At 48.5% G+C, this 239,643-nt stretch overlaps 7 protein-coding genes across 22 annotated transcripts; 2 read left to right on the forward strand and 5 right to left on the reverse strand.

Moving 5' to 3' along the window:
- The first annotated feature begins 3,336 nt into the window (after positions 1 to 3,336).
- On the forward strand, positions 3,337 to 9,203 carry ERI2 (ERI1 exoribonuclease family member 2). 13 transcript variants are annotated; one of them, XM_036308220.1, is made up of 9 exons: positions 3,343 to 3,389; positions 3,505 to 3,572; positions 3,649 to 3,732; positions 4,333 to 4,460; positions 5,202 to 5,358; positions 6,216 to 6,316; positions 6,577 to 6,658; positions 7,213 to 7,301; positions 7,500 to 9,203. In XM_036308220.1, exons 1-9 carry the CDS (start codon positions 3,367 to 3,369, stop codon positions 8,823 to 8,825), a joined length of 2,058 nt encoding a protein of 685 aa, XP_036164113.1. In that variant the 5' UTR covers positions 3,343 to 3,366; the 3' UTR covers positions 8,826 to 9,203. The 13 variants fall into 13 exon arrangements, with proteins under 13 accessions (XP_036164116.1, XP_036164113.1, XP_036164124.1 ...); XM_036308231.1 differs by having other exon boundaries at positions 7,447 to 7,587; XM_036308223.1 differs by lacking the exon at positions 3,505 to 3,572 and having other exon boundaries at positions 3,337 to 3,389; positions 5,083 to 5,358.
- Positions 9,204 to 14,229: 5,026 nt separating this feature from the next.
- ACSM3 (acyl-CoA synthetase medium chain family member 3) lies at positions 14,230 to 83,537 on the reverse strand. Of its 2 annotated transcripts, XM_036308234.1 has the most exons (14): positions 83,386 to 83,532; positions 52,311 to 52,563; positions 51,203 to 51,413; positions 32,117 to 32,324; positions 27,429 to 27,572; positions 27,162 to 27,318; positions 26,824 to 26,903; positions 24,606 to 24,729; positions 23,132 to 23,212; positions 20,490 to 20,591; positions 19,444 to 19,571; positions 19,240 to 19,339; positions 14,915 to 15,034; positions 14,230 to 14,566 (listed from the first exon to the last, which is right to left on the reverse strand). In XM_036308234.1, exons 2-14 carry the CDS (start codon positions 52,527 to 52,529, stop codon positions 14,480 to 14,482), a joined length of 1,761 nt encoding a protein of 586 aa, XP_036164127.1. In that variant the 5' UTR covers positions 52,530 to 52,563; positions 83,386 to 83,532; the 3' UTR covers positions 14,230 to 14,479. The 2 variants fall into 2 exon arrangements, with proteins under 2 accessions (XP_036164127.1, XP_036164128.1); XM_036308235.1 differs by lacking the exon at positions 52,311 to 52,563 and having other exon boundaries at positions 83,386 to 83,537.
- On the forward strand, positions 83,122 to 93,957 carry THUMPD1 (THUMP domain containing 1). Of its 3 annotated transcripts, none has more exons than XM_036308237.1 (5): positions 83,122 to 83,470; positions 84,702 to 84,876; positions 85,815 to 86,063; positions 90,163 to 90,606; positions 93,371 to 93,957. In XM_036308237.1, exons 1-4 carry the CDS (start codon positions 83,243 to 83,245, stop codon positions 90,579 to 90,581), a joined length of 1,071 nt encoding a protein of 356 aa, XP_036164130.1. In that variant the 5' UTR covers positions 83,122 to 83,242; the 3' UTR covers positions 90,582 to 90,606; positions 93,371 to 93,957. The 3 variants fall into 3 exon arrangements, with proteins under 3 accessions (XP_036164130.1, XP_036164131.1, XP_036164129.1); XM_036308238.1 differs by having other exon boundaries at positions 93,513 to 93,957; XM_036308236.1 differs by lacking the exon at positions 93,371 to 93,957 and having other exon boundaries at positions 83,123 to 83,470; positions 90,163 to 90,675.
- Positions 93,958 to 96,882: 2,925 nt separating this feature from the next.
- LOC118656597 (acyl-coenzyme A synthetase ACSM4, mitochondrial-like) lies at positions 96,883 to 122,187 on the reverse strand. Its single transcript, XM_036310025.1, is given in 16 exon segments — positions 96,883 to 96,969; positions 97,876 to 97,995; positions 99,819 to 99,918; positions 100,011 to 100,138; positions 100,544 to 100,645; positions 100,780 to 100,860; positions 101,762 to 101,885; positions 103,391 to 103,470; positions 106,060 to 106,216; positions 106,899 to 107,042; positions 111,693 to 111,900; positions 115,734 to 115,944; positions 121,030 to 121,271; positions 121,361 to 121,374; positions 122,098 to 122,165; positions 122,167 to 122,187. Coding segments are annotated over 16 exon segments (1,887 nt in total).
- Positions 122,188 to 143,922: 21,735 nt separating this feature from the next.
- Positions 143,923 to 152,276, reverse strand: LOC118656938 (post-GPI attachment to proteins factor 6-like). Its single transcript, XM_036310737.1, has 13 exons — positions 152,070 to 152,276; positions 148,961 to 149,138; positions 148,682 to 148,874; positions 148,349 to 148,476; positions 147,883 to 148,151; positions 147,474 to 147,793; positions 147,091 to 147,181; positions 146,888 to 147,011; positions 146,333 to 146,469; positions 145,518 to 145,696; positions 145,269 to 145,415; positions 144,615 to 144,731; positions 143,923 to 144,331 (listed from the first exon to the last, which is right to left on the reverse strand). The coding sequence occupies exons 1-13, from the start codon at positions 152,185 to 152,187 to the stop codon at positions 144,035 to 144,037; spliced, it is 2,298 nt and encodes a 765-aa protein (XP_036166630.1). The 5' UTR covers positions 152,188 to 152,276; the 3' UTR covers positions 143,923 to 144,034.
- A 33,684-nt stretch (positions 152,277 to 185,960) lies between these two features.
- Positions 185,961 to 208,930, reverse strand: ACSM2B (acyl-CoA synthetase medium chain family member 2B). The gene is made up of 14 exons (XM_036310460.1): positions 208,811 to 208,930; positions 207,311 to 207,495; positions 203,284 to 203,494; positions 201,895 to 202,102; positions 200,674 to 200,817; positions 199,131 to 199,287; positions 196,427 to 196,506; positions 196,213 to 196,336; positions 194,967 to 195,047; positions 192,405 to 192,506; positions 190,623 to 190,750; positions 190,406 to 190,505; positions 189,216 to 189,335; positions 185,961 to 186,275 (listed from the first exon to the last, which is right to left on the reverse strand). The coding sequence occupies exons 2-14, from the start codon at positions 207,485 to 207,487 to the stop codon at positions 186,171 to 186,173; spliced, it is 1,737 nt and encodes a 578-aa protein (XP_036166353.1). The 5' UTR covers positions 207,488 to 207,495; positions 208,811 to 208,930; the 3' UTR covers positions 185,961 to 186,170.
- Positions 208,931 to 210,131: 1,201 nt separating this feature from the next.
- On the reverse strand, positions 210,132 to 213,404 carry LOC118656678 (nuclear fragile X mental retardation-interacting protein 2-like). Its single transcript, XM_036310202.1, is given in 3 exon segments — positions 210,132 to 211,385; positions 211,388 to 212,082; positions 212,084 to 213,404. Coding segments are annotated over 3 exon segments (2,082 nt in total). The 5' UTR covers positions 213,328 to 213,404; the 3' UTR covers positions 210,132 to 211,242.
- Between the last annotated feature and the right edge of the window lie 26,239 nt (positions 213,405 to 239,643).

Genomic DNA, 239,643 nt, shown 5'->3' on the forward strand with positions numbered 1-239,643 from the left:
TCAATAGAGCTAAGAGCCGGCTCTGTAGCCACCGCCAGCTGAAAGCAGGTATCTGGGGTTTGTTTAGATTCTATAATTGAAACTTTGTTGCTTTCAGAGCTCAGAGCCGGGCTGCTGCAGGCAGGGAACCTTGGCTTCCTCCATCACTGGAGCAAGCAAGCCTCCTGCTCGCTTCAGCTGCGTGGCTGCTGGCCGCCATCTTTGTTGGCGGTTAATTTGCATATCTCGCTGATTAGCCAATGGGAAGCATAGTGAAGGTACGGTCAATTACCCTTTTTGTCTTTTATTAGATAGGATATTGTGTTTATTAAAGAGTCAGATAATAGAGAAAGGCAAAATAGATGAAAGACAGACAATCAATGAAAACAAAAGTCACCTGTCCTGTACTTGTACAACTCAAGAGATAATTTCCACTTTCATTATAATGAGGGAGGCAACAGAGTATAGTGGTGAGGTGCTCACACCCTGGACACATACAACTGGAGTTCAAATACCACTTTTACTATCTGGACAAGTGCCTTAACCTCCCTAAGATGCAGTTTACTCAATTATATAGAGTTATTGTAATTCTACCTCATGAGATTGGAAAAACCAATGAGGTAGTGCAAGTACAATAGACTGAAGCTAGTGCCTGACATATCTTAGTACCTAATAAACATCAGATATTATTATTGCTATTTTTCCCCTGTGACTTTTTAATTTTAATAGTCCATTCTCTAAATTTACCTAAAAATTTTTAATTTATCTGAAAAAAAAAAATCCCTATTGATGACACTGTTTTTTTTTAATAATTATAAACAGTATTATCAGTATCCTTGCATAGATATCCTTGCACATCTATTTTCTTAGGATAAATTCTTGGTCAAAATAAATATATATATGACATTCTGACAAATATTACTAACTCCTAAAGGAATGTACCAAGCCTATATAATAAGAGGATAATATGCAAATAGACTGAACGGCGGAATGACCTAACAACTGGTCACTATGACGTGCGCTGACTACTGGGGGCACATATGGAACATCGTGGGCATCGGCTGTGGCGGGATGGTGGAGCAGGTGAGCGGGGGTGCCAGACCAAGGCGGGATGCTAGTTACTGTCATCAGGACGAGCCTCTGGTGGTTACTGAAAATTCTTTGCTCCCGCGTGCCGTGGTCCCACCCGGCGTTTGCACCTGCTGCCGGCACTGGCCCCGCTCACACCCGCTGCCAGCACCGGAGCCGCCATTCGCACCCTCTGCCAGTGCTTGTCCTGCTCACACCCGCTGCCGGTGCCCAGCACTGGTCCTGATCACTCAGCGCCATTAGCAGGTGCAAGTGGCAGTTGCCAGCCCCTATTGCCCCTGAAGGCTTCTACACCTCCCCCTGCTCCTGGGGAGCGATCCGGGCAGCAGCTGCCGCTCATACCCACTGCTGGCGCCAGCCCCAATTGCTCCACGCCATGGCAAGAGGGGCCAGGTGGGGTGCGGAGGATGGGCCGAGACCCGCCCCTGTGCCCACTGCAGCTTCGCAGCCCACAGTTCCTTTCAAAGTGCATAATTTGTGCACTGGGCCCTTAGTTTATATATATCAACCAAAAATGTGTGAGATTGATAAGGTGGATCTGAGTGAGGTATGAGTTTATACGGTTGCCAAGCATAGGCTGTCAGAACCTGAGAAGGGTGAAGAGGACATCCTATAGGGCAGATGGCCCAGGTTGGGGTAGGCATGCAATACACACACAGGAAGTCCATGTGGGGTGTCAAAGCCTGAGCAGTATGAGGAGGGCATTCTGCAGTGGGAAGGGAAGAGCAGTGGCCTGGCATCAAGTCAGAACCTGTTTAGGGTAAAGGAAGACATCAATGCTGAGGGACCACGGTGGTACCACAGGATTCAGAGCCTGAACAGGGTGAGGGAGCCCATGTGAGAAGGATGAGGGTAGCAGCCTGTCACAGTAGTGATGAAGGCATTCACACAGCAGGGTCGCCTGGTATAAGGTGCAAAATGACCGAGCCCGGGCCAGATGCAGAGCGTGTGGGGTGTGGGGCAGTTGCAGCATTGGGGGACGAATCAAACATGTTGAAGATAATGGGAGTTAGGTTTCTCAGAGAAGGAAATGATAAACATGAAAAGGGAGAAAGTCAGAATGAACCCTGTGGAATCTAATTGAAAGTAGAGCTACTGATACGAATTCATGGTTTTCCATTACATATGGATACATATTTAATGTAATAGAATTATATATTTAAATATCAATTTAAATGTTTTAATGTCTAAATTATAAACAACTTTTATAAATAAGATTAATTTGGTAATAGGAATTACGTATTTACATACAAATATTTAATCATGTAAGACTTTAGCTGTCAACATGTGTCCGTGTGTGTGTGTGTGTGTGTGTGTGTGTGTGTACTTCCTAGCTCTCTTTTGGGAGTATTAACATCCTAATTGCAATGAGCACATCTATCACCCAAATCTTGAGTTTCTAAATGCCATTCGCTATTAAAAAGAACCGAGTCTTTAGAGAAATGGCTGATTCCAGGGCTGGGCAGGGAAAGCACAGAAGAGTCCGGAACATCTGTATCAGAGAAATGAAGACATGCTCAAATGATGGGGTCATGTCAAAGGGACAAAGAGCTAGCTCAACAGCCAAGTCTGGGATGTTTTCAGCATCCAAATATGAGAATGGATTATAACCCAAACACAGTCGGTAACCATGAGTTCATACTGAGAAAAAAAGAGAAAATCGCAAGTTTAGTGAGAAAGCATTTCCCCACAAAATTAGAGAAAAAGAGTAGTTTAGTACTCACTACCTTAATCAGCTAACCAAGATGAATATGACCCAATGGGACAATCAAAGCCGTGTATAAGCTGATAAAACACAGGAGAGCCGAGCATGGCTTCCGTCAGCCTGCAGCTGCGCCCCGCCCCCGGCAGGCGGACCGCCCGAGCCCGCGGCGAGCAGCCCGCGGGTGCTCAGCGGGTGGGTGCGCTGATCTGTGCGGTGGAAGGTTTGGGTTGGAGTCCCCGGAGGGGGGAGGGGGGGGATGCGGGGCAGAGGCAACTGATGGATGTTCCTCTCTCCTCCCCTCCTCTCTGAAATCAATAAAAAATAAAATCAACTTGTTGGCAATGTGACAGGAGAAAGGCACCCCCTTAATAAAGGCGGTCACACCCTGATTCCCCTCCGACCCGGGAGTGAGGGACCCCTCCCCACCCTCCCGCCGGGACTGGCTCCTCCCGACCCCCGGCCCGCCGCGCCCCGGCCCCGCCCACCCAGCCGCGCCCCGGCCCCGCCCACCCAGCTGCGCGGGCCATTTAAAGGAGCGGAAGTCGGCGCCGAGAGACTTCCGGCCGCTGGGCGGCGGGAGCCAGCGTGTGGGAATGGCGACCAAGAAGTTGGCGCGGTAGGTGAAGGGCTGCGGGCGGGCGGGCGGGCGGGCGGGGGCAGGTCCGTTTCCTCGGGCGGAGGGCGGCCGGGCGCGGGGTGAGCCTGGCCTGACGGGCTGCTCTCGCTTCCAGGCGGCTGGGCCTGATCCGGAGCCGGGCGGCGGGGCCCGCCCGCGGGCGCCCAGCGCGGAGCGGACGCGGTAAGTAGCGCGCCAGCCGGTGCCCCGGCAGCTCGCCGGCGGCGCGGTGACCGCGGGACGCCCTCGTGTCTTGCAGAGCAGTTGTTCGACTACCTGGTTGTTATTGACTTTGAGTCGACGTGTTGGGAAGAGGGGAAACGCCACCGGACCCAGGAAATCAGTGAGTGACCTGCCGCAGGCCCAGCGGCCTTCAGTGTCATTGTGCAGCGCACAGATGCCAGCAGTCAGCACTTAAAAACAAGATGGCCCGGGAATTAATTAGTCCTTTACTGTAAAACCCGACTCACCAAAAAGAGAGGGAGCAAAACCCGCACGCCTGACCGTGACCTCACAGGAAACGTGTGTTTAGTGGGGGAGGGTAACGAGGGCCTGGGGGTGAGTGGCGAAGGGCAGGCCTGGGTTGGGGTGGTGAACATGCAACACGGACAGTGTCCGACAGGAGTGTATATCTGAAACCTGTATACTTCTGTTAACCAATACATTTTTAAAAATTAAATAAGTGTTTTAGGATTGCATTCAAAATCTAAATTGCATAGAAACTGAAAAATACCTTTGCAAAAAGGAGTAAGTCCATTTTTGCTTCCATATGGATTTTAATGGTGAAAATATATTTGAATTTTAAGTAGATATATTCAACTTTAATATTTCGACATTCTTTGGATAACTTTAATTATAACCATTACATCACACTGCTTTGGTCATTTTAATATGTTTTTACTGAAACACTGATTAAGTGTCAATTGATGATTCTTTCACATAGTTGAATTTCCAGCAGTATTGCTGAACACATCAACTGGAGAGATTGAATCTGAGTTCCATACTTATGTTCAGCCTCAGGAACATCCAATTCTTTCCGAATTTTGCATGGAATTGACAGGCATAAAGCAGGTATGCCCTTCCTTCCTTCTCTTCTCACTGCCCCAGCCCCCAAACAATAAACAAGCAGGTATGATGCAAATATTAAAATTCAGAAGTCAATTTCAAAAAATAAAAGCCATATACCATTTGGAGCTAGGTTTATTCAGTGTTAGAAGAAATAATGTCCCCTCCAGAAGTCCATTAGAATCTTTTTTTTTTTTTTTTTTTTTTTTTAAATATATTTTATTGATTTTTTACAGAGAGGAAAGGAGAGAGATAGAGAGTTAGAAACATCGGTGAGAGAGAAACATCAATCAGCTGCCTCCTGCACATCCCCCAGTGGGGAAGTGCCCACAACCCAGGTACATGCCCTTGACCGGAATCGAACCTGGGACCTTTCAGTCCGCAGGCCAACGCTCTATCCACTGAGCCAAACCGGTTTCGGCTCCATTAGAATCTTTAAAAATTAGAAAGAATAGTGTGGTAAAAATGAATATCAAATCTATTTTATGGAAATTAAATACATCAAATTTCTGGTGGTCTGGATTATTTTTCTGTGCGATTTTAGATTAGTAACCTAATTTTTCTTACTTTATAGAGTTCTAATCATTGAATTATCTCTTTCTCATGTGTTACAACATCTTTTCACCAGGTACATTCTTTGTCAGTAGAACCTCTTCTTTGTTATGTACCTACGGGGCCTAATTACCAGCTGTGTGGCCAATAATTATGAAATTCATTGTTGAATTCAGACTTTGTGACTCTGTTCAGGACCAAGTTGACGAAGGGGTCCCTCTGAAGATTTGCTTATCTCAGTTCTGTAAATGGATTCAGAAGATTCAACAACAGAAGAAAATTATCTTTGCTACTGGGGTTTCAGATCTACCTACTTCAGAAGTCAAGTTGTGTGCATTTGTTACTTGGTCAGGTAAAGAAGTTTGTAGCATCACTCTTATGTAATATGTAATTATCTCTAGTAAGAATTACACTTGTTAACCTTCTGGGCTAGGAAAAGAAATCCAAGTGCCCAACAGAAAAGTAAATTTATTCATATTTTTAAAATTACCATTCTGGGATGCCTGCAAACTTTAAGCCTTAACTTTAAGAATCTTTCTTGATTTTTCCGCTTTGTTCTTCTGAATCTAGGTAAAGATTATTTAGTGAAAACTCTTATCATGCTATTTTATACAATCTTGAATAAAAAGTCCATGTTCAACTCATACCCTTTGCTTTTATTTCACACTTACTAATGTAGCCATCAAGGAAGAAATAGGCCATTTAAAGTAGATCTTTTGTATGCCTGTGATACAGCATTGCCATTAATAGTAATGATAGCAACGCTGTGTCATTGCTGCTTAGCATTATTAGTAAGTATACTTGGTTTCTGTTGCTATGTTTAATTTTTCAATTACATGAATATTCTCTTAGAATGTTAAAAGCAGATAACCTTCTCCATAAGGCCTTATTACTTCACATCTTATTCTTTCTGAAATATTCAGTATGTCTTATTGGATCTTTAATAAATCATTTTGAAGCTTAGTTACCAATCTAATTTCTTAATAAGTTATGTAAAGTGAATAATTGTTAGACATTAACAAGGCAATTAAATCTTACTATTTTATATTAACTACATTATTATAGTGTATATATATATATATATAGTATTACATATTGAGTAATTCTAAATCTTATTATTTTATATCATTTTTCAGCACTTTATAAATGATGATAGCATAAAAATGGCTGGCATCATTGCTTTGTTCTGTTTTAATATACTTAATGCAGACTGGGACTTGGGTGTTTGCCTGGAGTATGAGTGTAAAAGAAAGCAGCTGTTTAAACCTGTGTTCTTAAATGCTTGGATTGATCTCAGAGTAACTTACAAGGTAAGGGTCAAAGGTGGGGGCATGTTCACTTGCCTTCTATTGAAAAATGATTAAACTTTATTCCACACATAGGTATGGATTTCTACAAATAAAATATTTTCTTTTGAAACATTCACATAAATACAATCCTTACAGCATGTAAAGACAACGTAACAAAAATAAGCAATTCAAATCTAGAACTAAAAATTATGAAGAATGGTTCATACATAGTCTTCCAAATAGTAATCATTTTCTTTAACATGTCTTCATTTATTTATTAGATTTTCTATAGGAGAAAACCAAAAGGACTGAGTGGCGCCCTGCAGGAGGTGGGAATCGAATTCTTGGGACGGGAACATTCTGGTTAGTATAATTTATTATGTAAGTAATTTTATTTTTTATAAAGTGTTTTATGTGAATCTCATTTTTGTGATGTCATTAATAAGGAATATACTTCAGCCTAGAAAAAGGTCCTTCTAATCTATACAATTTAAATTATTTCTAAGACTCAAATGACATTTGCGTGTAAGATAAAGATTGCCATCTAACGGCTGTCCAGTTGCTAAAAAAGAATGAAAAAAACTCGCCAATCAAATGGAATTAAACAAATGCCCAAATAATACAGTGGACTAGTGAAAAACTAAGCGAAACTCACAAAACATGGCGCCTCAGAATCTTGGTCACATTTTTGTGACCTAACAGATTTTCACCTCTTCCTCTGTAAATGTGGGAGACCTTGTCCTTCATTGATAAGGCTGCTGCAGCTATCCACAGACCAGCTTATTATCATGGTTAAAACTAGTAATTGGTCATAAAACTAACAGTTCCAATTTCCATTTCAGTGGTGGGTTTTTTGTTGTTGCTGCATTTCTTTTTGTGGTACTACTAAAGATAGTGCTTGATATTTATTTCCTCAGGATTGGATGATTCTCGGAATACTGCACTTCTTGCTTGGAAAATGATCAGGGATGGTTGCTTAATGAAAATTACAAGGTCCTGGAACAAGGTCAGTGGCGTCTTACTCTATTCTGTCATCTCAAATTTCAGAAGTAATTGTAGGTTCATTGGAATGTAGATGTCATGAGTGTAATCATTTATGTCAATCGATGGTGTTTTTCTCTTTTTGTCATATCATATAATGTGTACAAAAGAAATTCTGAATGCACAGTTGCTGAAGCTGTTGGATTTGCTTGTGGAATTATAGGTTCCCACTAAGAAGAATCCCAACATTTTGGGCAGAAATTTGAATACAAATCAAGTTGAAGAAACATCAGTCTGCAACAGAAGCAGTCGAGGTCCCAGCATATGTGATAGGGAGCCTAAAAATACAATACATTATCATGAAAAAGTGCAAATGAGGTCTGATGGTATGAATTCTATAAAAGTAAACCAAGATGAGTTTCAACCAAAGAGCAATTTAAAAGTAGGTCTTCGCAATGTCAAAAACTGTTTCTCTCTCTTGACTACTCAGTCTTCTACTTCTCTGGGGCAGCTGCAGTGCCCCAGCGTTCGTGCACCTATGCAGAAGCAAATCAAAGATGAACATCAAGCATTTCGTGCCAAATATAAGGCTACCACAGCGGATTCTGATTTGGTGCTTGTTTCAACTACCATTTCATCTGTTAATCATGGTTCTGATGTGGAGATGAGTTCTGCTCTCGACTGTTTGCCTATGTTGACTGATTGGGAGGATGTAGCTTTACTGCCAGCATCTCAGCCTGAGCAAAATATAGATGATATGCCGCTCATTAGTGACTCAGACTTAGTTACTTCATTGAAGTCTGGAGAAAGGTTAATGGTTCTAAAAGAATCTGAATTGTTAAGTTATGAGAACTTTGAAAGCACAGAAGAAACTCCTCAACAATCTGAGACCTCTAAGTTGGTTGTGTATAAAAGTCCACATACTACTATTTATAATGTAAAAGAAGCCAAAGATCCAAGGTCAGATGTTTCTAACTTTAAATTACCTGAGTGCAAATCAAGCAGTTTGAACAGTGTTAAGGCCAGTGTGTCTTACCCTTCAGTTCTGGGGAAATGTCTTCTTGTAGGTGGTACTAAAAGGAACCCACCCAGTCCCCCACCTGTCCCCCTAGCAAAAAAGCAGCCCTTCACTATTCATGAAGAAAAGCCGACATCATGTGATGGCTCCCCAGTGAGGTTTCGGAAGCTCCTCTCCTCTGTCTTCACTCCTACAGTTAACCTACGAGAGCCTTGGAAGAGTGGGAAGGTGACACCTCCATTATGCAGGTGTGGCCGGAGGTCTAAGAGACTTGTTGTTTCTAATAATGGACCAAACCATGGGAAAGTCTTCTACTGTTGCCCTATTGGGAAATACCAAGAAAACAGAAAATGTTGTGGTTATTTCAAATGGGAACAAACACTTCAAAAGGAGAGGGCCAACAGCACAATTTGGTCTCATTCCTCAGGGGCACTCACCTCTAGTTCTCCAGAAATAAGCCATGTTTGTGACCAAAAGGTAAATGTTTCTACTAAAAATGCTTTGAGACTCAGACCTTCAATGAGGAATTGATGAACTTTATATCTAAACTATGTTTTTACTTTAGTATGATGTTTGATGTAAAGAGAAAAGCATATAGGGCTGCAAGTTACGAGAACAGCATTATCTGAGCTCTGTAGACTGCACTTGGACTATTACATACACACACACACACACACACACTGAAAATAGAGAAACAAATTTCACAGGTTTCTAATTTCAGTCACCAGCCATCTAACTTTTGTCTTTTGTTCATGTATGAATCTTGATTGTACCTTGAATTCCCAAACATGAGTAATCTTAAAATGCCTAACACTATTTTATTTATATTTCATATATTGGCATTTGCCAAATTTATCACACTTTGAAGAACCACAAGTGAAATATTTTATAAACTGAATTTATTAAATACTAGAGGCCCGGTGCATGAAATTTGTGCACAGGTAGGGTTCCTAGACCTGGCTGGCGATCAGGGCCCATCAGGTTCCCAGCCTCCCTGTCTCCTCCTTCCCTCGCTCCCTCAGTGCCCCTCCGCTGACACTGATCACCTGCCATGTTCTCCGCCACCCCCTGCTGGTCAGTGCACATCATAGTGAGTGATTGAACTCCTGGTAGAACTCCCGAGGGGACAATTTGCTTATTAGCCTTTTATTATCTACTAGAGGCCCGGTGCACAAAAATTTGTGCACTCGGGGGGGCGGGGGGTCCCTCAGCCCGGCCTGTGCCCTCTTGCAGTCTGGGACCCCTCAGGAGATAACGACCTGCTGGCTTAGGCCTCCTCCCGGGTGGCAGAGGGCAGGCCCAATCCCTGGGTGCAGCCCCTGGTCGGGCTCAGAGCAGGGTCGATTGGGGGGTTGGGGCACCACCCCCTGTCACGCACAGAGCAGGGCCCATCAGGGGGGTTGGGGCTCCGTACCCTGTCATGCACAGAGCAGGGCCCATCAGGGGGTTGGGGAGCTCCCTCCTGTCACGCACAGAGCAGGGCCCATCAGGGGGTTGAGGAGCTCCCCCCGTCACAGAGTAGGTCCAATAGGGGAGTTGGGGCACCGTCCCCTGTCACAGAGCAGGGCGGATCAGTGGGTTGGGGTGCCGCCCTCTATCACCCACAGAGCAGGGCCAATCGGGATTGGGGCGCCGCCACTGTCACACTCAGGGCAGGGCTGATGGGGAGGTATGGCTCTACCCCATCACACACAGAGCAGGGCCTGTGGGGGGGCGGGGGGGGGGGAGTTGGGGCACCGCCCTCTATCACCCACAGAGCAGGGCCGATCACGAGGTTGGGGCGCCGCCACTCTCACACTCAGGGCCGATGGGGAGGTTATGGCTCTACCCCGTCACACAGAGCAGGGCCCAGGGGGGTGGGGGTTGGGGTGCCACCCCCTGTCACACACAGAGCCGCAGGACGATCAGGGTGTTTGGGCGCTGACCCCTGTCATGCTGATCCTGGTGCCGGGAGGCCTCTCGGCTCCGCTGATCCTGGTGCTGGGAGGCATATTACCCTTTTACTATATAGGGTAGAGGCCTGGTGCATGGGTGGGGGCCAGCTGGTTTGCCCTGAAGGGTGTCCTGGATCAGGGTGGGGGTCCCCACTGGGGTGCCTGGCCAGTCTGGGTGAGGGGCTGAGGGCTGTTTTCAGGCTGGGGGTGACTGAAGCTCCCAACCGCTCCTTTTTTCCTTTTTTTTTTTTTTTTATTCTGGGCCAGCTTTAGCTTGAGGCTTGGCTCCAGCTCTTAGGCCTCCGCTCCTGAAAGTAGGTTTCTAGCCTTTGCTTACAATGTTGCGATCCTGCTGGCTGAAGTCCGGCGGTATTTGTTACAATGTTTGAAACTGCAGGCTCAGAGGCCTGCAGCCGCAGGCAAGGAACGTTGGTTTCCTCCGTCACTGAGGCAAGCAAGCCTCATGTTAGTTTCAAGCTGCTTGGCTGCTGGTCGCCATCTTGGCTGACAGTTAATTTGCATATCTCGCTGATTAGCCAATGAAAAGGGTAGCGGTCGTATGCCAATTACCATGTTTCTCTTTTATTAGTGTAGACTAGAGGCCCGGTGAACGAAATCCATGCGTGTGGGGGGGTGTCTCTTAGCCTGGCCTGCACCCTCTCCAATCTGGGACCCCCTTGGGGGATGTCCAACTGCTGGTTTATGCCCGATCCCTCTTGCAATCTGGGACCGCTGGCTCCTAACTGCTCGCCTGCCTGATTACCCTTCACACTTCTGCCTGCCTGCCTGATCACCCCTAAACCCTCTGCCTGCCGGCCTGGTCGCCCCTACCTTGCCCCCCTGCTGGCCTGATTGCCCCTAACTGCCTCTGCCTCGGCCCCCAGTCTGGCCTCACTCTGTGGGAGGTGACCTGGCGGATCAGGGGAAGGCATCACCCCCATCACCCCACTGCTGCTGCCACTGCCGGCCTGAGCCTCGGCCCTTGCAGCTGCTGTGGCTTTGTCTGGAAGGACGTCCAGAAGATGTCCACTCTAATTAGCATATTACCCTTTTATTAGTATAGATTTGAGGACCATTACAAACATGCAGAACTTAAAGAAAACACATGGCCCGTTCTGGTTTGGCTTAATGGAGAGAGCATTGGCCTGTGGACAGAAGGGTCCTATGTTCGATTCTGGTCAGGGGCACATGCCTGGGTTGTGGGCTCGATCCCCAGTAGGGGGCCTGCAGGAGGCAGCTGATCAGTTATTCCTATCATTGATGTTTCTATTTCCCTCTCCCTTTCTCTCTGAAATAAAAAAAATAAAAAATAAAAATAAAAAAAACACATGATCTTCACTTTGGGCTTTGTCATTTTACAGATCCTTTGTGCAGTATTTTAACTTCCCTCAACTTTCCTTTACCCACCCTTAAAATGCAGTCTATTTTGGGGAAGACGATCAGGAAAGTGATTCTAGTGGGTATAAGGTTTTTTTGGAGGGGATAGGGTCATGAAAATATTTAAAAATTGAGCATGGTGATGGTTGTACCACTCTGAATTTACTTTAAAAAACCAACTCAGTATATGAGTCATATCTCAACAAAGCTGTTCTTTTATTTCTTTTTAAATAAAGACCAGTCTTATAATCAATTGCAGATCTTTTCAGAGGCCCCCCCCCAGGATTTGCTTACCGTGTCCCGAACTACGGCTGCAACTCCCAGTTGCCTCCAGTCCTGGTGGATCTGGATGGTGTGGTTTGCAAAGGAGAAGGTGGCAAGAGGCTTGTGGAATTTCTGCAACCTCATTCCCACAGTCTCATAGGGCACCAGAGCCATTTCCACTGTGCCAGCTCTCTGCTTGCTTTAACCTGTTGGGTTAAAGAATCCTGCATGCTCTGGCCAGAAAGTGCATTCTCTCTTAGGTGGCCCAAATGCTTTTTTTAAAGGTCGTTTTTTGAATTCAAAAGAATAAATAGAGATGTGGATAGTTTTTGTTGAATTCCTTTTACATGGTTCTTCCAGTCTCCTGGGAAGTGAGATGTGGCTCTGAATTCATCACAAAGGGTGTGTTTGGGCAAAAGCACCCAGAACGGCACAACTCCTGCAGGGTGCCCTACACACTTTGCTGTCAGGACTCAGGGGGGCTGGAGGGTGAGCGAGGCGGCGATGCCAGCACAGGACCCGGGAGAAGGTAGTGCTTTCTACACTGCCCAGGCCCACGTGGACTGCAGCTGCACCTGCTGAGGTGGGCAGGGTGTTTCTGCTGTTTTGTTTTGGTCTGGCCTCCACACGTCAGCCACAGGCCTGTGCCTGCACTGAGACTGAACGGTTCAGTGGTCATACTTTTTTGGTGGACGGTGGATGGTGGACGCACTCTCACCTCCCGGTGACTGGCAGTTAGACACTGGCAGCTCCGAGTCGCTCGCGGGGAGAGTGCAGCCCTAGGTCCAGAACAGACTCTGGCGTCCTCGGCTAGGAGGCCTCCCTGGGCTAGGGGCCGCCAGCAATTTGAAGGCTGGCCACGCCCCATGATCATGGCGGGGGTCCCCTCATGGTGACCGTTCTTCCCGTTCTCTCAGCTCCCTAGCCTGTTGTTCGGTCATCCATCTGGTCGTTTTGGTCATTATGGCCCCTGCCCCTGGCTTTTTATATATTAGGATATATATAAAACCCTAATATGCAAATAGACCAAACAGTGGAACAGCCGAACAACCAATCGATATGACATGTGCTGACCACCAGGGGGGTCATGGTGGAACATGGTGGCTGTAGGCAGCAGGCGGCAGAGCACGGAACATGCGGGCATCGGCTGTGGTGGGATGGTGGAGCAGGTGAGTGGGGGCGCCAGACCAAAGCAGGGGCACTGGTCACTGTCATTGGGGAGAACCTCTGGTGGTTACTGAAAATTCTTTGCTCCCACGTGCCGTGGTCCTGGTCCCACCAGGTGCTCGCACCTGCTGCCGGCACCAGTCCTCCTCGCACTGCTGCCAGCGTTGGAGCCACCACTCACACCTGCTGATAGTGCTGTCAGTGGGTGCAAGCGCGGCTGCCAGCCCCGGTTGCCCCTCAGCCCTTCTCCACCTCCCCCTGCTCGTGAGGAGCGATTGGGGCTGGCAGCCTGCCTCTCACACCCGCTGCCAGCGACAGTCCTGCTCATACCCACTGCTGGCGCCGGAGCTGCGCTCGCACCCACAGCTGGTGTCTGGTGCCAGTCCCGGTCACTCAGCACCAACAGTGGGTGCGAGCAGCAGCTGCTGGCCGCCATTTGCACCCGCTAGCACCAGCCCCACTTGCACCCGCTGCTGGCACCAGCTCCAATCGCTCTGCGCCATCAGCAGGTGTGAGTGGGGCTGCTGGCAGACAGGATTGGGGGACCACGGTGGGAGGGGCCAGGTGGGGGTGTGGAGGATGGGCCGGGACCCACCCCTGTGCCCACCACAGCCTCACGGCCCACAGTTCCTTTCAAGGTGCAGGAATTCATGCACTGGGTCCCTAGTATAGGATAATAAGCAATAATAGTATATGATATCTTTCTTTTATAATTAAACCTTAAAATTAATTTTAAACTATTTATTTGAATAAAAATATGACTAATAAAAATCCCTAGCTTATTTTTCAGGTCAATATTTCTTCTTTGAGAATTATGGTAATTTGACTTTTTTGTGCTTCTAAAAACTTACAAGTTATTCAGTTTTGTTTCAATGCTTGAAGATTGGTTCTGATTTGTATATTATCAGCATATTAGAAGAATTGTTCAACTAAGATTTGAAAACCAACAGGTCAGAGATTTGGTCCATAAACTGCTTCTATATTATACGTTTTAAAATTTCTCGTCAATTGATGGTATTCTTTTTGTATTATCAAGTTATAAGAACACTGACACCAATGCGGAGGAATTTACTTTTTTCTTTTTAACATATTTATTGATTTCAGAGAGGAAGGAAGAGAGAGAGAGAAACATCAATGATGAGAGAGAATCATTGACTGCCTCCTGCACGCCCCCAATGGGATCGAGCCCGCAACCCAGGCATGTGTCCTTGGCCGGAATTGAACCTAGGACCCTTCATTCCGCAGGCTGACGCTCTATCCACTTAGCCAAACTGGCTAGGGCAAGAATTTACTTTTTTATTTCAAAATTCAGCCTCTTATGTTATAACCACAAGGTATTTCAAATCAGTAGTTTATAAGCATCATATTTTTATCACCTCTTCGTAATCTGGTGGTTTTTACAGTCTTTGTTTTATGGGTGCTGTGATAATTAATGGAATGGATTTAAATAGATTCCCATTCTTTCTTCCTCAGTTCATTTCTTTTTATCTTCCCACTGATAGTCTTTGGCAGCTCTTGAACAAATTCTACCTGTTGGAATCAAGAGAAGAAAATTAGCCCAGAAGTTTTCCTTTTTAGACAAAGTCAAATTATATGAACTCTAGGTGGAGAATAGGACACACATTGGGATGAGATTTTGGTAACACCAAAAAGGGAGAAAAAGGGATACTGTTGAGATTTTTCTTGACATTTAATATTTTACTGTAGGTCTGATGATGAGCCAGATGACCCAACAAATTCGATTTAAGAGTTTCATTTAATCTCATAAGTTCTGATTCTTATCCATGTCATTTGCTATAGTATGTTTGAAGAGAATGTTCATTAAAATAAAATAACAAGTTTTCCAGAACACTAAGCAAATATAATTAGAATACCTACCTTTCTGGGGTATTTGTAAGGTGCTGTAGTTTTTTTTACATGTTCCTGAATCTCTTTTTTCAGTTGTTCTTGGCCGTGTGACTTGTAATTGGGGTTCAGAACAATAAAAGCCTTTACTACCTAAAATAAATATTTGAAACACAGTAAGATCATTTGTGTATTTTCATGCTTTAGTGCAGGGGTCCTCAAATTACGGCCCATGGGCCACATGCAAATACAAATATTGTATTTGTTCCCGTTTTGTTTTTTATACTTCAAAATAAGATATGTGCAGTGTGCATAGGAATTTGTTCATAGTTTTTTTTTTTAAACTATAGTCCGGCCCTCCAACGGTCTGAGGGACAGTGAACTGGCCCCCCGTTTAAAAAGTTTGAGGACCCCTGCTTTAGTGTGTCTTGTTTACTTTCTCTGACTGGGAATCTAAATGCTTGGTGGAAGGCAAGGAGGTTTAACAGGGTTTGATCCTAGATCTGGGCTCTTTAGTCAGCCAGGTGGCTCTCAGACCTTCTGTTCTGTATCTAATACAAGAGAGGTTCTGGGACCCCTGCTTTGTTTATGATCTACCCTTGAACCTTCTCATCTAACTGCATTTTGAACTCCACTTTCTTACCTGTCTCTGTCCTTGTCGAAAAGTTTCCTATTGCCCTGGCCGGTTTGGCTCAATAGATAGAGCATCAGCCTGCGGACCAAAGGGTCCAGGGTTCAGTTCTGGTCAAGGGCATGTGCCTAGGTTGCAGGCTCCTCCCCAGCCCAGGCCTTGGTCGGGGCTTGTGCAGGAAGCAACCAATCGATGTGTTTCTCTCACATCGATGTTTTTGTCTTTCCCTCTCCCTTAAAATCAATGGAAAAATAACCTCAGGTGAGAATTAACCAAAAAAAAAAAAAGTGTCCTGTTGGAAACGGCAATACACAAAGCACAGTCTCCAGGCTGATGGAACCTAGCTTCTAGCCCCACCTATGACAGTTCCCACTGGGCCTGCCTTATGCTTGGTGAAGGAACACTGCGTTGAGGCCATGCACTCTACTCCAGACACTTCTGTTGGCACAAGGTTGTGAAGATGCCCACAGTCGCTTTGCTATTCTCTGGCCCACTTGCCTGACCCTGAGGAACAAGAGTAGATGTGGGGTGGCCTTGCTCTCTAATTGGCAGAACACAGGGAAGCTTTCATTACTCTATGCTCAGAAATCTTGTTCAAAGTTCACCCTTCCATGAACTGTTTTTGTAAAGCTCTGCCCAGAGTGTTTGGACCTTTAATGGAGAAGGCAGAAGGCCACCCTCCTGTGTAGCCACTTGAAGAGTGTACTGAGATTCTAAGTGGTACCCCAACACTGCCTTCCCGAGAGGCAACTCGGTGAGTCAAATAGCAATGCGCCACCAAATCCAGCCCCCAGCCAGTACTCTGTGCGGGGCGCTTCCTTGGCACGGCCCAGGCGGCGCCTGCAGCTTTTATGATGAAATATCCTGCACTGAACAGGCTGAGACATTACAGGTAGGAAAGCGGAGTTTGAGACGTGAACAAGTTCAGCTTGAAGGTAAGCTGCCCACGTTACCATCCACCATAGTCGGAGAGCAAATATCGATTGAAAATGAACTGTTTGAAACAATAAGCTACTCTGGACAACCAGTTAGGAGAAATGATCATTGTATACCAATGAGCAGTTTTATAACGTTTTATGAATAATTATTCAATTTTGTCTTTACCAAAACCCTTTGAACATTTCTAACTTACATGTGCAATGGGGCAATTGTGCAACTGTGTGTATTATATGCATGTATATAAATTTATCCTATCTATATTTTGACATTTCTTAAAATCATTTGTATTTATGCCTGCTCTGCTACTTTTATCAACATTGTTATGAATTTTTTGTTTTTAAAAAGTATCCTTACTGGCCCTGGCCGGTGTGACTCAGTTGGTTAGGTGTCATCCCATGTACCGAAAGGCTGCTGGTTCAGTCCTCAGTCAAGGCACATGCCTGGGTTGTGGCTCGATCCCCAGTACAGGGTGTGAAGGCAGCTGATGTGTTTCTCACACTGATGTTTCCCTCTCTTCCCTCTCTCTCTAAAATCAATTAAAAAAATTTTTTTTTAAATTTATCCTTGTTATAAGTGAATTGTTCACTGAGAGGCAAATTATATTTAGAACTAATGTTTGTAATTACTGATTTGCATATTGTGACTTCTACACCTTGGATAAAATCTTTTAAAAAGTCTTTTATAAACCATTATAGAAAATGATAAATTAATAAGGAACAACCTGACCTGGTGAAGAGCATGGACCCAAATGTAACAACCTGGGTTCCCGTCATACTTGGTTGTATGATCCTGGCCAAGTTAGGGCACCTCTCTGTGCCTCAGTTCCCTTCTCTAGGAAAGCAGGATGTAGGGCTTACAGAAATACCTGGAACATACTAAGTCCTCAAAAACATTAGGTGTTATTAGTTGTAATAGGAGGAGCACAGATTTTTTTAGCCCTAAGTGTGCTTCAAATTTTTCTGAAATACTATGCAAGTTAGCATCTGTCAAGTTAGCATCTGGGTGGACACAATGATGACTGAGACTGGGGGCGGGTTCAGGTTCACGAAACCCTTCTGGTGGAATTCAGTGCAAAGGGACAAACTTCCGCCATCGCTGAAGTTTATAGGAAAAGTCTATGGTTGTACTATTCCAAACGGCAGCCACTAGTCACATATAGCTATTTACATTCAAATTAAAGTGGAAGATAATAAAATTTCCTCAGTCGTACAAGGGTGGCTACTGTAGTGGATGGTGCAAATACAGAATAATTTCATCATTGCATTTGTCTAGTGGCCCTCAAATTCCACAGAGCTGTGTGATCCAAAAAATTAGGAACCCAGCAACCTGGAAAAACATTTCTCTGCTCTGTATTTCACCATTAAACAGCACTTCACACCTAGATGTTCTCTTCAGAAGTGACAGTGGTAACAAAGCCACCCACCCCTTTGTTCCTGTTTGAAGTGGTGTCTTTTAAAGAAGCCTTGTGGAAAACACACTTTTTTGAAAATTGTGGAAATGTAGCTAAATAGGCAAATTAAGTCATTGGCTGAAAATAAAATTTTAAAAGCAAAGTAATAGGCCTGGCTGGTGTTGTTAAGTGGTTAGAGCATCAGCCTGTGCATCAAAGGGTTGGAGGGTTGATTCCCGATCAAGGGCATGTACCTGGGTACTCATTTTACCCGAGAAAAATTAAGTTATCATAAAACTGTCAAAGTACTTATGTTTAGCAAATAGCATTAGGAATTTTAAAGTTAAAACATTGCAAAATAGACAATAGTGTGAAAATGCACATAAGTTGCAAAACTGTGGTAGGTAGATAAAAATGATCAATATTTTGGATATTGTCCTAAAGTCTTCATCTTATCTGTTTGGTAAATTCTTCTGGAACGTGCTACTCAGTGCAAGGCCTGGAGGACGAGGAGCACAGCCAGGACAGGCCTGCCACCAGGGGGAACCCAGGACACCCCCCCACAGGAGGCGTTGCGCTCACCCACACTGGCAAGTGGAACTGGTCAATCTCTCCCCCTCACTTGACCCCTGTGCGGGAAGGGGGGACCAACACCCACTTTGTTGCCTTATACTCTGGGATATGAGCTGACTCCCAAGCCAACCCAGTCCTAAAGGCTCAGCTGTCAAGTTAGCATCTGGGTGGACACAATGATGACTGAGGCTGGGGGCGGGTTCAGGAGGAGCCGAGACTCACGAAACCCTTCTGGTGGAATTCAGTGCAAAGGGACAAACTTCCGCCATCGCTGAATCTGTTCCTTGTTCTTATCCATCTGGAATATTGTAAGTCTGCCTGGCAGAGGGCACCTGAAGAGTAGCATGGAACCTTTACCCACACTGCCAGGTGGTCAGCCCCATAGCAGGGAGCTGTCAGGACTCCTGTCTTATTTAGAGCCTATTTCCTGAACCTCTGCTTATTGACCTCCACGGCCTGCTTCTGGCTGCCTCGGCTCCTGTCTCTGACCTTGCTCCCACCCAGCCTGTTCTCCTCGGCCACTCCGGGACTGTGTAGTTCCCAGACCTCGGGGCACCAGCGTGTTCCTGTCCAGCTGACCTCTGACACCCTGCCTGGTGCAAACTGGGCTGTTGGCATTCATGCCGTCTTTGCCCTGGCCCTCCATGGAGAGGGTTAAAATTCCTTAGAGTATGTTTTGTGGTTTTATTCTGTAGCAATTCTTCCTATCTGACTTGCACAGTAAGTGAATGAATCATGTGGGTAGTTCTGTCCCAGTGAACTATGATTTAAGGTATGTGTCGGGCTGCTAACACATTATCAAGTGGAGACGAATCGTTCTTTTACTTCTCCTCTGATGGGGTCTGGGCTACTGACAGCAGCCGACTCTGCCACCGCAGGATGCTCCGCCAGGGCACTCTCCACCTCAAACGGTCCAATTCGGTAACTGGAGGGAAGACACACAACAGACATTTATGACGTGAGCAGCAGGTTCCCCCCGGAACACTGATGACCAGTTCACGTAGACAAATGCACAGCTGAAGAAATTACCCGGAGGATAATATGACATCATCCGATCTCCCAACAAACCAGAAATATCCATCTTCATCCATGTAGCCTCTGTCCCCAGTGATATAGTTGTTGCCTCGGAGAGTTGAAGCTGTTTTTGTAGGATTATCCTGTGAAACAAATAACATTTTGTTTAGTGAATGTGACTTTTCTGTTCCATTGAACTCAAGTGCTCAGGAGAAAGAAGTCTGGTACCTTTGAGAAGCCTTAGATGGAAGAGGAGCCAGCATGCGACATACGGAAGGTGAACTATAGTTACAAAGACCAGGCATGCTTCTACCCAGAGAATTCTGTAGGTAGATCACAAAGTACCCACTGCAGGAGCTCGAGCTCAGAGGAGCAGGCTGCCTTTGGCTAAGTGGCTAATATCGAACACTGGGAGGAGTGAGAGAAGGAACACTCAGAGTTCAAAGAAAGAACCAACACCTAATAATTCAAAGGACAGCCAGTGGTTTTTATGGTATTTTGTCTGGTTTTACACGGAAATAGGATTGGTCCTGTAACTTGGGCAGGAAGAAAAATGATGTGTTGCTAAATTATTTAAAATTCACCAAGTAGAGCCTGGGCCTTGGATGAATTGGTGTAAACCTTGCACTCATTTGTCTACTGTGATTAGGGAGGGGAATACATTTGTAAGGAGCTTGGAAGGCCCTTAGTGGAAGAAGTGCACTTGCGTTACTGCCCCGTTCTCTATCCCTCTCACCCCTGCAAGAAGGGAGGCCACTCATTGGATCCCAGGGAAATGATGTGGTGTTGGATGGCAGAGAGGCCCAGTGTGAGTAAGAGGCATCTTCCTTCTGGGCTGCCCTCTGCCTGCAGCGTGGCCCGGAGGCGTGGTCTAGCCTGGGGAGCCCGAGCCCTTCTCCACCAAGCATGGGGGTGCTTTTCCGTTCTCTGTCTTAGGACATGGGTCTCTCAAGAAAAGGCCAAGTACCTATCCGAGGTATGCTTTGTGGCAAGTAGAGATCATGACCAAGGACTTTTGAGAAACAAATAGAAAAGAAGACGTTATTTAATGAGCCTCTTACTACGTAATGAGTGAAAAGGCCAAGTGGTCGCTTAGGTACAACTTGAAAGCCAATGTCTCCTTCTTGTCCAGGAGGTAGAACATTGCCATTTGCATCTAAAATCTAGGATAAAACAGAACAATTTAAGGGAATTTTTACTTAATGCCACCTCTTAATCTTTGCTTTGCTTGTTTTGTTTTGACTTATTGCCATTTAAAAAATCCAAACAAATTTTAATACTTTAAATTCTTAAGAGAAATGTACTTAGTTAAATTCTTATTGCAAAACATATAAAATGCAGGTTAGCAACATGTGAAAAAAAAGAATAAAAGTTTTCTTTAATTCTACCATCCAATAATCACATTTTGGAAATATTTTTGGAGACAATATAGACATAGGAAAAAATAGGATCATTTTATAATGTATTGTTTTTGCAAAATGCTTGTATCATTTAGCAATATATCTTGATTGTCGTTTCCTCTGAAATAGACATTCACTACTGGTTTTCAAACTCTGTGGGACAAACAACACCTGACTTCGGCAGCGCAGCGCGATGTCAGGAACAGCGGGAACAGTGGAGGGTCAGCCCTTTCAAGCCTTGCCCTCCGACCCTTCCCCAAGCCCCTGAGTAGTGAGCATTTATTGAGCACTTATTCTAAGCACTAAATCTGAATGCTTTATGAATTGCAGACGTCTCATTTCCTTCAGTCCTTACAATAGTCCTGCTTGGTTAGAACTGTTGTGACGCTCATTTTACACACGAGGAGACTGAGGTGCAGAAGGTTAACAACAGCATGATTGCGCTGACTCAGAGCTCAGCACTCAGGCCCAGACCCTGCCCTTGCATCGACACTCTGGAAGCTCTCCAGGAGCACAGTCCAAGGTGGTTTTGTTTTGGCCTCACCCAAGGATGTTTCAGAGAGAGTGAGGGGGAAAGGAAGGAGAAAGATGGAGTGAGAGGGAGAAACATTGACGTGAGAGAGAAACATTGATTGGTTGACTCCCATACAAGCCCCAACCAGGGATCAAACCACAACTTTCTGGTGTATGGGATGAAGCCCTAACCAAGTGAGCCACCCAGCCAGGGCATTTCCCAGGCTGATTGCTTATCTTATGTACCACATTTTACTCTAAATGACTTTAGCTGTTCTCAAATATGAACACTCAACAGCTTTTATATTCACTCACCAAGAGCCTTTAAGCCTGAGATGTGGCTTGTGTGGAAAAGGAGGACATAATTCGTAGCTGGCACTTTACAGAGGGAAGAGGGCTTAAGTCCTCAATGGGAAACTTGAAAGGCAAAGGAATTGTAAATGTAAAGTCTTACCATTTAGTTCTTGTAAATAAAAAATATGGATTCCCACCCAGTCACCTAAAGAAATACTTGGTTCCAGGTATGAAGGAATTACTGACAGGAGGAGGCGTTTAGGAGTTGCACATACTCTAATGACTGGGGAGAGACAAAATGCTTTGTCTCTGGAGAGTCACATTCCTCACAGCTCAAGGCCCCAAGATGTTAAACAAGAACATGAGGAGCCGGGGCCTTTAAGTTGCACGAACTTGATATCCAGCTGGTTGGGACACAACCCCAGATACCAGAGTGGGTGCGGCTGCTCGTAGCTAGGCACCAGCTCACCAGACTCCCCACGCGAACAGCAGCCAGACCCGAACCGCTAGGCAGTCCCACCTTTGGACAGGTTCCCACAGCAAGTGAGAGGGGAGGAAAGGGCCCAGCATCTGCTTTATAGAAACAGGGATGTCAGCAATCAATGTCACCTAAACTTTCTCAAACTTACCTGATCACGGGAACTACCTGGATGCTTGTTTCAAACACAGATTTCAGGCTCCCACCCTAAACCCATTGACTCGGACTCTCCAGGGAAGGGACTGGAAAAATCAGCATTTTTAGCAAGTGCCCATGTGATTCTTATGCTTGAATAAGCTTGGGAAGCATTGGTCTTATCTACAGCTCTCCGTTAAGTTTGGTCTGGGCTCTCTGTCAGTTTGTCCGCTTAGCGTTTTTGTTGCTCCTGTTTTCTTTTGTATAGCAGGTAAGTTCCTTTCCTATCCCTAGCATTGGCTGGGTTGATTTAAGAATAGTCCTAACCTGTACAAGGGCACTGGTGGGATATATGAGGTCACTCGGGGATAGGGGTGGAGAGGGCAGAGGTTACAGGCCCGCCTGCGGGAAGAGGGAGAATGCTGCAGCCTCTCCTGCCCACGTGACTCGCCAGGAGGCAGTGGTGCTGTGTGGAGCACAGACTGGACTAGGTCGCTTGGGGTTGAGTCCCAGCACCAGCAGCTCCTGTCCAACCTCAGGTACATTCTTTACCCTCGCTGGGCCTCATCTGTAAGTGGTTCTAATATTACTCTGTCTCTCATGGGCTCCTGGAGATTAAATGGGTTAATATTTATAAAATGCTTAGAATTACTTGGCACAAGTAACTAACTGCTTTTAAAAAAATGGGTGCTTCAGCAGCACATATACTAAAATTGGAACAGAAAAAAAATGGAGACCAACAAACTATCGTTTCTAGTCCATTTCCATCTTTCCATGGAAGTTAAGATAGTATGAAGTTATCACCCAAACTAGGAGTATAGGGGAAGGGAGCAGTGGGGTGGGAACTGCAGGCTGTTTAATCTCCTGGAGGTGTCTGCACAACCTTAACGTCAAAAGCAGGCGAAGGCTTTCCCATTGAGCCAGGCTTAATTTTCATTCCCTTAAAATGTCCACAGATCAGCACCTAGTCAAGAAGAAAGGATAAAGTAACGTTACCAGTAACATAAAACTTATTCATTTACCCACCATGTTTCTGAGAACTTAGTAGGAACCAGGTTCAAAATAAAACACTCTGCACTCACGTCTATCTAATGAAGTACAGAGATGGACACTAAGTAAAATATATATAATAAAGTTATAACACTGGATACATTTATAATCACTAAAATACCCATATTTATGAAAACATTATACTCATATTACCCTGATACTTATGCTGTTCCTATTTAATAAATTTGTCAATTTTAATTTATGTTTGGTATTTTTATTGTTGACTAGCTACTACATTCTTATGGTTTATAAGTTGGTGCATTGTAAAAAGATACACTTTGAAAACATTCTTTCAGCTTTTCCCTTATCTGTTCCATCTTACCCCCCTTTCCTACATAATTACCACTTCTGTTATTTTTTTCATTTTCTTTAGAATTTCTTATTCCTATTTCTACAAGCTCTTTAGATGACCCTAAAGTATGCTTGTCATGGTGTTGTCCACCAAACTCATAATGTTTTAAGTAATAAGCAACTCAACATTTTCAATTTTGAGGCAGCCTTGACTAAGTAAGTTCCCTATTATATACAGGGAAATCTTTTTATAACTCTAGTAATTTTTTTCATTTAAAAATATTGTAATGCCTTTACCTTGATCAGTTATATAGCAGTTTTTCTTAATGAATGGCTATTTCTATTATACAGCTCCAGGTTGTAATGTTAGGCTATTTAAACAACTGTGTCTGTGTGGGGAAGCATGGGACTTGGTTGGAAAGTTTCTAAGGAGGAAATTCCAAAATGGGGAGTTGGCAGAAGGTGGCTACCCTGTTTCTTGGAATTCTGACTTAGGGGAGTTGGCCAAAGGCAGCTACCCCTATTATTCCTTGACCTTTCCAAACAAGTCTGTGCACGTGCAGACCCTCGGATGTTGGCTGGAATTTTTATGCTTAATCTTTAGGTATCCTTGCTTAAAGGACACTGCAGACACATGTGTCCTCCCAAGATTACTTACCCTACTGATTGTATCTAAAAGTTAAACCTTATCTCAAACTGTTCTTACAATAAAAGCCTAAAAAGGCAGGTGAACAAGCTGTCTGGTTCCTCGAGCCAGGCAGTCCCTTAGCCCTCTCTTTCATAGAAACCTGTGTCAGAGTAATCATTCAACCATCACTCAGGGTCTGCTGGTCAGTCCCCGGCATGTCTGCTACAGAGCTTTTTTGCAACTAGCTTCCCTCAAGCTTTTAAAAACTGTTCTGACCACTCCATTCCCTCCCTAGCTCTCAAACAACCCTAAGTAGATAATGAACCCTTTGGTTTCTATGCATCAGACTATATGGGATCCAGCCCTGTCTGCCCAGGGAGGTTTGTACCGTCTCAGTCTGCCCATATCCTTCGTAGATCTCCAGCCCTGTCCTGCTTCTCCACTGCTCAGTCACTTCAGGGCTGATGGGTTCCCCTGCGCTCACACAGTGCTTTAAGCTTTTGAACTTAAAGCTTCTCAGAAGACAGGTCACAGATTAAATTTAGGAGGAAAAATAGGAAGAAATGGAAATTAAGATTATAATGAAAAGCAACATTAATTGTGTTTTATTTACTGTCTAAAGTTTTACATAGAAACTTTCTCCCCAATTGACCACCCCCAGGCAAGCCCCCACTGCCCCAGTGTCTTTGTCCATTGATTATGCTAATATGCAAGCATACAAGTCCTTTGGTTGCTCTCTAAACCCCCCTCCCCTGTGATTTGTCTCTGGATCTATTCTTGTTCATTAGATTATGTTGATCATTATATCCCACATATGAGTGAGATCACAACATTAATTGTGCTTTAGTTCTTAACTCCCTTCTCCAATCAAAATAAACCATTCTAACATCATAAAGTGACTCCTCACACACCAGTTTTTCTTTTTCTTTTCTCCCTTTAATTTGGGGGATGGGAAACATGATTTATTGCAAAAAATCCTTAAGGAGGATACCACACATGGTAATCATATTTAACTAATATGTTAAATCAGGATTAAAAGTTTTCTACTTGTCTGAAATTGACTATGAAATATTTATACAATGGAATAGTATATAGCTGTAAAAAAGAACAAGGACATTCCTGGATAGTGCTGTCCAATAGAGCTTTCTGTTACCATGGAAATTTCTCTCATCTTTGCTATCCACTTAGTATCCTCTTGCTCAGTGTGGCTACTGATCACTTGAACCATGACTAGTACAACTGAGGAACTGAATTTTATTTTTAGTATAATTGGCATATAACATTAAATTAGTTTCAGGTGTACAACATAATGATTCGATATTTCTATATATTGTGAAATGGTCACCACAATAAGATTAATTAATATCCGTCATCCTACATAGTTACAATATTATTTTTGTTTGTGATAAGAACTTTTAAGATTTACTCTCTTAGCAAACATGCACTATAATATAATTTATAGTCTGGAACTGAAAAAAAATTTTTTTTCAAAAATATATTTTATTGATGTTTTACAGAGAGGAAGGGAGAAGGATAGAGAGTTAGAAACATCGATCAACTGCCTCCTGCACACCCGCCACTGGGGATGTGCCCACAACCCAGGTACATGCCCTTGACCGGAATCGAACCTGGGACCCTTCCGTCCGCAGGCCAACGCTGTATCCACTGAGCCAAACCAGTTAGGGCAGGGAACTGAAATTTTAATTTAACTAAAATTAAATTTTAGATACTTACATGTGGTGAGTTGTACTACTTTAGACAGCACAGGTTCAGGATGTACTGTTAGGGGGAAGGTGCAGCCCTGTGTGCATATTATAGTTCCATTTATATTTATGAAGAGGGGAAGAGCACGTGACTGTTGGTGTACGCATAGATTTCAGGGAGAAGGAGAAATGAGACTGAGGACAAGGTTTGGAGGAAGACTTTCAATATAGATTCTTATATACCTATTAGAGGCCCAGTGCACGGAATTTGTGCACAGGCAGGGTCCCTAGGCCTGGTCAGCGATCAGGGCTGATTGGGGCCTTCTGGCTGCAGGCCGGGGCCTTCCTTCCCCGGCTGCTGGGTGCTGGCTGGAGCCTTCCTTCATTCCGCGCTGCCCCCTGGTGGTCAGCGCATGTCATAGTGATCGATCGAACTCTCAGACTCCCAGTTGAACTCCTGAAGGGACACTTTGCATGTTAGCTTTATATATATATATATACTGAATTTTATGTCATGTGAACTTTTCCTAGTCAAATTTAAATAAAATCAATTAAAAATAGTTACCAATTCACCTTGTCAAATGGAATCAGGACCAGAGTAAAGGCCATCCATGCTGTCCTGTTTGCTGGGACAGGGTTCCAAGGAGGGGTGCTTCTTCACTGTCCCAGGCCAGAGGACGGTCCTCATCCCCTGGGCTCTCAGGGCTATGCACATGGCTGACCCTGCCCTGGGCGTGGTAATTATTATCACAGAGGAGCAAGAGGATGGAGAGGAGAAGAGATTGCTAAATCCCACACCTACGAGTCTGGAATTATGTTTTTAGGCAGAAAGAGCTTTTATTTTAGAGCTTTCTCTTTCTCTCCCCTCTCCCCATTATGTGCCTCTTTACCAACTTCTCTTACCTGGTCACATCATTTTGCACAAGCATTCGGTATACAGTTGGCACTGAACAGAAGACTGTGATGGGAAACTTGGAGAGCGTCTGCAATGTATAAGAAGTAAACTCTTGGTCTTACTACAACTTTAATAAGTGCCTAAGTGTCTATGGGAGGCACAGTGATTATTCTAATATAAATGCACTCACACCTTTCCTCAACTTATCTGTTCAGGTTGTTTTACTTTCTAGATGTGAAATGCCTTAAATCACGTTGTGCTCTGATTTCTGCAAGCACGTGTGCGCAGTCCTGTGGGCAGCACTGCTAACGCATTTCTCAACGCTGACCTCTTGGGCTCTGCTTACTTGCAAGATGGAAGTTGGCTCAAACTGCGGCAAATGATGTGCAAATACACATGCTCCCTGGATCCATGGCGAAAACACGCTGCTCCATGCAGACTTGGCCCAGCCTGTGTCGGAGGTGTTCCACATCACGTCCAAAGGTGTCAAATCCAGCCAGAACCTGGGAACAGAGCATAGGCCTGACCCATGTGGGAAACAAATCCAAAAGACCAACAAAGGAATCATCACCTGGCAGCTGTGGACCCTCCAGCTGCAGCTCTGTGAGCCTACCTTCCGTTTACAGACAATCCTAAACCGTAACTGCTGTGGGTGTGTGCAGTCATTTTAGGAGATCCGCTCGTGCCGCTGGTGAAGTAAATGGCCATGGTCTCATCGTGTCTTGTCTCCACACACGTGTGGTTGTCAGTGGCACGCCTAGGAAGGAAGAGCTACAGTGAATGTGCACGGTAAACACGTGTGGTTGTTCCTGGCCTGTGGAGGAAGGAAGAACTGCAGTGATTCTGCACATTAAACACCACAGGACAGACTGTCGGCACAGAAAAGGACGAGAAACCATCCACTCGGATCACGTTTCCCAGTGGTCAGGCCCCCAGTGATTTGGGTTGAATTCAAGGTGAATGCCATCTCCCTCTCCATCTTCTCAGGTGCTTTCTAGAATCAGATTAACTGCCATCGATAGCCCACTTATAATGGCCAGTTTCATAGCCTTTAATTGTATGCTTACACAATTAGTGCGTTTTAAACACTCAAGAGTTGTATCATTCCTGCAGCAGAATGAGAATTCTAGGATGTTGTAACAGATGGATTTGTGCAGAACTGCCCCTTCACCATGAATGCTTTAATATGTGATTTTCTTTTTTTTTGTTAATCCTCACCCAAGGATATTTTTCCATTGCTTTTTAGATAGAGTGGAAGAGAGACGGAAAGACAGAGAGAAACATCGATGTGAGAGAAACACATCAATTGAGTACCTCCTGCATGAGCCCCGACCAGGGCCCAGGCTGGGGGAGGAGCCTGCAACCAAGGTATGTGCCCTTGACCAGAATCAAACCCAGGACCCTTCAGTCCACAGGCCGACACTCTAGCCCAGCCGTGGGCAAACTACGGCCCGCGGGCCAGATCCGGCCCGTTTGAAATGAATAAAACTAAAAAATAAAAAGACCGTACCCTTTTATGTAATGATTTTTACTTTGAATTTATATTAGTTCACACAAACACTCCATCCATGCTTTTGTTCCGGCCCTCCAGTCCAGTTTAAGAACCCATTGTGGCCCTCGAGTCAAAAAGTTTGCCCACCCCTGCTCTAGCCACTGTGCCAAACCAGGTAGGGCAAAATGTGATATATATTTTTTAAAAGAAATGAGTATGTTAATAGAAGTCATGGGTAATCCTATCTAATAATAGACAAACATGGTAATTGACCGTACCTTTGCTACACCGCCCATTGGCTAATCAGTGCGATATGCAAATTAACCACCAACAAAGATGGCGGTTAATTTGTATACGTAGACTCCAAGTGGTGGAGCGAAGCCTGATGACCCGAGGCCGGCGGAGCAGTGAGGCCTCACGGCTCTGGGGTCGGCGGAGCAGTGAGGCCTCACGGCTCCGGAGCCAGGGGAGCAGCGAAGCCTGACATTTCTGGGGCCGGCTCCGGCTAGAACTCGGCCAGAGTGAAGGCCTCGGTCCCGGGTGCCGGAGGCAAACTGGTGCCAGCAGCCAGGGGAGAGGAAGGCCTATTGCACGAATCTCTTCGTGCAACAGGCCTCTAGTCTATAATAATAAAAGCATAATATGCTAATTAGACTAGATGACCTTCTAGGCGAAGCCAGGGCTGTGAGGGAAACCCGGGTCCCCGGTGCCAGAGGGAAGCCGGTGCCGGCAACTGGGGGAAGGAAGGCCTACTCTTGCATGAATTTCGTGCATCGGGCCACTAGTGGTATATAAAGCTGGGGTCGGCAAACTACTGCCCACAGGACAACTCGGGCCCACCTCCTGTTTTTTTAAATAAAGTTTTATTGGAACACAGCTATGCCCATTCATTTACATATAGCCTATGACTGTTCTCATTCTACAACAGCAGAGGTGAGCAGCTGTGACAGAGGCAGGGTGCACAGCCTGCAAAGCCTAAAATATTTATTCCCCACTCCTTTTATAGGAGGTGTTTGCTGACTTCTGGAGGATTGTTGTTCTGTTTCCCACATGAGCATCTACATGGTTCTGAAAACAGTAAATAGAAACACTTAAGGGGATCTATGCACCCATCCAGGGAAGGAAGGACCCCAGTTAAAGAGAAAGAAAGCATTTAGTTCTGAAGGATAACTGAGCTGTTATGTAAGTCAGACATCAGGGCAGCTGAGAGTAGGCAAGCTCTGCACATCCAGCATCTACGAAGCATACAGAGTTTATCAGGCCAAGGCTGAATCAATCAGAGCAGCCAGACCATGAGAAATGTAGGAAAGCTGTTTTGTTTTTTAAATATATTTTTACTAGAGGTCCGGTGCACAAAAATTTGTGCACTCAAGGGGAGAGGAGATCCCTCAGCCCGGCCTGTGCCCTCTTGCAGTCTGGGACCCCTTGGGGGATGACCACCTGCTGGCTTAGGCCTGCTCCCTGGGGGATTAGGCCGAAGCTGACAGTCAGACATCCCTCTGGCAGCCCAGGAGCCCTCAGGGGATGTCCACCTGCCAGCAGGGAGCAGGCCTAAGCTGCAGTCGGACATCCTTAGCGCTGCTGAGGAGGTGGGAGAGGCTCTCACCACCACCGCTGTACTTGGCAGCCATCAGCCTGGCTTGTGGCTGAGCAGAGCTCCCCCTGTGGGAGCGTATTGACCAACAGGGGGCAACTCCTGCATTGAGCATCTGCCTCCTGGTGGTCAGTGTGTGTCACAGTGTCCAGTCATTCCCAGTTGTTCGGCTGTTAGGGTCAATTTGCATATTACCCTTTTATTATACAGGAGTGCCTGGCAAGCCTAGGTGAGGGGCTGATGGCTGTTTGCAGGTTGGCCACAGCCCCTTCAGGGTGGGGGTCCCTGCTGGGGTGTCTGGCCAGCCTGAGTGAGGGGCTGATGGCTGTTTGCAGGCTGGCCACAACCCCAGCCACCCCAGCTCCCAGTGGAGGCTGGCTGGAAGCAGGTATCTGGGATTTATTTGTCTTCTATAATTGAAACTTTGTTGCCATGAGCGGAGGACACAGCCCGCTCAGGGCAGGCGGAAAGCTTGGCTTCCTCCATCGCCTGGGCAACCAAGCCTCTTGCTTGCTCCAGCTCCATGGCTGCTGGCCGCCATCTTGGTTGGGTTAAGCTGTTTTCAAAGCGTAGCAGAGCTAGACGAAGTGTGATTGGTCTCTGATTCCATAATTATCTTCCTTAAAAATAGGTAGTACCTAGAGCCCTGTACCTGTCACTCCTATCACAGACATGGTTTCCTTTGAAGCCTGAGGCAGAGTTACCATATCAACCTCTCACTACTAGAGCCCTTGAAGGTCACAGACAGGAGTGTGGGCTCAGCAGCCACACTGCCTGGGTTTGAACCAGCGCTGCCAGACCCTAGCATCTGATCGTATTCATCTGTATAATCAGTGTCTACCCGGAGGTGGTGAGATTAATGAGTTAATACATCTCAAGTGCCTGGAAGAGTTTTGGCATACACCAGAGCCACAGACATGGCAGCTATATTGTAGCCACCACATTATTTTTATTAAAATAGTCCTTGGCCATTGGTAAGAACTCAATACTTGTTAGCTGTTTGAGAGAAGGTGGGAGCATGCTCCCAAACCCTTGAGTGAAGCAAGCTCATTCTAGACAAGGAATTTGCAGTCCTCCTGAAGCTGAGAGAGAACCAACACCTGACAAGAGCCCTGGAAGCCCCCCGCAGGGTGTGGGCATCAGAATAATTCCGTTTCATAACTGCATTAATGAATACTGAGGGTTCTACACTCATGAGTGTTCTGTAAGGCTGACAGCAGTGTTGCTCTCCTCTGCTTTTGGAGCTGCTCCAAGCTCTGCAGTTGATGCTGTGGCACCTGCTAAACCCTGCTGCCGGGATGGAGGACTTACTCGGAGCCCTCTGACAGCTGCCTCGCCCAAGGCCAGGCTTCTTACTAGTACTTTAGCTGGGAACTGCTCTGAGGGGCTATCCAAACTCCAGGGGCCTCAGTGGGTCGGCTGGAGGCTTTTTTGGGAGTACACGGCAGATAAATTTCTTCTTTTGCCGAATCCCACATTCTTTGCCTTCCTTCACAGGTGTTGATCCTAAGAGAAATTAGTAAACTTCTTAATTCGATTAATCTCTGTCTCAGGGTCTGCTTCCTAAAAATCCCAACTATGAAAACAGGCCCAGCTCCTGCCTGCCTCAGAGCTGCACCCTGGCACAGTGCTAATCACCAGCTGCTCCCTTTGCCTATGGTGTCGTTTTTTAATGTATTTTTTATTGATTTGTACAGAGAAGAAGGGAGAGGGATAGAGAGTTAAAAACATCGATGAGAGAGAAACATTGATCAGCTGCCTCCTGCACACCCCCTACTGGGAATGTGCCTGCAACCAAGGTACATGCCCTTGACCAGACTTGAACCTGGGACCCCTCAGTCTGTAGGCCAATGCTCTAGCCCCTGAGCCAAACCAGTTAGGGCCTATGGTGTGTTTTTTAATATATGTTTATTAATTTCAGAGAGGAAGGGAGAGGGAGAGAGAGATAGAAACATCAATGATGAGAGAGAATCACTAATTGGCTGCCTCCTGCACGCCCCCTACTAAGGATCGAGCCCGAGCCCAGGCTTGTGCCCTGACTGGGAATTGAACTGTGACCTCCTGGTTCATAGGTCGATGCTCAATCACTGAGCCATGCTGGCTGGGCTGTTTATTATTTTTATTGTCATTTTTCTGATCAAATCACTCGTGGACTGAGTATCTGGTCAATGTTGTCTTTTTTTGGGGAAGCTATTCTACAATGATGGTTACTCACTTCATCATCTCCTTGAGGTCCCCCCACCCCTCTCGGGGGTTCTGAGACACAATGAGCTTGGAGCGCAGGTTTTCACACTGAGATGCCACCGCATCTACTGCTGGGGCGACAGCATCATGGGTGACAATGCACTTGGCTTTTGAAGACTGCAGTCTGTAGAGGATGTCGTTCTGGGTCAGCTGAGTGGTCCCTGGAATGAAAACTGCACCTAAAGGAGCACAAAAGAAACAATGTTTAGAAGGAAGTCTTCCCCACCCTGTTAGTTGGGGTGTGCAGGTAGCTCCATGCATTCTGCATTTCTCAGAATGGCTTCATCCACTTTCCAGGCAAGGTGTCTATCTGTCTTCCTTTCATTACTCTGCTTTTGCCTTTCATGGGATCTCAAAGCTTTGGCCTAAAATGAAACGATGGTAAATGCTGGATAATTATCTATCTGAAGACCATAACATTCAGCTTGAAGGGGGTTTTAATTGAAAAGTATATTACCCAGCACTTATTGAGTACTTGAGAGTCAGGTGCTATTCTAAGTGTTTTTGCATATTTTAACTCATTTATAATCCTCACCCAAAAAGCCCAAACACAAAAGCTATGAATAACTTTCCCAACATCACCGAAGCAGAAGGCAGCCATGCAGGACTGGTCCCTGAGCCCCCCGAGCCAGCTGTGCACGAGGCCACTTCATTCAATGCCTCTTAGAATGCACAGCTGTTCCGCTTCTTCCCAGAGGGCAGGACTGAGGCCGCCACCCCGCTCTGTGCCGCCGCCACTGCCGCCACTGCCTGTGCTAACTGCTCTCTCTGCAGGTGAAGGGCAAGGCTGAGTGCAGAGCCTGCAGAGCCGGGCCCTCTGATAGGTTGGCCTTGGACAAGCCACTTCATCTCCATGAGTCCCAAGTTGTGCAGCTGTAAAATGGGGATTATAATAATAGGTGCTACCTTCTTTATAGGATTGCTGAGGATTAAATTAATTAAAATGTGTAACAAATTTAAAATAGTGCTGAACACATTTTAGCTATTGTTTTCTCAAAGGATTAATGGGCTTTCAAGACTATATGTTTATATATTGAATCTGCCTATAGCAGCGGCTCTCAACCTGTGGATCATGACTCCTTTGGGGGTCGAATGACCCTTTCACAGGGGTCGCCTAAGACCATTGGAAAACACATATATAATTACATACTAGAGGCCTATTGCACGAAGAGATTCGTGCAATAGGCCTTCCTTTCCCCTGGCTGCTGGCACCGGTTTGCCTCCGGCACCCGGGGCCCAGGCCTTCACTCTGGCCAAGTTCTGGCCGGAGCTGGCCCCAGAAACATCAGACCTCGCTGCTCCGCTGGCCCCAGGGACATGAGGCCTCACTGCTCGGCCGGCCCTGGGCCGTCAGGCTTCGCTCCACTGCTTGGAGCCTACGAATGCAAATTAACCGCCATGTTTGTTGGTGGTTAATTTGCATATGACGCTGATTAGCCCATGGGAGGCATAGCGAAGGTACGGTCAATTACCGTGTTTGTCTATTATTAGATAGGATTGTTCTTGTGATTAATCTTTATGCTTTAATTATGTTTAATTTGTAACAATGAAATTGGGGGTCACCACAACATGAGGAACTGTACTAAAGGGTCGCGGCATTAGGAAGTTTGAGAACCACTGGCTTATAGCCACACCCAGGCTTCATTTCAACACTCGGGTTCCAGGCCTTCCCAGAGGGAGGAAGGCACTCACTTCACGTGCCCGACTCCTCCCGTGACCCAGGCTCCACCCTGAGTCCTTCCACTTCAGAAAGGCTAAGCCTCCAGGGAGTGCTGAAGGGACAGGCAACTGCAGCCACAGAGCCTTGTGACGGGGTCCTGGTTGTGGAATATCTCCTCTTTGTAACAAGGCGACGCTGACCAGGTGTAACTCCAAGGCTACTCCTGTGAGATGTCTCACCTGGGGACAGGCAGCTACCCGACACTTTCCAAGGTGTGAGGCACGAACAGTGAGTCAGCACATCATGAAGAAGCACAGTATTTACTTTTATTTATTTTTTTTATTACTGTGTCCCCCATTTTCCCCATTAACCCCCTCCGAGCTGCCCCTCCCCCACACCTCATTGTCTGTGTCCATGGGCCATGCACATATGCATCCAAGGTCCTTGGTTGATTACTTCCCTCCTCGACCCCCCTTCCCTCTGAGATTCTGCACTAAGAAGCACAGTACTTAAATACATCACCCTTAGATAATTAATTTCAGCCAATACATAATTCATCTATCTTTAAAAGAACCTATTGCCTGCCCTAACCGGTTTGGCTCAGTGGATAGAGCATCAGCCTGTGGACTGAAGGGTCCCAGGTTCGATTCTGGTCAAGGGCATATATCTTGGTTGCAGGCACATCCCCAGTGGGGGGTGTGCAGGAGGCAGTTGATCGATGTTTCTCATCGATGTTTCTAACTCTCTCCCTTCCTCTCTGTAAAAAATCAATAAAATATATATTTTAAAAAAGAACCTATTGCACTAGCCAGTTTGACTCAGCGGATAGAGCATCAACCTGCAGCCTGAACGGTCCGGGGTTCGATTCCAGTCAAGAGCATGTACTCAAGGGCATGTACTTTGGTTGTAGGTTCCCTGGCCCTAGTCAGGGTTCGTGCAGGAGACAGCCAATCCATGTGTCTCTCTCACATAGATATTTCTCCGTCTCTCCCTCTCCCTTACATGCTCTCTAAAAATCAATGGAAAAATATCATCAGGTGAGGATTAACAGAAAAAATAATTATTATTAGGAACTCTCAGCTGCAACCAGGCTTATTGGGTCAGAATCCACATTAAAACATCTTTTTAATTAAATTTCTTGGGGTGGCATTGGTTAATAAGATGATATAGGTTTCAAGTGTACCATTCTCTGATACATCATCTGCGCACTGTATTGTGTTCACACCCATCAGATCTTTTCCCACCACCATTTATGTGACCCCCTTTACCCTTTACTACCCCTTCCTACCCTCTTCCCTCTGGTACCCATACTGTTGTCTGTGTAACAAGATTCCCAAGTGATTCATGTGCACATCAAAGTTTGAGAAAAATGAACTAGGTGGTTTTTAAGAGCTATTCCTATTTGAAATTTTATGAAGCTTGTAGCAAATGTTGGCAACTGCAAGTCTAGTTCTGACTTGCCGAGTGACTTTGGGGAAATGACGTAATGTTGTGTTTTTTAAATTTATCTTTATTATTGAGAGTATTACAGATGTCCCCCCTTTTGCCCCCACTGCCCCCTTGCATCTGGTTCCTGCTCCTCCAGGCCTTCACCACCCTATTGTCTGTGTCCATGGGTTATACATATATGCATATAACTTGTTTGGTTAATCTCACCCCATCCCCACCCCCACCCCACCTCCCCCTTCCCTCCGAGATCAGTCAGTCTATTCCATTTTTCCATGCCTCTGGTTCTAATTTATTCATCAGTTTATTTTATTCATTAGATTCCAGATATGAATGAGATCATGTGATACTTGTCTTTCTCTGACTGGCTTATTTCACTTAGCATAATTCTCTGCTGTTGCAAAGGATAAGAGATCCTTCTTTTATACTGCTGCATAGTATTCCATGGTGTAAATGTGCCACAGCTTTTTTATCCACTCATCTGCCAATGGCTGTTTCCAGATCTTAGCTATTGTAAATTGTGCTGCTATACACATAGGGTGTTTCAGAACTCTTAGGATATATTCCTAGAAGTGGGATCACTGGGTCAAATGACAGTTCCATATTTAACTTTTTGAGGAAATTCCATACAGTTTTCCAACAGTGGCTGCACCAGTCTGCATTCCCACCTGCAGTGGGCATCCTCGCCAGCACTTGTCATTTGTTGATGGTAGCCATTCTGATACCTCATTGTCATTTTAACTTGTATCTCTAATGATTAATGACATTGAGCATTTTCTCATATGTCTCTTGGCCTTCTGTATGTCTTCTTTGGAGAAATTTCTATGTAGGTCCTTTGCCCATTTTTTAATTGGATTGTTTGTCTTTCGTTCAGTTGTATGAGTACTTTATTTTTTTTCAGTTTCAAGGAAAATGATTTTTAATATAATAATGTTACATGCAATAAACCTTAATATCTCAAGAAAAGCCATTTTAAATGTGATGTTACATTCAATAAACACAAATTATTAAAGAAAAATGATCTTACATATAATATTACATGCAATAAACATTAATATTTCAAGAAAAGGATTTTAAGTATAATAATATTACCAAAACTGTACTAACAGTATGCTATCACAAAAGTTGTCAGAAATATTAAAAATCTGCTAGTAACAGAATTACTTCTATTATATTCTAGTATTCTTTTTTCCCCTCTGGCTCTATTTTTGTTCATCAGTTTATGTTGTTCATTATATTCCACAAATGAGTGAGATCATATGATATTTATCCTTCTCCAACTGGCTTATTTCGCTTAGCATGATGCTTTTAAAGTCTATTTTGTTGGATGTGAGTATTGCTACTCCAGCTATTTTTTTTCTTTTCCACTTGCATGGGAAATTTTTTTCCATCCTTCACTTTCATCCTGTGTGTGTCTTTTGTTTTGAGGTGCATCTCTTGTAGACAGCATATAGTTGGGTCATGTTTTTGTATCCCTTCCGCTACCCTACACTTTTTAAAAAATAAATCTTTATTGTTCAGATTATTACAGTTGTTCCTCTTTTTCCCCCCCGTAGGTCCCCTCTACCCGGTTCCCACCCCACCCTCTGCCCTTACCGCCCCCACTGTCCTCATCCATAGGTGTACGATTTTTGTCCAGTCTCTTCCCGCACCCCCCATACCTTTTTCCTTCAGAGAATTTTCAGTCCACTCCCTTTCTATGCCCGATTCTACTATATTCACCAGTTTACTCTGTTCATTAGATTTTTTTATTCACTTGATTTTTAGATTCACTTGTTGATAGATATGTATTTGTTGTTCATAATTTTTATCTTTACCTTTTTCTTCTTCTTTCTCTTCTTAAAGAATACCTTTCAGCATCCTATCTAATAAAAGACAAAAAGGGTAATTGACCATGCCTTTGCTACGCTTCCCATTGGCTAATCAGGGCGATATGCAAATTAACCGCCCAAAAAAGATGGCGGCTGGCAGCCATGCAGCTGAAGCGAGCAGGAGGCTTGCTTGCTCCAGTGATGGAGGAAGCCAAGGTTCCCTGCCTGTCACGGCCTGCCTCTGAGCTCTGAAAGCAACTAAGTTTCAATTATAGAAGCTAAGCAAGCCCCAGATACCTGCTTTCAGCAGGCCATGGCCTCAGAGCTGCAGCGAGCAGGAGCCAGCTCTCAGCTCCAGTGACAGTAACAAAGTTTCAATTATAGGAGGTAAATAAATCCCAGAATAAAAAAAGAAAAAAGAAAAAAAGGAGAGACTGGGAGCTTCAGTCGCTGTCCAGCCTGAAAACGGCCCTCAGCCCCTCACCCAGACTGGCCAGGCACCCCAGTGGGAACCCCCACCCTAAAGAGGGTGTGGCCAGCCTGAAAACAGCCATCAGCCACTCATCCAGGCTGCCCACGCACCCCAGTGAGGACCCTCACCCTGAAGGTGGTGTGACCAGCTGCAAACAGCCATCAGCCCTTCACCTAGGCTGGCCAGGCACCCAAGCGGGATCCCCACCCTGATCCGGGACACCCTTCAGGGAAAACCAGCTGGCCCCCACCCATGCACCAGGCCTCTATCCTATATAGTAAAAGGGTAATATGCAAACTGACCCTAACAGCAGAACAACTGGGAATGACTGGTCACTATGACACACACTGACCACCAGGAGGCAGACGCTCAGTGCAGGAGCTGCCCACATCGGGGAGCTCTGCTCAGTCACAAGCCAGGCTGATGGCTGCCAGTACAGTGGTGGTGGTGGGAGCCTCTCCTGCCTCCTCTGCAGTGCTAAGGATGTCCGACTGCAGCTTAGGCCTGCTCCCTGCTGGCAAGGGGACATCCCCTGAGGGCTCCCAGGCTGCCAGAGGGATGTCTGACTGCCAGCTTAGGCCCAATCCCCGGGGAGCAGGCCTAAGCCAGCAGGTGGTCATCCCCCGAGGGGTCCCAGACTGGGAGAGAGTATGGGCCGGGCTGAAGGACACATCGCTGAGTGCACAAATTTTTGTGCACCAGGCCTCATATTTCATATAATACTGGTTTGGTGGTGATGATCTCTTTTAGCTTTTTCTTATCTGGGAAGCTCTTTATCTGACCTTCAATTCTGAATGATAGCTTTGTTGGGTAAAGTAATCTTGGTTGTAGGTTCTTGCTATTCATCGCTTTGAATATTTCTTGCCACTCCCTTCTGGCCTGCATAGTTTCTGTTGAGAAATCAGCTGATAATCGTATGGGTACTCCTTTGTAGGTAACTGTTTTTCTCTTGCTGCTTTTAGGATTCTCTCTGTGTCTTTTGCTCTTGGCATTTTAATTATGATGTGTCTTGGTGTGGTACTCTTGGATTCCTTTTGTTTGGGGTTCTCTGCGCTTCCTGGACTTGTAAGTCTATTTCTTTCACTATGTTGGGGAAATTTTCTGTCATTATTTCTTCAAATAGGTTTTCAATATCTTGCTCTCTCTCTTCTTCTGGCACCCCTATAATTCGGATGTTGGTACGCCTGAAGTTGTCCCAGAGGCTCCTTACACTATATATTTTTGGATTCTTTTTTCTTTTTTCTTTTCTGGTTGGGTGTTTTTTGCTTCTTCGTATTTCAAATCTTTGACTTGATTCTTTGGATCCTCTAGTCTGCTGTTGGATCTCTGTGTATTATTCTTTATTTCAGTCAGTGTATGCTTAATTTCTAGTTGGTCCTTTTTCATAACCTCGAGAGTCTCACTAGATTGGCGGTTTCTAGAAAATTCTTGAAAAATCTTATAACCATGGTTTTGAACTCTATATAGAGTAGTTTGCTTTCCTCCATTTCTGTCATTGGGACCTGTTTGTCTGTCTCCACATTTTGGCTGCTTCCTTGTGTTGATAGAGTGGCTTTGTGCTAGGTGTCCTATGGGGCCCAGTGGCTCAGCCTCCCCAATTACCTGAGGTGGACGCTCTTGGTGCACCCCTTTGTAGGCTGTTTGCACAGTCTTATTGTAGTTAAGCCTTGATTGTTGTTGGTATCACTGGGAGGAATTGACCTCCAGGCCAATTGGCTGTGAGAAGCAGCTGTGTCTATGGTGGGAGAACTTCTGTGCTGAAGACACTCTTCTGGGGCAAGACTTGCTTCAGTGGGGCTTTAGTGCTCACTGAGTCTGCCCTGAGTGTGTCCCTTATGGATCTGAGGAGTTGTAATCTGGATGGTCCCACTCTGACCACTGGGTACTCTGGCTCTTGGATCTCTGAGGAGGTGCTAATTTAGCCTCTGCCTGAGGCTACTCAGCAGGAGCTATGGAGAGAGCTGCAGATTCCCCTTCCTTATTTGGGGTTTGGAGGTGCCCAGATGAGGCCCAGCTGTGACACAATGCAAGCTGCTGTGGGGCCCTGGGCCTTCTTTTGGATGTTCTGGGTCTCTCTGACCCAGCTGCAGTTTGTTAGGTAATTTTAGATTGCAAAGGGCCAGGACATTCATATGCAAAAGCCTCTGCCACAGCTTGGGTGGGGCGGGGTCTCAGGGAATCAACAGGGTGGAGCAAAGAGCTATGGCTGATCCTCAGCCCTGCCCTAAGAGGCCCCGGGTCTCAGTGTCCCGGTAATCGCTGCAAGCACCTCTGAGAGAAAGCCGCCCTCGAGTTCCGCCCAATGCCAGACAGTCCAGTTTCTCCCCGTATGAGTGGGTCCACAGAGACTCTCCCGAAACTGGAGTTCATTGCAGTCGGGAGCTTGAGACTCCCTCCCGATTGAAAAAGACAACTGTGTCCTCAGTTGCCAGCCCTTTCCACGTGCGCCTCCATACCTCTGCACTTTACTTCCGCACCTCCTCTGAGTCTCAGTGTGCTTTTCTCTTTCTTTCTAGTTGTAGAATTTCCACTCAGCCAGCCTTCCTGTGGTTCTGGATGATGTTCGTTTTGTCTTTTAGTTGTAGTTTTCAAGTGGTTGTGCGAGGCAGCAATTTTAGGTGTTCACCTATGCCAATATCTTGATTTCTCCCTGTCTGGGTCACTTTTCTGGGTCTGCCCTGCCCTGGGCTAACCTACAGGGCCGCTACCCTACACCTTTTGATTGGGGCATTTAATCCATTTACATTTAGGGTCATTATTGAGAGGTACTTATTTATTGCCATTTTAATTCTGTATGGCTAGTTTTCTCTCTGTGTTTCTTCTTCTCAGCAATCCCTTACAGTAATCCCTTTAGCATTTCTTAATAATGCTGGCTTGGTGATGATGTACTCCTTTAGCATTTTTTTTTTTTTTTTTGGTCTGGGAAGCTCTTTATTTGACCATCTATCTTGAATGATAGTCTTGCTAGATATAGTAATCTTGGTCTCAGATCCTTGCTTTCCATTACCTTGAGTACTTCATGCCAAATGGGAAATCAGGTGTCAGCCTTATGGGAACTCCTTTGTAGGTAACAGTTTTCTTTTCTCTTGCTTCCTTTAAGATTCTTTGTCTTTAATTTTTTGGATTCTAATTATGATGTGTCTGGGCGTGGATCTGTTTGGGGTTCTCTGTGCCTCCTGAACTTGTGTGACTTTTTCCTTTAGCAGATTAGGGAAATTTTTTACCATTATTTCTTCAAACATCTTCTCTATTCCTTTCTCCCTTTCTGCCTTGTCTAGCACACCTACCATTCTAATATTGTTAGGTTTCATACTGTCCCACAGCTCCCTTAAGCTGTCCTCGTTTTTAATTGTTTTTCTTCTTTTTGGTTCTCTAATTGAGTGATATTTTCAATTCTGTCTTCTATTTCACTGATTTGATCCTCAGCTTCCCCTAATCTGCTGTGTACTCCTTCTAGTGTGTTCTTTATTTGTGCTATGTCATTCTTTATCTCAGACTGTTCTTTTTTCATAGTTACTATATCTTTTTTCATACTGATGAGCATCTTTAATATCAGTACCTGATGTTAAAACAGTACCTGATCTGAACTCTGTTTCAGATACATTTCTTATCTCTGCTTCATTTATCTCTTCTTCTGGAGAATTCGCTAGTTCTTTCATTTGGGAGTTGTTTCTTTGTTTCCTCATTTTGGCTGTCTGTTTGGGTTTGTGACTATGTTTTAGGTAGATCCTCTTCACCTCTCAATCTCTAGTGCATGACAGTGTTAAAGGCTGTTTCTGACTAACTGGATCAGGCAAAGATTCAAAGCCTCCAGAGATGCCTCTGTCTACAGACTGATAGGATTCTGACTTGAATTGCCCCCAGGCAATTATCCTCAGGTATGGCGAGAGTTTTTTCAACAGGGTGGAGCAGTAGCTTCTGCCTGGAGGCTATTACTTTTAAACCCTTAAGTGGCCTCAGGCCAAAGTGTTCTCTCATAGCGTGTCTCAACTGTCTTCCCCCCAGGCTAGGCAGATGTCTATGTGGGAAAGATGTCCTCCACTGTGTGAGGGAATGGCTCAGCCCAGGAAACTTGGGGTGTCTGCCTTCTGAGCTTTATCCCCCAAGTCCCTAGTCCTGGCTTCTGCGCTCACGGCTCCAGTCCACTTAACACACCCTCTGCTGGAGCACAAGGTGAGTGGCTCCACAGGGAATTTTTGTGCGTTGGCCCTTTAAGAGGGTGCCCGAACTTTCAGCTGCCACTCCCTGGCAGACAGCACCCACTGCTTTTCACAGCTAGATGCTATGTGGGTACCCTCCTCAGTTTGGTGCTCTCTGCTGGGGAGCCCAGCTTTGGGATTAGATCCCAGAGGTCTCAGTGGCAACCCCCCGCCCCCCCCCCCCCACACGGCTGAGCTATCTCTCCAGGACTCCCATTGCTATCTGTGGGAGCCCCGCCAACCCTTTCGTGCCTCCACCCCTCCTACCAGTCTCTATGCGGTCTCCACCTTTGGTCCTTGGGTATCAGGGTTCTCTCCTGTGAGATTTCCATTGAATATTCAGGAAGCCTTTCCGTATTTCAGTTGTACTTCCAGTTTGTTCCTGGGAGCATGTCCGAGCAGCATCCTCTTACTCTGCTGCCATTTTTAATCATTCATATGAGTACTTTATATATTTTGGAAAGTAACCCCTTATCAGACTTATCATTGGCAAATACATTCTCCCATACAGTGGACTCCCTCTTCATTTTGATGCTGGTTTCTTTTGCTGTGCAGAAGCTTTTTATTTTGATGTAGTCCCATTTGTTTATATTTTCCTTTGTTTCTCAGGAGAAGTTTTGTTGAAAATACTACTATGTGAGATGTCCGAGGTTTTGCTGCCTACGTTTTCTTATAGAATTTTTATGGTTTTGTGACTTAATGGTTTTTTTTTTTACCAATCTATGAAAACTTTGGCCTCCCTATTTATAAAATATGCCCCCCCCCAAAAAAAAGAAAATCATAAGACTCTCATGAAGACTGAATGAGCAAATGTTGTCTTTTTTTAAGGCAGAGGGGCCACATACATTACAGAAGCCTCATAAAGATCTGTGAGCTGATATTGGGTATTTCACTAGCTTTTTGTGGTAATTAACACTTAAAGAAAGGGACCAGCTCATTGGGAATTAATATTTTAAAATAACTATATACTAAGATTTCTGGTGTAACTGGATTTGGCTTGTAATAATACAAAGAGTTGGAAAATTAAAATGTGATATAACAGAGTATGTTTTTGAGGGCTGTCGAATAGAACTCTCTGAGAAACTGGAAATAAGGGAACTAGACTGCCTCTGAAGAGCTAAACTATAAACTCAACATAAACAAGGTCAGAAGGAAACATGCAAAGTCAGTGGAAGCAGACATGATTCACAGAGGAGCAACCTGCACCTGGTACATGCTATGTTAGCAGAGGACTGGCCTCAGGAGGGCCCCTGCACCACAGGGCAGGTGGGAAGGACACTTGCTGGGCATCCCGAGCACACCCACCCAGGCCTGTCTAGAGGCGGTCATGGGTGGGGGACTTCATGTTAGGTCCTGGGATGCGGTGATCCCTAGCCAGCACCCACGTTCACACCAGGTGCTTTACGTTTCAAACCTACCAGTCACCTCCTGCCTCAGCACCTTTGTGCCTGCTCTTCCACTTGCTAGAATGCTCCCATCACCTACCTTCTCCATTGGCGGAGTCGTCCCTCAGGTCTCAGCAAGAACACCCTGGCTTCCTTAGTCTCAGTGGTCCCTCTTACACACTCCGATGGCTGCTGTGTTCTCTCCTAGGACTTGTTACACTTATACAGTATGTGTTTATATATCTCGTGACTCTCTCCCACTGGACCCTACACCTCATGGCTCCTGAAACAGAGCAAGTGCCCAGTGACCACCTGTTGCATGGTCGTATGGGTGGGTATAGAGGGATTGGTGGATAGATTGGACTTTCAAATTCTGGTGCCAGTAAATGATGAAAGTTACTGTTCAGCAAACACACTTCCAGCTAAACTTCCTCTTGTCGTGCAGGTGTCTTAACAGGGAGAAAGGGCTACTCATGCCAGAGTCTTTTGGTCCTTCATGCAAATAGATCAGTTGGTAGTGTCATCCACTCCATAGCATAAACCTGGTAATGAGGGCCCCTCACCACACCCCAAGATCCTGTGCTGTACTCTCCACGCACTGACACGGACCAACTTCTGACCTGCCAGGCTAGTGCCCAGCTCTGGTCAATATCAGACAGGGCTGTGATGTCTGCAAGGCTTCCAGTCAGACAGTTTCCCTCCTCTGCTCCGTGGTTCTCGAACCTGACCAGGCATCAGAACCACCTGAAGGGCTTGTTAAACACAGATTGCTGGGTTTTGCCTGTCCCCACTGAGTTTGGGATTCAGTAGCTCTGGGGCCGGAGAATTTACATTTCTGACCAGTTCCCAGGAATGCTGATGTTGCTGGCCAGAGGCATGAGAGCCACAGCTTAGCACTGTTTCTCTGTAGGACTCGGCACCTTTCACTTTGGGGAAACATAGTAAAACTCATCCCACTTTTCTCCCATTTAGTAATGCATTTCTAAACTTTTTAAGACTCCTCAAAGACAACATTCAATTCTACATTTTTAATTATTATTGATTTCAGAGAGGAAGGGAGAGGGCGAGATATATAGAAACATCAATGATGAGATAAAATCATTGATTGGCTGCTTCCTGCACACCCCGACTGGGGATCAAGCCCAAAACCCAGGCATGTGCCCTTAACTGGAATCAAACCTGGGACCCTTCGGTCCACAGGCTGACGCTCTCATCCACTGAGCCAACCTGGCCAGGGCCATTTTTATTTTTTTATTGCAAAATATAGCAAACATGCAACAGAATTTATGTAGTGTATCTATATGACTTACTTTTAAAATATAAAAGTATGCATTACTTACCACCTAGCCTAAGAAAAAGAATTTAACAATATGTGTGAGGCCCCATGTGCCTGGCCCCAGTTTCCCAGAAAGCTATTGGCCAAATCTGTTAAACATTCCTTTGCCGTTCTTAATCATTTTATCACATATGTATATAACCCTAAGAAATACGAGAACTGAAGTCCTTGTAGATATTTCAACTACCTAAGGTTTCTTTTCTTTTTTAAAAAATATACTTTACAGATTTTTTACAGAGAGGAAGGGAGAGGGATAGAGAGTTGGAAACATCAATGAGAGAGAAACATTGATCAGCTGCCTCCTGCACAGTCCCTACTGGGGATGTGCCCGCAACCAAGGTATGTGCCCTTGACTGGAATCGAACCTGGGACCCTTGAGTCCGCAGGCTGACACTCTATCCACTGAGCCAAACCAGTTAGGGCTACCTAAGGTTTCTTAAGAGGGGAAACTTATTAAGAGATTTCTGAGCACATTTCCAATTCTGCCATGAAGACTGGCATAGTTAGTATAATAGACTTATCATTCATCACCGCTCTCTCCTTCCAAGAGATTCTGCCTGCTCCCCTGCCCACAGCCTCAGGAACCATGTTCTATCAGAGGAAGTTGCCTCTGACCACATCAGAGCGGCCTAACCCACGCCATACCTCAAGTATTTGACTGAAGAGACGGAGTGGATTATTGGATGGGACGGATAGGGTCAGAGCCTGAGGAGTCTGTGTGGCAAACAGTCACGTGCCGGCCAAATGAAAGGGAACAGAGAAACCATGTGTTAGTAGAAAGAAGTCAAAGGGGCGACGCTTAGACGATGAAGACAAGAGCCCTGTGGCTCCAGAGCACGAGCGAGAAAGCAGCTGCCTGCTGAAGAGCCTGGGTCTTTGCAGAGACCGCTATTCCTCCTGCACTTCATTTCTGCAAGGTTCTCAGTAGGTGTTCAGCAGTTCTTCCTGCCTGAGCTGATGTGAATGCATCTGTGGTCCTGGCAATCAGTCCCTTAATAAAACAATGTGCTTACGCAGCATTTGTGAACGCAATCATTTTGTTTCCAAAAACTGTCACAGTGGACTATTTAGACACAGACAACAGTGAGGTGATGGCCAGAGGACAGGGGCAGGGGCTGGGTGGAGGTGGGCAAAGTGGGGGGAATGGGGACAACTATAATAATGTCAACAATAAAAATAAAGTAAAAATCCTATGTAATAAAGAGCTAATATGCAAATGATTGTCATGCCATCATGCTGTAACAGCTTAGACACTCAACACCGGGGAGAGAGGAATGGGGACCAGCCAGGCACAAATGAGCTCGCGAGAGAGGAATGGGGACCAGCCAGTCTGCAGCCCGGGAGAGGGACAAGCTGCCCACCTCGTGGTCCCAGGTGCCAGCACCTGCAGCTGCGGCCCAGGCAAAGCAGCCCGCCCATGGTCCCCTGAGGCTGTGAAGCCGGCCCGGGTCCTGGGTGCCTGCAGCCGGCCAGAGGGAGGGAAGCCCAGGTCCCAGGTGCGAGGAGAAGCAGAGATGGTTGGGGCGATCAGGCCAGCAGGGGAGCAGTTAGGGGTGATCAGGCAAGCAGGCAGAGGTGGTTAGGCATGATTAGGCAGGCAGGCAGAGGGGTTAGGAGCGATCAGGCAGGCAGGCAGGTGAGCGGTTAGGAGCTAGCGGTCCCGGATTGCAAGAGGCAGTCGGACATCCCCCAAGGGGTCCCAGATTGGAGAGGGTGCAGGCTGGGCTAAGGTACAATGCACCCTCCATGTACAAATTTTATGCACTGGGCTTCTAGTATATAAGTAAATAAATAAAATAAAAGTGGACTATGCAACTCCAACATATAATTTAAATGTACACATGAGATAACAGTATATAACTCTCTGCAATTCAAGTAATGATTATAATAAATTAATAATGGCTATTTACTATAATGATTTATTATGACAATAGGAATATTAGTTCAACAAACATTTTGCTGAACATTTACTATATGCCAATCACTGGAGATCAGAGATGAATGTATCATAGTCATTGCCTTTTTAAAAAATATATATTTTTATTGATTTCAGAGAGGAAGGGAGAGGGAGAGTTAGAAACATCAATGATGAGAGAGAATCATTGATTGGCTGCTTCCTGCACGCCCTGACTGGGGATCGAGCTCACAAACGGGGCATGTCCCTTGACAAGAATTGAACCCAGGACCCTTGAGTCCACAGGCCAATGCTCTATCCACTGAGCAAAACTGGCTAGGTCAGTCATTGCCTTTTGAGAGCTGACATGGTCCTATGAGAATGACAGATGTGGGAGCAAATACCCCAGACAACAGAGCACAGGCTAACGGACACGCATGTTTTGGGGTGAGCCTAAAAACGAAAGCACCTAGAGTGGAGCAAGCAGGCCGGGCGGCTTGAGGAGCCGACACTGAAGCCAGGCCTTGAAAGCCTAACGACAGCTGTCTAGGTGGGGAGTGTGGGAAGGCTTTCCAAGCGAGGAAGCGGTGTGCCTAAGCGCCACAAGGCAGGAAAGGTCGCGAACCTCAGAGGAAACCATTTGGCATGGAGTATGCGGGGGAGGAAATGAGAATAAAGAGAAGCTAGCTAGAGCCTTCCATGACACCTGCAGGTCAGATTTAACTGGGAGACCATGGGGAGTTATTAAATAAAGTCAAGCAGCCTATTGCTAGGATAAAAATGAGTGTTCTAGAAAGAACACTGTTGATGGAGGATGAATTGGATTGGGGAGGACAATACAGAATTAGGGAAACTTTGGGGAAATCCATTCAGCAGATGGCAAACATGTGCAGTGAGGTGAGGCAATGAAATGAGAAAAGAGGGGCTCTGGAGGGCATTCGGAGATCAGCTTTCCAAGGTGCAGGAACTGGCTAGGAAGGCAGAGTCACAGAGTGATGGCAATAATCGGGGGGAGCAAAGGCGTGCCCAGGAGCTGGGGGGGGGGGGGGAGCTCTAGGTCTGTGGTTGCATTGGGTTTCAGATGACCATGCTGGTCCTTAGGAGGAGAAAGTAGTAGGTATGAGCATATTTAATTGTTGAGGGGCACTTGCTTCATGAAACTACTAGTGTCCCAGTGCACAGATTCATGCACATTGAAAGGAAATTAATTACAAGAAATATTTTAATATCGCTATTTGTGTCTGGCTAATGAAAAGAAAGTAAGATTCTACCGAGTCTCCTATCTACCTACTCCAGGACTTCTGTGAGGATCAAATGAGATGAGGCATGGGAAAATGCTTTTTGTTTAAACTATAAAGTGTTTTTGTACCTGGCTATAAAGCACATCGGGTTCCTGGGCTGAAGAAACTCCAAGGAGGCTAGTTGCTAGGGAGAGGAAGCCAGGCTTTGCTACTTGATGTCAGTATCTGGCACCCACAGCGACCATTTTATGGGCTGGGCTGTGGGCTGCATTTTGTGCCATGGGGTCTTGGCAGTGTTGGCTGAGATTTGGTGGGGTGTCACTCCAGGGTGGTGGTGGGGCCTGTGTCCCACTTGGGGAAAGCCAAGTGTTGGTTTGTGGGACCAGGTCCATAGTGCCGTTTATTTTTAAATGGCCAGTGCGTGTCATGGCAGCTCCTGCATTGAGCGTCTAACCCCTGGTAGTCAATTCACGTCATAGCTACTGGTCGGACGGACAGACACTTAGCCTTTTATATATATAGACTAGAGGCCCGGTGCACAAAAATTTGTGCACTCGGGGGGGGGGGGGGTCCCTCAGCCCGGTCTGTGCCCTCTCGCAGTCTGGGACCCACACAATGACCTGCTGGCTTAGGCCTGCTCCCGGGTGGCAGAGGGCAGGCCCAATCCCTAGGTGCAGCCCCTGGTTGGGCTCAGAGCAGGGCCGATTGGGGAGTTGGGGCGCCACCCCCTGTCATGCACAGAGCAAGGCAGATTGGGAGGTTGCGATGCCACCCTCAGTCAAGCTCAGGGTAGGGCCAATTGGGGGGTTGGGGCACGGCCCCTGTCACACTCAAGGCAGGGTCGATGGGGAGGTTGCGGCACCACCCCGTCACGCACAGAACAGGGCCAATCAGGGGGTTGGGGCGCTGCCCCCTGTCACGCACAGAGCAGGGCCCATCAGGGGGGTTGGAGCGCTGCCCCATGTCACGCACAGAGCAGGGGCCATCAGGGGGGCTGGGGCTCCGTACCCTGTCACGCACAGAGCAGGGCCAATCAGGGGGTTGGGGAGCTCCCCCCTGTCACGCACAGAGCAGGGCCCATCAGGGGGTTGAGGAGCTCCCCCTGTCACTCACAGAGTAGGGCCGATAAGGGAGTTGGGGCACTGGGCACTGTCACACACAGAGCAGGGCAGATCAGGGGGTTGGGGTGCCGCCCTCTATCACCCACAGAGCAGGGCTGATCAGGGGGTTGGGGCACTGCCACTGTCACACTCAGGGCAGGGCTGATGGAGAGGTTATGGCTCTACCCCATCACACACAGAGCAGGGCCCGTGGGGTGGGGGTTGGGGCGCCGCCCTCTATTACCCACAGAGCAGGGCCGATCAGGGGGTTGGGGCACCACACCCTGTCACACACAGAGCCACAGGGCGATCATAGGGTTGGAGAGCTCCCCCTATCAGGCACAGAGCAGGGCGGATAGGGAGGTTGTGGCCCCGCCCCCTGTCACACACAGAGCCGCAGGGCGATCAGGGGGTTTGGGTGCTGCCCCCTGTCACACTGATCCCAGTGCCGGGAGGCCTCTCGGCTCCACTGCTCCTGGTGCTGGGAGGCATATTACCCTTTTACTATATAGGATAGAGGCCTGGTACATGGGTGGGGGCCAGCTGGTTTTCCCTGAAGGGTGTCCTGGATCAGGGTGGGGGTCCCCACTGGGGTGCCTGGCCAGCCTGGGTGAGGGGATGATGGCTGTTTGCAGCTGGTCACACACCCTTCAGGGTGGGGGTCTCCACTGGGGTGCCTGGCCAGTCTGGGTGAGGGGCTGAGGACTGTTTTCAGGCTGGCGGGTGACTGAAGCTCCCAGCCTCTCCTTTTTTTCTTTTCTTTTTTATTCTGGGCCAGCTTTAGCTTTGAGGCTTGGCTCCAGCTCTTAGGCCTCTGCTGCCTAAAGCAGATTTCTGGCCTTTGTTTACCTTCTGTATTTGAAACAATGTTGTGATCCTGCTGGCTGAAGCCCAACGGACTAAAGCAGGTTTCTTGGGTTTTGTTTAGCTTCTATATTTGTAACATAGTTGCTTAGAGTTGCAGCTCAGAGGCCTGCAGCGGCAGGCGAGGAACGTTGGAGTACTCCATCACTGAAGCAAGCAAGCCTCATGTTTGCTTTAAGCTGCCTGGCTGCCGGCAGCCATCTTGGCTGGCAGTTAATTTGCATATTGCCCTGATTAGCCAATGGGAAGGGTAGCAGTCATACACTAATTACCATGTTTCTCTTCTATTAGATAGGACTAGAGGCCCAGTACACAAAAATCTGTGCACTCGGCGGGCGGCGGGGGTGGTGTCCCTCAGCCCGGCCTCTCGTAGTCTTGGACCCCTTGGGGAATGACCACCTGCTGGCTTAGGCCCACTCCCTGGGGGATTGGGCCTAAGATGGCAATCAGACATCCCTCTGGCAGCCCGGGAGCCCTCAGGGGATGTCCACTTGCCAGCGGGAGCAGGCCTAAGCTGCAGTCAGACATCGTTAGCTCTGCTGAGGAGGCAGGAGAGGCTCCCACCACCACCGCTGTACTGGCAGCCATCAGCCTCGCTTGAGGCTGAGCAGAGCTCCCCGATGTGGGAGTGCACTGACCACCAGAGGGCAGCTCCTGCACTGAGCATCTGCCCTTTGGTGGTCAGTGTGTGTCATAGTGACCAGTCATTCCCAGTCTTTCTGCTGTTAGGGTCAGTTTGCATATTACCCTTTTACTATATAGGATAGAGGTCTGGTGCATGGGTGGGGGCCAGCTGGTTTTCCCTGAAGGGTGTCCCGGATCAAGGTGGGGGTCCCGCTTGGTTGCCTGGCCAGCCTGGGTGAGGGGCTGATGGCTGTTTGCAGCTGGTCACACCACCTTCAGGGTGAGGGTCCTCACTGGGGTGCGTGGGCAGCCTGGATGAGTGGCTGATGGCTGTTTTCAGGCTGGCCACACCCTCTTTAGGGTGGGGGTTCCCACTGGGGTGCCTGGCCAGTCTGGGTGAGGGGCTGAGGGCCGTTTTCAGGCTGGCTGGCGACTGAAGCTCCCAGCCTCTCCTTTACTTCTTTCTTTTTTTTTTTTATTCTGGGATTTATTTACCTTCTATAATTGAAACTTTGTTGCTGTCACTGGAGCTGAGAGCCGGGCTCCTGCTCACTCTCAGCTCTGAGGCTACGGCCTGCTGAAAGCAGGTATCTGGGGTATGTTTAGCTTCTATAATTGAAACTTTGTTGCTTTTGGAGCTCAGAGCCGGGCCGTGGCAGGCGGGGAACCTTGGCTTCTTCCATCACTGGAGCAAGCAAGCCTCCTGCTCGCTTCAGCTGCATGGCTGCCGGCCGCCATCTAAGTTGGCAGTTAATTTACATATCTCCCTGATTAGCCAATGGGAAGCATAGCAAAGGTACGGTCAATTACCCTTTTTGTCTTTTATTAGATAGGATTACATTTTGAAAAACCCAACTCCTAGTTTAGGTCAAAAGATATGGCTTATTCCAACGTATCTCTAGGGTTCCTGAGAATAATTGTGTACAGTTCCTCAAACCATTTGCCCAAATAAGTGTCTCGTGATTACTTAGATGTTTTGGAAAATCTCCCGGTTTAAATGTGACCAGTTTTCAAACATTACTAACCTGTTCGCAAGCAGGCTACATTTGCAAGCCACCACTCTGGGATCCTGGGCAGAATGACAATGACTCGATCTCCCCTTTGCAGGGCACAGGCTTCTGTAAGTATATTGGCAAATTTCTTGGACAAAGATCCCAGTTCCTCAAAACTCCATCTCACTTCTTCTCCTTTTCCATTTATCCACCAGAAGGCTGAATTGGAGGGTCTCTTTCCAGCCTGAGGAAAGATAATCCAGCCATAGACTTAAAGTTGCTTACCCAGCTAAATCTCATTTTAACAGACGAATAGAATGTTTTCCTGAAGAAGTCACAGGCTGCTCATTAGGACACACATGGAGTATTTGGGAAGAACTCTGGATTCTTATATCTAGACTAGAGGCCTGGTGCATGAAATTTGTGCATTTGGGGGGGGGGGCAGGTCCCTCAGCCCAGCCTGTGCCCTCTTGCAGTCTGGGAGCCCTTGGGGGATGTCCGACTGATGGCTTAGGCCCAAGGTCCCCCACCGTAAAGATTATCTGGCTGAATATGATAATGGTTCTGTGGTTGAGAAAGCCTGGGTCACAAAAATGTATGATTATAGGTTAGTTTTTTTTTTAAAATATATTTTATTGAGTTTTTACAGAGAGGAAAGGAGAGAGATAGAGAGTTAGAAACATCGATGAGAGAGAAACATCGACCAGCTGCCTCCTGCACACTCCCCACTGGGGATGTGCCCGCAACCAAGGTACATGCCCTTGACCGGAATCGAACCTGGGACCTTTCAGTCCGCAGGCCGACGCTCCATCCACTGAGCCAAACCGGTTTCGGCTATAGGTTAGTTTTTTAAAAATACAAAAAGGAGTAGAGTGAAAAGTGACTCCAAGGACATAGATACAGCATTGGGAGAAATATAAAGGAATTCTAATCCTCAGGCTAAATTAGAAGTGACCTGTGCTGGGAGAATGACATGGCTGGGGGACTGGTCAGTGCATTCTGGATATTCAGCAATATCCCTACCCACTAGCCACACCCTCCCCCAAGTCATGGCAATCAAATGGTCTCCAGACATTGCCACATGTTCCCTCGGGGCACAATCACTCCCAGACGGGCAGTGTAGACTGGCCCTGCGATGTACCTTTTCCATGTTGGCCCACTGGTCCAAGACGTCTTTAGCAAAGTTGAAATACTCTGGAATCTCCAGTTTGAAGTCCTTTTTCATGGACTCATAGTTGGAGAAATTCTGAGGAGTCACTGTTCTATAATCTTTATGCAACACTCTAACAGGACCAGGAACTCTTGGGCGCTGACAACACTTGGAACGAAGCAATATCTCCATTGTGACAAGAGACAGCATCAGTTTGGTTGGACCTTTTAGCACCCGAGCTTTCCTGTGGGGACCAATCCACATAAAAGACAAGCAAAAGGACATGTGTTTGTTTATGTCCTGAAGGTAGCCATACCCCAAAGCAGCAAAGTTGCATTATTTATTATTCATCATCCTCATCCCATTTTCTGAGCACTCACTAAGTTCCAAACATCATGCCCAGTGTTTTATTTACACACAATTTATCATTAATTCAAAGTAAACCTGTGAGGTAGATACTATTATCATCTCTATTTACAGATGGAGAGAATGACTAGTTAGAGGCTATTTAGTCAGCTCTGGAGGCCATAATAAAATACCAGACATTTATTTCTCACCGTTCTGGAGGCTGGAACATCAGAGATCATGTGCCAACCCATTTGGTTCCATTTCTGGCTTGCTGATGGCTGCCTTCTCTGTGTCCTCACATGGTAGAGAGAGAAAGAGCTCTGGTCTCTTCCTCTTCTTATAAAGACACTAATCCCATCAAGGGGTCTCACCCTCTGACCTCATCTGACCCTAATCACAGCCAAAGAGCCCACCTCCAAATACTCTCACATTGGGAGGACACAAACATTCGGTTTGTAAAGAGGCACTAGTTGGATTTGAACCAGGAACCGTCTGGTTCCAGCCCCTTCTCCTGACTACTATGTGTGTATTTCTAAAGAAGGAAAGATCTGGGTCACTCAGTTACTCTCAGTGAAAGCAAAGGGCTAAGCCTTCTCACTAACTCTTCCACCTGCATATTTCAAAATAGTGCAGAAATGTCACAGAGAACTCACAGCGGGGAATCGCAGAAGAAACCAAGTGGACCAGTACAATGAGGCACAAGAGTACCGTCAGAATCCTCGAGTTTAGAGGCTGTGGTTCCCACGCTCCCATTAGTCCACGTTGCCTTCTGTCCTGGCTTGGAGCTCTAAGTACCAGACATGGTAATAACAGGGCTTCAACCATGGACTTTGTGGGGGAGGGCCCTCCAGGACACCCAGCCTCCCTGCTTCTGTGGGAATAATTTGATCATGATGTCACTTACTCGGCTGAGATCTCATAAATGAGGCTGCTAAAAAGACCAGGTCTAGGCACATTAGGGTTTACTTCTTATATTTTCCACAATCTTCCAAATTCCTTACAATGAAAACTACTCTCACCATCATTAAATCATTTTTTTGTGTGTTTTGTTTTGTTTTAATCCTCACCCCAGGATATTTTTCCATTGACTTCTTAGAGAGAGTGGGAGAGAGGGGGAAAGACAGAGAGAAATATCAACTTGAGAGAAACACATTGACTGGTTGCCTCCTGCACACGCCCCAGCCAGGGCCCAAGCCGGGGAGAAGCCTGCAACCGAGGTACATGCCCTTGACAAGAATCGAACCCAGAACCCTTTGGTCCACAGGCCACCATTCTATCCACGGAGCCAAACCAGCTAGGGCCATTAAATCACTTTCAACTGAAATTCTGTGTAATGTGTAAGGCAGTATGGCTATGGAAGCACTTTTGTATTGACAAATTGGGAAACAATAATTAATAGTGGGTGCCAGCCATAGATTTTGCCCTAAGTGGACCTGGCGCTCGGGCGTGGTGTGGGTGCACCCAGTGCATTGGGAGACCTGGGGTTCTCCTGACCTCTCACCCTGTGTGAGGACCTGATGAGTCAGTGAGCTGGCACCGTCTGAGAGCGTCTGATTTGAGTTTCCTCCTTTTCCACCTTCAAAGAGAATAGCCCGAGAAAGTAGAAGCAACTGGCTTCAACACTCACAGCAGAGAGAGAACTAGAAGTCGTCAGATCGCCATTGCCATCCAATGAGATTTTAATTGAGCTGTGGTTTTTAACCATGCTTATGTATTCATAAGCAATCACTAGAAAAGCTTTAAAAAAAAAAATGTTGGCGTCTTAGACCAATGAAATCTGAATCTTTGGGGAGGGGAGCTGGGCATCATTTTAAAAAATATATTTTTATTGATTTCAGAGAGGGAGAGGATGAGAGAGGGAGAGATAGTAACATCGATGAGAGTGAATCATCAATCCGCTGCCTCCTGAACACCCCACTGGGGATTGAGCCTGGAACCTGGGCATGTGCCCTGACCAGAAATCAAACCCTGACCTCCTGGCTCAACCACACTGGCTGGGCTGGGCCACAGTCTCCATTGCAACTGCTTAACTCTGGTGGGGATAGCCATTGACACTAGATAAACAAATGGGCCTGGCTGTTTACCCAAAAACTGATTTATGGATACTGAAACTTGAATTCCATGTGTCATTAATATTTTCTTTTTTTTTTCAAAATTTTTAAAATGTGAAAACCATTTTTGGATCCCAGCCTGAGCAGAGCTAGACGGCTGGGCTGGCCCGCACCTGCTGACCTTTGCACTACAAAGCAGCTCTGTGAGGGTGGGGCCCTGCCTTTCCTGTTCTGCTACCCTCCCTGGGAATGATAATAGCATTTGGTCCATAGGAGGGGCTTAATATCTTTTGAGTGAACAAATTACTTTAATTCAGAAGGAAGTACTTTTTGGTGCATTTATTTCAATAATTTAGGACTAAATAGAGTTGAGACGTGCCTCCACCACTTTAAACCAGATATATCTGACTATGTGAACCACTCATGTGTGTTACTTAGATTTAAATTAATTTAAATACTATTTAAAAATCAGTTTGTTAGTCACACTAGCTCATTTCACCTGCTTAACACGCGGCTAGCAGCTACGGAGTGAGGCAAGGTGTGCAGCGAGGCGGCCCATGCATCCCATCGCGCAGAGCACCGTGTGGGCGGTGCTGCTCTCCACTGATCCTGGCTCAGAACCAGACTTATCAAACATCACGCCCCAGGGGCATTGAGGGAGGGTTCCCAAGATCAGATTTTTCTAAGGGCTCAGGTTTAGTGGAGTGCCCAACCCTGTTCTCTTGCCGAAGGGCTGTGGGAGGGGGAGTGTCCCCCGGGAGTCTCCTCACGCTCTAGAACAGGGGTTCTCAACCTGTGGGTCGTGACCCTTTGGGTAGTGGTTCTCAACCTTCCTAATGCCGTGACCCTTTAATACAGTTCCTCATGTTGTAGTGACCCCCAACCATAAATTTATTTTCGTTGCTACTTCATAACTGTAATTTTGCTACTGTTATGAATCGTCATGTAAATATCTGATATGCGAAAAAATAGGAAACGAAGAAGGAACACAGGGGTAAAGAATAAAAATGGCGACAAACAAGTATCTATCAATAATAACTTTAAATGTAAATGGATTCAATGCCCCAATCAAAAGACATAGGGTAACTGAGTGGATAAGAAAACATGACCCATATATCTGCTGTCTACAGGAGACCCACCTCAAAAAATAGACACACATAGACTGATGGTGAAGGGATGGAAAAAGGTTCTTCAGGCGAATGGAAATGAAAAAAAAACCAGGGTAGCAATACTATATCTGACAAATTAGATCTCAAAGTGAAGGACATAAAAAGAGATAAGGAAGGCCACTTCATAATACTAAAGGGAGCATTCCACCAAGAAGAAATAACTGTGGTAAACATATACGCACCCAATATAGGAGCACCCAAATACATAAGAAAACTTCTGGAGGAGATCAAGGGAGAGACTGACAGCAATACAATCATAGCAGGGGACTTTAACACCCCACTATCGCCATTGGACAAATCCTCTAAATAAAAAATCAGCAAAGAAACATCAATCCTAAATGACTCACTAGATCAGATGGAATTAATTGACATCTTCAGAACATTTCATCCCAACATTTCAGCCACAGAATATACATTCTTCTCAAGTGCACATGAGTCATTTTCAAAGATAGACCATTTGGGTCACAGGCAAAGTCTCTTCAAATTCAAGAAGATAGAAATCATATCAAGCATCTTCTCAGATCACAATGGCATAAAACTGGAAATCAACTATAATAAAAACAATTCAAAAAAATCAAACACATGGAGACTAAATAGCATGATATTAAACAATGACTGGGTTACCAGAGAGGTAAAAGAAGAAATAAAAAACATCATGGCAACAAACGACAATGAAAACACAACAATCCAAAACCTATGGGATACAGCGAAAGCAGTCTTGAGAGGGAAGTACATAGCTCTACAAGCCTACTGCAAAAAACAAGAAACAATGATAATAAATTACCTAACCCTACAACTCAAAGAGTTAGGAAGAGACCAACAAGAAAAGCCCAGTGTAAGCAGAAGGAAAGAAATAATAAACATCAGAGCGGAGATAAACGACATAGAGACCAAAAAAACAATACAAAAGGTCAACAAAACCAAGAGCTGGTTCTTTGAAAGGATAAACAAGATTGATGAACCTCTGGCCAGGCTCACCAAGAAACAAAGAGAAAGGACCCAAATAAACAAAATCAGAAATGAAAGAGGAGAAATAACAACAGACCCCACAGAAATACAAATGATTGTTAAAAAATACTATGGACAACTCTACTCCAACAAACTAGACAACCTGGAGGAAATGGACATATTCCTAGAAAAATACAACCTTCCAAAACTCAATCAGGAAGAATCTAAAAATCTCAATAGGCCAATAACTATGGAAGAAATTGAAGCAGTCATCAAAAAGCTTCCAGCAAACAAAAGCCCGGGGCCAGATGGCTTCACAGGGGAGTTTCACCAAACATTCAAGGAAGAACTAAAACCTATCCTCCTCAGGCTATTCCAAAAAATTCAAGAGGAAGGAACACTTCCAAGCTCATTCTATGAAGCCAGCATCACCCTAATACCAAAACCAGATAAAGACAACACAATGAAAGAGAATTACAGGCCAATATCCCTCATGAACATAGACGCCAAAATCCTCAACAAAATCCTAGCAAATCAGATCCAGCAGTACATCAGAAATATCATACACCATGACCAAGTAGGATTTATCCCAGTGATGCAAGGATGGTACAATATCTGCAAGTCAATAAACGTAATACATCACATAAACAAATTGAAAGAAAAAAACCACAGTCATATCAATTGGTACAGAGAAAGCATTTGACAAAATCCAACACCCTTTCTTGATAAAAACTCTCAGCAAGGTAGGAATAGAAGGATCATACCTCAACATAATAAAAGCCATAGATGACAAACCCACAGCCAACATCATACTCAGTGGGCAAAACTAAAACCATTTCCCCTGAGAACAGGAACAAGACAGGGATACCCCCTCTCACCACTCCTGTTCAACATAGTACTGGAAGTACTAGCCGTTGCCATCAGACAAGAAGAAGAAATAAAAGGCATCCAAATTGGAAAAGAAGAAGTAAAACTGTCTTTATTTGCAGATGACATGATACTGTACATAGAAAACCCTAAAGACTCCATCAAAAAGTTATTAGACTTAATAAATGAATTCGGCAATGTAGCAGCATACAAAATTAATGCCAAGAAATCTATGGCATTTCTTTACACCAATAATGAACTTACAGAAAGAGAGACTAAAAAGACAATCCCATTTACCATCGCACCAAAAAATTAAGATACCTAGGAATAAATTTAACTAGGGAGGTAAAAGATTTATATGCGGAAAACTATAGGACACTGAAAAAAGAGATAGAGGAAGACATAAACAGATGGAAGAACATACCGTGTTCATGGACTGGCAGAATCAAGATCATCAAAATGTCCATATTACCCAAAGCAATCTATAGATTCAATGCAATCCCCATTAAATTACCAATGGCATATTTCATAGATCTAGAACAAACACTCCAAAAATTCATCTGGAATAAAAAAAGACCTTGAATAGCTGCAGCAATCCTGAGAAAGAAGAACAAAGTAGGTGGGATCTCAATACCAGATATCAAGCTGTATTGCAAAGCCACTGTTCTTAAAACAGCATGGTACTGGCACAAGAACAGACATATAGATCAATGGAATAGAATAGAGAACCCAGAAATCGACCCAAACCACTATGCCCAATTAATATTTGACAAAGGAGGCAAGAGCATACAGTGGAGTTAGACAGTCTCTTCAATAAATGTTGTTGGGAAAATTGGACAGATACATGCAAAAAGATGAAACTAGATCACCAACTCACACCATACACAAAAATAAACTCAAAATGGATAAAAGACTTAAACCTAAGACGGGAAACCATAAAAATACGAGAGGAATCCACAGGCAGCGAAATCACAAACATATGCTGAAGAAATTTCCTCTCTGATACTGCTCCTAGGGCAATGGAAACTAAAGAGAAAATAAACAAATGGGACTACATCAAAATAAAAAGCTTTTGCACAGCAAAGGAAACCATCAACAAAACAACAAGAAGGCCCACTGCATGGGAGAACATATTTGCCAATGATATCACCGATAAGGGTTTATCTCCAACATCTACAGGGAACTCATGCAACTTAACAATAGGAAGATAAACAATCCAATCCAAAAATGGGCAATGGACCTAGATAGACACTTTTCGAAAGAGGACATACAGAAGGCCAAAAGACATATGAAAACATGCTCAAAGTCACTAATTATAGTGATGCAAATCAAAACAACAATGCGGTATCATCTCACACCTGCCAGAATGGCTATCATCAACAAATCAACAAACAACAAGTGCTGGAGAGGATGTGGAGAAAAAGGAACCCTTCTGCAATGCTGGTGGGAATGCAGACTCGTGCAGCCACTGTGGAGAACAGTATGGAGTTTCCTCAAAAAACTAAAAATGGAACTCCCATTTGACCCCGTGACCCCACTTCTAGGAATATATCCCAAGAAACCAGAAACACCAATCAGAAAGGATATATGCACCTCTTTGTTCATAGCAGCATAATTCACCATAGCTAAGATTTGGAAACAGCCTAAGTGCCCATCAGCAGATGAGTGGATTAGAAAACTGTGGTACATCTACACAATGGAATACTATGCTGCGGTAAAAAAGAAGGAACTCTTGCCATTTGCAACAGCATGGGTGGAACTGGAGAGCATTATGTTAAGTGAAATTAGCCAGTCAGAGAAAGATAAATACCACATGATCTCACTCATTCGTGGAATATAGAGAACAACATAGACTGATGAACAGGGACAGATCCAAAAACAGAGAAACAGCGATCAGACTATCAATCCCCAGAGGGAAAGTAGGAGAGGGTGGGGGTAAGGGGAAGAGATCAACCAAAGGACTTGTATGCGTGCATATAAGCCAAACCAATGGACATGGACAACAGGGGGATGAGAGCATGAGTGATGAGGACACATTTGTAATACCTTAACCAATAAAGAAATTAAAGATAAAAAAAATAAATATCTGATATGCAGGATGTATTTTCATTGTTACAAATTGAACATAATTAAAGCATAGTGATTAATCACTAAAACAATATGTAATTATTTATGTGTTTTCTGATGGTCTTAGGTGACCCCTGTGAAAGGGTCTTTCAATCCCCAAAGGGGTCGTGACCCACTGGTTGACCTTTGGGGGTCGAACAATCCTTTCACAGGGGTCACCTAAGACCATCGGAAAATACATATATAATTACATATTGTTTTAGTGATTAATCACTATGCTTTAATTATGTTCAATTTGTAACAATGAAAATACATCCTGCATATCAGATATTGACATTACGATTCATAACAGTAGCAAAATTACAGTTATGAAGTAGCAACGAAAATGATTTTATGGTTGGGGGTCACCACAACATGAGGAACTGTATTAAAGGATCGCAGCATTAGGAAGGTTGAGAACCACTGCTCTAGAAGAAGCTGCTGTTCTGATGGAGATGACCCCTGAAGCACTACTCAGCCGGGTGGGGTGGGGGTGGGGGGTGGCTCCCCTACTGTGTGCTGGCAAGTGGCAGCTTGCCCTCCTACAGTACTAACATCAGGCTTCCTTCAATTAAAGCAGTGGTTCTCAACCTTGGCTGCACATTAGAATCACCTGGGAATCTTTTTTTAAAAAAAAATATATTTTATTGCTTTTTTACAGAGAGGAAGGGAGAAGGATAGAGAGTTAGAAACATCAATGAGAGAGAAACATCGATCAGCTGCCTCCTGCACACCTCCTACTGGGGATGTGCCCGCAACCAAGGTACATGCCCTTGACTGGAATCGAACCTGGGACCTTTTAGTCCGCAGGCTGACGCTCTATCCACTGAGCCAAACCAGTTAGGGCTGGGAATCTTTTTAAAATCCTGGTTTCTGGGCCTCATCCTCCGGAAATTCTATTTCTTTGTTATGGGGTGGGGCCACAACATTAGTAACAAAAAAAAGAATTTCCAGAGGATGAGGCCCAGAAATCAGGATTTTAAAAAGATTCCCAGGTGATTCTAATGTACAGCCAAGGTTGAGAACCACTGAATTAAAGGAAGAAGTTAAGTCATCAACACTAGGTTTTTATATCTCACTTTTCTCTCTTCATTTTTAAGTGTTTGGATCAGGGGTCCTCAAACTTTTTAAACAGGGGGCCAGTTCACTGTCCCTCAGACCGTTGGAGGGCCGGACTATAGTTTAAAAAAAAACTATGAACAAATTCCTATGCACACTGCATATATCTTATTTTGAAGTAAAAAACCAAAACGGGAACAAATACAATATTTGTGTTTGCATATGGCCCGCGGGCCGTAGTTTGAGGACCCCTGGTTTGGATAATGCTGCCAAGTGGTTCAAGAAGCAGAAGGCACACAGTGAGGACACTGTCTCCTGCCCCACTGCAGCTGCCAGGTTCGCCCTCCCTCCCACTCGCACTGTTAGGGCTTCCACGTCACTTTTCAGAGTTTCCTTACGTGCAAACTCATGACTACAGATCCTTATTTCTCAACCACTTTTTCACAACTGGTAGCCTATGATACACACTATTCTGTCCACAAACAATTTTTTACAATGAATTTGTGGTGGGCTTCCATATCAGTACACAGACAGTCCCATGGCTGGTCAGATGGGCTGATGGAAGAACTTAGGTCTCATCTAAAATGCAAGCTCTGCATCCACATAAACAGAAGTGCCTAAGTGCCTTCCCACACGCAGCCTCAAAGCAAGGAGAAGCCCCTCCTACTCCCCTCACCCTAACGAGACCTGCCATATAATTCTAGCCAGGATTTTGGGAGCTCCCTTGATCACCTAGTGGTTTGCACATATGTGTTTCCCAGCGTTTCCTAGCAGTAGTTGGCATACTTTCTCGATGATGCAGAAGTGGATGCCTATCTGCCTTGAGCAGAGGAGGGAGCTAAGTAGCACAGTGGAAAGCTCAGTTGCTACTCAGACTCAATTAAATTTTCCCCTAAACATTTAATCAAGTTAACACATGCACACAGATTTTAAAACGTTAAATGGCACCAAAGGACTTAAAATGAACAATTTATCTGCTGTGTTTGTAGTATTTTGTATGTACATACTCCTAGTCACTCACAAAATAATACTACACAACAGCTAAGCCAGTGGTTCTCAACCTGTGGGTCGCGACCCCTTTGGCGGCTAAATGACTCTTTCACAGGGGTCGCCTAAGACCATCCTGCATATCAGACATTTACATTATGATTCATAACAGTAGCAATGAAAATAATTTTATGGTTGGGTCACAACATGAGGAACTGTATTTAAAGGGCCAGAAGGCTGAGAACCACTGGCTAGACCAGCTGTGGGCAAACTATGGCCTGCGGGCCGAATCCGGCCCGTTTGAAATGAATAAAACTAAAAAACAAAAAAAAGACCGTACCCTTTATGTAATGATGTTTACTTTGAATTTACATTAGTTCACACAAACACTCCATCCATGCTTTTGTTCCGGCCCTCCGGTCCAGTTTAAGAACCCATTGTGGCCCTCGAGTCAAAAAGTTTGCCCACCCCTGGGCTAGACATTCTTGGAGAAACTCCTTGGCTGCCCAAGACTTCAGTGAGAGCATTTTTGATTTGTTGGTTTGTTTGCCTTTTCTTATATTTGCTTAAAAGTGCATGTACCTGCCCAGCAAACCTTCCAATATGAGACAGATCAGGTATTCACTGAAGTGACAGATTCAGACACAGATGGGTGATGGCAGACCTGGTTCCTAGCAGAGCAGCCCTAAACTTGAACTCTGGAATCTGCTTTAGTCCTGGTAGTAGCCAAAAGAAGAGGGGGTGGTCTGACAGCTGGAAAAGCAAGATGTGCCAGAGTGCCTTTTTTGGATTGGTGGAGACATTCTGGAAGGAGGAGTGGGAGTGCTGGGATAAGATTACCCTTAGAGTTTACACAGTCTCCCATAGTCTTCCCTTTTATAGTTAGTGATTTACACAACATAAGCTTTTGGAGTGTGCATGTGGTGATGCGGGTAGGGGTGGGGGGACACATGGGCTGCTGGGAAAATAATTTATTCACAGGAAGGAAAGCTTCCATGGAGTTGCTAGAGGGGTTAGTGGGAGGAAAGAAGGGCTTATAATGACTGTATTCCCTTGCTTAGTTGATGATTGACTTTCCATGGAGAACAACTTGGCTAGATGTAAATTTCTTGTGTTAATTTTTCCCTCAGAAAATTCTAGACCTTGTTCCACTGTTATCTGGCATTAAATATTACTTTGGAGAAGCTCAAGGTCAACCAAGTTCATTTCTTCTGGTATATGCCTGCTGTATAGTAAAAACTGTGCCCTTTGTTCCCAGTTCCTTGGAACTTCCTGAGTAACAGGAGGGCCTTTGCTATTCATGACCCCTCAAGTCACACCTGAGCTTATGCTGGCAGGATGACCCAGATGAGGGGGCTGCTCACTATAAATCATGTGATTAGAAGGCTGGGGCTTTAACGTTAGCTCAACCTCTGGGGAGACGGAGGTTAGTCACACGACTGACTAGTCAAACAATCATGCCTACATAATGAAAACCCCAATAAAAACTCAGAGAAGTTCCTGGATGGTGAACACATCCATGTGCCAGGAGAGTGACCCCTCTTGGGACAGGGCACGGAGATTTGCATTTGGGATTCTCACAGATCTTAGCCTATGTTTCTCTTCATTTGACTGGAACTGATCTATATCTTTTATAATAAAACTGCAATCATAAGTGTACCACTTTCCTGAATTCTGAGAGTTGTTCTAGTGAATTAACTAACATGAAGGGGTGTGGGACCAGTTGGTCAGAGATATGGGTGGCCTGGGGACCCCCAAACTTGTAGTCCTGCTGGGGACTGTGTCCTTAAAGCTGTGGGATCCAATGCTAAGCCCACAGTTAGTGTTAGGATTGAGTTGAAATGCAATATTGTAGTGCTTTACTTAGTATGCCCAGGTGCTTATGTAATTCTTCTTTTAAAAAATATTTATTAGCCGGAGCTGGTTTGGCTCAGTGGATGGAGCATCGGCCTGTGGACTGAAAGGTCCCAGGTTCGATTCCGGGCAAGGGCATGTACCTGGGTTGCGGGCGCATCCCCGGTGGGAGATGTGCAGGAGGCGGCTGATCGATGTTTCTCGCTCATCAATGTTTCTAACTCTATCTCTCTCCCTTCCTCTCTGTAAAAAATCAATAAAATATATTTTAAAAAATATTTATTAAATTAATTGGGGTGACATTGGTCAATGTGGACACATAGGTTTCAGGTGTGGGTTTCTATGTTATAAGATCTGTATGTTGTACCATGTGGCTACTACCCAAAGTCAAATCTTCTCCTGTCACCACCATATATTAGAACCCCCTTCCCTCTGACAATCACTACACTGCTGTTTGTGTTCGTGAGTTTCAGTTTTATATCCCACACATGGGGATCTCTCAGTCTGGCCTGCACCCTCTCCAATCCCGGACTGCTGGCTCCTAACTGCTCAGACTGCTCAGTTGCCTGCTTGCCTGATTGCCCCTAACCCCTCTGCCTGCCAGCCTGGTCATCCCTAACTGCTCCCCTGCTGGCCTGATCGCCCCTAACCACCTCTCCCTAAGCCCCCACACCCAGGACCTGGGCTTCCCTCCCTCTGGCAGGCCACAGGCACCCAGGACCCCAGGCGGCTTGGCCCGAGCTGACCTCAGACACCCGGGACCCCCAGCAGTTCTGGGGCCCCTGGTGGCTCTGCCTGGGCTGGCTGCAGATGCCCAGGGCCGTGGGTGGCTTCTCCTAGGCTGGCCGCAGGTGCCCGGGACTACAGGTGTCTTCTCCCGGGACCACGGGTGGCTTCTCCCGGGCTGGCCACAGCTGCAGGTGCCCGGGACCACAGGCAGCTTTGCCCGGGCCCAGGTTTGTCAGAAAGGACGTCTGGTCTAATTAGCATATTACCCTTTTATTAGTATAGACTAGAGGCCCAGTGCACAAAAATTTGTGCACTCGGGGGAGGTGGGGGGGTGGCTCAGCCGGGTCTGTGCCCTCTCGCAGTCTGGGACCCCTTGGGAGATAACGACCTGCTGGCTTAGGCCTGCTCCCAGGTGGCAGAGGGCAGGCCCAATCCCTAGGTGCAGCCCCTGGTCGGGCTCAGAGCAGGGCCGACTGGGGAGTTGGGGCGCCGCCCCCTGTCATGCACAGAGCAGGGCAGATTGGGAGGTTGTGATGCCACCCTCAGTCACGCTCAGGGTAGGGCCGACTGGGGGGGTTGGGGCACCGCCCCCTGTCACACTCAAGGCAGAGTCGATGGGGAGGTTGTGGCGCCACCCCCTGTCACGCACAGAGCAGGGCCCATCAGGGGGTTGAGGAGCTACCCCCTGTCACTCACAGAGTAGGGCCGATAGGGGAGTTGGCACACCGCCGCCTGTCACACACAGAGCAGGGCTGATCAGGGGGTTGGGGCGCCGCCCTCTATCACCCACAGAGCAGGGCCGATCAGGGGGTTGGGGCGCCTTCACCTGTCACGAACAGAGCAGGGTGGATAGGGAGGTTGTGGCCCTGCCCCCTGTCACAAACAGAGCCGCAGGGCGATCAGGGGGTTTGGGCGCTGCCCCCTGTCACATTGATCCCGGTGCAGGGAGGCCTCTCAGCTCCGCTGATCCCAGTGCTGGGAGGCATATTACCCTTTTACTATATAGAATAGAGGCCTGGTGCACGGGTGGGGGCCGGCTGGTTTGCCCTGAAGGGTGTCCTGGATCAGGGTGGGGGTCCCCACTGGGGTGCCTGGCCAGCCTGGATGAGGGGATGATGGCTGCTTGCAGCTGGTCACACACCCTTCAGGGTGGGGGTCCCCACTGGGGTGCCTGGCCAGTCTGGGTGAGGGGCTGAGGGCTGTTTTCAGGCTGGGACTGAAGCTCCCAACTGCTCCTTTTTTTCTTTTTTTTTTCTTTTGATTATTCTGGGCCAGCTTTAGCTCTGAGGCTCCAGCTCTTAGGCCTCCGCTCCTGAAAGCAGGTATCTGGTTTGTTTCGGTCCTCGAAACTCTGTATCAACTCCAGCTCTGAGATCCCAGCCGGCTGAAAGCTGGTTTCTGGGGTTTTGTTTAGTCTATATTTGTTACAATGTTTAAAACTGCTGAGCCTGCAGCGGCCGGCGGGGAACGTTGGAGTCCTCCGTGACTGAAGCAAGCAAGCCTCATGTTAGTTTCAAGCTGCCTGGCTGCCGGCTGCCATCTTGGCTGACAGTTAATTTGCATATTGCCCTGATTAGCCAATGGGAAGGGTAGCGGTCGTACACCAATTACCATGTTTCTCTTTTATTAGTGTAGATGAGTGAAATCATACAGTCTTAGCTTTTTACAAACTTATTTCACTTAGCATAATGTTCTCAAGGTTCATCCATGTTGTTGCAAATGGCACCATTTCACCCTTTCTTATGGCTGAGTAGTATTCCATTGTGTATATGGACATCTTCTTTATCCAGTCCTCTATCACAGGATATTTTAGTTGTTTTGATTGTTTCTTGGCCACCGTGAATAATGCTGCAATGAACATAGGGGTGCATAGATCTTTGCGAATACATGATTTCAAGTTTTTTGGATATGTTTATAGCCAGGAGAGGGATTGCTGGATTGTATGGTATCTCTAATCTTTTTTAAAATATATTTTTGTTGATTTCAGAGAGGAAGGGGAGAGGGAGAGAGAGATAGAAATATCAATGATGAGAAAGAATCATTGATCAGCTACCTCCTGCATGCCCCCTACTGGGGATCAAGCCTGCAACACGGGCATGTGCCCCTGACCAGAAGGGAACTCAGGACCCTTCAGTCTGCAGGCTGATGCTCTTTCCACTGAGCCACACCAGTTAGGGCTCTAGTCTTAATTTTTTGAGACTAATCACCAAGCTGCTTTCCACAGTGGTGTATCAGTCTACACTCCCACCAGCAGTGAATGAGGGTTCCCTTTTTCTACAACCTCTCCAATACTTGTTATTGCTTTTCTTGTTGATAATGGCCACACTAACTAAGTTTTGATTTGCATTTCCCTAATTGCCAGTGAGGTTTAACATCTTTTCATCTATCTATTGGCTGTTGATATGTCTTCTTGGGAGAGGTGTATTTTCAGGTCCTTTGTGATTAGGTTGTTTGTTTGGTGTTGAGTTTTATGAGTTCTTTATATATTTTGGAAATTAAATCTTTGTCAGAGCTACTGTTTGTCAATATCATCTTCCATCTGGTTTGCTGCCTCTTTGTTTTTTAAAAAAATATATTTTATTGATTTTTACAGAGAGAAAGGGAGAAGGATAGAGAGTTAGAAACATCTATGAGAGAGAAACATCGATCAGCTGCCTCCTGCACACTCCCCACTGGGGATGTGCCCGTAACCAAGGTACATGCCCTTGACCGGAATCAAACCTGGGACCCTTGAGTCCACAGGCCGACGCTCTATCCACTGAGCTAAACCAGTTAGGGCTGCCTCTTTGTTTTGCTGTTCATTTCTTTTGCTGTGCAGAAGCTTTTAAGGTTCCTATAGTCCCATTCATTTATTTTTGCCTTTACTTCCCTTGCCTTTGGGATCAAGTTCATAAAATATTCTCTAGGACCAAGATCCATAGTTTGGTACCTATATTTTCTTTTATGTAACTTATTGTTTCGGGTCTTATATTTAGATCTTTGATCCATTTTGAATTAATTCTTGTACATGGGGGCAAACTGTAGTCCAGCTTTATTCGTTTGCATGTGGCTTTCCAGTTTTCCCAGCACCATTTGTTGAGGAGACTACCTTTACTCCATTGTGTGTTTCTGGCCCCTTTGTTAAAAATGATCTGCCCATCACATGTGGTGTTATAGCTGAGCTCTCTATTCCATTCCATTGATCTGTGTGTCTGTTTCTCTGCCAAAACCATACTGTTTTGATTGTGTAGCTCTGTAGTATAATTTGAAGTCAGCACATATCTTCAGCTTCGTTCTTTTTTCTCAGGATTGCTTTGGCTACTTGGGGTCTTTTGTGATTTCATACAAATCTGATAATTTCTTGTTCTATTTCTTTAAAAAATGACACTGGGATTTTGATGGGGATTGCATTAAATTTGTATATTGCTTTGGGTAATATAGTCATTTTAATTATGTTGATTCTTCCAATCTATGAACATGGATATTTTCCCATTTTGTTGTGTTTTTTTCAACCTCTTTTAATAATGCTTTGTAATTTTCAGTATGTAGGTCTTTCATGTTCTTTAAGTTTATTCCTAGGTATTTTATTCTTTTGGTTCCAACTGCAAAAAAAAAGGGTGCTTTTTTTTTTCATTTCTTTCTCAGAAGTTTTGTTGTTAGTATACAGGAAGGCAATCAATTTTGCACATTGATTTGATATCCTGCAACTTGACTCTATTTTTCAATTGTTTCCAACAGTTTTTTGATGGAGTCTTTAGGGTTTTCTGTATTTAGAATCATGTCATCAACATGAACTCAGCTGGCTGGGCATCCTCCTGTGCACTGAAAGGTTGCCGATTTGATTCCCTGTCAGGGCACATGTTCAGGTTTCAGGCTTGGTCTCCGGTAGGGGGGTGTGCAGGAGGCAGCCGTCAATGTTTCACTTTCACATGGATGTTTCTCTCTCACATGGATGTTTTTCTCTCCCTCCTCCTTTCCCTCTCTCTCTCTCTCTCTCTCTCTCTCTCTCTCTCTCTCTCTCTCAAAAAAAAAAAAGTGTCTCCAACATTGCGAAGGGAATTACTTTCTTAATGAAATAATGACATAGTCATGGAGGAAAAATAAAAAGGAATAAACAAAGAAAAATAATCAAGAATAAGCAAAGGCTGAGTACTTCAGAGCTGGACTAAGGGCCTGATTCAGAAGGAGGTAAATGGAAGTGTTATCTGTGTTTGCCAAGGGATGAGGAGGGGCACTGTAATTCTAACATCTAGACTCGGGGTAGGAGATATGCATATTTTTCTGACCTAATAGGGATACACCTAGCATAGTCAGCACATATGAAATACAATAACTTGAGTTGGGTTTTTCAAGTTGGCCTCCTGATTTGCAATTCTAGCATGGAGGACACAAATATTCTTCGGACTCCAAGTGAGTAATAATAAGGAAGGAAATAATAAATATCAGAATAGAGCCTGGCTAGTGTGGCTCAGTGGTTGAGCATTGACCTACAAACCAGGAGATCACAGTGCGATTCCTGCTCATGGCACATGCCCAGGCTGTGGGCTCGATCCCCAATATGAGGTATGAAGACGGCAGCTGATCAATGATTCTCTCTCATAATTAATGTTTTTATCTGTATCTCCCTTTCTCTTTCTCTCTGAAATCAATAAAAATATATTTTAAAGAAATAAACGAGTGAATAAGTAAGTAAATACATAATTATCAGAGTAGAAACAAATGAAATGGAGACTAAAAAATATACAAACTATCAATGAAACCAATAGCTGGTTCTTTGATAAGATAAACAAAGTTGATAAATCTTTAAGCATACTCAACAGGAGGGGGGAGGGACAAGTAAATAAACAAGAAATGAAATAATAGTAATAACTGACACTACAGAAATACAAAGAATCATAAGAAAATATTATGAACAATATGCCAATAGATTGGACAATCTAGAAGAAATGAATAAATTCCTACACACATACAATCTCCCAAGACTGAATCAAGGAGAGAGAGAAAATCTGACCATGCCTTAATTACAAGCAACAAAATTGAAGCAGTAGTTTTAAAAAGTTCCAAAAAACAAAAGTCCTGGACCATGTGGCTTCACAGGTGATTTTATCAAGCATTCAAAGACTAACACCTATTTTTCTCAAACTATTTCAAAAAATTCAAGAGAAGACTCTCAAGCCCATTTCACGAGACCAATGTTGTCCTAATTCCAAAACCAGAAAAGACACTATCATGAAAGAAAATTATAGGCCAATATATTTTTTGAACATAGATGCAAAAATCCTAAACAAAATATAAGCAAACTGAATTCAGCAAAACATTAAAAAGATCATATACCATGATCAAGTGGGATTCATTCCTGTGATGCAAGAATAGTTCAATATTCACAAATCACTTATTGTGAAACACCACATAAAATGAAGGATAAAAATTACATGGTCATATCAATAGATGTAGAAAAGCATTTGACAAAATCCAGGACCCATTTATGATAACTCTCAGCAAAATGGGATTAGAGGGAACATATCTCAATATAATAAAGGCCATATATGACAAACCCACAGCCAAAATCATATTCAAAATTATAAGACATTGAAGGAAAAAAAATAAATGGAAGCACATACTGTGCTCATGGATAGGAAGAATTAATCTTGTTAAAATCACTCTTATTCAACATAGTGCTGGAAGTGCTACCCACAGCAATCAGATAAGAAGAAAAGATAAAAGGCATCCAAATTGGAAATGAAGAAATAAAACTGTCATTATCTGCAGAGGACATGATACTATATATAGAGAACCCTAAAGATCCCATCAAAAAACTACTAGAACTGATAAATAAATTCAGTAAAGTAGTAGGATATAAAATAAATATTCAGAGATCGGTTACATTTTAAAAAATATATTTTTATTAATTGAGAGAGAGAGAGAGAGAGAGAGAGAGAGAGAGAGAGAGAGAGAGGTAGAGGTAGAGGTAGAGGTAGAGGTAGAGGTAGGGAGAGAGAGAGAGAGAGAGAGAGAGAGAGAGAGATGGATGTGAGAGAGAAACACCGATTGATTGCCTCTTGTACTTACCCACAAGTGGGATAGAACCTGCAACCTAGGTATGTGCCTTGACTGGGAATTGAACCAGTGGCCTTTCAGTGCCCAAGATGACACTCAGCCAACTGAGCCACACTGACCAGGCCTTGGTTGCATTTCTATAAACCAAGAATGAATAATCAGAAAGGGAAACTAAGAAAACAATTCCATTTACAATTGTATCAAAAAGACAGACAAACAAAACACACCTAGGAATAAATTTAACTAAGGATATAAAAGATGTATACTTGAAAAATTATAAGACACCGAAGAAGATACAAATAAATGGAAGCACATACTGTGCTCATGGATGGAAGAATTAATCTTGTTAAAATGTTCATACTACCCAAAGCAATCTATAGATTCAATATAATGATTATCAAAATATCAATGGCATTTTTCACAGAACTAGAACAAATAATTCAAACATTTATATGGAACCACAAAAGACTACAAATAGCCACAGCAATCTTGAGGAAAAAGAACAAAGTTGGAGGTATCTTGCCACCTGATATCAAACTGTATTACAAGGATTCATAGTAATCAAACGGCATGGTACTGGCATAAAAATAGACACACACATTGCCCTAACCAGTTTTGCTCAGTGGATAGAGCATCGGCCTGCAGACTGAAAGGTTCCCAGGTTCGATTCCGGTCAAGGACATGTATCTTGGTTGTGGGCACATCCCCAGTAGGGGGTGTGCAGAAGGCAGCTGATCCATGTTTCTCTCTCATTGATGTTTCTAACTCTCTATCCCTCTCTCCTCCTCTTTGTAAAAAATTAAAATATATTTAAAAAAAATAAAAAAAGACACATAGATCAATGGAACCAAACAGAAAAATCCAGTAATAAACCCACACTTACATGGTCAATTAATAAATGACAAAGGAGATAAGAACATACAGTGGGATAAAGACTGTGTTTTCAATAAATGGTGTTAAAAATATTGGACAAGTACATGCAAAAAAAATGAAACCGTCTTATACCATATACAAGAATAAACTCAAAATGGATTAGACTTCAATTTAAGATTCAAAACCATAAAACTAGAAGAAAAATAAAAATCTCAGAAAAGGCATCCAAATTGGAAAAGAAGAAGTAAAACTGTCATTATTTGCAGATGACATGATACTGTATATAGAGAACCCTAAAGATTCCACACACACACACACACACACACACACACACACACACACACAAACTAGTAGAAATGTCATTTGGATGACATTTCTCTTAGCAATATTTTTTCTGACATCTTTAGAAGGGAAAGGGAAACAAAAGAAAAAATAAACAAATGGGACTACAGTAAACTAAAAAATTTTTGCACAGCAAACCATCAACAAAATGAAGAGACAACCTACAGAATGGGAGAATATATTCACCAATGATACATCCGATAAGGTTTTAATATCCAAAATTTATAAAGAACTCATACAGCTCAACACCAAAACAAACAAACAAACAACCCACTTAAAAAAAATGGTCATAGGACCTGAATAGACACTTCACCAAAGAGGACATAGAGATGGCCAACAGATATATGAAAAAAATACTCAATGTTACTAATCATTAGAAAAATGCAAATCACAACCACAATAAGATATCATCTCACACCTATCAGATGGCTATCATTAATAAATCAACAAAGAACAAGTGTTGCTGAGGATGTGAAGAAAAAGGAACCCTTGGGCACTGCTGGTGGGAATGCAGATTGGTGCAACCACTCTAGAAAACAGTATGGAGGGTCCTCAAAAAAAAAAAAAAGAAAGAAAAGAAAAGAAACAGCCTTAAACCTAGCAATTCCTCTTCTGGATATTTATCTGAAGAAATGGAAAACACTTTTATTGCAGTGTTATTTACAATAGCCAAGATATGGAAGCAACCCAAGTGCCCATCATTAGATGAGTGGATAAAAAAAGTTATACACACACACACACACACAAGTGGCCCGGTGCATGAAATTCATGCCCATTAAAAGGAAATTAATTAGAGGAAATATTTTAATACTGCTATGTGCCCTTTTTCTATAATAGAAGTGTCTGGCTGGCCTCACCCCCATTGGTCAACACCAAGATCCAGCTGGCCCCACCCCTGTCAAGCCCTGCTGGGTGGGGGACACAGCCTCATCTCCTGGCTTCAGGGCTGGGGGCGCGGCCTCAGGTCCCCTGGCCCTGGGGTTGGTGGCACAGCCTCAGGTCCCCCCGCCCTGGCCTACACCACGCAGCCTCACCCAGACCTGCCACGCCACGAGACCCCAGACCAACTGTGCTGTGGGACCCATCAATGTACTTCCTGGTGACCAGTCATTTGGTTGTTACGGATGAAAATAAAGTCGTGCATTTAAGCATGCACATTCATTTTCAATGCCTGATTTGTCTACGTTCTCTAAATTGCAAAACAAACAACATCTTCAGCCAGATAGCATCATAATGCCAAGGTCTTTATATAATGACACACACCATTCTCTCCACTCAGTGTGCTCCATTAGAATGGATTAAATGTATGCGACTCATGTGAAAGGCACCGCTGCTTGCTCTTAATAAAGGAAGCATTAGCTCATTACCTAAGGCCATAAGTGGTTTAAGTGGCATATACTGAGTTGAAGAATAGAAGGAAAAAGAACAACAAAAAAACACAAAAAACAATGTTCAGTGCTGTGGATGGCAGAATCCTCTCCCTTTCCCTTTGTTTTTTTCTGCTTTTCCCATGAACCTGCCTCAAAATCAACACAGAAGACAAAATCAGATGCTGTAATCTGCATTTTATAGTGCCATTTGAGTACAAAGAGGTGCTTTCCAATCTTTACTTTTTATTATTATTATTATTTTTAAAATCAATGCAACTCAAACTTGCTCCCAAAGTTCCAGGAGGCAGGCCAACGTGGCTGTGCGGACACACCTTTGCTAGGTGCTGTCAGGCTTCAGAGTTGGGGCAGGGAAGATGCCAGGTGTTGCTGGAAACGAATCAGCTCTCCTCTCTACATAGCGGGAGTCTTTTCATTATAAAATGCAAAGCAGCAGCCATTTTCCATTACCCCCATCCCAGCCCTCTCGCCAGGGGGCATAGGAAGGGCTGGGAGGATATTTACTCTCAGCTCTTTGATTTCTCTTATGTAATAGAGCCCAGTGGCAGCTGCTTCTCTGAGCGCAACGCCAGCTGGATCATGGCTAGCCGCACCTGGAAGGCAAGCGGCAGAGCTGACCAGGGGCTTTGACCAAGCCCAAGAGCGCGGGTCACAGCAACCTGGCAGGTGGGCTGCTCCCGAAGACTCTAGGCCCCCCCACTACTCCACACCCAAGCTCCCTGCTCTCCCCCTTTCACCCACAGGTGCCACGAGCGTGGTGTGCCCCAAGGTTTGGTGTGCAGATGCCAGGGTTGCAGGTTCAAGATGCTCCGCCTCCTCCTGGCACTTTGAGCCATAAGCGCTGGCAGGGACCTTTCCACTCGGTCTTGGTCTTTGGTCACTGCTGAGGTGTTTTGGCCTCTCTAGGCCAGGGACAGCCAGGACCTTTGCCTCTGACCAACACTGTGCCTGCAGCCTGCCTGGGGTACCCCCAGCCCCGGGAAAGCGTGGGGGAGTGGCCAGCTTGGGTGAGGGGCCTTGGGGGAGTGGGGGGGGATTCACTAGCTGCCCCACCCTCAATTGGGGTGGGAAAGGCTGATCAGGAGTGGCACTGAGCAGCTATCTTGTGACGGTGTTATGGCGTGAGGGTCAATTTGCATATCACCTCATTATTATTTAGGATGATTCAATATTACTTGGCCATAAAAAAGAATGAAATCTTTACTTTTGGGACAGCATGGGTGAATCTACAGGGTATTATGCTAAGTAAAGTAAGTCAAACAGAATAACAGAAACCATATGACTGCACTTATATGTGGAATCTACACTAATAAAAGAGAAACATGGTAATTGGCGTACGACCACTACCCTTTTCATTGGCTAATCAGCGAGATATGCAAATTAACTGTCAGCCAAGATGGTGGCCGGCAGCCAGGCAGCTTGAAACTAACATGAGGCTTGGTTGCCTCAGTGACGGAGGCAGCTCCAGGCCTCTGAGCCTGCAGTTTGAAACATTTTAACAAATACCGCCGGACTTCAGTCAGCAGATTTGCAACATTGTATGCAAAGGCCAGAAACCTAATTTCAGGAGCGGAGGCCTAAGAGCTGGAGCCAAGCCTCAAGCTAAAGCTGGCCCAGAATAAAAAAAAAAAAAAAAGGAAAAAAGGAGCGTTTGGGAGTTCAGTCACCCCCAGCCTGAAAACAGCCTTCAGCCCCTCACCCAGACTTGCCAGGCACCCCAGTGGGGACCCCACCCTGAAGGGTGTGTGACCAGCTGCAAGCAGCCATCATCCCCTCATCCAGGCTGGCCAGGCACCCCAGTGGGGACCCCCACCCTGATCCAGGACACCCTTCAGGGCAAACCAGCCGGCCCCCACCCATGCAACAGGCCTCTACCCTATATAGTAAAAGGGTAATATGCCTCCCAGCACCGGGATCAGCGGAGCTGAGAGGCCTCCCGGCACCGGGATCAGCGTGACAGGGGTCAGTGCCCAAACACCCTGATCGGCCCTGCTCTGTGTGTGACGGGGTAGAGCCATAACCTCCCCATTGGCCCTGCCCTGAGGGTGAGAGTGGCGGCGCCCCAACCCCCTGATCGGCCCTGCTCTGTGGGTGATAGAGGGTGGTGCCCCAACACCCCCCGCCTCCCCACGGGCCCTGCTCTGTGTGTGACGGGGTAGAGCCATAACCTCCCCATCAGCCCTGCCCTGAGTGTGACAGTGGCGGCGCCCCAACCCCCTGATCAGCCCTGCTCTGTGGGTGATAGAGGGCGGTGCCCCAACCCCCCCCCCATGGGCCCTGCTCTGTGTGTGATGGGGTAGAGCCATAACCTCCCCATCAGCCCTGCCCTGAGTGTGACAGTGGCGGCGCCCCAATCCCCTGATTGGCCCTGCTCTGTGGGTGATAGAGGGCGGCACCCCAACCCACTGATCCGCCCTGCTCTGTGTGTGACAGGGGCCAGTGCCCCAACTCCCCTATCGGACCTACTCTGTGAGTGACAGGGGGGAGCTCCTCAACCCCCTGATGGGCCCTGCTCTGTGCATGACAGGAGGGAGCTCCCCAACCCCCTGATGGGCCCTGCTCTGTGTGTGACAGGGGGCAGTGCCCCAACCCCCGGATTGGCCCTGCTCTGTGCGTGACAGGGGGTAGCGCCGCAACCTCCCCATCGACCCTGCCTTGAGTGTGACAGGGGGTGGTGCCCCAACCCCCCAATCGGCCCTGCTCTGAGCCCAACCAGGGGCTGCACCTAGGGATTGGGCCTGCCCTCTGCCACCCGGGAGCAGGCCTAAGCCAGCAGGTCGTTATCTCCCAAGGGGTCCCAGACTGCTAGAGGGCACAGGCCGGGCTGAAGGACCCCCCCTTCCCCCCGAGTGCACAAATTTTTGTGCACCGGGCCTCTAGTATAAAAATAAAATGAAACAAACAAAACGAACAAAAACTAACTCATAGGCACAGAGAACAGACTGGGTGATTGCCAGAGGGGATGGGGGTTGAAGGGCTGGGTTAAAAGGGCCAAGGGATTAAGGAGTACAAATTGGTAATTACAAAATAGTCATGGGATGTGAAGTACAGCATTGGGAATATAGTTAATAATATTGTATTGTGTCAAGGGTAGTAGACTTTTTAGAGGCATTACTTCATAAGTTATATAAATGTGTAATTACTATGCTGTATACCTGAAATTAATACAAAGTCATACTGAATGTAAATCGTAATTGAAAAATGAAATATATACTTGGGTCTCAAACTGTATAGTGTTTTTACTTTTGTCTGTATGCTAACTTCTAAGATCCTGGCGCCAGAGGGCAGTATATGGGCAACTGAAATGTAGCCAGAAGAAAGAAAGACTCTTTGAGAGACCAATGCCCTTTTCTAGCTTGGTTCAGTGAGGTCAGGACTTGGGTGTATTTTCCTTCTTAACCTTTCCTTGATTATCTTTTTTTTTTCCATGTCAGTTCAATTCGACAACATTTTTTGATTATTTCATATGTACGGGGCACTCTGTTAGGCACTTAGGATGAAAGGATAAAGAAAACAGTTTCAGCCAGCTTTCTCTGCTTTCCTGACAACACAGCAATGCAGCCTAATGAGACTATTCTTCACAACCAACCAAGGACCTCTAGAAACCTGTGCTATGCAATCTCTACCAATGGCATTCTGAAAAGTAAAGACTTCTCTCAAACTACAGGTAGAAGCAAAAAATCAGTGTTGACATGCTTTTTGGAAAGACTGGTAGATCTGGGGTTAGAACCACAAGTGAGGAATGTGGTTTCCTGCCCAAATCAAGTGCACCTGGAATAGTAATTCACCAAAAGGTTACTGTCCCTTGTTGTAAGATCAGTGTCAAATAAACGTGTGAAGAATTTCATAGACAGTATTTTTGGTATTAATATAAATGTATTTTACAAGTTAAAATGTTCCCATAGAGAGAATTCAATGTTAAGAAGTTTGGCTAAGTGTCCTTGTATTTTTTTTTTAATATTTTATTGATTTTTTTACAGAGAGGAAGGGAGAGGGATAGAGAGTTAGAAACATCGATGAGAGAGAAACATCGATCAGCTGCCTCCTGCACACTCCCTACTGGGGATGTGCTCGCAACCAAGGTACATGCCCTTGACCGGAATCGAACCTGGGACCCTTGAGTCCGCAGGCTGACACTCTATCCACTGAGCCAAACCAGTTAGGGCTTCCTTGTATTTTTTATTTCTCATTGTGATAATCAGGTTTCTAACTTCAAGAGACCCTTGCACTTGGTGTCCTGTTTTGTTTCGTACCTCTGGCTGGGGTCCTGCAACAGGAGTATTAAAGGAACGTCTATTGAAAATGCATATTTTAATAGGAACAAAAAATAGGTAGGATGTTTTGGAAGTCCCCATTGACTTCTAAGAAACGTTGGCTTATAAGAGCAATGCAAGAAGTGTGTTTTGCGAGAGAGGAAGATGGCTGCTAATGGGAAGGCAGACTGCAAGACAGTGTGTGAGAGAACAAAAGGAGAGTGTGTGGACGTATGGAAAGTGTATATTTGTGGGTGAGGGACAGCTATACTCCAAGGGACGGTTGGGGACTGCTGGACTGGGCTCCCCTGACCAGGCAGCCTCCACTGCTGCTGAAATCTCTCCCAGAGCAACCGGCTCTGCCACGGAGACTGCACCATCTTGAAGGGGAGAGTGGCTGTTATCGGAAGCCTATACATCCCAGGAATCTACAACCACAACACCCAGGGACCAGCTGCGAACCCAGGAACACCGGATCTCAAGCAGTGTGAATACATGGACTCAGATGAGCTCTGCATCTTTTCACAGAAAAGCCAGATTTTACCTAAGGAAAGGAGCGAGAGAGCTACATAACCTAACACCCTGAAAAAAGACTTCATGGGGAGACAAAGAAACTGCCCACATATGAAAGAAAAGGAGCCATCACCATAAAAGGAAGCAAACGAGATGGAGGCAAGCAATATGCCAGAGAAAGAATTCAGAGAAATGGTAATAAGGTCGCTGAAAAGAATGGAAGACAAATTCAACAATATGTGATATAACCAAAAGGAAATTAAGAAGAACCAAGAAGAAATGAAAAATGACATCGCTGTTATGAAGAACTCAATAGAAAGCATCAACAATAGACTAGAAGAAGCAGAGGACCGCATCAGTGAGCTAGAAGACAAGGTAAGAAAAAATACCCAAGCAGAGCAACATCTAGAAAAAAAAAAAACTTAAAAAACAGGAGAGCCTAAGGGAACTTTGGGACAACACGAAAAAAAACAACAACAACATCCGCATAATAGGGGTGCGAGGAGAGGAAACTGAGCAAGAAATAGAAAACCTGTTTGAAAAAATAAACACAGAAAACTTCCCTGATATAGGGAAGAAAAAACTCACACAAATCCAAGAAGCTCACAGAGTGCCAAACAAAATGAACCCCAAAAGACTGACGCCAAGGCACATTATAATTAAATTGGCAAACACCAACAACAAAGTAAGAATCTTCAAAGTAGCCAGAGAGAGACAGAAAGTTACCTACAAAGGATTCCCCATCAGACTAGTGACTGATTTCTCAACAGAAACACATCAGGCCAGAAGGGAATGGAATGAAATATACAAAGTCATTCAAAGGAAGGGTCTGAACCCAAGAATACTATCCATCAAGGCTATCAATCAAAATTGAGGGTGAAATCAGGAGTTTCACAGACAAAAAAGGACTAAGGGAATTTACTACCACCAAACCAGTAAAGGATCTGCTGTAAAAGGAAGAAATAAGAAGCAAAGAAGGAACACAGGTGTAAAGAATAAAAATGGTGACAAACAAGTACCTATCAATAATAAATTTAAATGTAAATGGATTAAATGCCCCAATCAAAAGACCTAGGCTAGCTGAATGGATAAGAAAACATGACCCATTTTTCTGTTGTCTACAGGAGACCCACCTCAGAACAAAGGACTCATAGACTGATGGTGAAGGAACGGAAAAAGGTTTTTCAGGCGAATGGAAATGAAAAAAAAGCTGGGGTAGCAATACTTATATCTGATAAATTAGATCTCAAAGTGAAAGACATAACAAGCGATAAGGAAGGCCACTTCGTAATACTAAAAGGAGCGATTCAACAAGAAGATATAACTCTGGTAAACATATATGCACCCAATACAAGAGCACCCAAATATATAAAAAAACTTCTGGGGGATATCAAGGGAGAGAATGACAGCAATACAGTCATAATAGGGGCCTTAATACCCCACTATCACCATTGGACAAATCCTCTAAACAAAAAAATCAGCAAAGAAACATCAATCGTAAGTGACTCACTAGATCAGATGGAATTAATTGACATCTTCAGAACATTTCACCCTAAAGCCACAGAATATACATTCTTCTCAAGTGCACATGGGTCATTTTCAAAGATAGACCATATAGTGGGTCACAAAGTCTCTTCAAATTCAAGAAGATAGAAATCATATCAAGCATCTTCTCAGATCACAATGGCATAAAACTAGAAATCAACTACAATAAAAACAAAAAAAAATCAAACACCTGGAGGCTAAATAGCATGCTATTAAACAATGACTGGGTTACCAGAGAGATTAAAAAAGAAATAAAAAGCATCATGGCAACAAATAACAATGAAAACAAAACAATCCAAAATCTATGGGACACAGTGAAAGCAGTCTTGAGAGGGAAGTTCATAGCCCTACAAGCCTATGGCAAAAAACAAGAAACAATGATAATAAATTACCTATCCCTAGAACTCAAAGAGTTAGAAACAGAGCAACAAGAAAAGCCCAGTGTAAGCAGAAGGAAGGAAATAATAAAGATCAGAGAGGCAATAAATGAAATAGAGACCAAAAAACAATCATCAAAAGATCAATAAAACCAAGAACTGGTTCTTTGAAGGATAAACAAGATTGATGAACCTCTAGCCAGGCTCACCAAGAAGCAAAGAGAGAGGACCCAAATAAACAAAATCAGAAATGAAAGAGGTGAAGTAACAACCGATCCTACAGAAATACAAATGATTATGAAAAAATACTATGAACAACTCTTTTCCAATAAAAAGGACAAGTAGACGAAATGGACATATTTGTAGAAAAATACAAGCTTCCAAAACTCAACCGAGAAGAATAAAAAAACCTGTAATTGAAACAGTGATCAAAAATCTTCCAGCAAACAAAAGCCCTCATCCAGACGGCTTTACAGGGGAATTCTACCAAGCATTCAAAGAACTAAAACCTATCCTCCTCAGACTATTCAAGTTCCTTCTATGAAGCCAGCATCACCCTAATAACAAAACCAGATTAAGACACCACAAAAAAAGAGAACTACAGGCCAATATCCTTGATGAGCATAGATGCTAAAATCCTCAACAAAATTCTAGCAAATAGGATTCAGCAGTACATTAGAAAGATCATAAACCATGACCAAGTGGAATTTATTCCGGGGATGCAAGGATGGTACAATATCCGCAAATCAATAAATGTGATACAGCACATAAACAAACTGAGAGACAAAAATCACATAATCATATCAATTGATGCAGATCAAGCATTTGACAAAATCCAACACCCTTTCTTGATAAAAACTCAGCAAAGTGGGAATAGAGGGATCATACCTCAACATAATAAAAGCCTTATATGACAAATATATAGCCAACATCATACTCAATGGGCAAAAACTAAACCCATTTCCCCAAAGAACAGGAACAAGACAAGGATGCCCACTTTCACCACTCCCGTTCGACATAGGACTAGAAGTACTAACCGTTGCGATCAGACAAGAAGAAGAACTAAAAGGCATCCAAATTGGAAAAGAAGTAAAACTGTCTATATCTGCAGATGGCATGATACTATACATAGAAAACCCCAAAGACTCCATCAAAAAATTATTAGACCTAATAAATGAATTTAGCAATGTAGCAAGATACAAAATTAACACCCAGAAATCTATGGCTTTTTTATACACCAATAATGAACTCACAGAAAGAGAAATGAACAAAACAATCCCATTTACCATTGCACCAAGAAAATTAAGATACCTAGGAATAAACTTAATCAAGCACGTAAAAGACCTGTACTCGGAAAACTACAGGATATTGAAAAAAGAGATAGAGGAAGACATAAACAAATAGAAGAACATACCACGTTCATGGATTGGTAGAATCAACATCATTAAAATGTCCATACTACCCAAAGCAATCTATAGAGTCAATGCAATACTATTAAAATACCAACGGCATATTTCAAAGATCTAGAACAAACTCTCCATAAATTCATCTGGAATAATAAAAAAAAACACCCCAAATAGCCACAGCAATCCTGAGAAAGAAGAACAAAGTTGGAGGGATCACAATACCAGATATCAAGCTATATTACCAAGCCACTGTTCTCAAAACTGCCTGGTACTGGCACAAGAACAGACATATAGACCAATGGAAGAGAATAGAGGACCCAGAAATTGACCCAAGCCATTATGCTCAAATAATATTTGACAAAGGAGGCAAGAGCATACAATGGAGTCAAAACAGCCTCTTTAATAAATGGTGCTGGGAAATCTGGTCAGATACATGCAAAAAAATGAAACTAGATCACTAACTTATACCATACACAAAAACAAACTCAAAATGGCTAAAGACTTGAAGACGGGAAACCATAAAAATCCTACAAGACTCCATAGGCAGCAAAATTACAGACATATGTCGTAGCAATATCTTTACAGACACAGCTCCTAGGGCAAGAGTCTAAGGAGAAAATAAACAAATGGGACTACCTCAAAATAAAAAGCTTCTGCACAGCAAAAGAAACCATCAACAAAACAACAAGAGAGCCCACTGCGTGGGAGAACATATTTGCCAATGTTATCACCGATAAGGGTTTAATCACTAACATTTACAGGGAACTCATACAACTTAACAAAAGGAAGATAAACAATCCAATCAAAAAATGGGCAAAGGGCCTAAATAGACACTTTTCAAAAAGAGGACATTCAGAAAGCCAAGAGACATATGAAAACATGCTCAAAGTCACTAATCATCGGAGAAATGCAAATAAAAACAACACTGAGGTATCATCTCACACCTGTCAGACTGGCTATCATCAACAAATCAACAAAGGACAAGTGCTGGAGAGGATGTGGAGAAAAAGGAACCCTGTGCACTGCTGGTGGGAATGCAGACTGGTGCAGCCACTGTGGAAGACAGTATGGAGTTTCCTCAAAAAACTAAAAATGGAACTCCCATTTGACCCTGTGATCCCACTTCTAGGAATATATCCCAAGAAACCAGAAACACCAATCAGAAAGGATATATGCACCCCTATGTTCATAGCAGCACAATTCACCATAGCTAAGATCTGGAAACAGCCTAAGTGCCCATCAGCAGATGAGTGGATTAGAAAACCGTGGTACATCTGCACAATGGAATACTACACTGCTGTAAAAAAAGAGTTCTTACAATTTGCAGCAGCATGGATGGAACTGGAGAGCATTATGCTAAGTGAAATAAGCCAGTCAGAGAAAGATAAATATCAAATGATCTCAGTCATCTATGGACAATAAAGAACATTATAACCTGATGAGCAAAAAGATAGAGAGGCAGAGAAGCACTGCACAGACTGTGAAATTACAGCGGGAAGGCTGGGGAGTATTGGAGGAGGATAAGAGATCAATTAAAGGGTATGCATGCATATAAGCATAATCAATGGACACAAGACACTGGGGCGGGGGAGTGGGAGGCAGGGTAGGGGAGGCCGGGGGAAGGTCAATGGGGAAAAGGAGACATATGTACAAGTAATTTTTAAAAAATTAAAAAGGTCTTGCTTTTTAATAGTCTCAACCTCAGTATAGGGCAATTACTGGCACATAGGTGCTTAATAAATATTGAGTAAATCAGTGAATATTAATACGTAAATGAAACGGTGCTTTGCAAGCTCCATCTACTAGTACACGCGGTTGGAGACCAGCATCTTATTCTAAGGTCACAGGCCACTGCTCCAGGGAAACCGCTCCTTCCGGGGCGGGGGCGGGGGCGGGGCGGAGGCGCGGGCCCGCCCACCGGGCCGCGGGCTTTAGGACCAGCGCAACCGGAAGCAGCTTGGAGGCGGGGCTTCGGGGGACCTTCGCACGTCCCGGCGTGGCACCGGCGCCAGCGGGAGGGTCGCCGCCACCGCCGCGGAGCAGCGCGTTTCTGGTCGGCGCCCTGCGCGCACATGGCGAGCGCGGCGCAAACGCCCCCGCGGGGCGGCGGGAAGCGCAAGGGGAAGGCGCAGTACGTCCCGGCCAAGCGTGCCCGGCGCGGCGACGGCGCGGGCCCGCGGCAGCTGGAGCCCGGGCTGCAGGGCGTGCTCATTACCTGCAACATGAACGAGCGCAAGTGCGTGGAGGAAGCCTACAGCCTGCTCAACGAGTATGGCGACGACCTGTATGGGCCGGAGAAGGTAGGCCTGCGCCGGGGCTACCGCTAGGCTTTCGGGTGAGGAAGGCCGCCCGCCTTCAGGCGCATGCGCGGGCCCTGCGCCTGCGCGGGCGGGGCGTGGCCTCTGACATCCCGCCCCCTCGCGTGTTCGGGTCGCGGAGCGGGTGGAGTCGGGCGGGAAGTGCTGCTGTCCTGCACTTGCTTCCGGTTGTTAATCGGCGGCCCCTACCTACAGACTGCGCCCTGCCGCCCAGGCTTGTGTTTCTGGGTTTTTCAGAGACATTTACTCTTCACGACCGCCTTGTGAGCCATGTTGAGGAGGACCCAAGGGTTACGTAGGCGATGGAGCTGGCCAGGGTTCCAGGAAGTTCGCCGCAGGGTTTGCCACGTGGTGCCGCTGTCTGAGCACCTTGGCTGCAGTAATGTCTGTCCTCAGTAGTAGCTCTGAAATAGTGGGTTTAGTGTTCGTGTTAGTTATTTCTCAAATGCATGTAGAAGCACATTTTCAAAGTAAGAACTCTTCCACCAGTAGCACTTCAAATGTAATTGCCCCATCGCAGTTTGCAAGTCATATTCTTGGCTTAGATCCGGACTAACACATGTATGGACACACCCAAGAGTTCAGTGAAGGAGGCTGGTCCCTGGGGCCTCTGGGGCTGGACACGGCATGCCATTTTATTCTGCTGACTTAGATGACAAAGAATAATGGTAGCACTTTTTAAGGGTGACTAAAAAGTTGCTTATGCCCATAAACTACCTCCTGGTGTAGGGTAAAGGCCCCAAAAATGTGTACACTCACTAGTGCCCGCTTGGCAACTCCATCGATGGGCGGAGGACTGGGCAGGCAGTGCTGTCCTTTCTACACTGGCACCGAGAGCAAGTGCCTGGGATTGTTTCCTGTTCCTTATTAGAACACGAATAACCGTTTTCCATTCCGCAAGGACATGGTCTCCTCTCACCCAAGGGAGAGTGTCATTAGGCACAAAGGTGTCTAGGGATGGGATGCAGGGCCACCCTGGAATGATTGATCTGGTGAGCATATTTCTCTGTCCCTGACTGTTACTGTGTTTTTGGAAACGTTTTCAAATGAGAAGCACCACAATCCTCATTTTCAGGGAAGTGAGGTCTCAGTATCTTAATGAAAAGGTTTGTCAATACTGAGCTGTCTGCCACTGGGGGTTTCACATAAGCCGTTTATTACCGCTTTTCACGTGAGCTGTGATGGCATCTCTGCTCATGCGTTTTATGCAAAGTTTACAGACCAGGACCAGCCGCCCTCAGGAGGCGAGGGAGAGGACGACGATGCGGAGGCCGCCTTGAAGAAAGAAGTTGGTGACATTAAAGCGTCTACGGAGATGCGGCTGAGAAGGTTCCAGTCAGTGGAGAGCGGCGCGAACAATGTGGTCTTCATCAGGACACTGGGGATAGGTGTGTCTGGCCACTACGCCTTGCGATGCTCGATCCTGTACTGCCTGGCCATCTCCCTCTCACAGAACACCGGCTCCCTCACCGGTCTCAGCACCAGGCATATAGAAGGCAGAACGGGGTGGGGGACACAGCCTTGGCTCAGGAGTAGAAACTTGGGTTTGCCACTTCCTTTGCATGTCACTTTAGGTAAAACAAGTACATGCTCTGTCTACAAGGGGCAGCCGCCACCCAGCTCCAGCCCATCTGGAATGGCTTCAGGCTTTAGGGGATGTGGTCCTGATAGGGCCACATTTTCTGATTTTTCAAAAGAAGTTGGAAATCTGGAGAAGTTTCTAGATTTTTAAATGCAGTTAACTAATTTAAAAGTATTGAAAGTACTGAGCAGCCCCATCAAATTTGTATATTATTAGGATGTGACCTAAGGACTACCACTTGACCTTGTGCAGGTCATGGTCTGGGGCTCCTCTAAGGTCTGAGATCTAGATTTATGTACAAACTTAGCTTCTGGATTAATTACATCTTTTTAAGTGATTTGCAGATTCTTGTTTTGTTTTTGTAAAAAACTGTGCTATTTAATGTTTGTTACTTAGATAGTTGCCATTTTCATAGGAAAACAACAGTGTGGTTCTATCATTGAGTAAGTCAGATATAAAAATGTAGCTTCGCTGTCTTCGTGAACAGTTGTTTTTGGTAAAAGTAATGCTGAAGAGTTAAAATACTAGATATGGTATTGATACGTAGTAGGCATTGAAGAAATACTAGTTGGAAAGCATGGTTGGTTAGACTTATTTAAAATTCATTATGATCACTTCTTATACTCTATTGTCAATTTATGTCACTGACAATGAAAATTCATTTTAGAGAGTTAGAAGAGGCTTTAAAATGTCTGAAAACTTAGATTCTCAACTTGTCTGTTCCGTGCTGCTTTTTCCCTTTAGAACCTGAGAAACTGGTACATCATATTCTCCAGGATATGTACAAAACCAAGAAGAAGAAGACCCGGGTTATTCTACGAATGTTACCCATCTCAGGCACATGCAAGGCTTTCTTAGAAGATATGAAAAAATATGCAGAAACTTTTTTGGAACCCTGGTTTAAAGCTCCAAATAAAGGGACATTTCAGATTGTATATAAAGCTCGAAATAACAGTCATGTGAATAGAGAAGAAGTTATCAAAGAATTGGCAGGTATATTTCTCTTAGTGATTTTACATTGGTGTGCAAGGTAATTCTTGTTCTTGTTTGTATGAATTTTTTTTAGGAAACTCCACTCTTCTCCAAAGTGATTGCACCAATTTACATTCCCACCAACAGTGCTCCCTTTTCACATTTTCAACAGCTCTTGTTGTTTATTGATTTATTGATGATCCTGACAGGTGTGAGGTGATATCTAATTGTGGTGTGATTTGCATCTCTCTGATGGTGACATTGAGCATCTTTTCATGTGTCTATTGGCCATCTGTGTGTAGTCTTTGGAGAAGTGTCTACTCAGGTCTTCTGCACACTTTTTTTTTTTTTTTTAATATATTTTTATTGATTTCAGAGAAGGAAGAGAGAGATAGAAGCATCAATAATGAGAGAGAATCATTGATTGGCTGCCTCCTGCACATCCCACGCTGGGGATCAAGTCTGAAACAGGCATGGGCCGTGACTGGGAATCAAACTGTGACCATCTAGTTCATAGGTTGACCCTCAACCACTGAGCCATTCTGGCTGGCCCCACTTTTTAATTGGGTTGTTTGTTTTTCTGGTGTTGAATTGTCTGAGTTCTTTATAAATTTTGATATTAATCCCTTATTGGACATGTCATTGGTGATTATGCTTTCCTATTCTGTAGATTGTCTCTTTGTTTTGCTGTACAAAAATTTTTTAGTTTACTGTAGTCCCATTTGTTTATTTTTTCTTTGTTTCCCTTGTCCAAGAAGAGGTGTCAAAAGAGTATTGCTACGGGAAACATCTGAGATGTTACTCCTATGTGTTCTTCTAGGGGTTTTATGGTTTTGAGACTTTAAGTTTTTCATCCATTTTGAGCTTATTCTTACGTATGATGTAAGAAGGTGGCCTAGTTTCTTTCTTTCTTTCTTTTTTTTTGCACGTATCCATCCAGTTTTTCCAGCACCATTTATTGAATAGACTGTTTTTGTCCCATTGTACATTCTTGCTTCCTTTATCAAAGATTAATTGACTGGATAGGGGTGGGTTTATCTCTGGGCTCTCTCTGATTCCATGAGCTATGTGTCTGTTTTTCTGCCTGTGCCATGCTGTATTGATTTCGATGGCTTTGTAGTATAGTTTGATATTAGGTAGTGTGATACTCCCCAGTTTGTCTTCTTTTTTCAAGATATCTGTTGCTATCCTGGTCCATGTGGAGTGTGGCCCCATGCACCAAAGGGTTGTGGGTTCACTTCCTGGTCAGGGCACATATTCAGGTTGTGGGTTTGATTCCCAGCCAGGGCACATATGGGAGGCAGCCGATCGATGTTTCTTTGTCACATCTATCTTTCTCTCTCTTTCCCTCTCCCTACCACTCTCTCACTAAAATCAGTTAAAAAAAATATAAGATTTCTGTCACTATTTGGGTCTTTTGTGTTTCCATACAAATTTTTGGATTATTTCTTCTAGTTCTGTGAAATATACCATTGGAATTTTGATAGGAATTGTGTTGAATCTATAGATTGCACGGTATATGTTTCTATTTATTAGTATCTTCTTTGATTTCTTTCTTTAATGTTTTATAATTTTCTGTAACCTCCTCTGTTAAATTTATCCCTAGAGCCCTGGCTGGTGTGGCTCAGTTGGTTGGATAGTCATTCCGTGCAATAGAAAGTCATGGAGTTGATTCCCAGTCAGGGCACATACCTAGGTTGCGGGTTCAACCCCCAGTTGGAGCAAGAACAGGAGGCAACTGATTGATGTATGTCTCTCACAGCCATGGTTCTCCCCCTCCCCCTCCCCCTCCCTCTCCCTCTCCCCCTTCCCCTTCCTCCCTTTCACCTCTCTATTCCTCTCTCCCTCCTTCTCTGGAATCTATCTATCTTATCTATCTATCTTATCTATCTATCTATCTATCTATCTATCTATCTATCTATACACACATACATAACTATATATATATAAAAGCCTAAGTGACTGTTCGACCATCCGACTGGTAGCTATGATGCGCATTGACCACCAGGGGGCAGGTGCTCAATGCAGTAGCTGCCGAGCTGTGGTGATTTGGCAGCTGCGGTTCTCAGGTTACGCACCCGGAACCAGAGAGGAGGGAGCCCGATTCTAGGGTGTGTCACCCAAGAACTGCCCTCTCGCAATCTGGGACTCCTCAGGGGATGTCCGAGAGCCAGTTTCAGCCCAATCCCCTCAGGCCAGGCCGAGGGACCCCACCAGTGCACAAATCTGTGCACCAGGCCTCTAAATCAATAAAATAAAATAAATTTATTCCTAGGTATCTTTTATGCAGTTGTAAATGGATGTGTTTTTTAATTTTCCTTTCTGATAGTTCATTATCTTTATATAAAAAAGCATAAGCAACCATTACAATCAGAACGACTGGTCGACCAGTCGCTATGATGAGCACTGACCACCAAGGGGAAAATGCTCAATGCAGGAGCTGCCCTCTGGTGGACAGTGCACTACCACAGCCAAACTCCTGTGGCCGGCCATCCTCCTCTGGTCCCTCCCCCCGGCCGTCTGGCCAACCTCCCACAGCCCTCTCCCTGGCCAGCAGGCCCCAATCGGGACTTGGCGAGATGGTCCTGATAGCCGGCCAGGCCTAGGAACCCCTCCTGTGCATGAATTCATGCACCGGGCCTCTAGTTGTCATATAAAAATGCAACTGATTTTTGGATATTTATTGTGTATCCTGCTACTTTACTGAATTCATGTATCAGTTCTAGTAGTTTTTTTGTGTGGAATAGGTAGGGCTCTCTATATACAGTATCGTGTCGTCTGCAAATAATAACAGTTTTACTTATTCCTATCCAATTTAGATGCCTTTTATTTCTTCTTGTCGGATCACTGTGGCTAGGACTTCTAGTACTACGTTGAATAAGAGTGGTGAAAGCGGACATCCCTGTCTTGTTTCTCACTTTAAGGGAACACTTTTAGTTTTTCCCTGTTGAGTATGATGTTGGCTGTGGGTTTGTTATATGTGGCCTTAGAGATATGTTGCCTCTGTTCCCACTTTGCTGAGAGTTTTTATCATAAATGGGTGCTGGATTTTGTCAAATGCTTTTCTTGCATCTATTGATGTAAAGGATTGCCCTATGACCCAGTGATTCCACTTCTAAAAATATATCCAAAGAAGCTCAAAACACTAATTTGAAAGAAGATATGCATTACCATGTTCACTGCAGCATTATTTACAATAGCCAAGATATGGAAGCAACCCAAGTGCTCATCAATAGACAAGTGTATAAAAAACCTGTGGCACACCCACATAATACACAATGGAGTACTGCTTGGCCATAAAAAAGAAAAAAACTTACCTTTTGCAACAGCATGGATGAATCTAGAGGGTATTATGCTAAGTGAAAAAAGTCAGAGAAAGACAAATACCGTATAATTTCACTTATATGTGGAATCAAGAACAGTAAATCGAAAGAGACTCAGGTACAGAGAACAGAACGGTTGATAGAGGGGAGATGGTTGAAGGACTGGGTGAAAAGGTGAAGGGATTAAGAAGTACAAATTGGTAGTTAAAGAATAGTCACAGTACTGTAAAGTACCACATAAGGAATATATTCAGCATTATAATTATGAATGGGATCAGGTGGGTACTAGAAATATCGGTGGGGGTTATGGGGGGGGCCACTCCATAAATTATGTGTTTGTCAAACCACTATACTGTTTTTCTGAAACTAATACAGAATAATATCAAATGTAAACTATAATTGAAAAAAATAAGTTTTAAAAATAAGTTTTTAAAGGTTTAAGGCTTACATTTTTTAGTGTAGAGCAAATATATTAAAATGTCTTTAAAATAATATTAAACCTAACTCATTTCAGTATGTTGGATATGAGGTTTTCTGATAGTTAGATATTAAGTCTTTTCCAAACCAAGATTGAATTTTTCTTTGGAAAATAAGTATTCTTATTAAATGTCTCAGGGTTTCATTTGCATTTATTTTTTGAAAGTGGTCAGGGGATGTGACTGAGGCCTGTGTGGAAGAGAGCACTTGTATGTGCTTTGGTTTAACAAGTCCCAGGCAGAGAGATGAAAGAATGTTTTTGTATCCTTGAAGCGTCACAGTACCCTCTCAGCCTAAGTTTTTCCCTCTTTTTTCTACAGGAATAGTGGGAAGCCTCAACTCGGAAAACAAAGTGGATCTTACCAACCCGCAGTACACAGTGGTAGTGGAAATCATCAAGGCTGTGTGCTGCCTGAGTGTTGTGAAAGATTACGTGTTGTTCAGGAAGTATAATCTCCAGGAGGTGGCCAAGAGCGCTCAGGACCCACGGCCGCTCGACCCCAAGCAGGCAGTCCAAGCAGGAAATGGGGAAGAAGCTAAATTGGAAGCTGGTGACAGATCAAATCAAAATGACCCAGCAGACGGAAAAAATAGCCAGCAGGCACCGGAGAATAGTGAGGAGCAGGGGCTGGCAAAACCGGTATCTGAGACACAGGTGGCACACGAGGAAGGAGCTAAACCTGAACTTGCAAGTCAAGTCACAGAAGGATCTGAGTCAAATGAAAATGACCTCTTATAGGGAAAAAAGTCTTTTGATGTTGGAGGTGAGTTTCTCTACTGGGATTCTGCGAGCTGTTGCTGGGGTTCCATATAAAATTGCTACTGAAAATGTTGTTTTTGAACTTCTTGTGCTGCATAACGCCGTGCTCACAGTAGTGAGCAGTGACGGAGCCGCCCTGCTGACAGTTCCTTAGAGACTGTGTGTGCCTGCATGGCAGAGTGCGGTGGGCCCGCCACGGGGTTGGGCTGGACCCTGTGGGTGATTGGTGAGCACTATTCACAGAGGGAGTGTGGTAGGAGTATGACATTGGCCGCTCCCTCCTGACTACCTGCCCCAGCACTGCCCACCGACTGACTGATGGGGGCGAACTTCGAGGGAAATGTTCATTCTTAGGAAGGAATTGTCGTGTGCTGCAGCTCAGTTGTCTCCTGATACTTTGTTGTAAACTGCAAAAACATGGGTCAAAAGGTTAGAAGTGAATTGTTTTGTGAAGTTTTTGAACTTTTTGTGATTTCTTGTTTAGCTGTTATGCCCGTTTTGTATTTTATTAAAAATAAAATTTTTTGTTTATTACAAACAAATCTGATGGTCCAGTGCAACCATTTTTGAAGGCAAGGTGTGAGGTAGAAGAGGACTGTGCTAGGCATAGAACACAGACATTTCTGATCAGGTTAGTGATGAAGAATTATAGGCTTCAGAGTTACTTGAGTATATTAGTGCAACAAAGGACGAAAAGAAATTCTTTACAGTGAAAGCTACTTTCTAATGGTTTTATATGGACGTATAATCCAAGCTGTCCTATTCCAGTGTATATCATCTGGAATGCAACCTATAAACCTAGATTTTGGTCCAGCAGTTGCAACTAAATCATAGCCATTTGATAAGTAAAAGTGTTGATTATTTTAAATGATTTTTGGAATATCAAAATAGTAAAGATTTTTTGTTTAAAAAATCACATTCAGTGAAAAAGTGTAGGAAGCAAATTATCTAGTAGCAGAACTTATTCCACAAAATAAAGTCTCACATAGTTGGTAAGAATCTAATAAAACCAACATTGAAATGCTAGGGCAAGAAGTTCAAGAAATTGAAAAGATTTTACTCCAGTTTAATAAATTGACTTATATATCACATGATGCTAAAAAGTTTTCTTTTGTCATTAACTGCAAAGTAGCAATTTATCTGGGTTGATGAGTCAACAGATTCCAAGAATATTTTTAAATTTATTTTTAATTTTTCAACAGTTGGCATTCAATATTTTATTAGTTTCAGGTATACAGCATAGTGGTTAGACATTCATACAACTATGATGAATATTTGACATGGTGCCGCATTTGCAAGATTTGTAAACGATGAATCAAGAAAACTTTCTGCTGCTAGATGCCTTCCAAAACAAAGGCCAGTATAAATGTAATGGGTCTTCATATCTGAAAAGCAAAGGTCTGTCATCTGTACTCCTGGTGCCCATCAGCAGTTGGCTTCATGACACATTTTGCCTCATTTAAAAAAAAAATATAATGTTGATGTAGCACACTGCTCTCTCCACAGAGAGGTGCTGATATAAAACATGAGATGAAAGTTTTGGATAATGCTACAAAATGGTTACTTTAGTAAAGACTTCATTTATGCAAGGATATGTTTTTTAAAGCCCCAAACTAAATCCTGAACCAAGAGCACATGACTCTTTGGCGGTGAATGACCAGAGTACAGACAAAATACTGGGCCCGGTTTTACTGAGTGCCTTGAAGATGAAGAATGGCTAAGAGATACTTCTCATTGCATGAACAAACAAATATGTTTCTGCAGGGTCCTAGAGAAAAGATTTTTTCTTAAAAGTGACAAGATTCTTAGATTAAAAAGAAATGGACTTTGGAACAACCACTTGGGTTTGAGAGTGAAGAAAGTAACAAGGCTCAAGCCCCTAACTCTCCTGGAAGAACTGCTAAACCAAATTGAATAGTGTTTTCCCTCCTTTGCCTAACACTTGTGAGTGGCTGGGAGGGGAACCCCTTTCTGAGTCTCAGCCTGAGATTTTGTCTGGGGAAGAAAATGAACTGCGTCCTACTCTGACACTGGATTTCTGTGACATAGAGCGCCCTTCAGTTTAGTGCCCTCACACACAGACCATGGGGGTTCCCTTAATTTGAATGTGTTTTTCAAGGGTTCCTCCAGGGCAAAACTGAAAAAAGCCGGAAGAGGCAGACACCAAAGTGGGTTGCGAAATTAAGAATATTAAGGGGCTGTGAAGTTAGCTTTTGGAGATTTAAATTTAAAAATATTTGGAAATGCCCAGCCAGTATAGATCAGTAGTTGAGCACGGATCCATGAACCAGGCCCTCCTCCTCCCAGCCCCCCAAACCCTGTTTGATTGCCAGTCAGGGCACATGCCCAGGTTGCAGGCTCGATCAGCAGTAGGGGCCATGCAGGAGGCAGCCAATCGATGTCTCTCATCAATGTTTCTATCTCTATCCCTCTCCCTCTCTATCTAAAATCAATAAAAACACTTTTTAAAAAAGTTTGGAAGTTACACAAATGGAAGTCTTCCCTCACCAATGGCTCTGTTTGTTTAGGGACTAGTGAGCATGGGTTGGCAAACGACACTAGAAGATTTGGATGGGCAAGGGGAATAGACAGGGCTGCTAATGCAGGTGAGGCTGGGACTTCCCTACCTGGAACGTCAGTTCCTAATAGGTTGAAGTCAACTTGAAAGGATGATAAGAGCATTCAAAGTATCATTTGGGGGAATAGGGTAGGATTCTGGTGTCTTCATCGGACTTGCTCCAAGTCAGAGATTATTTTTATTTCAACAGTGCAAGACTCTGGGACTTGGAATTAAATGGCCATTCCTGCACCTGTGGAGCTGGGTTCCTTTCATTTTGTGAAAGCTGCTGCTACAGGAAGATTCGGGTGTAGTCGTTTGTTTCACTCCCCACTGTGTTTGTTTACGTTCAGGAGACCTGGGTGACCAGAGCTGACCTCCCAGCTGTAAAGGGCTGTGTTCTGTTGGAATCTTTGCGTTCATCCAGTAAAAGACTCGTTTTCAAGGTTACCAACTTTATTTTCACTGACGTGAGCATGTTATTCTATAAGTGACGAGGTTCCAGGTTAGAACTGAATGCTTTCTTTAAATTTTTCTTTTTAAAAAATTATGTCAGTTTTAAAAAGTACACAGCAGTGTTGTGGTCCAGTAAACTTGTTTTGCTCTATGGAGAAACAAGCATTAAACTTGCTACTTTCAAACATGTTTCTCTAAACTTAAACATGATTTCTGAATGTTATTCTTGTATTGCTTTTGGTTTTACTTGTACTGATTTTGGTACAGCCAAATATCAAGCTTGTTTTTTTTATAGTTCCTGATATTTTTAGAAAAAATCAAAATAAAATTGTTCCATAAAGATTGGTCTGTACTTTTTTTCTCTTTCTGCCTCTTAATAAATCTCTTGCTTTATAATAGACATATCACAAAAGATGTTTAATGTCAACTTATCCTAATATATAAAAAGCCAGGGGCCATCACGACCGAAGCAACTGGACTGATGACAACAGCAGGCTGCATGGGCCGACCAGGCCGGCAGTGGGGGGGGTTAGTGAGGGACGACCAAACGACCGAACGCAGGCTGCGTGAGGCGACCAGGCCGGTGGGGATGAGGGGGGGAGTTAGGGGTGACCAGGCTGGCAGAGGGGGCAGTTCGGGGCAACCAGACTGGTGGGAGGGGGCAGTGGGGATGACCAGGCCAGCAGGAGGGGCAGTTAGGGGTGATTAGGCTGGCAGGGGGGCAGTTAGGGGCGATCAGGCAGGTAGGCAGGTGAGCAATTAGGAGCCAGCAGTCCCGGATTGTGAGAGGGATGTCCAACTGCCAATTTAGGCCCAACCAGGCCTAAACCGGCAGTTGGACATCCCTCGAAGGGACCCGGATTGGGGAGGGTGCAGGCTGGGCTGAGTGAGGGGGGTTAGTGAGGGACGACCAAATGACCGAACGCAGGCTGCGTGAGGCGACCAGGCCGGTGGGGATGAGGGGGGGAGTTAGGGGTGACCAGGCTGGCAGAGGGGGCAGTTCGGGGCAACCAGACTGGTGGGAGGGGGCAGTGGGGATGGCCCCCCCCCCCGCCCACTCCCATGCACGGATTTCATGCACCAGGCCTCTAGTATTTTATATCTATATATATAAAAGCCTAAGCGACCGTTATGACTAGACGACTGGCCGGTAGCTATGATGCACACTGACCACCAGGGAGCAGATGCTCAATGCAGGAGCTGCCCCCTGGTGGTCAGTATGCTCCCACAGCCAACCTCCCATGGTCCCTCCCCCCTGTTGGCTGGCCAACCCTATCGGACCCCATTGCCAGCCAGGCCGAGGGACCCCACCCGTGTACGAATTCGTGCACTGGACGTCTAGTATATATCTACATTAATAAAAGACAAAGATGCTAATTGACCATACTTTCGCTACACCCAAGCCACGCCCACCAGCCAATCTGAGCGACTATATGCAAATTAACCCAACCAAGATGGTGGCTGGCAGCCATGGAGCTGGAGCAAGCCGGAGGCTTGGTTGCCCTGGCGATGGGGGAAGCCAAGCTTCCCACCCTGCCCTGGCCAGCTGTGGCCTCTGCAAAAGGCAACAAAGTTTCAATAATAGAAGATAAATAAATCCCAGATACCTGCTTCCCGCCAGCCTCCACTGGGAGCTTGGGTGGCTGGGGGCTGTGGCCAGCCTGCAAACAGCCATCAGCCCCTCACCCAGACTGGCCAGGCACCCCAGCAGGAACCTCCCCCACCCTGAAGGTGGTGTGGCTAGCCTTAAAATGGCCCTCAGCCCCTCACCCAGTCTGGCCAAGCACCCCAGTAGGGACCCCTACCCTGAAGGGGCTGTGGCCAGCCTGCAAACAGCCATCAGCCTCTCACCCAGGCTGGCCACACCCTCATGGGGTAAGGGTACCCGCTGGAGGGCTTGGCCAGCCTGCAAACAGCCATCAGCCCCTCACCCTGGCTGGCCAGGCACCCCAGCGGGACCCCCACCCTGAACCTGGACACCCTTCAGGGAAAACCAGCCGGCCCCCACCCATGCACCAGGCCTCTATATAATAAAAGGGTAATATGCAAATTGACCCTAACAGCAGAACGACTGGGAATCACTGGTCACTATGACACTCTGACCACCAGGGGGCAGACCCTCAATGTAGGAGCTGCCCCCTGGTGGTCATTGTGCTCCCACAGGGGGAGTTCTGCTCAGCCACAAGCCAGGCTGATGGCTGCCAGTACAGCGGTGGTGGTGGAGCCTCTCCTGCCTTCTCAGCAGCGCTAAGGATGTCTGACTGCAGTTTAGGCCTGCTCTCCGCTGGCAACTGGACATCCCCCGAGGGCTGCCGGGCTGCCAGAGGGATGTCTGACTGCCATCTTAGGCCCAATCCCCCGGGGAGTCATCCCCCGAGGGGTCCCAGACTGCGAGAGGGCACAGGCCCGGCTGAGGGACCCTCCCGAGTGCACAAATTTTTGTGAACTGGGCCTCTAGTATATATATAAAAGTCTAATAATGCAGTGTCCCCTTGGAGTTCAACTGGGAGACCTGAAGTTCGATCACTTGCTATGACATGTGCTGACCACCAGGGGGCAACATGGAACATGGTGGATGACTGGTGGCATCGATGGGTTGCTGAGGTTGCTGCCTCGGAGGCAGGGAGGCAGGGGACCTGATGGTCCCTGATTGCCAGCTAGGCCTAGGGACCCTACCCAGTGCATGAGTTTTATGCACTGGGCCTCTAGTGTATCAATAATAGTTACTACATTGTCTTAAAAAGTAAAGAAACAAAAATTTATTTTTAATAATTACTTTTAAGTGGTCCAAGTTTCAGATACTTTATAGTGAATTTGCTTCAGAATGATAACTAGTAATATAGTACTTAATTAAATTTACTTACTGGCTTTTGAATTACATGTTTATTTCTCACTTAAATGTTAATATTTTAATCCCTCTTAAAGAATTAGTAATATATAAAAAAGTTAAGCAGAGTTCTGTCTTGAACATTTCTCTTTGAATACTTCTAATCTTTATTTTTGTTTAATCAGGCACAAAATAAATTCATTGTCCACTGTTTTTCCAAGCAATCATTTGAGCCCTGCAATTTTAAACACTATAAGTCATAATCATTGTGTCGGTTTAGTTATCATAACAATATTCCTCCAATATTTAGATTTTTATTTATTTTTGACTAACTACAAAACAGACTCAGGAAAAATCTTACACATTTTAAGAGAGTTGTCACTGAACCATCAGGAAACAGAAAGCCGCCCTGTCGGTACTTCACGCTCGCTTCCATCTGGCTATGTCCGTCCCCACTCCTGGTCTCTTAAGACATTGCGCTTGATTTTCCCCGTGATGGTCTTCGGGAGCTGTTCAACAAACTCCACCTAATCACCAAAACATCATGAGACACTGGATTCCATTGGACTTTTCCCAGCTGTCTGTACAAGGCCTGTGCTTTGAATTTGCGAGTATATTAGGCCCAAGAGCACTCTGGTAGCTGAATTGGGTACTGTCTTTAGGAACAATTTGCCACCATTTTCCCCCTCACATGGAATGGGACTGACTTAGTCCTATGAGGCTTCTTGCTAGTTACTCAATATTACAGAGTTAATTAAAACTTCTGGTTTGTCAAGCATTTGTAATGTCCTAGTATAAAATATTTTAAAGCAAAACTCTTAGAGCAGTGGTTCTCAACCTTGGCTGCACATTAGAATCACTTGGGAATCTTTTTAAATACCTGATTTCTGGACCTCATCCTCCGGAAATTCTGTTTCTTTGTTACTCATGTTGTGGTCTCACCCCATAACAAAGAAACAGAATTTCCGGAGGATGGGGCCCAGAAATCAGGATTTTAAAAAGATTCCCAGGTGATTCTAATGTGCAGCCAAGGTTGAGAACCACTGTCCTAGGCAGGGGTCCTCAAACTACGGCCCGAGGGCCACATGCAAATACAAATACTGTATTTGTTCCCATTTTGATTTTTTACTTCAAAATAAGATATGTGCAGTGTGCATAGGAATTTGTTCATAGTTTTTTTTAAAACTATAGTCCAGTCCTCCAATGGTCTGAGGGACAGTGAACTGGCCCCTGTTTAAAAAGTTTGAGGACTTCTGGTCCTAGAGCTTAACAAAATGAAATGCATATTTTCTGTATATGAGGAGAAAAAAGGGGACATATGTAATTCTTTCAACAATAAAGATTTTAAAAAGTTAAAATTAAAAAGCTAATAAGATCTATATACCTACTAGCTTAGACCCTTGTTTGGTCACATACACTTGACTTATACTTGCCTTTCTTGGATATTTGTACGGTGCAGTTATTTTTTTCACATGCTCTTGAAGTTCAAGAGTTAATTTCTCTGGGTCAGATGATTTGAAGGGCACAGATAAGACAACAAAAGCTTTCACTACCTGCAGGAGAAGAATGAATTGATATCACTAAGTCTGTTTTCAGACACATCAAGAGTTGGGTGGGGGGCAGGAGGTAGGGGGGTAAGAGATCAACTAAAGGACTTGTATGCATGCATATAAGCATAACCAATGGACATAAGACACTGGGGGATAGGGGAGGCTAGGGGACTGTCTAGGGCGGGGGGATAAAATGGACACATATGTAATACCCTTTGTAATACTTTAAGCAATAAATTTAAAAAAAAAAAAAAAAGAGTTGGGAACCAATCAGGACACAGGCACTCTTGGTTCGCTAGCAGCAGCTGAGTGAGGAGTGCGGAGAAGCCAGATTCCCCTGAGTCTGAACAGCGTGGGCACAGCGAGGCTGGAGGTGTAACCCAGGGGAACGGTCTGTGAGCGTGAGCCAGGGGTTCAGTAAAGCTGAAGGTTTCTTACTTCCATGTCACACATGTGTTTGCATGGCAGTCTCACAGATGCCCTCTCACTCCATCAAACTGCACCGCTAGGAGCATGAGTGGGACAAACGGAGGCTCTGGAGAATGTGGTGTGAAGGGAGCTTGGGAGGGTGAAGGGGGATGGTGTTCGCTGGGAGATGGAATCTCGGGGAAGACTGAGCTACCTTTGAAAGGTCTTGCTTGCCTGCTATTTTTCGCTTCTCTTTGAATACTATTTAAGATCCACCAGTTAGGTAATTCTGAGGGTTAGCAAGTATAGTTTAAATTATTAATTCACACATTGACTCTAATTCGTGTTTACTTTTGAAGTTCAGCTGAAATCAGTTATGTTGAGAGGATGAGAAGATGGTGGCAGGAGAACAATATTTTGGAGAAAGGAACCCACTGAGTGTGGACGTGGTACAGGGTGTGCGGGTGTGGGACCCAGGGCACTGCGAGGGCATTGCTATGTGAGGGCAGAGAAAGCTGTGGGAGGATACTGACAGGCAAAGTGATTTTAAAATGTTGCCCTACTGAGTGCAGGAAACGTCCGTGAGGAAGGGCATCTCCCTTCCATGCCACGCGCTTCCTCCTAGAGCTGAGCCACTGCAGTCACCCCCCAAGTTTCCTGTCATCAGGTCCTAGGGCGGCTTTTGGAGCTTGTTTGGCAACCTGGCCAGCATCTCCTGTTTGCTTTGTTTCTGTGAGAAAATACATTCTGAGGCCATGACAATGTGCATACAGTAGAACCTGCAGCCCTTGCTTGTGCGGTATCTGTGGCCCCCTTTTTGGTAACAGTGCCCTGACTTTCCTGAGGAGGGTTACCCTAACCTCTGGGGGCGTTGACTCTAACTCCTGGCTCCAATGACCAGCATCTGATCCAGGTCTAGCCAGTCCGCATCACCATCCGGACCACTTTGGTGAGAGATGTGATCTAAGACAGGCACATGGACTCTGGGAATTGCTTGGGACTTGGCAGGGAAGCCATCCCCTTCCCTGATGTGGTGAAGCTGTGCATATCTGGCTGCTGTTGAGTAGAAAGGCCCCCCCCCTCCCCAAATGGAGGCACCCTGAAGAGCAGCAGAGCCAGTAAATGGAGAGGCTAGGTTTTGCCAACTGCATGTGAACCATTGGGTGTGGCTGTACCTGTAGGCCTCACTTGTGGTCAGCCAATAAATTCCTTTTTTTTTCTTTTTAAAAGTCAGTCAATCCTAATACATCCCCTTTGGGACACAATTCACGTGGGATGTGGATGCCAGTGTATGTTTTTGCCACATGTGTGCCTCATAAGAGAATTACATGCTACTCTTGATTCACTCTTTAGAGCAGCCAAATGGACAGAACTTGGAAGTTTGAAGTTGCTGCTTTCATTAGCGGCATTCACGCTACCTCTCCCCTGATGGGGTCTGGACTGCTGACCACGGCCGACTCCACAACTGCTGGGTGCTCAATCAGCGCGCTCTCCACTTCGAAGGGCCCGATGCGGTACCTGGAGGAAGAGAAGGCAGGTACAGCCTGCACCACCGAGTCAAAGGCTCCCCTGACGAGGGGCTACGCTCTGGCTGTGGCAAAGGTACCAACCCGGAGGATATGATGACGTCATCAGCTCTGCCAACAAACCAGAAGTACCCGTCGCTGTCCATCACGCCTCTGTCTCCAGTGACATAAAAATTCCCTCTTATCGTGGCGGCGGTTTTCCCTGGATTGTCCTAGGAATCAAAGATGACCCGGGGGTTAATTTGGTCAGAACAGAAAAAGGGGCCTGGCGCCCATGAAGTGACTAATACACTGCACATCCTAATTCTAAAAGAAGCGAATTTTTAAGAAGGTAGTTTATAGTATAGAACACAGAAGGCCCGAGAGTATAACAAGTAAATCTCTCATCGCTAGGGCCCTCGCCCCCCTCCCCGCAGCCACCTCAGCGGTTTCTAGCCGCGCACTTTAATATTCACAAACTCCGAGGAGACAGAGACTGTTCCCCCTTCACAGCTGAGTAGACTTGGACGCTGGGACTTGCCCCAGGTTCCGTGCCAACACGGTGGTAAGCCTGGGCCCCAGTCTGCCTGCACCCCCAGCCAGCGCTTCTGTTCAAGCAGAGCAGCTCTCACTCCTACCACATATTCTGAGAAGAAAGAGAAGGGCCGGGGAGGCTTCAGCGCCAGGGCAATGTCTCCTTCCTGGCCTGTCGGCAGGATGTTGCCATTTTCATCTATAATCTAGAATGAAAGAAGCAGTTTAGGTTCTTTAAGTTTCTTTTTTCACAAAGTGAAAATGGGTTAGGAATCGTTCTATAATGGTCAGCGGAAAACGACAGGAAACATTATTTATTGAACCAGTCGGTGTCACCCACCTGGACATCATAGGGCAGGACTCCCTTCCCCATCGAGCCCGGTTTAATTTCCTGTCCTTTCAGATTGGCACAAATGATGCCCTGTAGGGAACGCATTTTATATAAATAGGCAAAGATTCATTTTCAGCAGCTGTTTATATTACAACAGTGCCACCGGGACTCGGTTTTTACCAGCTCTCCCAGTATGCAAGCACCAGCTCTCCCAGTATGCAAGCACCAGCTCTCCCAGTATGCAAGCACCAGCTCTCCCAGTATGCAAGTACCAGCTCTCCCAGTATGCAAGCTCATATTCTAAAGTACTTTAGACTGGTGGTTCTCAAACTTGAGTGTTTGTCAGAATCACCTGGGGTTTGTTAAAACACAGGTTCTGGGCCCGTCCCAGAGTTTCTAACTCAGTGGGTCTGGGGAGGGGGATTCTGAGAATTTGTGTTTCTACCAAATTCCCACATGCCGCTGGCACTGCAGGTTGGAGGCCCACAGGTGCGACCACTCCTTTAGGCTGAGGTACCTGACAGGCACCTTGGATGAACTCCTCACTGGGGCTCTCTGGTCCTTCCCAGTGTGATGGGAAGATGAGTGCGGAGCCCTGGCGGTAGCTCACTTGGAGAGCATCCTCCCGATACGCCAAGGCTGTGGGTTTGATCCCCGGTCAGGGCACATATAAGAATCAACCAATGAACGCACAACTAAATGGAACAACAGGTCCATGTTTCCCTCTCTCAAAATCAATCAATAAATAACAACAACAATAATAATAAAGAAAGATGAGCTGCACAGTTCTGAACCTCTGCAACCCCTCGCCCTCTGAAACTTCTGAGTGGGAGGAGACAGGAAGCCTATAAGGGACCATCACAATTCCCCTCGCCAGCCCTGACCGGGTAATTCAGAAGTTTTGGTAACTACTGGCAGGGGAAGGAGCGCCCTGAGAACTTCAAGCATGACCGGGACACTCCAGGGGCGCAGCTGCGCCCCCTGCACACACCACTTCCGTCTGTCCGTAGCCCTCGTGCAGGTCCAGCCCCGTCTGCCTCTTCCACTGCTCCCGCACCTCTGCGTTGAGGGGCTCCCCTCCCGTCAAGCAGTGTCGCAGCTTCAGGAATTTGTATCTTGAGGGACAAAGAGCTGAGTTAGGTGGGGGTGGGAGTGGGGGGCGGCGCTGAGTGGCTTTCATCACAAGGTAACTAGGATGTCCTAGCCACAAGCAAACAGGCTGGGGAGCACGCCTCCCGAGGGGTGACTGGAGGAGCTTTTGCTGAGCTCCTCGGTCCTGCCACACGCTATTCCAGGCAGTTTCCTGGCAGAGCATGCACCTTAGCAGGCGAGGAAGGAGGAGCGACGCAGGAGGAAATGCTGATGCTGCCGGTAACCCCTGGCTGTGAGCCTTACAAGTGACGGACGACAGCTAGCAGTGGCTGCGGGCTGGCTGGCTGAAGGGCTTTAGGAGCATCTCCTAACCCGAGCCCCTTTCACAGGGGAGGAAACTGAGGCTGAGCAGAGGGCGGAGCGGCTGCTCTCCGTGAGACACTGGCGGGTGCCTCTTCAGCTGCTGGCCTGCGGCCTCACCACAGCCAGAGGGGCTCTCCGTCCTCTGTGGGTGGCGGTAGGCAGCGCATCAGGGTCACCGTGGGCCTGAGGGCGCACTGTTCGTAAGTGGCACCGCCGCGCCTTTTTACTGTGGAGCTGGAGCTTCTAACCGCAGGACCCGTGGGATCCGGAGCAGCCGTGCTCTGACCCGGGAGGATCCCACGGCCGAGGCTGTGCAGCCGCGAGTGGCCTCCCCACGGCCCTGAGCAGCGGCAGTGGCTCCGGAAACGGGACGGGGACCGGGACCGAGGCTGCATCTGAGGCCACACTGGAGCTGATGCTGACTCTGCCCCGATCGGCCTCTCACGGCCTCTCGCCTCTGGCGTCCACACCTCGGGGAGCAGAGGCCGGGTGAACCTGTGCCGCTTAAATCGTTTCCCTCTTCCTTTCTCTCCTCCGGACGTTGCAGCTCCACTGGGCGTTCAAGTGATTTGGCCAAATTGAGTAGAATCTTCGAATCACAAGACTTCATGGGCTTCTCGTGCAGGCGGCATGAATGTAGTGACGGCTGTTTCTTGGGGGTGGGAGGTGTGGGAGGTCTGGAACTGTAGGACTGGGTGTCCCTGGGAAATGGTCAATGGCTCCTAGAGGCTAACCCTGTTATTCTTAAACTGGGGGGCATTTTGTCCCTCCCCCTTCCCCGAGGTTTTAAGAGGGGTGGGACACGCCTGGCCTGCGGCCGTAGAGCCTTTAGAAATCCCTTGGTCCTGGCCCGCCGAGGCGTTAGGGGTGCGTTATTAAATGGACTACACACAGCAGCTTTTCTTTAAGCTGATACTTTTGCGTGGCCTGTGAATGATGCTATAAACACCCACATGGCCCCTGGCAGAGACAAGCCTCTCCCCCCCGCGTTAGGCACTATTTGGAGACCCCTTTCATGGCCACGCTGGCGGAGGGGGAGTCTGCTGGCACCCATTCCGTGGAGGCCAGGAATGCTGCTCAGCCTCCACACGCACAGGACGTCTGCGGAGAGGCGGTCTTGCTCCCATTATAGCTTTGCTTGTAGCTCAGATTCCTGCCCACGTACCTCTTAAGGTCTTTCTGCACGAGCATCCGGTACACAGTGGGCGCGCAGCACAAGGTGGTGATGGGGTAAGTGGTGAGCGTCTGGACAAGAGACACAGGTGTCAGACACGGCTAATTAAAGGCCTCGCCCAGAGCCGACGTCTACAGCCCCCAATTCTCTGTGTCCGTCTCATAGGAATAACAAAGCAAATGTTTATTAGTTCTCACTAGTGACTGTACATCTGTTGGGAATTTTCAATTATTGGAAGGAATATGTATATGTTACAGTAATAGACATGCACAATCAAATTCAACAAATTGAGCTGTTGAATTTGAGAACCACCCCAAACTGGTTTATTCTACTTTGAGGCCGCAAATGACCTCTTGCGGAGGAACTTGGAAGTGCTGACCCCTGGACAGCACCGACCTGGACCTGTAAGCGAACCTACCAGCATTGCTTCTAGGAAGGACTGCAGCCCTGTTGAGTGGGTGGGTGAAATGCATGAGCAAGGCGTCTTTCAGGCCTTTGATTAGCTGTTTCAGACTTGCAGGGCTCCTTATGCCTCAAGCTCCTTAAATCAAAGGCATCTCAAACCTGCAGAAATACTAATGTTTTGAGGTCCTCTTTCTAGACAGGGCCCACTCTGTCCCAGGATCGACAGTCTGTCCGCATTGGACGTAAGCGTCTGAGAGCACGCCCTCCAGATGGGTGTCTAGGCCACTGGGTGTCATGGACCAAGTATGGTCTCCGGGACCAAGTAAGCAAGCATTTCTACTGTGTTGCTTGCATCCTGGATTCCAGCTGTTCTCAGGAAGTGGAGTGTCTCTGACTAAGAATAGTGTAAATCCATAAACGCTTTCATAGCACTTAAAATGCACACATTGTACAGTGGGGCCTTGACTTAAGAGTGTCCTGACTAACGAGTTTTTTGAGATACCAGCTCTCTCGGCAGATTTTTTGCATTGAGTTGACATAGTAATTTGAGTTAACGAGCTCCTTAATGAGTTCCTTAATGAGCTCAGTCTCAGAACGAATTAAACTCGTAAGTCAAGGCCCCACTGTATTTGTAAAATAATAATTTTCTTTTTTTTTTTTTTTTAGAGCAAGAGTGGAAGGGAGGGTGAGAGACAGAGAAACATCAATATGAGAGAGACACATGGATTGGTTGCCTCCTGCACGCACCCTGACTGGGGCTAGGATCTAGCCTGTAACCGAGGTAGGTGCCCTTGACCGGAACTGAACCCGGGACCCTTCAGTCCAAGGGCTGATGCTCTAATCACTGAGTAAACAGGCTAGGGCAAGAATGTCCTTATTTTAATATTTTATGTAATATTATGTTAAATATGATTAATTGCATAATATATTAATATATCAATTAATCATATTAACAATTAATACATTGTTAATAGATCTTACATAATATTACATTAAGCATGATATATTAAAGGTGCCTTTAAACAAAAAATTTTAAGTATAAAATATTTAATATTTTATAAAAACATATTTATTTTAGCCCTGGCAAGTGTGGCTCAGTTGGTTGGAGCGTCGTCCCATGTCCCAAAGGTTCATGGGTTTGATTCTGGGTTAGGGCACATGTATCTCAGTGCTTTTTTAATCTATGGATTTCTTTTAAAGTTTTAGTTTTCGGGTTTGATCCCCAGTAGGGGTGTGCTTGGGAGGCAACCAATCAATGTTTCTCACATCAATGTTTCTCTCTCTCCTCCCTTCTTCTCTCTCTAAAATGAATAAAAACATATTAGGTGAGGATTATACACACACACACACACACACATTTTACAAATGCAGTTTTGAAACTGCAGAGTTAACTTGTCTACCACAGGACTCTTTGTCCACCTGCTGTGAGATTCCAGTTCCCAACATTCCTGTTAAGACGGCAAGCCATCTCGTCAGGCCACCTAGCAAAACAGCAGGGTGAGGAGAGCCCGCCTGCCCACACAGGTGTGGTGTTCATTTAATGATATGTATTTCGTTAAACCTAATTGGTGTTTCATGGTGAAGAATAATTGGCCTGAGTCCCATTTTTCTAAAGGTTAAAGGCGGGGCCTCTGCTCTGCAACCTGGCTGCGTGGAGGGGCTGCTGGCCCCAGGCCACGGGGTCCTGAGTTAGCAGGGTCTCTCCTGGGGAGCAACAGGGGCTGCTCTGACAGAAGCAACCCCGCCCAGCCTCCCCCACACAGGGCTCTGGATTTGTCAGTCATGGTCTTCGTTTCACTAATCAGAAGCCCCAGATTTGTTTAGACTTGAGACTTTTAATTTGTTATCTAGAGTCAGATTCTTCAGCAGCCACGGATATGGTGACAATAGGAAATCCTGAACAATTTGAAGCACAAGAGTGGGTTTTAGGCCTAAGAGTGTGGTGGGTGTTCCCTCTCCACTCTGGTGAAATACATTCAAAAGCCCCCAAGAATCTGTCTTACAAAAGAGTGACTGCCCGGCCAGTGTGGCGCAGTGGGTTGGAGCACCAAGAGTGGCAAGTTCGATTTCCAGTCAGGATACTTATCCAGGTTGCAGGTTTAATTTTGATCTCTGGTCAGGGCATGTGTGGGAGGCAACTGAGCCATGTTTCTCTGCCCACTCCCCTCTCTTCTGGGGATTCATTTCTCTCTCTCTCTCTCTCTCTCTTTTTGAGGGAAGACAAAGGAGAGCTGTAGCTAGAAGTTACGACTTACATCTAGGAAGGTGTCAGTGTCAAACTGGGCCATCTGATGCACAAAGACACAGGCTCCCTGCAGCCACGGAGAGAACACGCTGCCAATGGCGGCCTTGATCCAGCCAGTGTCGGACATGTTCCATATGGTATCCGAGGACTCCAGGTCCAGCCAGTACCTAAATGACACGGGGCAGCAACAAGACCGAGCAGAACAGCCAGGAAAGCAAACAGACTGGTGCCTTTGAGGACTGGCAGGAACCTCAATGACTGCAAAGAAGGGTCAAAAGAAGCCCCAAAGAAGATGATGCTTCTACCTCCCACTTCTGTTAGAAGACTGCTCCGAATCCTAGGTGGTCTGAGAGTGGAGTGGGAGGCAGGGCTTGGCATCATTTCCTGAGTTTGTCCATTGATGCAACAAATATTTACTGAGCAAACACTATATGCCAGGCACTCTGCTACGAGCAGTGAGCAAGACTGGCCAGATCTCTGCTCTTGTTTTAGGGGCGAGACAGTGAATAAGCACAAGATGAGTTAGTGTGCAAACAGAGATGTGCTGTGAGGAAAATGAAGGGGGTGGGGGACCGTGTGGGGACACCTAGGAAGGCCTTTCTGGGCGCGTCAATGTACCTGGCGGAGAGGAGGAGCCAGACGGAGTCTCCCGTGGGGACTGAGCCGGGCGGGTTCCTGAGCTCCTGCCTGACGAGCGGCCGCTCACGGAGCTCAGGTTGGCAGGGGCCCCGAGAGCTGTTTTGTACATGTGACATGGAGGTATCCACGCAAGCAGGGGTGTCAGCGAGGCCGTTAGAGACGCGAGTCAACAGCCCAGGGCCGGCTGGCAGAGACAGCGGTTCCTCCTACCTTCCACAGAGAGTGTACCCGATGCCCAGGCTGCTGTGGGAGTGCTGGGCCATCTTGGGCGAGCCCGAGGTCCCGCTGGTGAAGTAGATGGCCGCCGGCTCCCGGCTGCCCGTCTCCACACAGCTGTGCTCTGCGGAAGCGCATCTGTAAGGCATGGACCAGATGTGGCTGACGACAGCAACCCGGCTCAGCTCTGGCGCCCTTTTGCTCCTACTTATGCCCTCTTGGTCCCGAAAAACAGTTAATAGGCAGAACCCTATCCAAAGCCTCCCGAGAGGCTTCCTCAGGCACCCAAGGGGGGCTGTGCAGACCAGTGCTGAGGGTAACAGCTACCTGTCTCTAAGCTCCACTGCCCCATAGGCCAAAGGCATGGCCAAGGTCACTTTCAATTAAAAAAAAAAAAAAAAAAAGAGTGAGATGCCAGCTGGCCTGGCTCAGTGGCTGACCTATAAACCAGGAGGTCACGGTTCAATTCCCAGTCAGGGCACATGCCCGGGTTGCAGGCTTGATCCCCAGTAGGGGGCGTGCAGAAGGCAGTTGATCCATGATTCTCTCTCATCATTGATGTTTCTATCTCTCTTTCTCTCTCCCTTCCTCTCTGAAATCAATAAAAATATTTTTTAAAAGGGATGTGTACTTTATTTAAACATTTTTTTCTCAGAGTGTTTTTAATCTATGAATTTTTTTACGTTTTGAATCTATAAATTGTTATTAGCATTTCAGGAGTTTTTATGATTTAAAGGAAGATCTTTGGTATTAGAATAAAAGTTTTTAATAGTTTTTATTTAATATCTTCAATAGCGCTGACAGACACAGTTAATTGCTTACCAGAGAGATCCCATCCTCCTTGCATTGGTGAAACTGATTGTGTCAGGGCTGTGGCAGCCATGTGCTTCCGTGGGGACTGGGGGTCGGGAGGGGCGGGGCTGAGCCTGGTTAGCCTAAGCAGAACATGGTGTAGGGATGGGCACAAGACGCAGTCCGGGCCAGAGAGACTCAGGCTTTAGGGGGACTGTTTCCTTGTTCTAGAAAGAGCCAGGAGGAAGGGCTGCTGGCCCCACCCCCACCCCGTCTTGTTCTCTGGCCTTTGGGTCTGGGACGACCCAGCCATGCTGGGGTCCCCTGGGGTTGGCAGACACCCAGGTGGCCTGGTGGGAAGACGAGTGAACTGGACCCTTGTCAATCATCAAACCACTCAGCCCGCTCTCCCCACAGCCCCACCGTGTGAGAAGGCAGCGTTGTTCACGCGCTTTGCTTGCTCTCCCATTGCTAAGCCAAGAGCACTCTAACTGAGCCGCTGTCCGGTGGCTGGTCTGCAGCCCCGCGCAGGCCTCCGCCCGGTCCTCCCTACAGGTGGGGCTGGCCCGGGCCCAGGCCTCGCTCGCGGCTTCAGTTCACCTTCACTGGGGGGAGCAGGCATCACTGAGAACGTTCAGAGGTGCCGCTGAGAGAGAGGCCGCGGGGCAGTGCCTGGCCCATCGCCCAGCCCCGCGGGTGCCCACTGCCTGTGGAGCCTGCACGGACGCCAGCCCAGCGTCCTGAGCAGAGGGGGTCGCTCTTTGACACTGAGTTTTGTTCCTCAGTCGATAACCGATAAAATGCCTCCAAGCCCGTGAGACTCTTGAATCGTAGTTTCAGTTTCCTGGGCTGAAGGGAGCAGGGCTGAGGACACCATTTTAATTCATCTTGACAAGCGAATAAGACGGCCATTGAGACCGCAAACAGTGAGGACTGACTATATGGCCACCCACTATCTGTCCGATGTGGTTTCATAAAACATGAAAGTGATTTTCTTGCTAACTTGCCTCTTCCCCCAAAAAGTAAGAAACAGAACAAAACACAGCCTCATCCACTGCGTTGGCGCCTTTCAGTCTCTGTGGAAAGAAGGGGCTCAGACGGGTGCAGCGCGCACGGCGGCCGGCCCTGTGAACACAACGCCTCCTGTTCCGGATGCTTCTCAAGCCGCTTAAAGACGCTTGGAGAGAAGGCTTTTCATTCTTTTTCACTAAAAGAAGCGCTATGACAGCCTGTGAGTGACAGGTGATTTTCCAGCAGGACTCGAAGGTGTGCCTCCCTTTCTCGGAGGCTTGAGTCATAGCCTTCCAGGTCCTTCAGAACCGATTAAATGCCGACGACGTCCAGAGTTGCACCTTTATCTCCTTGGGTCGACTCACATCTCCACTTGCTGGGTATCTGGATGGTCACAGGCCATCTCAGCCTGCCCCACTCTACACTCTCTCTCTCCCAATGGGAGCCACCCTGCAGTCACCCACGTTAACCAGCAGGTCAGCTGGGCGCCTGCCTTCATCCTCCAGGTCCAACCAACCTCCAGGTCCTGCGGGGCTTTCGCGCCTCCTTCCTCCGTCCCACTCACCAGACTCAGACGCTCCTCGTCTGCCCCCACTGAGGCTCTAGGACGGTCTCTCTGACTCCCATTTGGTCCCCCGCAATTCCTCCTTCCACGCGGCTGCCGGAGAACGCCATCTAGACCAGGGCTGACCTGACACGTCCCTTCCAAAAACTCATCAGCGGCCTCCCTTGTTTGTAGGGTGAAGGTCAAGACTGAGCAGGTGAGGTCCTAGGAGGACCAGCCCCTGCCTCGCTGCGGGTCACGCTTCGTGCCCCAGCCACCATGCTCTGCACGCCCGGGGGCGTTTCCAGCGTCCACCCCGCTGTGCGGTTCCTCTGCTGGGAGCTGTTCCAGTCCCCAGGACAGAATCCAGGGATCCGGACCCGCAGCCAAGGGCCCTTGCTCCCAGGAGGGCAAAGGAGACACTCAGTCTGGCCCATAATTTGACCTTTTCCACATCCTGTTGTGAATATCCTGACAGGTGTTCGGCTTCTGTCCCTGGGAGGCAGGAGGCGGGGAGCTCCTGCTCAGGAGATTGACCCCAATGATGCGAAATTAGCCAGCTCGTGCTGGGTGTGGATTTCTGAACCGCCGGCCTGTCGGCAAGGCCGGCTCTCCATGCTGTGGCTCAGAGAAACAGTCTGCAGCCCCTTTGGAGCGTGACACGCCAAAGTCGTTCATTCCAGTGGGTATTCCCTTTGTCCTGCAAACACCTCCAGTGTGAAGTTTCCCACGCTAACTTTGCTTGAGTTCAAAGACATTTTTCTTCCGTCAGCTTTGCGGCCCATTTAAGGTTCCCGGGGCCTAGCCGCACGCTGCAGGCTGTTGAAGACGGGGTCCCTGGCACGGGGGTGCGGGGTGCCAGGGCCTGTGTGCAGCTGGGGCTGCCTCAGAGGAAAACAGGAGAACTCCGAGCTGCATGTAGTCTGTGACTAGTCCTTTCACATGTTTCTTTTTTACACTCGTGCGATGCACAGAAGCACACGGTCCTGATTTGTAAACAGGTACACACACGTGTGTCGGGGAGCATGTTAGAGACACGTTCCCAAGGGGGTGTGCAGCTGGCCTCTGAAGCCGCGGCCAGGGCCTGCGTGCGAGGACCTCAATGCGAAGACGGCAGGAGGCGGCGATAACCACTGGGCCATGCCCCGCTCCTGCCCTGCATGAGCTTCGCCACTCGCCGCTTCCACACCCCAAGGGAGGCCCCGCCCCCTGCTTTCCAGAGAGACACAGGCTCAGCGATGTCACCTGACTAGCCACAGCGACAGCTTATACTAGTAAAACACACAACAGCATCCCTGGCATGGCCCTGGGGAGAGGATTTGGGGATTGGCCAATCGGACTTGGTTTATATTCACTAGTCGGATAAAACTTCATTCCCACAAAGGAAACTGCTGTTACTCGACGGGGTTTCATGCCCTTTCCTATAAATTTCTACAGAATGATTTTTTTCAACATGAGCCATCTAACAGCTGTTTGAAGGATCAGACCTCCCATTAGCATTTCACGCCCCTTTTTTGCAGTTTAGGAACCACTTTCTCACATGAGCAATGCTGTCCTCAGCCCCCAGAGACGCTGTGCAGGGCATCGCCCCGTTTCACACGTGAAGGAGTGAAGGGATGTGACCGGTTCTGGTCATTCCTTCGGTAAACACTGTTCAAGTGCCGACTTAAGTGGGGGACGGGGGCAGAGTGACCAGCAGCAGCCTCTGCCCTCGCGGGCTGAGTTGCGGGCAGGAGTCGCGAGCTGTGTCGGCAGAGGCCAGACGTAACGTCTCAGGCTTTGTGCACCTTAAGGTCCCTGTTGCATCTGCTCAACTTGGCTCTGATAAGACGTGGACAATGTGTAGACAATGCGTGTGGCTGTGTTCCAATAAAACTTTATTTACAAGAGCAGTTGTCCTGCCAGAATTGGCCCATGGTTCCTAATTTGCCCATCTCTGCGGCACAGGAGAAAACCAGTAAACCGGGAAAGTGATGGGGCACGATATTCAGGGAGCGTCGAGGGCTGTGAAGAGAACAGCACCCACGTTTGGGAGTGGCGTGGACTCCTGCCTAGATGGGCGCCAGGGACGGCTCATGGAGGGGAAGACATTCGAGCTGAAATCTGACAGGAAGGACTGGGAAGAGCATCCAGGCAGGAGAGGCAGCTGGGCAAAGGCCCTGAGGTAGGGCGTGGTTGAGGAATAAAAGGGAGGCCAGAGGCCTCAGGCAGGGAGAGTATGGGCAGTGTGGGCCGCGAGGGAGGCAAGGGCCACCCGTGCAGGGCACTCACCACAGGCCGAGGCGGGGCGCAGGGAAAGAACACAGAGCTGCACCCCTCCCTTTCGGCCTTAGGACCTTCCAGCAGGCGATTCTCTTCTGGGAAGGATCCCAGATCAACGCACAGTATTGCTGAGTCCTCGGAGCAAGGAGACTCCGAGAGCGGGGGGCGGGGGTACTCACTGAAATAACTCCTGGAAGCTGAGCCACCCCGGCCGGCTGCGCGGAGACACCAGGAGCTTGGTCCTCAAGTCAGGACACTCGGACACGATGGACTCCACTGCTGGGGCCACCTCCTCACTGGCCACCAGGCCCTTGGCCTTAGAGGCCCGCAGCCGGTAGAGGATGTCCTTGGCGGTCAGCTGCGTGGTGCCCGGCATGAAGACAAGCCCTGGGAAGGAGAGGCCCCCGCTGAGCGGGACTGTGGTCCCCTGGGTGAGACTGTGGCTGCCCTCCCAGGGGTCCCCGCAGGACCCTGGCCCTGGGGGTGGGGGATCCTAGAGCCCTGCTCAGAGGCCGGCAGGCCCTGGGCCTGGGGAGCTGTCCTTCGCCTTCCTGCCTTTGTGACCTGGAGCATGTTGCTGGGTCTCTCGGTGCCTTCCTTTCCTGATCGGTAAAATGGGGGAAGTAATGGTGTCTGGCATAAGGAGGCATCAAACAGTGGGCCATTGCTGTGCGCCATTTTCATGGGGCATTTTCACCACGATCATGTCACACCTACATCGCGCTGGGGCTTCTAACACACTCTCACGGGCACTCTGCACCAGCGGTTCCCGAAGTGAGTTTTGCAAGATAATCCACAGGGGATGAGAAAAGAATTTAAAATTTAAAAAAATTATTGAAATATTAAAATTCTTAATGGACATGGACAACGGGGGGGTGAGGGCATGAGCGGGGGGGGGGTGAGGGGGTAGAGGGTAACGTGGGGACAAGGACACATATGTAATATCTTAATCAATAAAAAATATATTAAAAAAGAAATATTAAAATTCTTTTTACCTCATTTTTGTACATATTTTAGAACATGCATGTTATATTACAGTATAAATAGCTGTATCCAGATAGGGGGTGTGTGCTGCGGAAGCCACCGCACACCAGCACTGTCAGGAGCGTGCACAAGGGCGCGGGAGGCCCATGTGCCTTGAGCGCTAGCATAGGCGCCCATGGTTCAGTTGAGATCGCGGTGGCTCGAAGCAATCTCCCGACCTGATAGCCTCCCAGTAAATGTTTACTGGACCTTACTGACCTTTACTGATCTTTGAGACACTCTGTCTGCTACCTGTTTGCCGTGCTTTACTGACGGCAAGATATGTGTCTAAAACTGAACAAAAGCAGACAAGGCCAGGACTCAGTGTGTCTCGCCTAGAAAGAGGTTTCTACCTGGCCCCCCAATGCCTTCTATTTTCATATTTTTGTCTAGCATTTTCATTTGTGTGTCGGCCCCTCCTGCAGATCCTGAACCCCGCCATGCAGGTCAGGGCAGTGTGTCCCAAATATTTTTATTGGTAAATTGCGTAGCCAGAAAAGCCTGGAGACCACTGTTCCACACAGCTGCGTGGGTCGCAGTGGCTGCCAGTGGTGGCCTATGAGATGGGCTGGTGAGCAGCAGAGTTGGCCCTCATGCACTGCTCAGGCTGAGCTCACCCCATGCCTCACGCCATGCTAGACTCTGGCCGGAGGCGGGCCCGCTCCTATGAGCGGAGAGAGGTGGAGGAGGAGGTGAAAGGCGGTGGAAAGGCGGTTTGTTCTGTCTGAAGCGAGTCAACGGGAAGGAAGCAGCGTGTGTGGGAAGAGCCACTCTCACTGACTGAGCACTTATTATGTGCTTGGTGTCTCACTTAAAATCAATCCCACTGACTACATGGCCACTGGCTGCGGGCCACACAGTCAGTCAGTGGCAGCACCAGGATTCGGAGTTTCGTATCTGAGACTCCCAAGACTTGTACCCGACCCAAGACTTATTTCCTGGTGAGTCCCTGAAGTCAGCTAAATAGGAGGAGGTAGAGTTGAATTCCTAAGGAGACTTTATTTAAAGAATATATTTTAAAAGTTCTTATATCTCATCTCCTCTTGAGAAAACAGGAAAATATGTGATGAAGAGGGAGTAAGAAAACACCTTAGAGCCAGGCTGGCATGGCTCAGTGGTTGAGCGTTGACCTATGAACCAGGAGGTCCCGGGTTCAATTCCTGGGCAGGGCACATGCCCGGGTTACAGGCTTGATCCCCAGTAGGGGGCGTGCAGGAGGCAGGGGATCAGTGATTCTCTCTCATCATTGATGTTTCTCTCTCTTTCTCCCTCTCCCTTCCTCTCTGATCAATAAAAAAATATATTAAAAACCCCAGAAAGCACCTTAGAGCAGCTGTCTCCAACCTTTCGGACCTCACGGACCACCGGTTGGTAGCCGCTGCCTTAGAGGATCTCAGATTGTTCACTCAATACAAAAACATAAGATTATTTACTTTGCAAACCACTTGTTCTTATCAGCTCAGAAACTGTTAACACTCTCAGTGGCGCTGTGACGGTGACGGGTTCCAGGGGGCAGAGAGGGAGTGCTGCTCTGGCTGATGGCAGACCGAACACCTTTATAGCAACAGGAAAACACGTTGCCACAGGGTGTGTGCAAGCATCTCCATCTTCACGCAGAAGACGTAATAACTTTGTTAGAGAACGATCAGCTGCTCGCTTAACATTTAATGAACTGAATGTTTTTGACTATTCAGTTTGTGGGTTGACTTTTAATCTTCACAATTCACAAATTGCATAAATCATGTTAAGTAATGCTAAATACATTTTTATGACAAATAAACCACCTTTAACTCCTCCAACCCACAACTGGTTTCACATTTGCAAGTCCCTTTTCACAGTGAGCGTGGATTAATGTTATATATTGCTGTTTGGTTTAACATGGGCAGTAAGAGCATTTCTTTAAGCACCAAGATGACGCCCTTGTAATTTCTCCTGAATGGCATCCAGCAGGCTGAGGCACTGTAATTTCCATTAGCAATGAACACATCTCCACGAAACCTTAGTCTCAGGTCAGTTATAATTTATTTGATCAACTTTATGTAGCTGTTTCTAAATTTTTCTATTTTTGACCCCATTGAAACAAACATCTGTGTGTTCTCTACAGAACTATATTCTTTCTTATTGTTCACTGATTTATAACATGTCGGCCATGTTCTAGAGCAGGAATTGGCAAGCTTTCTCTGTACGGGGCTGGGTAGTAGATATTTTGGGCTTTGTGGCCATATGAAGCATCTCTGTCTCAATGAGCAATTCTGCTGCCGTAGACGCAAAGGGCCACAGACACTGTGTGAATGAATGAGCATGGCTGCATTCCATTTAACCGCAAAACTTTGTTTACAAAAATAGATGGCCAGCGCTAGCTGGTGTGACTCAGTGGATAGAGCGTCGGCCCTCAGAATGAAGGGTCCCTGGTTCTATTCTGATCAAGGGCTCATCAATGATTCTCTCTCATCATTGATGTTTCTATTTCTTTTTCCCTTCCTCTCTGAAATCAATAAAAATATATTTAAAAACAAAAAACAAAACAAAAATAGATGGCGAACTCATAGGCCATGGTTTTTGCTGACCTCTGTCCTAGAGGAGAAGAGAACCCTGTGGAGTTTGGGGTACAGTGTAAGTGACTCCTTGGGAGAAATGTGCCATTGAGTACATTCACCTTTTTGTCTGGAAAGAGGCAGAGGTTTTCCAACTGTGTCCACGTCATATTTCCACAAGCCCTTGCCTTCTAGAATGCCTTCGCCTCCTTTTGTATTTTTGTATCAGGGAGAATTCAGATACCAGAGACCTAATTTCTGGGTCACCCGGGCAAACACTTCACAGTCCAGCCCTGCGAAGAGGCGCCGGCACTCACACTGGCTTTGGTAGAGCTTTGTGTTTAATCTCAATGGCGTCACTTTCTAGCTGTGTGGCTTTGGGCAAACTTCTTAGCCTCTCTGAACCTCAGTTTCCTTTCTTGCAAAACAACAATGTCATAATACCAAAGATAGTTCATTATTGTTGTTATTATTAAGGTAGTTTATTGTTATTATTAAGGCAGTTTTATTATTATTGTTACACCATGGTTGCCCTTAGTTTCAGCTCTGGTTTTGCTGTCCTTGTAAGCATTGCTTCAGTCAGAACTAACTATTCAGAAAAACCTCACCTTCCAGTCTCGCTCTGTTCTGTCTGGTTTACAAAAGTTAAATATGGACACTGACCTGTTCGCATACAAGCCACGTTGACCAGCCACCACTCCGGGACTCGGGGCAGAATGACCGCCACTCGGTCGCCTCTCGCAAGGCCGCAAGGCTGGGTGAGCACGTTGGCGGCCTTTCGGGACAGGGTGCCCAGCTCCCCGAAGCTCCACTTCACCTCGCCCCCTTTGCCATTCACCCACCACAGGGCGGGGCTGGCCGGTCTCTCTCCTGTCTGGCCACAGGCACATGAGAGAGAGGAGAAGGGTTAGAACCAGTCACCAAGTAGAGGGACACCCACTGCCATGTGCCCTCGCACCTGTGCTGGGGGGTCAGGGAACAGCACCCAGCTTGTCTGTGGGGGACCCTCTCCTACTGAATACAGTCTTGGTGCTTGCCCTTCCCTGGCCACTGGCTGGGCATGTGACCCCCTCAGGCCGACGAGTCTCTCTGGGACCATCAGCTCTGGGTGTGGTGCGTCCTCAGGGCGTCCTGGCTTCTGTCCTCATGGGACGGACACTCCAGCTTCCAGCCCAGTTTTCCAAGCTCCCCCCTAGCCCTGCAATAAAGCTCTTCCTGCTGATGTGAAACTCTGGTCCATCTAAATAACCCCCATGGGTGCCCCAAGCAAGTGGCCTCTGCGTATACCTTTAGGGTGGCTGCCGGGAGCCAGTCCATGCTTGCTGTTTCAAGGGACCTGGCATATATGGCATACTGTTCTTAATATGTTTGCTCACCTTCTTGGCACTATGTGTTTTAACCAAGGTCTCTGAGAAAGGTTGTTTCCCCAGGTAGGGATTTTCCCCTGAAGTTAGGGAGGGAATAAAACCTCTTAACTAAGTGCCAGGCGGGTAATTAATCACTTTAACTACGAACAATCATGCTTAAGCTACATAATCTTTACTCCCTGGAATGGAGATAAGAAACGCCCTAACCTTTGGAATAGAGATTGGTAGGATTGGAATCAACTGGTATAAATACAGATGTAACAAGTCAGGACTTAGAAGACAGAACCTACACACAGAACTTAGAAGACAGAACCTACACAGAACCTAGAGACAGAAGAACTTCGCTGGAGAGAACATGGCAAAAGATCCTGGACAGAAACTGGCAACAGAACCTAGAGACAGAACCTAGCGAGAGAACCTGGCTGAAGAACCTAGAGACAGAACCTGGCTACAGAACCTGGATAGAACATGGCAAGAGAACCTGACTAGAACCTGGTGACAGAACTTGGTTGGAGAACCTAGACAGAACCTGGCTGAAGAACCCGGCTACAGAACCTGGCAACCGAACCTGGCTGGAGAACCTAGTGAGAGAACATGGCTACAGAACCTGGCTGGAGATCCTGACCAGAACTTGGCTAGAGAACCCAACCATGCTGATCAACTGAACGCTGCCTCTGAGTCTTTTCCTCTTCGCTGACTCCATCCACAGCTTTGGGGACCCCTGGACCTGCTGGGGTGGGACCCCAGCATCTGGCGCCCGAACAGGGACCCCTAGGTAAGTGCCCCGCACTCGGGCGGATCGGACTCCACCGTAGGAAGAGGATGGATAGTCTTCGCCGACTCTGTCCACACCTTTGGGAACCCCTGGAACAGGATTCCCCTAGGTAAGCCCCACCCCCCATTGAGAACCCCCACATTCGGGACAGATAGGACTCCACCAGGGTACTACAGACCCCCCTATAGAGGATAAGTAGGGTAAGAAGGTGGATAGTACAGAACTTAGATTGAGAAGATGTGCCATACTGAGTCCAAAGAAAGAAGACTCTGTATTGATCTTTAGATTAAGAAGATGTGCCATACTGAGTCTAAAGAAATAAGACTCTGTATTGATCTTTTAACACATATGCTTGCTAGCAGAGGAATTAAGGTTACTCCCAGTCACAGTCAGACAGAATGTTTTATATAAGAAGTATGTCCATGCTTTTCTGAGGAAGGAAAGGTAAATGTAAAGGCATGGGAGGAGGTAGGCCCAAGGAGCTTTATCCTTAACCCCACTGCAGCCTTTCCACCCCGGGAAAGTGCAGGATTGGCAAGCTCTCCCTGGGGTGATAGATCAGGACTCAGGTAATAGCGGAAAGCGCCAATCCTACTCTTAAAATGGATACAAAAGAGCATTTCGGGTTTTTCTTTTTAATGCCTGGCTTTTAAAAAATAAAAAAGGGGGAATTTGCCGGGAGCCGGTCCATGCTTGCTGTTTCAAGGGACCTGGCATATATGGCATACTGTTCTTAATATGTTTGCTCACCTTCTTGGCACTATGTGTTTTAACCAAGGTCTCTGAGAAAGGTTGTTTCCCCAGGTAGGGATTTTCCCCTGAAGTTAGGGAGGGAATAAAACCTCTTAACTAAATGCCAGGCGGGTAATTAATCACTTTAACTACGAACAATCATGCTTAAGCTACATAATCTTTACTCCCTGGAATGGAGATAAGAAATGCCCTAACCTTTGGAATAGAGATTGGTAGGATTGGAATCAACTGGTATAAATACAGATGTAACAAGTCAGGACTTAGAAGACAGAACCTACACACAGAACTTAGAAGACAGAACCTACACAGAACCTAGAGACAGAAGAACTTCGCTGGAGAGAACATGGCAAAAGATCCTGGACAGAAACTGGCAACAGAACCTAGAGACAGAACCTGGCTACAGAATCTGGATAGAACATGGCAAGAGAACCTGACTAGAACCTGGTGACTGAACCTGGCTGGAGAACCTGGACAGAACCTGGCTGGAGAACCTAGTGAGGGAACATGTCTACAGAACCTGGCTGGAGAACCTAGCAAGAGAACATGGACACAGAACCTGGCTGGAGATCCTAAGCAGAACCTCTCTGGAGATCCAGACCAGAACTTGGCTGGAGATCCTGGCTGGAGATCCTGGCTAGGCTGCTGATCAACTGAACACTGTCTCCCTGTCCTTCCTTCTTCGCCGACTCCGTCTACGCCTTTGGGAACCCCTGGACCTGCTGGGGTTGGATCCCGGCAGGCGGCGTAGGCTGCGAGGTGACAGAGGGGCTGAGGGTCATGCTGGGCAGAGGTGGCAGGTGACTGATTCTGGAGGAACCATCTCACCAAGGTTTCACAGAGTGAGTCCTGTGCTGCCAACCTCTGCCTCATGCAGTGCCTCAGAGATCATCGCCCTCCCTCCCAGGAATGCTCTACCTCCCCACCTGCCCTCTGGGGAGCCGACTGCAGCACCCCGTCTCCCACAGCCCCCTTCTCCCACAGCCCCTCTTCTCCCGCAACCCCCCTTCTCCCGCAGCCCTCCTCTCTCTGTTCCAGCAGCCCCCCTTTCTGTTCCCGCAGCCCCCTCTCTGTTCCCATAGCCACTCTCTCTGTTCCCGCAGCCCCTCTCTGTTCCCATAGCCCCCCTCTCGGTTCCGCAGCCCCTTTCTGTTCCCGCAGTCCCCTCTCTCTGTTCCCGCAGCCCCCTCTCTGTTCCCGTAGCCCCCCTCTCTGTTCCCGCAGCCCCTCTCTGTTCCTGTAGCCCCCTCTCTCTGTTCCCGCAGCCCCTCTCTGTTCCCGCAGCCCCCTCTCTCTGTTCCTGCAGCCCCCCCCCTGTTCCCGCAGTCCCCTCTCTCTGTTCCGCAGCCCCCCTCTCTCTGCTCCTATAGCCCTCCCTCTGTTCCCGCAGCCCCCTCTCTGTTCCCGCAGTCCCCTCTCTCTGTTCCTGCAGCCCCCCCTCTGTTCCCGCAGTCCCCTCTCTCTGTTCCTGCAGCCCCCCCTCTCTGTTCCCGCAGTCCCCTCTCTCTGTTCCCGCAGTCCCCTCTCTCTGTTCCCGCAGCCCCCTCTCTGTTCCCGCAGTCCCCTCTCTCTGCTTCCATAGCCCCCCCTCTGTTCCCGCAGCCCCCCTTTCTGTTCCCGCAGCCCCCCTCTCTGTTTCTGCAGCCCCCCCCCTCTGTTCCCGCAGCCCTCCCTCTCTCTGTTCCCGCAGTCCCCTCTCTCTGTTCCCGCAGCCCCCCTCTCTGTTCCCGCAGCCCCCTCTCTCTCTGTTCCCGCAGCCCCCTCTCTCTCTGTTCCTGCAGCCCTGCACTTCTCCCTCCTGGGACCAAGGTGCTGCCTGTGTCACAGACGCGCTGGCCCTCCCTGCAGACCCAGCTCTGTGAGGTTGGGCTGGGTCAGGTACCTTTGGGACGGATGACCTTGGATAAGTTGCTTAACTTCTACAAGGCCAAGTTCCTTATCTGCAACCTCCAGGGGTGATGGAATTGGATGAAATAATATAGGTCAGTATTTCCCAACCTTTCGTCATCTGAGTATCCCTGGTGTTTGCCAGGTCTGCCTGCACCTGTGCTGTTGTTCTTGCACAGACTCACTTTTACTTGTACACAGTTCCTTAAAAAGGAAAGGGTGCACTCCCCAGCAGAATGGGAATCAGTACCACTTGCTAAAAAGAGTTTACTGAACAGTAAGTGTATTGAAAACAAATGTGCCTTTAAACGTTATCTAGAGACTATCAACCGCTGCCTGCTCTCTCTGTACAAGAGAGTGTAGCAAGCGAGTGCTAAAGCATGAAGGACGGCCCCAGCCGGTGCGGCTCCGTGGATGGGGTGTCAGCCTGCCGACCTAAGGGCCCGGGTGCCATTCCAGTCAAGGGCATGTTACCTGGGTGGCAGGCTCCTCCCTGGCCCGGGCCCTCGTCAGGGTGCGTGCAGGAGGCGACCCATCGATGTGTTTTCTCTCACATCGACGTTTCTCTCTGTCTTTCCCTCTCCCTTCTCCTCTCCCTAAAAATCAATGGGAAAATACCCTTGGGCGAGGATTAAACAAACAAACAAAAACCACATAAGAGACTGTCGGCCGCTGGGGAGGGGACTGAGCGTTAGTCAGCACCTGGGCACGGGGCTCCCACAGCCGCCCGGGCAGCACAGGTGGCCCTGCCAGCTGGTGAGCACCCCCTCCCCTCCCCGAGTGCGCCCCGGGTGCCCGGGAGGCAGGGCAGGGCTGCGGCTACACTGAGACGCTGTGGGATTTGCTCTCTTCAACCCGAGTCTCTCCTAATCCCTCCAGCGGAGACCAGTCCTCAGACCGGAGCTCAGCTGACTGGTAAGTGGGCGAGCAGCCGGAACAGGTGAGGGGAGCAGGGAGCTGCTGCTGGGGCCTGGAGGAAAACGAAGGAAAAGGGGGACGGAGCAGCCCAGGAGGCCGCGGAGAAAGGCAGCGTCGCTGAGCTCAGTCTCCCCTGGGAGAGCAGCGCTGTCTCCCCAGGAAACCCAGGGGAACCCAGGGGACCAGAGGCCCGAATTAAAGGGGCAAGTGGGCCCAGACCGAGGGGAGGGGTACCAGCACCCACGAAACCACCATCTCGTACCTGTTCCTTCTGGGACCACTGGTCCAGCACATCCCCAGCAAAGTTAAAGCTCTCGGGCAATGGCCTCTCTCCGCGGTTTATGGCTTCAAAGTCAGCAAGGGCCAGGGGTGCCAGGAGCCGGGGATCCGCGTGCAGGCGCCGGACCGGCGGGGCGAGCCAGAGGCGTCCGAGCACCCAGCAGCCAGCAGTGATCCGCATGGTGCCCGGAGGGACTGTGGCTGCACAGGGGGCAGTACCACCACCTGTGGGGGGGCGGGGGGGAGTGTCAGCCTCTCCTCACGCTCCTGGTGAAACTGCGAAGTGGACTGTGGGCCCCTGGGAGGGTGCACACCCAGAACCCCTCCTCTTCAGAGCAGCAGGAGCCAGCCACCGCCAGCCCCCCTCCTGCTGCCAGCCCCCCACCTGCTGCTAGCCCTCCACCTGCTGCCAGCCCCCCCACCAGCCCCCCACCTGCTGCCAGCCTCCCCAACTGCCAGTCCCCCACCTGCTGCCAGCCCCCCACTGCCAGTCCCCCACCTGCTGCCAGCCTCCACCTGCTGCCAGCCCCCACCTGCTGCCAGCCCCCCACTGCCAGCCCCCACCTGCTGCCAGCCCCCCACCGCCAGTCCCCCACCTGCTGCCAGCCCCCCACTGCCAGCCCCCCACCTGCTGCCAGCCTCCCCTACCACCAGCCCCCCACCTGCTGCCAGCCCCCACCTGCTGCCAGCCCCCCACCTGCTGCCAGCCCCCCCACCGGCTGCCAGCCCCTCACCTGCTGCTAGCCCCCCACCGCCAGCCCCCCACCTGCTGCCAGCCCCCCCACCTGCTGCCAACCTCCCCCCCTGCCCTGCCTCTCGCCACTGGGCTCTCCCTCTTCATTTTGTCCGTGACCAGATTAGCCTTAAAAAAAAATCCCATCCTGTCCAGGTGGCTCAGTTGGTTGGAGCATCATCATGTACACCAAAGGTTGCAGGTTCGATTCCTGCACATACCTAGGTTGCGTGTTGGGGCATGTATGAGAGGCAACCAATCGACCTCTCTCTCTCTCAAGTCAATAAAAACATAGCATCAGGCGAGGATGAAATATACCTCAGCTGTAGGATTGTCGAGTTCCTGTCTTCAGTCTCTGCCTTCTCCCCAACCAAACACTAGACAGACATTTGCTGCCTGGATCGACATTCAAGGCCTCCATCTGTCTGCCTTGTACTCCTCTCGAACTCCTCTACTTGAACTTCCTCTTCTAGTAAAAGCAGCCCATCCGCTCTTCTTAAAGCCTGTGTCCACCCTGAGACTCATCCTGCCATTCTCCTTGCTTTTGGCGGCCCTACTTCCTCCCCCATTCAGTCCTCCTTCAGAGCTGGTTAGGACCCTCCACTTAGTCCTGGCTCAGCCCCTCTCTGGCTGGGGCTTTGGAAGAATTACTTATGCCTCCTGCACCTCAATTTTCTCATCTGTGAAGTGAGGAAATATACCTCTCTCCCAGGGTTATTTGAGGATGTAGTAAGATAATGCGTGTAAAATGCGTAGCATGGAGAAAACACCTTCCAGTGTAACTCATGCTGTTGTCAGGGGCATTTTCCTTAGTGCCGGTCACGGAGCCGCCTGGCAGTGAGTCAGGAGGCCTGGACTTTACTCCCAACGCTTCAAAACCTGCCTTGGGACATGGGCCAGGTCATTGCCTCACTGGGCTGCAAACTGTCATCTAGCTTCTTTTGTTCTAATTCTGTGATTACTTCTTCCTTTGCGTTTCCATACCTGCTCCGATGCTCCTACGTGACAGTTACCTGTCTTGAACTATTGATTGTTGTTGTTACCACACGTGTCATCTCACCTCTGAAGTGGTGTGGGTGGAGGCGAGGCACTGCTCTCAGCCACAGCCTGACAGTCCCCTCCAGGGGCACAGCCCATGTTTATTATGTGCTGATGTGGACCAGCGCTTGGCATTCACATTAGGACAAGCTTGTGAGGCCAGGGCTATCATCATCCCCATTTTACAGATGGGGAGACTGAGGCCCAGGCAGACTTAAGTAGCCTGCCCCAGGTCATCTGTCTCATGATGCAGAGGCGATGGTTGACCCCATGTGGTCTTGCCCTCTCACCCTCTCTGCTGTCAGCCTCCTCTGTGCTGCCTCCTTCAGTAGAGGTCGCCTGTTGGTGCAGCTCCCTCAGCCTCCCCCGCAGGCCTCTCTGCTGCCTTGTGGAGTGGAAGACCTGCCTGCGGGTGCGAGGATGCCCGAGCCTCAGACAGGAGAACCTGCGCACGGCAGGACGGGCAAGTCCCCATTGTTGCCCAGCCCCCTTTGCTGCTCAGAATGACGTCTGGGAAGGGAGAGGCCCATTGGGTGCAAACGCAAATTTACTGTGGCCTGGAAAGACTCTGTAACATAAGATACACAGGAGACGGACATGCCTCACCTGGCGATTTCCTGGAGTGGGGCGGGGGCATGGGAGTAAAGGCAAGAGTAAAGGAGAGGGGCATAGAGGGCCTTGCCCGGGAGTTAGCGCCCTCCTGACAGTGGGGCCCCAGCTCCCTCCTAAACACGGACGTTCATGCACACGCACACTGCATACATACTTGCACCCACGCGTGCCCCTCTGGGTGACCTTCGCCAAGTTGCTTAACATTCCCAAGTGTCATTTCATCTGTGCAAGGAGAGCAGTGCTACCGCTTTCCTTACTGGCTGCCTGTGGTGTGAGGGGCACCTCAGCACGGTGCCTGGTACGCAGCCAGGATTCAGTAAACTCGGCACGTTCCAAAGCAGCCCTCAAGCTCTCCAGGCTGAGGCTCTACTGTGGACATGCACGGAACCTCGTGGTGGCTTCTCCCATCTTCACCTCTTTCGATGCCCTGTCGCTATGCTCCAGGCCCGCGGCACTGAACTGAACCCGAGTCTGAGGCATTCTAGCCCTGGCCTCCAGCGTCTTGACCTTTCCTGGTCCAAGTTTAATGTGAATGGAAAGACTCTCGAGACTTGGGGCGGTGGACGCCCTTGTTTCCCGAGGAGAACAGTGAGGGCGCAGCGGCCGCTCCAGTGCCGCTCTCCTCTCCATCTCCTCCACATGGAAACGTGACTTTTCATGAATTGCTCTTATTTCCCATGCCTCCATGGACAAATTTTATTTCTAAATAAATCATCAAATTAATATGCCAAATATCTGAAACTATTTCTAAACTAGAGGCCTGGTGCACAAAATTCATGCATGAGTAGGGTCCCTAGGCCTGGCTGGTGATCAGGGTCAATCAAAGCCTTCTGGCTGCCAGCTGGGGCGTTCCTTCATTTCACGCCACCCCCTGGTGGTCAGCACATGTCATAGCAAGCAATCAAACTCCTGGTCTCCTGGTCAAACTCCCGAGGGGACACTTTGCATATTAGCCATATTTATATGGTATATATGGTATATATATATATATATATAAACTCGAGGCCCGGTGCATGAAATTCATGCACTCGGTGGGGGGTGGGGGGTCGCTCAGCCTGGCCTTTGCCTTCTCGCAGTCCCGGGATCCCTTAGTGATGTCCAAATGATGGCTTAGGCCCACTCTGCGGGCCCAAGCCAACAGTCAGACATTCTTAGTGCTGCAGTGGAGGTGGGAGAGGCTCCCGCCACCACCACTGTGCTCACCAGCCGTGAGCCTGGCTTCTGGCTGAGTAGTGCTCCCCCTGTGGGAGCACACAGACCACCAGATGGCAGCTCCTGTGTTGAGCATCTGCCCCCTGGTGGTCAGTAAGCATCATAGTGACCGGTCATTCTGCTGTTTGGTCAATTTGCATTTTAGCCTTTTATTATATAGGACTAGAGGCCCAGTGCATGAAATTCATGCAGGGGGAGGTCCCCTCAGCCCAGCCTGCACCCTCTCTAATCCAAGACCCCTCAGGGGATGTCTGACTGCTGATTTAGGCCCGAGTTTGTCTCCAAAGCCACTGCCAGGAAGTGTGGTCACAGATTTGCTACACCCCTACCAACCTCACACAGTAGGAGGATTGCCCGTTTCCTGTCAGAGGGCCACTTACCCAGGGTTGGGTCTACAGTTCCCGAGTGTGGCAGCACCGCGTGACTCTCCTCTTCCCGCTGCTCCAAGGTCAGCACACGCTCGCTCCCCACTCGCTAGAACATCCCCACGCGTCCCCGCGCCTGCTCCTTCCCCAGCGGCGGTCAGTGAGGCAGGGCCCGGGCTCCTCACAGGACTCGGCTGCGCATCTGCCAGAAGACTCCTTCCCCCCCGCCCATCCGTCTGCCAGCACCTGTGCATGGGAGCCGCCTCTGGGGCACAGTGGGGAGGGTCATAATCCCCGGGGGAAGGCTTGTCGTTTCTCTGGACAATCTCTGGTTAAAGGGACAGCAACTTATAAGGCACAGCTGTGGGGGGCAGGGGTGGGGAAGCACAGGGGCAACTCCTCTCATGACTCGGTGTCCAGCAAAAGCTGAGCCCAGCACGTTAGTAAACTATTCTCCTCTGCACAGCTGATGGTGCAAGGCCCACCCTGCTCCCTGGCCCGGCTGCCACGCTGAGCCGGTCACCGCATGCTCCCCGGCTGTGGGAACAGGCCTGGCCTGCCCCACCTGCAGGTCTGTCCCAGGACTCACATCTGAACTCTCAACTCATTGCTCAGCGGATGTCACAAGACACCTCTGGGCCCCTGGCTTCCATGGAGCACCGACCCTGTGCCAGCCAGGTGGGGGTCTGTCCTGAACTTTATCTCTCATGGGAGTTATTTTGTGACAATGTTGCTGGCTGGTGTGAACATGCACTTTGCCTGTCTGTGCCCTTGTGAATGCCAGGTCTTGGCAACAGGAATCGGGGTTCTTGAGGTCTATGCCAAGTGGTGACAGCGATGTGATGGTGGTCAGACGTGGCACTTTCCACCTTAAGAGTTCACACCTCACAGGATACCCAGACAAGAGCTTCTCTTACGAGCTCAAAAGGAAATGAAGGGGCTGAAGCCAATGAGGTCCGGCTCAGCCCGGGGTGGTAGACTAGATAAAGGCCCTCAAAGACGCCACGTCCTAACCCAGGACCTGTGAACACGTTAGATTGTATAGCAAAAGGGACTTCAGAGATGTAACTAAGTTAAGGGTGAGGTGGGAGGTTACCCTAGCCTAGACTATTGGGTGGCCTGATGCCATCACAAGGGTCCTTATAGGAGGAAGGCAGCGCCTGGCCCAGCACCTGGTAAGCACTGGCAGCGGTGCCCCTCCTCCTGCACGTCCCCCACTGCAGCTCACTGCGGGGCCAGCTGGCGGGCAGGGGCTCCTTGGACAGGCAAGGCTTCAAGGTGGCAAGATTGTGAGTAGAGGAAAGGAGAGCTATTGGGTGTCTCAGGAAGGCCACAGGTAGAGAAGGACATGGAGGTAGTAAGGGGCATGCCTGGCCAGGGATGGGAAATGAACTGTGCTGGGCGATGGTGGGTGACAAAGCTGAGAAGACAGGTTACGGAAGACCTCAGATGCCAAGCAAAGACGTTTTGACTTTATTCTGTGGTTAATAGGGAGGCTGGTGGTTTTGAGCTTTTGACCAATAGGGGTAATAGCAACAGTTTATTAATTTATTTCTAATCTGTCTTTACAAAACCTGATGAAACTGAGTGAAATTAAAATAGTTAGGAAAAAACTGTATACAGAATTTTTAAAAAATATATATTTTATTGATTTTTTACAGAGAGGAAGGGAGAGGGATAGAGAGTTAGAAACATTGATGAGAGAGAAACATCGACCAGCTGCCTCCTGCACACCCTCCACTGGGGATGTGCCTGCAACCAAGGTACATGCCCTTGACTGGAATCGAACCTGGGACCCTTCAGTCCGCAGGCTGACGCTCTATCCACTGAACCAAACCGGTCAAGGCAAGTATACAGAATTTTTGTTGTTAATCTTCAACTGAGGGTATTTCCCCCCCTCCCCCCCCCCGCCCCATTGATTTTAAAGAAAATGGAAGGAGGGGGGAGAGAGAAAGAGAGAGAGAGAGAGAGAGAGAGAGAGAGAGAGAGAGAGAGAGAGAGAAACATCGATGTGAGAGAGACACATTGATTGGTTGCCTCCCGCCCACACCTCAACCAGGGCTGGGGATCAAACCCACAACCCAAGTATGTGCCCTTGACCTGGAGTGGAACCCATGACCCTTCATGTGTGTGCCGATGCTATAACCACTTAGCCACACCACCCAGGGCTAACAGAATTTTGTAAGTTGTCTGGACTTGAGCTAGAGTGGACCTGATGCAGGGTTGAGAATGTATTACAGTGACAACTAAGAAAAGGCGGAAGTTCCTCTCAGTTTGCTTTACTACAGAACCAAGAAACAGCCAATGCAGAGTATCAAGGTCAAGGATGTGCAGGGTGCATCACACAAGAGCAAGAGATAATGGGATAATGGAGGACTGTCAGCACTCAGGACAGTGAAGTGCTGGCAAATGTTTGACAACTGGCTTTCTGAGAAAAAAAAAAGCCTTGATTTGTGGTATTTGCCACTTTCTGTGGTGTAAATACTCCCATTGTGGCTGATCTCATGCTGAGCTTTCACCCATTAGGGCCATGTCACTGAACACAGCTGGAAGAGACGTGTACATGTGACTCTGGTGAGCTGGTCAGAGCCCACTCGCACACACCACTGCCAGGAGTCTCCCTTCTTATCATGAAAGGACGCTCTTGACATGCCATGGTGCACATACCAATGTTTTATGTCTCCGTGTGCTATCGGCCTCCTTGAGTTTGAATGTAGCAGGCTTGGCAATAGCCTGACATAATATGATCCCAATTATGTAAAGTAACGTGCTGATGAATAAAAAAACAGGGTCCAAGAGAACCAAGATGGCGGCATAGGTTAACGCCGGAGTTTGCTGCTTTGAACAACTACTTCAAAAGTGAAACCAAAAAACGGAAGGGACATCACCCAGAACCACAGGAACGCTGGCTGAGTGGAAGTCCTACAACTAGGAGGAAAGAGAAACGCATACGGACACTCAGAGGAGGCGCAGTGCTGAAGTCAGATTCTGAGGTGCGGAGTGCGCGGAGCGGGCTGGCGGCGGAGGGCGCGGTTGGCGTTTTCAATCGGGAGGGAGTCGCAGACTCTGAGCTCCAGATCCGGGCGAGTCTTTAGGGACCCAGACTCAAACGGGAGAAGCGGGACTGTCTGGCTTCGGTCAGAGCGAGTGCAGCTTTCTCTCTGAGCTTTGCAGCGGGTGCTGGGACTCAGAGAGGCAGAGCCCCTGGGGACAGGACTGAGAGCCGCCATAACTGCTCTCTCCGGCCCACCCTGGTGATCCTGTTCGACCCGCCCCGCCCAAGCCCTGCACACAGGCATTTGCCGGATAGCCTCAGGCAAACGCCAGATTAGCACCTCCCTAGAGGACAGAAGTTCTCTCACTGCTGACACAGCTGATTCTCATAGCCACTTGGCCTGGAGGTCAAACCCTCCCTGGTATTAGCTACAACAATCAAGATTTAACTATAAGACTGCGAACAAAGACCACTAGGGGGTGCACCAAGGAAGCATAACAAAATGCGGAGACAAAGAAACAGGACAAAATTGTCAATGGAAGATATAGAGTTCAGAACCACACTTTTAAGGTCTCTCAAGAACTGTTTAGAAGCCGCCGATAAACTTAATGAGATCTACAAGAAAACTAATGAGACCCTCGATCTTATATTGGGGAACCAACTAGAAATTAAGCATACACGGACTGAAATAACGAATATTATACAGACTCCCGACAGCAGACCAGAGGAGCGCAAGAATCAAGTCAATGATTTGAAATGCGAGGAAGCAAAAAACACCCAACCGGAAAAGCAAAATGAAAAAAGAATCCAAAAATGCGAGGATAGTGTAAGGAGCCTCTGGGACAGCTTCAAGCGTACCAACATCAGAATTATAGGGGTGCCAGAAGATGAGAGAGAGCAAGATATTGAAAACCTATTTGAAGAAATAATGACAGAAAACTTCCCCCACCTGGTGAAAGAAATGGACTTACAGGTCCAAGAAGCGCGGAGAACCCCAAACAAAAGGAATCCAAAGAGGACCACACCAAGACACATCATCACTAAAATGCCAAGAGCAAAAGATAAAGAGAGAATCTTAAAAACAGCAAGAGAAAGAAACTCAGTTACCTACAAGGGAATACCCATACGACTGTCAGCTGATTTCTCAACAGAAACTTTGCAGGCCAGAAGGGAGTGGCAAGAAATATTCAAAGTGATGAATACCAAGAACCTACAACCAAGATTACTTTATCCAGCAAAGCTATCATTCAGAATTGAAGGTCAGATAAAGAGCTTCACAGATAAGGAAAAGCTAAAGGAGTTCATCACCACCAAACCAGGATTATATGAAATGCTGAAAGGTATCCTTTAAGAAGAGGAAGAGGAAGAAAAAGATAAAGATACAAATTATGAACAACAAATAATGCATCTATCAACAAGTGAATCTAAGAATCAAGTGAATAAATAATCTGATGAACAGAATGAACTGTTGATTATAATAGAATCAGGGACATAGAAAGGGAATGGACTGACTATTCCCATATAACCAAAAGGCCATATGGGAGATGTGGGAAGAGACTGGACAAAAATCGTGCACCTATGGATGAGGACAGTGGGTGGGGAGTGAGGGCGGAGGGTGGGGCGGGAACTGGGAGGAGGGGAGTTTTGGGGGGAAAAAAAAGAGGAACAAATGTAATAATCTGAACAATAAAGAATTAATTAAAAAAAAAAAAAAAAAAAAAAAAAAAAAAAAAAAAAACAGGGTCCATAAGACAAATACAGGCCAGTTGTCTAGAAAATTCCCACTTTTTTCTGATATCTAGACCAGAGGGAAAATTTTGTCCTGCATCTTACCATCACCTTTATCTGCAGTAACTTCAGCCAGCTTGTCCTGAGTTCATTTCTGTACCCATGTCAGCAGCCTGCCAGCAGGCATAATGTGATGGAAGCGCGTGCTGTGGAGGTCTGGGAGCAGAGGAGGAGCGAGCACAGCGCTAAGTGCAGAGCTCTGTGGAGCTGGGAGTGGGACTGACACCTTCTCCAGACAAGGACCACATTTCCTCCACGTAGAAACAGGTCAGGGAAGCACAACACTGCTGGACACCATCTCCCAGGCCCTGCACGAGGACCTGGTGCTGCAGAGGAGAGGGCCTGGCGCCTGTCCAGGAGGCTGTGCATCTGGCGGGGGACGGAGAGTGAAGAAGTTCGCGCACTAAAGTGTTGCGTGGGACACGTGAATGGCTCAGGAGGGAGCGGTTGCTTATGCTGTGGTGCTGGGGGGGAAGCCAGGAAATGGCCTATAGATTAGAGGCCTTTATGATGGCTACTCCGGGGATGTGGTAGGGATGCAGGAAGTGAAGATTCCAGGGAAACATGAGAGTTGGGAGGTGTCCAGAGGTGAACTAGAAGGATTGGTTGGATACTCACGTCTGTTTCTGGCCCACGTGAGCCTGGAGGAGCCAATGCTGTATTGTTCAAGACTCTTTTGGTGTCAACGACAGAGTTCTCATCAATACAGCTTTGGGGGGAGAGGGGAAAGGGACTTCCTGGTTTGCTGAATCAATAATGTGTGGCTCAGCCAAACCATAAGGGGATCAGGGAGCAGCTGGTCCTTAGGAAAACCAGGGACCGAAACATCATCGCTGTGGCTGTTTCTCTGTGTGGGTTGATCGCGTTTTCTTTCCCTGGAAATTGGCTTTCTCCACGTTGTAGAAAACACGGGCCATTGTTAATTCCTAGGTTAAAACCCCTGCCACTCAGGAGCTTAACTATTTTATTATACTCCGGAAAATTCTTGAGATGAGCTTTGGGTTGGTTTAAGGACCAATCAACAGAAGTCAGAGTAGGGGTGGGGGTTGGGGAGGAACATGGCAGGGACCATGAAGCCATTTGGTTGAGAAGATAGGCTATTCCGAGACATGGCCTGCTGGGCAGACAGTGCCAGGAAGCAGCCGCACTTATTAAATGCTTGTTATGAACCTGTCTCAGTCCAGGAAGTGGGGATGTGAGACAGTCCTCAATCTTCCCTTTCGGGGATGTTGGGAAAAAGGAAAACCACGAATTCCTGGACAACCTGCCCCTGAATCACACTTCTCAGGGGCTCTCTCCTTAGTGCTTTCATCCAACGATTAGGGCAGAGGCTTCCAGCCATGGTCACTGGGGATCCAGTTGGCTCTTTGAGGTTTTGGATGTGAGAGCTGAGCTGTGCCTCCGACCAGGAGCAGTATGTGTTGTTTTCTGACTTGGTTCCACAGGTGCCCCACGGGAGCTCTCGCTTACACTAGGAGGGCGAGGAAACACATCGCTGCCATGAGATCGTCACCAGGCCTTTCGGAAGGGCCGAGATTTCTTCTGGGATGACAAGCACCAGGGACCTCATTATGCAGGAGACACAGGGGGCACAGGGACATGCAGCTGGGACCATTAGCTGGCCTCTAGGGAGTCCGCTCCATCCCTAGTGAGAGAGGAACTACAATAAGTAGAGCTCAGCATAGGTCCCAAGGGGAGTGTGAATCACAGAATCTACACTTAACGCTGTAGGCCAGCTGCTTGGTCCGAGGCCGAGAACGTTGCATCACTCCTCAGGGTCTTATGAACACACCAACCCGGAAGCTGGAGTTAAATCTCAGAGATCTGTGCACTTGGAGCCGGTCCACACGACAGCCACAGCTATCCTTTACCAGCACACGGTCCCCTGTTGTTTCCTGGATCCCATTTGCTATTATTTTATGTAATCCTCACAAAAATCCTACCAAGTAGGCAGCAGTAGTATCATTATTTTATAAACAAGGCAATTTGAACCCTGAGAGGTTGGGTAGTTGCCTCTGGCCAAGTCCTATTTTAATGCTCAATTCTTTCTCATACATTTTAAAACTATGATTAAAAACTCCTAAGTACATATGTATTCACACACCCATGCACACAGAGTTTGTATGCATGAAGCTGTTTTATTTACAGCTCAATCTGCCACAAAGGGACTCACGGGAGCCCCTTCTGAGGGCTTCCATGTCTGAGAAGAGCCGGGCTGGCGCCCGGGTCCTCTGACATGACCCTGGTGATCTTTGAAAGCTTGCTTGCTTCCGGCACAATGAGGTGCCCCAAGCTCACCCTGCACATTTCCTGCCTGGATTCTCCCATCAGCCTTTTCTTGGTTGGTCCTGGTTTCTTATAGTGAGAAATGGCATTTGGTGACCAGTTAGTCAGCCATCGTTTGTGGTTGTGCTTTGCTAGCATTAGGCCGACTAGCCAGGTTTGGCCTCAGTGCAGTGCTCGCTGGCACTTGGCCAACAGCGCGCAGTATGGAGCAATGCGCTGCACCAGGCAGTGAGGCGGGTGGGGGTGGAACTGACCTCCCTGCTTCCGTAAGCAGCATCAGGAGTCTGGATCTGACTGCATTTGTTGGAAGCTGTGATCACTGAGGTTGCTCTGCCAGGGTCCTGGAGACACACAGCCCCTCTGGTTACTGGATAAAGTAAAGGGGTGCGGCTGCCACTTCTTGGTCCCCCTGGGAATTGATGGCCCAGGAGCCAAGAGCTGCCCATGAGTTGCAGTATTTTCCATGTGAACATTCAAGTTAGAGTCAAGGCTGGTGTTACCACTGACAACACGCTCTGCCCTGGGGCTGCTGGCCTGCATGGAGAAAGCCCTGGGGAGAGTCTTAGCTGTGGGGTTCCCAGGGGATCAGAAACCTCAGAGGCCAGGTGTTTCGATCAAAACAGCAACTCCACTTCTGTCTCCAGGCCAGCGGGCAGGACCCCAGGTGCAGCCCGAGGAAGAAGGAGCTGTTGTTTCCTGTGAAGAGAAATAGAAATAGAAAACCGGTGTTTAAGAGTTTAAGCCAGATTACTGACCGGATGCTGTAGGTTAGGTTACCGCACATATCGCTTCAGACTTTACCCTAAATATGAGGCAAAAGGTAGGCTGCTGGCTTGCCAGCTTTCTCACTTACTCAGTGGGTGCTGGCCAGGAGGCATAGAGAGTTTATACTGGACAATTAAATGCTTTGGAGTCATCATTATTTTCCCTCAGTGCATTGGGATATAAGCTCACAAAAGGACAAAGCTCTGTCTGTCTGTCCACTATTTTGGCTGTGGCATTGGGGTAATGCCCGCAACACGGTAGTTCTCTTGACATTTGCTAAATAAGTCGCTGTGCTGTTCCCAGGGTAACACTCAGAGGTGAGGATCTTCGTTGGGGACCTTCCTTTACCCTTGACTTGATCATGTAAGCATTTTCCTCCCAGGAGGTAACTGGTCTGAACACAGGTATTCTTCAGTCTTCCATTCGTCAACTGCCTTGTCAGACCCTTTAGACCGAAAAAATATCTAGAGGCATGTTTTCCACTGATGGACTTAGAGTTTTTAATTTTTTTTTTATATTTTATTGATTTTTTTTTTTTTTTACAGAGAGGAAGGGAGAGAGATAGAGAGTTAGAAACATCGATGAGAGAGAAACATCAATCAGCTGCCTCCTGCACATCTCCCACCAGGGATGTGCCCGCAACCAAGGTACATGCCCCTGACCGGAATCGAACCTGGGACCTTTCAGTCCGCAGGCCGACGCTCTATCCACTGAGTCAAACCGGTTTCGGCGAGTTTTTAATTTTTAATAGACGTATTAGCAACAAAACAAAACACACACATGCATGCTTCGGGGCGCGCATCTTGCATGAATAGAGCTGGTGATTTGCCGTCTGTAGGAAACTGAGAGAGGGAAGGTGCAGCTGTGTCAGGACGGATGACGAGCTGTGTCGGCTGTCTAACCCCCAGCCCGGTGGTGTGTAAGCACCCGGAGCTCGCTTACCTTTTGCTCTCACCACTCGTCCCGCACGGGCCTCCTTGCCGCGGCCGACAGCACATGTGCGAAGGCCCGCCAGTTGTGCAGCAGAGAGACCGGTTCTGTGTGGCCGCCTAGAAGCCCAGGGCACCGTTCCCGCGGGCATCCCCATGGATCAGCAGGACTTGCACTGGCTCCCGTGCAGACTCTGGCACTACCAAGAGGTGAGGAGCTGGGTAATTCCAGCAAGTTGTTGTTTTACCCGAAAGTTGTAGATTCGTTCTACAACTTTTGCTGCTGCATCACTGATAACAGAGATTTTACATCAGGTTTCTATTTCGTGACCTTCAGAGATATGCACGAGCTACTACTTTCATCCGACAGGCTACTCCTATTACGAGAGTTAACACAATTCATCACTGAGAACAGATTCACAAGCGTATGTGGATGAAACCAAAACACTGGTCGGATCTAGGAAGGCAGGGAGAGCTAAGGCAGAGGCATAGAAATTGCTCTTCCCCTCTCTTGTCAATCCATGTCTATGGTCTTTAAGATAACTTGTTATGTAAAATTATTTATTTATCTAAGATGCACCTACACTGAATTTATCTGAAAAATAAAAAAGTCGATATTAAGAAAAAAATTGTAAATGGAAGATTATAAGAGAGGGTTTCGCGTGCCAGCAAAAAGTTACTGGCGTGCCATGTTTGGCACGCGCGCCAGGGGTTGCCCACCCCTGGCCTAGAAGATGATGCAGGCCTGCTTCCCTACAAATGTAAACACCAAGTATTCCTTCGTTTTCATTTTTTTTTTTCTGGGGGTGGGGCTGGTCTGGGGGGAGGGGTCACAGGAGGTTGGCCAGCCCACCCCGTACTGATCAGGGCCAGAGCTCACCAGGGGGAGGGGCCTCAGGCAGTTGGCTGGCCGGCCCCGCCCCCGGTCGAACTCCAAGTCTAGGGGACAATTTGCATATTAGGCTATTATTATGGATAGTAATTTGCATATTAGGCTTTTATTATGGACAACCGGTCGCTATGACTTGCACTGACCACCAGGAGGCAGATACTCAGTGCAGGAGCTGCCCCCAGCCCACAGGCCCCAGGCCAGCCAAGGTAGGTGCCAGCAGGGACCCCTTGATCACCTTGCCAGTCGCCCCACAGATCAGCCCTGATTGCTGGCCAGGCCTAGGGACCCTACCAGTGCACGAATTTTGTGGACTGGGCTTCTAGTATAGAATAGTTTTTTATTTTTTGTTTTTCTGTGATAGCAGTTGTAACTTTTATTTCATTTCTGATTTTATTTATTTGGGCTCTTTCTTTTTTTTTGATGAATCTGTCTAAAGGATTTTCAAATGTGTGTATATCTTCAAAAAAACCACTTTTAATTTCATTGATCTTATAAAAATTATAGCCTCTATTTTATTTATTTCTTCTCTGATCTTTATTTTTTTCCTTGTACTATCAGTAGGCTTTGCTCTCCTTTCTATGTTTTTGTCTGGTTTTCTTCTTGGTTGACTTCTAGTTTCATACTGCTGTGGTTGGAAAAGATGCCTGATATGATTTCAATCTTCTTATATTTATTGAGACTTGTTTTGTGGCCTCACATGCAGCCTGTCCTGGAGAATGTTCCATATACACTTGAGAAGAGTGTCTATTCTGATGTTTTTGGATAGAATGTTCTGCATATTATCTATTAAGTCAATCTGCACTAGTATGTCATTGAAGGTCAATGATACCTTATTGATTTTCTATAGGATGATCTCTTCATTGCTGTATATGGGATATTAAAGTCCTCTACTATTATTGTATGACTGTCAATTTATCTCTTTTTAAAAAATGTTTTTATTGATTTTTAGAGAGAGAGGAAGTGAGAAAAACATCGATGTGAGAGAAATACATCAATTGGCTGCTTTCTTCAGGCCCCCTACTGGGGATTGAGCCCACAACCCAAGCTTGTGCCCTGACTGGGAATCCAACCGATGACCTCTTGGTGCACAGGATGACACTCAATCTACTGAGCCACACCGGCCGGACCAATTTATCTCTATATGTTTGTTAATATTTGCTATATGTGTGTGTGTGTGTGTGTGTGTGTGTGTGTGTGTGTGTGTGTGTGTGTGTGTGTTTTATGTTGGGTACATAAATATTTGCTAGTATTATGTCTTCTTGTTGGATTGATCCCTTTATCATTATGTAGTGCCCTTGTCTCTTTACAATCTTTGAAAGTTAATTTTGTCTGTTATAAGTATTACTACCCCAGCTTTCATTTATATATATATATGGTTTGTTTGTTTGTTTTGTTTTGTTTATTCTCACCCAAGGATATTTTTCCATTGATTTTTAGAGAGAGTGGAAGGGAGAAGGAGAGACAGAGAGAAACATTGATGTAAGAGAGACATATTGGTCAGTTGCCTCCTGCATGCACCTTGACCAGGGCCCGGGAACCTGCAACCTTGGTACGTGCCCTTGACCTGATTCGAACTCAGGACCCTTCAGTCTATGGGCCAACGCTCATCCACTGAGCCAAACTGGCTAGGCCTTCCCATGTCCATTTCCCATCAGTTCTGAACTTGGAAGAGGACCAGGTGTTATTTGAGCCCCTGTCCCAAGTCAACCTAGGATGTGGGGCCATTGCACCAAGGTCGCAAGATATAGTACCAAGGAGAAAAGCTAGGAGACTGCACACATAGGTTGCCGTATTTGTGAATCTAGAACATGTGCATATAAAGGCAAGAGGGCTAATGACCTGCCCCAGGGCATTAATACCAGCTTATACCTGGAGAGCTGAATTAGGAGTGGGCTCTGCTCTGTGTTCAGGAAGATCTACATGATGTCACTATTGGGTGTTCAGGGAGAAGATCTACGTGATGTCACTATTGGGTGTTCAGGAGGGAGTTCTACACAGTATCACTATTATGATTACATGGAGACCACACAGCTCTGCAACAGGTGTTAACCTGTCAATGTCAGAGCAAGACCGGCGGGGTAAGGACCTGGGGGACAGGACAGAGTTGGCCACTGGGCAGTGGCAGGAAGAGGGCGGCCACCCCATGACTGCGGCAGTTGCCCTGAGCTGGGCCCCGGGACCCACGAGAAGGAGCTTCTTGGGCCGACCTCTCACCGTCACAGCCATGGGGCAGCTGTGTTGTGCAGGCTGACATTCTGCATGCCTCCTGCTGTTTGGATTTCTCTCGCCTGCGCTTCAGCTGACACTGTGAGGCAGATGCCCCAGGAGTGGTCCTGGCCTCAACACCAGCTGGAGAGCTATGGGGACAGGGGCAGGGCTTTGCCTCTGACAGGCTGGCTCCGGTCAGCTCAGTGCCCACTGCTGCACTGAGCTGACACGACACCTGGCATGAGTCCCTCCTAGCCCTGTTGCTCCGTCCTGATGGCTCCTGCCCGCCCTGTGTCCCCTGCACGGACAACACACCAGCAGACATGACACAGCCCCACAGCCCTGCTGGCCTGTGGTGTGTGGTTCTTGACTTCGTGTAGGAAAGTTTTCACAACACAAGTCCAGCTGGCTTTTGCAGTGTTTATTAAAGCTGGGGACAGTGAACCACAGGGAGGGCTTAAAGTAGGAGAAGCAGAGGGAGAGGAAAAGTGAGAGAAAGGGGGCCTTGGAAGACAGGGTCAGGTGGTAGCCTGGAACGAGCTGCTCCCCTGGTTGCAAGTCTCGTGGGTTCCCTTAGAGCAGTGGTTGCCAACCTTTCGGACCTCACGGACCACCAGTGGCCCTCGGACACAGGCTGACGACGCTGCCTTAGGGTTTAGGACAGTGATGGCGAACCTATGACAGGCGTGTCAGAGGTGACACGCGAACTCATTTTTTGGTTGATTTTTCTTTGTTAAATGGCATTTAAATGTATAAAATAAATACCAAAAATATAAGTCTTTGTTTTACTATGGTTGCAAATATCAAAAAATTTCTATATGTGACACGGCACCAGAGTTAAGTTAGGGTTTTTCAAAATGCTGACACGCCGAGCTCAGAAGGTTCGCCATCACTGGTTTAGGAGACAGAAGAGCAGGACAAGGCATGGGTGTGTCTCTCTTGTCTTGAGGCTTTTTATCTCTTGTTGGCCTGCCAGAACCCTGGGGGAGGTCTCAGGGGAGGGTCCACATAGAATGCTCATTCGCGTTCAGGTGTGTCCTTCAATATGCTGACCCATCAGAATGAGTGCATAGAGGGGCCAGGGTGCTTTCTGGTGAGTTTCCTTTTCAAAGCGTGTCCCTGAAGAGGGACCAGCACCCAGGCTCTCCTGTCAGGGCCGCCTGGAGTGTGTAAACCACTGCTCCTCAGTGTCCAGGACTCTCCCGAGCTGCTTACTGTCCTGCCTCACGGTCCCATCCCCATGTGCGGACAGGGTCCTGCCGCTCGGGCTGAGGGCACAGCAGAGACCTGCCTGCACTGCCTTTCGGGGGGGCTCTGAGCCCGGGAGGAACCCAGGGGTCCAGGAGATGGCCATGTAGTCTCGGGGCTGTAGAGTGGGTGTTGAGGTCCCTGCAGCCAGAGGGGCCTGGAAGAAGGAGGGGAGAACAGCCTTCCCACCACAAACCTAGCGCCTTCCCAACTTGGGAGCCTCAGGGATATGAACGGTGTGGCCAGGCTGGCCCAGCGCCTGCCTCCATGGAGACCTGACGGTCTGCTAATGCCTTGGGCAGCTGGTGGCTCTGGGCAAGGTGGGCACCTCTGTGAGCCAGAATACCCTCCTTGACAAAGTGCGGGTCCTGACCCAGACCCACTGGCTTCAGAGGTCCTTGTGCGACTCTCGTGAATGGGCCTGGGCCTGGGGTGGAGCCCACGGCCGGCCATGCCCAGGTCTTGTGTCTTAGACACGTCACAAGCAGAGGGAAGGGCTGCTGGACCCCCCAACCCCAGCACCAACTCCTAGGAAAGGTGCCTTGTGCCTGAGGGGCCTGGGTCAGATGAAGTCCGAGTAACGGGGCTTGGCTCCTCTGATCCATCTTGGACTGGCTGCTCCCTATTCTAGGTGGACATTTTCCTCTAGACATCTTCCTTTTTTGAGAGTTTTTACTTTTTATTTTCTTCTAAAAACAATGCCCCTTAAACCTCACTGCCTTGACATGTCGCCTAGCCCTAGGAGAGGGGCAGGCAGCCTTTATGCCGAGGGCCTGGCCAGTTGGGGTCTCCGATGCCACCTCCATGTCAAATCTCATGTGAAAGACCCTGCGAGCGATTTTCAGGACCAGACTGTGGCGGGCTCATTCCGCCTCGTGCTGTTTCCCTTGTCGCTCCTCCCATGACCCTTCCTTGAGACATTTGGGGAGAGGGTCTCAGCATGAGGGTGCGGGTGTGCATGGACGTGCATGTGAGGGTACAGAGGGCAGGGTGGGCTGAGGGCAGGGCCTCGGCCATAAGAACAAAGGGCAGCAGGGAGCATGTCTACGTGTCCGCCTATCTGCCTGTCCGTCCGCCCGCCCGGCTTGCCTCACCTGCCTGGCTCTGCGAGCCTGCTCACACCCCACCACCCTGCGGTCCGCCATGCTGGGCTGGGCCAGGGTCTGAGCACCTTCAGCCACTCCAGGAATCGGGTCCCTGCTCTTGGCCACTGTGTGGCTGGAGGAAGAAGCGTGACGCTAGGCTGCAGCTCGGCTCCCACCACCGATTGGCTGAGACAGGGACCAGATGACGTCTCAGAGCCCTATGGTAGCCATGGCAACAAGCCCCTTTAGATACTGCCACCCCAAGTCACTCCTGACAGCTGAGGGGGCAGGCAGTGCCGCTGATGGGTCCATGCCAGGGTCCCCAGAGGGTCAGATCAGGCCTGGCTGGGTGGTGGCTGTTCCTGCACGAGCTGTTAAGTGCTTTCATGTGTGTGAGAGCTTCATGGATGTCCAGATCCCTGTCCCTCTCTCGGGACATGGCCCAGGCTGCTCCAGGCCCTTTCTGACCCCCACCCTCCGCCCCTGTGGAGGCAGAAACTTACAGCCCCTGCTAAGTGGAGGACTTCAGGTTAGGCTTGCCCCAGGGGCTGAAGGCCAGGCCCAGGTTCCTGAGAAAATAATGGGTGAAGCAACAGGAGGAAGAGCAGAAGGAGCTGCCCAACCCAGGTGGACAGAGCCAAGCTTTTGATCCACCTCTGACCCCAAAGGGCCTGCCAGCCCTATCTCTGCCTGCCAACCTCTCCCCTGACTCTCGGTCTGTTGATCACACAAACAATTACACAGCCTCTCAGCCTCCAAAGGCCCCAGCTTAGCTCCACTGCCACAGACCTCTCCAACCCTGAGGAAATTAGCCACACACCTGGGACCTTGCACCTGCGCTTCCCTTGACCTGCACCACAGGCCCTTTGTGAGGCCTCCCCAGATGTCTCAAGACCAGGACTTCTCAGCAGGGGCACGACACAGCACTCTCCTGGGTGCTGCAGGGCATGGAGCACCCAAGAGCCAGCCACACCTATCCCTGCAGCCCCTGGTCGGCCCGAAGGTCCCTGGATGCGCGACCACCCAGTCAGGTCCCAGGAAGGCCACCTGAGAGCCCAGCTTCCTGACCAGGCCAGCCCACACCTGCTGAACAGAACAGCACAGGGCTCCAGCTTGGGGGCGGTTGGCGGGTGAGAAGAGGAGTTGGAAGGGAGTCTGGAGCCGGCAGAAGGTTCAAGGGGGTGAAGGTGTAGATGGGGTCACACACAGGCCCAGGGACGGGCAGACGGTGCACATGGGTGGGCCTCACAGTGGCTCCTCTGAGCTCCCAGCACCTGATAGGACTCAGGGCAGGGACCAAGGTGCGCAGGCCTCACCTGCTCTCGCCAATGTGCACCGCCAGGCAGCCAGTGCACCAGAGCCGGACTCGAGCGCCACCTTCAGGATGCAGAGGGGAACAGAGCCTGGACTGGCTCCAGAATGAGACAGTGGACATAACACGGTCCTCTGGCCACTCTTCGTAAGAGGCCTCTACTGGCTCAGTCCCACGGGTTCCTCCCCAGTCCACATCCAGTGATGGTCCTTCCTGTGTCCACAGCTCAGCCGTGGCCCTTGACAGGAAGCTCACTGGTTGGGCTGTTGTCAGGTAAGCACAGGGGCTCAGCTCCTCCCTGGGGGTTAAGAGGGCTCCAAGCCGGCTGAGGGTCTGGCCAGCTGCTGCAGGGATAGAGGTGGGGGCAGCACAGGGCAGGTCTGGCTTCTGCAGCTTTGACCTTGGTCAGTGCAAATGGTCCCCAAATCCAGGGGCCTGAGGGGCTGCAAGGACTCCTGGAGGGGGAACTGGAGGCTCTCAGAGAAGATCCACAGAACTTGGGCATGTGGCCAGATGGGCCCCAATGGCTCAGCTCCGGGTTCCGTGTGACGTGTGAGCACAGACAGTCCATGCCCCCTCCCCACCCCACCCCCGGAAGGTGGAACAGTATGATGGTCCAGCCTGCTGGTGGTGGTTTTATTTGTGGTGGGGGGTGACTCTGTCAGTCATGAGGGCTTCTTAACCTTGGCTGAATCAAGGGTATTGTGAGATTTGTGGAGACAGACGGATGCTGCCCCTCCAGGAGAGCTCATGTTTTACAGATTCAGGGCCCAGGCCACACTCAGGCGCCGCCTCAGCCCAGCCTCTGTCACGGGGGACTGAGCCACCTGCCGAAGCCAGAGCGCCTCCCATTGGCCCGCAGCACAGAACCAGGGGAGAGGCCAGCCAGGACTCGGACCTCTGCCCTGGCCACCAGTGCTGACAGGGAGCCCGATGCCCACGTTCACCCCCACCCCGCAGCCCTAGGTCCCTGGCAGGAGCCCCCTTACCTGTGGCCTTCATTAGGGTGGAGAGCAGGTTAGTGAGGGGTGACTGAGAGCCAAGGTCAATGGACTGGGACATCAGGGGTGCACACCCCTGGGGGGCCCCAGGTGACAGGCTGAGGGGCTGGAAGGGATCAGCTTGACTCAGCTCAGGGCTGATGGGGACGGTGCTGTGGACATGAACATGGGGGGCTGGCCCATCCAGACCACCACCAATCAGGGGCTGTAACTTGGACAACTGGGCTAGGCCATGCTGGGCCACCAGAGCTGGGAGGGGCAGGGGCAGGCTGGGAATTGTCAGCTTTTGGTAAAAATTTTTAAATATTAAAAACTGCTCATGGAGTAGGGACAGTACATGAGAGATCACTGATGAATGGGAGGCATGGGGGCACTGGGAGGAGTGTGGGACTGGGACAGCGGCCCCAGCTATGAACAGAGATCTCAGGGACACGCCCCGGCTCTGCCCAGGCAGGCCCCGACCCTCGATGACCTCATGAGCCGTGGGATCTCCAGAGTGACCAGCCATGCCTACTGGCCAGCTGCATGCCCCCGCTGGCCCCACCACCGGGAACACAACCCAGGTGTCGTTGCTTCCACCTCACCCTTCAGGGGAGCCAGCAGCCCTCAGCCAGTCATCAGGGGAACCCCCCTGTGCCCCTGAATGGGTCTTAAGGCTGGACTTCCAGGTAAGGGCCAAGGAAGAGGGCCAAGGCACCCCCAAATCTCAGAGCAGGAAAGGCCTCAGGGTGACTGGCCCCAAGTCAAGTGTGGGTCAGTTGAGGAGGGGACACAGATTGCCGGCCGTGGGGCTGTGCTGACAGCTCCTGGGAGAGGCCCTCCCTGCGAGACACTGCCACCCACAGAGCCCTCACAGCCCCCATCTCCGAGCTGGTGGGGGTGCCCACCACACCGAAGGGCATGCCAGCCAGACCAGCAGGAAGTGAGTGGAGAGCCAAGTACCCCTTGCCCGATCCAGGACTCCCTCAGGTCCTCAGGGTCCTCTCTGAGAGGAGAGAAAACACCAAGCAACCGCTCCACAGCTTGCCTGGGGACCACCCTCCCCGCCCTGCGCGGGCCTCTGGGTGGGGGAGGGCCACAGAACATGCAGGATAGCAAAGCAGCACCCACATGGCCTGGCTCGGACTTCACTCGTCTGCCCCCCAGATGTGGTGAACCTGCCTCAACTGGGCCTCCGCAGGTGGAGGGCGGCCCTCAGAGGCAGCGAGAAGGCCCAGGCCTCCACAAAGTCCCCCACCCACCCAGAAGCTTCCCAGCCAGACACACAAGAACGGTTCATCCACTGCCCACAGTGGCTCCTCCACCGCCCAACCCATGTCCACGGTGCCATGTCCATGGCGGGCCTGGGGGGACACAGGGACACTGAGCCTGGCGACTAGGCGGGGTCGGTCCCTCTGGTCGCCTCCTGGGGCTCTTCCGCACCGCCGGCCACTCAGTTAGCTCCTCCACGGAGACCTTGAACAGAGGGATGGGTCTTACAGGCAAGACGGGGCCCCAGGGGGGCACTCTTGGGAGGGCAGAAACCCAGCTGCCTTTGGCCAAACATCAAGAGGAACTGGGCGCGAGAGGACTGGGCCTCTCAGGCTTGGCCACAGGGTCAAGTGAGGCTGCTTGCCACCCCTCAGCCCGTCGGAAGTAGTGCCCTGTCTATGAGAGGAACCGCCTCCCTCGGGGATGCAGAGGGAAGGGGGCAGCCAGCGGCTGTGCCATGGGTGGGCTCTCTGCCCAGCAGCTGCCACAGGCCCCACACCCTCCTACAGGACAGACACAGGAGGTCTCAACTGGGAAGACCCGGGGATGCCAAGTGGCTAAGTAAACAGCGGGAGTCCAGCTCTTACCAGCGGGTCTTTCTGTCCCTGAACCTGTGAGGTGGGCCGGGGTGCAGGAGAGGTCAGGACCGGGGAGAATGTGCCATGTGGGACCCACAGGACTGTGGCTGCGGCCGGGAGCTGGGCAGAGGCAGCCCTTTCCCAAGCCCACCTGGTGTGCAGCCCCCTGTCCGAGGTGGTGCACTCCCCCCTATCCGTCTGCTATCCACTATCTCCCCCAGGAGGGTAGAGCTGCTGGCACTCACAGGTTCACTTCCTCCAGAGCCACCACTCACCCGCCTCTGGGATGACAGGGCAACAGCATCAGCAGGGGGCATGCCCATACCCAACACAGACTGGCATTCGGGGGCACAGCTCCCAGCCTCAGCAGTGTTGGGGGCTGGTGGGAGGTGGCTCAAGCCTCCTCTGCCTCCTTGGGTTTCACATCACGGCCCCACAGCGCGATGGGCGCATCTCTCTGCGTGTCTCCAGTCAAGCCCAGGCCAGCAGAACAGAGATGCCCGCGCCCCGCCCCCCTCCCCCCCCCACCCCCCGCCTGTGGGCGGGAGGTTCTCTGCTCCGGAGAAAGCAAATGGGTGCGCAGGGCCATTTTATTCCGCTGGAAATCCATCCGGACAGGGCCCCTCTCCCTTGGTGCCCCCCTGGCTGCAGAGGCTGCCACCAGAGCTGTGCATGTCCGAGCTGGCGGCATCACGTCACCGTGTACAGCTCCTCCCGGTGGTTCTTACAGATCTGATAGCGGCAGGCGAGGCCCTGTGAGCAGGCCCAGGGCTCAGCATGCTTGTCCCGCGGGGGCAGCAGGAAGGCTGCGCTCCCCGCCAGCAGCATGTGCCAGATGCTGTGGGTATAGTAATAGTTGTCACTGGTCATCATGGAGGCGTAGATGGCAATGGCCACGGCGGCCATGGAGATGCCCGGCAGGAGGTAGAAGGCCCAGCGCTGCCAGGAGGGCGGGTAGCAGCGCCGCCGGTGCCCGCAGCGGTACACCTGGGGAGAACCGTTGAGAGAGCACTGGCACGGGGCTGCAGCTGTACCTCCCAGGGGCCTGCCCACATCTGGGTAGCAGGACAAGGACGGGCAATACTCGTAAGGGGCTCCAGGGCATAGAGACCTGAGGTGTCCTCAGGCCTGGGCGAAGCCACACAAGGCCCTGAGCGCCAGGGCCTGGCCTCAGCACACGTGGGGGACTCCAACTCAGGACCAGCAACATGGCCAGAGCCAGTGGCCAGCTCTCTCCTCCAGAGTGGGGGGTCTGTGGGGAGCTCCTTACCCACACGGTGACCATGACCACGAAGGCAAAGAGACAAGGCCCCATCGTGTTCCAGGCGCCCCTGCGGTCCAGCTGCAAGGTCATGGCCAACACCAGTGTGCCCAGGAGAAGCAGAACCTGAGTAAGACACAGGGACGACACAGGTTCACGGAGCCCAGGCCAGGGCCGTTCCTAATGGCACAAGGCCCAGCAGGAGCTGGTGGCTGGGGCGTGCTGGGCATCCTTCGCCCCCCCACTGCCCCCAGCACCCCGCCCGCCCCCTTGGAGCTGCTGGCACACTGCTCTGCTCCACTGGTCGGGCGGAAGGCGCCCTCCTCTAGTTACTGACTCATCCTGAGGCTCAACTTAGCCAGGCAGGGCTCCAGGTCACATGTCTCCATCAGCCATGCTGGCTGTGGCAGAAAAAGCGCCACAGAGTTCTCAGCGCCCTGGGAGAGAGACGGGCTGGGAAGGCCCTGCCTCACCGTCTTCCACCTTCTCTCCCCAGAGCCCTCTGAGCAGCCTGCACAGTCCCTTCCAGTGCCAGAGGGAGGGTCGTTATGGAAGACGGGAGGTTTCTAACGGCAGCAGCCAAACCCTCTTTCTGGTCTCTCCCTCAGCATGCAAGGCCTCTGCTCCTTCAGAGCCCAGCCTTGGGTGTGGGGAGGCACTCACATATTTCAGGGCGGCCTTCAGCCGCGCCATGCAGAGGATGGTGGCCCAGATGGACACCCCCGAGCCCAGGAAGTCGCAGTACTGCAGGGTGTCGTAGCTCAGGATGCACAGCACGGCCTCCCCCGGCTGGTCGCAGGCGTGATAGAACTACAGGGTGGGGGGCAGTGAGCAGAGAGGTGCGGGGGTGGGTGGGGTGGCAGTGGACACCCCCCCCCCCCCCCCCCCCCGCCCCAGGGAGCAGCAGCACACCGTGGAGAAGAACATGGTGTAGGTGTAGACGGAGGCCTCCACCAGGAGGCAGCGGTGCACAGAGAGGGCGATGGGGGCCAGGAACATGAGGTTGCTGAGGGTGAGCAGGAGCACGGCTGCCTGCTGCTGGGCCAAGGTCTGGGCAGTGCTGTTGTCTGTGCAGCTCCACCCACGCCAGCCTGTGGGCAGGGCAATGCTGAGTGGGCTGAGGGTGGGCAACTGAGGCCAGGCTAATGGGGGAGGCACCTCTGAACCTCAGGGCACGGCCTGGAGAGAAGTCTGTTTCTCACCGAGGAGCAGGCTGGGACAGGTGTGTGTAGGTGCGGGCATGTGTGGGTGGGTATAGGATAGTGTGGGCAGACGCAGACAGCTGTGGGGCTGCATGAGCAGGTGTAAAGAAGTGTGGGGCAAGTGTAGGGAGGTGTGGGGCAGATATGAGGCAGCTATGGGACAGGTGTGGGGCAGGTATATGGCACGTATGGGGCAGGTGTGGGCAATATGTGTGGGGCAGGTGTGGAGCAGGTGTGGACAGGTAAGAGGCAGGTATGGAGCAAGTGCAGGCAGATGTGAGTCGGGTGTGGGACATGTCTGTGGGCAGGTGTGGGCAGAGGAGGCCAAGTCAGGAGGCAGTCCCATCTCTGGGGGTGCCTTTCTGCCTGGGGGATGGGAGGTACATGGCAGAAGTGGAGAGAAGGCGTCTGCCCTTGCTCGGCGAGGGTGCTCTCAGCCTGGGCAGTGAGCTGGGCTCCTGGAGGAGGGCACAGGGCTGAGAAGTCAGGGACAGGAGTGTCCGGAGGCTCCGGGCTGGCCCTCACCTGCCTTGCAGCTGCAGCCCGCATACAGGTAGCCATGTCTGCGCAGCAGGAGGCACTGGCCGTATGGCCCGCAGTCGTTCAAGCAGGGCACCAAGGACAAGGCGGTCTCCACGAGCACTGAGGCCCCCTCACACCCCCTGGAGGAAGGGGCCCAGGAAGGCTGGCTGCGGGGTGTGCTGGCCAGCCTCCGCCAGGGCTCCAGCGGGCTCCTGAGGCCTGCAGTGAGGCCCGGCCCTGAGCCCTGGGAGACAGCAGCTGTGAGACACAGAAGCCAAGAGGCCCTTCCCCTCCGCACCACACTGCACCCAGCCTGTCTCGGGCTATCTTGAGCCAGGCCCCTTCCCTGTGCCCTGACTCCCAGGGCTGCCTGAAGAGGGGTGCCCATTGGAGAAGGGGAGTCCTTCCTAACTCCCGGAAGGCAACTTACCTTGCGGCTTGTAGGAAGCTGGGTCACTTTCACACTCAGACGCAGGCAGCCTGATCAGGGCCCTGAACGCAATGACTAAGCCACCCGGTGCCTCTGGTGGCCCCACGCCAGCCCCCAAGTTTACTTACTCAGGACTCTGAGGGCACACGAGCTGCAGGGAGAGGTACCAGCTGTCCGTCTCTGGGTAGGGAATGATAAGGTGGGCCTTGCGAGATACGGTGCTCAAAGACAGGGGATACCCCTGGAAGAAGGCTGCAGGGGGAGCAGGAGGCCTGGTGAGAGGTGGCCAGAGGGGCTGGCGTGGTCCTCAGCCGGATGCTCCTGCCCGTACCTGTGGTGCAGTTGAGTGCAGCGCTGAAGCTGAGGAAGGGCGAGGCAGCGTTCAGGCAGACCTTCACCCAGGTGTTGTTGGGCATCACACTCTACAAGGGGAGGCCGCGCAAATCAGCCCAAGTTCCCAGTCTGATGCTGCCACTGTCTGCGGCTCCACTGGCCCAGGGCCGCCAGGACCCTCCCCCCCAGCCCACAACACCCAGCCTCTGACCCCGCCCGCAGTCCCATTTCCTCCCTTTCTGCAAGGGGTGCCCCTATCCGGCCCAATGCCTATTGGGGCCACCGCCACCCAGTGTCCATGATAAAGTCAACGCCCGAAGGCTGAGCAGCCTCACTCAGCCTGGAGCTCTGTGCTGTGAGCTGCGCTGGGCCGAGCCCCACCTCGTTGGCCCACAGGGCGATGGTGAGGGAGCCCCCGCTGTCCATGCCCGTGCTCAGCTGCAGCCGCATCACCGCAGGCACGTCCGACTGCACCAGCACCGAGGCCCTGTCCGGGGGCCTGAAGTCCACAGACACCACATCCATGTCTTCCCGCACGGCCTGGTAGCTCAGGAGGCAGAAGGGGCCGCCGCCCACACGGCTGCTCCCCGCCAGGCCCCGCCAGCCAGGCCCCGGGGGCAGCAGACCAGCAGATGTGTTGCGGCTCTGGTTTGAAGTGTTCTGCAGAAGATGCTGGAAATTTACGATCCAAGGCCTGCAGGCTGTCAGGAGGACAAGGGCCCAGCTGGAGAAAGGGCTGGGGACCGAAGTCAGGGCAGAGCCACCCCAGCCTGCCTTCCCATCAGCCCACCTGTGAGAGAAGCTACAGTGCTGAAAGCCACCAATACATGGGGCCCTGCCAGGCTCTTGGCTGTCACTTGCAACCACCGGTCCCAGGGCGGCGAGGGCAACAGCAGGCGGCAGGCCTGGGCGGGGCCAGTGCAGGTGAGTACCTTCTGGAAGTTGCTGGGCAGGGTAGCTGAGCCCACGGTGAGGTGCACGGGGCAGCCCCAGCTCCCGTTGGACACACAGCCCTCTAGCTCCAGCCGCAGCTCCTGGGTGAACTCGGGGATGAAGATTCTGCAGCCAAGGGGGTCGGGCTCGCTCAGGCTTTGTGGCTGCCAGTGACCCCCCTCACTGGTCACACTCACGGTGGCTGCCCCACTTCCCAGCAGAACCCTAAGACCCAGAACCCAGCCTCTCCCACCCGCAGGGAAGAAGTGGTAACACCCACCCCATCAACCCAGAGGCTGGGCCTCCCCCAAACCCCCACTCACTTGAGGTAGCTGGGCTGGGAGAGGAGGGTCTGTGGCAAGGGTGTGTCGGGCTCCAGGATGGAGACCTCGACTACTCGCACGACCAGCATGTCAGGCTGGAAGATGTAGGCACAGGTGGGAATAAAGCCCTAGGGAGAGAAGGAGAGGTGGGGGAGGGGATTTCATGGGCATGGGATGGGGCAGTACCAGATGGGAGGTGGGCTAGGCTGGGGTGGGGGAGGCAGGGCTGCAGCAGGGCCTTGGCAGGGTCTCTCCTGAGGAGGTAAATGACAGGGACCAGCCATTCCCACACGGGTGTGTCCTGCCCCTCCATCAGGAGAGCAGACCCCTCACCTTCACCTCAATCTTCTGGGATGAGGGGGGCAGGTGGGCAGCCACAAACCAGTCCCCAGGCGCTGGGTGGGAGACGTTGATGGAAGTGTTGCTCTGTAGCATCTTGATGAGGAAGGAGGGCTGCACGGAGGTGTTGGCAGGGAAGCTGGTACCCAGGGGGTTGATGACGGGAGGGGCGCCATAGCGGAAGTACCTGGAAAGGGGGGGGACAGCAGGGCAGGCATCGGATGCGGGTGCTGGGCTGGGGTGGGTGCTGGGCCGGGGCGGGCGGGCACCTACACGGTGATCTCCAGGTTGGCACAGGTGGGGCCGCCGCCCTGGGCCACCTGCAGCAGCCAGCGCAGCAGCACGGTGTCCGGGGGCACTCGGAAGCGGTAGAGTCTGGCGCTGCCGTACCAGCTGTAGAAAGACAGCTTCTGCGGGGACTGCGAGAACTGCTCAGACACCAGCCTGATGTCTGCGGGGAGAAGGCACTGTCAGCCAGACCCGGGGTGCCCCAAGGCACCCCCACCTCCACGTGGGGGGCAAACAGGGGACTCAGAGCCCTTCTGCCCTGCATGGCCCCAGAGAGAAAGGACGAGGGACCCAGGGTGGGCTGGGCTGCAGCCTGGGGATGCCAGCCTTCTAACTCTGACCTGGACAAAGCTCACAGTCCCCTCCAGCCCTGGCAGTTGCTTCTGGCAACTGGGCCCACTTGACAGGTGAGGGAGTTCAGGCCTGGAGGCTGGCCACCTGCTCAGCCCATGATGACATGGGACACAGAGGGACCGATGCCCGAGTCCCCTCACCTGGAGAGGTGGCAAGCAGAGACCTGGGGTGGAAGTCTGGCCAGCCGTGGGGACCTGGGGACAGCTGGCCCCATTTCCTATGGGCATGTGCCCATACTGAGTGGCCCAGGGATAAGGCAGGGCCTAGGGCAGACAGACCACCCAGGGCCTCACCCGGGGCTCTGGGCCCCAGTCCCTGCAGCAACTCTCAGCCCCCCACCTCTCTGGCCCCAGTCCCTTGCTCCCTTCCCCTACATACTCCAAAAACGTGCCCTCACTGCTCACTCCGTCAGGCCAGCATTTCCTGGAGCAGCTCTGAGCACCTTCTGAGACTCAGCACAGAGTCTAGGCCCCAACCGCCCAGGCACAGCCTCCACGAGAGCCTGTGTCCAGGTCCTGCAGTGTAATCGCCTGCCCCGTGAGTGGGTGAGGGTGCCCACCCAGGCCCCTGCCTGGGCTCACAGAATACGCACACACTGCTATCCTGTGGGTGGGAGACCAGGCCTGGGCTGGGCCACCAGGTGCCTGAGCTGGATGGCAGGGATCCTGGCCCCAGTACCAGCCCCTCGACCCGTGTGATCTTGAGTGTCCCTCCCCCCTCTGGGTCCCAGTTTCCTCAGGATTCGGCAAAAGTGAACAGCACCTCCCTTTGGGGGCCCCTCCCTCCAAGGTCAGTGGATGTTCAAGTGCTTCTGGAAGAAATGCACTGTGGACACAGCGGGTGCGGCCTCGCTCCCCTCCCAGCGGGGGGTGCCTCCCTCTGCCCTGCTGGGGGAGTCGCTGCTCACACAACCCAGCAGCAGGCCGGGCCCTCAGTGAGAGCCAGGTGAGCCCGACGTGGGATGAGGCTCCACATGGGGCGCACGCCAGGCTTCCCAGGTGTCTGTGGGCCCAGGTCCCATTCACCAGGCTGTGGCCCGAGGAGGCTCGGAGCCACTGAACTGCAGACTTCTTTGAGGCCCCTACAGACCCTGGGATAACATGCCGGGGGCCAGAAGCCTAAGTGCTGGGAGGTGAGGATAGCTCCCCACCCCCTCTCAGGGGCGCATCTGGGGCTGAGAGAAATAGTCAGCCTCTGGTGGGCCCCAAAGGGGAGCTCACATGCAGAGTGCAGCCCCTGACTGAGAGGACGGCCTCCGCCCGCCAGCCCTGGAGCACCAGCCTGAGGACACTTGGAGCCCAGCTGGTGGCTGGGAAGTTTCAGCAGGTGCACAAGAGACCAGAGACAGGCTCAAGGTCACCCTAAGACACAGTGGTCCCCACTCCCGGGGCTACACAGCCTCTCCCAGCACCCCATTTCCTATGGGCATGTCCCATCTCCCTGCCCCAGATGCTCACTCTGTTACCTTGGTGAACATACCCGGTCATGAACACATCAGCCTGAGCCGGATGTGGAAGTCACATCTCTGAGAACAGGGAGCAAGGGCGCATGCACCCCGCCCTGCTCCGCAGCCCCCTCCAAGGACACAGGGCTCGGGGAGGACAAAGCAAGTCCTGAGCCTGTGCTGGGAACCCGAGTGAGGGCGCCCTGTGCCACACTCTCCACACCGGGACACAGGACCGGGCACTCCCATCGTTTCCGGAAGCCCGGCTGCACTGCCCCAGGTTCCCGGCCCCATAAATCGCCCACCAGTGGCCCTCACCCATCCCTACCCCCGATGGAGAAAAAAGGGTGGCAGGAGCTAATGGAGCAACGTAATCAGGAGTCATCTCCGGAAACTGCTTTCATTTCAAGCTCAGAAACCAGAGGCGCAGTCCTCCAAGAAACAGGAGCTTGGAGGAGCAAGATGTCAGGAAAGGAGGGGCTGCGAGCAGCAAACCCAGGAGCTCTCCCAGGCCGTGCTGGGTCGGCTGTCTAACTGCTTGGGGAGGGGCACCGGGGCCTGGCAGCCCTGCCAGCCTGGCCACATGGCCCCCCTGGAGTCCCAGGCCATTAGGCGTCAGGGGAGTTCACTCAACATCCCCAAGCCCCGGGCAGAGCCCCGATGGGCCACCGTCCTGGGTCACGGAAGGCTGGGGCCTCTCAAGGGGGCAGAAATGCAAATGGAGGGACACAAGTTCACCGACCCGGTAAAGTGCCTTTTCCTCCACAGCGCCCTCTCCTCCCAGCTCCCCGGGCGCCTGCCGGTCCTCCGGGAAGTGAGGCAGCTGTGAAAGTGACTGCAGGGGCTGGAGGCCACCGTGGGCGGGGTGGCAACATGACACCCACCTGGGCCCCTACTCCAGGGTCTATGCAACTTTCTCCCAACCAGACGGGGGACCCCTGGCATCACTCTGCCTAACCCTTCTTTTCAGCAGCCTCTCAGCTGGGTCCCCGCAGACCGCACCCGTCATTCCGACCAGAAGGTGTCCGAGAAGGAAGAGAGAGGGAGGGCGCCTCCCGGGGCCGTTTGCCGAGCCTCGCCCTGGGGACAGAGGAGGGTCGGACGCGTCCTTTACACCCCGACCGCTCGCCCACGCAAGGGACTGACCTGGCACTGCGCCCGCGCCAGGGGAGCGCACAGGTGCCCCCGGTCAGAGCGCAGGTGCCCCCGGTGAGTCACAATCCCGGCCCCACCCCCCTGCTCCCCCGCCCCGCGCCCCGCGCCCCGTGCCCGGATGGCGCCCACGCGCCCGCTCACCTCTGTGACCGCCGTCGCCCGCCGCGGCCGGAGGCGGCCGAGCGAGCAGCAGCAGCAGCAGCGGCCCCGCCACCGCCGCCCGCGCCGCGTCCCCTGCCCAGGTCCCAGCCCGGCCCATGGCTGTGCGCTCCGCCCGGCGCTACTCGGCCCGCGTCCCCGACCGCCTGCCCCCGCCGCCCGGGCAGCCGCCGCCCCGGGCTCCCATCGTCCCGGCCGGTCCCGACACCGCGCCTGGCACTTCCGCCTGCCAGGCCCCGCCCCGCCGGGAGCCGCCGGGAGCCGCCGGGAGCCGCGGGGAGCCGGGGGACGCGGAGCGCGGAGCGAGGGGCGCGGGGAGAGCGCAGCGAAGAGATAGGGATGGGAAGGAGGACGCGGGAGGGGGGTGCGACCGGGGCGGGGTCAATGCGGGGTCAGGGGCAGCGCGGGACTGGGGGCGAGGTGGGGTCAGGAACCACATGGGGTCAGGGCAGCGCGGAGCGGGGCGCGATGCTGACTCTGGAGGGCCACGGGGACCCGCGGCGCGGGGCCGGGTCGGGGTGTGGGAAGTAAGCGCGGTCCTGAGCCTACGTGGGCACGGGGGGCGTGCGGAGAACAGTGGGCCAGGAGGCGGTCGCAGATTGGGGCCGGCTGGGAACCACGCGGGCCGGGGTGTTCGCGGGCCGGGATGTGGCGGGAATTCAAAGCGCGAACTAGACCGCGCGGGAGGTGCGGGCGGCAGGGGAGGATCAGAGAGCCCCAAACCTTCCTGGAGGCGCTGGGTGGCCCCACGCGACGCGAGTCAGAGGGGCTCTGGCGGAGACGCCCCCACTTCTGCCTCCAGGGCTGGGCCGCTGCTGTCGCTCCACCAGGGCGCTACCAGTGAGTGTAAAAACCCCCCACAAAATAAATCTTATACTCCTCAGGAAAAAACAAACAAACAACCAAAACCCCAAACACACAGATGAAGGCTGAAAGGCTCCGTGACGTCAACTTAGAAACATTCACACCGGTGAAGGACATCCTGCGCTTATGAGCCAAACCCTCCGCAACTGCGGGGAAGTCCGAGTGGAAGGAGACAGTGCCCCGGGGGGCGGTTGCACTCGTTTTATTCATTACAACAAAGAGGAGGCGGAAGGGGTGACATGAACTCCATTGGCCACAGGTTAGGGGGCGGGAGAAAGCAAAGTGGCGCGGGGGGGGGGGGGACCTCTGGGACTGGATAAAAAGTAAAACGTTAGACACACTTACTTTTACTAAGTGCGTGCAGGACAGTTAACAGGCATCAATTAACTCAATGACAAGGAGGGGATTTGTGGACTCTGCAGAGCGCTGCCTGTGCTTTGAGGGGTCTGGAAAGAGAAACATTACTTAGACATTCCAAACATGTGTTATCATGGATGCAAAAAGGCCATATGTAGGCTCAGTTCAGGCCAAGATTGACCTTTGTCAGGGAAAATACAGGCCTAGGCCATGACTACCCACCGCAAACTGCTTTTAGTTAAAAAGTCTTAATTTCAGACCATACCCTGTGGTCACTTCAGGTCTGAGTTTGTAAGGCTGCCACACAGGCCACCCTGAGCTGCCAGGTTAGCACGGGGCCATGTGGGAATGTCACAGTGGTGAGTGGGACTAACTCCTCGGCCTTTACACCAGGACCCCAAACACGAAATGCTCAGAGGCTAGAAGAAAACCTGGGTAAGAAGAGAGTCTTGGGGAAGTGAAGGCATTTCTAAATATGGCCCCAAACTTAGACGTCTTTAGAGGCAGGACTGGAAAACTCAACTAGGCCAAAATGTTAAAAACAAGCCGTGAACCAAAGAGGACGCGCTTTGCCCCTGGTATTACAAAGGGCCAATCTCAGTAAGATTAATAACAAAGAGCTCCTACACATCTAAGAGAAAATGCCCGCGTCCCACACAAAACCACCCCATATTCCTGGAAAGGAAATGCAAATGAACAGGAGCAGGCTCCCTCCTCCCTCCTTAGAAATTTACATTCAAATTCAAAAGCTGCCCTTTTCTCTTTCACCTAACAAATCTGCAGAGATCAGAAGGTAATCACCCCAGAAGGGTGACACTCTGAGCCTCTGTGTATGTAGCCTCCTCTGCGGTGCCTTTTCCCTGGAGACGTTCCCAGCAGTTTACCCAGATCTTGGTCCTCGGGGGATGGACATTTGATTCGTGAATTCCCACACCGTGACTCAGACACTGTTCTAACAGTGCACCTGCAGCAGGAAGCTGGAAGCGCTGCGTTCTGGTTGGAAATGATCCACCCATCACTATAGCTCAGCAAAGGAAAGGGCTGAAGTGTGTTCACAAAGCTGCCACTTTTATAGGAAATTTAAACCAAGCCAAAAAAAAAAAAAGCCCACAGTATTTTATTTGCATGTTTCAAAGGCATGAATGACTGCAAGTGTCAGCAGTTTTCCCTGGAGGCGGGAACCAGGTGGCTAGGGATGGGGGTGGGGCGTTGCTATGCCTGTTTGTACCTTTTGGACTTTATACTGGGTTTTGGGGTTGAGGGCTCACTAGAGGGGAGAAAGGAGGAGCTGACCCACCAAGCCCAGGGCCAGTGAGGGGTGGAGGGTGGAGGCCTGGGGGGAGGAAGCCAGAGAGTTCACTACAGAGCCCTTTTTCCTTGGGCATCCTGCAAGGCCCCCTCACCCTGGCAGCAGGGGGTGGGGACAGCGCTTCTGCTGCTCTGAATGTGAAGGGAGGGAGGCCAGCTCCGGTTTGGCTGAGCTGTGAGTTTAGTGCACTGTGCTGACCCAGTCATGTGGGGATATTCCATCCAAGCCCACCCCCTGCCCCAGGCTGGGCCTGGGGCCTCACCGCCCCCATTTCTCCTAGGGACTCCCTGAGCTGAGCGTCCCCCTCAGTGTGAGGTCCCTATGCTCAGGTTCTCTACCAGGGAGGAGGGGAGACAGCAGATGCCCCACCCTCACCCCAGTGCTCCATCTAGGGGGCTGGCTAACTTGTAAATAAATAAGGAGCCCTAGACTGGAGAGCTGAGCCCTCTGCTGAGTAACTGCATTGGCACGGGAAGAACCCTGGAACCCACCTTGAGGGGCTTCACATTCCAGACGGGCAACGGAGGCCAGCCACAGAGGTTCTGTCGAGAGGCACTTGCGCACACACAGTCTGTATTCTCTCTCACAGCACACAGCAGAAGGCACTCCAACCAGATCAGGTGGCCAGCTGCTAAGAACAAAATGACTCAAATGTTGTAAAGGAGACTTAGAACACATCCCTTAGAATACAGAGATGGGAAAGAATATCTTAAGCAAGATCAATAGGGAACTGGGCAAACTATGAAGGAAAAGTTACTTATTTGGCTACATTAAATAAATGTTATCCTATATAATAAAAGACTAATATGCAAATTGTCCCCTTGGGAGTTCTATGGAACAGTTCGACCACTTGCTATGACGTGTGCTGACCACCAGAGGGCAGTGCGGAATGAAGGAAGGCACTAGGTGGCAGCTGGCAGCGGGGGCGGGGCAGGGGGTGCGGGGGGGGGGGGGGGGGGAAGGAAGGCCCTTATCGGCCCTGATCGCAGGCCAGGCCTAGGGACCCTACCTGTGCACCAATTTAGTGCACCGGGCCTCTAGTGTAAGTATAAGTATGAAAGTAAACAGTAGGATACAAGTCATTGATTAAGTCAAAAGGCAAATGGGAGAAAATATGTCCTATGCATGCAATAAAGTGATGCTGGAGGAATGGATGGGCCAGATTTCCCAGATGGGAGTGGGAATGAGGTCTTTGAGAAATCTTCAGAAAATGAATGTCCTAAGATTCGCACAGGGGGATGGGATATGGAAGAAGGTCTTCATGGCGTGGAGTTACATTTCCTGGGTTCCAATGTCTTCTGCCCCTTAAGCCAGTCCTGGAAAAGGTGCACTGGGGTTTCAGCAGAGCCAGAAGCAAGGCCAGTGTCCAGAGCTTCCGTCCCGTGATGCAGTGGGTGTGGTTCTGCATCTGGCTAGTTAAAGTCTGTTAGTCCAGGTGTGGAGTCCAGCATGGCCCTGCGCCATGTGGGTACAGATGAGCACGTCCCCGGCCACAGGAGCCCAAAGGGAGAAGAGAATGCGAGCTGCTGTTACTTGGCAGTTTAAGTATTCAGGTATTGTGCTTGCAATGGCCACCCCATCCTGGCTATTACCTGTTTCCAGGTGTGACTGACAGGTAGGCACCTTCCCACGTCACTCAGACCTCACTGGGTATGCATCTTTTGTCCAGTCGCTTCCCCCAGCAATTAGCGGCAAACAGACTTGGGAAGTGTTACATGCAGCTTTGGGTAAAGCTATATAAATGACATATCCATGTTATTTGGTCTCCCCTTTCACTCCTTTCTTGTTAAATATTAACCAGATTATTACAGAGGTATCAAAAGGATTAATATACTTAAGATAGAGAGGAAATTTACACATTGAAAAAAAAAACAAAAGAAAAATTGACACAGGATATAAAGTCAGTTTACAGAAGAAAATGAGAAAAGAGGCAAATAGCATGCAATATGTGAAATGCTGCTCAGTTGAATGTGTCTTTTTTTTAAAAGACATATATTTTATTGATTTTTTTACAGAGAGGAAGGGAGAGGGATAGAGAGTTAGAAACATCGATGAGAGAGAAGCATCCATCAGCTGCCTCCTACACACCCCCTACTGGGGATGTGCCCAAAACCAAGGTACATAGCCTTGACCAGAATCGAACCTGGGATCCTTCAGTCCTCAGGCTGATGCTCTATCCAGTGAGCCAAACCGGCCAGGGTGCATATGTCTTGATACAAATTAAAACAAGACACCTTGTCAAAAGCAGCACAGTAGCCCCAGGATGCAGCACCTCTCACTCTGCTGGGGTGAAGGTGAACTCCCCAACTTTTTGAAGGTTACTGTGGCAACATTAAAATGTAATAGAAAACACAAAGACCTAAGGCAGATGCAAGGGTATAGGCTACAGAAGTACTTGTAGTTGTGAAACAGATTAGTGTGGGAGCCCTGTCCAGTACACCGGATGCTCAAGGCCACGCTGAGCATGGGAATCCTAATCAGGATGTTCAAAGCTACTTTGCTATATGCAGGTGCAAAAGCAAGGACACAGCAAGCTCTGCACTGCACAGGTGCCCTGGTTGTCCCTGACAGCAGCACCATGTGGGCAGCTTCTGGCTGTGAGCTGCTCTGGTGGAGGCAGGCAGTGTAGCCCAGATGGCATCTGGGTCCTGGCAGGGGCACAGGCCCGGAGACATGAAAGGGCAAGGTGCATCCCTGAACCTCCTCTTCTAAAGGAGGGCCCCCTGGACCCGGGGGCGGACTCTGGTTGCCATGAAACCAGATGGGGTGCAGCGGTGGCTTGTTGGGGATGTGACCTGGCATTTTGAGAGGAGGGGCTTCAAGCTGGTGGGGATGGAGATGCTTCAGGTACCAGACTCTCGGCCTGTGGGTGTCCCTCAGTGCTCGGCCCTCATGTCAGCCTTGCTCCAGGAGGAGTGTCCTGTTGGAAGAAGGGGAGGGTGGAGAGGTGGAGGTGGTATCTCCTGCACTGCTGTGCTTGGCATGCCCGCTTGTGTAATTATTGTCTGCAGTCACTGTCCCAGGGCCCACTGGGGTTCTCTCTCCAGGGGCTCCTCTCACTCCTTCTCCCAATGCCACTCAGGCACCAGAGAGCATCCTTGCTGAGCACTACCACGACCTTCGGAGGAAGCCTTCTACCCAGCCCTCATCAGCTACATGAGCTCTGCCCCGTGGTGGCCATGGCATGGCCTGGTGGAAGGGGTGGAGGGCCCTGGACTGAGCCCAGAGCTGCTGAGCCCTTGGTGATCCCCACTCCTGACCTTTATCCCTGTGCTGCAGGTCTGGGAAGGCTCCCATGTGGTCTGCACCTCAAGGGCCATGATAGGGTGCACAGACTCAGTGAGGCTGCCCCCGCACCATTCGAGGCAACTTCAGCTTCCACAGCAGCAGGTACAGGGGCCCTGGCACACTCAGACACAAGCTCATTGGTTTGCTGGGTGAAAGTTAAGCCAGAAGAGACCTTTGCTGTGGGACATCACACCCACTGCTTGCTAGTCTCAGGGAGATAAAGCATTCCCTGAGTGTTGTGTATGTACTCTGTCATCATTGTCTGTTGTCTGACTCTATCTTGCCAGATACCCCGAGGGAAGACTGGTGGGAAAATGAGGCTCCCAGTAACAATCTGGGCTGGTCCATGAGGTGGTGGGTCAGAGCCGAGGCCAGGATGGATCCCAGTTTTCTAGCTCCCCTCTTCTTCCTCTCCCCTCTGCGTCATCACCCAGCTGCTCCTCTGGCCAGCAGGAGAGCAGCAGCTGTTCTCAGGACCCCGATGCATGCAGAAGCCTGTTCCTTACCTCTGTGACCTTCCACCTGGCACAGGACCAGAAGGCAACAATCCACACCAGCGGCTCCGTGGAGGGGCCCAGAGGGAGAGCTGGCTCTGGTTCCAGAGCAATGAGCTGGTGGACTGGGCTGCCCACATTCACCCAGAATCCACCACCCCATCCATAGAACGGAGCCTACCCTGTGCTCTGCTGTCTGCCCTAGGCCCCTCCCTGCTCACCCCTGCCCTAGGTCAGAGAGGCTGACCCAACCCTATGTGCCCTTTGGTATTCTGAGCCAGCGAGAGACTTTCTGAACCAAATACCAGGCTGCCTGCGGGCATCTCCAAAGGTGGGTAGTCTCCCCTCCCCTCCCCCACAGGGAGACATGAAAACTCACTGTGCTGTGCTTTGGCAGGTGGCTCTGTTGGTTGGAGTGTTGTCTTGTGCACCGAAAGGTTACAGGTTCGATTCCTGGTCAGGGCACATACCTAGATTGTGGGTTTGATCGCCGGGCCAAGTACATAGGGGAGGCAGCCAGTCAGTGTTTCTCTCTCATATCTCTCTCTCTCTCTCTCTCTCTCTCTCTCTCTCTCTCTCTCCCCCCCCCCCTTTCTCGTTCTCTCCCTTCCTCTCGCTCTCAAATATATATATATACACACACACACACACACACACACACACACACACACACACTCAAGTGAGGATTAAAAAAAATTCACTGTGCTAGCCCTAGCCAGTTTGGCTCAGTGGACAGAGCCTTGGCCTGTAGACCAAAGGGTCCCAGGTTTGATTCTGGTCAAGGGCATGTACCTCAGTTGCAGGCTCCTTGGGGCTCATGCAAGAGGCAACCGATTGGTGTGTTTTTCTCACATCAATATTTCTCTCTGTCTTTCGCTCTCTCTTCCACTCTCTTTAAATATCAATGGAAAAATATCCTTGGGTGAGGATTAAAAAATATCTATCTATATATACACTAATAAAAGAGAAACATGCAAATTGGTGTCACTCTGCTATGCCCACCAGCCAATCAGAGCAACTATGAAAATTAACCCAACAAAGATGGCGGTTAATTTGCATATGTAGGCATGGAGCAAAGACTGAAGGCTCCGGCTGGAGTGAAGACTGAAGACTGAAGACTGAAGAGGCTTGGCTTCTCCGCTGTGGCCGGACCAAAGGCCTGGGTCCCGGGTGCCAGCGGAAAACCGGTGCCAGCAGCCAGGGGAAGGAAGGCCTATTGTGCGAATCTCCATGCAATGGGTTTCTAGTCCTATCTAATAAAAGAGTAATATGCAAATTGACCATCACTCCAACACACAAGAAGGCTGCCCCCATGTGGACACAAGATGGCCAGCAGGGGAGCGCAGTTGGGGGCGACCAGGCCTGCAGGGGAGGGCAGTTAGGGGCAATTGGGCTGGCAAGGGAGCAGTTAGGCGTCAATCAGGCTGGCAGGGGAGTGGTTAGGGGGTGATCAGGTTGGCAGGCAGAAGTGATTAGGGGCAATCAGGCAGGCAGGCGAGCGGTTGGGAGCCAGCAGTCCTGGATTGTGAGAGGGATGTCTGACTGCCCGGGCATCCCTCGAGGGGTCCCAGATTGGAGAGTGTGCAGGCTGGGCTGAGGGTCACACACACCCCCCGTGCATGAATTTCGTGCACCAGGCCTCTAGTCCTATCTAATAAAAGAGAAACATGGTAATTAGCGTACGACTGCTACCCTTCCCATTGGCTAATCAGGGCGATATGCAAATTAACTGCCAGCCAAGATGGCGGCCGGCAGCCAGGCAGCTTGAAACTAACATGAGGCTTGCTTGCTTCAGTGACGGAGGACTCCAACGTTCCCTGCCTGCCTTGCTGGCCTCTGAACTTGCAGTTTGAAACATAGTTACAAATATTGAAGCTAAACAAAACCCCAGAAACCTGCTTTCAGCTAGCCGGGATCTCAGAGCTGGAGCTGATACAGAGTTTCGATTATAGAACCCAAACAAACCAGATACCTGCTTTCAGCAGCAGAAGCCTCAGAGCTGGAGCCAGAGCTAAAGCTGGCCCAGAATAAAAGAAAAAAAAAGAAAAAAAGGAGCAGTTGGGAACTTCAGTCACCCGCCAGCCTGAAAACAGCCCTCAGCCCCTCACCTAGACTGGCCAGGCACCACAGTGGGGACCCCCACCCTGATCCAGGACACCCTTCAGGGCAAACCAGCTGGCCCCCACCCGTGCACCAGGCCTCTATGCTACATAGTAAAAGGGTAATATGCCTCCCAGCACCGGGATCAGTGTGACAGGGGGCAGCGCCCAAACCCCCTGATCGCACTGCGGCTCTGTGTGTGACAGAGGGCGGGGCCACAACCTCCCTATCTGCCCTGCTCTGTTTGTGACAGGGGAAGGCGCCCCAACCCCTTGATCAGCCCTGCTCTGTGTCTGATAGGGGGGAGCTCCCCAACCCCCTGATCGCTCTGTGGCTCTGTGTGTGACAGGGTGCGGCGCCCCAACCCCCACCCCCCCACGGGCCCTGCTCTGTGTGTGACGGGGTAGAGCCATAACCTCCCCATCGGCCCTGCCCTGAGTGTGAGAGTGGCGGCGCCCCAACCCCCTGATCGGCCCTGCTCTGTGGGTGATAGAGGGTGGCACCCCAACCCCCCTGATTGGCCCTGCTCTGTGCGTGACAGGGGGTGGCGCCACAACCTCCCCATTGACCCTGCCTTGAGTGTGACAGGGGGCGGTGCCCCAACCCCCCAATCGGCCCTACCCTGAGCGTGACTGAGGGTGGCATCACAACCTCCCAATCCGCCCTGCTCTGTGCATGACGGGGGCGGCGCCCCAACTCCCCATTCGGCCCTACTCTGAGCCTGACCAGGGGCTGCACCTAGGGATTGGGCCTGCCCTCTGCCACCCAGGAGCAGGCCTAAGCCAGCAGGTCGTTATCTCCCGAGGGGTCCCAGACTGCGGAAAGGGCACAGGCCGGGCTGAGGGACCCCTCCTCCCCCCTGAGTGCACAAATTTTTGTGCACCGGGCCTCTAGTATATATATAAAAGCCTAAGTGACAGAACGACCAGTTGGCCGATTGCTATGAGCTGCCCCCTGGTGGTCAATGTGCTCTCACAGCCAACCTCCTGCAGCTGGCCAACCTCCCATGGTCTCTCCCCCCGGCTGGCCAGCCCTCCCCACCTCCCATTGGCCCCGATTGCCAGCCAGGCCAAGGGACCCCACCCTGCATGAATTCATGCACCAGGCCTCTAAATATATGTATATTAATTGTGCTAAGCATGGGGGTGGAGCGCTCATCAGGGCTAGGTTCAAGTGCGGCCCTTTGAGAGCAGTGCTGACGCTGACCACCTCATCAGCAGCAGGAGATCAATAACTGCTGAGTGCAGGACTCAGGCAGGGGCCAGTAACCTCCAACCGGAAACTGGGGGAATCCAAGCTGGGCCCTGGAGCTGGTGCTGCCCCAGCCCCACTCGGTCCGATACTACTGAAGGAGGAGCTGCTCTCTTGGGCAGGACTGGGGGGTGTCAGGAAGGGGTGCTGGGGAGGTGGTGACGGAGACCACCTCAGGATGGACACCCTGGTACCTATGCTGCCTCCCCGCCGCCCCCCCCCGCCCCCCGCCCGGCATGGCTGCATGCAGCTGACCTAGCTGCCTGGTATCCATGTCTTTTCACATGGGCACTGCATCTCACCCTCACCCTGGCTCCCTATGCCCTACTCCATTGTGACGGGTACTGGACTGTGGACGAAGGGGGCCACATGCTAACCTGACCAGTTCAGGGCCTTGCAAACTCAGAGACCTATAGTGACCACAAAAGATGGTCTGAAATTAAAACTTTTTAAACTAAAAAGCAGTTTATGGTGGGTAGTGATGTCCTACGCCAGTATCTTCCCTGATAAAGGTCAGTCTTTACCTGAACTGAGCCTACGTATTGCTTTTTGCATCCATGATAACGTATCATTGGAATATCAAAGTAATTTTCCTTTTTCTAGACCCCTCAAAGCACAGGCAGTGCTCTGCGGAGCCCACAAATCCCCTCCTCGTCATTGAGTTAATTGATGCCTGTTAACTGTCCTGCACCCACTTAAGTAAAAGGAGTATGTGTCTATCATTTTACTTTTTACCCAATCCCAGAGGCCCCCCACTTTGCTTTCTCCCGCCTCCCTAATCTATCACCAATGGATTTCATGTAACCCATTCATGTCTTCTCTTTTGATTGTCTCCTCTTTTTTTAAAAAAATATTTCTATTGATTCAGAGAGGAGGGGGGGGGGAGAGAGAGAGAAAGAGAGAGAGAGAGAGAGAGAGAGAGAGAGAGAGAGAGAGAGAGATCAGTGATGATAGAGAATCACTGATCGACTGCCTCCTGCACACCCCCTACTGGGGATCAAGTCCCCAGCCCGAGCATGTGCCCTGAATGGGAATTGAACTGTGACCTCCTGGTTCATAGGTCTATGCTCAACCACTGAGCCACACCCACAGGGCTGGCAGTTTTTGTTTGCAGCTTGATGGAGGTATAATTGGCATACAATAAACTGTTTATGTAAAGTGTATAACTGGCAAGTTCTGACCTATGTCTGTACCTGTGCAGCCGTCACAGTCACTGTAAGGAACAGACCCATCACCTGCAACCTGTCCTCCAGTCCCTTAGTAACCCTCCCCCTGCAGGAGACAAGGCTCCATGAGGGGGGATCGATGGCATCTGGCTGAAAGGTGGGGGTAGGAGAAAGATGCGCTGGGTCCAGGACCCAGTGCAGGCTGTTTGGTGTCCCTGCCTCCTTCCTCCCCTGGTCCCTGTCACAGGCTGTGGCAGGTCCCTCTTTCTTCTCTAGAACAGAGCTCAGTCTCTCTCCCGCTGTCCATCAGCAGGGCCACCGAGGCCGCCCCTGGCCAGCTGCCTCAAAGCCCCTGCAGGAGGCTCCAGGTGACAATGGCTGGCTCAGCCCTGGGTGTCGCGCTCTGGGCACAGAGCCCTCATGGCCCTCGTGGCTCATTCCCACATGCAGCGGGAACTGTCCCCATTGGGAGGGGCTCCTTCAGACAGCACCTGCCCAGAGCCTGCTCCCCAAATATCTATCTGAGCTCCCAACACCACTCCACCTTTGACAAAAATTACTTTCAAATATTTCAATAGAACGGTGGATAGAGGTGACCTGACAAACAGGTGAGGAAAGAACAGATAGTTTGGGGAAAACTGGTTCATTCAGTGAGAAAAACCAAGTATAGGTCCCCCACCTTATATCACAGTGAAACAGGAACTCCAAACGTATTGCAGACACAGCGTGAGTCCTGGCTGCTGCGGCTCCTGGGGCTGGGGAGTCCTGTGCAAGGAAGGGCTGCCAGTTCTATTCGGGTTTGATCCAGATGGGGCAAGTATGTAAAGCTATGGATCTATGTTCGAAGATGTTTCCCTGATACATCAATGTTTCTCTCTCTCTCTCTCTCTCTCTCTCTCTCTCTCTCTCTCTCTCTCTCTCTCTCTCTCTCTCTCCCTCTCTCTCCCTTGCTCTAAAATCAGTGAAACATATCCCCAGATGAGGATTTAAAAAAATCCTCATAGTGTGGAAGGGAAAACTATACTAGTAAGTACAGGAACATATCTTTGAGACTGGGTAGACAATTTATTTACTAAATTTTAAAAGTGTTTAATTACAAAATTCCTAAAATATGTGGACAAGATTTAATAACAAGATAATAAAAACAGGTAACCATGTGTCCCCACCAGGCTCACCAGAGCCTGACCCGCTGCCCTCTGCTCCCAGCCCATCTGTCTTTTAAGGAAATGAATTTACAGGAAGAGCTAGATTTCCCCTCATCCTTTCCTCTCCTGTCCCCGCAATGTGAGGCCCCTGCTCATTTTGGTGCTTTTACAACAAACAAAGGTGCTTGAAAACAACAGATGCCACGGAGGCTGTGCTTTTAGATTCTGCAACTTGCGTTTTCACTTGTGGATGTCTGCCCACGCCCATGTGGCAGAGCTGGCTCATTCATGGACACGCTAGATAGTACCCCTTTACACAGGCTGCCCTCCGCCACACACCAGTCTCTTCATGGAACTGTGAAAACCAGTGCTGCACAACACCCTCTCCGCTCTCCCCTGCACCTCTGAGCACCCCTTCCTCTCTCTGCCTCCTGCACCTCTGAGCACCCCTTCCTCTCTCCGCCTCCTGCACCTCTGAGCACCCCTTCCTCCCTCCTCCTCCTGCACCTCTGAGCACCCCTTCCTCTCTCCGCCTCCTGCACCTCTGAACACCCCTTCCTCCCTCCTCCTCCTGCACCTCTGAGCACCCCTTCCTCTCTCTGCCTCCTGCACCTCTGAACACCCCTTCCTCCCTCCTCCTCCTGCACCTCTGAGCACCCCTTCCTCCCTCCTCCTCCTGCACCTCTGAGCACCCCTTCCTCCCTTCTCCTCCTGCACCTCTGAGCACCCCTTCCTCTCTCCTCCTCCTGCACCTCTGAGCACCCCTTCCTCCCTTCTCCTCCTGCACCTCTGAGCACCCCTTCCTCCCTCCTCCTCCTGCACCTCTGAGCACCCCTTCCTCTCTCCGCCTCCTGCACCTCTGAGCACCCCTTCCTCCCTTCTCCTCCTGCACCTCTGAGCACCCCTTCCTCCCTTCTCCTCCTGCACCTCTGAGCACCCCTTCCTCTCTTCTCCTCCTGCACCTCTGAGCACCCCTTCCTCTCTTCTCCTCCTGCACCTCTGAGCACCCCTTCCTCTCTTCTCCTCCTGCATCTCTGAGCACCCCTTCCTCTCTCCCTCTGGACCTGTGCAATGGTAGGCAAGAAGTGGAAGTGCTGTATTAATAATGTGAGCCCCCATACTCTGCTGGGATCAGACTTAATTTTTACTCTGGTGTCAAATGCTCTTTATTCATTCCCTTAGTACCAATGTGGTTCAGCATCTTGTTTATGTTTATTGGCCACTGGAGCTTCCTCCTTGGGAACTGCTTATTCGTATTCAGTGCTCCTTTTGTATTGGGAGGCTGTTGAGTTGCTACGGACTGAATGTTGTCCCCCAAATTTGTTAGTTGAGGACCTAACCCCCAATTTGATGTTGTTTGGAGAGGGAGCCTTTGAGAGGTCATTAGAGTTAGTTGAGGTCATGGGAGTGGGGCCCCCAGTGATGGGATTAGTGGTCCTATAGCAAGAGGAAGAGAGAAATGGCTCTCTCTGTCCCATGTGAGGATACACCTAGAAGGAAGCCCTCATCACATGCCAAGAAGAGAGCTCTCACCAGGAACTAATTTGCTGCCATCTTGAGCTTGGATAAAATTATTTAGTTGGCTACTCAAAATTAAAGATTTCTGGCCTGGCCGGTGTAGCTCAGTGGTTGAGTGTTGACCCATGCACCAGGAGGTCACCAGTTTGATTCCCAGTTAGGGCACATTGCCAGGGTTTCGGGCTCAAGCAGGAGGCAGCCGATCGATGTTTCGTTCTCATCTATATTTCTCTCTCTCTCCCTCTCCCTTCCTTGCTCTCTAAAAATCAATAAAAGCATATATTTTTTAAAAGATTTCTGTTTAATCTTCCCAACAGACAGAGTTCATGAAGGGGTCACAGGTAAGGAGAAGATATTTGCACCATCAAAAACTGATGAGGGGCCCTAGCTGGGTTTGCTCAGTGGATAGAGCGTCAGCCTGCGGACTGAAGGGTCCCAGGTTCGATTCCAGCCAAGGGCACATGCCTGGGATGTGGGCTTGATCCCCAGTAGGGGGCATGCAGGAGGCAGCCGATCAATGATTCTCTCTCATCATTGATGTTTCTATCTTTCTCTCCCTCTCCCTTCCTCTCTGAAATCAATAAAGAAATATATTTGCCCTAGCTGGTTTGGCTCAGTGGATAGAGCCTTGGCCTTTGGACTAAAGGGTCCTGGGTTCGATTCTGGTCAAGGGCATGTTCTTCCATAACAGGCTTCCTGCCCTGGTTGGGGGCATGTGGGAGGCAACCAATTGATGTATCTCTATCACATGGGTGTTTCTCTCTGTCTCTCCCTCTCCCTTCCACTCTCTAAAAATCAATGGAAAAAATATCCTCGGATGAGGATAAAAATAAATAAATAAATAAATAAATAAATAAATAACACATTATAACATTTAAAAAAAGAAATATATTTAAAAATACTTTAAAAAACTGATGAAGGATTTTATCTAAAGAAAAAGTCAGAGAATCTAATAGAAAAATAAGCAAATGCTACGACGGGGCAATTTACAGATGTGAGATCAAGTTGGTCAAGTCGGCCCAACAGTGTAAGAAACAGCGTAAGAAATGTTAGCATTCAGTGAAGTTTGAATAAGAGAAGATGAGATGCCATTTTAAGTTCATCAGACTAGAAATCATATGTAATGTTTACTATAATTTTGGTGTATTTCCTCCTGGTTTTAAAACATGTATTAATAGAGTTGTGATCGAATTGAACTTCGCCTGTACCCGCCCCCACCCCCACCTCTGTCAGTGGCCAGATCTCACCCAGCCGATGGGGTGGCCCTGTGCTGACTAAGGTTTCCTGACCCACTTTGCCTGCACTCCCCTGCGGTCCCACAGGGCTGTGCTGCACACCAGGAACCTCTGAGTCACCTTCCTTCCCCCACAGGCAAGGTCACCAGGGAGGAGGGTCAGGAGGCCCACCTGCCTAGAGAGCTCCAAGGATATGTTTATTCCAAGTAACTTCAGCAGGAAACATTCACAGAGCAAAGTTTTCGCAGACATTCACTCAGGCCCCAAACCAACAGAGGTGAGCGCACACCATCCTCCCGTCCTCGTCTGCATACCTGACACCTGGTTGAATTCAAACGTGCACAGGAGTGGGCATGGAGGAGTCAGTCAAAATGGCAGCGGGGGCTGTGTCCTGAGCTGGTTCATCTCATCTGGAATGTTACCCATCAAAAGGGACCCATGAGGTCTGAATGACCCAGAATGGTCACTTTTTAATATATATATATTTTTACTGATTTCAGAGAGGAAAGGAGAGAGAGAGATACTAGTAGAAACACCAATGATGTGAGAGAACCATTGATCAGTTGCCGCCTGTGTGCCCCACACAGGGGAAAGAAACACTTTTTCACAGGCTTAACAAAAGGTCTCCATGTTCGGCCACGCGTGCCTTCGGTTAGAAGTGAGATGAAAAGCTGCAGCCCTGGCGCATGCCCTGACCGCGAATCGATCTGTCAGGATTGTCACTTGTAATGTTTCACACCAGAGTCTCCTGAATGGTCAGAGCAGGAAGAGGCATGCTGGCGTGCCCATCGGGCTGCATTTTGGCACATCAGCCAGCCACGGGACGCAGGGTGTTGGGAATTAGCACAGCAGAAGGAAGAGTGCTGCTTTTCTGTTTGTTTTTAACCTCACACATTAACACCCATATTTAGAGAGGCTCACACACTACAACTACCTCTGGAAATTGTATCTGGTCAAAGGCATCAGTCCCATTTCGGATTCTTGCCAAAATGGAGCTGTTTTTCTCTGAACACAGTATTTTCCCGATGAGAGCATGCAGCTCTTAAAAGAAGCTGGGAATATATTTTGGGGAGGGGATCCTCGCTTTTCTTTTTCCAATGCCAACCTCACAAAATCCCATCCATGCGTCTTGGAACTTTGTCGTGGAAGATGACTCCATTACTAACACCCTGCTCCTCGCTGTCTACTTGGAAACAGAGGTTCCCTTACCTTTGGCTCTTGCCAAAGCTGTTTATGAAACAAACCTGGTTTTGTTGCAGTGCATAAAAAATGCCAGTTCATCGTTTCCCTGGATACCTTTCATTGCGGGCTAAATGTGGCACCTGCCTGGGGCCTGGCGGCTCCCCTGCTCCTAATGCCCGCCTCCATTCCTGCCCGGCGTCCTGTGTCCTCACGGAGGACAGGGACTTGTACAGAAACAGTTGTCAACGGCCAGAGACAGTCAGGTGCTTGGGAGGCCTGGCTGCGGACTGCGGTCAGCACCGTGTATACTGTGAACACCCCTTTTTCCCAGGCTTCCGAAGAGCTCCGGGTTCCACCGCGCGCACCGCCGGTTAGAAGTGAGACGAACAGCACTTTCAGGGCTCTCCCACTCTCGGGAAGGAACCGCGGGCCAGTCCCGGCCTCTGTCGCCTCTGGGCGCCCCACAGGTAAAGCCTGTGATTCCTCCGCGCCCTGGGCACCTGTGCAGGGGCGGGTGCTGCAGGGGGCGGGCAGGTGCGCCGGGAGGCGGGGCGGGTGCTGCAGGGGCGGGCAGGTGCGCCGGGAGGCGGGGCGGGTGCTGCAGGGGCGGGCAGGTGCGCCGGGAGGCGGGGCGGGTGCTGCAGGGGGCGGGCAGGTGCGCCGGGAGGCGGGGCGGGTGCTGCAGGGGGCGGGCAGGTGCGCCGGGAAGCGGGGCGGGTGCTGCAGGGGGCGGGCAGGTGCGCCGGGAGGCGGGGCGGGTGCTGCAGGGGCGGGCAGGTGCGCCGGGAGGCGGGGCGGGTGCTGCAGGGGGCGGGCAGGTGCGCCGGGAAGCGGGCCACGCGGAGGCTGCGCGCAGCGCAGGTTCGTGTTCTTTGCCATCCGTTCGTGAGGCGCTTTTCCTTTCCAGCGCAGGATTCGGCGGGTGCAGTCCCCCACGTCGGGTTTACTCTCTTCTCTGGACGCAGTCCCGCACGTCCCCCGGGGACACCTCCTAGGAGTCTGCAGCTTCTGGGGACAGACACCTCTGGGTCCGAGGGCGGGGGCGGGACCTGGCCCGCCTTCCCTAGAAGTCCGCGGAGGTGGGGGTGCCGCGGGGCGCGCTCCCGTAGGCCCAGCTGGGCGTCCGTGCGGGAACCAGGGCGTCTCCTCCTCCCTTCTCCCCCTCCTCCTTGCCCCCTCCTCGCCCACGCGCCGAGTGGACGCTGGACGTAGGTCCCGCGGATGCGCACGGGCCCTCGGGCTTGAGGCTGATCAGCTCCCTCACGAGCCAGCCAGCGGCTGTGCGGAGGGCGGCCCGCCCGAGCCCTGGACGGGGATGGGAGCCTGGCCCCGCGCGCCTCCCGGGCCCTTGCGCCGCTGTGGTCCGGAAAGGCACGTTAGGACCAGTGGTCCCGCGTGTTTTTTCCTCAGTTCCGCCCTCTCCTCTGGTTGAATGTCATTAATGCTCCTCCTCCTTTCAAGAGGTTCTGGTCTAGGGAGTCAGTTTCTTTCGCTGCCCGCCCTTCCGCACCGCGAGCTGGATGTCTCCTAACCCAGGGGAGGTAGGCCCCGCGTGGCATGCCCAGCGGAGGGCAGTGCCCCTGAAGGGAGAAGTGACCCATGGCTCCCTCCGGGAGTAGCGGGGTTAGTCCCCATCCCAGTCCGGGACGTGAGCGAACTCCTGGGTGGTGCGGAGGCTGCTTTGGAGCAGATGGTTCACAGGGTGGCAAAGGCTGACTTTGGTGTCCGTGTAAGCTCTGCCCTTTCCTATGCTCCAGGCTTGTTTTCCCCAAGTCCTTTATCAGAATACACTAGAGGCCGGATGCACGAATTCTTGCAAGGGGCTCTGCTGGAGGCAAAGACCAACAGTAGTTAGTATAATTATGCGAGAAGTCCCCTGGAAGGCTAATGGACTTTGATATTCAGTAAGGGCTGAAAAAATCAGCATATTGCCCTGCTTGCAGCTGAATGGCTGAAGGCAATCCCCTAACCTGATAATCCTTTTACTGTTTACCAAACTTTACCATTGATATGACTGTTTGCATTCCTAAAGGGCAAATGTGTATTCTAGTAAATAAAAGCTGATGGGTCCAGGGTTTCAGAGAGCCTCTCCGCTAGAGAAAGGTCTCCACCTGGCTCCCTCATGCCTTCCAAATTCATATTTCTTTTCTAGTGTGTTCATTTGTGCGTCAGCCCCTTCTCCAGACCTTGAACCCTAACCACAAATGGACACGGCATTCACAGGGCTTGGCTCCCACCTAGCTCTGCCTTGGCCCAGCCCGCCCCTGCTTCGTGGGGAAGGACGTCTGGTCTAAGTAGCATATGATGCTTTTGTTATTATAGACTAGTGGCCCAGTGCACGAAATTCATGTGGGGGGGCGGGGGAGGGGGTGTCCCTCAGCACTGCCTGGACCTTCTCCAATCTGGGACCCCGCAGGGGATGTCCGACTGCCGGTAAGTCGGACATCCCTCTCACAATCTGGGACTGCTGGCTCCTAACTGCTCACCTGCCTGCCTGCCCGATCGTCCCTAACCACTCTGCCTGCCAGCCTTCTTGCGCCCAACTGCCTTCCCCCTGCCTGCCTGCTCACTTCCAACTGCTCCCCCCCCCGCCCCGGCTGGCCTGATGGCCGCCAACTGCCCTCCCTGGCGGTCTCCTGAAAGGTCTCCCAGTCTAATTAGCATATTAACCTTTTATTAGTATAGATTATGGAGGAGCAAAGAGAATTATTCTCTGATAAAGAAGTACTTTAGAGAAAAGTGAAGAATTCTATCCCATGATGAATATTTTTAAACTTTTACATGAAGAGTCTTAAGCATATACAAAAGTAGAGAAGGGAGACATCAGTGTCTCTCACATCTCTCTCCCTCCCTCCCTTCCACTCTCTCTGAAAATAAATGGAAAAAATATCTTCAGGTGAGGATTAACAACAAATAAAATGAAATGAAATGTGCTTCCCCCTTACAAAAAATAATAAAAAAAACAGGAAAATACAGTCATAAAATATAAAAGAAAAAAATAACCAATAATCCGACTAGCCTAAGAACAATACCATTAGCATTTTAGTTTAGATCCTTTTGTATATACACACACAAACACACACACACACACATGACTGTATATAGAAGTGTACAATTGAGATCATATTGGGTAGAAGCTAAATTATTTTTATAGATCTTCATTGTTTAAAACAGTGAAAGTAAATAATACCAGTAGGTAATATCCGAAAAATAAGGATCACTATAATCCCAACATCTAGAAGATAGCTATTAAGTATTAAATATGTAAATTAAAATGTATAATACATGCTTCATTGTACAAAATTGTAAAATTCCAATCTCTGTTGTTTTGAACCTGCTTTTCGACTAGGTTTTTGAAGTTGAAGATCTCTGGTGTGAGGTGTGTACTGTAAGGGAAGTCTGAGGTGTGCTTGTTCCGGGAGCACACAGAATTGTTAGGGTCATTGCAGTGCCAGAAGATTTGATTCCATGTGGGCCACACGAACAAGGTCCTAAAGGGCACCAAGCACACAGGTTGCTTCCCTTCCAAACACTTACTTTGTTTGAATTTTGGAAATAGAGCTGCCACATCTACTTATATAAAAACCATGGGTGGTGTTGATCACCACCACAACCCGAGACCAAACGGAAGGAAGTCAGACCTGCAGGGGTTGTCTTGGCAACAGCTGTGCCCTCTCCTGAGCTGTTTCCTGTAAGGGTGGGGTTTGAGGCAGGAACCCGCCCTGGAAACGTGGAGGCATATCTTTCTAAAGTGTGCCACGCCAGCACAGCCAGGGGTGAACCTGAGTGGGGGTGGCTGAAAGGCTTAGAAAAGACAGACAAGAGAATGAAAGCCGGGTCTTGGTGGGACACTGCTTCTCTGAGAGACAGCGCCCACGCCCACAGCCATGACTTTATTTTATAGAGGCAAAATAAGGGTGTGACCAAGATGTTTACAACATTTTCCTGGGTTTCAATCCTACTCAACTACATGCACCTAAACTCTATCAAGCCTGCATCACTCAGGCACGTGGGGCCACGTGTTCGGACCATAGGTTCAAGCTTACAACTACAGCTGTTGGCTATAATTGTGCTGGCAGGGCCCTGCCCTCCAAGCTGGGACTTGCACGTGGCAATGAGAGGACTGTGCCCTCTCATCAGTCCAAGGATTGAACCTGTCCAAAACACTGTAGTGGCTCCCCACAATAAAGTTTTAATTCTGTTTCTTTGTTACTAAAGTTGTGGCCCCACCCCATAACAAAGAAACAATTTCCGGAGGGTGAGGCCCAGGAATCAGGATTTAAAAAAGATTCCCAGGTGATTCTAATGTGCAGCCAAGGTTGAGAACCACTGCTATAGATAATATTAAAAATATATCTAAACATGCAATTCTTTGTCCAAAAAATGAGCATGTTCAAAAATTAAATGAAGAAATTTTGGATATACTCTATGGAGATTTTCACACATATTTGAGTGATGATTCCATTGATTCCACAGATGATGCTGGAAAGGAAAATTTTCCCATCAAATTTCTTAATAGTATTACTCATTCGGGAATGCCGTGTCATAAATTAAAATTGAAAGTGGGTGCAATCATCATGCTATTGAGAAATCTCAATAGTAAATGGGGTCTTTGTAATGGTACCAGATTTATTATCAAAAGATTACGACCTAACATTATCGAAGCTGAAGTATTAACAGGATCTGCAGAGGGAGAGGCTGTTCTGATTCCAAGAATTAATTTGTCCCCATCTGACACTGGCCTCCCATTTAAATTGATTCGACGACAGTTTCCCATGATGCCAGCATTTGTGATGACTGTTAATAAATCACAAGGACAAACTCTAGACAAAGTAGGCATATTCCTACCTGAACCCGTTTTTGCACATGGTCAGTTATATGTTGCTTTCTCTCAAGTTTGAAGAGCATGTGATATTACAGTTAAAGTTCTAAGTACTTCATCACAAGGGAAATTAGTCAAGCTCTCAGAAAGTGTTTTCACTCTTAATGTGGTGTACAGGGAGATATTAGAATAAGTTTAATCACTTTATCAGCCATTGTTTGTATCACTGTTGTTTTTATATCATGTTTTTGTTGTTTTCATTTCATGTTTTTGTCATTTTTATATCATGCTCTGTTGTTATATCCTTTTGTTACTGTTTATTTATTAATAAATTTATATATTATTTTCATATACATTTTACTAATTTCCTTTTATCTCTCACACTTCTATTATAGAGAAAGGGCAAATAGCAATATTAAAATATCTCTGCTAATTAATTCCCTTTTTAAAAAATATATTTTATTGATTTTTTACAGAGAGGAAGGGAGAGGGATAGAGAGTTAGACACATCAATGAGAGAGAAACATCAATCAGCTGCCTCCTGCACATCTCCCCACTGAGGATGTGCCCGCAACCAAGGTGCCCTTGACCAGAATCGAACCTGGGACACTTGAGTCCGCAGGCTGATGCTCTATCCACTGAGCCAAACCAGTTAGGGCAATTAATTCCCTTTTAATGTGCATGAATTTCATGCACCGGGCTACTAGTTGTTATAATGGAGACATCAGACAAAGGGTGAGGCACCCACTGAAGATTGTTATGCGTCCCTAAAAGTAACAGTGACAAAGTCTCTGATGTACTTTAGATTAGTGCTTCTGATTAGGTGATGGGAGCAGAATGCTAAATTGTATGTATATCATGATTATAACTATAAATATTATCCATGTGAAAAATCTTGAGGGAAATAGTAAAAATTATTTTTAGTTGTGTGAGTCATTGTGAGTATGTGTGTTGGGGAGATGTAATTGTAGGAGGGGAGTGTATGGTGGGAATGGGGTTTGGTTTTACTTGAGGTATTGGCCAAATTTTCTGCTACTTTATTGATTTTATTTCAATTAATAGAGGACCAGTGCATGAATTCGTGCATGGGTAGGGTTCCTCAGGGTGGCCTGCGGGGATTGGGCCCCAGCTTGTGACCCCAACCTCACAGCCCTGCAGACCCGCCTGACACTCCGCCTTGGCCTGGCACCGCCCCCTCAGCTGCTCCACCATCCCGCCTGTGGGGGCAATCAATCGGGGCCAGGCCCCCTCCCCCACCCCCCACCCCCTGCCAATTGGGCCCACGCTCACACCCACCTTGTTCTGGTGCCACCCCCTACCTGCTTCACCATCCTGCCTGTGGCAATCAATAGGGGCCAGGTCCCCTCCCCCACCCCACAGCCATCTGCAGTGCGATCCCACCTATCGGGCCCCCACTTGCACCTGCCTTGGCCTGGTGCTGCCCGCTCACCTGCTCCACCATCCTGCCATGGTCCCACTCTTGTCGGGGCCCATCAGGGCCAGCAGTGCCTCCACTGCCACCCGCTGCCAGCACTGTGTTGCCAACGCCCGCCATGTTCTGCGCTGCTCCTGGTGGTCAGCACACATCATAGCGAGTGGTTGAACTTCTGGTCGAACTCCTGGTTGAGGGGACAATTTGCATATTAGGCTTTCATTATATAGGATAGGATTTTGAAAAGTAGTGCCTGTACACAAATCACAAATTTCAACAGTATATAAAGGAATCTAGAAAAACGTTACATTACAGTTTTTAGAAATAAAAATGTAAATAAACCTTAAAGATAAATTTGTTCATGTTTTACTTTGACTCACTTTAGGTTTTAGATCAATATGCAAAATACATCTACTAGTAAAGAAGTTCAGATTTTCTAGTAAACTGAAGACCTTTATAGAACATTGAATTAACATGTTCAGGTGCTTATCAAAGATGGACTGTTAATTTTTATTTGGAGAAATGTAAATGGAAACTACCTATAGTTCTGGAAGGTTGGCTTCCCGATGGGCATTGTGCTTTCCTCAACACCTAACGTAAGTATCTCTAAGAAATTCCTGGTGAGAAGCCTGGCCCTGCCCAGTGGCTTGGCTGTAGTGTTGTCCCTACTCCAAAAGGCTATGGGTTCGATTCCCAGCCAGGTGCATATGGGAGGCAACCGATCGCCTTTACTCTCTCACATTGATGTTTCTCTCTCTCCCTCTTCCTTCCTTCTTCTCTCTTTCAGATTAAAACAAAATATATCCTTGGGGTGAGGATTTAAAAAAATAATTGTATTGATTGTCCTGTAATTTTCAAAAATACTTGAGACTAGTGGATTAGGGTAAATGGATTCAGTATCATGGTTAGGGAGGAAAAGAAATTTTTCAGTAGGTACCGTTTTTTTCTGTCCAAATATATCATGCTTGTTTTAGGCAAGTTGGTATTACTCTGTTACAACTTGTGTTCCTGGTTTTTTTTTTTTTTTTTAAATAAGTTTCCAAACTAGAGGTAGCAGTGAGCCAGGATTCTGTCTGTGTCTCTGACACAGGTTCCCTTGTCCAGGAAGACCTGGTGCTGAAACCCCTTAAAATCCTGCCGGAACCCTGATTGGAGGAAGACAGATTTGAATCTTGCCTCCTGCCTCCTTGCCAGTCAACTCCCAACTAAAGTCTTTTTTTTTTTTTCTTAAAGCTGATGCCATAGATGTACTGGCTCCTCTGTGCATCAGTAACAGGGATGCTTAGCTACACTCTGAGAAGAGAAACGCAAGCTAAAGTCATGGAGATAGCATTCTCCCTCTGGCAGACGCATAGATGCAGGAGCACCCTCCTTCGTGAGGCCCTTTGGGAAGAGGCACTCCCTCCTATTGCTGGTGAGAATGCAAACGGCACAACCTCCGGGAGGGGAGTGTGGCAGTATCTGTGAATGCACTTACCCTTTGACCTTAGAGTCCCACTTCTAGGATGTACATCCATAAATGCAATCCTTTTCTCTCACACATTGATGTTTCTCTCTCTTCCTCTTCCTTCTTCTCTCTCTCAGATTAAAACAAAATATATCCTCGGGGTGAGCATTTTAAAAAATTGTATTGATTGCCCTGTAATTTTCAAAAGTACTTGAGACTAGTGGATGAGGGTACACAAGGTTATTCTGGCAATACTATCTGTGACCTAAAATATGGAGACAACCCACTGACCCTCCAGGCTGAGTGAAGCACATCACATGCCAGAGAACTGGGCAGCTGCAAAAATAAGAGAGGGTTCTATACTCACAGCCTCCAGGGCAGGCCTGGGCCAGCAGGACCTGACTGTAAGAAAGAAAGAAAAAGAAAGAACGTGAAATAAGAAAGAAGGGGAAATGAGAATATGTGCTAGTATATATTTGCTGCTTGCAAACACACACACACACACACACACACACACACATTTTTATTGACACAGGAAGGATAAACTAGAAACCACTTTTTTTATTATTTATTTTTTGTTAATATTTACCTGAGGATAATTTTCCATTGAGAGAGTGGAAGAGAGAGGGAAAGACAGAGAGAAACTTTGATGTGAGAGAAACACGTTGATTGGTTACCTCCTGCATGAGAACTGACCAGGGCCCGGGCCAGAGAGGAGCCTGCAACTAAGGTACATGCCTTTGACTGGAATCGAACCTGAGATCCTTTGGTTGTCAGGGCAACGCTCTATATATACACTGAGCCAAACTGGCTAGGGCTAGAAACTAATTTTAAATAACTTATTCAAGTAGGTGGAGACAGGGTATAAGGGATTCGGATGGGAGTGAAACTTCTCTGAGTATGCCTTTTTAGTTTTTAATTTCTTTTTGTTAATCCTCACCCAAGGATATATTTTTTTTTCTGAGAGTGAAAGGGAGGGAGAAAGAAGGGGGCGGGGGAGAGAAACATCAATGTGAGAGAGGCACATTGATTGGTTGGCCCGAACATGTACCCTGACTGGGGTTGGGGATTGTACATGTCCTTGACCAGGAAGCAAACCCAAGAGTCTTCGGTATGTGGGCTGATGCTCTAACCACTGAGAAAACTGGCTCGTGCCTGAGTATGCCTTTTATATAACTTTGACTTGAACCATACAAATAACATTCTACATACTCAAAAACTTAAAGCAGCAATAATAGAAAAAACCCTAAAATGGAATTCAAATAGAAACAAATGAACCCAGAAAAATATTTAAAAAACTAAAGGCTGTTATTGGGATGATTAGTGTTAAACTTCTTGGCTATCATAATGGTGCTGTAATTATGTAGAGAGCAGTCCTTGCTCCTAGGAAATCCATGCTGGGCGGGTCTAGGGAGGGATCTTCATGTCTGTAGTTTACTTTAATAGATCTACACAAACTACGTGTGTGCAGAAAGACATAAACAATGTGGAAGGACACGAATAATTGTTGAATCTTATATTATTTGCATTTTACAGTGGGTTCAACATATTTCAAAATAAAATGGAAAAACACAATATGGGAAGTTCATTGATGAAACCTATATGCCATCTTGTACTATATGTTAGATTGTGTGGCTTTTATTCATCTTAAAAACAAACAACAAAATAAACAAAAAACCCCTTTGTTCCCAAATAAGTAACCTTACACATAGGCACACAGTTTTGTTTTGTTAATCCTCACCTGAGGATATTTTCCCATTGATTTTTAGAGAGAGTAGAAGGGGTACACTGATTGGTTGCCTCTCACACATATCCCAGGCCGGGGATCAAACCTGCAGTCCAGGTATATGCCCTTGACTGGGAATGGAACCCGTGACTCTTCAGTACTCAGGCCAACACTCTAACCAATGAGCAACACTGGTCAGGGCAGGCTTTACTTTTTAACTCAACACCCAATCTAGCATTTAAAAAAATATATATTTTTATTGATTTCAGAGAGGGAGGGAGAGAGATAGAAACATCAATGATGAGAGAGAATCATCAGTTGGCTACCTCCTGCATGCCCCACATTGGGGATTGAACCCACACCCCAGACATGTGCCCTGACCAGGAATCGAACCGTGACCTCCTAGTTCATATGTCGATGCTCAGCCACTGAGCCACAGGGGCTGGGCTAGCATTTGTTGGTTCATGGAGTACATGGAGTGTGAAGTGACCCCACTTTGAAATAGGAAATTCAAACTCCTCTTACACTGGGAATGTGATGGAACCAGTTCTTCTCTATCAAGGACTAGTGCTCCCCATGGGATGTAAATATCTTGTCCAACACATTCACCCAAATCTGGATTTATTCCATTTGAATAAAGGAAATAGCAAAGGTTCGCTCAGGACGGTGCCTCTGGAGGGCCCTTTCTGCCTCACAGGCATCAGGTTTCACATTCTTTCATGCCACCTGGACGCTTGCTGGGGGATGGGAATTTCCTAACCAGTTGCAGCCCAGAGCCCCAGGTCTCTGTCTCTCTGACTCAGAACCCTCTTCTTTTCAGAGTAAAGAGGAAGGAGGGCAATGGAATGGTACTCATCAGTGGCTAGAAAGAATAACTAAAAAATTAAGTTAGAAAATGTAACCACAGAACAGCTCAAACTGGCTCTATCCTGTTCTTACAAGGTACTGAGTTGTTTTTCAGAGACATCAGAACAAAACTGCAAGTCACTGGGCAGAGGGAAAAATGTAAATTACACAACCAAAGTCCACCCCACCACCCCTGCCGGGCCCCCTGCAGCTGAACTTTGGACCCTTTTAGGGTCCTTTATCCAGGAAGATCCACTGCTGACCCCGTACATCATGCCCCCGGGCCTGATTCGTGGAACTTGGACCCTGGGATGCCGCCTGTCTCCTTGTGGTCACCTTCTCAATAGAGTGTTCTTTCTCCCTCAGAAGCTGGTACCATGACTTGGTTTTTATGCACATGGCAGTAGGCCCTTGCTCGGTGACAGCCGCATCCCACAGCCGTATGCACAGCCGCATCCCAAGGCCGCATCCCACAGCCGCCTCGCACAGTGGGGTCTTGGTATTACCACCCTACTCTTTTGAGCAAATGCTCCTACTCTGTTCACTCCCCTTCTGCCTCTCTCCTGGAACTTTAGGAAAAGGTTCCTGATGTTAAATCAGAGATTGTGTCTGCTCAGCATCATGTGAGACCCTGTCTGTGCCTCGGATGGCGGGCAGGGTTCATCTTCTGGCCCCATCTGGGCCCTCAGGCTCCCGCCTCGTAAACATCCCCCTCTTCCTTGTTGTCTTCTTGAGCCTGAGAGCTCCTGCCACGGGCACAGCCCCTGCGAACCACCACTACACCCCTGTGAGGATGCTGGGTCTCCCTTTTCCCAGGTGAGGAAACGGAGGCTCAGAGTGAGCAGGGCACTCTTCTGCAGGGACAGAACTAGAACTCCAACTCATAGCCTCCAACTCCAAAAGCTACTGCTTTTCTCTTCGAGCCTCCACTTCCGTTTAGGTACAATGTCATGACTTGCCTTTTCGTTCGGGTTCTCATTTTGGTCCCATCCCTTCTCTTCTATTCTGTAAGTTTGCCCCATTCTTACTCTACTGTTTCTCAAACTTCAACTTCAGTCCCATGCCTCACCTTCACTCTTTTCTTTTCCTTTTTTTTTCTATAATCAATTGTTACCTATAGTCTTATTTATTCATATTTTCCTTTACATTGATTTCCTTAAAAATGAAATAAAAATAAAAATAGCCCTAGCTGGTTTGGCTCAGTGGGATAGAGCATTGGCCTGCAGACTAAAGGGTCCTGGGTTCGATTCTGATCAAGGGCACATGCTCAGGCTGCAGGCTCTATCTCCACTAGGGGGCGTGCAGGAGGCGGCCAATCAATGATTCTCTCTCATCACTGATGTTTCTCTCTCTCTCTCCCTCTCCCTTTTTCTCTGAAATCAATAACAATATATTTTTTTAAAAAAAGATTCATGGTAGTGCTGGCATTAAAAAAATAAAAAAAATAAAATACATATTAATCACCCAAAGGAAACTGTACCACCACTATAATTAAAAAATTAATTTTAATTGCTCACAATAGAATAAACTAAAAATGCATACAATGAGCTCTGGCCAGTGTGGCTCAGTAGGTTGAACACTACCCCCTGCACCGAGAGATAGAGAGATCACTGGCTTGATTCTAGTAGGAGGCATGCAGAAGGCAGCAGATTGATGTTTTCCTCTCTCACGTGGTTGTCCCCACCCCCTTCTCTAAAGTCAGTAAAAAGAAGACCAATGATTAGCACAATGTACCTCTGCAGCCAAAAGAAAGCGTCGTTATCAATAGAAAATGCCTGAAGACCAACGACTGGCACAATGTACCTCTGAAGCTGAAAGAAGTCAGCATCGTCGATAGAATATGTCTAAAGAACAGTCATCAACAAGTACTACCAATACTGGTAGAAACTGTCTTCTCAGGGAAAATGGAGTACATGAGGATGCAATTATTGAACATAATTGTGGTGGAATGACTGTTACATGTGAATTTTGCCTATCCCTAAATTTGTCCAATGAAAAACCATGTGATGGAAAATTTACTCGATGTTGGAGCAAAGGTAAAGTTTGTCCAAATTATGCACATTTTCCAGAATACCCGGCACATTTTAAAAAATTAATGATAAACGAAGATTCTGACAGTAAAAATTTCATGGAAAATATTTGTTCGATAAATAGTTCTTTTGCTTTTGCTTCAATGAGTGCACATATTGCATCACCTTCAGGATATGGGCCATACTGTTTTAGAATACTTGGACAAGTTTATCACCATACCGGAACTTTACATCTTTCGGATGGTGTTTCTCAGAAGTTTTCTCAACTCATTATTTTAGATTCGGCCGAAGTGATGAGTAAAAGATTAGCAATGCCAGAAAACCAAGCTTGCTCAGAAAGACTCATGATCAACATCAAAACCTCATGCATGAAATAAGTGAATTAAAATCATAAAGATGCTACATGAGGTAGAAAAGGAAGCCCAATCTGAAGCAGCTGTGAAAGGTATTGCTCCCACAGAGGTAACAATGGTGATTAAATATGATCGTAACAGTGATCCAGGTAGATATAATTCCCCCTGTGTAACCAAAGTTGCCATCATTTTCAGAAACAAAGATGGAGAACCTCCTTTTGAAAGGGACTTGCTCATTCATTGTAAACCAGATCCCAATAATCCAAATGCCACTAAAATGAAACAAATCAGTATCCTGTTTCCTACATTAGATGCAATGACATATCCTATTCTTTTTCCACATGGTGAAAAAGGCTGCGGAATGGATACTGCATTAAAACTCAGAGATGACAATGTAATTCACAGTAATACTAGATGAAATGTAAGGACACGAGTCACACACGTGCAGTATTATGGATTTCATCTAGCCGTCCGGGACACGTTCAATCCTATTTTAAATGTAGGAAAATTAACTCAACAGTGTATTGTTGATTCGTATTAAAAAATGGAAACCAATGGGATAAATTTCATTAAAGCAAACCAATCTAAGTTGAGAGTTGAAATATATAGTGGTTTGATGGATTATCTCACATCTAGATCTGAAAATGACAATGTGCCGATTGGTAAAATGATAATACTTACATCATGTTTTGAGGATAGTCCCAAAAATATGCAGCAGCGATATCAGGATGCTATGGCAATTGTAACGAGGTATGGCAAGCCTGCTTTATTCATAACCATGATGTGCAACCCAAAATGGGCAGATATTACAAACAATTTACAACGCTGGCAAAAAGTTGCAAACAGACCTGACTTGGTAGCCAGGGTTTTTAATATTAAGCTGAATGCTCTTTTAAATGATATCTGTAAATTCGATTTATTTGGCAAAATTACAACTAAAATTCATGTCATTGAATTTCAGAAATGCGGACTGCCTTATGCTCACATATTATTGATATTAGATAGTGAATCCAAATTACAAATGGAAGATGACATTGACCTTATTGTTAAGGCAGAAATTCTGGATGAAGACCAGTGTCCTCGACTTTTTCAAATTGTAAAATCAAATATGGTACATGGACCATGTGGAATACAAAATCCAAACAGTCCATGTATGGAAAATGGAAAATGTTCAAAGGGATATCAGAAAGAATTTCAAATGTGACCGTTGGAAATATTGATGGATATCCCAAATACAAAAGAAGATCTGGTAGCACATGTCTATTAGAAATAAAGTTGCCGATAACACTTGGATTGTCCCTTATAACCCATATTTGTGCCTCAAATATAACTGTCATATAAACATTGAAGTCTGCACATAGATTAAGAGTGTCAAATATTTATTTAAATACATCTATAAAGGGCACAATTGTGCCAATATTTAAATTTCTGAAAAAAATATTATCAATCATGACGAAGTACAGGACTTCATTAACTCCAGGTATGTGAGCGCTCCTAAGGCTGTTTGGAGACTTTCTGCAATGCGAATGCATAACCAACTCATGCAATCACAAGATTAGCTATTCATTTGCCAAACGATCAGAATTTGTATTTTCATACCAATGATTTTGCTGAAGTTATAGATAGGGCTAGAAGGCATAACTTGACTTTGATGGCTTGGTTTTTATTGAATAGAGAAGATTCCAACATGTGTAATTATTATTATTGAAAGATTCCACAGCATTATGTGTTTAATAATTCTTTGTGGAGAAAACGCCAAAAGGGCAGGAAAAAAGTATTGGGTAGACTGTTCACTGTGAGCTTTAGAGAACCAGAACAATATTACCTTAGACTTCTGCTTCTGCATGTAAAAGGTGTGGTAAGTTTTTGCTGATCTGCGAACTGTAGGAGGTGTAATTTATGATACATTTTGTGAAGCTGCTAAACATAAAGGATTATTAATCGATGACATTATCTGGAAAGATACGATTGATGATGAGATTATCCTTAATATACCCAAGCAACTACGGCAACCTTTTGCATATATATGCGTGTTTGGATGTCCTTCTGCGGCAGACAAATTATGGGATGAGACTAAATCTCATTTTATTGAAGATTTTTGTTGGAAATTACACCAAAGAGAAGGTGCCTGTGTGAACTGTGAAATGCATGCCCTTAACGAAATTGAAGAAGTATTCACATTGCATGGAATGAAATGTTCGCACTTCAAATTTCTGGACTATCCTTCATTAATGAATACAACTGCATGTGATGAATCGTACGAGCGACAACAGGCACAGGTTTTGATAAATTTTCTGAGTGATGAACAGTTGGCAGCCTTTCAGACTATAACTTCCGCCATCGAAGATCAAACTGTACACCCCAACTGCTTTTTCTTGGATGGTCCAGGCGGTAGTGGAATAGTATATAAAGTTTTAATACATTATATTAGAGGTCATGGTGGTACTGTTTTACCCACAGCGTCTACAGGAATCGCTGCAAATTTACTTCTTGGTGGAAGCACCTTTCATTCCCAATATAAATTACCAATTCCATTAAATGAAACCTCGATTTCTAGACTTGATATAAAGAGTGAAGTTGCTAAAACCACTGAAAAGACCCAACTTCTCATTATTGATGAATGCACCATGGGATCCAGTCATGCTAGAAATGCCATAGACAGATTACTAAAAGAAATTATGAATTTGAATGTTGCATTTGATGGGAAAGTTCTCCTCAGAGGGGATTTTCGACAATGTCTCAGTATTGTACCGCATGCTATGCGATCGGCCATAGTACAAATGAGTTTAAAATACTATAGTGTTTGGGGATGTTTCAGAAAGTTGTCTCTTACAACAAATATGAGATCAGAGGACTCTGATTATAGTGGATGGTTAGTAAAACTTGGAGATGGCAAACTTGATAGCAGTTTTCATTTAGGAATGGATATTATTGAAATCCCCTGTGAAATGATTTGTAAAGGACCTATTATTGAAGCTACCTTTGGAAATAGTATATCTATAGATAATATTAAAAATATATCTAAACGTGCAATTCTTTATCCTAAAAGTGAGCACATTCATAAACTAAATGAAGAAATGTTGGATATACTCGACGGAGATTTTCACACCTATTTGAGTGATGATTCCATTGATTCAACAGATGATGCTGAAAAGGAAAATTTTCCCATTGAATTTCTTAATAGTATTACTCTTTCAGGAATGCCATGTCATATATTAAAATTGAAAACTGGTGCAATCATCATGCTACTGAGAAATCTTAATAGTAAATGGGGTCTTTGTAATGGTACCAGATTTATTATCAGAAGATTACGATCTATCATAATCAAAGCTGAAGTATTAACAGGATCTGCAGAAGGAGAGGTTTTTCTGATTCCAAGAATTGATTTGTCCCCATCTGACACTGGCCTCCTATTTAAATTAATTTGAAGACAGTTTCCTGTGATGCCAGCATTTGCGATGACTATTAATAAATTACAAGGACAAACTCTACGCAGAGTAGGAATATTCCTACCTGAAACTGTTTTCGGACATGGTCAGTTATATATTGCTTTCTCTTGAGTTCAAAGAGTGTGTGATGTTAAAGTTAAATTTGTAAATACTTCATCACAAGGGAAATTAGTCAAGCACTCTGAAAATGTTTTTACTCTTAATGTGGTGTACAGGGAGATATTAGAATAAGTTTAATAAATTTACCAGTCATTGTTTTTATCAATGTTGTTTTTATATCATGCTTTTGTTGTTTTCATATTATGTTTTTATTGTTTTTATATCACGTTTTTGTTGTTTTTACATCATGTCTTTGTTGTTGTTATATCATGTTGTTATTGTTTATTTATTAATAAATTTATATATTATTTTCATATACATTTTACTACTTTTCTTTCATCTCTGACACTTCTATTATAGAGAAAGGGCGAATAGTGATATTAAAATATTTCTTCTAATTAATTCCCTTTCAATGTGCACAAATTCGTGCACTGGGCCAGTAGTGCTGTATATAAGAAAGGTTAAAACAAGGAATCACTTGCAGGTCTGGAATGGATGAGTTCAATTTACATTATTTCTAATGGCAAAAGATGATTTGGTTTTCAAACAAATTGCTTCCCGAACAGTGTTCTGGAATGCATTAAGTTCGAGAACCAAGGTTCCCCTGTATTATAACCACCCATTTCAGTTTACCTACTCAAACAACTAGATGTCATCCTTCAGCGCCTCCTTCCTCTTTACCCCTCCACCTTCCTTAATCACTAAGTCACCAAGCTTCAAGAAGAAGGAATTCTTCTAAGCATTTTTCAAATTCCCCCTTAATGTACTCACTACTCACTACCAGGCACTTATTTAGAAATGCTTAGTGCACCAAGTTCATGATGCTCCAGATGAAGTGCAAGCTCTACCATGTGATATAAGGGCCACCCTGATTCTGCACAACCGGAATCTGATGTTGAAGCAATATTGGGCGGAAGTGAGTGACCGCCCTTCTCCAGGTTCGTTGCACCTTCTCTCTCTGAATAACAGCAACAAGCCCGGACACCTCATGCCACAAACACATGCCCTGGTCAGCCTGGGGCCCCTCTGGAGCTCATGATTGTCCAGGGAAGTTATGCACAGAGACTTGGCAAACATTACTTCGTGCTTCTGGGGGTTTCTGGGGTGTCTAAAGGCTTTTACAAGAGAAGGCCACAGAGAATGTGGTGATCTAGCTTGATCTCATCCTGAAAAAGACAGGGGTTGGTGATTTCATTGTAGTCATAGTAAACCGATCTTTGTGAAATGTTCTGGTGAGCATTATGGCTTGCTTCACACAAGCCGTGGGTGGAGAGAGGAGGGGCGGAATCTGCACTTTGAGTAGGTCATAGATTTCCCCCAAAGGTTGGGTTCCTGAGCCTGTATGAAGGTCCTGTTCAGGGGGAGACGGGGAACCATGGCATTCTATTTCCTTCCTAAAATCTAGTTTTCTGCTTGACTCGGTTACTGTCTGTCTGTCTGTTCATCTACGGGAGTAATAATACTCCCCTCTCCTCCCTCTCTCTCATCCTTCTGTCTTCCATCATTTTTCGTTATCAATTTCTGTTTTTGTTGATCTTCTTTTCTTTTCCTTCTTTCCTCCTTTGTTCTCTTTTTGTCTCTCCCTCTAATTCTTTCTATCTTCCCTCCCTCCCTCCATGCCAACTTCCTTCCCTCCTTTTTCTTTCTTTCTCAGTTGCTGTTTGAGTCTCTCTCTCATGTTTCTTTCCTTTTTCTCTGTTCCCTCTCCTTTCCTTACCCTCATCCCCACCCTCCCTTTCTTCTTCTTCTTTTTGCTCCTCTTTTTAAAAAAATTTAAATTCTTTATTGTTGAAAGTATTACATATGTCTTCTCCTCTCCCCCTGCCCCAACATGGAAGATTTTGAGCTCACAATCAGGGAGACAAAACTGAGATGTCTTGTTGTAAAGAATCTCACATCTCCTGAGGAAGGCAGATGGCCCAAAGGGAATGAAGGGACAAGGGCAGGGCCCGAAGAAACCCCTGCAGGCGTCATGGGGCCCTGGCTGGCCCAGACCTCTTCCACTCCTGCTCTCGAAGCTTCGTCCGCTGGATTTTCCCAGAGATCGTTTTGGGTAGGTCCAAGACAAACTCCACCTGTTGGGACAGATCAGTCCAGGGTTGGCCATCCATGACTCCACAAGGTTGAATTTTTTTGAGGAATTACTGTAGGTAAGGGGAAGCTCCTGGGGCTGGGAGGCTCCAGGTGAGTGACTACTGAGTTTGGAAAACTCCCAGGACATAAGAAGGTGCAACAGGGAGGTTCAGAAAGTGCTCTGGGACAAGAAGAAAGTGACTAGAACAGGACATAGGAGTGAGCCGACTGGTCTCTGACATACTGTGGGGCAGGGAGAGCAGTACAGGGCACAGGAGTCAGACACCTGAGCTCTGACATCAGACTGTGTTCCAGTCTCGCCCCCAACATCTACCTGGCTTTGAACTAGGCTTTTCTGAGACTTATTTTTCCTACCGAGTCACCTGGAGAATCACCACAACCTTGTGGCGTTGTTGTGAGATAAAATGCAGGCTGCGTTCTTGGCAGGGGCAACACCCAAGATGTCAGCCATGGGTCTGAATCTGGACTAGAGACAGTGGGCAACTAAGAGTCAGGAAGCCTGGTTTTCAATTTCATTTCCATCCTTTTCTGTTGGTGTGTCCTCAGCAGAACTCAAAAACCTCTCCACCTTCACTTTCTGACCCGTGGGAAGGAATGCTTGCTGTTCAGGACCCTTCCATCTCTAATATTCCTGAATCCTAAGGTGTGAGCAAGGAAGAGAATTCACCGAGGCTTCTGGCTGTAGGGCTCAGCTTGCCAGAGCGCTGGTCTAGAAGTCAGATGGTTTTGGGTTTAAGGAAAGTAATAATAAGAGGGATACTGGTATGGAACAGGAATCTTCTCACCAGCTGACTTGCTGTGAGGCAAGGCTAACTTTGCAAAGGAAAGAATTTGTTAAAATCACAGTCGGATAAAGCAGGGGTTTGGCAAACGATAGCCTGTGGGCAAAATCCAGCCCTTCTCCTGTTTTTGTAAATAAAGTTTTATTGAAACAACAGCTATATGTGTTCATTTACAGTTGAGGCTGGCTGCTTTCTCACTGCAGGGCAGAGCTGAGTAGTTCCCACAAAGACAGTATGACCTAAAACATTACTATTTGGTCGTTGGGTGCTAGTGGAGAGCAGAAGGGAACCACAGGAGGTTCAGTTTAATGCTAAGAAGAAAGCGATGCTGCACATCATGAGGAAGGGATCAGAACGGGGTGGTTGCTGGGAGGAGGAAGAGTGTGGGAACAACCGCGACCAGGGCATTCTTAAGGGAGATGTAAAAGGAGACACATCTATGGGATAAACTGTTACCCTGTGTGACAGGACCCTCTCCACTGGGTCCTCAGAGATATTCAGCTACAAGTAGAAATCCATAATATGCTTGTTGTGGTCAGATTTCTAGTCGCTTTTAAAATACTTATTAAATTCTTGCTAAGGTACCTTATAAACATTAACTGTTCTTTTTAACAACCTGTGAAGGGGTGACACCATAATCCCCACTTCACAGATAGGAAAAGTGAGGCACAGAGAGATTGCTGAGTGAGTGATGGAGGTGAATGCAAGTCTGTGTGGTGGCCTCTGATGTGCTGCCCAGGTCCCTGCAGGAATGAAAGACTCACTTTCCCATTGCCAGGCCCCTTGCAGAGCACAGCAGCTCAGGAGAGTTGTCCCTCCCAGGGTCCCGCCCCTGGCCTCACCCCCAGGCCCTGCCCTGGGGCCCCACCCTCCAGGGCAGCCTGCATCCATGCCTGACCTACAGGGGCTGTAAAGGCCCTTCCCCAGCTGCTGCTCAGGAAATTGAGAGGGTGTCTTAGCATCAAGACTCCCCATGGGGCTGGCTGAGGCCCCCACTAAGCTCCAACACAGTGCAACTTTACCTTCAGTCAATCCATTCCCCTCCCTTCCCCAAGAGTTCACCCCAAAGACTCCCTCACAAACCTCTGCCATGTTAGTCTCCTTCTGAGTCTGCCTCTCAGAAACCCGCCAGGGACAGCTTGTGTGGACAAGTTGTGAGTGAGCACCTGGGTTACATAGAATCTGAGGGGCTTCATGTGGCCGCTCTCACCTTCTACCCCAGACTCAAAAGAAGAAAAATTAAATCCTTCCCTGGGACAAAGTCCTACCTTGTGCCCAACTCCAAAAACTGGGCCTCTCTTCCGTGTTCACCTCTATGCCTTAGTTCCCTGCCCCACAGTAAAAACAGCTGAAAACTATACTATAGTAGATTGTATGCTTTTTGCCCTTTCTGATAACAGCTCTTCCATTTACCCATGGGAGCCACCCCTCCCTCACTTGGTCCATGTCCTGGTGTAGGGCAGCCCTTCCTCCCATCTTCCTGCATTCCCTCCAGGGGTGACCGCATGACCCATAACTGGCCAATCACAGCGTTCATCCCCTGGTTACAGGGATTGTTTTAAGAATGGACACGTGACCCGAACTGTTCCAATGAGAATCAACTTGAAGACTTGCTCGTCGTTTGGGGACAAGGATGCTCTTTTTCTACTGGGATTTGCAAAGCTGCTGAAAGAGTGTTTGGAGCTGCTGGAGAGCACTTCAAGGAATGAAGCCAATACCGAAAGGAGAGTCCAGGGCAAGAGGCATCCCTGACCCCCATTGGCCTGCCTGTTCCAGCTGTGACTAAGGACTCACCCCCCCTGGCCTTACCAGTTGTGTGAGAAATGAACTTCAAGTTGGATTTCTGTTGCTTGCAGCCCAGAGAATCCTGAGTAATATAGCAAGACCTTGGTGCAGAGAGTGGGAATGTGGGCCGGATATGGGTGAGAACTTGTTATGGGAGCATCTGGTTTTCAATCAGGGTGAGCTCAGTGCTGAGCTACCTTTCAGGATCTATAATAGTCTCCGGATTGTTCTGGGGGGACTTTCTTGGTCATAGTCAGGCAGAACTTTGAAATAAGAGCCCTGGTCCACAGCCAGAGAAGGGAAACAGGAGAGGAGGCCGCCACTCCTTCACGCTGGGGGCGCCAGGGCCCTCACCTTCCTTGGGTACTTGTATGGGGCGGTCACCGACTTCACGTGCTGCTGCAGCTCCCTGGTGAGCTGCTCCGGGTCATGGGACAGAAACTCTGGCGCCAGGACCACAAAGGCCTTCACCACCTGCAGCAAGGACGAGGGAAAGAGAGGAGGGGTCAGAGCGCATCGTCACCTCCTGGGATACAACACAGTCAGTGTTAGGACTTCCTCCACAGCCACCGACCTTATGTCCTCTCCATTGTACCTCCAGGTATTTGTGGCCAAGAAAAGGGAGAAACTGGGGGTAATAATGGCCAACAGTCCAATTCTCTCTCAAATGGCTTATTGGGTGGGCAGTTAGGACGGCAGGTTGAGACCTGGCTCACCTCATACCCCAGTGGCAATAGCGAGACAGGGAGAAGCTAGGTGTAAGTGAAGAGAAGACAATAAGGGCTGTGGACCACAGACCCAGAGGATCTGTTCAACCCTCCCGCTACAGCTTGCACAGTTATGAAATGGAGATCCGATTGCCTTCCTTAATTCATGGGAACTACAATGACATCATATACAGCCTGGCTTCGCTCTATGCTTGGCACAGAGTTTTCTCAGTAGAGGATCCTCTTTGGGCCCCATTTGCCTAGTGGCTGCTATGGTTTCCATGGTGATATGTCCCATACCTGCCAGAGATATGACAGTGTCAGCTTGCACCCTGCAGAGATGTCCGGGACATTGACCCACACCTCTGCACCTTAACCTCCCCCCCACCCCCCAAGCTCCCGTGGACTCCATCTGGACCTTTTTCTAGAACCCCACATTATTACAGGGTCTTCCATCTTCCCCATATTCTCACTGCAAAATCCATGGCTCAGGGGCTCCATCTCTTGGCTCAAATCCCTCCTCTGTTCTGGTCAGGGATCAGTTCTGATTCAAGTGCCAACAATAGTGACCTTCTGAGATGCTTGCTATGTGATAGATCTTATTCCAAGCACCTTATAAATATTAACACATTTACTCATCAAACAACCCCTCATCTTACATATGGAAAACTGAGGCTCAGAGAGGGTAAGCAACTTGTCCCAGGTCACACAGCTAGTAAGCAGGAGGGCCAAGATTTTGGCTCAGGCTGTCCAGTTGCCAGAGTACATGCTCTTAACCATCACACTTTATACCCTTGTTTCCCAAATCTGCACCCCTAGCCTGCTGCTCCCCATCACCTCTCCTCGGATGGGGTCTGGGCTACTGATGACAGCCGTCTCCACCACAGCAGGGTGCTCCATGAGTGCATTCTCCACCTCTCCAGGTCCAATCCGGTGCCTGGAGAAGAACCCACCTGTCAGAGAAGACTGGGCACCACCTCTAGGCCAGGCCCAAGGTCTAGAATCATCAAAAATAGGACCCAGATTACACTTCTCAGCCCAGAACCCAGCTCACCCGCTGGAGTTAATGATGTCATCTGCCCGCCCCATGAACTGGAAATATCCGTCTTGATCCTTGATGGCCCGATCTCCCATGAGCCAAAAGTCCCCTCGAATGTTGGCTGCTGTCTTCTCAGGATTGTCCTGGGGCCACAGAAAGACAGTCACTGTGCCTGCAAAGCCCACACCCTCTGCCCCCGGCCGGGACTGCCATGAACAGCTGTGCAGGTTGTGCGTTTTACAACTTGAACAACTGTGCCTGGCAGGCTGCCCTGAGCCTGTCAACCCCAGCCCCGTGGAGCTGGTCTCCCCCTTCGTTTTAGTTACTCCCCCAGCGTTGTCCCCTACCCCCGCTTGAGTCTAAGGGTAACATCAATGCAGCCAGGCCCCCGTGCCCAGGGCATTTCCCCTGCAGGGGCCCACCTTCCCTTCAGGGTCAGCCTAACTGGCTCCTGCTCCATTTCATGACACCATTTAAGGGTGCCAAGGTTGATGGGACGCTTTCATGGCTACTTTGTTAGATCTGAAAGTTCTAGAAATATACCAGCTGGACCCCTCTGTTCAGCTGAGGCAGGTGTTCTTGAACAGGGAGAAGGCTTGGGGTTCACCCCTTGTTAGTGCATCTTGGTGTTTTGTTTACATGTAGGCGTGTGGGCTCCGGATTGGACAGTCAGTCATTGGGTTCACAGATGGCATGGGGAGCTCATAGGCTCCCATCTCCATTTGGAAAATACGGGTATTGAAGACCAGAGTAATCAAGAGGCATACCCAAAGCCCAATAGCCATTGCAGATGGCAGAGCGGAGACCGGAAGCCAGATCTGACCCCAGCTTGGCTCTCTCCAGCCGCCTTCAGCCCTGCTGGCCTCCTCTCCAAGGCCCATGTCTCCTCATCTGGATCATGGGGGTGACAATGTGGATCTCCGGCAATTCTTTTCTTCTGCACACGCTCACATAGCACTGTTCTAAGTGCTCCACAAACACTGATGCCTTTTGAGAACCATAGTCATGCTATGAGGTATTACAATACACAGTTTACAGGTTTGGAAACTGAGGCATGAGAGGTCAGTCACTTTCTCACACAGCAAATAGTGGAGTAGGGCTTTGAACTCAAGCAATTTGGCTCCAAATACCTCATAAGGGCATCAGGAAGATTAAACGAGTATAATGTCTACGAAGTGCTTTAGGATTGTGTGTATCATGTAGCAAGCACACAGTAAGTGGCAGCCACTGTTATGACTGAATGTATTATTTGGTTTAATATTTGAGGCCTTCCTTGCCCATTTTTCAGCAGTGGTGGGCTTGCATGAGCCTTGTCATATCTGGTCTCACCATCCTTGCCTCTAAAGCAAGGCAGCTGGACTGGAGGATCACCTGTTTCTAATGTTCCAAGGTCTGAAGACAGAGACGCTCAGCTCTGTGGCGAAGTCCCAGTGTGATGTGGCTCACACGGCTGTGAAGAGGATCAATGGTGGGGCGTGGGGGTGAGCCTTGGACGTAGAGCTGCCCTGGGGAGAATGCTACCGCATATGCTTCCGGGCAGCAAGCTTTCTGCCAGGAGCAGTTCTTGTGCATGTAAAGGGGCATCCAAATAAAGACAATTTTCAGATGAGGTCTTAGTGTTCAGCTAAGGATGGCAGGGTGAGGGCCACCTTCTCTCTTGGCAAAGCACCCTTCTTAGACCCTGGCTACTCCTTGTCAATGCCTCTTGGGAAGTCTGTAACTTGGGGACCCTCCCCTCATCCCTCTCAGAGTCCCTATTCCCACCAGGGACAGAGGGGAGGAGCCTGAGTTCATTACCACGTAGCCCGAGAAGATGCCTATGGGCCTGTTGGGTTTGACCCTGATGCCCAAGTCTCCCTCCACCCCAGGCGGCAGGATGTGGCCCTGGTCATCGATGACCTGCAGGAGGAAGCAGATCAGGAGAAGGAGCCGTGGGACAGGGTGCCTGGGCAGCAACCAGGAGAGCCGACTGGGCACACGGAGGCCCTCCGGCTCTAGTGGTGGCTGAACACACGGACCCGGAACCCAGGGAAGCCATGTGCTTGGAGCTCAGGTCTTGAACCCGTCTTCCTGGCATGGTTTAGGTGAAGCCCCCATAGAGCCTGGGCCAGAGGAGCTTGGGACGTGTCTGGCTGTAGGAGCTCAGGAGGCATAGCAGCCGCCCATTGTCTTCAAGGCCCATGAACTTGGGCACCAGACAGATCAAAACACAAATTCCGACCCTGCTACCTAACCCGTTGTCTTTGAGCTACTTAAGCTCGATGTCTCAGTGCCTTCAACTGCTGATGTCACAGGACTGTATCAGAGTGCAGGGGGCACTGAGAAAAAGAGCTCACAGGGGAGTGGCCCGGAATAGAGCACACGCTGTTATACTCCAGACCTGCAGGGCCCTGCACGGAGCCACGGACACACATACTCGAGTTCCATTGCTTGGAATGTAGCCTGAAGAAATGATAGAGACAGGAGCACAATTTCAGCTGCAGCACACTGACTGTATGCTGTTTGTACCAGTGAACCATTTGGAATCATCTCCTGACCAGCAGACAGCGCACAGTGGGGGCCATGCTCTCCTCCGCGGTGGAGTCACTACAAACCCTGGCGCGTCAGCAGCATGAACCAAGAAGGTGGACACCAAGATGGCTCAGCAGGAACAGTAAGTGTCAAAATCACTCCTATTTTTTGTTTTAAAAATGTATATCTATATATCCTATCTAATAATAGAGAAACATGGTAATTAACCATAACTTCGCTACCCTTCCCATTGGCTAATCAGTGAGATATGCAAATTAACTGCCAGCCAAGATGGCGGCCGGCAGCCAGGCAGCTGAAGTGAACATGAGGCTTGCTTGCTCCAGTGATGGAGGAAGCCAAGGTTCCCCACCTGCCGCAGCCCAGCTCTGAGCTCCGGATGCAACAATGTTGCAATTATAGAAGCTAAACAAACTCCAGAAACCTGCTTTCAGCCAGCGCGGCCTCAGAGCTTAGAGTGGCCAGTGATGGCAACAGAGTTTCAATTATAGAATCTAAACAAACCCAGGTACCTGCTTTCAGCCGGCAACAGCTTCAGAGCTGGAGCTGGCTCTCAGCTCCAGTGACAGCTATAGAAGGTAAATAAATCCCAGAATAAAAAGAAAAAAGAAAAAAGGAGAGGCTGGGAGCTTCAGTCGCCCACAAGCCTGAAAACAGCCCTCAGCCCCTCACCCAGACTGGCCAGGCACCCCAGTGGTGACCCCCACCCTGAAGGGGATGTGACCAGCTGCAACAGCCATCAGCCCATCATCCAGGCTGGCCAGGTACCCAAGCGGGACCCCCACCCTGATCCGGGACACCCTTCAGGGCAAACCAGCCGGCCCCCACCCATGCACCAGGCCTCTATCCTATATAGTAAACGGGTAATATGCAAACTGACCCTAAGGGCAGAACAACTGGGAATGACTGGTCACTATGACACACACTGACCACCAGGGGGCCGATGCTCAATGCAGGAGCTGCCCTCTGGTGGTCAGGGCGCTCTCACATGGGGAGCTCTGCTCAACCACAAGCCAGGCTGATGGCTGCCAGTACAGTGGTGGTGGTGGGAGCCTCTCCTGCCTCCTCAGCAGCACTAGGGATGTCCGACTGCAGCTTAGGTCTGCTCCCCGCTGGCAAGTGGACATCCCCGGAGGGCTGCCGGGTTGCCAGAGGGATGTCTGATTGCCATCTTAGGCCCAATCCCCTGGGGAGTGGGCCTAAGCCAGCAGGTGGTCATCCCCTGAGGGGTCCCAGACTGTGAGAGGGCACAGGCTGGGCTGGGGCCCCCGACCCCTGAGTGCACAAATTTTTGTGCACCGGGCCTCTAATATATATATATATATATATATATATATATATATATATATGCCTAAGGAACTGTTATGACTGGACGACCAGATGATGGAATGACTGGCCATTAGCTATGACATGCACTGATCACCGGGGGGAAGATGCTCAATGCAGGAGCTGCCCCCTGGTGGTTAGTGTGCTCCCACAGCCTACCTCCCCTGGCTGGCCAACCTCCCGCTGTCCCTCCTGTGGGACTGGACGAGATGGCCCCTATTGGCCCTGGTCATTGGCCAGGCCAAGGGACCCCACCATGCATGAATTCGTGCACTGGGCCTCTAGTATTTATATAACTAACTGGCCAGCTAACCGCTAGCTATTCAAAGTGTTTTTTCGTGCATGATAAGAATATTAAACTCTCCCTCTCCTTTCCTTCCTTCCTCCTCCATAGTATTAAAACACATTTACTTTTCATTACTTTTCCTCCATGCAGAATGCAATACGTAAGTTACTGGAAAAGCCTGTTTCCCCCATCGCCCATCTTGAGAGGCCCCAACTCACCTGCACGTCATAATGGGGAATCGCTGTTCCCAGGCAGCCGGGCTTGACTTTCATTGTCTTGGAAACTCTGCAGGTGAGTCCCTGTGGGAAGCAGCAGACAGATGGGCAAACGTCAGGAGGGTCATAGGTCCCAGCAAAAAAGAAAAGAAAGGAAAAGGACCCTCAGCAGAGCAGTCCTGACATGGTAGGAAGATGATTCACATTCGGTGGCTCCCTTCTGCCCCTCCCTTGCTCTCCCCCTTCTCCTGCTCTCTCCCCTCCCCTGCTCCCTCCCCTCTCCTGCTCTCTCCCCTCCCCTGCTCCCTCCCCTCTCCTGCTCTCTCCCCTCCCCTGTCCCCTCCCCTCTTCTGCTCTCCCCCCTCCCCTGCTCTCTCCCCTCCCCTGCTTTCTGGCCTTCCCTGAAACCCCTAATTGTTTGGAAAGCAATCCATTGACTACTCCCAGTACGGAGGAACTACCAACCACATTATGATCTTTTTACAGGGATCCATACTTTCCTAAGGGACCACAGGCACCCAAAGTCCTTTAAAGCCAAATGGAATTAAATGACCTCCCCTAAGAGGCCAGCCTTGAAATACACTCCCACAGAGACGCGGGCCTAGCCAGGCTCCCTCTGAAAGGCCGACCCTGTGGCTGCGCTGTCCTCCCCACACTGCAAACCTCTGCCCACAGCGCTGCCAGTCCCCCAGGGGTTCTCCCCAGGAGGGTGGAGGGTAGTGGTGGTGAGGAGGAGGGAGAAGTGCTGAGAGGCCAAGCAGAGGCGCTGGGGAAGGAGAGGAAGCGCCCAGACGGCTTTCATAAGCAGCACAGTGAGTCCCGGCCCACGGCCCCGGGTCCCAGGAGACCTGGCAGGTGGAGTGGGGCTCTTGGTGGTTCCCCTTCTGCCTGAGCAGCCTGTGCCTGGCACATTCCAGAAGCCAGGGCTCTGCTGAGACAGCCCCACTCAGAGGGCTTGCTGGCCTCCATGCCACCTCCGCTGCCGCACTCATCCTACTCCTCTCCACAGAACCTCTGTGGCCGCCCTGTCACATCTATTAGTCCCCTGCCCCCACGAGTGCAACCCCCCCTCCCCCCACTCAGCCTGCAGTATCTCTGCTGTGTTCTCAGGGCCAACCCACAGGGAGTGCTCCATGAATACTGATGGGACAGCACATGAGGAACATGGCTCACATTCTTATTGTCAAAGTGGAATCGGCCCAGGGGGCCAGCTCCTGGCCCGACCCCCCACGTCCCCTCCCGGGCCTACCGTCTCCGTCTGGCCATAGAACTCGCGGATGTCCAGTCCTGTCTGCGCCCGCCAACTCGCCAGCGTGCCCGGGAGGAGGGCCTCGCCACCGCTGAAGCAGCTCTGCAGGTGTGGGAACTTGTAACTGAGGAGAGAGGTGAGTGTCCCCCACAGACTCCGTGGGTCAGTAGGTGAGCGTGGGGAGGGGGAGGTCCTGACCACCCGAGCCCATCACCTGGACAGGTCCTGCTGCACCAGCATTCGGTAGACTATGGGGGCCCCTACCATGTTGTTGATGGGGTAGCTGGACAGCACCTGCAGGAGGAGAGCCAGGTGAGACGCCGCCCCCAGGTCGGGTGCCCAGCCGGCCAGAACACACGGTGGTTCTGAGCCTGGGCGCTGGCATGGCGGGGTCTGCCTTTAAATCCTAGCTTATTTGTTGTGTCTGTTTCAGGTCCAATGAGCCCCAATTCTCATGTCCCCTCAAGCCCAGCATAACAGAGAAATGAGCACCTATCATGGGAGGGAAAGGCCCAGGGTTATTTTGTGGCATTTTTGTCAAATCGAGCTGCCTACTCCTGCCGATGTGATGACTGTCCTCATAGCCACACCTTCAGGTTATGCAAACCCCAGCCTCCCAGGGAAGGAGGCGGCCACTGTGGCAAAGTGGCGGTGTGCTCTTGGTTCAGTGCCTAGCCTCCGGACCAGCTTCACGACAGATTAATTCAGGTGGGAAAGTGCCTTATCGGCACTTCAGAAGTGCTGCTAAAATTTAGCTGGCACTGAACACTTGCTAGACCTTGTGCCAGCTCCTTCTCTTCTCACAATAGCCTCACGGCCTCTGCATGATCACCCCCAGTCAGAAGAGAAAGCTGTGACTCAGAGGACGAAGTGACGTGCCCAAGGTCACACAAGCAGCCAGGAGTGGAACCAGCATTTGCTGCCAGTATGCCTAACTGCTATGTAACACCACCTTTGTCTGCACAGAGCTTATAGAAAACGACTTAGGCAAAAATATATAGAAAAAACGATTAACATCAGTGAATCATGCAATTATTTCCTCCAAGTACTCTTTTTGTTTTAAAACCTCACCCAAGGATATATTTTCCATTGATTCTAGAGAGAGAAAGGGGGAGATGGAGAGAGGGGGAAACATCGAGGTCAGAGAGAAACATGGATTGGCACTCCAACCAGAGATCGAATCTGCAACCTGGGTATGTGCCCTGACTGGGAATCGGACCCGCGACCCTTCAGTGCATGGGACGATGTTATAACCAACTGAGCCACACCAGCCAGGGCATCCCCCAAACACTCCTGATGAACTGGTAAAAGCTATGGAAACATCCCATCTCCCTTATTGCCTTGCCCTACAGGAAGCTCAGTATGTAATTACCTACTTACTTGCTGCACTTCTCTTTACTCCTGTTGGTTTCCCCACCCCAAACTCCAATCTATATTTTCCTAATAGGTTTTTAGAAAAAACTATTTGCTCCACTTAATAGAAGTCATATCAAAGCATTTTTGGAAGGAGGCAGAGTAACAATTTGTTTATATCAGAAAATGACAAAATCATTTGAATAGAATCTCCTGAGAATCCAGACCAAGCCTGAGCAGTTGCCGGCCAAACAGAAGTCCGGGTGGGCCCTGGACTCCCCCAGAGACCCGGCGGCACAGGAGGTGCATGGCCCAGTCCTCCTCACGCCGAGTCCAGCACCGGGTGCGCCTGTGCAAGCAAAGTGAGCCTCCCACCGCCTTGCGCACTGGGCCAGGCTGTTTGCAGACTTTATCTAATGGCTGCCCTGTCAAGTTCGGTGGGAAAACTCCTATTTATTCTTCAAAACTCCTCCAGTCCCAAACTGGCAATGACCCTAATGTCCATCCACAGTGGGATGGAGAAGAAATCATGACTGGACACAGAGCGGAATACGCCACAGCAGCCGGAGAGGACAAACGTCTCCACCGAGCAGCCGGGGGCGAGCAGTCACGAGTAGTCACAGTGTTGAGTGGAAGAAGCCAAACACAAGAGATCACACACTGGGTGGCTCCACTCTATGAAGATCACAGAGAAGCAGGCTACCCTGGAGTGGAGGTCAGGAGGCTGAGGAGCCGATGGAGCGTGGCCGTGGCGTGGCGTGGCGGCGGGGCACTCCCTGCCGTAATGGGAATGTCTTACGTCTTGAAAAGGCGGCAGTGACAGGGGTGCCTGTCATAGACTGAATGCTGTGCCCCCCCAGTTCACGTGTTGAAGCCCTAGCCCCCTGGGAAGGTGTTGGGCCTTTGGGAGGTAATTAGGTTCGGAGGAGGTCCTGAGGGCAGGCCCTGTGGTGGGGTCAGACTCACTCTCTTCACAGGGGACCCAGCAAGGGGGTTGTCTGTGCACCCAAAGGACTTGGCCCCTGGCCCAGGCTGTCAGCCTCGGCCCGTGAGAGGGCGATGTCTGGGGGTAAGTCCCGCCCCAGGGTGCTTGTTATAGCAGCCCAAGCTGGTGCGTGGTGTGACACAGGTCAGTTGTTTGCCAGCTGTGCCCTTAACATAGCTGCACTCCGTGCATTTTACCTGTAGTCTGTGCTGTACTCCACACACACACACACACACACACACACACACACACACACACATCACGTCACCTCCACAGCCCACCCCTCCCTATGTGTGGTTCACCACTATCTATCAGATGCTTGGCACCAGTTAACACGTGTTGAGTGAGCCAGTGACCCATGCCTATTGCCTGAATATGCTCTTTGTACTATATGCAGGTTTCTCTCCTTCCCTGGCCCACGAGCCCTGGGAGGCCGGGGCCCTCTCCATCTTGTGTACTGAACAATGTTCATCCATAGGGCGAGGGTTAGCAGACTAGATGAGCTGAAAGAAACTGCAGTCAATCGGAGTGTGCAAACCTTGGGCTGACCGCCGCGTGGTGTGCAGTGGGCCTCTCTCACCTGTAGGATGGCCAGTGGGTCAAACTTCGGCAGGAGATGGATAAATACGCATGCTCCCGACGTCCAGGGTTCCAGAAACGAGCACAGGATATTTAGTATCCAGGCCGTGTCTGTTATGGTCCAGATCAGGTCCGAGGCTTGCAGGTCTGTCCACAGGCTGAGGGAAGAGAGGAAACACATGTGCATATACGACATGCACACTGGGGAATGGAGCAGGAGCGTGCACATGGCGGGCAGGGGCAGGTGTGTGCGCTCAGGTGTGTGTGTGCTGAGTGTGGTGGCATGCTTGGTAGGAGTGTGTGGAAGCTGAAACTGATAGAGGAAAGAGAGTTGTTCTGTCTACATGTTCTGTTTCCTGAAGGAGAGAGTATTTGGAAGGTGTGATCCCAGCTGACATCACTTAACAGGTAACTGGGTCTCATTCTCATGTTATCCCCAGAATGCAGTGTGGCTTTGACCTGTAGCAGCCACCAGGACATGTTTACCGTGCTTCCTCACAAAACATCCCCAGCTGATCATTCCAGCAAGGAGCCTTGCTGAGCTCCAGCTCAGCTGAGCAGACCTTTGGTTCTGTTTCCTTGAAGCATCACAATGGCCTATGCCTGCTTCCTTTCTCTTGTGTGGCCAGAATAAAAGGCTTTAGGCCTGTCGTAAAGCAGGAACGATTTAGCCTGGACATGGAGAGCTTCCGGTGGTGGGAGACCATGGTGCGTGTCCCTGCCTGAAGGTGGCTTCTACTTTCAATGCCGTAAGAAAACTGGATCACAGTCTATCCGGAACAAATTTGGGGGGTGGGGTGAGAATTAATATCTTAGATACATTTAAGTGAGTTAGCTTCCCTATTTTAGAAACTGTATTTTACTATGGCTCTTCTACTAAATTATTGCTGTTAAATAATTTAGTTTTCTGGTATCACAGACTCACAGGTGGAACATTTAGGTTTTTTAGTTTCTTGCAGAAACGATTTTTCCAGGTCTGGTCATGATGGGGCCGGTGAGCAGCGCCTCCTGTGAAAGGCCCTGAAGGTCTGTTAGAGCTGCCGGGCCACCTGGCCCCGTGTTCTCCGACTCACTGACAGGGCTGAGGAAGAGTGGAGGGCGTTCTCAGTGCTGACAGCTGAGACCTCCTTTCACCGAGTTAATCCGACGATGGCTTCTGAAAGTTTGCTGCTGACACAGGTGCCCCTTTGGAGTGTGGGTAGCACGAAAGCAAGTCGCCAGCGCCTCACAGGAGGAGGCGTGGGTCAGTCTGGGGGAACGCATGGCATGCCAAGCAGGTCAAACTTCAGACGCGGCATGCAGCCCCCTGGCTGAGCGTGGCATGCTTGTGTGCTAATCAGTCAGACTAGCAGCTCGTGGTGCCAAGGCCGGAGGAGGCCTTGAGCTCCCTGCTATGAGCGGCCGGTGTCTGCCGGGTGCAAGCCAGGCGCACTCCTGCCCGCTCCCTGCCTTTCTCAGAAGCACCAGGGGGTAGCCGCCCACGAGCCCTGGGCCTGACTCAGACGAGTCTCTAGGTCTGCCCTGTAGCGAGGGGATCTGCTTACCCAGCGTCCATCTTGGCTTTGACGCCCAGGCTGGCGTGGGAGTGCTCTGCCATCTTGGGGAGCCCGGTGCTCCCGCTGGTGAAGTAGATGGCCGCCGCTTCCTGGCCTCCTGTCTCCACGCAGTGGTGAGTGGGGGACGCCTCTCTGCAGAGACAGGTCGCCCTCTCAGAGCTGCCGCACCAGGGGTCCCGGTGGCGCTGTCCCCACCCGCCCCTGCTGCAGGGCCAGTGGCGGCCCGGAGGGAGGCTTCGGTGGGGCGGTCAGGTGAGTCCGAGCCATCCAGCCTTGGGCGGGCGCCACGCAGGGCTGACATTTGTGAGCTGTGACGGGACTGATTGGACTCCCTGGGCTCACTTTCCTTGTCAGTGCAATGGTATCAGTGGGTCTCATAGTCACGGAGGAAGTTATTGCGACACAAACGAAACGGCTGCTTGCTTAGCAAGCACTCAGTAAATGCGCATCTACTTGCTGTCGGGATCTCTGACATGACACCAGGTAAAGAGGGGATGCCAGCTAGTCCCTCGAAGCATGCGCACCCCTAGACCTCTCCTCCAGGGTCCTGACCTCGAGCCTCCCAGAGCTGGTCTCGCTGTCTTGTCCCCTGGCAGCTCTCTTAAACACAGGTCAGCAGAAAGAAAAAGCTCCCGTCCTCCAGGGTTTCCTGGGCTCCGTGTCTCTGGGGAGGGATTTCAGGGGAGCGGGCTGCCCCGCCAGTGCTGCGTGGCTGCAGGCCTGGCTGAGGATGGGGGGGTGAGGGGTGAGGGGCTGGGGGGGGCCAGAAACCAGTGTGTCAGTCATCGCTTGTGTGTGACCTCAGACGCTCCTGGCGTACCCCTGACTCCTTCCCTTGAACAGGCTGGGTGAGTTTCCACCCACTTAGTGCTGTTTCTGGTGTGGGCCAGGGGCTCGCTGTTGCCCCCTGGCTGGAACCCGGAGCTACTCTGCATGCACGTGTGTGCAGCCCAGAGGGTGAGTGGCTAGTGTCCCCACCGGGCAATGCTCTCCCGGTGGAGCTTGGTGCTGCTGGTCCTTCCGTGAGAACCCTGAGCAGCATCATGTGCTCTCAGAAGGCCCGCTTACCCCTGAGTGACGCTGGCGTGAGCCTCCCCTTGTCAGTCCTCCACGCTGCTCCCGACCTGCCCCGGGGAAGCACTTGCACCTGAGTGCCTGGTTCAGAGCCCACTGGTGATGGGAGCCAGGGAAGGACATGCGGCTACTCACTGCAGGAGCGTCTTGAAGTCCAGCCACCCATCCCGGCCTTTTGTAGACACCAGTAGCTTCGTCTTCAGAGACGGGCAGTCGGGTGCCACAGTGTCCACTGCCTGGGCCACGTCCTCCCCTGCCACGATGGCCCTGGCCCTGGACACCTGCAGCCTGTAGAGGATGTCCCTGGCCGTCATCTGGATGGTCCCGGGCATGAAGACGAGGCCTGGAAGAGTCAGGTGCTTAGAGAGAACGGGAAGGGGCTGTCTCCTTCCCTGCAGAAGCTGATGGAACAGCCAGTGGGGTCCAGTGGAGGGGAGTTTGGGGAAGGGACGACCAATGGGGAATGTCAATGACGACAGACCAGGGGCCACAGAGTGAATTAAACACAGGTTTCCCTGGGCTGTCAGAGCTGTAAGAGGTCTAATGTCACACCATTGACAGTCTAAGCCTAATAACCCCGCTCTCAGCCCCTACACAGACAAACATACACACACAGACACACACACATTCATACAGACACACACACAGACACATACACACACATACACACAGACACATTCATACAGACACACACAGACATACACAGACACACAGATACACACACAGACACACAGATACACACAGACACATTCATACAGACACACATAGACACACAGATACACACACACACACAGACACATACATACACATACACACATACACATTCATACAGACACACACAGACACACACAGACACACAGATACACACACAGACACACAGAGATACACAGACATACACACACATAGACACAGATACACACACATAGACACAGATACACACACATAGACACGCACATACATAGACAGATTCAGCTCATCTGCAGTTCCTGGCCTCAGTACCACTCCACTGAGCCACCCGGGGCTGCTGCAGATCAGACCGCTCAGGGCCCTCTGAGAGCCAAAGGGCCAATGGTAAATGCGTTAGGCCTTGTGGACCAGACGCTCTCCGTCCCAGTGACTCAAGTCTGCCCTTAGGCCAGTGCAGCTCAGGCAGGGACAATACATAACATCACGGCTGTGCTCCAATGAAACTTTAGTTACAAAGACTGGCTGTGAGCCAGACTTTTAATAGGTTCTTAGAAAATTCACATGCCACCTATCAAAATGGTGGTGAAGTAACGATGTGAACAGCGAATAGCTCATGCTGCCTTTCTCCGGACATCCGTAAGGCCCATGAGCACAGACCATGTGTGGCTCGCCTGTTGCCAGCCACCTCGAGCAGGCACTTAGGAGATAGTTTGCCTAAACAAAAGGGGGGATGCATGCTGCGTGCAGCGGCATCTTTTGGGAGGAATGGTGGCATTTCTCTGCCATCAGTTTCTTTCACGAGAGAGCCAGTGCCAGCCCAGGGGGTCAACTACCCACCTGCTCGCATGCAGCCCAGTGTCACCAGCCACCACTCTGGCACCCGGGGCAGCACCATGGCCACGCGGTCCCCACGCTGCAGGCCGCATGCTCCCGCGAGGACATTGGCCGTCCGCTGGCTGAGCTCCTGCAGCTGCCCGAAGTCCCAGCGCACCTCCTCCCCGCGGCCGCTCACCCACCACAGGGCAGGGCCTGGGGCTCTCCTGCCGGCCTGAGGGAAGGGGAGGCTTGCTGGTGGGGGGCTGGTGGGGGACTGGGACACAGCCTGGGGAAGGTCCTGGTGGAAAGCTTTCTAAGCTTTCTGATCTCAGGACCCATAGTCACTCTTAAAAAGTATTTTAAGAACCTTAAAGAGTTTTTATTTCTATGGATTCTATCTATCAATATTTCAATTAGAATTTTTAAAATAGTAGTATTGCATATCAGTTCAGTTGTGAATACAGGAAAAGTGAGATAAACACAGTCATAAAGCATAAAGTGAAAGTAGCCCCTCTGACCTTTCACAATATTTTCTGTGAAATGGTTTTTGCTTCTCAAAGGACAATTATGATACACTAGTTGGATTGGTATCTCTGTTCCAGTTCTCATTCATAAAGAACTAGAGGCCCTGTGCATGAAATTCATGCAAGAGTAGTCCTTCACAGCTCCAGCTTCATCCGGGAGATCGTCCGGAAGGACATCCGGTCTAATTAGCACATTATGCTTTTATATTATCCTATCTAATAATAGACAAACATGGTAATTAACCGTACCTCCGACATGCTTCCCATTGGCTGATCAGGGTGATATGCAAATTAACTGCCAACCAAGATTGCGGCCAGCAGCCAGGCAGCTGAAGCGAACAGGAGGCTTGCTTGCTCCAGTGATGGAGGAAGCCAAGGTTCCCCACTTGCCGCTGCCGGCCTCTGAGCTGCACTCTAAGAAACAATGTTTCAATTATAGAAGCCAAACAAACCCAGATACCTGCTTTCAGCAGCCGAGGTCTCAGCTGGAGCCAAGCCTCAGAGCTAAAGCCGGCTCTCAGTTCCAGTGACAGCCATAGAAGGTAAATAAATCCCAGAATAAAAAAAAAAGAAAAAAAGGAGAGGTTGGGAGCTTCAGTCACCCGCCAGCCTGAAAACGGCCCTCAGCCCCTCACCCAGACTGGCCAGGTACCCCAGTGGGGACCCCCACCCTGAAGGGGGTGTGACCAGCTGCAAACAGCCATCATCCCCTCATCCAGGCTGGCCAGGCACCCAAGCGGGACCCCCACCCTGATCCGGGACACCCTTCAGGGCAAACCAGCCGGCCCCCACCCATGCACCAGGCCTCTATCCTATATAGTAAACGGGTAATATGCAAACTGACCCTAAGGGCAGAACAACTGGGAATGACTGGTCACTATGACAAACACTGACCACCAGAGGGCAGATGCTCAATGCAGGAGCTGCCCTCTGGTGGTCAGGGCGCTCTCACATGGGAGGAGCTCTGCTCAGCCACAATCCAGGCTGATGGCTGCCAGTACAGTGGTGGTGGTGGAGCCTCTCCTGCCTCCTCAGCAGCGCTAAGGATGTCCGACTGCAGTTTAGGCCTGCTCCCCGCTGGCAAGTGGACATCCCCCGAGGGCTGCCGGGTTGCCAGAGGGATATCTGATTGCCATCTTAGGCCCAATCCCCTGGGGAGTGGGCCTAAGCCAGCAGGTGGTCATCCCCTGAGGGGTCCCAGACTGTGAGAGGGCACAGGCTGGGCTGAGGGACCCCCCCCTCACCCCCAAGTGCACAAATTTTTGTGCACTGGGCCTTTAGTAGATAATGAATTTTGATTGTGTTTTTCTTAATATCTTCCTATTTAAATATTTTTAATCTAAAAGCTTTGCTGTAATTGGGATTTAGCATTCTATGTTTGTGTTTATAATTTTAAAGTCAGAAACTTGCCTGAAGGTGACCTGAAGAGGCTGTAACCATGAGCAACATTGCTAACACAGATGCATATGCCCATCACCATCCTCACCTTCAAGTCTCAAAGCCCAAGGGAAGCCATGCAGCCTGATAAATACTGGAAATACGACTCATATTATCATAACATACATTCTTATTTCATTCATTTGGTAATGAAGAACTATTTGAATGCCTTCTCTCTGTGAATAATACATTTTCCATTATTATTCATGACTAAACCACAATACTTATGGAAAACTGGCCATTATTTAAATAGTATCCCTATTTCCTTATAATTAAAATTTTGCTCATAATTATAATCAAAAGAACCATTATTCAGGAGTTATAATGCAAAAAAATTATTAGCACTGCCCGGCCAGAGTAGCTCAGTGGTTGAGCATTGACCTATGAACCAGGAGGTCACAGTTCGATTCCCAGTCAGAGCACATGCCTGGATTGCAGGCTTGATCCCCATTGTAGGGGTCATGCAGGAGGCAGCCGATCAGTGATTCTCTCTCATCATTGATGTTTCTATCTCTCTTTCCCTCTCCCTTCCTCTCTGAAATCAGTAAAAATACACTTTAAAAAACATTAGGACTAAATAAAATAAAATATTTTGTAAAACAAAAAAATTATGTTAGAAATTAAAACTGAGAAATTTTATACATGTATGCTTTAAAAAATAACAGCATGAATTCATTATATATTACCACAAATAAGATGTGAACTGTCTCATGTTATACCTCACCCACTTTTATATTGGGATGTGCCTTTTTATTCTTTATTTCTAGGGTCTCTTTTGTATTAGGAATATTAATTCTTTTGCTTTGATATGAGTTGCATATTTCCCCCTGATTGCCACTAATTTTTTTGTTGCCGTTAATCCTTACCAGAGGATATTTTTTCCATTGATTTTTAGAGAGTGAAAGGGAGGGAGAGTGAGAGAGAGAGAAAGAGAGAGACATTGATGTGGGATTGGTTGCCTCCTGCGCACCTGGACCAGGCCTGGGATGAACCTGTGATTTTCATCCCAGGCCTGGTCCAGGCATGTGCCCTTGCCTGGGAATTGAACCTGTGACCTTCGGGCGCATGTTGACAATCTAAGCACTGAGCAACACTGGCCAGAGTGTTTTTTTAAATGTTGCTTATTTTTTAAATGTTGTCAGTGGAGCAGGTTTTGATGGCTGCGTAGTAAATTTATTACATCACTTCTTTTGTAGACTCAGGATTCTGAGTCATGGTAATAAAGACCTTCCTCATTATTCCAAGGAGGTATAACTTTCAGAAAAAAGCCAGAAATATACATTTTTGTCAGAAAGTTTTAGAATTTCAAGTATTGACCGAATTTTGTGTGAAGCGTGCCCTGCACCCCGGGCCACGCTCAGCCCAGAGGCCAGCGTGTGCAATCTCTGCACTAAGATTGGGTGCTGATGTCAGGACCCCGTGGCAACATCACAGTGTGGCTCCCTCCGAGTGCCATTCATGTAAGCCCACTTCTTCCCAGATCCCAGCCAAGAGGGTCTTTTCATCCTCCAGAAAGGTGCACAGAACCTCAGGGGAAGGCAGGGCGGCATCCACCATGGATGGGGTGGAGGTCCAGAATTCCAGGGTGGGAAGGGAGAGAGGCATTTCCTCATCACTCTTTCCCTGATGCCGATGCTAGAATCCTTTTAATAATCTCTGCCTGGTGACCATTCTGCTTACTTACTCCTGATGACAGGAACACACAACTTTCTGGGAAGACTGACTCAGTCTGTGGTCAGTGCTGATTCTCTCTTATTAAATCCAAATCTGCCTCTTCTCTGACCCCAGCCCACTAGTCCTTGTCTCACCCTGGGATGTCACAACAGAGCACGTGCAGAATGTATAGGCAAACTGTGTCAGTTGCCCAGGGACTTACCAGATTGTCCCACCTGCACCAATCTCCTCGGCCCTTCTTTCTGCCAAGCCTATGCTCTCTTGCTCCCACCAAATGCGGCCTTCATGGGAGATGAGCATCATAGCTCATCATAGTACCTGCCACGTAATGTGTTCACTATGTATTGAATGTATGGATGAATTATTAAACTCAGCCCAATTGTCCATCTCTGTGTCTCTTCTCCACCCGTTACCTTCTCCATGCCAGCCCAGTAATCCATCACATCACTAGCGAAGTTAAACCTGGCGGGGACTTCCTGGTGGCCCCACGGCAGCGATGCCCATTGCTTGGTATGAATGTGGACAGTGCGGCAGGCCATCTGCGTCCTCCTTCGGATGCAGATCCCCTGGAGTTTCTGCAGCCAGTGCATGGCCAGACCTGTGCAGGAAAGGTGACAGAGGTGAGTCTTTCCTACTAGAGCTACTCCACTCGTCACTGCTGCTCATGGAGTTCAAGCCCCTTACAGCTTCTTCCAGAAGGAATTTGCTGTGGATATGAGTGCATTGCACTCAGTGTCCATCGCAGTCAGGCATGCCATTCTCCACAAGCACAGCACCCAGCCAGATCTTACCTCTCTAGCACTTCTGGCAGCTTTGTGGACACTCGATTCCAGGCAGTAAACCCCTTAGTGCTTAAAGTACGGGGTGTGGTGGACTGATTGTTGTTCCCCACAACTTGCTCCTTCCCTGTATTGGGATTATATATCCCCACCAATTTTCACTGGGAAGTGTATGTACCCCTCATGTTGCCTTGGCCATGGATGTGAGTGGATGTGATTGTGTGGTGGTGGGTCAGGAGCCCTTGCATTTCTGCCCTCTCTCATGCGTGTTGCAGGCCCCAGGTGGTGCTCTGTCTTCAGCATGGGCCCCTGAATGATAACACCTGTAGGCTGAGCTGAGCCCAGCACACCCACAGCCTGCCCAAAGGCTCGTGGGAAAAATATGTGTGGTTCTACGCTCTTGCGATGTTTGGATATTTGTTACTACAGTAAATGCTGACTAATACAAGTTTCATCTATTTCCTTCAACTGAACTTAGAACACAGCACCTGACACACAGCATCACTTCAGAAATGATGACTCTGTCATTGTTTCCACACGGGCTTCAGGGGCAGTACTTCCAAGGCCATGTAGGCTGGCTTCTGAGTTCTAACATGTGCACCTGGGGGAGCTTGCGGAATTTAAGTCTAATGACCTTTGCTTTAAGGAATCAAGCCAGGAGTCCCACCAGCTGGCTGGTTTCCCATTCCCCACTGTGGGTCTGGCCAGCAGCAGCCAGAATGCTCAAGGTCTCACATACTATGCCTCCTCTTTTATCCTCTAAAGAACAGAAGTGAAGATTTCCTGACCAACCTGCTTATCTTGCTCTCCTTCCTTGGCTGCCTCTTTCTCATTCTTCAGGTCTCACCTCCTCAGAAGGGCCTGCATCCTTGACCACCACTCAATCCCCGTTCTCCTTTGACTGCCCTTCTTCCAGCCACCCCACACTCTCCCTTTGCCACACAAGACACTTACTCCTCTGCCCAGTGCTGCTTCTTTGCTAAGACCTGGCCGATCTCCCTTTCATGGACCCTGTGGAGTGCAGATTGTTTTCCTGAGGATGTTCATGCTCCTGGATAGCTCTGTCCTCTACAGACTGGTTAGTACTATGAAGAGACATGACCCCATCAGTCCATTCCCTGAAACAATGCTCACCTTCCAAGTCCTTCCAGGAAGTCTCTCTATGGATCTCTTGGTCCACCCTCCTCCTGAGCAGACGGCTCTGGAATCCTGCAACCGTGGAGGAGAGCACAGCTTACCAGGCAGAAAGCTCAAGAGACCTGTGAAACATCAGTGAGGGCAAGCTAATCATTAACTGTGGACAGTCCTGAGCCTTACTTGTGGTAATATCAATCCTTGTAATCATTATTCTGAACTCCATATCTGGTAAATTTCTTTTTTTTTCTTTTTTCTTTTTTTTGACTTCATTGCATTTCCAGTTTGTTCAATGCTTTAAAGCTCAAGGATGCTTCTGCTTTCAATTGTACATGGGCCTGAAGCATCCTAGCTTTTGGCAAGCAGGCAGGAGACTCAACAAAAATCAAAATGGGAACAAGGCAGACTAAATGCAGGGCACATCTGTAAACATATTATACATTTAAAAATTACAATATCAGTAAAAGTGATACAGTTTACAGGTGAAATGAAACTATCTGAAACTGGCCTATCACAAGTTTCTGAACCTGGACTGATACAATAAGTTATTATATATATATATATGTATATATGTACACACACACACACACATACACACACACACACACACACATATATATATATATATATATATATATATATATATATATATTATGTATAAAAAGTTTTGTTTACATCAAGTGGAATTGGCAATCCATGCTTATACTTTTAAAATCTAAGCAGGGCAGAAATCCAGACTATAAAGATATTTATTCTATGTTGAGCCCAATAGCTTCTTTCAAAAACTACTTAAAAGCCTCAAATAGTCAACAAAACAAGAAAACTCATCCATACTACAGTCGCTCAAAACTGGACATTTCTTAATCAACAGGGTTGAGCAAAAGTAGTTGCTTTCTCCCTGAACAACCCAGGGTATCCAGTCTACTTTTATTAGAAGACTACACCTCTCCATAGAAATGCCCTGCTATTTTAACCTGTATCTGCCATACATGGATATACTAATTTCTGTGTGTGTAATGTGATGCTATATCAGGCCAGAGAACTTGTTTTTATGCCACTAACATCACCCAATCTTAAATTGGACCCTTTGTTTCTGCACACACACAAAAACTTATTTTAGCATGCTATATACAAGCTGCAGTGCAACAAGATGGCAATGTGATAAGACAGGGTCAATGCTCTTCTCTGCCCAAAAGAAAATTTCCAGAGTTTCACATTATTTCTTAAAAAAACCCATTTTGCTCTAGTAATAAAATATATTTATTAAGATATAATTAGAAAGCTAATAAGCTCAGAAGTATAATTTGCATGAAAACACATCTCCTATTGGCAGGGTTTATTATCTCCTCTCTGGCTAAAAACATTAAAAGTTTTAGTTTTCATGGAATTTTTTCTTCCCTTTAGGATATTTCTGAGAAATTAAAAGAATTTACAAAAAGGTACAGAAGTTTCTCTTTAGATGTTTGATGAAAAACAAGGAAAACAGCACATTTAGTGTTAGTGGCAGAGAGCAAGTTTGGAGCACCTACAGTTGAAAAGCAGAATATATTTTTGCTCCCACTTATATAATTACATTAAAAGATGGGCACAGGAGTATTTTTTTTATATTAAATATATAAAGCCAATTGTTTGTTATGTTACTTTTCTTTAAATGACACTCATGGATTCTTCACTTGTTAAAGTCCAATATGTAACTAAAAGCCAAGTGAACTATGTACCACCAACTATTCCAGAACTGTAAAACTTCAATGCCCTCCCCTAACCCTACCCAACAAAAAAATAAAAGAAAGAAAATATTTCCCCAACACCCCACAGAGGCTGCTTAACTCCTGGCAAGACATGCAAATCATACTTGCTAAAAAAATACACTCCTGCAAACTTCAAGGCATTTATCCAGCATTCTTGCAGGGCTCAAAGCATAACCAAAAGATTAAGGGAGGAGTGGGAGAAAATGTTGACTCATTCTGGGTTCCCTGTGATTAGTGTATCACTTTAGTCACAGAATAAGATACAGAGATCTCTTAAGTGGATCTGCTTTTCCAGTGGGTCATTTGTTGCCCAATTGATGACAGCAGGAACTTTAGAACCACAAGTCTGTATTCATTAATTACTTGCATTCACACTTAAAAACAAAAACTAACATAAGAAAAAAGAAAAAAAACTATTCAGTACCGGAGATTAAATAACCATGTGTTGTCTCTTGAAATAAATTTGATTCCTTAAGAAGTCTAATTACTTTCAGTTGCCTTTTTTTAAATAACTATATATATATATGTATATATATATATGTATATATATTTGTATATATTATCCTGTGATTCTACTTATGGTTCCTCTGCTGCGTTGAAGATCTAGGAGCATAAAAGCCTTGTGTCCCCCATGAACAGTGGCTCTAATGCTGCAGAAAGGTTACAAATAGGCAGTCTGGTCCTTCATTGATCTGGACTATCCATGGCTTCATTGTAAGTGATTATCCTTTTGGGATCTTGCTTCTGTAAATTCCAAACAGATTCCATTTCTTTAGTGTGATATACAATAGCAGCCCTCAGGTCAAAAGAACCCCAGCTATCATTCTTTCTAGGCCTCTCTGGTATCTCTGTTCTTTGGCGGAGCCTAACAAAGTGTTCGTAGGAGACGCCAGAGGATTTTGATTTTCTTCCTCGTAGTCCTTTGAGAGAAACACTAAAGCACCTTGACTACTGGTGTCTGCTTTTTGCAGGTCACCTATATGACTGGGCTCCAAGGATAAGGCTCCACTCTCATTAGTAGTCCCAGATTTTAGAATGCTGCCCAGAACTTGAGGACTAGTCCGTTTTTCCAGCTCGTAAGCCTTGGGAAACACAGGATGCTCAGTTCCTGAGGGGATTATTTCAGCACCCTGTGAAACCAAAGTGGCAGGATATTCCCCTTGAAATGTCACCTCCATCACTTTATGATCTGATGTCTTCCCAGTAACAGTCTCAGGAACAGCACTGGGCTCATTTATAAATGATAAACCCCACTGATTCTGGAAGATATCCCCTAGGTTTTGCTGATCGGTCTGAGAGGGTAGATCCACTTGAGCTGCGCTCACCAGCACAGTTTGCATATTTGAAGGGTAGATAAAAAGGCTAGTTGTAATTTGTTCAACAGCTGCTGAAGTCAGACTCTTGTCCTGGAGAACTGGATCAATCGCAGCAGAGATGAGTGTCATACTATTAGCAGCAGTAGTTAGCAGTGGCTGACCCCCTGGAGAATACACACTTGCATCAGTTCCTGCTAAAACAGGCCCTTAGAAAAGTTGGCAGAAGTACAGATTTCAGCGCTGACATAGGAACCTGGGATAACCGACTTGAAGATTGGGTCTGATTTTCCCCAGCAGATGATGAAGAGGATGAAGATGAAGATGGTGACACAGAAGAGTTCTGTACAGTTTTGTTGAGGTTTTCCTTAACTTTACTTGCATAACTTATTTTAGGAACTATTTTAGCACTGCTATTGTCCACTGGAAAAACTGGGGGTGGTTTAAATAGGGTCCACGAGTCCTCTTTGGAGGCAACAGCAGAAGCATGCTTTCCTTTAGGCCGATCATCAAACTTTTTGCTGCTCACACCAGGTTTAATATCAGAACTTTTCCACAGCATATCACCCACAGCAGGTTTTCCTCGACTCATTCCTCCAGGCCCAGTTTCATACTTCCAAATGGGCTTAGAACCATCCACTCGATTTCCCTTTTGTTCACTGTAGTCAGGCTTGAAAGTTTCAAGTCCCTGTTTTAAGGTTGGGACACTAGTCTCTTGTTGCATTATTTTGTCCTGCACTAAATTAAGGTTTTCACAACCCTTGGCACTGTTGCGCCTAGCTTTCCTTTTTTTAGGAGTGGTATATCTGCTCTCAGATCCACTGCCATCGTTATCTGCTCCTTTGCCCATATAACCATTAGTAATATAGCCAGAATTGTTTGTTACAACGCCATTTGGAATTGTTATAGTATCACTCTTATCTACAGACTGGTTCTCTCCAGATTTACTTTCATATGATTTTCCATTCTTTTTGCCCATACTGTTTTTCTGAATGAAATTCCTAGTTTTAATTCCTGCTTTCCCAAAGGTGCAGGACTTTATAGTCGGCTTCAGGTTAGTGTCTACAATTTGTTGGTTGCCATTGAGGACCCTGGAAATAGGGTTGGTAGCTTCATCAGAACCCAGGTTCTTTAAAGGTATTTCTCTTTCTCCAGTATTACCATTTAGTTCACCATATCCTGTTTTCTTCTTCGGCGTTTCCTGGTGCTGCTGGAGGGCGTGTTTCTGCTCATGTTTCAGAGGCTTTGGCTGGGCCTTGGGGCTGCCCTCTGTGCCATGCTGCAGGTATTGATGAGGCTGCTGGTGATGGTGATGGTGGTGGTGGTTGTGGCTGTGGTTGTAGAAATAATAATGGTGGTGGTGGTGCGGTGGCTGCTGCTGCTGCTGGGGGTGATGGTGCGGGTGGTGGTGGCTGTGATGGTGCTGAGGCTGTGGCTGGCCGGGCTTCTCCTCCATTGAAAGCGGCTGGGACTCCCTGGCTGAGGCTGCGGGCGGCTGCACCGTCAGGATCTGAGACCGCTTCCCCGGGCTCGCTCCGTATATCTCTGGTAAATTTCTTATTTCCATTTCAGTTAGCCCTTCTTCTGGAGAATTCTCTTCTTCTTTCAGTTGGGGCTTGTTCTTTTGTCTCCCCATTTGGCTGCCTGTTTGGGGTTGTGTCTGTCTATTAGGTAGATCGGCTACGACTCCAAGTCTCTGGTGCAGGACAATGTCAGACTCTGTTTGTGACTGGCCCTGAGTACTGTTTGCAGCTATCATCAATACACAGCTTGTGGATCCCTCAGCTGGGGTTGGGTGCCTTTGGGAAGACCAGGATGTATACCAAGGTTTGCTTTTTCCTAGCCCCAGGCTCAGAAAGAGATCAGGCAAAGACTCAAAGCCTCCAGAGATCTGCCTCTGCCTGTAGTCTGATTATCATTTTCTGAGTCTTAATGCACCTCAGGCTATAGATCACAGCAAGGTATAGACTCACCAGGGCGGGGCGAGAGTTTTTTCCAACAGGGTGGGGCAATTGCTTTCCTGCAGGCAAAGCTGCCTGGATGGTAAATGTCTCCCTGAGAAAGATGTCCTCTGCAGTATGAGGGAATGACTCATCACAGGAAACCAGGGTGGCTGCCTTCTGAGCCCCCAACCCTGGACTCTCCTCACACAACTCTAGTTCCCTCTGCCCTCCCTCTGCCAGAGCCCAAGGTGAGTGGATGCACATGAAATTTTGTGTGTTGGCCCTTTAATAGGGTGTCTGCATTTCCAACCATCTCTCCCTGGCTGACAGCAACCCTGCTGCTTTTCACAGCCAGATGTTATGAGTAACCTTCTCAGTTCTGGTTCTCTGGGTTAGGGACCCAGTTTGGGATTTAGACACCAAAGTTCTCAGTGGGCATCCCTCACAGCTGAGATATCCCTCCTGAACGCCAGCTGCCAGGAACCTGGCCAGCTCTTTCTCACCTCTGCCCTTCCGACCTGTCTCTATGTGGTCTCCACTTTCTGTCCTTGCTTATCAGGGTTCTCACCAGCTACTCCAGTTGATTATTCAGGATAGTTTTATGTATTTTAGCTGTAATTCCAGTTAATTCCTGGGAGAGTGTCTATGTAGTTTACACTTACTCTACCACCATTTTGGAACTCCTGTTCTTCTTTTTGAAGCATTTGTGAATGGGATTGTTTTCTTAGTTTGCCTACTTATAGTTCATTATCTATATATATAAAAGCCTAAGTGACCAGATGACTGGACAGCTGGGTGACCGGCCGGTAGCTATGACATGCACTGACCACTAGGGGGCAGATGTTCAATGCAGGAGCTACCCCCTGGTGGTCAGTGTGCTCCCACAGCAGGAGCGCCACTCAGCTGACAGATGGGCACCAGATGCTAGGCTCATGGCTGGTGAGCACAGCTGTGGCAGCACAAGCCTGTCCCACGGACACTCCCCTGTGTGCCAGAACAGTGGCAGCAGCAAGTGCAGTAGGGCTGGGATGAGCGTGAGTAGGTGGCACACAGCCTGGGCTTGGGTTCCTCCTGAGCCACCTGCACTTCCCGCACTACTTCATGGTGTATGGGATCGATGCGGACAGCCGGCTGGAGCTCGACGAGCTGGCGGGTAAGGCTGGGCTATGATGGCTTGGAGGTCCACTGATCCCCACAGGCCAGGCCAAGGGACCCTACCAGTACATGAATCTGTGCACTGGGCCTCTAGTTGATCTATAAAAATGCAACTGGGCCCTGGCTGGGTATATCAGTTGGTTGGAGCATCATCCTGTACACCAAAGGATTGTGGGTATAATTCCCAATTGGTGCACATGCCTAGGTTGCAGGTTCAATCTCCAGTCAGGTTATATACAGGGGCAGCCCATCTATATTTCTCTTTAACATCAATGTTTCTCTCTCTCTCCCTCCCTCTCTCTAAAAATCAGTGGATGGGAGAAAAAGAAAAAAGTAAAGGAAATGTATCCTCAGGTGAGAATTTAAATTTTTTAATTTTTTTAAAAATGCAACTCATTCTGGATATTTATTGTGTATCCTGCTATTTTGCTGAATTCATTTATCAGTTCCAGTAATTTTTTGGTGGAATCTTTAGGTTATCTATATACAGTATTGTGTCATCTTTAAACAATGACAGTTTTACTTCTTCCTTTCCAGTTTGGATCTCTTTTATTTCTTCTTGTCTGATCACGGTGGCTAGCACTGCCAGTACTATGTTCAATGGGAGTGGTGAAAGTGGACATCCCTGTCTTGTTCCTGATCTTAATGAAAATGCTTGTAGTTTTGCCCATTGAGTATGATGTTGGCTGTGGGTTTGTTATATGTGGCCTGTATCATGTAGAGATATGTTCCCACTATTCCCACATTGATGAGAGTTTTTATCAGAAATGGGTGCTGAATTTTGTCAAATGCCTTTTCTGTATCCATTAATATGATCATGTGGTTTTGACTTTTCTTTTTATGTGGTATATCACATTTATTGACTTGTGGATATCACATTTATTGACTTGTGTTGTACCAAACTTACATCCCAGAATAAATCCCACTTGATCATAGTGTATGATCTTTCTTATGTATTATTATCAGTTTGCTAATAATTTGTTGAGGATTTTTGCATTTATGTTCATCAAGAACATTGGGCTATTATTTTCTTTTTTTGTAGTGTCTTTATCAGGTTTTGGAATTAGGATAATACTGAAAATAATACATAAAATGAGTTTGAGAGTCTTCCCTCCTCTGGAAATTTTTGGAATATTTTGAGAAAGATAGATGTTAGTTTTTCTTTAAATGTTTGATAAAAATCACCTGTAAAGTCAGCCAGTCAAGAGCTTTGGTTCGTTGGAAGTTTTATTTTTATTTTTATTAATGATTCAATTTCACTAGCTGTAATCTGTGTATTCAGATTCTCTGATTCAGTTTTGGAAATTGTATGTTTTTAGGAATTTATTCATTTCATCCAGATTATCCAATTTGTTGGCATATAGTTGTTTGTAATATTTTCTTACAGTTCTTTGTATGAAATAGTCTGTACATTTAAAAATGTTGTTGCCAAGTTATGTAAACTCACATCTCTGTAAAAAACCTTTTTAAAGTAATTTTAAAAACATTCTACTTACTAAAAGAAAATAAAAATAAAGTAATTGTTGATAGATGCAGTTATTGACATTGTATTATTCATATTTTGATCTTTTTTGTCCTTATTCTTAAATAAGTCCCTTTAACATTTTTTTCATTTTTCTTTTTTTTAATTTTTTTTTTATTGCTTAAAGTATTACAAAGAGTATTACATATGTCTCCTTTTCCCGCCCCCCCCCCCCCGCCCTTGACAATCCCCTGGCCTCCCCTACCCCCCAGTGTCTTATGTCCATTGGTTATGCTTATATGCATGCATACAAGTCCTTTGGTTGATCTCTTACCCACCCCCCTCCTGCCCTCCCACCCTCCCTGGCCTTCCTGCTATAGTTTGACAGTCTGTTCGAGGCAGCTCTGCCTCTGTATCTATTTTTGTTCATAAGTTTATAATGGTCTTTATTATCCAGAAATGAGTGAGATCATGTGGTATTTTTCCTTCATTGCCTGGCTTATTTCACTTAGCATAATGCTCTCCAGTTCCATCCATGCTGTTGCAAATGGTAAGAGTTCCGTCTTTTTTACAGCAGCATAGTATTCCATCGTGTAGATGTACCACAGTTTTCTAATCCATTCATCTACTGATGGGCACTTAGGCTGTTTCCAGATCTTAGCTATGGTGAATTGTGCTGCTATGAACATAGGGGTGCATATATCCTTTCTGATTGGTGTTTCTGGTTTCCTGGGATATATTCCTATAAGTGGGATCACAGGGTCATATGGGAGTTCCATTTGTAGTTTTTTGAGGAAACTCCATACTGTCTTCCATAGTGGCTGCACCAGTCTGCATTCCCACCAGCAGTGCACAAGTGTTCCTTTTTCTCCACATCCTCTCCGGCACTTGTCGTTTGTTGATTTGTTGATGATAGCCAGTCTGACAGGTGTGAGATGGTACCTCATTGTTGTTTTGATTTGCATCTCTCGGATGATTAGTGACTTTGAGCATGTTTTCATATGTCTCTTGGCTTTCTGAATGCCCTCTTTTGAAAGGTGTCTATTTAGGTCCTTTGCCCATTTTTTGATTGGATTGCTTATCTTCCTTTTGTTAAGTTGTATGAGTTCCCTATAAATTTTGGAGATTAGACCCTTATCAGATATGACATTGGCAAATATGTTTTCCCACCCAGTGGGTTTTCTTGTTGTTTTGTTGATGGTTTCTTTTGCTGTGCAGAAGCTTTTTATTTTGATGTAGTTTGTTTATTTTCTCTTTAGTTTCTAATGCCCTAGGAGCTGTATCGGTGAAGAAATTGCTTCGGCATATGTCTGAGATTTTGTTGCCTTTGGATTCTTCTAGAATTTTTATGGTTTCCCATAGTACATTTAAGTCCTTTATCCATTTTGAGTTTATTTTTGTGTATGGTGTAAGTTGGTGTTCTAGTTTCATTTTCTTGCATGTATCTGTCCAATTTTCCCAACACCATTTATTGAAGAGACTATCTTGACTCCATTGTATGTTCTTGCCTCCTTTGTCAAATATTAATTGAGCATATTGGTTGGGGCTGATTTCTGGGCTCTCTATTCTATTCCATTGATCTATATGTCTGTTCTTGTGCCAGTACCAGGCAGTTTTGAGAACAGTGGCTTTGTAATACAGCTTGATATCTGGTATTGAGATCCCACCTACTTTGTACTTTCTCAGGATTGCTGCAGCTATTCGGGGTCGTTTTTTATTCCAGATGAATTTTTGGAGAGTACGTTCGAGGTCTGTGAAATATGCCATTGGTATTTTAATGGGAAGTGCGTTGAATTTATAGATTGCTTTGGGCAGTATGGACATTTTTTAAATATATATATATATTTATTGATTTTTTACGGAGAGGAAGGGAGAGAGATAGAGAGTTAGAAACATCGATGAGAGAGAAACATCGATGAGAGAGAAACATCGATCAGCTGCCTCCTGCACATCTCCCACTGGGGATATGCCCGCAACCCAGGTACATGCCCTTGACCGGAATCGAACCTGGGACCTTTCAGTCCGCAGGCCGACGCTCTGTCCACTGAGCCAAACCTGTTTTGGCGGCAGTATGGACATTTTAATGATGTTGATTCTACCAATCCAAGAACATGGTATGTTCTTCCATCTCTTTATGTCTTCCTCTATCTCTTTTTTCAACGTCCTGTAGTTTTCTGAGAAGAGGTCTTTTACCTCTTTAGTTAAGTTTATTCCTAGGTAGCTTAATTTTTTTGGTGTGATGGTAAATGGGATTGCTTTTTAAGTCTCTCTTTCTGCACATTCACTATTGGTATATAGAAATGCCATAGATTTATTGGTGTTAATTTTGTATCCTGCTACATTGCCAAATTCTTTTATTAAGTCTAATAGTTTATTGATGGATTCTTTAGGGTTTTTTAAGTATAATATCATGTCATCTGCAAATAAGGACAGTTTTACTTCTTCTTTTCCAATTTGGATGCCTTTTATTTCTTCTTCTTGTCTAATTGCAATGGCTAATACTTCCAGTACTATGTCGAACAGGAGTGGTGAGAGTGGACATCCCTGTCTTGTTCCTGTTCTTAGGGGAAATGGTGTTAGTTTTTGTCCATTGAGTCTGATGTTGGCTGTGGGTTTGTCATCTATGGCTTTTATTATGTTGAGATATGATCCTTCTATTCCCACCTTGCTGAGAGTTTTTATCAAAAATGGGTGTTGAATTTTGTCAAACGCTTTTTCTGCATCAATTGATATGACTATGTGGTTTTTTTCTTTCAATTTGTTTATGTGATGTATCACGTTTATTGATTTTCGGATATTGTACCATCCTTGCATCCCTGGGATAAATCCTACTTGGTCGTGGTGTATGATCTTTCTGATGTACTGCTGGATCCGATTTGCTAAGATTTTGTTGAGGATTTTGGCATCTATGTTCATGAGGGATATTGGCCTGTAATTCTCTTTCATTGTGTTGTCTTTACCTGGTTTTGGTATTAGGGTGATGCTGGCTTCATAGAATGAGCTTGGAAGTGTTCCTTCCTCTTGAATTTTTTGTAGTAGTCTGAGGAGGATAGGTTTTAGTTCTTCCTTGAATGTTTGGTAAAACTCCCCTGTGAAGCCGTCTGGTCATGGGCTTTTGTTTGCTGGAAGCTTTTTGATGACTGCTTCAATTTCGTCCATAGTTATTGGCCTATTGAGATTTTTAGATTCTTCCTGATTGAGTTTTGGAATGTTGTATTTTTCTAGGAATATGTCCATTTCCTCCAGGTTGTCTAGTTTGTTGGAGTAGAGTTGTCCATAGTATTTTTTAACAATCATTTGTATTTCTGTGGGATCTGTTATTATTTCGCCTCTATCATTTTTGATTTTGTTGATTTGGGTCCTTTCTCTTTGCTTCTTGGTGAGCCTGGCTAGAGGTTTGTCAATCTTGTTTATCCTTTCAAAGAACCAGCTCTTTGTTTCATTGATTTTCTGTATTGTTTTTTTGGTCTCTATGTCATTTATTTCTGCTCTAATCTTTATTATCTCCTTCCTTCTGCTCACTCTGGGCTTTTCTTGTTGCTCTCTTTCTAATTCTTTGAGCTGTAGATTTAGATGATATACTACCATTTTTTCTTGTTTGTTGAGATAGGCCTGTAGAGCTATAAACTTCCCTCTCAGGACTGCTTTTATTGCGTCCCAAAGGTTTTGGATTGTTGAGTTTTCATTGTCATTAGCTTCCAGGATGTTTTTAATTTCTTCTTTGATCTCATTGGTAACCCAATCAATATTTAATAACGTGCGATTCAGCTTTCAAGTGTTTGAGTATTTTGAGTTGTTTTTATTGTAGTTTATTTCTAATATTATGCCATTGTGGTCTGAGAAGATGCTTGGTATGATTTCAATCTTCTTGAATTTGGGGAGACTTTGTTTGTGACCCAATATGTGGTCTATTTTTGAAGATGTCCCATGAGCACTTGAGAAGAACGTATATTTTGTGGCTTTGGGGTGAAATGTTCTGAAGATGTCAATTAAGTCCATCTGATCTAGTGAGTCATTTAGGATTGCTGTTTCTTTGCTGATTTTTCGTCTAGCGGATTTATCCAGTGATGTCAGTGGTGTATTAAAGTCCCCCACTATGATTGTATTGTTGTCGATCTCTCCCCTGATATCTTCCAGGAGTTTTCTTATGTATGTGGGTGCTCCTGCATTGGGTGCATATATGTTTATCAGGGTTATATCCTCTGGTTGTATTGATCCCTTTAGTATTATGAAGTGGCCTTCCTTATCTCTTTTTATGGCCTTCACTTTGAGGTCTATTTTGTCTGATATAAGTATTGCTACCCCAGCTTTTTTTTTCATTTCCATTTGCCCTAAAGATATTTTTCCATCCCTTCACTTTCAGTCTGTGTGAGTCCCTTCTAATGAGGTGGGTCTCTTGTAGACAGCAAATATATGGGTCATGTTTTTTTATCCATTCAGCCACTCGATGTCTTTTGATTGGACCATTTAGTCCATTTACGTTTAAAGTTATTATTGAAAGGTACTTGTTTGTAACCATTTCTATTTTTTTGTGTGGCTGTTTTCTTTCTGGGCTTTTTAGTTCTTCTTTTTACACCAGTCCCTTTAGCATTTCTTGCATTGCTGGCTTGGTGGTGATAAACTCCCTTAGCCTTTTTTTGTCTGTGAAGCTTCTTATTTCCCCTTCAATTTTGAATGATAGCCTTGCTGGATAGAGTATTCTTGGATTCAGTCCTTTGCTTTGCATCACTTTGTAAATTTCTGTCCATTCTTTTCTGGCCTGATGTGTTTCTGTTGAGAAATCATTTGATAATCTGATGGGGGATCCTTTGTAGGTAACTCTCTGTTTCTCTCTTGCAGCCTTTAAGATTCTGTCTTTGTCTTGTACATTTGCCATCGTTATTATGACATGTCTTGGTGTGGGTCTTTTGGGGTTCATCTTGCCTGGGACTCTCTGTACTTGTGTAACTTTTTTCTTCCCCATATCTGGGAAGTTTTCTGACATTATTTCTTCAAATAGATTTTCTAATCCTTGCTGCTCTTCTTGTCCTTCTTGCAGCCCTATTATGCGTAGGTTACTTCATTTCATGTTGTCCCAAAGCTCCCTTAGGTTCTCCTCCTGCTTTTTAATTTTTTTCTCCAGTTGCTGTTCAGATTGAGCTTGTTTCTCTGTCTTATCTTCTAATTCACTAATTCGGTCCTCTGCTTCTTCTAGTCTGCTGTTGAAACTTTCCATGGTGTTTTTGATTGTAGCTATATCACTTTTCATTTCTTCCTGATTCTTGCATAGGTTGTTGATTTTCTCATCCATCCGGTGAATGAATTGTACAACCATTATTCTGAATTCTTTTTCGGTCATGTTGCATGCCTCAACTTCATTAATGTCCTCCTTTCTTGGTGACTCCTCATTGTCTTTCCTCTGGGTGTTGTTTCGTCTCTTCATTCTGATTATCTCCCGATGGTTCAAACGTTGAGTTGCATGGGCCTGGGCCGTGTGCAGTGGGAGCCTCCCACCACCCTAGTGTCACTGAAGAGCTCTGACACTAAGATGTGTGGTTGTTGTGGGTTGGTGGGAACCAGGCTCGCTCAGAGTCAGTGTTGTCAGGGCTCAATGTGGCCTCCTACGCGCCCTTAGAATCAGGGACCCTGCCTGCACCGTGCTGAAACAGAGACCCCCCCTGAAGCGTGCTAAAAACCAGAGCCCCCTAGCGTGTGCCAGGAGTCAGAGTTCCCCAGAATCCAGTATCAGAGTCTCTGTTGCTTCGCATGACCTTGCCTTGAGAATCAGGGTCCCTGTGTGCCCTTGCACCAGGAATTGGAGTCACTGGCTCTTAGTATGAATGCACAGGAAATCAGGATCTCAGGTGCAGGTGAAAAGAAACACAGTCAAGTCACTGGTGCTTGGTGCTGCCTCCTGCCCAGAGAATCGGGGTCCCTGGGCCTGTGATACGAGGGACAAATTCCCAGTGTTCGCGCGATTGCTCCCAGCCCAGGGCTCCGAAGCCGGCAGTGCACGTAGGCTCAGCCCTGGGGTTTGCGCATTTGCTCCCAGCCCAGGACTCCTGAACCTTGCCCTAAGCGGGATCAGTTCCAAGGTGCTCGTGCACTTCCAGACTAAAGTTCCTGGAGCACTGAGGCCCCGGCAAGGGGTGGGTCTATCAGTTAGTTACTCTAGCGCTGCCCGCAAGCCTGCGGGAAGGGGGTATGGGCTCTGTTACTCATGGATCTGCCGCGGGGATTTCTGAACTTTTGGTGTCCGCAGGTCTGTAGCTGTGGTCACAGGTCTCTGTCCCCAGTGGCTGCAGGGTCCTGATATGCATCTGAGATTAGACTGGGTGGTGCTGAGGCCAGGATCCTAGTCTCAAGCAACTCTGTTTCCCAAGATGGCGTGGTCGCCGTGCCTGTGCTGGCCACCCAGGAGTGTCCAAGCAGGGAGTGGGACTCTGCCGCCTAAGACTGCCCGATTTAGCAGCCCCTTAGAAGACCTGCAGAATCTAACTGTCCCTAGCTCATACACACACACCACATGCGTCCACACACTCCTCTATCACTTCCTTGCGCTCTCACACTCTCTCCCTCCCTACCTTCCTGCTGGTCGCCATTTTGGAAGCCTCCCTTTAACATTTCTTATAATACTGGTTTGGTGGTGATAAACTCCTTTAGCTTTTTCTTGTCTGAGCTCTTTATTTCACCTTTAATTTTAAATGACACCCTTAGTGGTTAAGTAGTCTTAGTTGCTTTTCATCACTTTGAATATTTCTTGCCAAATCCTTCTGGCCTCCAAAGTTTCTGTTGAGAAATCAGCTGATAGTCATATGGGAGCTCCCTTGTAAATAAATAACTTTTTCTCTTGCTGCTTTTAAGACTCTTTCTTTGTCTTTAACCTTTGGCATATTATTATGTGTCTTGGTGTGGGCCTCTTTGGGTTCATTTTGTTTGTGACTCTTTGTACTTTCTGGACTTGAGCATCTTTCCCCTTCACCAGATTAGGGAAGTTTTCAGTCATTATTTCTTCAAATAGGTTCTCAATTTCTTGCTCTTTCCCTTCCCCTTCTGTTATCCCTATGATATAAATGTTGCTATGCTTGATGTTGTTGCAAAAACTTCTTAAAATATCTTCATTTTTCTAGATTTTTTTCTTTTTGCTGCTATGATTGGCTGTTTTCTACTACCTTGTTTTATAAATAGCTCATGTGATCCTCTGCTTCATCTAGTCTACTGTTGATTCCTTCTAGTATATTCTTCATTTCAGTTCTTGTATTCTTCATTTCTACTTTTTTATATATAACTAGAGGCCCGGTGCACAAAAATTTGTGCACTGGTGGCGGGGGAGGGGGATGTCCCTCAGCACCACTTGTGCCCTCTCACAGTCTGGGACCCCTCGGGAGATAACGACCTGCTGGCTTAGGCCTGCTCCCGGGTGGCAGAGGGCAGGCCCAATCCCTAGGTGCCTGCCCCACAGCCCCTGGTCGGGCTCAGAGCAGGGCCGATTGGGGAGTTGGGGCGCCACCCCCTGTCATGCACAGAGCAGGACCAATCAGGGGGTTGGGGCACTCCCCCCTGTCACACTCAGGGCAGGGCTGATGGGGAGGTTGTGGCTCCACCCCATCACACACAGAGCAGGGCCCATGGGGGGTTGGGGTGCCGCACCCTGTCATACACAGAGCAGGGCCGATCAAGGGGTTGGGGAGCTCCCCCCTATCAGGCACAGAGCAGGGCGGATCAGGAAGTTGCGATGCCACCCTCAGTCACGCTCAGGGTAGGGCCGATTGGGGGGTTGGGGCGCCGCCCCCTGTCACACTCAAGGCAGGGTCGATGGGGAGGTTGGGGCGCCACCCCCTGTCACCCACAGAGCAGGGCCAATCAGGGGGTTGGGGCACTCCCCTCTGTCACACTCAGGGCAGGGCCAATGGGGAGGTTGTGGCTCCACCCCATCACACACAGAGCAGGGCCCATGGGAGTGTTGGGGAGCTCCCCCCGTCACACTCAGGGGAGGGCCGATGGGGAGGTTGTGGCTCCACCCCGTCACACACAGAGCAGGGCCCATGGGGGGTTGGGGCACCACACCCTGTCACACAAAGAGTAGGGCCGATCAAGGGGTTGGGGAGCTCCCCCCTATCAGGCACAGAGCAGGGCCGATCAGGGGGTTGGGGCGCCTTCCCCTTTCACGAACAGAGCAGAGGGGATAGGGAGGTTGTGGCCCCGCCCCCTGTCACACACAGAGCCACAGAGAGATCAGGGGGTTTGGGCGCTGCCCCCTGTCACGCTGCTCCAGAGGCCAGTAGGCCTCGTGGCTCCGCTGATCCCAGGCAGGGAGGCCTCGCTGCTTTGCTGATCCCGGTGCTGGGAGGCATATTACCATTTTACTATATAGGATAGAGGCCTGGTGCACGGGTGGGGGCCGGCTGGTTTGCCCTAAAGGGTGGGGGTCCCGCTTGGGTGCCTGGACAGCTTGGGTGAGGGGATGATGGCTGTTTGCAGCTGGTCACACCCCCTTCAGGGTGGGGGTCACCACTGGGGTGCCTGGCCAGTCTGGGTGAGGGGCTGAGGGCCATTTTCAGGCTGGCGGGTGACTGAAGCTACCAGCCTCTCCTTTTTTCCTTTTTTTTTTTTTAATTCTGGGATTTATTTTTGTTCTATGGCTGTCACTGGAGCTGAGAGCCGGCTTTAGCTCAGACCTCGGCTGCTGAAAGCAGGTTTCTGGACTTTGTTTACCTTCTGTATTTGAAACTTTGTTGCGACTCCAGCTCTGAGATCTCGGCTGACTGAAAGCAGGTTTCTGGGGTTTTGTTTAGCTCCTATATTTGTAACAATGTTTCTTAGAGTGCAAGCTCAGAGCCCAGCAGTGGCAGGCGGGAACGTTGGCTTTATCTGTTACTGGAGCAAGCAAGCCTCCCTGTTGGCTTCAGCTGCCTGGTTGCTGGCCGCCATCTTGGTTGGCAGTTAATTTGCATATCTCCCTGATTAGCCAATGGGAAGGGTAGCAAAGTTATGGCTAATTACCATGTTTCTCTTTTATTAGATAGGATTTTTAGGTTTTTCTTTGTGCTGTTGAAGTTCTGACAAAGTTCCTTGAGCATCCTTATAACCATTGTTTTGAACTCTATAGCTGGTAGTCTGCTTGCCTTCATTTCATTCATTTATCCTGTTCTTTCATTTGGGACTGTTTTTCTTTCCCCATTTCAGGTGCCTCCCTGTGTTTGATTTTATATATTAGGTAGATCTGCTATGTTCCCATCTTGGTAGAGTAGCCTTGTGTAATAGGTGTCCTGTAGTGCCCGATGGTGTAGCTCTCCAGTCACCCAAGCTGCACTCTCTGTGTAGATTGTGTGCACCCTTTTGTTGTAGTTAAACCTTGATTGCTATGTTTATACAAACAATCAGCCAAATTGAATACGATAAATAAATTGGTCTTGATTTGGCTCTTTTGATAAACATAGGGGTAATTTTGAGGAGAAAAATTCTATTTCAATAGAGGTTATTAAAACTGAAATATTTTCTTTCCCTTCCACCCGACCATTTGTTACAGTTTGTATCCTCCAGGTCACAAGCCCACCTCCTTCTATGCCCAGGCCTCATCGTCCCTCTGACAGACAGCAAGGATCTCTTGGCTCTGAAAGAAACCTTCAACCCGCCTCAGCACAAAGCAGCTACAGAAGAAATCCTGCGTCCCCTTTCCCTGAAATAATTCAGAGCCAGGATCCTTGAGGGAATATATTAAGCAGTAAGACAGACATGAGCAGAGCAAGGACGATGGGCCAACTAGCGCTACCAGATGTAACTAAATCTTTCCACCTCTACGTATGTAAGACAAGGGGACTCTCCAGAAGCAAGAGGGAACTAGGCTGCAGATGAAGCAGCCCGGGAGGCTGCCCTCCAACCAGTGGGGCCTCTACAGATTCTGATGACTTTTTCAGACCCTGACCTACCCACCTCACCAGCTTACACGGAAATATACCCAATCTAGAAAAGCTGAAATCCATAACCAATCTTTGCTCAAATTCTTACAGGCTTTACAGTCTACTCATAAAGCAATCCAGAAGCATGTCTGAGATGCTCTGCCTGTACCAACTTCTGATCCGGTTTATCCCTTCCCCCCTGGTGACTCTGTTTAGGTAAAGAAATGCCACCCAAGGACTGACTCCTACCTGGAAAGGATCACCCCCACGGCAGTCAAGGTCAACGGGATCCCGATGTGGCTTCATCACACCCGGCTTAAGACAGCCAGGCAAAATAGAGAGTGCAGGACTCTTTGGACCTCTAGAGATTACTACTGGCCCTCGTTCCCAGCCCTTATCTTATAAACAGGCCCACTGACTTTATTCGACAGAGAATTAATTCTATCAAGCTTATAGTCCTCAAAGACAATATAACTCCCTCCACAACAATGACCAAAAAAAGTCAATGATTTGACTCATGCACATAAAACCAGTAGGGAATGAAGCATCCATCTTATATAAAAACTGCTGTTTGAAATTTTAACCCTGCTATTTTGGCTTCTGTAAACACTTGCTTGCTTAAATAATAAGGAAAATAGCACTACTCCCATTCCAGAGAGGCCATAAACTATGTCCCAGACAGAGTTTCAGTGCTGGCACCAGGCCAGGCCTTGAGATAGAGTCTCACGGCCCCTTCCCAGCACTCAGGCGTTCTTTCTCAGAAGGCCTGGAACTCTCGTTACAAATTTGGGAGACAAAGGACTGGAAAAAGTATAAAGAAAGAGAGTTGCCTCCAGGTTGGGGGACCCAGAATTTGAAAGACACATTTTTCTCTGGGCCTGTGCAGAATTAAAATGTAACTCCCTTTCTCTAAGCATTGCTTGGTATTTTCTCTGGTCTTCTGTAACAGGGATAACCACCTGGTTGAAAAAGATAGATTGATTAAAAATTAAAATGGTAGACAGTAGCTCTCTAGGAACCTGAAAATTCTGAAAAATGGGCCTAAAATCCCTACAGATACTAAACATATTGTGAAACCACCTTCTATGCAACATATTATCCAACATGGGAAAAGGCAGTGATTTCAAGTACATTCAGCTGTCCTCCCTTTGGGCCAATTGATGTGACTCTTACTTAGTGTTACTAAGTGTCTTTCACCAAGTGGTTCCGGAACAGGCCACCCAGAGGCTGCTTGGGTCAAATCACGGTGTGGAGATGGACACAGCACCGGTGAGTGGGTCAGGGTGAGGGATTATGGAGAAGCTGGCCTGGAGACAGTCAGCATGGAATTCCGGTCTCAGGTGCTTCATGGAAGGTGCGTGGGATTAGGGAAGGTGAGGGAGGGAGTGACTTCTCCCATGACTCAGAGAGAACGGCAGAGGGACACGGATCAGGGTCAGTAGGGAGCGGCACTCCCTCCACACCCCTCAGCAACGGGACCAGTCCTGCTACCAGATGTGGCTTTGGAGTCACCCAGGATGGGAGCCTTCCACGGTGCCCTGCCACCTGCTCTTGGGCGCCCAATGGCACGTGCACAGACGCGGCTGGTCCCAGGCTGAGGGGTGGGGCATCTGTTGTGGTGAGCTTGTGAGTCCCACTGGACCTAAGGCCCTGGCCCCAAATTCCATTCTATCCAGTGCTCTAACAGTGTCTCTATTCTAACAGAAATAGCAGATGTGGCTGAGGCGATGGCCTATGGTGCATGGTGGGGGGCTGCCCAGCTTAAGCACGATGTTTCAGACTGTCTTAATGTATTCAGCTCCATCTGGATGCAAATTCCTGCAGCAGGAGTTTACTCTTGAAAGGTGTCTGCCAAGGATATGGGTGTGCGTGCTTAAGTGTGTATGTGAGGCAGAGGCAGAGTAGATGTTATAGGTGGGCAGGTAGGTGGCAGGTAGGTGGTAGGTAGAGAGAGAAATAGCTGAAATGAGAGGACAAGTGTGCATGTGGGTGCCTTGCTGTGTGTTCACACACTTAGGAGCCCCAAACACCACACAGATGGGCTGTAGCTGATCAGATCCTCCTGCACAAGCAGCCAGAGGGGGAGTGCAGCTGAGGTGGTTCCCGGGAACCTGGAGAGCTAAACCCAAACACCTGGTGGCAGGTCTTAGTGCTACTGGGATGGCTCTTATGGAGATGAAGCAGGTGAACTGGGCACTTAGTCATGCCTTTTCTCCTGCAAACTTAAAACCTACATTCCACTCATCTCACCTACTCCCAAGTCCTAGACACTTTGTCTCTTACGTTCAGGATGACCTTGGCATCAACTTGGGGCACAAAAAATGCAAGACCCACTGGGTCAGGCCAAGAGGAGGTCCAGGCTGCCTACGCCCAGCCAGTATTGGCCACATTCCAGAAGACGTCCACTTCAGTCAAAGCCACCCACCAACTGCTCCAAATTAGAGAAAGTTAGAACCATCAGCAATGCTTCTACCTTTAAAATGGCCACATTAGCCATGATACCTGCTTTGGAGCTTTGCCCAGAGTGGGGACTCACTTATGCTGCCAAACTTGTCGAAGAACCATGAAGCCAACCTTTGTCTCAACAAGCATTGGGCGAGCATCTTCTAAACCAGTGGTTCTCAACCTTCTGGCCCTTTAAATACAGTTCCTCATGTTGTGACCCAACCATAAAATTATTTTCGTTGTAATGTTGCTACTGTTATGAATTGTAATGTAAATATCTGATATGCAGGATGGTCTTAGGCGGCCCCTGTTGAAAGGGTCGTTTGACCGCCAAAGGGGTCGCAACCCACAGGTTGAGAACTGCTGTAATCTAAACCCATGTCCTAAGCTAAAGATAGAGAATTCAAAAGGCAGACCCACACATACAAGGAGTGTGCAGTCTAGTGGGAGTGATATGCCACTAGAAACACTCTCAGTACAATGTGATAAGGGACTGCAGGTATTCAGCCAGCATTTATGTGGGACTCTTTGTGGATGTAGCATTAGAGACAAGGAGATGAACGCTCAGCCTGATTTTGAGGGGCTTATGGTTTAGTGAGTATAAAAGTCTAGGAAGACTCTGGAGAGCATGCTTTAACACAGTGGTCGCCAACCGGTGGTCCGTGGGCCACTGGTGGTCCGTGAGGTCCGAAAGGTTGGCGACTGTTGCTTTAACAGTTGTAACAGAGCCTTCTACAATTACAGAGGATGGGCACCTATCCCCCCGGGAGGATGGTGGTGAGTCTGAGAAACGCTTTCATAGAGGAGGTGACACCTGAGCGAGAGGTAAACGATGCATAGGGACCACACAGGTGAGACAGTAAGGAAGAGCATTCTAGGAGGGGAACAGCCTGCAAGTGCGGACGACAGAAAGTGGTGTGTTCTGCCCCTGGATTCTGGGGCCCGCACTCTCCTGTCCTTGTCCTGCTCCTCGTCCTCCAATGCCCCGTGCTCCTGGCCTCCCTGTTCGACGTAGACATGCCTCAGCTGCTCAGATCTGAACCTCTCTCTCTCAGATTCATATCCCTCTTTGCTCATCACATGCAATTTCATGGCCGTAAACACCATCGCTGTGCTGGTACCTCCAGCATGAATCTTTCTTGTTAACTCCAGGCAGGTTTATCCCGCTGCCAACTCCACAGGTCTCCTTTAGCTTGGGGATGGAGAGGTCTAACAGCATCTGAAACCGACAAAGCCAAAACCAGCTCCTGCTTTCTCCCACCAGACAGCTCACCCCACATCTGCCCCGTCCATGGATGCTGCTGGTTGTTCAGGCCATGCAAGTTGGCATCATCTTTGACTCTTCTTTCTCTCTCACCTCATATCAAATCCGTCTACAAATATTGCTAGGCCTACATTCAAAATACATCCAGAATCTCGCCTCCTCTTGTGCCTTCCATTGCTACTCCCCTGGGGAGGCCTCCACCCTGGCCTCTTAGCTGGGCCTCTGCTCCAGCCCTTGCCCCCTATAGTTAATCTGCAACCCAATATCCCGAATGATCTTTTAAAAACTGTTTTATTGATTTTTTTAGAGAGAGAGGAAGGGAGAAGGAAAGGGAGCTAGAAACATTGATGAAAAAAGGAAACATCAATCGGCTGCCTTCTGCATGCCCCACACTGGGGATTGAGCCTGCAACCCTGGCATGTGCCCTGACCGGGAAACGGACTGGCAACCTCTTGGTGCATGGGTAGACACTCAACTACTGAGCCACACCAGCTGGGCCTGTGATGCTTTTTGTTTCTTTTCAGTGATGCTTTTAAAAAACAGGTCAGGTCATGTCACTCCTCTGCTCAAAATACAGCATCGTTCCTCCAGAAGTTAAACATAAAATGACCATGTGGCCTGGAAATGCCACTCTGGGTACACACCCACAAGAATTGAAAGCAAGTCTCACAGAGATATTTGCACGCCCATGTTCATAGCTGCCTTATTCACAAGAGCCAAATTGTGGAAGTGGCCCGAGTGTCCTGCCCAACAATGGCTAAATAGATAAACACAATGTGGGCTGGCAGAGATGATGGGATATTACTTAGCCTTGAAAAGGAAGGCATCCCAACACCTGCTACAATATGATGGACCTTGAAAACTTATGCAGAGTGACATAAGCAAGTCACAGGAAGAAAACTGCTATATGGTCCCATGTATACAAGGTTTCCAGAGTAGTCAAATCCAGAGACAGAAAGTAGAATGGTGGTTGTCAGGCCTGGGGGAGAGAGGGGGGAGTTACTGTGTAATGGGTGCAAAGTTCCAGTTTTGTAAGATAAAAACCTTCTGAAGATGGACAGTAGAGATGGCTGAACAACAATGTGACTACACACTGAGCCATACACTTAAAATGATTATATTACAACTAGAGGCCCGGTGCATGAAAATTCATGCAGTGGAGGGGGCGGGGGGTCCCTCAGCCTGGCCTGTCCCCTCTCACAGTTCGGGAGTCCTCAGGGGCGGGAGGCGACCCAGAAATCAGAGGAAGGCAAGGCCCGCATCACACCTCCACTGCTGCCACTACCGACAGTGCAAGCCTCAGCCAGCCCTGGTTACCTGTGCCTTGGGAGGCCCTGGGTGACTGGGCAGCCACCATCCAAGGCTTTCCTGCACTTCGGGCTGGCCCTGGGTGGCTGGGGGTCTGAGGGGACTGAGGGACTCCATAGGCAGGCATGCGGAGCAGCTGTGCCCACCTGGGGGCAGGCCCGGCCTTGCCGCATGCCTGCCACCCCGGCGGGGATGAGGGGACAGGGCACCACCATCTGGGGGCTGTGGACACTGCCATCTTTGAGGGTGTGGCAGTCAATTAGCATATTCCTCTTTATTGGCTGTGGGTGCTGCCATCTTGTGAGGGTGTGATGGTCAATTAGCATATTCCCTCTTTATTAGATAAGATAGTAAATTGTGTGCTACGTATACGTTACTACAATTTAAAAAAACCTTCAATGGCTTCTCCTCTCACCCAGTATGAAGCCCAAGCTCTTAGATCCTCCCCGATTTGCCTCTTTGTTAGCTCTCTGGCCTCAGCTCCTGCCACTTTACCCCTCACTCACTCCTCCAGCTCACTCGCCTACTTTTGGTTCCTTGGGTCCACTAAACAAGCTGTCCCCTGGTGCCTCCCACAGAGCCAGTCCAGAGCTGGCATGGGAATGCTGGGCCATCTTGGGGGTCCTTGTGAACTTGATCACCAGTGGGTCCTGTCTCTGGGTCCTCACAGGTGATTACTGGTAGCGAAAACAGTCATAGTAACAGTGATATTTATAATGAGCCTGGCCGCCATTTCATAAATGCTGTGTGTGAGGTGATGTGCAGGAAGCATCAGGTCCCACCACGTCTGACCCTACAGCTGGCAAGGTCACGGGTAGGCGCTATCATCATAACACTTTGCAGATAAGGAAGCTGAGGCTTAAAAGTGACTAAATGAGGAAGCCCACTGATGGAGAACATATTTGGCAGTGATACATCTGAGAAAGGGTTAATATCCAAAATATATAAGGAACTCATATAACTTAACAAAAGGAAGACAAACATCCAATTAAAAATGGGCAAAGGACCTAGCCACTTCTCCAAACCAGGCATATAGATGGCCAGAAGACATATGAGAAAATGCTCAGTCACTGATCATCAGAGAGATGCAAATGAAAACAACAATGAGGTATCATCTCATACCTGTCAGAATGGCTGTCATCAACAAATCAACAAACGACAAGTGCTGGCAAGGATGTGGAGAAAAGGGAACACTCGTGCACTGCTGGTGGGAATGCAGACTGGTGCAGCCACTATGGAAGACAGTATGGAGTTTCCTCAAAAAAAAAAAAATAAAAAAAATGGAACTGCCATTTACCCAGTGATCCCACTTCTAGGAATATATTCTAAGAAACCTGAAATACTCATCAGAAAGAATGTATGCTCCCCTGTGTTCATAGCAGCACAATTTACAATAGCTAAGACCTGGAAACAGCCCAAGTGCCCATCAGTAGACGAGTGGATAAAAAAGCTGTGGCACATTTACACCAGGGAATACTATGCAGCTGTAACAAAGAAGGATCTCTTACCTTTTGAGACAGCATGGAGGGACCTGGAGAGTATCATGCTAAGCAAAATAAGTCAATCAGAGAAAGACAAGCATCACATGATCTCACTCATGTGGAATCTAATGAACAAAATAAACTGATGAACAAAATAGATCCAGAGACAGAGAAGCATAGAACATAGACTGTGGAATCTCAGAGGGGACGTGGGAAGAGATCAACTAGAGAACTTGTATGCATATATGCTTAACCCATGGACACAGACAATAGGGTGGAAGGCCTGGGGCGGCGGACAAGGGGTGGGCTAGAAGGGGTCAATGGGGGAAAAGAGGGGACATATATAATATGTTCAACAATAAAGATTTAATTAAAAAAAAAAGACTAAATGACTCACTGAAAACAGCCCATGCTGGAGGACTTGTTGGTGGAAGGTGCACAGAGCCCTGTCATAATGCTGTACTGCCAGGGTCAGTCGCAGCTCCACCTCAGTCCCTGGTGATTGGGTCAGCTTCGTAATGGGTTTCCTATGTTTGGATTTTTGAGGTCTGGGTAGTTACTACAATCTGTGACCTAGTGAACCTTTTCACCCACGGATTCTCAACACTAGTTGCACCTTAGAATCACCCAGTAAATTTATAAAAGAAAAATGATTGCCTGGGCCCCGCCTGGAGAAAATGAAATCAGAACCTTTGACAGTGGGCCTTGGCTTTGTATTTTATTAAAACACTAGAGGCCTGATGCACGAAATGCATGCAAGAGCAGGCCTTCCTTCCCCCGGCTGCCGGCACCAGCTTCCCTCTGGCACCCGGGACCCAGGCTTCCCTCGCAGCCCCAACTTCATCCAGAAGGTCATCTGGAGGGACATCTGGTCTAATTAGCATATTATGCTTTTATTATTATAGATTACTTAGGTAATTCCAATAAAAGCCCAACTGGAGAACCACTGATGACAGTTCATCGAAACCACCTGGACAGAGCCCTTAACACACACATTCCCGGGGCCCTTACGCAGATATGTCCACATGGGTAGGTCAGATGTGGAGCCTTGGAATCTGTATTTAAAACAGAACCCATAAATGCATATTTTAAAAGATAATTTTATGGTAAAAAGTTTACATTTTAGTGCAGGAAAGAACGGGGACTGAGGGGGTCTCCAGTTTGATTTCCCACGTTCTGAAACTTTTAAATATGTCATTTGTGCTTAATTCTTAATACTTATACATGTTGAGGTGTGGTCAGAGCGGCTCGCTTGGTTGAGCATAGTGCTGTGCATCAAAAGGTTGCTGGTTTTATTTCTGGTCAGGGCAGACACCTAGGTTGAGGGTTTGATCCCTGGTTGGGGCACCTGATCAATTTTTCTCTTTCATCTCTCTCTCTCTCTCTCTCTCTCTCTCTCTCTCTCTCTCTCTCTCTCTCTCTCTCGCTCTCTCTCTCTCTCTTCCTCCTTTCCTCTCTCTAAGCATGATCTCCCCTGAGGATGAAGGAAAACAAACAAGCTTACACAGCTGAGTATTTTCTGTTCCTCTCTGCTGCTATCCATCATATAAAAATGTAGCATAAAATATATTATAGAAAAACACTATATGTTAAAAATACAATATTTTGGAAAAATACATGTTATATTATTTGTAACGCATGCTTGTGGGTCTTATAATCCTAAAAATTATAACACATTTAAGTGAATGTGACACATAGCTCTCTCTGTTTTAGTTATTACAATGTTATTGACTATATCTCTATGCTGTATGTCATGTCACCACGACTATTTGTACTTCTTAGCACCTTCACCTTTTTCGACCGCCCTCCCAACAGCCCTCCCATCTGGCAACCGTCAAAACATTCTCTGTACCTGTTAGCCTGTTTCTGTTCCACTTGTTCATTTATTTTGTTTTTATTTTTTTTTAAAATATATTTTTATTGATTTCAGAGAAGAAGGGAGAGGGAGAGAGAGATAGAAACATCAGTGATGAGAGCAATCATTGATTGGCTGCCTCCTGCACATCCCACAATGGGGATGGAGCCTGCAGCCAGGCATGTGCCCTTGACTGGAATCGAACCGGAGACCCCTCAGCCCCCAGGCCACCAAGAGTGGGCAGAGCCTGAACCGGGCAGGGGGGAAGGGGCGTCCCGCCAGCACACTCCCAGCCAGCGAGTGCCGGCCTCCTCACGGCTGCCAGTGCTGGAGTTAAAGTCCGGCTCCAGGGCCTGGAGGGGTCCTGGACTTGGTGGAGTTTCCCTGAAAGTTCAGGTCGCCCCCTAATCTGGAAAAGGGACAGGAGCTGGACTATGCTTAGCAGAAGGGTACAATAGTGGCAATAGCGTAAGCCAAGCCACAACCCGGCCCCCCCACCCCCCACTCTGCTCCCAGCCCTCAGGGCAGTAGACAACAAGCAAACCAGGGGCTGCAGGGCTGGTGCCTGAGCAGGGCTGGTGCCTGAGCGGGACAGGGAAGGACCGCAAATGTCCCAAGGGATCCCTGTGAGGTGGAATTTGGGATTGTGCTCGTGGCTGCACTCTGTAAATTTACTGCTACCAGCAGCAGCAGCCACACAGTTGGCCTGGGCTTGCGGCCACGCTGCGGTCAGCTGGATCGTGTGGCTGGGCTGTGGTCAGCTGTGTCATGTGGCTGGGCTGTGGTCAGCTGGGTCCTGCGGCCAGGCTATGGTCAGCTGGGTCCTGTGGCTGGGCTGCAGTCAGCTGGGTTGTGTGGCCGGGCTGTGGTCAGCTGGGTTGTGTGGCCGGGCTGTGGTCAGCTGGGTTGTGTGGCCGGGCTGCGGTCAGCTGGGTTGTGTGGCCGGGCTGCGGTCAGCTGGGTTGTGTGGCCGGGCTGCGGTCAGCAGGTGCTCTGGGGACAGCACATCCTGAAGTGTGTGCCAGGGCCTTGGGTTAAATATTGCCGCTGGCCAGTTTCAAGCTACTGAAGCTTTAACAGCCAGCTGCAAAGTCCTTGAATATTAACAGCCTCTGTGTGAGCCTCAGCCAGCCTGGCCAGTGCTGCCGGCCTGGTGCTCCATGGTTTCTGCCAGAACACTTCTTGCGGGGTTCACTGCTCCTGCCCTCGGGCCTCCTTACAGGGCTTCCCATGACCTCCCTAACCCAACCAGACCCCTCCCAGGTCACATCACTAGTCTCCATTCTCTGCTTGACTTTCCTTCTTAACTTCTGTCACTTTCTGACATTCAATCTATAACAATAAAAGCATAATATGCTAATTAGACTGGAAGTCCTTCTGGACGACCTTCCAGATGAAGCCAGGGCTGCAAGGGAAGTCCGGGTCCCGGGTGCCAGAGGGAAGCTGGTGCCCGCACCCTGGAGAAGGGAGGCATACTCTTGCACGAATTTTGTGCATCGGGCCTCTAGTATACATATATTTTTTCTGTTAATCCTCACCTGAAGATATTTCCATTGATTTTACAGAGTGGAAATGGGGGGGGGGGGAAGAGAGAGAGAGAGAGAGAGAGAGAGAGAGAGAGAGAGAGAGAGACATCAATCAGTTGCCTCCCACACCTGGGGCAGGAGATCAAACCTGCAGCCCAGGTACGTGCCCTTGACCAGAAATTGAACCCTGACCTTTGGGTGCCTGGGCCGACACTCTACCACTTAGCCGCACTGGCCAGAGCACATTCAGTATATTTTATTTTATTTTTTTCTGCTAATCCTCACCTGAGGATATTTTTCCATTGATATTTAGAGAGAGTGGAAGAGAGAGGGAAAGACAGAGAAATATTGCTGTGAGAGAAACACATTGATTGGTTGCCTCCTGCATGAGCCTTGACCAGGGCCCGGGGGGGAAGGAGCTTGCAACCCTTGACTGGAGTCGAACTTGGGATCCTTTGTCTTGCAGGCTGATGCTCTATCCACTGAGCAAAACTGGCTAGGACATATTCAGTATATTTTAAAAAACATTTGTATTTTTTCCAGCTTTGTTGAAGTAAGATTGACAAATTAAATTGTGTATATTTAAGGTGTATGATGAGAGGTAACAGTTACCACAATCAGGGTAATGAGCACACCCACCACCTCATGTAGCTCCCGCTCAGCATGTTACTTCTCACTGTGCTCATGCCTGCCAGCTGCCCCATGTCTGTGAGGACAGCTGTGGTACCACCAGAGCCCTGGCACCTGCAGTGCGCCGGCCACATGAGTCCAGTACACACTGTTGAGTCACTGATGTTAGGGACACTTTTCTATCGGCCACGCACTGGGCCAAGACTTCCATGCGCAGCAGGTACTCGACCTCAATGCTCTCCCTGTAAAGCTGTTATTTTCTCCAGAATCAGATTGACCCCGGTGGGCGATTCCAGTCTCCGGGACCAGGGGCTCCAGCTCATTCTCCCTCAGAGCCTTATCCTTCTTCCTAGAACTGCTCACAGCGCCCAGGGAGGAGGGCCTCTGCGCTCCCCACAGGCGCTCAGGCCTGCTCCATCGCCTGAGGGTGAGAGCTCAGGTCCCATGGGGTACCCGTCCCGCATTGCTCTGGGCCCTGTGGCTCCAGGGCCCTTCCCCGGCCCAGCTCGGCCCTCAGTGTCCGCTTCCCCTGTGCTTGGGCTCCTCCTGGGTCTGCAGCATCCTCGTCGTGGAACTTTCAGCCTCTACTCCATGAGCTGTGGACTGATGGAGGCGAGTCTTCAGGATCACTGCCTCCATCCCGCTCTCATCACGGTTCGGTGAGAGTGGGCAGCACAGAGATGCAGACTGCAGGCTCGGGCATAATGACAATGATGCTGACATTAATTGCCTTTTATCCATTCAGCACACTCTGAGCCCCTACTTCCTGCAGGCAAGTAAACTGTGGGAGGTACGAGGCGTTAGTGCTATGAAGAAAGAGGGAGTCTAGAAAGACCTGGGGAGTGCGGGCGGGCAGTGGTCGGAAAGGCCTGGCTGAGAAGCCAGTCCAAGGGAGGAGCGAAAGCATGCATGGGGCGCAGAGCTGCCCGCAGAGGGCGCTGTGGTGCTCAGGCCGGGGTGCCTGGGTGACAGTCCAGGGAGAGGAATGTCAGGTCCAGGGGAGCTGGGGCCCAGGCCTGAGGCCCCAGCTTCTCCCATAACCCTGACAATGCCCCTGGGAGCTGTACATCATTTTCCGGGGATGAGATTGAGCCTCAGAAAAGCCCAATGACACCCCCCAGGTAACAACGCTGCTCAGGGTCAGAGCCTGGGATCAGTGTCAAATCTTGAGGCTCCAAGTTCAGGGACTTCTGTGCCATGCCCTGTTCTGACAGATGCTCCCCCCCACCCCCCCGCACCTTCCCCGCCCCTCGCCTCCAGGACCCTCCTGCCAACAGGGCAGGGCAGGGCCCTCTTACTCAACAATGGCCATTCTTCTCCCCCCACCCCTCCCCCCCAGAACCTCGAGCTCAGAACCTGAGCTCAGAACACAGCTGCTGAGGCTGTGTGCTCTCGGGTGTCCAGGAGGGACCTCTTTCTGCCTCCGGTTTCTCTAGAGCCCAGCCCCCTGGGTCCTGCTGGTTGTGGGAAGCCAGGAGGCTGCATTGGACACGACTCCCTCCCCACGTGAGAGCCAGACCCCTCTCGGCAGGTAGGGGTCTGAGTGAAATGGCAGTTTGACTGACAGGCCCTGCTGTCAGCCTTCCTTCTGCCAAGGTTACAGATTTCAGCACTGATGGCTGAGCATCAGGTCTCCCCCCCCCCCCCCCCGCACCCCTCGCAGGGAGTATGACCCTGTGGGGTTGGTTTCTAGAGGCAGCCCTTTTCAAGGCTCCTCCAGAACGTCTGACGCTGGGCTTTGGGCGAGAGCCGAGAGCCACCAATGAGGCCGGGCTGGTGGAGAACGGAAGGAGGCCATTTGTTCAGTCCTCACTCAGCAAACACCCCTTGAGCTCCAGCTGGCGGCCGTCCTGGGCCGGGAGCCCCAGCAGCAGAGGCAGCCTTGCTGACAAGGAGTATGAGTGCGGAGCCCGCGGAGATAAGGATGCCAAGTTCGAAGCGAACGGGACTGTGGCAGAGGTGCTGGAAGTAGAGGAGGTCCTGTCTGTGATGATTCAACAGGAAACCTCCGCTTAGAGGGCAGAGCTGAGAGAATAAGTGGAGGCACAGGCGGGCGGCCACTGCTCCATGTACGCGAGGCCACGAGGCTGGCTGGGTCTGTGGGGGGATGCGGTTATGTGGGGCACAGTCAGGACTCAGTGCCGGGCCAGCTGGGAGCAAGCCCTTCGTGTTAGCGCTGCTCTTATCACACTTACTTATAAAAGTGGCCCACCACGGCGCTCTCCAGCGCGGGGTGCACGCAGAATCCAGGCTGGAGTTGGTGGGACACAGGGCAGGTGTAGGGAGGGCCAAGGTGGGGCTGAGGGCGTGTGCCGGGTGAACCAGAGTGGGTCTAGAGTTGAGGGGAGCCCTGTGGCGAGGCTAGGCTGAGGGGCAGCCAGAATCTCAGGAGAGAGAGCGAGGAGAGGAGAAGACCACCTTCCTTCCCCGGCCCCCCTGCCCCCCCCCCCATGCCCAGCAATGCGATAGCGCCCTATTTTCTCCCTTCCGTCACATGCCAACTTCGGGGTAAAACCTTCTGTGTCCCTATTTAAAACGTCCACACCCACCCTGGCCTCATGGCTCGGTGGCTGGGAGTGTGGGCCCTGACTACTGGTGGGTTTGAGCCTAGTCGGGCACGTACAGGGGGCAGCTGGTCAATGTTCCCTGCCACATCGATGCCTCTCTCTCCCTCCCTCTCTCTCTCTCCCCCCTCCTTCTCTCTCTCAAATCAATGAACACAGCCTTGGGGGAGGATTTTTGAAAAATGTCCACAGTCCCCCTCACCTATCACTTTCAAACCTCCCTGATTTAGTTTTGTTCTTAGCACTCATCTGAATCTGGCA

This window comes from Myotis myotis, unplaced genomic scaffold, assembly GCF_014108235.1.
Source record: "Myotis myotis isolate mMyoMyo1 unplaced genomic scaffold, mMyoMyo1.p scaffold_m19_p_5, whole genome shotgun sequence".
NCBI classification, from domain to species: Eukaryota; Metazoa; Chordata; class Mammalia; order Chiroptera; family Vespertilionidae; genus Myotis; species Myotis myotis.

What these genes read in the sequence shown, in the direction of transcription:
- ERI2 (XM_036308220.1), top strand. Translation starts at nt 3,367, where the DNA reads ATGGCGACCAAGAAGTTGGCGCG. An exon ending in AATTGACAGGCATAAAGCAG is followed by an intron (nt 4,461 to 5,201) that starts GTATGCCCTTCC and finishes GACTCTGTTCAG; the next exon opens with GACCAAGTTGACGAAGGGGT. An exon ending in CTTGGGACGGGAACATTCTG is followed by an intron (nt 6,659 to 7,212) that starts GTTAGTATAATT and finishes TTATTTCCTCAG; the next exon opens with GATTGGATGATTCTCGGAAT.
- ACSM3 (XM_036308234.1), bottom strand. Translation starts at nt 52,529, where the DNA reads ATGCTGTCTCTTGTCACAATGGAGATATTGCTTCGTTCCAAGTGTTGT. An exon ending in AGTGGGCCAACATGGAAAAG is followed by an intron (nt 51,414 to 52,310) that starts GTACATCGCAGG and finishes ATCTTTCCTCAG; the next exon opens with GCTGGAAAGAGACCCTCCAA. An exon ending in GTGCAAAATGATGTGACCAG is followed by an intron (nt 24,730 to 26,823) that starts GTAAGAGAAGTT and finishes TCTTCTGAGAAG; the next exon opens with CTTTAAGTTCAAAAGCTTAA.
- THUMPD1 (XM_036308237.1), top strand. Translation starts at nt 83,243, where the DNA reads ATGGCGAGCGCGGCGCAAACGCCCCCGCGGGGCGGCGGGAAGCGCAAG. An exon ending in ACCTGTATGGGCCGGAGAAG is followed by an intron (nt 83,471 to 84,701) that starts GTAGGCCTGCGC and finishes TTTTATGCAAAG; the next exon opens with TTTACAGACCAGGACCAGCC. An exon ending in AGTTATCAAAGAATTGGCAG is followed by an intron (nt 86,064 to 90,162) that starts GTATATTTCTCT and finishes TTTTTTCTACAG; the next exon opens with GAATAGTGGGAAGCCTCAAC.
- LOC118656938 (XM_036310737.1), bottom strand. Translation starts at nt 152,187, where the DNA reads ATGGGCCGGGCTGGGACCTGGGCAGGGGACGCGGCGCGGGCGGCGGTG. An exon ending in GGGCGACGGCGGTCACAGAG is followed by an intron (nt 149,139 to 152,069) that starts GTGAGCGGGCGC and finishes TTCTCCCCGCAG; the next exon opens with ACATCAGGCTGGTGTCTGAG. An exon ending in CCCAGAAGATTGAGGTGAAG is followed by an intron (nt 148,477 to 148,681) that starts GTGAGGGGTCTG and finishes TTCTCTCCCTAG; the next exon opens with GGCTTTATTCCCACCTGTGC.
- ACSM2B (XM_036310460.1), bottom strand. Translation starts at nt 207,487, where the DNA reads ATGCACTGGCTGCAGAAACTCCAGGGGATCTGCATCCGAAGGAGGACG. An exon ending in ACTGGGCTGCATGCGAGCAG is followed by an intron (nt 202,103 to 203,283) that starts GTGGGTAGTTGA and finishes TGACTCTTCCAG; the next exon opens with GCCTCGTCTTCATGCCCGGG. An exon ending in GACTTCAAGACGCTCCTGCA is followed by an intron (nt 200,818 to 201,894) that starts GTGAGTAGCCGC and finishes CTGTCTCTGCAG; the next exon opens with AGAGGCGTCCCCCACTCACC.